General features: G+C 36.1%; 2 long non-coding RNA genes and 1 pseudogene across 4 annotated transcripts; 2 read left to right on the top strand and 1 right to left on the bottom strand.

The window, feature by feature from the left end:
* The first annotated feature begins 74392 nt into the window (after positions 1-74392).
* Positions 74393-195863, top strand: LOC309628650. Its single transcript, XR_014244613.1, has 3 exons — positions 74393-94466; positions 129752-129797; positions 190728-195863. It is a non-coding gene; the product is annotated as an uncharacterized lncRNA (long non-coding RNA).
* Positions 149156-190734, bottom strand: LOC309628649. Of its 2 annotated transcripts, XR_014244612.1 has the most exons (3): positions 151991-190734; positions 151596-151646; positions 149156-149883 (listed from the first exon to the last, which is right to left on the bottom strand). It is a non-coding gene; the product is annotated as an uncharacterized lncRNA (long non-coding RNA). The 2 variants fall into 2 exon arrangements; XR_014244611.1 differs by having other exon boundaries at positions 151596-190734.
* Positions 195864-213757: 17894 nt separating the features above from the next.
* On the top strand, positions 213758-226429 carry LOC309628491 (ethanolaminephosphotransferase 1 pseudogene; annotated as a pseudogene). Its single transcript has 3 exons — positions 213758-213841; positions 218211-218256; positions 223796-226429. The product of its transcript is annotated as an ethanolaminephosphotransferase 1 pseudogene (transcript).
* Positions 226430-288358: the final 61929 nt, after the last annotated feature.

Raw genomic sequence — 288358 nt, 5'->3', positions numbered from 1 at the left:
AAGTTGTTAATTATTTTCTATGTTCCCATGGTACTCTCTGATCCACATCACAGTGTTCAGCACTGCAATTTCTATCTGCCTAATGACAGGGGCATGTACTTATTTTATCTCCTATCAAGCCTGTAACAGAGAAAAAATAATTTTTGTAGAGTTAAGCATTATACTTGGCATTTTACTTATATGATTTTATTTAATTTTCACAATGCTCTGAGGTTAAGTACAAGTACATGCCCATTTTACAGATCAAGAGAATGAGGATAAGAGACTGTAATAGCATCCCCATGGCAACTGAAGCTTTTATGTTTTATTAATTTTCAAAACTTTATTTAGGAAAAATTAACAAATATAACTGTATATATTTAAAGTATACAACACAATGATTTGATATACATATATATTATAGAATAATTATCAAGAGCAAGATAATTAACAAAGCCATTACCTCACATAATTAACATAGTTAACTTTTTCTTTTTTGTATGTGCTGTGAGAATGTTTAAGACCTACTGTTAGCAACTTTCAAGTATACAACACTGTATTATTACCTATGGTCACCATGTTGTACATCAGATGCTTAGAACTTATTCTTTTTAAAACTGCAAATTTGTACCCTTTGACTTATATCACCCCATGTTACCCTTCCCCCAGCCCCTGGTAACCACCATTCTACTGTTTCTATGAAACCACACCATATTTGTCTTTCCTTGGCTTATTTCACTTAGCATAAAGCCTTCCAGATTTGTCCATGTTGTCACAAATGTCAGGATTTCCTTAACAGTCTAATAATATTCCATTTTTGTACATATATATTATATATATATTTTGTATGTATTTTGTGTATGTGTGTGTATATATATATATATATCTCACAGAAAACACATTTTTCTAAAGAAGATATACAAATGGCCAATAGGTATATGTAAAAGTGCTCAACATCACTAATCTTCAGGGAAATGCAAATCAAAACCACCATGAGATATCACCTCACACCTGTTAGGATGACTATTTTCAAAAAGTTACATGATAATAACGGTTGCAAAGATGTAGAGAAATGGAACCCTTATATAATGTCAGTGGCAATGCAAAGTGATAGAGCAATCATGGAAAACAGTATGGCCATTTCTCAGAAAGTTAAAAATAGAGCTATCATATGATCCAGCAATCCCACTTCTGGGTATATCTGAAGGAAATGAAATCAGTCTCTTGAAGTGCTATCTGCACACCCATGTTCATTGCAGCATTATTCACAGTAGCAAGATATGGAAGCGACCTAAGTTTCCTTTGATAGATGTACAGATAAAGAAAATGTGGCAACTGCAGCTTTTAAACATTAGAGCATGGACCACCCACACCCACGTCTGCTTGACTCTGATGACCGCACTCTTAATAAACACCTATGTTGTACCCACAATAATTTTGAATGAAGGAAGGAAAAAGTAAAGCAAACAGAAGAATGAATAAAATAGCACATCCATTTTTCACCATTTGATCTAGGCTGGCCTTTTGAGAAACAGAATAATTATGTTCATTCTGTTAATAATGACCTGCCAGTTTTGAAGAGGGCAGCTATAATCCTACCAGATCTCTTCTAAGAAATTATCTCACTGTCTTGGCCACTGCTGGGCTCCATGACTTCCAATTGGTTAATCTTTCCAGACCTTAGGTGTCCAAAGGGGTGTCTGTGAACTTAGGTGAGTGTTTTGACTACAGTGAGTCTGAGGTTGAAGGGTGTAGTACAGTGGCCAAGAGCCTGGATAGCCTTGAGTGATTCTGGCTCCAGCACCCACTAGCTTCTTTTCACTCAGTGACTTAACCTCCATGTGAATCAGTTTCTTCATCTGTAAAATGGGTTAATAATGTCCCTCAGTTGTTAAGAGTAAAACTAGTTAAATTTAGTAAAGTGCTTAGAAAAATGCCTGGCACATAGTAAATGCTAATGAATTCTTTTCTAAATATAACTGATTTCGCCCTGCCTCTCTTGCAACTGATATTAGCAGTTCAGCAAAAGTGGCATGGAGCTATGTGGTGAGTGACTTTAACTTTTTCTTGGAAAGAGCACAGAGAAACAATTTAGGCTTTGCCTCCCGGAGGCTAGCATTTTCTTCTGATTGATTTGACCTGTCAATTCATAGAAGAAAAAGAAAAAAACAAAAAAGGAAAAACTTACCGAACACCTAGTCAGTCCAGTTAAACATAAATTTGGCTGATTATTTTACATGGAGCTGACTGGCAGTTTGCCTGAGGAGATCAAAATGGCTTGTTTTGGCATCACATGTCACAGGCTGAGAGCTGGCAAATGAGTTTTGAATTCAGGGAGATGGAGTCTGTGTGGATTGTCCAAGACCACGACTATCCCCAAGGTCATGACTGCAGCGTGTGAAGAGGAAATTATCGGACTAGTTAGACTCCTGTCGGTGACCAAACATTATTACTCGTGGATCTGGAGGCTTGAATTGGTTTTGCTTTCTGCACTTTGGCAAAATGTGCCAGATCTGGGTTTGCGGGGCTGCTACATAGCTGTGTGGACCCAAGGGTCATGATTGCTTTTCTCTATCAGTACCAATGAGAAAGCTTCCCATATGAACTTTGTCACCTCGGTTTTCTTTGACTCTTCTCCCCAGTGTGCATTATAAGAGCTCAGGTAATGTCTTCTCAGTGAATGCTGAGTGGGTTGTGCAATAAACAGGCAGGAAACTAGACCAAGGCTCAGAGGTAGACAAGATTCAATTGAGAGGCAAAGGTGATCCAAAAACTAACTCATTTTTTGGGGTGAAACAGTATATTTAAGAAGATCAGAGTTTCTTTTCTTCAGAATTCTTCTTAGAACAAATGACATTACCAACAACTAGGTCCCCCTTATGGAGACATTTGGCAATTTCCACCCGAGAAATGCTTGACAGGCCAGGTAAGAACCCCCTGAAAAGAAAGACTGAAGTGTATACATGTGTTTAATGGTTTCTGGACTCAAATCACTATAATTAACTGCCATTAGGTGTTAGTGCTGACCAGCCAATTCATCTGTTGATGAAATACTCCAAACCGAGAGGCCTTTATCTTCCCCCAGACTCTAACCACCTCTGAGGCAACACAGCCACTGTGTCCGGTGATGACGGGTAGGCCTTCAGCAGCAGAATGTACTGGAGCCTATGTGGGAGACTTCATCCATCTCCTCTCCTTCTCTCATTTCATGCCTTCCTCTGAGCAAGTCCTTTCCATGTCTTACTTTTCTATTGATGCAGAAATATCTACAAACTTGCACTCAAAGCATGGTCCCATGAGCAGCAGAATGGCCATCACCTAGATAATACCTGGTTTCCCAGGAATCAGACTTTATATAACAGTAAGTGACATAGTGATGAGGTTATTCCCTATCCAATTCTCTTTCAATCCTCCTGCTTAGAGAGAGTCTAAGTTCTAAGCTAGATGCTCTAATACTTCTTTAACACTTTTACCTCTCTCTTTCCACCAAGGAAGTGAAGGCTCAGCAAACTTTGGCAGCCAACAGAATCTAGATATAATTTAGCAATATTGCTTACTTTTCACTATATTTTTATGCATACTCTCTATTTGTTGCAAATTGAGCTGTTTTTTCTTCAGTAGAATTGGTATAAAGTTTAATCCATAAACCAATTTATTTCTGTTAAAATTGTGAATTGGATTCCTATGGAAATTTTAAGTAAATAACAGTAACTGTAATGCATGGATAGGGCAAAACTCATAAGGAAGATATTTAAATCACTGTAGTTGTGCAAGCATTGATTTTAAGGGCTGAAATTAGAGTATGAAATAGCAGTGCTTCTAAAACTTAATATACAATTTAACCAACAGGAGATCTAGTTAAAATAAAAATTCTGATTCAACAGACCTGGAATAGGCTACGGGACCTGAGATTCGGTGCTTCTAGCAATTTCCAGGATGGTGCTGGGTGCCAATCCCACTATTACTGTGGACAGTTTGCAAGGCAAGGATCTAAGGGAAAAGAACCCCAAAGGCCTTCAACTGTTGTGTGCAAAAACACTTCTTATAGCTCTTCCTGACCCAACCAAGCTCACCAAGGGCTCACACTGTGGCATGGGATCAACAGTGATCATAGTAATTGAGGTGTTACCTGCCCATATTCTCTATCAGTGGTTCTTAAAGTTTAGTGTTTTTCAAAACCACCTGGAGTATTTGTTAAACTCCAAATTACTGGGTCCACTAACGTATTTACTGGTTAAGCAGGTCTCAGAAATGGCTTGAGAAGTTGCATTTCTAACAAGTTTCAGAAGATGGTGATGTTGCTTGTCCAGGGACCAGACTATATATAAACTTTACAAGTGGATGTGTGAGTATCAGGCAGGTGGGAACACAGAAGTACTGGTAAGCACAGCACTTAGCCTGACTACTCTGCTGCTTGCTACTTCTCCGAACATTTCAGGCTTCTTAACAGTTTCAGTAGGAATGCCAAGGTATATGGTGGAGACTGGGTGGGGCCCCATCATCCCAGGTATTGCCTTCCAAGTCATGTGTGTGTGTGTGTATATATATATATAGAGAGAGAGAGAGAGAAAGAGAGAGAGAGAGAGAGAGTATAGGTAGGGAGCAGACAGAAGATGTAGGTTCCCAGCCAAATGTCACTTTACTTTGACTGAAACCTTGTGACTAACCAATTGTGACAGAATGTTGGGCAGTGTGGCAAATATCAACACATCTATTTGAGAAAGCCTGACTCAGACATAATGCCAGGACGCCTGTGCACCAACCTGGCAAAGTTCTTTTCCTTCTCATGCTTCTCTCACCCAGATCTGTCACATTATAGTATATATATCTTTTAATCTATACAATAACAACAATAATAGTAACCAATTTAAAAAGCTGTTGTGAGGATCAAATGAAAACAAATACCTGTAGAGTGTGTTATTACAACCCCACGGCTAATAAATATTAATAACCAAGTAAATAAACTCTATTTGAGGACAGAGAGGAGGCTAGTTTGGTTGGAGCTTCATGGATGAAGGAAAGGGAAGAAGAAGAAGTAGCAGATGAGCAAGTCAGGGGCCAGGTCTTACAGAAGCTTGTAGGACAGCACAGTTTAGGTTTTAAGTATAATGAAAAGTAACTGGAGGTGTTGAAGCCGAAGTGCAATGTGATCTGATTTATGCTCTAGAACGATCTGCCTGTCTTGCAGAGAGAATGGAGTATGAGGGGCAAGAGTCAAAGGTGGGAGACTAGTTACAGCATCCAGGTGCTAGGTGATGGGGTTTGCACTAGGATTTTAGTGATGATGGTGAGAAGTAGCCAGATGCAAGCCCTATCCTGGCGATAGTGTTGTAGGGATTTGCTGAGAGATTGCTGAGCAGAAAGGAATCAAAGGTGACTCTCAGGTCTAAGTGAGTGAGTGAGTGGGTAAGGGTGCCATTTATTGAAATGAGGGAACTCTAAAGAAGCAGGTTCGGGGAAGCTACCTGGTATTTTTGTTTAGACATAACAACATGTGGAATGTTTTTAGATATATGAGAAGAGATATTGAGAAGGTATAGAGTCTGAAGGTCAGAAAGTAGATCAGAGCTTGATTCACATTTAGGAATCATGTGCATTTGGGTGCTACTTAATGCCCTGTACCTGGAGGAGATCTCATAAAATGAAAATACAAATAGAGAATAGATAGCTTCTCAGTGAATTCCTTCACATGGAGGCATAGAGAAGTGAATGCTATTGGTTTAGCTGAAGATGGGGATTTGTACCCTGTAAGATAGCACCTGAAGATGTGGCAGCACCTGGGAAGAACTGGCCAAGACGGGCACCAGGGAGGATGTATCCTATGCCCAGGCCTTCCAGCTCAGTCAAAGATTTCTGCACCAGGAATGGCAGAAGAACCAAACTGATGGAACCATAAAAGAAGAGGCAGTGGGAATTTGAGCTGTAGGGAGTGAGGGCATCACCAAAGATGTCCAGCTGATACCTCAGCATTGAGTAAATCCCTGTTCTTGGCACAAACTCAAGGGGTAGAATGTGCCCTTGGCACCTCAGGTATGTGCCAGGAAGAGATGAAATTGCCATGAGCTAGACAAAAAATGGGTCGATTAACCCAAACTAGTTAATCTAAAGAAAATAATAGTATATTTGTTGCATGTAGCCTGAGATTTGCACTCACTACATCCTGATTCTAATTGCTGATGGTATAAATGCAGTTTCCTAACTATAGAGAGATGATATTTTGCTCATTTTCCCTTCCCCAGGGAATGCTTGCATTTGCCTAATATACCAGTTTGGGAAGAGGATCTTTAAAAAGGGTATTTTCTGCATAGGGATGAACTAAGGAAGCACCTCTCTCTGCCTGGAGTCATGAACCTGACACAGTTAACACAGTGAAATCTGCTGTACCTTTAATCAGAGTAGTTAATTTGATTTTCTAAAATTAAGCAGAGCATCAGTTTGTCATTAGGCCTGAGAATTACTGGGTTTCAGAAGTCACTCTGTGTACCCCAAAAGGGCTTTATGGGATATGAATAATAACAACCTACAAATATATTGATGATAATGAACATCTAAGTGTTCTGTAAGGGAAAAAAAAAAAAAAAAATCCCTGACAAACATGACTGGTGACTCATGATGGCCAGAATTTTTTAAATGTATGGTCTTTATAACATGAAAAAATAATTATGAATAATAAAAATCTGTTACAATAATTAGCTGTAATGAATGCTCATGGTGAGCTAAATGAACTGGAGCAATTTAAGGTAATATCACATAATTTGTATTCTGTGCTATGTCAGATCATTTTATCATTAGAGAGAAAGAGGGAGAAGTAGAAAGATAAGAGACAAAGGAGACAAAAAGGGAGCTGATGAAGAGAAAGTAAAATAAACCATTCAGCTTCCTATATTCTTGTCTTCTCAAAAAAAGTGAAAAATGCTGCAGGTTGCATTTTTTTATACTTTAGTTTTTGCATCCATCCCAAGTTCTTCTTTGAGGGTGTCAACAATGTGAGAAAGATAACCAGTGTAGCAGACATTTGAATCTGACAAAATTGAGTTTGAACCTCTACCTGTCTTTTTATATGTTATGTAACAGAGGCAACTTCCTTATCTGACTTAAGTCTCAGTTACATTCATAAAACAGGACACTAATAGATGTTGCCTGAAGTTGTTGTGAGGAGTGAATTTGTCACATGAACAGCTCACTCTTAGTAAATGCTCATTATGCACCTGGCATTCTCTGAGATACCTTCACATGAACTACATCATTTAGTCCTCCTGACAACCCTAATCAGGAAGAGCTATAGTTATCTCTTTTACAGATGAGAAAACAAGACCTAGAATGATGGAATACAAAAAGTAAGTGATGGAGTGGTATTTGGTACCCAGGCTCTTAGTTTCAAGAATTCACATGTTTTGCTGTTCCTCTAGGAAGCCTCTGCTAGCCAGCAGCAGGACAGCGCCTGGGATCACACTTCCATAAAGATCAGGTGTTGCTATTTCTCATATCATCTTTGTGTGAGCAAAATAGAGCATGCATTTACATTTGTGAGCAGGCCTTATTGTACTTAATTCAACTCTACAACATAAACGGCAACATTTAGGGTTGGCTTTGAAATTCTCCTAGTGTAACCAGTCCTATCCAGTAGAAACCCTGCATTGTGAGATGACAAGGTTACTGCAGGTGACTTTCTCAGTTGGAGGGAGATGAGCAGCTCCCAGAGATAGGCTTTTTTTCCTGACCTCGAGCAGGATGGAATGGCCATCACTCGCCAACTTGTCATCCAGGGCACTTGAGATAAGCCCACAGACCCTGACAAAGACCTCTCTGTGACTTAGCTGGTTGAGATGTCCCTGGTACCTGGATTCAGAGCCTTTCTGGGTGGGGCCCAGTATGGTAGTGAGGGGTGGAGGGAGGTTAGTTCTGTGCCCTGGAGCACGAAAACAGGATACCTAATTGCCCAAGTCTCCTTTTATCTGTTTGGGCATTATTTGCAAATGCAGTTAAACATACACTCCCAATCTATGTCTACTTAGATAATATTGGAAAAGGTGTTCATTACATCACTTTGATTATTAAATGTGAGCATGGAAAATACAGCCCCATTTTCTTCACTCGATTTTGTTATTTCTTCATTTCACTGTATATCAGGAACCTTATCAAATGGGAATGTCTTGGACTTTCCTTGTCCAGTGAGAAAGCTGGCATGCTTTCCACTGAGTTAAAAGTCTACAAACTGTCAAGATGCAGATGGGCTGCTGCAGATGGTCTGACCCTCTCCATTGTACTGAGACATAAAATAAATACAAAACCAAAACAGAGAATAAGCAAACATGAAGTGGGATTCCTCATGCTGTAGGTTGGCCCCCTTTCCTGAATGTCTGCTATTTTTCTTTCAAAAGAAATGCAGTGACGGGACCCCCAACCCAGGACCTTCCTCTCCTGTCCCCATAGCCCAACTCTTTCCTTTCTTCCCTCAGGTCCCCCTGCTTACCAGCTCCCAAGCTTCTGTTTGCTCTTAGGTAGTCTGCCTGTGGGAGGTTATCAAATGCCACAGCTGGAGCTTCCCCTCCTACCCTCCAGTGGGCAAGGGAGGGAGTGGTTTATTTTCCTCTTTCTCTCTTTGGAGGATGTGCCTTCGCTTGTCAGATAAATACCTCCTGGCTGAACAGGAGTCGGCAGGAATTTGCTTTAAAACAAAAGAAAGAAGAAAGAAAAGAGGGAGGAGAGCTCTCTTTAGGCAGCATTTCTCCTTTGCGCAAACAGCGCCAGCTTGAAATTCCTTGGGCAGAGCCACAGGGCTGAGTTTAAGGCATCATTTTCATCTACGGATATCAAGTCGTTTAAGAAACTTGCCTGGGATTTGGATGGTCTCATTGACTGAAAGGGCATATTTGTTACCCAGTGGTTGCTAAAATTTCACATATGAAATATTATTTTTGTTTGATTATAATCAGAAAGGATTGGGTTTCTTTAGTATGCACGGGGGTCCTTACTCACAGTCGGAGTTAGCTTCAGGCAAAACAGAAATATGGGAAAAGGAAACAGCACTAGGTTGCTACTGATTTCAGGTCTGTAACAAGAATTGTTTTCCTCTCATTTTCTCATCAATTGCTTCTTTAAAGAAAAGAGGGAGGGAAGCAAGGGGGGAGAGAGAGAGAATGATTTACTTAATTGCTTAATTTTTTTTAGTCAAGCGTTGAGGGTATTTATCTTTGCTGAAACAATGGATTTTAGTGGTCTTCCAGGGACCAAAAGAATACTCAAGATTCAACTTACAGTCTTGCCATTTTCTTAGAGGACTTAGTGAAACAATTTTATTCCCAGTTTACAAATTGGGGTTTCTTTAAAAAAGTAGTATATGGTCAGGTTTTTTGAACTGACTTTAATCAAACAGTTCAAAGTCCCCTATTCCAAGGCCTAGATTTGTTGTTTTTACATTAATTGTGTGTGTGTGTCATTTCTGGGTCAAAGTAAATTTTTGTCTAAACCAAATACTTTCATGTAAGACAAGGACAGTTGGACATCAAGATCATCCCCCAGGAATGGCTTCAAACTACTTCTTTTGATAACATTCTGCCTGACATGTTCAGTGCACCCATCACATCAAAGTTGATTCTGTTTTTTAAAAAAAAGACAAGGAAGAAACTCTTTCATTTTGCTTTTCTTAGAAAATGCATGTTTCAGTTTTCTTTCCGTATGTATTTTTAAAACCATTGATGCACTTTCAAAAGAGGATTTTCAATAACCTTGAGTAGAGATGTAGAATGCACAATGCTTATTTTGAACACATAGAACCTGACAGATATAGGAAAATTTGATAGAGGAGGTCACTTTGGGGCAGTTCTATAGAATGTTTAATGCTGACCTCAGTGACCATGAACAGAATGAAAGCCTTCGAATTACCTTCTCTTCTTGGTTGGTGATAAGTTGACACAGTGTTTAAAGTACACCACCTTTTCTATTGTCACTGCCAAACTCCTGGATTCGGGCTTTCTGATGCACCCAAGCCTTCACATGAAGTCTCCTATTGCATGAGAGATGCATGGCTGAGATCAGGAGCAAATGACTTTTTGGGAAGCATCCATAAAGTACTGATTAAAATGTTATCATTGATGGAAACGTGTTATGGAAGAAAAATACATAGGCTGAATGTCACTTTATGCCCCCTCATACTTTGTCTAAAATGCCTTTTTAGAAAGATAGCTTGGAAATGGGATTTTAAGGGCTACTGAAATATTTGTACTTCAATGGAACTAGTGATAATAGCTATGGTAAAATAAATAATACATTTCTAAGATTTCAGGTACTTATTTACTTAATGAAGTTTCTTTTCTTTTTGTTTTTTGAGGTAGGTAATGCATTTATTCTTAGTTTATAGGTACAAAAACAGACTTAGAATGTTCAGTAGCCAATCCAAAGCCACTACACAGTGGCTTAGCCTTCAGAGAGACCAAGAATGTATGTGTATACGTGTGATTTAGGGAAATGGAGATTTAGGTGTGTTTTGAGTACAATACATATATATGATATATATCTATATATGTCTTCTCTCTTTAAGGCTTTCTTTGGTCTACCTGGATATGCAGATAGGCAGAAGTGCTTAGGGGCTGCAGAGAACTGAGTGCTCCACACAAGGACAGGGAGAGAATTTGATGCATATGTTTCTTGAAGGGAAAGTATGTTCAATGCATTTGACATGGTCTGGCAGATTGTATGTGGTTCTAGACAGGAAAACAGGCTGGACAGCATAGTGACTATGAGCCTGAGTTTGAAGCCTGACACTGCCCTGGGCCAGCTGTGAGACTTCATGAAGGTTCTTATGTGCCCAGTAAATGCCAGATGAATAGTGGGGATACGTATATAAATGCTATAGTTACTTTTCCTATGGTACAAAAAACCTACTGGGACAGACAGACAGGAAATTCTCAACTGTTCTGTCAGAGATCCATGCCCAAAGGATGAGCACCTAAGTAAGAGAAGTGTGATCAGTAATGGCTTCAAGGAAGGGGACACTGTTGAGTTTATTTTTACCTATGAGATATCTTTGGGGAAAATAACGTACTGGAAACTCAAGAAAGTTGGTCAATGTCAGTAAGTTTGCTCAGCAAGCTCAGTTCTTTCTCCCTTTTAGCTAAAACTGCCCTGACCATGGCATGAAATCTTGGAAAGAGGCTTGATCTTTCTGTGGTGTGCACTATTTGGACCAGGATGTGCACAGGACTCATGACCTCTGTAATTGTTGAAAAGTTTCTCAGCTTGATCCTGAGCTCCCTTCTCTTCTCTCTCTCTGTTGTCTGCCCAGGATACCTCTTGTACAGCAGTGCCTTTATTTGTTGGCTGTATCCAATGACACAAATTGTATCACCAGCTCTCACTTTTCCTCTGAGTTCCAGACTTATATAATCTAGAATCTTGTCCACATTTCTTCTCTAGAAAGTTTTGGAGAAATCATTGAAATCAAGCAGAACTCATTTTGAAGGGTGTCACTATCCTTCAATTAGACTTAAACGGAAACTCCATGTTTTTACTTAACCCACTCATTCCTAAGCTCCCTCCACATCCAATCCATCACTAAATTCTGTTGATTTTACTTTTTAAACTTCTCTGGAATCTGGCAATTTTCCTCTGTATCTATCACCAAAAACTACTCCAAACTACAATAAACCCTTACTGGTTCAATTACAGAATTATTTTTTGTCCTCTATATCAGTCAGGTTGTTAGGATTCTCTAGAGGGAATATATATGTGTGTATGTGTGTGTGTGTGTGTGTGTATATATATATATATATATATATATATATACACACATATATATATATATATATATATATATATATATATATATATATATATATATATATATATATATATATATATAGAATTTATTTTAAGGAATTGACTTACACAACTGCTGAGGCTGGCAAGTCTTAAATCTATTGTGGAGGAAGGCCAGTTGGAAGAAGGCTGAAAACTCAAGCAGTCTCAAGTGTGAAATTTGTAAGGCTGGCAATAAGGCTAGAAACTCAAGCAGTATTTCTATGTTACAGTCTTGAGGCAGAATTTCTTTTTTTCTAGGAAACCTCACTTTTGCCTCTTAAGATCTTCAACTGATTAGATGGGATCCACCCACATTGTGGATGGTAATTTCCTTTGCTCAAAGTCAACTGATTGTAGATGTTAATCATGTCTACAAAATACCTTCACAGCAACATCTATACTAGTGTTTGACCAAATAACTAGATACCATATCCTAGCCAATTTGACACAGCAAATTTAACCATCACACCTCCAATCCCTTCTAATTTCTTCTTAGTACTATAGCCAGAGTTATGTTTTCAAAGCATAAATTGGATGGTATAATTGTTCACTCACATCTTAAAAACTTTAAGTGTCTTCCCATCATGCTACCTGGCTTACAAAGTACAGTGTAGCTAAATGTAGATGAACTACAACTTCATTTCTCACATGCTTACACTCTGTGGACCATCCGCAGTGGCTTCCTTTTATTTCTTTGGCTGAACCCCTTTCTCCTGCTACAGGGATTTTGCAGAATTTTTTCCTCTACATGGCATGTTCTTCCTTCCTCTCCTTGTTAGGTTCCTCCTGTGCATCCACATTTCAGCTCAATTCTCCCATGTTTAATGAAATTGACTTTTCAATGACTTTCTTGACAAGGTCGAGTGTGTTAGATGCTCTTAGTGTGCAATGAACTCCTCCATTATAGTATGTTCTAATCTATGTTAAAGTTTGTGTGATTACTTGATTAAAGTCTGACCCACCTTGAAACAGTAAACTTTAGAAGTTCCCTAAGAAGAAAAACTGTGTTTGTTTCTATTTCTGTTGGTACCTTCTGCATGCAGTACACTGCTAGGTTCATAGTGCATACCCAATAAACACTTGTTGAAAGAAAGAAGAAATTAATATGAATAATTTATTGGGCAACTCTCTTTATAAACATTGAGTTCATTGTGAGCAGAGACCCTCTCTTGTTATGCTGTTTTATCACCAGTACCCAGCATGTGACTAGGAATGTGGAAATTTCCCCCTAATGTGGAAAAATTTCGTTCAGAAATATGGAGACAATAATCATTAAATGACTGGCCCTAAGACTGAGAGTTCAGTGAGTAAGGATGTAATTGTTGGTCATGTATTGTCTCTAACAAGGTGATAAAATAAGCAGAGGCAGCTGTTGGAAAGAGAAATGAGCCGACTAGGCAACATGAAAGAGATCACGTGGCCCTAAAGAGGTGAAGAGAGTGTCCTCAGTTGTTAAATTTCTGTGCTTTATTTTTCTGCTTGAAGTCTGGACATACCTTTATTTCAATCTTTGGAGTCTAAGAAATTTCTGTTTCCCTATAAGAAATCTCAACCTCATTCTTGCCTTTTAATATTTAGGTTATTGATAAGATCTTTTACTCCTTGTAGCCAAAAGAACTCGGAATTAAACAACATGCTTCTAGGGATGCTCTGACAGCATAGTCATTATCCTATCATTTTTGACCCTTTCCTCCTGCCCCTTTTCTCCCTTCTCTGTTCCCTCACTATCTCAAGTGTTTATAAAAAATACCAGTGGAGGGCAAATTTTGCCAATGTGGTCTAAGAGTGAATCCAAATTCTAGGGGATTTGACTAGATTTAAGTGAAAGCGCAATGGGCTTAAAAATCCAGAAGACAAGTACAACAGCAATAACATTTACTACTATTTATCATTTACTGGTTCCTTAGATTGTGCCAGATACTCTGCTAGGTTTTTCTGAAAACTTTCCTGACTGTGGCCCTCCCTCTACCCCTGGTTGGGTTAGGTACCCCTACTTAGTCTTTGTTTGCATCTTTATTAGCATACTTACCACATTGTTTTATAATTTCTCTGATGGGTCTTTCTCACCATGTGGTGAACTGTTTTGAATTTGAAGATCCTAACACAATAATTTAAAATCAAAGATGTTGAGGGACTTCCCTGGCAGTCCAGTGGTTAGGACTCTGCACTTTTACTGCAGGGGGTGCGGGTTTGATCCCTGGTTGGGGAACTAAGATCCCACATGCCACGTGGCACGGCTAAACATAAAATAAAATTAAATTAAATAAAAAAATAAAATCAAAGATGTTGAATCTGTATCTTCTATATGAATTTACAAAAATAGGCAAAAACACATTATCTTAAATAATTTCGACATAGCTAACATGTATTTAGTGCTTATTAACTGCCAGTTGATTTTCTAAATGCTTTCAATCTTTTAAATTCATTTATAGTGTCTTTTTTTGGAACAATCTAGGGGTTTCTGGATTCCTAAAATGGTAGTCTTTACACCAAATTTTGTCTCCTTAGGGAAGCTGGGTTTAAATTCTGGCTCTGCGCTTTATTCATTTTGATATTATGTATATTAGGGTTCTTCAGAGAAACAGAACCAACAGGATGTATATAAATATATAGAAAAAGATTTATTATGAGGGATTGACTCATGTGATTATGGAAGCTGAGGAGTCCCACAGTCTGCCATTTGCAAGCTGAGGCTCAGGGCAGAGGGTGGTATAGTTTCAGTTCAAACCCAAAGACCCAAGAGTCAAGAGTGCCAGTGTCTGAGGGCAGGAGAAGGTGGACATCCCAGGTAAAGCAAGAGAGCAAATTCACCCTTTCTCTGCCTTTTGGTTCTATTCAGTCGCTCAATGGATTATATTAGTGAGGGTGATCTTCTTTACTCAGTCTACCAATCAAATGCTAATTTCTTCTGGAAACACCCTCACAAACCTACCCAGAAATAATGTTTTACCAGTTTTCTGGGCATTCCTTAGCCCGTCAAGTTGACACATAAAATTAACCATCACATTGAGCAAGACACTTAATCCCATGGGGATCAGTTTTCTGTTGTATAAAAGAAGGATTGAGTCACCCACTTCTCAGCATGCTAGGAAGATGGAATCACATTTTCTTAGCTCTCTGTGCCAGTGGGGTATATAATAAACTCTTATTATCTTTCACCTTCATTTCTCAGATTAATGTAACCATACGATGAAGGAAGAAAGACACGAGGGAATTCAGGGTATAGAAAAGATAATGACTATAATTGTTGAGCACTTCAAGGTGAAAAAGAGAAGGAGTAGGATCAATGTATTTTAGGTCATGGTGCTACAAAAAGATGGGTGGAGTTGGACTAAAAGAGTGAAATAACTGGAAAGAAAGGAAATGCTGGTCAATGAGAGGTGTACGTGAAATAAAGATATGGAACAACCACCATAGTTGGAAAAGACAACATTGAGGTGGAGTCATGGGAGTGAGTGACTGTGATAGGTGAGTTGGCATCAACACTGGAGGAGAGGTATACAAGGAACTGAGAGGCCATTATGGCGACAAATAACCTACACAAATATATTGGAATTTTCTAGAACATAAGACAGATATAGTGTGTTAGAGAGAGAATAAGTGGCCTAAGAGTTAAAGTGGTTAAAAAATGATCTACATGTTCCCACTAGAAAATTACCTTACTACACTGCAAGTTACTAGTGATATAATATTGTGAAATTTCTTTTTTTGAGTGTTAAATTTCTCATTTTCAAAAGATATAAGAAGAACTGTCCTGTATTACTGACATAATTTTTGAGATGATCATAAGTAATAATGCATATAAAAATTATCTATTGTAATGCATGGAGACTGTGAGATGGGTGGGGTATCATCTTGAAATTTACATTTCAACCTTTATTTTTCACGTCAATGGAACAGTTATTAATTTCATCCAATACTTGGGGCACACAGTCTGTGGTATAGAAAAGTAAGGGGACACCTATGTTTTTTTTTACTCTTTTAAAAACTGGAGACTGAGTGACAGTTGGGACTGCTTTTTCATTCACTTCCCTATATTTATCATCTATTTTCAAATACCTAACTCTGATCAGTATACATGGTAGATGATTTTATTCAATAAATATTTACAGAGTATCTGTTGGATGCCAAGCACATATTCACCATATGAGATACTTTACATTTTTCCCCCAATACATCTCAGTTCACTTTACAGTGAACTTCAATTTTTAGATATTTTTCTGCTAGGTTCAGGAAAATACACCAATTTTCTTATAACCTAGATAAATTTTCGTTTACAGAAAAATTCTATAGAGACCCAGGAACATACCATATCCTGTTCCCCAACCACAAAACTCTGGTGGAGTTGATTAACTAAAGTGGAAGAAAGCAGGCAAGCAAGCAAGCTGGTAAGTACACAAACAAAAAATAAACTAGAAGATTTGAACCTGTGTATGTACTTATAACTAACTATAAAAGACCTTAAGTTGTGTACAACATTATAATTGTATACTTTGAGTTAAAGATCAATGGAATTATTCTTGCTTTTGAAAAAATAATTATTAATAGTTTGAACACTTTTAGAGATGGAACCAAATATAAAATGACTCTGCTTTTATAACTACAGTCTCTAACTTGTCTGTATTTGGCGATAGACTTTAAATTCTTAGAAAGTAAGGGGCATATTATCTTTGTATTTTTGTTCCTAGGGCCTAGCACACAGTAGGTTCTCATTAAATGTTAATTGTTTTGAATTAAATTAAAGATAGATGGGGTTTATATAGAACAAAATAATCTTTAAAATGAATTATAAACCTCAAACCAAAACAAGCTAACATTTTCAAGTGTGAAAATAAGTATTATTTCTAAATGAATCTCATATGTCATGAATCAAAACTGTAGTATCTCAAATATTTTTACCTTTAGATTTGAAGCAAGTAACAGCTATGCAAAATGCTTCTAAATGTTAAGAACGTGTTTGTGTAGGATAATTTACCATGTGACTTTGAACGGTAGTTTAACTCACCCCTCCACCCTTCAAACATCTGGTATGTTTCCAATAAATAGGGCAGCAGAAAAGGTAATATAGAAGAAAAACTTGCTCAGGGGGTTAGGGATATAAGTTTGTTAGGCTGTGGGATTATGGATGTATATGCTTTTAATCATGGAAGATTATGTGCATACAATCAGAATTTTTATTAAAAAATATAAATAGCTTCTGAACAACTGTTGAAATTTAAAATGGAAGCAGTGAGCTCCAAGGGCAATGTAATTTTCTTAACAATTACAGCTTCCATTCCATGAGAATTTTTATTTTGCCAGCCATGGCAATGGACAAATTGAGTTCATTACCTTTTGTCCTTAAAACCATCTTAAAAGATAGGTATGGTCTTCAGTTTAATTATGAAGGAACTGAAGTGCAAAGAGTTGAACAAAGTAGCTGCACTACTTCACAAAATAGAAACCAGCAGAACAAGATTTGACTTTGGGTCTCACAGGTGCGAAGGCACATGCTCTTTTTGCTACCTATCTCTTATAGTTCTTGTGAAACTAAGGTAATGATAATGTAAAAACTTTACATAAATTAACATATTTAATCCTTACAGCAAAACTATGGGAGAATTGAGGAGACAAGTTATATGAATTGACCAAGGGCAAATAGCTGACATGTGAGACCAGGCTCTTAAGCACAAACTACACTGTTTTCTTGATATAAGAGGAATTATGGACAGCTCCTAGCTCAAAGCATGACGTGTATTGGGCACCAAGTAAATGTAAACTCCTTTCTCTACATATTCTCAATGATTTCCGTAAAGTGAACACTTAACACGTTTATTGACTAAATCGTGGAAATGATAATGCATGTATTATATAGGTATATTAAAAAAGCAGAACAAATACTAGATACCCCCTCAGACTATTGTTTTATATGGCATTTCAGTCCTCCCATTTATAGGAGAGTTATGATTTTCTATATTTAGGTTTATAGAAATATCTGGCACGGTCATCCCTTTTGGGTTATGTCTGTTTCACAAACTCTTGTAGTCGGGGCATTTTCATCTAAATGCCAGGCAATTTGTGATTACTCTTTGTTTTATGACCTTTCAGTTAGTATGCAATCTATTTGACAGCGCTCATCCAACACCTACAGCAATTTTGCCTAATATGAGAACTAGTTTTCCTGAGACACTAACTTGGGCCTGAATAAATCAAATATGTCCCAATACTTCTACAATCCTTCCTTAATCAACTTATCTTCAAATGGTATGACAAAAAGAATCATGTTTGCTGGCGTGATTTGTTTCTTTGGAAATCTATGCTAATTCCAGTTTATAGTCTATTGCTTTTTCTTAACTAGACTATTTTTATGAATAGGTAGTTCATCATTCCAGTGAAGCTAGAAATAAATATGCTTAAGGAGAGAAGAGGTTTTATACCACCATCATATGGCAGATCATTGAACTTTATCATTTGCCTTCCTTTAATTTAAATAGATAGATATAATTGGTAGGGAGACCTTTTGAGGGATATTTATTTGGTTTATGGTCATTTTATGCCTCTGTCCCCCCTTCCACCCCGCCACACACACACATACAGTTGAGCATTCATGTCTGTATTCTTTGCTCCCTCTAAATAGAATATCTGTTTTGGGGGGGCCAGAAGTAATGATTTTTATAGCTATTTTGTTACCTTCCATGCCTATCAAAATAAGAAACACATAGTAGGTGATCAACAATTCTAGTTGGTTCATATTCTCAGTCAACTGAGAAGGGGTATAAAGTTGTGGTCGACAAACTTTAGATTTAATCTTCTTTGATTCCTATTGGCTTTGTAATCTTGGGAAAGTTATTTAAACCTCAGCGTTTCATCTGTGCGTTGGGGCTGATAACAGTCCTTACCACATGGGGTCAAGTGAGATAAATAGTACTGTGGTGGGCGCATTGTAAAGACTGAAAATATTATTCTCTTTAGTTGTTTATTTAAAAATATTTATTGAACACCTACTATAAGCCAATTGTGGCCTGAGCTAAGGCGTAGGAAAGTCAAGTTGTTTTTGACTTGGAGGAGACTGAGAAATGGCGAGATACATATACAACAGAATGTAATAAGTATTACAATCCATTTTGTGAAAATATGGCTCAGCAAATGTCTAAATGCCTGAGAATCAAGGAAGAATTCAGAGAGAAAATAGTGTTTGAACTGATGTCTAAAGATGAACCAGATCAAAAGCAAGGAAATTGCAGGCATTTAAATATATGATTAAATTGCTTTTCTATGTGACAAGTTCTTTCATGAAATTTGCTGTGTACAAGTATACTAGGGTTCTCCAGACAAACAGAACTAGTAGGATCTATATAGCTATATGTATATCTATATCTATATCTAATCTATATCTATATCATATGGATATATAAAAGATTTGTTATGAGGAATCGGCTCACACAATTATGGAGGCTGAGAATTTTCACAATCTTCCCTCTGCAAGCTGTAGACCCAGGAAAGTTGGTGGTGTAATTCAGTTGAAATTCGAAGACTTGAGAACAAGAAGAGCCAATGGTATAAATCCCAGTCTGAGGGCCAAAGACCATGAGATGAGATGAGATGACCCAGCTCATCCAGTGAGGCAGGAAAGAAGAGGCAAATTTCTCTTTCCTCTACTATTTTTTTTTTTTAACATCTTTATTGGAGTATAATTGCTTTACAATGGTGTATTAGTTTCTGCTTTATAACAAAGTGAGTCAGTTATACATATACATATGTTCCCATATCTCTTCCCTCTTGCATCTCCCTCCCTCCCACCCTCCCTATCCCACCCCTCTAGGTGGTCACAAACCACCGAGCTGATCTCCCTGTGCTATGCAGCTGCTTCCCACTAGCTATCGGTTTTACATTTGGTAGTGTATATATGTCCATGCCACTCTCTCACTTTGTCACAGCTTACCTTTTCCCCTCCTCATGTCCTCAAGTCCATTCTCTAGTAGGTCTGCATTTTTATTCCCGTCCTGCCCCTAGGTTCTTCATGACCATCTTTTTTTTTTAGATTCCATATATATGTGTTAACATACGGTATTTGTTTTTCTCTTTCTGACTTACTTCACTTTGTATGACAATTTCTAAGTCCATCCACCTCACTACAAATACCTCCATTTCATTTCTTTTTATGGCTGAGTAATATTCCATTGTGTATATGTGCCACATCTTCTTTATCCATTCATCTGTCAATGGACATTTGGTTGCTTCCATGTCCTGGCTATTGTAAATAGACCTGCAATGAACATCGTACCACAATGTTCATTTCCTCCACTTTTTGTTCTATTCAGGCCTTCAAGAAATTGGATGATGCTTACCACATTGGGGAAAGCGATCTATGATTCAAATGCTAATCTCACCCAGAAACACTTCACAGGTGTACCCGGAAATAATGTTATATTTGGGTACCCCCATGGTCAGCCAAGTTGACACATAAAATTAACCATCACAACAGGCAATACACTCATTGAGTATTTTTATATAATTTGCTTCAAATGGAGGGAGGTCCTTCTTTTCAACACACACTAGGCAATATACCTCTCTAATTATCATCCCAACAATATACACTTAAAACATTTTCTGTTGGAGAAGTATGTTTATGTGTGTGTATGTGTGTGTGTTTAATTTAACAATTTAACAGTTTCTTCATGGTGATAGTGGAAAAGTAAGTTAACCTATTTTGAGTCCTAGGGTGCTCATCTATAACATGGGACAGCTACTCCTGACTCACAAACAATAAATGTGTAGAACCCTGGTGACTTTTCAGTTTAGGTTCTTGCCCTGGATCATAGTGTGACTTTAATGTGCAAGGAATTTTTGTGTTTGGGAAATAACATGACTTCCTACATTGCTGCATGCTTTATTCATTGGATAACTTAGGGTTTTGGAAAGGGTCTTTTCTTTCTCATGTATAATTTCACTAAAATAAGTAGGTCAGGGTTTCGACTCCATGAGATTTCTTAAGTACCCATATTCTTTTTCTTTTGTTTCTCTGTCACTCCCTGTGGTGTTTTCTTGTGTGCTTGACAAAGTTTTTTCACCATCTCAATGTACACATCCCAGCCTATGGGAAGGGAGAAAGAGGACAGAGAAAAAAAGAAACTTCCTTATAAGGACACCGTGCAGGACTCGAACACATCAGTCCCATCACATTTGCTGGACAGAATTTAGTCGAGGGGTTTTAACTGGTTGCGAGGGTGTCTGGGATATATAGTCTTTAACCAGGAGGCTATGTGCTTAGCTGAAACCCAGAGGTTTAATTATTAAAAGACAGAAAGGAAGAATGGACACTAAGGAATAATTAGCAATCTGTACCATGTGCATGCCATTGCAACAATTCTTTAAGGGTGATCTTTTTGTCCATATTCAATGGATAAGATAGTTGAAATTCAGAGAGAGGAAATTACTTGTCAAAGTCACTTAAATGTGCAGATCAAATAAGAAGGGCAATTACAATCAAGACAGCGCTACACTAGGTTCTCAGCTTTAAAAGAGAAGGAAAAAAATAGCTACTTAATGTTGTTTTGCCACCCAACAGAAAACAGGCAGCTACAGTGTTCATGTGCCATTGACAAGGCTATGTTTTGCAGGCAATCTTGTGGGACCTGACATAACAGGAAGAAAATTAAATCATTGAAAGTAGTAGCTAGAGTTAAGCCTTTGGGAGAAAAAAAAAAAAAAAAAAAGCATGACTTGTTTTCAATTACATGATTACACAGGTCTCAAAGATTCTCCTGTATGTCCCAAGTAGTTAAAATCTCCATTCTTTTTAACCTTCAGCTTTTAGTTGAATTTTTAGTTTGAGAGAACAACCCTGAGAACACAAGTAATATAAATTTACAGGTAAAACAAATTCAACCCTGAAAACATGAGGATGACAAGATAATAAAAAAATGTAGGAGCAAAAACATTGGACAAGGCCTATCAATTTGCCAAAATTTTGAGGTCAGATGTCCACGAGCCATGAAATTGTTTAAAAATTGCTCTGGATAAATAAATATATGTTTGCAAGAGTTGCTTACACAGTGATTTTTGAGCTTTCTATTTAGGAAAATGATAAGAAAAGTGAGAGAAAAAATTTCTTAGGGCCAGTGACAACATGAATACTAGGGACTATATCCATGCAGAAAGATGACATATTCAGCAGTATATAATCACTGCCCCTACTCCGCCTCATTCATGAGAAGAAGTTTCTAAGCAGCTTCAATTATTACATAGTCTTCAGTACTTCTTCCAGGCATTAAAAATTTTCAATCAGCTATCTAATTTTATTTTGGAATTCTTACCTTTTAAAATTCTTTTACTTTTTTTCATGATGTTAGAAAAACTCAATTAGATTCCACTGGTTTTGATACACTTCCTTTACCCTACCAATTTCCCTTAAAGACGGGTTGCCTATAGGCTTTGTTGGTAGGTAACTTTGGAGGAAAGTAGGGAAGTTTTGGTAGAAAGCAAAAAATATTCCACACTGAGAAGCTAGAATTTGAAAATAGAAGCCGTTCCTATATGTTGAGCATCATGGTTAAAAAGAGAATCTCAGTTGATTTCTTTGATAGAATTAATTGATTAATAGCAATGACAAAAAAAAAAAGTTATGATCCCAGCATCTCACATTACACTTGGCACCTCTAAGATTCCTTCTCATCCTCTAATGCCCCCACTCACCAAAAACTGATGAGTAAATTCAGAATCCTTGGCTAAGTAGCCTTTGGAAAATTTTCTCTCCTTGGTTATCAGTCAATATTTGAGTAATAAACACTCAGTAAGCCCTGTAATATAGTAACTTTCTAGTGTGCAGAATTAAGCAAAACATTTAACTGTGATGATGGAAAAATGGAATTAGATGCTGTGTAGATTGATTTTAGTAGTTTACAAAATCCACATATTTGTTTGGTCTATTTATCTTGTCTTTGAGGATGTCTGAAATTCTCACTATTTTATCCAGTCCTTTGAGTAAGGCTGTGTATTAGACTGCTCAGGCTGACATGACAGAATACCACAGACTGGCTTGCTTCAACAATAGAAATTTATTTGCCATAGTCCTGGAGGCTGGAAGTCCAGTATCAAGGTTCTGGCAAGGTCAGTGTCTGGTAAGATCTCTCTCCTTGGATTGCAGATGGCTGCCTTCTTACCATGTCATCATAAAGCCTTTCCTCTTATGAGCACATGAAGAGAAAGAGAGAGAGAAAAAGAGAAAGGGAGAGAGAGAGCAAGAGAAAAAGAAGAGACCCCTGATGTCTCTTCATCTTCTTATAAGGACACTATTTCTATCATATTAGGGTCCTACCCTTATGACCGCATTGAATCTTGACTAAAGTTTAAATGCCCTATCTTGAAAAACAGCCACCTTTGGGGGTAGGGCTTCAACACATGACTTTTGAGAAGACTTAATTTAGTATATAAGAGACTTTGTCACCCCAAAGCACTATGAGAAAACAAATCTATATCCTGAGTGAAGAAAGAGGTCAAAGACTTAAAATGCTCCTTAACATGGACAGCTTTGGCATATTTATTAGCTGTCATTTTAGAAATCACGAAGCAGGATTTTGGTAGTTTAGGACATGGGACAAAGGATTTTTCATGGAGGGGGTAAAATGGCCTAGGAAAAGACGATACACCATTTGCAGGTAGGAACGCTCTCTTAGGGACACAGGTAGTTGAAAGTTGAAGTGAGGGGCAGGGATGCAGAAATGAGCAAGAACCGTATTTGTCTCATTCTTGCTTCTTTGCCATAACCCACCTGCCTTTCTACTCCTCGGCTAACATGCATAAAGTAAATTCCTAGTGGACTCTATCATGATTTACTGTCACTGTCTTGATCCTCTTCTTGGGTCTCTTTGTCCAGTTGCCTGGTCTCAATTTCTTACATTTGATTATAATCAGCATTGTTCTCATTCCTTGGACAATTTGACTGAAAATCATTAGATATAGCATTAAAAACAATAATATGCTTATCTAAGTAAAAGATGGATACTGTTCTTACAAAACTTATCTATAAAAATTTTAGCCAACATTGTCTGAAACTTATAATGTAAGTGCTTTACATTCATCTTTTCATTGTACACCTGTAACACCCCTAAAAATTATGTTCTTTATTATTTCCATGCATTTCTGGTATTGAACCTGGACCTCTTACATTTTGCTAGTATCCCTTGTTAGTTTGCCATGTTCTTGTCTCAGAATAAGAGGTTGCACCTATCCTTTAGGATATACCCTAGGATATAAAATTGTAGAGACACAGAATGGAAGATTTCTTCAAATCTGAGTCCCCAAGACACAAGGGCACTGGGGCAGGTGGCCAATTCAATGCTAAACATCCATCAGAACCACTGGTTTGTGCTGAGTAATGAAGACGACCGCTTTATGGGGTGGGTTTTCCACTTGACAGTAGGTTATTGTGTTTGACACTATAAGGAAGAATGTACATGAGTGTTTCTGCAGACATGTCACCTCCCTTAAAGGCACCTCTAACCTACACAGTGCAGTCTGCTCAACTGTCTTATTGCGGCTGCATATCAAGGGCTCCCTTTTCCCTAAGTACCCAGGAATTTTACTGATAAACATACTGCTTGGAATTAAAGAGTACTTTAGACAGATAATTGTGCTTTCAGATTCTTATCTCTTTTGGACATATTTCATTACTCATTTAATGTAGCTTGAGTTAAATTATTTTAAAATAGATTCAATTAAATGTAATCTACAAATCATTTAAAGGCACTATCATATTGCATTATCAATGTGCAATAGTTATGTTGAGTGAGTGTCTAATATGTGCCTGGCATTATACTATAACACTAACAACAATCTGAATGTTAAATATTTGTCACCTCCATTTAAAGATGCAGAAACTGAGACAGATGTTTGACAGAGAGGTTAAATATCTTTTCCAGCGCTACAGAGCATAGAACAGCAGATGGAGCTGGGATTTGAAGCCATGGCTGGTAAACAGCAATTCTGTTGCGGTTTTACCGTTATTCTATGGTTTCTCAAATGATTTTGACTTTTCTACAGGTGAACACAGTCACTATGTTTAGACTCTATTCCGGTGTATATAAAAGATGTGTTTATTTGCTCTTATCACTATTTCCTCTATTGTCTAAGGCTGGGCCCAAATAGTTCTATATATTTATGATATAATTAAAAATTATGTCTTCTTTGTATATATTAGAAGTTTTCCTTGTCTTGAATAAAAGAACACCAGAGAAAAACTCAGATTAGAGCTTTCTGGAAACATGTTAAAGAAAAAGTAGAAGTTATTCATTTTCGTTTGGCATTTTAAAGACGTATTAAATGTCTGGAAGGTTAGGGATTTGGTTTAAACACTTGGCCCTGCTTTTTATCCACAGGCTTGTCTGTGACCTCAGAATCACTGTGCAGATTTCATGAATGGGCATATTTGGGTGTTTTTTGAGAGTATTTTTTCCTGTCTTTGGGCTTCATATTTGTGTTTCCAAATGAGTGTGCATTTCTGTATGAGTAAACGCGAGTCTACTTTTTTTTCCACAGAGATGATTTTATTTCCAATGAGGTCTGTAATGGAGTTAGGGTAGTTTCTGATATTTAAGAGAATTAAAATCCTGCTTCAAGAGAATTCAACATTAACCCTTCTGTTTGTTAATATTCTACCATCTTCAGGTCTCTCTGCCCACTTATTTTCTGACTAAATAATAAGCACTCTCAGAGCCAATTTTCAAAAATTTACTTTGAAATTTTTATTTGATCAGCAGCCTCAAGATCTGAAGGGGATTACATTTTCCCCCTTTTCTTGTTTCTTGAACTAGCATAAATAATCCTCTTTGTGATAATACCCTGTCTCCCAGCGTGCTTGTTTATCATAAGAGGACTCTTGTTTCCATGGACTAATGCACTCAGAAGCTTGGCTGACTTTCTGATGTAAATGTCAGACAGGAACCATGTCTTTGCTTTTCCAGCCAAATTGCCTCGTTTTTACAACACTATGCTTGATTTATAGGGGTCTTTGAGATATTGAAATTGCCCCCTGCACTAAAAGAAATGCATCGTGTAGGCATTTTAGTATAGAAACATTAATAAGAATAATTTATAGGGGAAATGGGCTGCAGCGTTCTGGAAAATACTCAACTCTTTGAGCAAAATATGGCAGTGTCAATGAACAACACTGACATTCTAAAGGGAGGTACATATATTGAAGGCTAACCAGAGCCAATCCCAAAAGAATGTCATAATTTCTTAGTTTGGATTTAAATAACCCTTATAGAAATAATAAAAAAAAAGGAACATAAGAAATTGATTCATTTTTGTTTTTCTTATAATATGCTTCATTTTTTATTGATAAATGGTCCATAGTGATCATCAACCACATGCTTACTCAAAAATAGGATTTCTACCTCAGTCAGGTATTTAACTGGGGAACATAGCTGTGTCTATATAGGAAATGGGGAGAATGGAGAAAGAAACTAATTTATTGTACACATTCAACATGCCAGAAACAGGGACAGACAGCTTATATGTCTTTTTAAATTTTAGTCCTTCCATATAACATGAGAAATTGGTGTTAGTGTTCACATGTCATTGCTAAATGTCAGAGAGGTAAAGCGACATGCCTTAAGTTTCATGGTTACTAAATCTTGGGTCAAATATGCAATTCAGAGGACACTTTGGTGAGGGGAAGAGAATAGAATAAAATAATTGGTTCAAAAACAAATTTATTTTGTATATAGTTCATTAAATACCAAAACACTACTATGTCCAGTGAGTCAAAATTATGTTTTTCCAAATATATGATATTACTTCAACACCAGTTGGTATGTTGTGTTGTGGGAATGGGGAGTGGGTTCTGACAACATAACGTTTATCTCTCTTTAGAGTAGTTTCATAATGGTTTTATGTATTAATTAAATGGTTTTATGACTATTCAAAGGTCAGAGAGAATCTTTCAGAATGCTTTAAACAAGAACTATATTTGACAATAGACATATGGCAATAAAAATTAAAATAGTAGGTAGAAGGCAGAGTAAGAAAAAAGTAGAAATGTGATGGAAAAGCAAAGAAAATGGAAAAATCGAGGGAGAGGAGGGGAAAATCTTGATTAAATCCAGTGCCTTTAGGATATGGATTGCTTCTAGATAATTTTATTTGTTCGTGTTTGATCATTTTGAGGGGTCATTATTTTTTGAACATTGGCTATGTACCAGTCTTTGTTCTGGACAACAAAGTTACAGAGTTCCATGACCTTACAAACTCCTGGGTATGACAACGAAAGAGATGTGTAATGGTATCAAGATGGGGATAATTGGGAGTCACGGTGAGAGAACAACAAAGGGCATTTAACCCAAATTTTAAATGTCAGGAAAGATTTTTCAAAGGAATTGATAGTTAAACTGGGTTGAGACTAGAGAGTTAAGGATGAGTTAGGCAAAGATAGGGAGTTTAGGCAGGGGACAGAAAAGTATTCCAGGCACATTCTTTTATGTGCAGTATCCCATAAGAAGGAGTGAAATGGCACAGTCTAGGAGATTTTAGTACTTTTGAATTCTTGGAGTGGAGAGTGAGAGGATGCAGGAAGTAGGACTAATGGACAGACTAAGAGGTTATCCATTCTTTATTTCATTAAAGCAAACATCATTATCACCATTGCCATCATTATATCATTCATCTATTTACTATTCACATTTATTATATAGCAAGTGCTCTGACATTTAATGTGAATGTTTTACAATGGAAAACATTATTATATAAGTTCCTAGCAGAGTTTGAGAAAACACTCCTGTGTTTCTCTTCTGCTCACGCACTCACGAGACTTCTGACACCAAATATATATACATTTTCACACAATTAATTCTGTGTGACACTAGCTGGGTGTCCCATAATTCAATTCAATTCTGACACTGTCTACTTGGAATTATCATCAGATACCACAAGTTACATGCTCAGTTCCACAACACTGCCCCCAATTCACATACCAGTTGCAGGTTCTAGATTGTCTGCAACCTGTACTTCTGACTGGCTGTAAATTGGGGTTTCCATGACACCCTTCATGGATTCAGTAATTTACTAGAATGACTCACAGAACTCAGAGAAACATTTACTTACATTTACCAGTTTACTATAAAGAATATAAGAAAGAGTACAGATGAACAGTCAGATGAAGAGATACACAGGGTGAGGTCCAAAAGAGAATAGTGCAAGAGCTCTGTCCCCATGCACCACTTGGCGGGGCACCACTTTCCTAGTATGGTATGTGGTTGTGTTCACCAACCCAGAAGCTTTTCAAACCCCATACTTTGGAAGTTTTATGGAGGATTTATCAAGCAGTTATGACCAATCATTAACTCAGTCTCCTGTCCCTCTTTCCTTTTCCTGGAGAGTGGGGACCAGCTGCCATCCTGAAGCTATGCAGGAGTCCAGTAAGATTCACCTCATTAGAACAAAACACACTCCTATCATCCAGGAAGTTCCAAGGGATTTAGGAGCCTTGTATTCAGGAACTAGGGCCAAAGGCCAAATATTAGAACAAAAGATGTTTCTGGTGTTCTTATCACTTAGGAAATTACAAAGGTTATAGGAGCTCTGTTCAAGGAATGGAGGCAGAGACCAATACATATATTTTCTATTATTTCACACCAGAGAACAAGGACAATGTTTTATTCATCCTTGTATTCTCCATGATAGCCTGAAAATTTCATTGTGAATAAAAGTTGCTAGTACATATATATTTTAGATATGTGTTAAACTGCCTTGATGTTATAATTGATTCTAGATAGCAGCTAGGGGTCAGAAAATGTTTAAAACTCGTGAGGAAATTAAGAAAAGAATTCCATTTATAATAGCATCAAAAATAAGTTAATTAGAATAAATTTAACAAGGGCAACACTTGTATATTGAAAAGTATGGAACATCATTGGAAGAAGTTTAAAATGACCTAAATAAGTGGAAAGACATTATATTCATGGATTGGAAGATTTAATATCATTAAGATGGTAATACTCCCAAATTAATCTACAGATTCAAAGTATTTTCTGTCAAAATCCTAGTGGCCTTTTTTTTTTCTTTTTTTGGAGAACTTGATCAGCTATTCTAAAATTCATGGAAATGTGAGGGACCCAGAATAGCCAAAACAATTGTGTAAAAGGAAACAAAGTCAGAGGATTAACACTTTCCAATTTAAAAATTTATTACAAAGCTCCAGCAATCAATACATTGTGGTACTGGCATGAGGATAGACATATAGATCGATGGAATAGAATTAAGAGTCCAGAAATAAACCATTACATTCATGGTCAATTGATTTTTGACATTGGTGCCAAGGAAATCCAATGGGAGAAAGAATAGTTTTCAACAAATGTTCTAAGACAACTGGATATCTAGGTGCAAAAGAATAAAATTGAACCCTCACCTCATACAATATACAAATATTAACTCGATGTGGATCAAAGGCCTAAATGTAAAAGATAAAACTATAAAACTCTTAGAAGAAAACAAGGTAGTATATCTTTGTGATTTTGAATTAGGCAACAATTTCTTAAATATTACACCAAAGTAAAAATAGATAAATTGGACTTAATTAAAATTTAATACACATGCTTCAAAGGACAAAACCAAGAAAATGAAAAAACAACCTACATATGGGTGAAAATATTTCAAATCATATATCTGATAAGGGACCCATACATAGAATATATGTATATAATCTTTTACAACCAATTATAAAAATACAAATAACCTAAGCAAAAATTGGCAAAAGACTTAAATAGATATTTCTCCAAAGAAGATATCCAAATGATAATAAGCACATGAAAAGAAGCTAAGCATTGTTAATCATCAGGGAAATGCAAATCAAAACCACAATGAGATACCACTATTACCCACTAGGATGGCTGTAATCAAAAAGTCCAATAATAACAAGGGTTGATAAGGATGTGGAAAAATCAGAACCCACATAAACTTTACTTGGGAATGTAAAATGGCACAGCTACTTTGGACAACAGTCTATAAAATGGTATAGCTACTTTGGACAATATTCTGGCAGTTCCTCAAACAGTGAAACATAGTAACCATACGTTCCAGTAATTCCATTCCAAGAGAAATGAAAACATGTCCAGAAAAAAACTTCTACATAAATGTTCATAGAAGAATGATTTATATTAGAGAAAGAGTGGAAATAATCTAGATGTTCATCAATGGATAAATGGATAAACAAAATGTAGTATAACCATACAATGGATATCATTTGACCATATAAAGGGATAAAGTACTGATATATGCAATAATACAGATGATTATTGAGAGTGCTATGCTAAATGAAAGAAGCCAGATACAAAAGGCCACATATTATAGGATTTCATTATATGAAATATCAGAATAGACAGATCCATAAAGACAGAAAATAGATTAGATAAAAAAAATACATGAGGATGATTTGAAAGTCTCTTCTTTCTGTCCCTTGCAATAGGATTGATTTATCCAAAAGCCACATTACACGCAATGCCTAGGGTCCATGATAATATTTACTACAGTTTCACTGCAGAATATAATTTTGATATTTATTTTTATACAAATGCAGTAATAAACTGTAACTTTTTAATGGAGAAAGGGTCAACTAGGGCAATGTAGGTAAGTCGCACCAAAGTCATCATCAAATCCTATCCACTTCAACTGAAGACCTCCCTGCCACCTCCCACCCCTAAGGTAGAAAGCCTTGGGATGAAACAGAAGTTATATGTATCATGGTAAAGTGCAAAAGTGGCCATGATACTCTGCAGTGCTTCCTATTAAGCAGTGGGTTCAAGTTCCCCATGCCTCATATGTCTCACCATTGATCAGGAGGATGTGGCAAATGTGACATGTGAGGCTTCCAAGCCTAGATCACAGCAGGTCTTGCAGTTTTCAATCTCATGCCTTTGGGACTGGACATGTGGACAATCCTTGTCTAGCCTGATGGAATATGATAGACCAGGTAGAGAGAGGATCCAGTCATCACACCAGTCCCAGGAAGCCAATCTAAAACCAGCATGCTTAACCTGCCTGACAGCTGATGGCAGACACAAGAGCAGAGATCACTGGAGCATGGTTTCTCATTTTATGTTGAACACAGCCTAATACAATCACTTACATTTTCATGTTTAACTCCAAATTCGATATACTAGCTCACAAAAACTTCTTTAAAAATCTCAGTTTTCAAGAATTTATTTTTGAGATTGATCTAGTTGGAATTTCATTATCTGTTTTCTCCAGTGGTTTTAGAAGATTATGCCCTATGATTGATTTCAGAAGGATGAACAGTTAACACTGTCTGTGTTGGGAAAAAAGCGGTCTCCAGAATAAAATATGTGATCTTGGCAGGAGGAGGGTGTTGAAATATAATTTCCGACTCTTGGATCAACCTCAAACATCACATGCGGGCATTTTCTTACAAAACAACATGATGATTTACTTTATTTAATTATTTAAAAGTACTAACAAGAATATGTAAACAGTAACAGCATACAAAACATTGGGTTTTGAATGCATAGCCTCAGGGTCCAAGTAATGGTGATTTTCATAACTTAAAATAAAAACAAAATTAAAAAAAAAGTGAAACATGCTGTTTACTTTCATTCTGAAGTTAGGTGGTCAAAAAAATAAAGGCTTTTCCTCTGAGTTTGACCCTAAAACAAACTGGTTATTGTTTTCTCTCCAACAGAAGTAATTATAAGCCTTAAGTCACAGCATACCACAAACCAAACCCCAGATAATTGCAGTATTACATAAAAGGATGAAAAAGATATAAATATATTTTATCTGTAAGATGGGATTGGAAAACTTTCTAACCATAAAAGCAATGGGAAAAATCACAAAAGGATATATCAGATTTGATGCTTTTAATCATTTTTTGTCTGCAAAAAGACCATAAAATTAAAATGCAAATAGAAAACTAGAATAATATTACATGCAAATTACATGACACATTAAAAGTTAATATCATCTATACATAAAGAGTTCATACAAATCAAAAAGGAAACATTTCCATAATTCATCAGGATGAAATTAGATGTTTTATCAACTTAAAAAAATCAGTTTTAATCAACGAAACTCAAACTAAATAAGAATCGCATTTTCACCCATGAATAATTCAACAAACAAACTTAAGGTCTGCTTTTACTGGATACCATTTTGAGGTGTTACTCTTACCAAACTAAATAATCATACTTTTCAGTTTCGTGAGAAAAAAAATAGATCAATAGGCCCACAATGTATGGTCGTGCAGGTTGTGCACTGCATAAAGTGCTCAGTTTAAGATGCAGGTGGGCTCCTGAAAACCATGCTTTCCTCCACCTATCAAGCCATAAACCCTGATAAGAGCTACATCTATTTGGTAAAATTAGGTATTACAAATATTTTATATAGGCTAGTGGAGTCTCAATGTGCATGTATATGACATATATACACACATAAAATAGAAAATGCAGGTGAAATATGGTAACTACTAAGGGGAATTTTTAGAGTTTTATGAGAGTTTATTCTGGTGTTTAAGGGTGGGATTCTGGGAGGAGATGTCATGAGCAGAGTTCTGAAAAATAAACTGGAATTGATGTCACGAATAAATATTCACAGAGAACAGAAGATGTAATGTTCTAGAAGTGAAAGAATGCATGGTCCATTTAGCATGGCCAGACTTTAGTGTGTGGAGTGTGTTGTCAATGACTGAGGAGGAAAAAGATAGAAAGGGCTTTATATGACATAGTAGGAGTTTGGTGTATCCTGAAGTTAATAGAATCATGGATGACTTTTCAAGCAGAAAAATGACAAAAAGATTTGAGTTTTAGGGAAATTGATCTGGCTACACTAAGCAGAATAGATTGATAATGGTCTTGGAAAGGGATTAAACATCTGACAAGTTTCTCTGTTCCTCTGGTATATGATTGCCAGGTCTTGCAGTGCCTTGCTATGATGTTAGACCTGAGTTCTTTGAGACACATGCAAACCTTAATTAGATATTCCTTCCCCTCCCCACTCCTGCTTCTTCCACGCTATGTAATGCAACAGTTCCAAAATTAAGGGATGTGTTTGTCATAGAATTTGAGACTGACCCAGGTGACAATTATTCTGAACTCCAAATTCCTGGAAGAGGGAATCTGGTCGGTTTAGAGAGTGCTGGGTGATTTGTCAGGTCCAACAACCATGGCTAGTTACAAAGCTGCCTTACTGCCCCTCCTTGCTTCAGTGAATGAAGATAGGACAACTCCTAAGGAAAAGGAAGTGTTTTGATTCATTTTGACACAACTAAAATGTATTGTGTTCAATCAGGCTGGGAAAGTCAGCCATAAAAGAGAGAGATAGAAGGGAATGCGAGGAACATCAGAAGAATGGCTGATAGAGTTAGGAAATATAGTTACGAAAATGATCTTAAATATATCAAGACTTTTAATGTCATTTGTACATTTGACCCTGCTATTTCCTTTCTAGGTACTCTGGATACATCACGGGTCTCAAGGTACTGGAGTCTCTCTATCTCCTCTCCTCATTTATTCTAGATAAATCTTACTTCTTGCTCTATTCTCTATGTTCCAACACCGTTAATATGTTTGAAAATTATCTGGTCCTAATTTGCAATTTTTGAGTTTTGAGCTTATTCTTCTGAGTTTTCTTTGTTGCCTAAAATATCTCTCCCTGACTTTTCTATACCTTAAATGGCCTAGGCTCATCATTTTAAGGAATCAACCCAGGCATCGACTAGTGCAGGAATATTTACATTTCAGGGTAATGGAGTATTCTTCCCCTGAGACATTGTCCATACTGCTCTCATTTCACTTCCTTCTGGATACAGAAAAGATTCTTTTGTATATCTCACAAGACTTCATTCTTAGGATAAGGACTATGTCTTATTCATCTTCATAACCTGAAAGGATATTAAGGTGCTTTGTTCATAGTTAGCACTCAATAAATGTCTGTTGAGTGAATGAAAGGGTGATTACAATCAAAGATATTGAGGAGGAGCAGGGTAAAGATATTGATTAATTGTATATTTGTTAAGAAAAATTGACGTGCTAAGTCTGGAGGTAAAATGAGGAAATAAAAGGTATAATTTCTGATCTTATAAAAGGGGAAGAAAATAATGAGAAGAAAAAGAAAAAGAAACATATATTCAAATGCTTGCTCAAAGAGAGGAAAAATAAAGAATCATAGAACATGTGGCATAAACAGAAAGCAAAACAAGATAATAGAATTAAATCCAAATGTATCAGTAGTCAAAATGAATGTAATCTCCAGTTAAAAGACAATGATATTGAGCAAGATCTTCAAAAACATCAAGCTCTAGGGTGATTACAAGAGTCATAGAAAGTGGAAACTTGAAAGTAAAAGAATTGAAAGCAACACTAAACAAATATGTTTTAATACTTAAAAAAATTTTAATAACTTTTAATATTTGTAGCTTAACATTATTTGTAAGAACAGTTGCAATAATATAAACCTGGGGAAAAACAAATTTCTATGAGAGCAAATTGAATAAATAACTTACAATAAAATAATACAACACATACCAAACAAGAGGGAAAACAAATGAACTTTAGGCACATATAGCAAGAGGAATTATTCTCAAAAGCATGAGACCAAGTCTAAAAGCAAATCCAAGGAAAAGAAATTTTTTTAATATAAAATTTAAAGCATGCAAATCTAAGCAATCCATTGCTTAGGAAATATAAGCATATGGAAAAGACAATAAGAAAGGACGAATGATAGTAAACAAAGAATTCATGCCAGAGGTTCTCTTTCATATGGAGGAAGAAGACTGGGATCAGGCATACAGTGGGCTTCAAATACACTGGTAATTTTCTATTTGGTGGGTGTACTAGCAGTCCATTCAATACCATTCTTTAAACCAGCCGACAGACTTTAAACATATATGCATGTATGTTTATAAAAAATTTGTATATTTATTTATATTTATACATATATACATATATATATACACAATATATATTATATTGTGTTGACATATTTTAAAATTAAAATTAAATGCAAGGCTTGTATTCCTATACACACATCATACACTGATGAAAAATCTGAAACAGAAATTAAGGAAACACTCCCATTTACCATTGCAACAAAACGAATAAAATATCTAGGAATAAACCTACTTAAGAAGACAAAAGACTTGTATGCAGAAAACTATAAGACACTGATGAAAGAAATTAAAGATGATACAAACAGATGGAGAGATACACCACGTTCTTCGACTGGAAGAATCAACATTGTAAAAATGACTATACTACCCAAAGCAATCTACAGATTCAATGCAATCCCTATCAAACTACCAATGGCTTTTTTTCACAGAACTAGAACAAAAAACTTCACAATTTGTATGGAAACACAAAAGACCTCGAATAGCCAAAGCAATTAGAGAAAGAAAAAGGGAGCTGGAGGAATCAGGCTCCCTGACTTCAGACTATACTACAAAGCTACTGTAATCAAGACAGTATGGTTCTGGCACAAAAACAGAAATATAGATCAATGGAACAGGATAGAAAGCCCAGAGATAAACCCATGCACATATGGTCACCTTATTTTTGATAAAGGAGTCAAGAATATACAATGGAGAAAAGACAGCCTCTTCAATAAGTGGTGCTGGGAAAACTGGACAGCAACATGTAAAAGAATGAAATTAGAATGCTCTCTAAAATAATACACAAAAATAAACTCAAAATGGATTAAGGACCTAAATGTAAGGCCAGACACTCTCAAACTCTTAGAGGAAAACATAGGCAGAACACTCTAGGACATAAATCACAACAAGATCCTTTTTGACCCACCTCCTAGAGAAATGGAAATTAAAACAAAAATAAACAAATGAGGCTTAATGAAACTTAAAAGCTTTTGCACAGCAAAGGAAACCATAAACAAGGTGAAAAGACAATCCTCAGAATGGGAGAAAATATTTGCAAATGAAGCAACTGGCAAAGGATTAATCTCCAAAATATACAGGCAGCTCATGCAGCTCAATATCAAAAAAACAAACAACCCAATCCAAAAATGGGCAGAAGATCCAAACAGACATTTCTCCAAATAAGATATAGATTGCCAACAAACACATGAAAGGATTCTCAACATCATTAATCATTAGAGAAATGCAAATCAAAAGTACAATAAGGTATCACGTCACACCAGTCAGAATGGCCATCATCAAAAAATCTACAAGCAATAAATGCTGGAGAGGGTGTGGAGAAAAGGGAACACTTTTGCACTGTTGGTAGGAATGTAAATTGATACAGCCACTATGGAGAACAGTATAGAGGTTCCTTAAAAAACTAAAAATAGAACTACCATACAACCCAGCAATCCCAGTCCTGGGCGTATACCCCGGGAAAACCATAATTCAAAAATAGTCATGTACCACAATGTTCATTGCAGCTCTATTTACAATAGCCAGGACATGGAAGCAACCTAAGTGTCCATCAGCAGATGAATGGATAAAGAAGATGTGGCACATATATACAATGGAATATTACTCAGCCATAAAAAGAAACGAAATTGAGTTATTTCTAGTGAGGTGGATGGACCTAGAGACTGTCATACAGAGTGAAGTAAGTCAGAAAGAGAAAAACAAATACCATATGCTAACACGTATGTATGGAATCTAAAAAAAATGGTTCTGAAGAACCTAGGGGCAGGACAGGAATAAAGATGCAGATATAGAGAATGGACTTGAGGACATGAGGAGGGGGAAGAGTAAGCTGGGACGAAGTGAGAGAGTGGCATTGACATATATACACTACCAAATGTAATGGGAAGCAGCCGCATAGCACGGGGAGATCAGCTCAGTGCTTTGTGTCCACTTAGAGGGGTGGGATAGGGAGGGTGGGAGGGAGACGCAAGAGGTAGGGGATATGGGGATATATGCTTATGTATAGCTGATTCACTTTGTTATATAGCAGAAACTAACACACATTGTAAAGCAATTTTACTCCAATAAATATGTTAAAAAAATGTGATATAGGAATTTGAGGTTAAATAGAGGTTAGAAATAAAGTATTAATAAAAAAACCTCTCAAGATAATTACATGGAATGATGCACTACCTTAAATAGTCTGGGCGCTTCTTCCAATACCATACATATAACACACGGGCGTTATAAAGAGTATTGAAACATTTTCTGTAAAGACTTTAAATCCCAAATGAAACTTTTATGTAAATACTGTTATTGTAAAAAAAAAAAAATTAAATGCAAAGCATGTAATTGAAAAAAGTTGAAAAACATCCACATGTCAGAAATTTAATGAGAATCAATAATTTCATATATCTGCGTGATGAAATAGTATGCACTCATTAAATGATTTATAATTAATTTTAATGTCAAGAAAATCATTTATGATGTCATATTTAACTGAAAAATGTTAACAAGCTAGAAAATGCTGAGAATAATACGGTTTTCATTATGTAAAGAATGAAATATTATTTACTTAAGAAGGCTGGAAAGAATACACAAATATCCTAACAGTGGTTGTTTCCCTGTGGTAGAATTGTAGACATATTATTATTTTTTCTTGATTCTTTATATATTTCTAAACTTTTCTGATGTTGTGCATAGAGTATATATTGGGTTTCCCTGAGTGCAGTTGAGCATGTGTTATTTTTATGATTTAAAAACACTATCAGTCATAATCAGTAGAAAAAGAATTTTAAGAACAAATACTAGAAAATGAACAAGCATTTTTTTTACTCTACAGGATTTTGATTAATGAAGCACTTTCTCCTCTTGCTTAGTTCATCTGGAAATCTAATAATGGTAAATTGTTACTATTTATATTTTTACTATTTCTGATTGGTACATGAGAACTGGACTGGGCGCATTAAAAATACATGATGGGAACCATGCCTTTGGTTCCCTTGAATTCATCCTTATAATTGAGCACATCTTTTGAGGGAACCCTTGGGTTGTAACAAGAGATTGTGAAGAATGAGGCTTCTATGACAAGGTGACTCCCATACCTGTCCAATGTGGATCTTTTTCCTTTATATATCCAATCTGGATACTTTTCTATCTAGAGATGGCAACAAGGATAGGTCCTGTACAGCTCTTGAGGTCTGTTACACGTACCTCTGTGAGTATTCTCGCTTAAGAGAAATGTCTAATTCTGCTTTGCTGGAAAGATGGATTTCCTATCCTAGATTCTTGAAAGTGAATGTGATGTTAAGTCTGGCCACTGGAGTGACACCAAGTAAACCATTAACAAGCCTTTAATAAATTAAAAGCCAAAATTTCTTTGCAATTAAAAATATAATAGTCTTAATCTCTAACAGTGTTTTAAAATAATTACTGACAAATTTGATCCCTATCTCACTTTATCAATAATCTCAAGAATCAGTAATGTTTCCCTTTTCTTGAACCTTTATTCTAGGCAAAATTGTTGAATAGGTAATAACAATATTCGATGACATCAATTACAACTTCTCATGAAAGTCTTTCTTGTACCAATACTATCCTTCTCATTTCATATACTTAAAAAATTACTTTAAGTAAAAAATAACAATCATTTATAATCAATTTTTAGTGTTAAACCTTATTTCTGATAGTGAAATATTTCCTTCTTTCCTCTTTTTTTTTTTTTTTTTTTTACTTCTCAGTCCGTCCCTCCCTCATCCCCTTTCTTCCTTTAAATCAAATGGATGAACATATTAGAGAGATATTTGAGTGGGAAAGAGAGCCTCTTGGAATCTGTGAAATCACAGCTAAAATCAGCATTAGATTTTATACATTCCACCAAATAATTGAGTACTGACAGTTATACCAGTCTTCTTTATATGTATATTTCTTTGGGAGAAATCAAAATACTGACTATTAAATGCCCCCCAAAATGGTTTAAGAAAGCCTATATTTTTTTGGTTGTTGTGGCCTAGGAATTATCTTGGAACTGAATATCATTTTATTTTTTATCCTTTGTCTTCAAGTGGTATAAGTGAGAATCAAAGTTGATAAACAGATTTAAGGTTGTTTGCCTCAGGACACCATTTAGAGGACATCTGTTAATTCTTTTGTTGTGTTTCTGAGTTGAAGCTCAAAAGAGTTAATAAACATTAATCCATGAAGAAAATAATTCCCTTTTCTTCCTTTAAGCTTTGTTGAAAAGCTTAGAGTTTAGAAGCTATGGAGAACCTATAAGAACCTACACAGTTTTTATAAGAACCTACAGAGTTTATTATTTCCAAAAGAGTTTATTAAACCTATAGAGTTTATTATTTGTAGGTGGTAGTCTTCCCTGATCTAAATTTAGATGGTTTGAAACAACAAGCATAATGAATGTACTCAATGATTATAATTCAATTATCTTAGGACCCTAATTATGATCTAGAATGGTGATTGAAATTAACACCCTCACATAGATAAATCTCAATTAAAGTGATTAAATACATATTTCATCTCAACCTATATTCTTCTGAGAATAAATTTATTACTATATCTGGCTTCAGAAGTATATTGAATGGGGGTTTGTACAAGATTACCTTCAGTCACTACAGGTTTCTGAAGTGAAATTATGTTATCTCTCAAAGGGGAGCAAGTCGTTGTTTTAGGACTGAACGGCAACATGTCTTTTGATACTAAGGTAGTTTCCTTTTCCTAGCCAAAACATTGTCAGAAAGTTCTTAAAATGAAAAGGAATTGGTTTAAATCTTTACTTATCTAATTGAAATTTCTATCTATCTATCTATCTTTTGCATATATGTTTATATGTGTGCAGACATACAAATATACATATAGAGTAATAAAGTTTCTTATAATAAACTGTATACTTGAAACTTTGAAATAAAGTTGAATGAATCCAACCTGGCCTCTTTAATATATTTTCAGTAGAGAAAGAAGCAAGTTTTCCCAGCTGCATCAATTTGTCACTTCTGTTGACAGATTAGGTACAGTAAATTTCCATGCAGAAGAAATCACTCAGAGACTCACCTCATCCAGAAAATGTTCACAATTCTGTCTATACATATGTTTGTCATGACTTGAAGAAGAGATTTTGAACATTTGTATCTCCACTGAACCCATTTTTCTGTTGGCTTTCTTTAGAACAGAGTTGCAGTGAAATAGTAGGAAGAGGGCTGGAGTAACTAAGAAAGTATTAATGTTCTGGTTTGTCTAAGTCTGAATGGGGTAGGGCAAGACATCCACCTTGAAAATAGCAAAAACTGGAGAAGCAGGAGACTCATGTATCTGGAAACCACATACCTAAGAATAATCTTTAAGATAATTATGTGTACAATTTGATGTGTAAAACAAATATTGGTAACCATCACCTGGTCTTGGCTTTTATTGACTACCAGTTTCCTGAGATAAAGGTAGTGAGCCTGTTTATATATAGAGTAATGATAATGAATACTGAAAAATCTGTGTGAACTAGTAAAATGAACTCAACTTTTTTAAGTGTGTGGAGTGTCAATCTTAGTTGAGGCACACAGGCTAGTATAGTAGACTATGTTTCTAACTGAGTGTCCATGTTACTCTATACCTTTGAGTGTGTGACTTCTGAACTAAGAATATAAGGATTAACTAATGTGCATCACTCCTTTCTACCCATTGCCAAGTTATAAAACTCTCCCAGAAATTATGGATTTGACATCAGGCAAGGTGTTAAGTGGAGTTTTGGTCCAAGTCAAGAACCCTGACCGTAATTTTAAAAAATTACATTATTTACACTTTAAAGTTACATACATTAAAACATTATAATAACCACACTACCTTAAAAAATCATCCATTAACTGTTTTCATGAATATCTTGATCATGATAGGATGTTCATAGGGTCATCATATTAAAAAAAAATGAGCACCTTTTCACCTGGGTCATTATTTTTTTTTAATTAATTTATTTTGGCTGTGCCGGGTCTTAGTTGTGGCATGCGGGATCTTTTAATTGCAGCATGCATACGGGATCTAGTTCCCCGACCAGGGATTGAACCCGGGCCTCCTGCATTGGGAGTGTGGAGTCTTACCCACTGGACCACCAGGAAAGTCCCTCACCTGGATTTGATCACTAAATTCTGCCTTCAGTAATCAGATTGACTCAAAACTGATACTTTCCTCTGGACCTACATTGTGCTTCTTTATTTACAGGGGAAGGTGTTGGATTAAATCATAAAATTGTATGTCACTTTATTGAGAGGCAGCTGGGTACAACGCATAGAACAGACTTCATAGACTATGTTTAAAATTTAAGTTCTTCCCTTTTCTTCTGTGTGACTCTGGGCAGAGTTACTTGACTTCTCTGATCCACAGTTTTTTGTTCTAAGTAAAATATCATATCTACCTTGTTGAGTTCTTTGCAATTTGGAGAATATTTGTCATGCTGCCAGTCTTCAATAGATGGTTTCTATTTTTGATTTTGTACAACATGCTACAGCCAGAAAGGACTTAAAAACTCTTTTTAGATTGATTCAGTGAAACCAAGGGATATGTGTATGATTATCTCATTCTTAGATAAAGAATTGGACTCTCAGAGAAGTGAGAGATTTTCTTGAGTTCACAGTTAATTCGAACAGAAATCAGAACTGAACCTGTATATTTTGGTGTTTAAATCTTTCAACAAATATGTTGTATTTTCTTAAGGTTCCTTCCAATCTTAAGGTCCATGATTTCTGGAAGCAGATTGCAAAGACTTCTGTCCCAAAATAGATTTATGGGAGATGAAAAGACTGTTTAATACTGGTTACTATGTTCTTCTTGCATTTACAGTGCAATTTTACATGCAGTATCTCTGAGTTGCATTTATCTATGGCATTATTTCTATATCCAAGTACAGTATTGTATGTACGGATTTAAAAAATAATTCCATGGATTTCTGTGTATGTATGTCTGTGTGTATATGTATAAAAATGCCAAATAATAATGTTATTATTATTGCATCATTGTCATTTTATGATGCAGTTAATTTAAACCTTTAGTCAGCATAGTATTTGGTGCACACCAAAAGAGAAACACCGTTTTGGTAACTTACTCAATATGTAGCATTTCCTTTGACTTTTCAATATTAAATTTATCTAGAAAATTTATACAAATATCCTTAAACATAGTACTCTCCTGGAAATCAGAATTTTTTCAGGTCAATCACAATATCCAATTTTGGCTTCAAGTTTATATATACTTATGTGTATATGTATATATATATATATATATTTTTTTTAAAATATGGGCGATTGGTAATAGTCAATTGTCCTTCTAAACATTTGTAAATAAGATTCCAGAGCCACCGAAGCCACTTTTCCTCAAAAGGAACAAAACCTTAATAAAACAACTCTCAAATAGTTATAAAATATTTAAATTTCCTATACAGAATCCATATAAGTTATTTTAGCAGCTAACATGATATATATCCATTATTATAAACAGCCTAGCCCTTAGGTGAAAACTCCTTTCTTAAACAGACAACAAAAAGGAATTTTAGGGGGTTAATTTTATTTATTTATTTATTATTTGAAGTATAGCTGATTTACAATATTTCAGGTATACAGCAAAGTGAAAAAAAGAAATTTTGAAGTGATAATAATATGAATCATATTGAAATGTTTACATTTCAGGTGTGAGTATTTATTTTTTATTTTGAATTTATTATTTCCATTCTCAAGTTCTTAAATGTTTTTGTACTCATCTTACTGAATAATTTTGACTGATAGTTTTCTTTATATACTGTAGATAGTGTCATAGTTCTCACATTTCTACATACACAGGTCTGAAAATCTGCCTAATATGTAATCTTTGAACCTTGTCTGAATGATTCATGGAATCTAAAGATTCAATTCTACTTGTGGTAGGCTGAATAATAGTACTCCAAAGATATCTACATCCTAGTTTCCTGAACCTGTGCTATCTTAGATGACAAAAGGGACTTTGCCATTTTAAGTTAAGTATTTTGAGATATGGTGATTTTCCTGGGTTATCCGAGTGTGTCCAATAGAGTCACAAGTGTCCTTAATAGAAGGAGGCAGAGGGAAATTTGAATAATGAAGAAGATGAGACGATGATGGAAACAGAGGATGCCTTTTATCATGAAGGAACAGGCCATGAGTCAAGAAATGCAGGAAACCCCTAGAAGCCGGGATAAAACAAAAACAAAAACAAGAAAACAAGTCCTCCTCTGAAACCTTCAGGAGCACAGCCTTGCCAACGCTTTGATCTCAGATTCAGACCTCCAGAACTATGAGAATATATTTGTACTGTTTTGAGTCAAAACATTTATGGTAACTTGTAACAGTGGCAAATATGAAACTAATACACCACTATGGTGAACAGCTGAAAGTATACATTTTTATTCCTTACCCCTTAAATAAAATATTAGTTGAACAAATGATAAGTCTGGAATTTGACAATATTCAAAGAAGGCAACTAGGGGATTTGAACATTTTAATAGTTGTGATGGCTCTGATTTGTTGGAATATGTTAAAGAGAAAGGTGGAGGAGATGGAGTGAGAACATCCTACTGAATTAGTGGTTCCTTAGAATGGAACTGTCTTAACAAATAAGGTGATCATTGCCTCCCTTTGCAAAAGTTATCAACCTCTTCAGCTGTTATTAATAAATGATATTGGGAATGAACTGGATCATTTTTTCATGTCCTTCCTAATCTTAACATTCTCTTCATCTTAGATCTTTTCACTCATTCATGAACACTGCCTAATGCACCAGAACATTGCCTTAAGTGGCTATCTGGCTCTCCATATAAGCATTAAAATAAAAGAGTCATCGGGAAGGGAAAAAAAGATTGTAGTAGAAAGAAAGGCCTTTTGTAAATTGCTTTCCAAGAGCTAGGCATCATTCCAGGAAAATGAAGGGCACATTTCAATGGACTTTAACCTCCTTTTGGTGGTATTTAAAGTCCTTCCTTGGGACATTATACAAGCCAATGGTGAATATTTTGCCAGAAATTTTCCATTAAAATTGTAATCACTTAATACTTTGAGGTTAGCCAAAGAGATTACATTATATAGAGAGTGATCTTAAAATTTGCATTTTAAGTTACTTACTATTAAGTGAACAAGGCTGTCAAATATTTTTCCTTCTGGGAATCATCCAACTATATATATTTTTCTATATATTTGTTCCAAAATATCAAGAATTACCATTGAGGAAAAAAATAAATAGTTCTTTTAAGAGGAAAACCTATGTTTTCAATATTATGATTCTGTGGAAAAATAAATATTGCCTACAGGTTAAAAGTGATAGAAATGTGGACATGAGACCCTAAACATTCCATATACCTTGCCCATCATGAGCATTTAAAATTCAACAACATGAAACATGAAAGAAATGTTCAGTGAAATATAAAGAGAGAGATATAAAATATATGATTATATCATACTCACTGACTCTTCCAAGCAGAACCAAATTATGTGTAGGTTACACTATATTCTGTGATCACTATATTCATCTCATTCTTTCTCTAATAACTTAATTTACATGAAATCAGGTTTAGAGAAAAAGAAAGCTTACATATTTACTATATGCCAGGCACATGTGTGTAGTATATATCTCTTTTACACCATTTGAGTTAACCCCATTTCATAAACTACAGGAGAACAGAAGTCCTGGATTATACCTTACTTAGGATTTTGCAGGTAGCACATGACAGAGGTAAGATAGGGACCTAAGTCTTTTGATGCAAAGACTATGCACTTTCCTCAAAAGGGGGTATTCTGAAAAATGCATGTCAAATGGGAAAAGGGAATGTTCAATTGAAATTTTTCTTGATGGAGTTGTTGTAGAAGGGATGGTATTTCAGGGTTTGTTGAAGTACTGAATGTCTTTGTTCTTTGTATATATAAGCATGCATATAACAACTGGTATCTATCTTCATCTGTCAGTGGAGAGATTCATACACCAAAACTTCCTTCTCACAATCTCCTGGAATGGTTTTGCCAAGAAGTAATTCAAATAGATCTGTTGATCCAATGAAGATGGATCTATAACCATACCGACAGTCTGATATTTATAGAAACAGAACTGATAAGTAAATTAAACATAGATTATTTTTTCTACTTGCTGTCTGATCTTATCTGGGAGAAAAATCATGTAATTGTCATTTCACAATGCCCAGAAATACTTTTGTTGACCAGTAGAGACAGTATAGTGTACTGAACATATAGAAATAATGTTATCAATAGAAAACATTTTAAAGGTACTATGTGCCAGATAAAGTTTTAATTTTTAATGCATGCCAACACAATTCTTACAATTACCTTATGAAATAGGTACTATTGTGGTCTCCATTGTACAGACTGAGGAAATGAAGCTCACAGAGGTAAAGTAACTTGTACAAAGTCACTCAGATAGTAAAAGGCACAATTAGGATTCAAATCCAGGTGTCCTGGCTCCAGAGCCCATACGCTTAAACATTAATTTCTAATAGGGGTTGAATAGATGTCTTAAGATATCAAAAAAAATGAAGGGGAAAGAAGTGAAGGAATAGAAAAACAAAACTTCCTAGACTAAATTATGATGTGAATCATCAGTACAAGAGTAAGCCAAGGACTGAGCAGGATGAATGGAAAATGCCCACTTAGGCATATCTCTCACAAGATTTTGGAACATCAAAGATATTTTAAAAGATTCCAGAAATTTAAAGAGACAAAAAAACTAGCTGGTAACTTACAAATAAATGAGAATTAAAATGACATCTGATTTGTCATCAGCAAAACTGAGTATGACAGTGGTGAAAAAAAGTTATTCTAAGTTCTAAAGGAAAAGCCTATTCTCTGCCCAAATATCAAGGGCAAGTGCAGGACAGACACGTATTTGGATATACAGGGACTCATAAAATTTGCCACTCACATCCTAAAGTCATTTTCTAGAATGCACTCCAGCAAATTTAAGACAACATACAGGAAAGAGGAAGACATGGTATTCAAAATACATCATTTTAAACTTGAGTAAAATTTAAAAACTCAGCTGTTAAATGTGCAGTTGGCTTAGAAAATGAATGAACTAAAGTAGAACACGAAGTCAAAAAGTTTTAAGAAGAAAGACATTAAAGAAAAAAAAAGATTCATGTAACAAAATGATGTAGAAGTTAGATGACCTTGGTGCAGTTTTTCTCAATCTTGGCACTATTGACATTTTGGATAAGATAATTCTTTGGTGGGAGAAGCCTGTTTCATGAATTGTAAGATGTTTAACAGCAACTGGAAAAACGATGAAATGTAATTATTCTGTGTTGTGTAACATGTGTTCAATAAATATTTGTTAATTAAAGTAAATTTCCAGAGATAAAAAAGAATAAGTGTCAAAAACATTTATGGAAAAAGTAATGAATAAAATATAGACATTGTCAAAAACCAGGAAATAATATCTTAAGTTGATAGGTTATAAAACAAAATTTAAGTAAATATGCAAATCTATACAGATAATGAATAGGGAAGCTGAAAACAAAATTTGGCATAATTTGAGAAGAATGGGGAATATGAAAAGCACAACAGAAGGTAATTGAATCATAAAAATTGTATTTTATATTAGGAAGACAATATTATAAGAAGTTGAATATCAAAAACAGATATATGAACACTTCATGCACGGTTTTGGAGAAAATTTCCAGGATGATTAAAAAAACAAAAAACAAAATAATTAAAAAATACAAATTAACAAAACAAAATATAATAATGAGACAAGAGTCAACAGGTGGGAGAGTCAATTCATTTGCGTCTTTAACTCTCTGTTTAATTTATACACTTTAATTGACTGTTTTTAAAACAAAAATTACACGTTTAAGGGAAGAACTTTGGGAGAATGATCTCGCCATGTAATGGGCTAGTTGTTTCATATGAAACCTAATATCCTCTTTAGGATCACTGAATGGAGAAAAAGAAATTACTAGAAGGGTAGAGAGGAGATATTCTTATAGAAAATTCCAGATCAAGCAATGGAATAATAAAATTTACATTTTAGAAATAGCACTTTTATAGCTGAATGAATGATGAGTCAAAGAGGTAATAGCGATAAGAATTCAATTAGGAGATTATTTACAGTTAGGAGGTGAGAAGTACTGATGGCTTGAACCCAGGGGTAGCTTGAATTTGGAGAGAGGATTACCAGACTGAGTAGAAATTTGGGAAACAGGATGGGCAGGAGTTGGGGACAAATTATCACTATGAGATGAAGAAAGAGAGAACATCTAGGATGACTTTATGGTGTTCCACTGGAAGACTGGTAGAATGGTGGTGTCACTCACTACAACAGGTAACCTAGGAGAAGAAAGAGTTTTATTTGGGAGAAAGCGAAAATGAATTTAATTTTGGAAAGCGTTGACTATGAGAGTTTGTTTTTCATTCATGAAGATGGTGGAAATACAGACTGAAGACTCAGATGAGTCAATTGGAGACAGAGATTTGTTGAAAATCTTCAGTCTAGTGCTAGTGTCTTCAAGACAATATCATCAGTGTGGGAACTGGTATTCTAGTCAGGGCTCTAGCACTCAGCTGTGTTAGCTTGGATAAATTGTCCTTCCCACACCAGTAAGATGGAACAAAAGAAGGATAGGATGATGTTAAAGGTACCTTGAGACATGGGGAATTTGTCAAACCTACTTGTTTAAATTAGTCTAATATTGATGGTTAGGTTTGTAATATCAAGGTTGTTTTACTAGATACACAAAGACTGAGTTGTAGTTTATGTTTCAAAGCAATGTGAATTCTAATCAGCTCCCTGCTGTAGTTGATGTTTTCCAAGAACCTGGGAAAAAAGTGAATACTGTACTGAGGCAAGGATTTTCACCGCTGCAAGTCTCTGACATGATGTCACCCATTTTTTGTGTTATTATTGTGCTCATGGATTATATCTCATGTAGTGATGCCAAATATGTTCCTGATTTTAAGCACAACATTTCACTCATTTATTTTTAACCCCTTATAATAATTATAGCTTTGTTCATTAAAAACTATATCTTTAGGGAAGCTGATTGGTTGGGAAAGGGAGGTACTCTGGTATTCTGGGGGATCTTTCAAAGATAATGCACATGTTTTGGGATAGAGAAATGAAATTTTGACCTGAGTGAATTTTTGTGGTTCAGATTGATGAGATATTGTTCAGTTTATATTTCCTGATTTTTATCCTGATTGTCCAAAACCCAGTTTATTTTCCTCCTTATTCTTTCTCTGTGCCTCTCTATTCTAGAAGGGAAACATGTCTTCTCTAAGCATTTGGGAATTAGCTCGATGTGAAACTCCTTTATCAATCTTATGCACATTTCCCTGGGAAAAATGCCAAAATTGACCACTTATGCTAGATAGGAAAACCTCAGCAAGCTTTCCAAATTTAAGCACTATGATTTTTCCAACAAAGATATTTGAAACCCAAGATATATGGGGTTTGCATATTTTGGTTTACAGTACTCAAACTGAAATTTGATTCACCTTGTTTTTCATTAAGTACCAAGAAAAGAATAAACCAGGCTTTTCCTAGAATTCAGCATAATCTGCTTCCAACTGTATTCTGTGAATCTAAAAGCATTTCAAATGATTAAAAAATAACCTTGGATCTGTAATTCAGCCACAGTGTTCATGACCACAGCACAGCTGACTGAAATCACATGTGTTATCTTGTAGATAAATGACCCTCTATGTGAGTAGGAAGGAGAGTATTAGATTTAGAAAATTGAAGATTAAAAATGAGCAAATTCCAAGTTCTGTTTTAAAGCCTACATTTTTGAAAAATGCCTTCTACTTAATGCTTATTGACTTATACAGAGAATAGCATGAGTTAATCTATTTTAAGGATTTGTTCTTTGAACTGATAGTCTTGTTTTTTAGTAACATAGCTTAATACTGTAGTCCATGTTAGAATCCACATTATTAGTACTATTGATTAATTGGAAATTAAATATTGCTTTTATCACTCATTGTTAATATCAAGTTTGAAAACTTCACATAACTTAAAAACTGATCACCTGGGGAGAAAGATGGGATTAATTTGTGATCTCGCCCACAAATTACATGTGATTGAATCATCTTATGTGCCCTAAGGAAGCTATTTTAATGAAACCTTGGAAATCCAAAAGAGAAAAGAGCTAATAGACTATTCAACCTTGTGTTAGATAAACATCAGAATAAGCCCCAGAACCTTGAGTGTTTTTATGGGCAACATAAATATTCAATTATTAATCTGAATTCACTTATACTTCACAGTTACGAAGTATTTTTAAAAAACAGTTTAGCAAGAGTAACCATCTCTTGAACACAATAGAGTGCACTATTAAAAGATGTCCACATACAGTAAAACTTGGATTTTTTGCTTTAAATATATCTTAAAGATAAATAGCATTTGAAAATTATTTTTCTTAAGGGCATATTTCCTTTCACTTTTAATTAAAATTTTATGTGGGTATAGTTACAAATATAAATATCCTGTTTGCATTGCAGTTAATGGCGTACTTGTTTGAATAGTCCAGAACCTCCTTACAAAAACAGATATAGCCACTAAGATAATATACCAGAAATATCACAGGCAACATCTACAATAAAATTATATGAAAAACTATTCCCATTAGTGTGGGGAAAAAACAAAAACAGCAATAAGAATGGTATGGTTTCAACAACTCTGCAAGAGAAAGCAGAAATAGCAAATAAATCATCTTCAAATGACTCTGAGAGCTGAAGAATCCAGAAATTGCCACATTTGTTGTAGAAAGCTTGATGGGCAAATCTTGAACAGCCCAACTAGGAGGGTGCCAACAGAGGCTTAACTATGTAAGGAAGTTAATGGTTACTAAGGAGATTTCAGACAATGTTGAGGTAGTCCAATCACTATGAATTCTTGCAGTTAATGAAATAGAACTCATTTTAGAATAAAACACCAGACTTAGGTAAAATTGCTGTGAGTGAAATACACACTGAACAGAAAAATGGACTTTTAAGTGCAAAGGATGGAGATAGTTCATATAAAACTCAGCAAAAGAAAGAGAACCAGCACATCTCAGAAAATACAAGGCCATGTTTTCAAAATCTTACATGATAGCAACAGAGAATATTTCTGTAGAGTCATGTGATTTGATAGTTTAGCCTACCCCCTTGTTCTAAGAACTCGGGAAAACCTAGTTAACTTACAAACCATCAACTGAAATATATTGCAATAGGACCCTATGTTAAATTTCCATATGAAAAAAGTAAAATGAGTAAAATAAAATACCTATAGACATTTAATTCATTTTAGAAGAACATGCACAAAAGAGATAAAAATCTATAAGCTAGTACTTTAAATCAACCAGAAAGGAATTAAGGAAGCAATAGAAATCAGAATTATAAAAGCTTAGTAGTAATTCATTCAACAAATGAGAATATGAATAAAGAACTAACAGTATTCATAAAATAATTAGAAATTTTAAAAAAAGATAATTTTAGAAGTAAAGTTTAAACAAGAAAGAAAACTGTAGATAATGTCATAAGGGACACAGGTAATGAAAAGACAAAAATAAAAGAAAGAAGGAAAGAAAAAACAAAGAAAGAAAAACAGAGTTTGAGAGAATCGTATAAAAATAGGTAACAATGATGCAACATATGTATAATAGTAGTAACTACAGAAGATGAATAACAAAACAGTAGATGGAACAGATAATAGAAAATAGAATTCAAGTAAGTTTTTTTAGAATAAAAAAGACCTGAAACTACATATTGAAAGAACATACTATATCCTTTTGAAAACTGACCCAGAAAGATTAATTTTTAGCATAATTATGGACTTCAGAGAAATAAAATCTTTCAGGCATCATTCCAAGAAGGTGGAATCATTTATAAGAAAAGGAATATCAGATTGTCATCAAAATTGATGAAAGTTATATTTTATGTCAGAGGACAATGTAGTAATGTAGAAAAGACAATGTTAGCCAAAAATTGCATATCTAGCCAAACTGATATTAAAATGTAATGACATTTTACATAACACAGACATACTATTTATTAACATGCATAATGTCAGTTAATATTTCATGAGCCCTTCATAAGAAACACACTAAAGAAGAATTTTAAGATAACAAAAAGGCCTAAAAAGACACTGTTATAATTATGTGCAGTAAACATTAAATATAATGTTATCAATAAAACTAAAATCAGTTTAGGAGGAAGGGAAGAGAAAAGGGAAGGAAAGCAGAATGAGTTTACTGATTGCCTTATGGATATAAACTGGAATTTAAAGTGTGTCTCCTCAACTGAAGTGCAAGGAGAGAGAGGAGAGGAAAAAAAAAAGGTTCTACCTAACAAACTTGCTTATGGTAGAAAACAAATAGACATTATCCAAAAAGAAAAAGAAAAGATTAATTAAGAGTATTATGTAAAGAGATCAGTATAAATGCAACTATTACCAAAAAATATAGACTTGTCTAAATATTAAAGATAACACAGAGAGAAAAAGAGTGAGAGCAAGGATGAAAAAGGAAAGACAGAGAGAGAGAGAAGAGAGACAGAGAGAGACAGAGACAGAGTCAGAGACATAGAGAGAAACCCCATAGTAAAATGACATTTAAAGGTAAATATAATATGAAAAATATCACAGAACTAGAAAGACCAAATCAGCTAATCAAGGTTCAGTCAGAAGACTGAAGCCACTCTTCTGTGTTCAGGTATAACTGTCTTCATGTAGAAAAAGGGGCTTAAATATCTGTTGTAAGAGCCTGAGGGACAGAGATCAGAGAAGCTACTACTGAAATTCAGAGGGTCTCCTGCAAGTCAGAGGAGTCAACACTCACGTCTCAACTCAAAGTACCCAGGTGGATAATTCTCAACTGGAAGCTGCTGCAATTCTTGAGAATATGAGAATTCCCCACCAAATATTTCAACCTGTAGTGAAGAACTAGATAACTCTCAAGAGTTGTCAGGAATTTCTTATGTGTCCATATGTACGGCTGCAACTTTCCTCAAGAGAAGGATGTCTTTCTTTCATTCTGATCTTTTAAATTTATGCGTGTTCCTTATATTGGCAATCTTTTACCCAGAGCCATACACAGAAGGGGATTCTGGGAAATGCATTGCAAAGGAGGGGGATAAAGATGATGCTGATTTGACAGCATATAATCCATCACAGTAAGTGAAGAAAGTCATACAGTATGCTGTATACAAGAAATGTATCTAAAATAAGGAGGTTCTTAAATGTTTAAAATAAAATCATGGACAAAGGTACACAAGGCAATTTGCAAATTAAAAAGAAAAAAGAAACAGGTTTCATAATTTTGATATCTGACAAAGTTGAATTTGAGGCCAAGAAACATAAAAAGAGACAAATAACACTTTATAATGCTAAAGTCTGTATTTAATAATGAAGATACTAGTTATTAATATGCATGCATCTAGTAACAGCAACGACTCACATAAAAATAAACTGTAAGACATAAAAGAAAAACAGACAAAATACAGAAATAATATAAATAGCATTCTCTCACCATAGATATTAAAAACAACATTAAAAAAAGGCACCACATGGATATATCTTAATATATAAAATTTGCTAATAATTTAGGCAAATTTAATATTTTATTGTATTTGAATTGTATATATTTTATACATAAAGTTAAAAGTAAATATATTCTTTTAAATTTCTAACTCTGTGAACTGTTTGTTTATGACTTTTGTGCATTTTATCTGTTGGTTTCTTTGCCTTTTTGTAAAAGGTTTATAGGAGATTTTTGATATTGCATATTGATACCCTTTGCTATGGTCCAAATGTGCTACAAGACTGTATCATGGAATTAGATCAGTTGTATAGGTCCAAGTGCATCTACTAGAGCCACAGTTGAATATACTTAACCCCTTCTTATAATTGAGTTCTGACTGCTTTGTGAGAGGGCGACTCCATTTCTACAGCTTCTGGTTGGAATTAATTTTGCAATCTAATGCATTATACATCCTTTCTAGGAGCCTTTCATTTATCACCCATTACCTAATATTTACAACCAAGGTTGCAGCTAATTCCATTCACCCCTTAATTTGATTCAGCCTATGTTTTTACTGCTTCACTGGATTCTTTATTGTTTTCAGATTTTTCTATCTGGCTCTGGGCTTCAATTTTATAGGCATTTTATTGACATTGTTTACTGTATTTCAAAATAATTCCCACACTAGTAAAAACATATTTCTAAACGTATGTACTTCAGGTCTCAGAAATATCCCATTATGTGAATCTCATTCCTCATTGATAGTGGAAAAATGTGTTTATGGGATGGATGAGTTTGATTATGACAACATTTCTAATTCTCTCCCTTTGGTAAGGAAAATGAGTGAAAAAATAAACTGTGAGTCTCAGTAAAAATGTTCAATTATCATGTTATCAGGCAGATCCAGGCCTCTCTTTTTATTCCTGTTTTAAAGAAGTAGAAAATATCACTTCATTGTTAATCAACTATACTCCAATATAAAATAAAAATTTAAAAAAAATAAAGAAATAGAAAATACATTGGTTCATACTATCCTTCTTTTCTCTCTCTATTCTCCCTCCCCAGGAAGCCAAGTCTTGTCTGGGCTGCACTATACCAGGAATGGGTCTCTTGGTTGACAACTTACCTAACAGATTCTAGACTCACTCTGGAAACACTGATACATTTTGATTCTAGGTTACTTGGACACTATACCCTATTGACACAGTTATAATTTTTCAATCATCTTGTCCACCCTAGTTAAACATGATTCAGGTTGCATATTATTTCTGTCTTCTCCATTCAACCTCACTAGTTTATTCCTCAACTTTCTTTCCATAAGTATTCTATATTTGGCCTAGATATTATGCTTTAATTATCTTATGCTAAATTTTCTGTCTTAGGATATAAGAAGAAAAATCAGCTTTCAAATTTCAAAGGAAAGGGGGATCTTGAAGGATGAGGAAGGTTTAGACAAGTGAAGAGAGGGGAGAAAATATTCGGAGAGCATAAAATAGTTTTAAATGAGATATGGGTGAATGCATATATAATATTACATACATAATGTAATATCCTATTTACTGCCTTTTACCTTCTATTATTACTTGTGGTATAACAATTTAAACTGTTTTTTTTTTTTTTTTTAAACATCTTTATTGAAGTATAATTGCCTTACAATGGTGTGTTAGCTTCTGCTTTATAACAAAGTTAATCAGTTATACATATACCATATGTTCCCATATCTCTTCCCTCTTGCATCTCCCTCCCTCCCACCCTCCCCATCCCACCCCTCTAGGTGGTCACAAAGCACCGAGCTGATCTCCCTGTGCCATGCGGCTGCTTCCCACTAGCTATCTATTTTACATTTGGTAGTGTATATATGTCCATGACACTCTCTTACCCTGTCACATCTCACCCCACCCCCTCCCCATATCCTCAAGTCCATTCTCTAGTAGGTCTGTGTCTTTATTCCCGTCTTGCCACTAGGTACTTCATGGCCTTTTTTTTTTTTTTCCTTAGATTCCGTATATATGTGTTAGCATACTGTATTTGTTTTTCTCTTTCTGACTTACTTCACTCTGTATGACAGACTCTAACTCCATCCACCTCATTACAAATACCTCCATTTCATTTCTTTTTATGGCTGAGTAATATTCCATTGTATATATGTGCCACATCTTCTTTATCCATTCATCTGTCGATGGACATTTAGGTTGCTTCCATGTCCTGGCTATTGTAAATAGAGCTGCAATGAACATTTTGGTACATGACTCTTTTTGAATTATGGTTTTCTCAGGGTATATGCCCAGTAGTGGGATTGCTGGATCGTATGGTAGTTCTATTTGTAGTTTTTTAAGGAACCTCCATACTGTTCTCCATAGTGGCTGTATCAATTTACATTCCCACCAACAGTGCAAGAGAGTTCCCTTTCCTCCACACCCTCTCCAGCATTTATTGTTTCTAGATTTTTTGATGATGGCCATTCTGACCGGTGTGAGATGATATCTCATTGTTGTTTTGATTTGCATTTCTCTAATGATTAATGATGTTGAGCATTTTTTCATGTGTCTGTAGGCCATCTGTATATCTTCTTTGGAGAAATGTCTATTTAGGTCTTCTGCCCATTTTTGGATTGGGTTGTTCGTTTTTTTGTTATTGAGCTGCATGAGCTGCTTGTAAATCTTGGAGATTAATCCTTTGTCAGTTGCTTCATTTGCAAATATTTTCTCCCATTCTGAGGGTTGTCTTTTGGTCTTGTTTATGGTTTCCTTTGCTGTGCAAAAGCTTTTAAGTTTCATTAGGTCCCATTTGTTTATTTGTGTTCTTATTTCCATTTCTCTGGGAGCTGGGTCAAAAAGAATCTTGCTGTGATGTATGTCATAGAGTGTTCTGCCTATGTTTTCCTCTAAGAGTTTGATAGTGTCTGGTCTTACACTTAGGTCTTTAATCCATTTTGAGTTTATTTTTGTGCATGGTGTCAGGGAGTGTTCTAATTTCATACTTTTACATGTATCTGTCCAATTTTCCCAGCACCACTTATTGAAGAGGCTGTCTTTTCTCCACTGTATATGCTTGCCTCCTTTATCAAAGATAAGGTGACCATATGTGCGTGGGTTTATCTCTGGGCTTTCTATCCTGTTCCATTGATCTATATTTCTGTTTTTGTGCCAGTACCAAACTGTCTTGATTACTGTAGCTTTGTAATATAGTCTGAAGTCAGGGAGCCTGATTCCCCCAGCTCCATTTTTCGTTCTCAAGATTGCTTTGGCTATTTGGGGTCTTTTGTGTTTCCATACAAATTGTGAAATTTTTTGTTCTAGTTCTGTGAAAAATGCCAGTGGTAGTTTGATAGGGATTGCATTGAATCTGTCGATTGCTTTGGGTAGTAGAGTCATTTTCACAATGTTGATTCTTCCAATCCAGGAACATGGTATATCTTTCCATCTATTTGTATCATCTTTAATTTCTTTCATCAGTGTCTTATAATTTTCTGCATACAGATCTTTTGTCTCCTTAGGTAGGTTTATTCCTAGATATTTTATTCTTTTTGTTGCAGTGGTAAACGGGAGTGTTTTCTTAATTTCACTTTCAGATTTTTCGTCATTAGTGTATAGAAATGCAAGAGATTTCTGTGCATTAATTTTGTATCCTGCTACTTTACCAAATTCATTGATTAGCTCTAGTAGTTTTCTGGTAGCATCTTTAGGATTCTCTATGTATAGTATCATGTCATCTGCAAACAGTGACAGCTTTACTTCTTCTTTTCCGGTTTGGATTCCTTTTATTTCTTTGTCTTCTCTGATTGCTGTGGCTAACACTTCCAAAACCATGTTGAATAATAGTGGTGAGAGTGGGCAACCTTGTCTTGTTCCTGATCTTAGTGGAAATGGTTTTAGTTTTTCACCATTGAGGACAATGTTGGCTGTGGGTTTGTCATATATGGCCTTTATTATGTTGAGGAAAGTTCCCTCTATGCCTACTTTCTGCAGGGCTTTTATCATAAATGGGTGTTGAATTTTGTCGAAAGCTTTCTCTGCATCTATTGAGATGATCATATGGTTTTTCTCCTTCAATTTGTTAATATGGTGTATCACATTGATTGATTTGCGTATATTGAAGAATCCTTGCATTCCTGGGATAAACCCCACTTGATCATGGTGTATGATCCTTTTAATGTGCTGTTGGATTCTGTTGGCGAGTATTTTGTTGAGGATTTTTGCATCTATGTTCATCAGTGATATTGGCCTGTAGTTTTCTTTCTTTGTGACATCTTTGTCTGGTTTTGGTATCAGGGTGATGGTGGCCTCGTAGAATGAGTTTGGGAGTGTTCCTCCCTCTGCAATATTTTGGAAGAGTTTGAGAAGGATAGGTGTTAGCTCTTCTCTAAATGTTTGATAGAATTCCCCTGTGAAGCCATCTGGTCCTGGGCTTTTGTTTGTTGGAAGGTTTTTAATCACAGTTTCAATTTCAGCGCTTGTGATTGGTCTGTTCATATTTTCTATTTCTTCCTGGTTCAGTCTCGGCAGTTTGTGCATTTCTAAGAATCTGTCCATTTCTTCCAGGTTGTCCATTTTATTGGCGTAGAGTTGCTTGTAGTAATCTCTCATGATCTTTTGTATTTCTGCAGTGTCAGTGGTTACTTCTCCTTTTTCATTTCTAATTCTATTGATTTGAGTCTTCTCCCTTTTTCTCTTGATGAGTCTGGCTAATGGTTTATCAATTTTGTTTATCTTCTCAAAGAACCAGCTTTTAGTTTTATTGATTTTTGCTATTGTTTCCTTCATTTCTTTTTCATTTATTTCTGACCTGATCTTTATGATTTCTTTCCTTCTGCTAGCTTTGGGGTTTTTTTGTTCTTCTTTCTCTAATTGCTTTAGGTGCAAGGTTAGGTTGTTTATTCGAGATGTTTCCTGTTTCTTGAGGTAGGCTTGTATTGCTATAAACTTCCCTCTTAGCACTGCTTTTGCTGCGTCCCATAGGTTTTGGGTCGTCGTATCTCCATTGTCATTTGTTTCTAGGTATTTTTTGATTTCCCCTTTGATTTCTTCAGTGATCACTTCGTTATTAAGTAGTGTATTGTGTAGCCTCCATGTGTTTGTATTTTTTACAGATCTTTTCCTGTAATTGATATCTAGTCTCATAGCGTTGTGGTCGGAAAAGATACTTGATACGATTTCAATTTTCTTAAATTTACCAAGGCTTGATTTGTGACCCAAGATATGATCTATCCTGGAGAATGTTCCATGAGCACTTGAGAAAAATGTGTATTCTGTTGTTTTTGGGTGGAATGTCCTATAAATATCAATTAAGTCCATCTTGTTTAATGTATCATTTAAAGCTTGTGTTTCCTTATTTATTTTCATTTTGGATGATCTGTCCATTGGTGAAAGTGGGGTGTTAAAGTCCCCTACTATGATTGTGTTGCTGTCAATTTCCCCTTTTATGGCTGTTAGTATTTGCCTTATGTATTGAGGTGCTCCTATGTTGGGTGCATAAATATTTACAGTTGTTATACCTTCCTCTTGGATCGATCCCTTGATCATTATATAGTGTCCTTCTTTGTCTCTTGTAATAGTCTTTATTTTAAAGTCTATTTTGTCTGATATGAGAATTGCTACTCCAGCTTTCTTTTGATTTCCATTTGCATGGAATATCTTTTTCCATCCCCTCACTTTCAGTCTGTATGTGTCTCTAGGTCTGAAGTGGGTCTCTTGTAGACAGCATATATATGGGTCTTGTTTTTGTATCCATTCAGCCAGTCTGTGTCTTTTGGTGGGAGCATTTAATCCATTTACATTCAAGGTAATTATCGATATGTATGTTCCTATTCCCATTTTCTTAAATGTTTTGGGTTTGTTATTGTAGGTGTTTTCCTTCTCTTGTGTTTCTTGCCTAGAGAAGTTCCTTTAGCATTTGTTGTAAAGCTGGTTTGGTGGTGCTGAACTCTCTCAGCTTTTGCTTGTCTGTAAAGGTTTTAATTTCTCCATCACATCTGAATGAGATCCTTGCTGGGTAGAGTAACCTTGGTTGTAGGTTTTTCTCCTTCATCACTTTAAGTATATCCTGCCACTCCCTTCTGGCTTGCAGAGTTTCTGCTGAAAGATCAGATGTTAACCTTATGGGGATTCCCTTGTGTGTTATTTGTTGTTTTTCCCTTGCTGCTTTTAATATGTTTTCTTTATATTTAATTTTTGACAGTTTGATTAATATGTGTCTTGGCGTGTTTCTCCTTGGGTTTATCCTGTATGGAACTCTCTGTGCTTCCTGGACTTGATTAACTATTTCCTTTCCCATATTAGGGAAGTTTTCAACTATAATCTCTTCAAATATTTTCTCAGTCCCTTTCTTTTTCTCTTCTTCTTCTGGGACCCCTATAATTCGAATGTTGGTGCGTTTAATGTTGTCCCAGAGGTCTCTGAGAGTGTCCTCAGTTCTTTTCATTCTTTTTTCTTTATCCTGCTCTGCAGTAGTTATTTCCACCATTTTATCTTCCAGGTCACTTATCCTTTCTTCTGCCTCAGTTATTCTGCTATTGATCCCATCTAGAGTGTTTTTAATTTCATTTATTGTGTTTTTCATCGTTGCTTGGTTCCTCTTTAGCTCTTCTATGTCCTTGTTAAATGTTTCTTGCATTTTGTCTATTCTATTTCCAAGATTTTGGATCATCCTTACTATCATTATTCTGAATTCTTTTTCAGGTAGACTACCTATTTCCTCTTCATTTGTTAGGTCTGGTGTGTTTTGACCCTGCTCCTTCATCTGCTGTGTGTTTTTCTGTCGTCTCATTTTGCTTATCTTACTGTGTTTGGGGTCTCCTTTTCACAGGCTGCAGGTTCGTAGTTCCCATTGTTTTTGGTATCTGTCCCCAGTGGGTAAGGTTGGTTCAGTGGGTTGTGTAGGCTTCCTGGTGGAGGGGACTATTGCCTGTGTTCTGGTGGATGAGGTTGAATCTTGTCTTTCTGGTGGGCACGTCCACGTCTGGTGGTGTGTTTTGGGGTGTCTGTGTCCTTATGATTTTAGGCAGCCTCCCTGCTAATGGATGGGGCTGTGTTCCTGTCTTGCTAGTTGTTTGGCATAGGGTGTCCAGCCCTGTAGCTTGCTGGTCGTTGGGTGAAGCTGGTTCTTGATGTTGAGATGGAGATCTCTGAGAGATTTTTGCCGTTTGGTATTACGTGGAGCTGGTAGGTCTCTTATGGACCAGTGTCCTGAAGTTGGCTCTCCCACTTCAGAGGCACAGCCCTGATGCCTGGCTGGAGCACCAAGAGCCTTTCATCCACACAGCTCAGAATATAAGGGAGAAAAAAATAGAAAGAAAGAAAGAGGATAAAATAAAATAAAATAAAGCTATTATAATAAAAAATAAGAAAAAAAATTATTAAGAGTAAATGTATTCAGAAAAAAATTTTGTTTTTAATTTTTAAAAATAGATTTATTAATTTTTTATAGTAAAAAATAAGAAAAAAAATTTTTAAGAAAAAAATTTATTAAGAAAAAAAAATTTTAATTTTTTAAAATAAAAAATATGAAAAAACTTATTAAAAAATTTTTTAATTTCTAAAAATAGAAAATACGGAAAAAATTATTAAGAAAACATATATTAGGAAAAAAAATTTTTTTAAGTAAAAAAAAAAAAAAAAAAAATGGACGGACCTAACCCTAGGACTAATGGTGAAAGCAAAGCTATACAGACAAAATCTCACCCAGAAGCATACACATATACACTCACCAAAAAAGGAAAAGGGGAAATTAATATATCCTGCTCCTAAAGTCCACCTTTTGAATTTGGGATGATTCGTTGTCTATTCAGGTATTCAACAGATGCAGGCACATCAAATTGTTTGTGGAGCTTTAATCCGCTGCTTCTGAGGCTGCTGGGAGAGATTTCCCTTTCTCTTCTTTGTTCGTACAGCTCCCAGCGTTCAGCTTTGGATTTGGACCCGCCTCTGCATGTACGTCGCCTGAGGGCATCCGTTCCCCGCCCAGACAGAACGGGGTTAAAGGAGCAGCTGCTTCGGGGGCTCTGGCTCACTCAGGCCGGGGGAGGGAGCGGTACGGAGGAGGCGGGGCGAGCCTGCGGCGTCAGAGGCGTCGTGACGTTGCAGCAGCCTGATGCGCGCCATGTGTTCTCCCGAGGAAGTTTTCCCCGGATCACGGGAGCCTGGCAGTGGCGAGCTGCACTGGCTTCCGGGAGGGGCGGTGTGCAGAGTGACCTGTGCTCGCACACAGGCTTCTTGGTGGCGGCAGCAGCAGCCTTAGCGTCTCCTACCAGTCTCTGGGGTCCGCGCTGATGGCCGCGGCTCGCGCCCATCTCTGGGGTCCGCGCTGATGGCCGCGGCTCGCGCCCGCCTCTGGAGTTCGTCTAGGCGGCGCTCTGAATCCCCTCTCCTTGCGCGCCGTGAAACAAAGAGGCAAGAAAAAGTCTCTTGCCTCTTCGGCGGCTGCAGACCTCATCTCTGGCTCCCTCCCGGCTCGCCGCGGCACGCCAACCCCTTCAGGCTGTGTTCACGCCGCTAACCCCAGTCCTCTCTCTCCCTGCCATCCGACCGAAGCCCGCGCCTCAGCTCCCAGCCCTGCCCGCCCCGGCGGGTGAGCATATAAGCCTCTCGGGCTGGTGAGCGCTGCTCGGCGCTGAGCCTCTGTGCGGGAATCTCTCCGTTTTTCCCTCTGCGCCCCTGTTGCTGTGGGATCCACGCTGATAGCTGCGGCTCGCACCCGTCTCTGGATTTCGTTTAGGCAGCGCTCTGAATCCCCTCTCCTTGCGCGCCGCGAAACAAAGAGGCAAGAAAAAGTCTCTTGCCTCTTCGGCAGCTGCAGACTTCTTCCCGGACTCCCTCCCGGCTAGCACCAAAGCCCGAGCCTCAGCTCCCAGCCCCCGCCCGCCCCGGCGGGTGAGCAGACAAGCCTCTCGGGCTGGTGAGTGCTGGTTGGCGCCGAGCCTCTGTGAGGGAGTCTCTCCGCTTTGCCCTCCGCACCCCTGTGGCTGCACTCTCCTCCGCGGCTCCGAAGCTTCCCCCCTCTGCCACCCGCAGTCTCTGCCCGCAAAGGGGCTTCCTAGTGCCTGGAAACCTTTCCTCCTTCACGGCTCCCTCCCACTGGCGCAGGTCCCATCCCTATTCTTTTGTCTCTGTTATTTCTTTTTTCTTTTACCCTACCCAAGTACGTGGGGATTTTCTTGCCTTTTGGGAGGTCTGACATCTTCTGCCAGCGTTCAGTGGGTGTTCTGTAGGAGCAGTTCCACGTGTAGATGTATTTCTACTGTATCTGTGGGAAGGAAGGTGATCTCCGCGTCTTACTCTACCGCCATCTTGCCCCTACCCCCAATTTAAACTTTTAATGCATACACATTATAATTATATTGAACAATTGTTTTACCATAAGGAGTTTTGGGTGAGAATTTCACTGATTCATGATTCGTGATTCTCTTTTCTCTTTACCCTTATCTAAAGTTGTAAAGATTAGGTTAAGAACATAGACCCTAGAAACAGATTATCTGAGTTTGGATTATGTCTCTGCTTTCTTGCACTATAGTTTTGGTGAAGTTACTTAACCTTTTTTTGCTTCATTTGTCTCATCTATGAAAAGGCAATATTAATACCACATCTACCTCCTACTGGTGTTAAATGAGCTTGTATATGTTAATGGCTTACAATAGTGCCTGTTACCATAGGGAGGGGTATGGAACCAAAAACATAGGAGTCAGATGGCAGACATAGATTAGGGCCGTTTCAAACTATTTTTAATGATTAGTTTTTTGTTACTAATTATTACATTTCCATTTCTAGTCCTGCCTCCTACATATGAAGTTGCCTATGTCTTAAAGTAGCAAGAAATTCTAAACTATAAACTAGGAGATGATATTTGCAAATCAAAAGTCTTATCATCTTTTCTTTCTACAGTTCAAAGGAACTGCTGTAGGTTGTGCTTTGAGAGTCTATAAAGCCTCCTTGCAAAACAAACCGTAAAGCAGATAATCAATACACTAATAATTAAACTACCCCATGAAATTTAAGAAAATTTCAGAGGGTTTTAGGCTGGTTTAGCAAAGAAGAGGTTAAAGACAAGAAATCTTATATTTTGATTAATGAGTCAAGAAATGATGGGTCAAAATACTCTATTTTCAATCTGCTTGATTCATTATACAAAAGTCTTCAAATATTTAAGTACTGGGGGCTTCCCTGGTGGCGCAGTGGTTGAGAGTCTGCCTGCCAATGCAGGGGACACGGGTTCAAGCCCTGGTCTGGGAAGATCCCACATGCCACGGAGCAACTGGGCCCGTGGGCCACAACTACTGAGCCTGCGCGTCTGGAGCCTGTGCTCTGCAACAAGAGAGGCCGTGATAGTGAGAGGCCCGCGCACCGCGATGAAGAGTGGCCCCCGCTTGCCGCAACTAGAGAAAGCCCTCGCACAGAAACGAAGACCCAACACAGCCAAAAATAATAAATAAATAAATAAAATATTAAAAAAAAAAAAAATTTAAGTACTGTATTTAGAATGTCAGGCACTTATTCCAGCAATTTTAATATTATATTTATCTTTGTTGAAAGCTATATTTGTGTATAACAACATTTATAGAGATTAAAAAGACTTTTCACATCTTTGAAGACTTATGCTATGTAATCAAGTTAAGAACATTAGGCAGGAATTTAAGTGCCAAAGAGATCTACTATAAAGAAAACAGTTCTGTTATCTATAGTACTGTGCTCCCAGTCTTATTTTAAGTACTGAAGATAAAACTGATAAAAATGAATGAACAGACACATAGATCAATGGAATGGAATAGAAAGCCCCAAAATAGCTCCACATAAATATGGCCAATTGATTTTTGACAAAGGTGCAAAAAATTATTGAATAGAGAAAGAATAGCCTTTTTAAAAATTGGTGTTGAAACAATTGGTCACTCATTTGCAAAAGAAGAAAGGAAGGAAGGAAGGAAGGAAGGAAGGAAGGAAGAAAGAAAGAAAGAAAGAAAGAAAGAAAGAAAGAAAGAAAGAAAGAAAGAAAGAAAAAGAAAGAAAGAAAAAGAAAGAAAGACGGAAACTCAACCTATACCTCTCTCTTCATATCTATGGACTACAAACAATAAGTGCTGGAGAGGGTGTGAGGAAAAGGGAACCCTCCTACACTGTTGCTGGGAATGTGAATTGGTGCAGCCACCATGGAAAACAGTATGAAATTCCTTAAAGACTAAAAATAGAGCTTCCATATGATCCAGCAGTCCCACTCCTGGGCATATATCCTGAAAAGATGAAAACTGTAATTTGAAAAGATACATGCACCTCAGTGTTCTTAGCAGCACTACTTATAGCCAAGAAACTAACACGATATTGTAGTAAATCATGTATATATTTTTTAGATTATTTTCCATTATAGGTTATTACAAGATATTGAATATAGTTCCCTATGCTATACAATAAATCTTTGTTGCTTATTTATTTTATGTATAATAGTGTGTATCTGTTAATCCCATACTCCTAATTTATCCCTCCCCTGCTCCTTTTCCCCTTTGGTAACCATAAGTTTGTTTTTTATGTCTGTGAGTCTGTTTCTGTTGTACATATAGATTCATTTGTATTATTTTTTAGATTCCACATATAAGTAATATCATATAATATTTGTCTTTATCTGACTTACTTAGTATGATATTCTCTAGGTCTATCCATGTTGCTGCAGATGATGGCAATATTTCATTCTTTTTTATGGCTGAGTAATATACACATATATATATCACATCTTCTTAAACCATTTGTCTGTTGATGGGCACTTGGGTTTTTTCCATGTCTTGGCACAATATATATAGGCTTCTAGAGAGTTAAAAAAGATGAATCATGGATCTAAATGAAAAATGTGAAAATATAAGAATTTTAAAAGGAAACATATGAGAAAATCTTTTTGACCTTGGGTTAGGCAGAGTTCGTAGGTATTACACCAAAAGCATGATTCATCAAGAAAATTGATATTTACACATCATCAAAATTTATAACTTATGATCTACAAAAGATTTCATTAGGAAAATGAAAGGACAGCTACAAACTAGGAAAAAATACTTGCAAATTTCATACCCAACAAAGACTTGTATCCAGAACATATAAAGAACTCTCAAATTTCAGCAATAAGAAAACTAATGACCCAATAAAATTGGAGGAAATATTTGAATTGACTCTTCACCGAGTATTGATGGCAAGTTAGCATATGGAAAGATTTTCAACATCAAATTAAAGTGCAAATTAAAACATTAAGATACCTTTACACAACTACTAGAATGGCTAAATGAGAAAACAAACAAATACACAAACAATACTGATTGCTAGCTAGGATGTGGCACAACTCAAATTCTTAGCCATTCTAGAAAACAATTTGGACATTTCTAATAAAGTTAAACATACATTTACTCTATGGCCAGCTTACAGTATTTACCCCACAGAAAAGGAAACATGTTTAATTAAAAAACCTGTGTACAAGTGTTTATAGCAGCTTGATTCCTAATTCCCCCAACACTGGAAAGAGTCCATATGTCCTTTTTCCCCCAGCTTGATTGAGATATCATTGACATATAACATTGTGTAACTTTTAGGTGTACAATGTGTTCATTTGATATACTTGTATACTGCAATATGATTACAATAGTGTTATCTGTGTCACATCACATAATTGCCATATCTTTTTTGTAGTAAGAACATTTAAGATCTACACTCATAGCGACTTTCAAGTATATAATACAGTATTATTAACTGTAATCAGTATGCTATGTATTAGATACCCAGAGCTTATTCAACTTAAAGGTGGAGTTTATACTCTTTGAGTATTGTGTCTGTCAACCCGCAAATAGATACACAAATTGTGGTAATCTATACAACAGAATATTATTCCATGATAAAAAGGAGCAGATGCTTGATGCATACAACATGGCCTAATTTCAGAGGCATTTTGCCAAGGAAAAGAAGCCAGTATCAAAAGGTTATGTACTCTATAATTCCATTTATATGGCATTCTCTCAAAAGCAAACTTATGGGGATAGAAAACAGATCCATGGTTGTCAGGGATTAGAGGTGGGGTTTAGCTTCATGGGAAAGGGACAGCATAAGGGAATTTGGGGGAGGTAGAGACTGTTTTGTATTCCAATTATGGCAGAAGATATGCAAATCTATATAGGTGTTAGAATAACTGGAATGGTATGCTGAAAAATTAAGTTAATTTTATTATATGCTAGTTTAAGATTATATCTAAATATATGTATATATATACCAGTGCAACCTGTAGAACAAATTTGCTAAAATGGTTGGAGAAATCCTTGGGGAGATTTCTAAGACTGTAGAACACAGCTGTCTCCCAAGGTAAAAGGCCTCTTGTTAGAGCTGTTACCTGGGTCTCTCTGTCTGTGTGAGTGCATGTGTGTGTGTGTGTGTGTGTGTGTGTGTGTGTGTGGTGTGTGTGTTGGGAGTATGTTGCTGCAATCGGTAAAAATATATGACTTCAAACTTGAGGGACCTCAGAATTGTGTTACTTCTTGATAGCTTCTAGTGCAAGAGAGCCCCAAGAGTCTTCATTAAGACCCTTGATATTAACTGAAATCCATCCATCTTTGGAGCTACACATATGGATCTAAGAGTGAGAGGTCTTAGAATCTTAAATTCTCCTTCGTCCTGAGGAGAATCTCAGGAAAAATGAGGCTACACGTTCTGTTAGAACAATTTCTATCTCCCAGTCTTAATTCAATCTGTCCTCTCCATCTATTTCTGCTTCTCAGAATCCTTTCCACTCATCTCAAATTCCAGTCTCCAGGAATACATCCACGATCAACACATTCCTCACACTGTTATATATAATTTTTATCTCTTGCCTACTTTTAGTATTTGGATGTAGTCCTTCAGTGACCAGACCTGTTTGCTTTCTCTGCTAGATTGCAGTTTCCTTGAGATAATTATGAACTGTTTACATATGAATTTCACATTGCATGAAGTTGATAGAGCCTTCATTTACCTACTAATCTTTTTTGTTTCCTGCTAATGCACTAGGAACTGGAGTTACAACGAAGAATATTGCAAAGCATATGTGTAAAATTTCAACAAGGGCTTATTTATTAATCTGTGGACTTCTTTGCATTTGAGCACAGTCAATACCACCGCTCTACTCCTTAGACATGTCTATAACTGAATCAAACACTGCCAGGGAGGGGAGATCAAGATGGCAGAGAATAAGGATGTTGAGCTCACCTCTGCCCACAAAAATATCAAAAATACCTCTACACATGGAGAAACTCTGAAAACAAACTAGAGACTGGCAGAAAGACTCTTTTACAATCAAGCCTGTAAAGAAAGATCCACATGGAGTTTGGTAGGAAGGGAGGAGAAGTGATCAGGTCTGCACCTGTGCCCCTAGCAGGGGACACAGAAGAGGAGGGGATGTCACTGGCATAGAGATCCCCCATGGGGAGAGAGGAGATAGAGCTATATATTGGGCACCCCAGACCTGGGGTTCAACATTGGGAATAGGAGTCCCCTTAGCTAGATTGTAATCCAGTGAGACTTACCAGAGGGCTGTAAGAAACGTAGACTCCACTCATGAAGAGCATAAATATATGCTTGCTTACTCCTGGCAACAAGACGAATAAAGCATATTGAAAACTCCTTGGCACTCTGACCAGTTCCCTGCCAATGCCCCAGTGTGCTCCCCAGCTGGCACTGGGATCCTGCTCCTCCCCCTCCTGCTGCCATGCAGCTCCCCACTAGGGTGAAAGTTGCAGTTGCAGAGGAGAGTGCACACTTGGGGAGGAACAGAGACATCCTGGACCCAGCCCTGCATCTGAACAGGGCAAGGGTGGCTATTGCTGGTGCTCGTGGAAGCAGTGGTTTGGGAGCAACCCAGGGCTCTGACTGGTGTGCTGGGACCTTCCTGGTACATGCTCTGGACTGCATCAGGTGCCTGCTTCAGCCCCTCTTGCTCCAGCTCTGCTCACCTCTGGGGCAAAAGTGCCATTGATAGGGGAAGTGCACCTACTTAGAGGAAGCAGATCCAGCTGGGACTTGGCCAGGGGGTAGAGGGTAGCCAATACCGGTGAACACAAGGAGGCAATGAAGTAGAAATGGCCTGGGGCTCTGACTGGCTTGCTGGGACTGTCCCAGTGTGCACCCCAGTCCATTCCAGGCTCTCACTCCAGCTCCTCTTGCTCCCATGCTGTTCTCCACTAAGGTGTCGGTGCCATTGCTGGGGAGAGGAAGAGAGCTCAAACTTAGAAGTAACAGTACCAGCTGGGACCTAAACCTCAGGGTTTCTGCTCTAGCATGTTGGGTCCTGCCCCTGCCCCCAATAAGGTTGTGGCAGCCATTGAACATAAGAGAAGCCCCAGCTCACACTTAGCTTTGGCTCTAGCCCCTCCATCTCCAGCCCTACCTCCCAACAAGGTAATAGCTGCCAACACACCACCAGGGAAGATGTGACCCCTGCTCATTTCAGAACCGGCTCTCTCACTAAAGCCACCGGGAACATGAAGAAGACTACACAGGGACACTCCTACACAAGGACACCACTTCACTTCAAGACCAGGATAGGTAACTCTTTCACATAATTTCACAGAGACAAAAACAAACAAACAGACAAACAAAAAACCAGTTAAACAGAATGAGAAGACAGAGGAATTTGTTTTGAATGAAAGAACAAGAAAAAAATCTATGAAAAAAAAACCCTAATGAAACTGAGATAAATAATTTACCAGATAAAGAGTTTAAAGCTTTAGAAATAAGAATGCTAACTGAACTTGGGAAAAGAATAGATGAACACTGTGAGAATGCTAACAAGGAATTAGAAAATATGACAAAGATCCAGTCAGAGCTGAAGAATTCAATAATTGAAATAAAAAAAGCACTAGAAGGAGTTAATAGCAGACTAGGTGATGCAGAAGAACACAAGCAATCTGGAAGATAAAACAATAGCAATCACCCAATCAGAAAAGGAAAAAAAAAATTAAAATGAGCCTAATTTAAGGGACCTCTGGGACAACATCAAGCATACCAACATTTACATTATAGGGGTCCTAGAAAGAGAAGAGAGAGAGAGAAATATTAGAGAATGTATTTGATAATATGGCTGAAAAATTCCCTGGAGATCCACACCAAGACATATCATAATTAAAGTGGCAAAAGTTAAAAATAAAAATTTTAAAGGAAACAAGAGAAAAATATAGTCACATACAAGGGAATCCCCATAAGGCCATCAGCTGATTTCTCTGCAGAAACTTTGCAGGCCAGAAGGGAGTGGCATGATATATTTAAAGTGCTGAAAGTGAAAAACCTACAACCTAGGATATTCTACCCAGCAAGATTATCAGGTTATTCAGAATTGAAGGAAGCATAAGGAACTTCTCAGGCTAACAAAAACGAAAAGAATTAATCAGTACTAAACTGACCCTACAGCAAGTGTTAAAAGGTCTTCTCTAAGTGGAAAAGAAAAGGCTACAATAAGAAGTAAGAATTATAAGAAAGGAATATTCCCACTAGTAAAGGCAAATAGATAGTAAAGGCTGTGGATCAACCACTTAAATAAGTGAGTACAAAGATTAGAAGATGAAAATTGTACAGTAAAATCAATTATAAATACAAAAAACAATAGAGGGATAGACAAAGATGCAAACTATCATATCAAATGTATAAAACATGGGGGAGGGGAGTAAAAATGTAGATCCTTTAGAATGTGTTTGAATTTAAATGATTATCAGTTTAAAGCAAGTAGATATAGGTCAACAAATATGAAGCCCGTGGTAACCACAAATCAAAAACCTATACAATGGAAGACATGGAAGCAACCTAAATGTCCATTGACAGATGAATGGATAAAGAAGATGTGGTACATATACACAGTGGAATATTACTCAGCCATTAAAAAGAACAAAATAATGTAATTTGCAGAAACATGGATAGACCTTGAGATTATCATACTAAGTGAAGTAGGTCAGACAGAGAAAGACAAGTGTCATATAATATTGCTTATATGCAGAATATTAAAAAAATGATACAATTGAACCTATTTACAAAACAGAAACAGACCCACAGACTTAGAGAACAAACTTATGGTTAGCAGGGGGGGAAGGATGGGGAGAGAGGGATAGACTGGGAGTTTGGGATTGACATGTACACACTGCTGTATTTAAAATAAAATGCCTTTCCAAAAAAAAAAAAAAAAAAAAAAAAAACACCCTACACAGTGGAATACTACTCAGCCATAAAAAAGAACAAAAATAATGCCATTTGCAGCAACATGGATTGACCCAGAGATTATCACACTAAGTGAAATAAGTCAGAAAAAGAAAGACAAATGCGATATGATATCACTTATATGTGGAATCTAAAATATGACACAAATGAACCAGTCTATGAAACAGAAACAGAATCACAGACATAGAGAACAGACTGGTGGTTGCCAAGGGAGAGGGGTTGGGGGAAGCATGGAGTTAGCAGATGTAAGCTTTTATATACAGAATGGATAAAAAACAAGGTCCTACTGTATAGCACAGCGAACTATATTCAATATCCTATGATAAGCCATAATGGAAAAGAATATTAAAAAAATGTATATCTATATATCTATATATATAACTGAATCACTTTGTTGTATAGCAGTAATTAACACAACATTGTAAATCAACTATACTTCCATAAAAAAACTGCAAAATTATAAAAAAGAACTAGAGAGAAAAGAACATAAGCATACCACTAAAGAAAATCATCAAGCTACAAGTGAAGAAACTTGAAGAAGAAGAAAAGAACATAGAAGAATGGCAAAAACAAACAGAAAACAAGTAACAAGATGAAAATAAGTACACACCTATCAATAATCACTTTAAATGTCCATGGACTAAATTCTCCAATCAAATAACATCAGTTACCTGATGGATAAAAAAAAAGTCCCATCTATATGCTGCCTAAAAGAAACTAACTTCAGAACTAAAGACACATGGACTGAAAATGAGGGGATGGTAAAAGATGTTTCATGCAAATGGAAACAAAAAGAAATCTGGGGTAACAACAGTCATATCAGACAAAGTAGACTCTGAAACAAAGTCTATAACAAAAGGCAAAGAATGGCATTTTGTAATGATTAAGGGATCAAAACAAGAAGAGGATACGACATATATGCATGTGATATAAATGCACCTAAATATACAAAGCAAATATTAACAGACATAAAGGGAGAAATTGACAATAATACAACTGTAGTAGGGACTTTAATGCTGACTTACAACAACAGAAAGATCATCCAGACAGAAAATCAATAAAACAAACAGTGGCATTTAATGACACATTATACCAAATGGACTTAATATATACAGGACACTGGATCCCCAAATAGCAAAATGCACATTCTTTTCAAGTGCACATAGAATGTTCTCCAGGTTGGATAACATGCTGGGCCATAAAATTAGTCTCAACAAATTTAAGAGTACAGAAATTATATGAAGCATTTTTTCTGAACATAATTGTATGAAACTAGAAATTAAGTACAGGAAGAAAAATGGGAAAAACAAACAAGTGAAGACTAAACAACATGCTACTAAAAAAACAATGGGTCAATAAAGAAATCAAGGAGGAAATAACAAAATGCCTTGAGACAAATGAAAACAAAAACACAGCTTTACAAAATCTGTGGGGTAGAGCAAAAGCAGTTCTTAGAGGAAACTTTATGCTGATACAGGCTTACCTCAAGAAACAAGAAGCAACTCAAATAAAAACCTAGCCTACCATCTAAAGGAATTAGAAAAAGAAAAACAAAGCCCAAAGTCTGAAGAAGAAAGGAAATAAAAAAGGTCAGAGTGGAAATAAATAAAATAGAGACCAAAATATCAATAGAAAAACACTGGTTGTTTGAAAAGATAAATCAAATTCATAAGCTTTTTAAAATTTTTTTTAATTTTATATTGGAGTATAGGTGATTAACAATGTTGTGTTAGTTTCAGGTATACAGCAAAGTGATTCAGTTATACATATACCTGTATCTATCTTTTTCAAATTCTTTTCTCATTTAGGTTAGCCAGGATCATCAAGAAAAAGAGAGGAGGCCAATAAACAAAATAAGAAACAAAAGAGGAGAAATTAAACCAATATCACAGAGATACCAAAAATCATAAGCAAATACTAAGAACAGTTATATGCCAACAAATTGAACAACCTGGAAGAAATGGATGATCCTAGAAACATACAGTCTTCCAAGACTGAATCAGGAAGAAATAGACAATCTGAAAAGACCAATCATTTTTATTGAAATTGAATTTGTAATAAAAAAAAAAATTCCAGCAAAAAAAAGTCCAGGACCTGATGACTTCACAGAGGAATTCTACCAAACATATAATGAAGTACTAATACTTATACTTCTCAAACTATTCCAAAAAATTAAGAAGTAGGGAAACACTACCAAATTTATTCTATGAGGCTACAATTACCCTGATACCAAAACCAGACAAAACACTACAAAAAAAAGAAAATTATGTGCCAATATCTCTGATTAATATAGATGCAAACATCCTCAGCAAAATATTAGCAAACCAGATTCAACAATATATAGAAAGTATCATACACCACGATCAAGTAGGATCTATTCCAGGGATGCAAGGATGATTCAATACCTGCAAATCCATCAATGTGATATACTATGTTAACAAAACAAATGATAAAAATCACATGATCATCTCAAGAGATGCAGAAAAACATATGACAAAATTCAACAGCCATTTGTGATGAAAACTCTCATTACTGTTTGTATAGTGCAGTGGTCCCCAGCGTTTTTGGCACCAGGGACTGGTTTCATGGAAGACAATTTTTCCACGGGATAGGGGCGGGGGGATTGTTCAGGCAGTAATGTGAGTGTTGGGGAGCGATGAGGAGTGGCAGATGAAGCTTTGCTCCCTCGCCCCTCCCACCTCCTGTTGTGCGGCCTGGTTCCTAACAGGCCGCAGACTGGTACTGGTCCATGGCCCAGTGGTTGGGGACCCCTGGTATAGAGGGAACATATCTCAACTTACTAAGAGCCATTTTTGACAAATGAACAGCTAAACTTGCACTCAATGGTGAAAAGCTAAAAACTTGTACTCTAAAATCAGGAACAAGACAAAGATGACCTCTTAACATAGTATTGGAAGTCCTAGACATAGCAATCAGACAAGAAAAAAATAACAGGCACCCAAACTAGAAGGGAAGAAGTAAACCTGTCACTATTTGCAAAGTGACATTTATATATTTGTACTACATATAAAAAAACCCTAAAGTGTCCACCAAAAAACTATTGAACCAATCAATAAATTCAGTAAACTTGAAAGATAAAATATTAATGTACAGAAATATGTTGTTTTTCCACACACTAATAATGAACTATCAGAAAGTAATCCTGTTTAAAATTCCATCAAAAGGAATAAAATACCTAGGAATAAGCTTAATCAAGGAAGTGGACTGATAACTCCAAAAACTATAAAGCATTGATGAAGAACATTGAAGGTGATACCAAAAAAATAGAAAGATATTCGTGTTCATAGATCGGAGAATTAATTTTGTTAAAATGTTCATACTATCCAATGTAATCCACAGATCTAATGAAACACTTAACAAAATACCCACGACATTTTTCACAGAACTAGGGTAAATAATCCTAAAATTTACATGGAACCACAAAAGACCCTGAATAGTCAAAGCAATCTTGAGAATAAAGAACAAAGCTTGAGGCATTATACTTCCTGACTTTATGTAACTAAAAGCTAAACTAATCTAAATGGTATGGTACTGGCACAAAAACAGGCGCATGGGTCAATGGGACAGAATGGTGAGCTCAGAAATAAAACCATGCACATATGGTCAATTAATCTGTGACAAATGAGGCAAAAATTATATAATACAATGTGGGAAAGACAGTCTTTACAACAAGTAGTGCTGGGAAAACAGGACAGCTACATGTAAAAGAATGAAATTAGAACAATTTATCAGACCATATACAAAAATAAACTCAAAATGGGTTAATGATCTAAATGTTACTACCAGAAACCATAAAACTCCTAGAAGAAAACATAGGTAGGACATTCTTTGACGTAAGTTGTAGTCATATTTTTTTTGGATCAGTCTCCTCAGGCAAAGGATACAAAGTAAAAATAAACAAATGGAACCTAATTAAACTTGAAAGCTTTTACACAGCAAAGGAAACTATTGACAAAACCAAAACCAACCAACTGAATGGGAGAAATCATTTGCAAATCATATGTTTGATTAGGGATTAATATCCAAAGTATAGAAACAGCTCATATATCTTAATATCAAAAAAACCAAACAACCTGACTAAAAAATAGGCAAAAGAACTGACTTTATTTTAAGAAGACATATACATGGCCAATAGGCACATGTAAAGATGCTCAATATTGCTAATCATCTGGGAAATGCAAATCAAAACCATGATGAGATGTTGCCTCACACATGTCAGAATGGCTGTTATCAAAAAGACCACAAATAAAAAATGTTGGCTCTGATGTGGAGAAAAGGGAATGCTAGTACACTGTTGGAGGCAACATAAACTGGTGCAGCCATTATGGAAAACAGTATGGAGTTTTCTCAAAAAACTAAAAATAGGACTACCATATGATCCAGCAATTCCCTCCTGGGTATGTGTCTGAAACACTAATTTGAAAAGACATATGCACTCTAATATTCATAGCAGCATTATAATAGCCAATGTATGGATGCAACCCAAGTGTCCATCAACAGATGAATGAATGAAGAAGATTTTACACACACACACACACACAGACCAATATTACTCAGTCATAAAAATGAATGAAATTTTGCCATTTGCAACAATGTGGTTGGGCCTAGAGCGTATTATGTTTAATGAAATAAGTCAGACAGAGAAACACACATATTGTATGTTATCACTTACATGTGAAATCTGAAAAATAAAACAAATGAATAATTATAACAAAACAGAAACAGACTCACAGACATAGAGAAGAAACTAGTGGTTACCAGTGGGAAAAGGGATGGGGGATCTAGAAGTATAAACTACTATGTATAAAATAAATAAGATACAAGAATATATTGTACTTCACAGAGAATATAGCCAATATTTCATAACTTTAAATGGAGTATAATATATAAAAAAAATCTGGATCACTATGTTGTACTCCTGAGATTAATGTAATATTGTAAATTAACTATACTTTAATTAAAAAGAAAACATGCCAGTTGCCAAAAAAAGAACAAATATCTAACTTTGTTCCTAGGATTAAGATGTAAGAGAAATGGAAGGTAGAATTTGCCAAGCACTGGCCCACCTTTCTGCATTACAAGGAGAAGTAATAGGAAGTGCATAGCTGGGTTAGGACTGGTACCTGGCACACTCTAGAAGGAAAAGGCTAGTGTGACAGGAGCAGACTGAGCAGATGGGGGGAGTTTAAGACATGATGTCATACAGCGAATGGGGACCAGATCAGGTGGTGCCTTCTAGGCTAGTGTAAACATGCTGGCTTTTATTTTGAGTAATATGGACTGTCATTAGAGAATTTGAGAATTAGAGTGCTAGAATCACTCCACCTTTGGGTAAAAATAGACCATATTAGGGCAAGCATGTAGCAGAGAGACAACTTAGAAGATTATGGAAAGAATCCAGGTGAGATAGGACAGTGGTTTAAACAAGGTATAATGGCAATGGTGTTGAAGAGTGGTTCAGCTCAGTATGTTTTTAGAAGATATTCACCTTGGTGTGGGGTATAAGAGAGATAGAGGATTCAGGGATAATTTGGCCTGAACAACTGGAACGTTTGAATTGGCATTAAATGAGATGAAAAAGACAGCAGGGGAAGCAAGTCTGCTGTGTAAGGGAGGAGAAATCAGGTTTTGCACTTTTAGAAACATTAGTTTTGAGGTCCTTATTAGTCATCCAAGTAAAGGTATCTAGTAGGTAGTTGTTTTTATGAGCCTAGGGTCCTAGGGAGAGGCTTGGACTGAAGACATAAATTTGGGAGTTGTCAGACTGCAGTTGACATTTAAAACCTTGGGTTTGGAAGAGATTACTAGAGATTGAGTGTAGATAAAACAGAAATCTTAGGATTGACACTCAAGGCTTTCTATTGCCTAGAAATCAGGATATGTGGAGAAACTAACAAAACAAAATTTAAAACTACCACTGATGTAGAAAGAGAACCAAGTTAGAGAGATATCTCATAAACTGCGTGAATAAGTAAGTTTCAAAAAGAAGTTGATTAACTATGTCAGATATAGCTGGTAGGTGAAGTAGGATGTGAACTTATTATTGAAAAGAGCAGTGTCAGTGGAATGCTGAGTTGAAAGCTTGATCAGATTGGGTTCAAGAGAGACTGCAAGAAGATGGTTTGAGGACATAATGTACAGATACCTGTTTTGAGGAGATTTTCTATGAAGGATAATGGAAGCTGGATGGGGTTATAAGGTCAAAGGAGAATTTCCTTTCCATTGGTTTTTAACTTGAGAGTTATTACAGCATATTTATATGCTAATGAGTATGATCCAATAGAGTAAAAGGTGATGATTTTTGAATGCTCAAACCACCATGACCTTAAGTCAGTGAGAAAAGATGAATTCTAGTGCACCACAGTTGGGGTTGGCCTTAGGTGCTTGGACAGGACATTTGTTGTAAGTGGAGGGAAGAAGAACTCTGTAGATGCATAGGACAGCGAATGGGGTACTAGGTATTTTGTAGTATTTTGTAGTAGGTATTTTGTAGTAGGTATTTTGGTCAGAGCATGAGTATTTATCTTCTGATTTTTTCCGATTTTGTCAGTGAAATGAATGAAGCTGAGAATGAGGTGTTGAATGTTTGAGGAAACAGAAGTTGTGAAACAGTGATCTAGGGGATAGGAAAGGGAATAAATCTGTACTGGAGCTTCTGGGCATCCAAGTGGCCTGGGTGAAGTTAAAGCACAGGTATTTAAAGTGAGTCTATTTAGCATGGTTTTATTTAACCAAATTTAGTTGCACAAGTACAGGTGGGGCATACATAGAGAGTTGGAGTTTTGCCAAGTAAGTAAAACATAGTGAGAGATGGGCAAGGGAGTTGATGGTGTAAACAAGAGTGTCATTAAAATCATGGACCTTATTTGAAGGCAAATCAGTAAATGCTCCATTGTATGTCCCCTCAATCTGACCTTGATCCATGGGACAAAGCTTCCAATACAAATGGCACTGGCATTGTTATCATTATAAATGAATATGCATTAAAATATACCTATGTCTCTCATTGATAGTCCAACTAGAGAAATATTCATGTTGATTCCTGTTATATTTCACCAGAGGACATCTAGTGATACCTAATGGAGAGAAGACAGTTTACTGACAGATGAGGGAGTTGAAGTGAGAGAGAAATGCCTTGCCCAAGGCCCCAGACAGCGATCAGACCTATTGCATCCTTTCACATGAACCTTGCTCTGCCTGCTACACCACACTGCATCAGCCTGTGCCTCAGGTCATAACTTAATTCAGTGTGTTAGTTTTTGTTCTGGTTTGGAACAACTGTTATCTGACTTGCAATTTCCTTTGTCCCCATTAGTGAAAAGGTCAAAAGTCTTGACTATAACCAAAACACACCTCTAGTAAATGGCAGGCCTTCTTTTTCACTTTCCTCAGTCTCAAAGCTGTAGGACACAGAATTGTAAAAAGTCTCTTTTTATGCAACACAAATTAGATATGGCATTAGAGGACTGAGAAAGTTTTGGAAACTGAATCTCAAAGGGTAGTTAAATAACTTATTTTTAGGGTCAGTGTTTATTTTCTCATAAAATGTGGATCACTCCAGGAAATAACAATTAAGAAAATATCTCTTATCAAAACACTAAGTGGAAACTTAATTTTAAAAGGAAGAGGTTGCTCTGTTTTTCACCATGGAGGCTAAGCTCTGGAGAATTGCTATGTTGAATCTGTGATGTGTTCCTTATTCATGCAGTACCTCCTAATAAAGAACACAAGTGGAAGCATTTTTCTTCACTTTGCTCATTAAACCATTTAGAAATGTTACTTTGATTTGGAACTACTGTAGTTCAGTTATTAAAATGTTGAGAGTATGCTGTTTGGTAATGTGTTGACATTTTTTACTATGCTAGTGTCTGAACTTTCTCATTCATGCTCACATGGCATTCTGAGAGTGTTGTAAATGATGGCATTTTAAATGTATTGCCGTCCAACTTCATACCTGCCATGCAATTGCATGTTCTGTAAGCATCTGAAGTGAAACATTTTAATACTGATCTTATTTTTCTCCCAACTAACAGCACCCTCTCTGGACGTCATTTACTAGAGGGTCCAAGCAAGATATCTGGAATTTATTCTAAGCCCTATGGCCCAATGGGTAAGTATTCAGGCTCTGGAGCCAGATGGACATGTATTCAAATCTTGACTTTGCATCTTATGAAGGCTGCTCTAAAGTGTTATTTAGCTTCCCCAAATCCATGTTACTCATCTTTAAAAATAAGAAAATAATGGTGGCTAACCCATAGGGTTATTCTGAAGATTAAATAAGATAATATACTTAACAAATACTTACTGAGCCCCTACCACCCAGCATTGTGTGGATACATTAGTGAGTAAAATATGTAAGATTTATCCTTTAACAGACTAAACAGTCTAGGTGGGAAAATATATTAAATTAACAAAGCAATACGCAAGCATGATTATGTCAAGTAACAAATGCCATGATAGAAATAAAAGTGGATGATGTGAAGGAGATTGGGGAATCAGACTGACAGAAAAAAGGAAGATCTTTGCAGGAAAGTTAACCTAAAAACCTAGCGATGTAGAGATCTGGAGGCAGAGGATTTTAGTCCAAGGAAAGGGAGCAATTATTGCAAAAGCACTAAAGTGGGGGTGGTATCCTTGGGACATGATCAACAATAGAAAATAGGCCAGTATCATTAAAGAGGAATGAATAAGAAGCAGAAGGGTGCACATGACATCAGACAGGTTGGCAGAGAACAGATATTATAGCATTTGGATACTTTAACATCAATGACAATGAAAAATACATGTCAAAATTTGTGGGTTCAAGGTAAAGCAATGGTTAGGTAAAATTCATATTTTAAGTGCTTATATTATAAAAGAAGGAAGTTATAAAATTAAAGACATAATTTTTCACCTTAAAAAGCTGGAAAAAGAAGAGAAATTTTACCCAAACTAAGTAGAAGGAGAACAGTAATAAAAAGCAGAAATCAAAGAAACATAAAGCAGACAAACAATGGAGAAAATTTACAAAGCCAATACATAGTTATTTTAAAGGATCAAACAAATTGATCAACCAGATATGGAGATATATGTATATGTATAGCTGATTAACTTTGTTATAAAGCAGAAACTAACACACCATTGTAAAGCAATTATCCTCCAATAAAGATGTTAAAAAAAAAATTAAAAAAAAAAAAGAGATACACAGAGATTCCATCTGGTGATGGTAGGGATTTGCCAGGAGAAAAACATCACAAACATCAGGAATGAAAAATAAATTATCATCTCAGATCCTAGGCATTAAGATGATCATAAGAGAATTCTATTAACAAATTTAGGGGAACAAATTTGACAACTTGGGTGATACACAAAAATTTATTGAAAAATACATAATAGCTATACCTTCCCCCCTGAAAAATCTGAATAATATCTCTATAACTGTTAAATAAATCAGATTTGTTATTTAAAAAATTCTCAAAATTAAATCTTTGGGCCCAGATATTTAACTGGTGTAATTTATCAAACATCCAATGAAGAAATAACATCAATTTTTCACACACATTTTCAGAATGCAGATGAGAAAAGACTAGTACCCAAATCATTTTATGAGGCCAATGATAACCCTAATATCTGAAAAAAATATTGCAAAAAAATAAAATATCCATCATGAACAGATATGCTAATTTCTTACAAACATATTACCAAATCAAATCGGACAATAAGAAAGATAATACATCATGAGCAAGCAAGGTTTATCCCAGGTATGTAAGATTGGTTTATCCTTTTGCAAATCAATAAATGTAATTCACCACATTAACAAAAAAAATCAAGGCTTTTTAAAAAATATAATTGAAATGTGAAAACGAAGTATGATTAGATTATTTCAATTGTTGCAGAAAAACCATTTGACAAAATTGAATATCCATTCAAGATAAAAACTATCAGCAAATTAGGAATAGTATGAAATATTCTCAATGATAAAGTACCTCTATGAAAATTCCGCAGCCAATATTATTCTTACAAATGGAAAATTTAATTTTTTCCTTTTATGATAGGAAAAAGACAGGGATGTTTGTTATTGTCATGACTATTCAACATTATACTGGAGGTGCTAGGTACAGCAATAAGTCAAGAAAAAGGATAAAAAGTACAAAGATTGGAAAAGAAGATGCTAAGCTCTCCTTATTTGCAGGAATTTGTAGAAAAGAACTTACAAATTATTACTAAGATTAAAAAATAAATTTAGCAAGATTTCAGATACAAGGTTAATATAAAATATAAAGTGGATTTGTATGTACTAGAAACAAACAACTGGAAAATAAAAAAAATTAAAACCCTTTTACAATAACATCAAAATCATAAAATACTTAGGAAAATTTCTAAGACAACGTAGCCAAGTCCTTCATACTGAAAACTACAAAATATTAATAAAATCAAAGAAGACCTATATAAATGTAGAGATATATGCTAATCATGAGTTGGAATGATCATTAGTGTTAAAATGTCAAATTTTTAAATTCTAAGATTCAATGTAATGACAAAGTTTCAGCACCTGATTTTTTTCTTTCATAAGTTGACAAGATTTTATAAATAGATTTAAAAATATATATGTAAATATAAAGAATTTAAAATAGCCAGGACAAATGAAGGCCTTATCATAACTGAGTTACAAATGGATCATCGACTTAATTGTAAACCTAAAAGAATAAAACATCTGAAAGAAAACAAGAAAAATTTTGATATCCCGATATAGGCAAAAATTTCTTACATACAACACAAAAAGCATGAAGTATAATATGAAAAAGATAATTAGTTGGATCTAACTAAAATTTTTTAAATTTCCATTGAAATAATTAAAGAGATGAAAATAAAAGCTACATACTGGTAGAAAATATTTACGACACATATGAGACAAAGGATTGTTCTTAGAATTTATAAAGAATGTTTACAGCTCAATAATAAATTGGGTAAAAGATCTAGATACTTTACAAAAGAAAAGACTGAAATGGCAAATAAGCACGTAAAAAGATACTTAATACCTTTAATTATCACATAAATGCAAATTAAATAACAATGAGATACCACTACACACCCATTTCATTTTAGATTTGTTAAAATGAGAGAGAATGAGCCTACCACGTAATGGCAAGGATTTGGAGCAACTGGAACTTCATATACTGCTGATAGGAACACAAAAGGGTACAACTACTTAGAAAAATAGTTTGGCTATTTCTTTTTTTAAATACACAGAGAAAAAATATTTATTATTATCTGTAAATTGTGCACTACATATCTTTTATATCCATAAAATATACATTAAATGTGTGTGTGTATCCATGTGTGTGTGTCTATATACACACACATTTTTCTTTTCGGAGTGCCAACTGTTAAACACTTACAGGCGCACCACTGGACCTACAGCTCTTGCTCAGGAATAAGTAAGGAATAAGGAAGTCTGACTAGAGAAATTTAGCCAAAATGATCCCTCAGGAGCCTGTATTCTTAGAGCGACTTCTACCCTTCCCTCTGTTCTTTTTTTTTGTTCTAATAATAATAATAACCTTTATAATAAAGACAATACAATTTTGAGCACTTAGTATGTGCAAAGCCCTTAGCATTATGACTACTTAATTCAATTCTTACAACTACCTGGAAGTTTGGTATTATTATTATATTTTTTAATTAATTAATTAATTTTTCTTAAAACGTTAAATGTACACCTATCTTGTGACTCAGGCATTCTCTTTCTGGTTATTTACAATGAGAAAGAAAAACACAAAAATATGTATGAGTAAAGACTTTTATATGAGTATTACTAGTAGTTTTATTTGTAATGGCCTCAAACAGGAAACAACTCAAATATCCATGAATAGGTGAATGGATACTTAAACTTTAAAAGGAATAACTATTTATTTATACACAGAAGATGAATCTGAAAATCATTACTCTGAGTGAAAGAAGCAAGGAACAAAGAGTTTACACTTTATGCTCCCATGGATATAACATTCTAGACAGAATAAACTAATTTATATTATCAGAAAGCAAGTCAGTTATTTCTTGGAGACAGAGTTGGAATAAAGAATGTATTGCATATGGATGCAAGGAAACTTTTGGTGATGATGGAATTATTCATTATCTTGATTCTACGGTTGATTTCATATGCGTATACAAATGTCAAAACCATTCAAATTGTACTATTCAAATATGTGCATTTACTTCAATAATATCTCAATAATGTCACGAAATTTTAAAAAATCTGACAGTAACAAACATTTGGAGAAATAGGATCATCATCTTCAGCTGCCGGGAATTTAAATAGACACACTTTGAAAGTAACTTGACATATCCTGATAAAATTAGAAATAAATATATCCAAACTCATATATTCCAATTCTGCAAAGGGAGTCTTTCTCACATTTGTGTAGAAATATCGAGGAGGGTTCTCACTGCAGTATTGTTTATAATATACAAGGTGTTTAGCAAAATATTTTTCAGAAGGTGGATGATTGAATAAAATGTGATATAGTTATATGGGACATGATATGATACTCAATACAAATAAAGTAGATCTCTAAATGGAAATATGGGTAGATGCACAAAATATCATAACTGAGAGAGAAAAGAAACATGACAAAGAATTATATATACAATATGATATTATTCATGGAAATTAAACATACATCAAAACTATATTTTATGTACATAAAATTAAATATTTCATGTACATCTGCATGTACATTTATACAAAAATGTATATATAGCTAATATATAAACGTGAACCAAACTCATTATGTGTTTTTTCTTGAAGTTCCAGATAGTATACAGGGAAATGAAATTGGAGGGCTCTCAGAGCAGAGGAAGTTTTACCTTTATCTTTAATTCATCATTCCCTGAAAAAATCTTGAACAAATATTGTATTAATAGATATTAATTCTGGGTGTTTGGGACATGGACATTTGTTACATTATTCTTGAACATCTTAAAAGCTTCTGAAACACACACACAACACCTCATACATATATATATTTAGTATGTAAATGTGTGTGTGTGTGTGTGTAAATGCTTAAAACATAGATCTAAAGGAATATAAACAAAAATTATAATAGATGTTACTTTAGGAGAACGGGATTTAGGATGGACAATTTTCAGTGGTGGGTCAGATAGTCAACAGGGTTTTTGCCTTTATCTAAGTTGTTTGGATTTTGACAATGAGAACATATTTGTGTTTTACTTAAGTATTCAAATAAATACTTTATGAAATGAAATTAATGATAAAATGGCAATACACTGAACCAAGTTCTTTGGTAGAGGCAAATATATGCTACCTTCAGAGTACTAAGAAAGGGTGCTTATGGATGTGGAGAAGGGTTCTCCAAAAGCTTTTTATTTTGAGAAGGTGACTCCTGAATAAAATGTAGAATTTAACCTGGGTGTTTGATCAGGAGTCCATTAGTTTGGGTTGAAAAAAATATAAATCCTTGATTTCATTAGCATCAAACTAAAATTTAGCATTTCTATTAACTATGAATGAGAGCAACAGAACTCATTGGTTTCCACAGATCTGTAACTTTGCGGCCAATAAAAGTTGTCACATTTTCTTATAGATATTAGTTATTATTGATGTATCAAAATGTCATTTAACTCATCACAAATTGAAAATTATGGTAGCAATTAGATTTCCTGAAAGATCTTGCTATTTAATATGTTAATAAAAGGGATATATACCTTTATTTTAAATTTGCTATTTTTAAAAATTTCAATAACTGGCTTCCTTTATGATCCTATATATGTTTATTATGGGTTTAAACACATTACTCTTAAAAGGGGTAAATAAGCTTCATTAGACTGCCAAGGGAGTCCACAACATACATAAAGATGTTAAGAACCTCTGTGTAGAAGGATGAATCAAGCAAGGATTGGTGTTGGGCAGGATGGGTTAAGATAGTGGGTGGAGGAGAGGAGCAGAGCAGGCAAAGGAAACTAGGTGTGGGGCATAAAAGCAGGAGGGAATATGGCACCATTGAGCTCAGCTCATCAATGACCTTTTATGTTGCAAATATAATTTTTCTTCCCTAGTTACCCTTGGGGAGAAAATTCTATCCTTATCAATCTAATCAGCAGGTGGTTTGGTTCAGGAAGTGAATAACTTTGAAGCATGAAAGCATATCATGAAAAAGAAATACTTCTTAGATTCTATACTTCATGCCACTTTACACAAGAAAGTTGATATCCTCAGAGTTTTAAACATGAATTCATAGTTTGTACCTAATTATTTGCCACGAGATGCATTGTTGAAAAAGAATCCTCTGAGATGCCCATGATCAATCTTGGTTTGATTAGCAAATTTGGGTGTCTCCATGATTACTAACATCCAAGTGGAAAATAAAAAATCCAGGCAAACATTGTACATTTTGTCTAGATCAGTAGAATTATTGTCTTCAAATAAAATTTTACTTGGAACTATAATATGTAAAAATAAAAACAAAACTGCTCTTCTTGATAAGCTAATGGGAGAGCAGGGACTCTACCACTTTTTGTTCACCTTGTCCATTATGGCGGCCCAGGAGGCTACTTGACCACAAATTAAGGCTTCATATACATCAATATGGAGATATTTGGAGCCATCTATAATTTCCCCTGGAGTATAACCTCAGCTCTGTGCTTTTAAAATAGTATCATCATCATTATGTATTTTATATTTGTCCGTATAATCTAAAATGTTTGGTTTTCAATGTTGGCATTGTGATTTCCATCTCATCCAGATAGATAGTGTAGGGGCACTATTCAGAAGAGCAGTAAAAGTCCTCTCTGTTCCTTCTCCTACTATTCATTTTACCTTCTGGGTCATTGCCTCTGAAAACGTTCTTAGTGCTCTTTGGTAAGCATATCCTCCATTTTATTTCAATGATATTTTGCTTAGTATTTTCTTACCATTAATACTTTCAAGTCTTGAACAATCATTCCTTTATACATTAGAGATTGACAGCTGCAAACTGGGCTTGCTATACTGAATTCCAACCTGGCTATCGCGAATCACAAGAGAAAAATTAAAAATATTCCATGGTGGTATTACTTATCAGTCAACAGTTCTACTTTGGCGATTTCACAAATGTATATTTAATTATGTAACTTTAATACTAAATTTGATTGTATTTTGCTTTGTTACTTTATAAAAAAATGATTGGGGAAAAAAAGCAAGGATTCCTAATGTGTTTAAATTAAATATGGTTAAAAATAATTTGCAGCTCTGTCAAAAGTACAGCTCTCATTGTTCTGGATTGGCTGGGTATGCATTGAAGATAAGCCTCTCCATAAAGTTTCAATTATGATAAAAGAGTACTTTTTATAAAATAATAGAAATAAATTTTATTATTAAAGATATTGGATTATGAACACAAGACTTTTCCTTATCTCCCACCCCGTAGCATGTCTATCAATCAACTTTGACAAATTCTGTTTCTTCACAAGTTTTAGAGATAGCAAAGTGAGGAGGCTTCCTTTGCAGTTTCTTGCTTTGGCGGTCTGCGTACAAGAGTGGTCCTGTTCCCTGATGGTGCTTTAAGCTCTGTAACTCTGAGGAAATCACTTAAACCTTTTTCCTTATTCATGAAATGGCAAGGGTTTGACTAGCTTGTCTCTAAAGTCCCTTCCAGAGCCATTGTTATAAGACAATATTTGCTGGATTGAGGAAAGATACAGTCCTGGCTCTCTCTCTCAGCCATTACATAAACCTGGAATTAATCCACACTTCCAGCCAGCTGTCTGTGATGTCTCATACACCATATTTTAGTGTATTGATTGGATAATAACCTTTTCAAAACAAGGCTTCAAGTGGGCTGCTCTTTTACATCACAAGTTGTCTTTGATGTTTTCAGAGCCATGTATTCTCTTTAGATAAAGTATAAACTTATTTTATTATATCTGAGAAATTCTGACATTAAAGTAAAAGGGTTCCAGAATAAAATCAATAGACATCAACTTTTCTTCAACACATTGCCTTAAAATTAAATGTCAACTGGTAATTTAGTCCCAAATCTGTTCACGTCTTTACCATAACTGAAAGTAGCTTCAGAAGATTTTTTTTTCCAGCTAGGAAATTGATCTCATACATTACATCTAAATAGTTTAAATCTGTGCACTATTACTAAACTGGCTAAGGAAGTCTCCAGTCTGTATAATGTTAATTCAGAAAAGCTTGAGATTTGTTAGCACAATAATGAAGTAATAGTTTGTCTAATTTAATCTCGACACAGTGATATGTGACACTTCAATAATAGCTAATGTGACCTTAAAGGTTAATGATGGCATAGCTCATCTGAAGTGACAGACTACTTCAAGTTCTCCTACAGTCGATCTTAATTTTTTTTTTTTTAATTAGGTTACTGGTGTAGTAATAAAGCTTCAGTGAACTGTTATCTGGAATTGTAAACTCAGCCAAATTAGTTCCAGGGGTCACGTGGCAAGGCATTCCATTGTAAAAGCAAATGGCAGCACTGTCAAGGCAGTGCACATGAAGAGGTAGACACGTTACTGTGTGGATCATAAAATGTGGGATCTCTTCAGATATGCTTCTGTGTATGGAGCTTTCTCATCAATCAAGATGGAGTTTTCTCAGGACATTGCAGTATCATGCATCCTCCTTTCTCACTTGGTACAGCAGCCATACCTGTTGTTGTTGCCCTATACAAAACACAGTGCTTGGCTATGTGAAGAAAACTGAGATGAACTAGAATATGATCCAGGCTGCAAAGAGTTTAAAATCTACTCAAGGAAAGGTAACATATAGACAGACAGATCACTGTAATAGAAAGTAATGAGCACAGTTGCCTTACAAGAGAAAAAATGCAGTGCTTTTAGATTCATAGGAGAATGGAAGAAATTTCTCCTACCTAGAGGCCTAAAAAAGGCCATTTCCTGGGTCACCCTCAGAAGCAGGATAATTCAAAAATACTGTGATTAAAATACATCTTACTCTTTCTGCAGCTTCCCGCACCTTCCGTATCTTCTGTTATTCTACTGTGGTTGATGACAGAGAGAGAGAGAGAAGGGGGGTAATGAATATGATTAATACAGATACATAGATGAATGGAATGGGGTTCAGAAAAGTGGCGTTTGATCATCAGGTTGTAGAAGGACTAGCTTCAAAAATACGACCTTCTAAGGGAACTTGAAAAAGGAAATCTAAGTGAATGATCTTGAATGTTGAGGCAAGTGTATAGATTTCTCTGATCCATACACAGGAAATATATATATGAGAGAGAACTTCTTCAGTGTGAGAAGCTTAGAAACCCATGGAAAGTCAGATTAATTTTATGCTTCAGATACTCTCTGAGATGATCTCTTTTTGACCTCTCTTATTTTAGGTTTTGAAAATTCAGCCTGTCTCTTCAATGTTAATAAAGCCAAAGAAGGATTGGTCTTGGGTCAGGGAAAAATGCATCTTAAGTCTCCCACTCTATTTGTCAGATTTGGGAAGGCCCTGCCCTGGAGGACAAAGGCCCTCATTTACTAATCTTTGGATTCCTCTCACACACACCCCTCCCTCCTCTACAGTCCTGCATAATTGAAAGTATTCATTAAAGTGTTGGTTCAAGAGAAATGAATTGATTGAACTGAATTATTTCATATGGCTGCCATGTGACCTTCAAGCCACCTTTGAATGCATTTTTGTAGGAAACTCAATTCATTTATATAATGTATCAGCTCCCCCTTGTGACTATCCAGCAGTCAATTTGACAAAGAGGAAATAAAGGTGCATTTTCCTTATTTACTTCCATTTCCTGAGTAGAGTGATATGGAGAGAGCCATTGCTCAGGGATAGTCACACTTCTATGGAAAGAAAAACCCAAGACATCGAAATCAGTGAGACCGGGACCCTTTACACTGTGACTTAAATGACATGTTCTTACCCACATGATTCATTATGTAAAGGCCCCTTATAATTGTTAGTGGAGTGAATAGTGAATGCCCTATCAACCTGCAGACACTACGTGTATAATGCAGCTCAGATTAAGGCAGGTGAGTTTCAATAAATATTATCTGAAGAACACTATGACATATTACACATTTTCCAATGCTAATGTCTTTTATAGCCCATTAAGAACATCTCAAGACATTTTCTCTAAAGATCAAATATAAAATAAAATAAAAATAATAAAGAAGCTGTTCGAATGATCAGCTCTTATTCTGTTTCCCTATCATCTGAATACATCTTTTAAATCATCCATCTCATCTTAATGGACTCTAATCCATTCTATTTTGTTAAATAACTGTAGCTAATTTTGCAGTTTGCGAATCATTTTCTCATGCCTCTTCTCTTTTGCCTCTCACTTTTAGCCTGGAACGGAGGTGCTGCCATCACTCACCTTTGGCACAGGCAGGGGCTGTGCAAGTGGGAATTGCACCGAGGTTCATTTTCAACCAGCAAATGGTGAAACTGAACTTGAGTCCTAGCCTTGAGACCTGATTTTCTGATTCTGGGACCAGACTTTTTTGTTTACACAAGTGTTTTCAAAGAGTTTAAGTAGCTGTCTGCTACCATCCACATCAAGGTCAGCAGAACACTTGTAAACTGCAGGATCAGATGCCCATACCAGCCTTATTAAATCAGAACCTCTGGCTTCTGATGTTGTCTCTAACCCATTTGGTTTCTGCACATATTTCTTTTTTATCCACATTTTCATCTCTTTCACTTTCTTTTAAACTCCTTAAGCTAAGTTTAGTGCCATTATTAAATATTCATCCATATAACTATGGTATAAATATTTACTGAACTCCTACTATGCGCCACACACAGAGCCCCAAAATGAGGTGACAGATGAATAAGTTATAATAGCTGACATCCTAGATTGCATTGTCACTGGGGAAATCAGCCATCAGACTGATTAGTCTTAACCATTGGCTTTGGACATGCAGGAGGCATTCAAATTGAGATTAATGATTCAGTCCTTTTCAAAATAGACAGTCTTTTAAGAGAGTCAAAGGAACAAAAGGAAACAACTGGTATTTATCACCCAGTGAGGAGTGCAAGGAAGACCTCAGGTAGTCTTGATACAATACATAGGGAGACTTAAGTGGAAAGATGACAGGTCAAAAATCCACTTAAAACCACCTCACTGTGTATCCAACTACCCAGCCCACCCCCTTTAGCCCCCACTGGTTCCCTTTGAAAGGAACTCACTACATAAGCAGGTGAGGGAATTTGTAACAGAGCATGATCAAAAGCAAATTGGGTAAGTGAGGGAAAGCAATTACACAGGGAGATCATTAATTGGAGGGCTTATCTCTTCAGTGAGCTTGGAATGTGTAAGCTGCAGTGTTGTGAATTGAATTTCATGCACTCCTATTGTTTGTGAAGAGCTGGCTGTGTGTGGGAGGTACCGGGTGATTTGCCAAAAGTGTTGTTGTTAAGAACACCAGCAATCAAAAAGCCACCAGGCTCTTAAAAAGCCCAGAACTGAGGGAAGGTACAAAGGCATGAAGGCTGAAGTGAATTGGGACTTTTTACTGAAACAGAGCTTGAAACTGTGGAAGTACAATCAGTAATGCACGGTAGTGAAGAGGAAGGCAGGGCAGAGGGGATTGGAAAAGGTCTTGCTAAGATCCCGTTTCATCAATCAAATTTAGGCTCCTGCTGGGACAAAATCTACCTGGGCCTGTTGTTAAGGCTCTTTGATTTCATAAAGCTTATAAAGAAGGGTCTGTTAGGAATCATTCACATATCTTGAGGGGAAATAGAAGTCATTTTAAACCATTCATGCATCTGGACAGGACTCAAAGAAACATGAGGGAGCAGACGCCTGGTTAGTCTAGATCCTCCTATCCCATTCCTGTCACCCACACACTTACCTGCTCAGACATCTGAACCCCTGTCATTCTTCCAGCAAGCCGTGCCACCTCTAACCTCCATTTCCTTCGCCTGGATTTTTTTTTTTCCCTCCCTAATTCACTGAGACCCAAGTTTCAAATCCTAGCTCTGATATTACTTTCTCTTTGAAATGAGTCCTGGTTAAGAATACTTCATGATGGCAGAATAGCATCTATCACAATACTGCACCGGTCCCCTGACTAAACTCAGCAGCCTAACTTTCTGCTTTTCTACCTTTCCTTCAGTTTCTTCAATTCATGCACCTTCATACTTACTATGGTGTCTTTCTCTGAGATTGTGAATCCCTTTTCGTACTTTAGAACTTTTTCAAATGTCAATTCCTTCGGGCAACCTTTTCTAATCCTTTAAGTTAAATAGTCTTATAGCAGCCTGCACCTCTCCTTTGAAACACTGATTATTTGATGTCCGTCTTTCTTATGAAACTGTCATCTCAGTGAGGTTAGGACTATATCTTTATTGGCCTCTGCTGTGTTACAACTTTCTGGCACAGTTCCTGGCATTTGTGAGGCCCCCAAAACTGTGTATTGCCTTTATTATTTCTTCTCAGTGGATTGTGAAATCCTTGGGGTCAAGGATCTTGTCTTTGATTTGTTTTCGTATGTCATAACAAAATACCAGGTGCAAAACAGGTATTAAATAAATGTGTGTTAAATGAATAAAACATAGAAGAAAATATCTAGAGCAGAATTTCTCAGTCTAGGCACTACTGGCATTTTGGGTCATATGATTCTTTGCTGTGGAGGGCCATCAGTAAGGTATTTAGTAACATCCCTGACCTCTACCCACCAAAAGCCAGTAGCACCCCTCCTAGTTGTGAAAACCAAAATTATCTCCAGACATTGCTAAATATTTTTGTGCTGGGTGGGGCAGTGGGCAGGGGTGTGCAAAATCACCACAAGCTGAGAATCACTGATCTATAGTGCACATTTTTAAACTGCTCAATCCGTAAACATGAACTGCTAGCTTTTGCAAAAGAAAAGTGACCAGTGAGCAATGGATAACAATTATAAACTTTATTTAGGATTATTTGAAGATTTATTTCATTGATGCAGGCTATCATGCAAGCTACTTGGCAAATCAACTTTTATGTAGGCAGATACAGGAGTTAATAAATATTCTGAGAATATCCTTATAAGAATTAAATCAGATAATGTACCTAGAAGTATCTTAGATCAGAGCTCATAGTAGCTCATAGTAGCACTTCTGTTATTATATTCTTTCCTTGATCTAATTAAATCATTTGGTATAAAATAGTCATAGCTAACAAGGATAAATTAGGAAGAGTTTAGTCAAATGAGAACACGAACACACAGAGGCACACACAATCTATTTAGTTAAATTTTTTTAAGGCAAAAGTTTTTGATCAGTTGATCGACTGAGTTCTTTGTTGGGGGACTAGAGTGTTGACACAAAGAGTTTGTTAGTTTCTTTCCTGCTGGGGCACACTAAATTACATCCCACCAACTTAAGCTCCCCTGGAGTGACTCACACAGTGGTTGACTTTTAGAGTTCACCAGAGGTGAGTGTTCAGGCTATATGAGGTCAGATTTTCTCCATGAAGCAGGACAAACAAAAATTTATAATGCCAGGCTGCTTGATATAATTTCTAAAAGTAGAAGGCCACTGGTTTTTCCCTCCCTCGACTCTTTCCTGGAAAGAAAGTATAAGAATTATCCCCAGAGTTGCTGGAAGATGGAGAATTTCTGGGTAAGTAGATTTATTTTTTCATACCCAGTGGGATTGATGGCTGACTGAGTAGTAAATTTAGTCTCAGTGTTTTAGCTCACAAATAAAGAAGTAATAAGAGACGCTCTACATGTGTATTGGCTGAAATAGAAAATGAACAATAAGCAACCGGAGTTTTTAAGGAAACACATCCTGCTGGAAAAATGTTTATTGCTATTTTAGAAAGAATTGCAAAATTGGGAGGTAGAGGGAAGTGTCGACATCATGCACTTTAAACTGAGGTAAATGTTAGATACAACAATTTATGAAATGCGATTTGCAAGAACAAACAGTCAACTTAGATTGCAATGTGGCTACAAGCATGGGAGGAAGTGTGAGGATATTGGGGGTCAGGGAGGGAGGTCTGTAGCTAAGTCTGCAGAAAACCTAGGATTATTATTGCTGTAATTCAGTGAGCTTTATTCCTATATTTGGGTTTTGACTAAAATTGTTTGTTTGGCTATGGCTTCCCTAAGTGAAATACTTTGTGTGGTACATAGAAATTCCTCAGTGCATTTTTTGTTTCCTGTGATTTATGCACTGAATTTTCTTCATGATTCTAAATTAAAAACTGAACAAAAGTTTCGTACTTTCCTTTTTCCAACTTAAGAATTCCTTTCTTGTAAGACACATGCCCATACATATGACTTTAGGTAGCTATATGATCCTAGGAGAGTCATAACCACTTTGGCCTCAGTTTCCATATTTGGAGAAGGATGAATTTGGCAGCTTCAACGAAGTACGAATTCTTCTACTTGACTCCTTTCTGCTTGAATACAAATCCATTTTCTCTTGCTTTCTTCAGGTTAAGATGAACTCAGACTAAAAAATGTGTCTTTGGGCTTCCCTGGGATCACCCCAATCTGATTATGACTTGGAATCTAATGAAAGGGCATGGAGTCCTATACTATGAGTAGAAATCTTAGCAATCAATGTCAGCCCACAGTCAGAAGCCTGTGAACCAACATCAGGGTTATGGAAACAGGGCCAAACAGGCTAGGAAACTGAAGAAAACAAATAAGGAGATGTCTACTTATTAAGTCTCCTTAAGTCTAGTACTTATTGGCTCTGTGACCTTGAACAGCTTACTCCTGGTCCTCAGTTTCTTTATCTGTGAAGTGGAGTTTGCCATTTGTTCCATGAAAGTGTTCTAGAAAGACTTAAGAATCTGTTCACAGTGGCCTCAGACCAAGATAAAGGGGAGGAGACCATGAGAAGACTCATAGTGGAAAATGAGGCTGATCAGGGTAATCCTTCTTTTGCATCTTGAAATCTCTCAAAGATTTATTTCATCACAATTAGGCTGGTCCACTGGCCAGGTGGCTAACATGTGGGTAAACCAATTTCATCATGATGTGTTGCAGCACTCCCTCTGTAACTTGACTGTTGAATGATACACAAAGTAATCACCACTTGTCTCCTTACGTGACTGTATTAGTCTGCTCAGGCTGCCATAACAAAATGCCAGATTGGGTGGTTTAAACAACAGAAATTCATTTTAGCACAGTCCTGGAGCCTAGAAGTCCAAGATCAAGGTGACAGCAAAGTTTTCCTGGTGAAGCTGCTCTCCTTTGGTTGTAGATGATAACTTCTTGCGGGGTCCTCATGTGGCCTTTCTTCTGTGCAGGCACAGAGAGAGAGAGAGAGAGAGAGCTCTCTGGGGTCTTCCTCTTCTTATAAGGATACCATTTCTATCAGATTAGGGTCCCATGCTTCGAACTCATTTAACCTTAATTACCTCCCTAAAGGCCATACTCCAAATACAGTCACATTGGCTGAAGTTTCAATATATGAATTTTGGTTAGGGGGAGATGGTAGTGCACAATTCAGTCCCTAATACCAACCAACTATTAAGTCTCTTTGGTACTTATGGGATCTAAGGGAGAGATGATTGAGGAAACGCAGGGTAGCAGGACTGTTTCTTGTAGATCCCAGGATTGTTTGGGTCGCTAGTTTGGAACTGTTTTTTATTTGTTTTTGTTTTTGTTTTTTACTAATTCCCACATATGAATCCATCTACCAAGAATAATAGATACATCAGACATTCCCAACCAGTCATGTGGAAATAGCACTGGACTTTGTGTTATATATCTTAATTTTGTTACGTATTCACTCTGTGGCCTTGGAACTTATCTGAGGATCAGTTTTCCCCTCTCTAAATAGGAATCATAAGGTACTATCCCTGCTTGAATATAGACAAACTACTGCTAAATTAACTACTTACCATTTTCACATAGGCCCTATACCTTTCTGTTACTCTTTACTTTTTCTAATATTAATTTCCTTATTTCAGGATCAATTTCTGTTCCACTTCTTCTATGAAGGCTTCCATGATATCCTAAAATATTCTCTCCTATTAGTAATCCAACAAGGTTTCCAGGGTATCTCAAATTAAAGACTTGTCCTAGAATTCTTTATGAAAACCCCTACCATATTTTGAGAGCAGTGGCTCTGTAATTTAAAATTTTATTCCTACTATTTTCTTTCTCTGCACATTTTTTCAGTGCAATTATTGTGTCAAATTAAAAGGACTGAAACTAGTTTAAAAAGCAAATATTGTAGAAAGAAGCAGAAACCAGCTCCAGAAAGCCTTCAAAGATACCCTTGGCTGATTTTTGTGTCTTGTCACTGTGGCATCTATCATAAAATCTAACACACGCTTCTCGCTTCTCTAATCATTCATTTACTTATCTTTCTCCCCATTCTATTCTGAGATCACAGAGGGCAGGGACTCTTGTTCTTTTCTGTGCCACTAAGGGTGTTATACTCCCTATTAGACCACAGGTTTTCAATATATTGAAAGGAAAATGTGCAATTGAAAGACAGGGATTTAACTCAACTTTTATATTTTCCCAGCAGTGAAATATTTATTCTCCCACTACCTTACACCACAGGCCAGTGTCCCTTCACTGGTTAAATATTTATGGAGTATCCACAGTGTATTAGGGTCTGTAATAGGCAACATGAATTTACAGAGAAGATGGACCCAGCCACTAGCTTCAATATGTCAATCCTGTAGAAGAGGTGCACCCGTAGATAGAAAATTATACCACAGTGTGAGATGCACAGTGATAGAAGGAAGCACAGAGGCTTCAGGGCCCAGAGGAAGCCCAGCTGTTCCACGCACTTGCTTTTTTTCTCCCTTATACACACCAGGTTCTTTTCCACCTCGAGGTCTGCGCACAAGTTCTTCCACCTGCCTAGAACATGCTTTTCCTACTGTCTATATGATTGGCTCCTACTAACCATTTATTTTTCAGTTTCAATGCCCCTTCAAAGGAAAGACATTCTTGATATTCTAACTTTCAGTCAGCCTCTATTATTCGTTTTTACATTACCTTTGTTTCTTTTATAATATTTTTGAAATTCCACTTTGGAATATGTAATTAGTTTATTTGCATGTGTAATGTCTTCTTTCCTCATTAGACTATGCACTCTATGAAGGAGAAACTGTATCTTTTGTTCAACACTATTTGAAGCACAGAGAACAGTCCCCAGAATAATGTAAGAGCTCAATAAACATCAGATGATTGAATAAAGGTAAGAATGAAATAATGACATTTGCAGCAACATGGATGGACCTAGAGATTATCCTACTTAGTGAAGTAAGCCAGACAGAGAAAGACAAATATCATATGATATCACTTATGTATGGAATTTAAAAATTGATACAAATTAACTTATTTGTAAAACAGAAATAGACTCACAGGCATAGAAAACAAACTTATCGTTACCAAAGAGGAAAGTGGGGGGAGGGATAAATTAGGAGTTTGGGATTAACATATACACACTACTATATATAAAATAGGTAACCAACAATGACCTACTGTATAGCACAGGGAATTATACTCAATATCTTATAATAATCTATAAGGGAAAAGAATATGAAAAAGAAAAAAATATATGTATACTCTGAATCACTTTGCTGTACACCTGAAACTAACACAACATGGTAAATCAACTAAATGTCAATTAAAAATAAATACATGAATAAATAAATACAATTAATTTTGAAAATTAAAAAAAGAATGAATGGGCAGAGAATGTTCAACCCCATGGAAACCAGTGAGAAGAGGGCACAAGAAAAGCTAGCCAGTAATGTTTGTTTAGGATTATTCCATGATTCAAGAGCTTTGATCTTACTGTCTGCACATTTGTTATAAGCAAATGTAAGCATTTTGCAGATATGAAATTCCAAAACACAGAGCTAAGTCCCTCTTCCTGAGATAAACGAGTAATACAAGGTGGAGTGGAATGAATGCTCATAGGTTTATTTTGAACCTAAATCCTCTACTTTTTCATGAACTATGACAGTACCTCAAGCAGGTGCAAGAATGGCTGCTCTCACACTTCATTTCCTTCTGGGGAAGCAAAGACTTCACTGCTCCAAAGTATTTTACAAACACAACATATCCAGGATTCAGAGAGATGGATAAAGGAATTTCTATTGTTTCCTTATAAATCCTATACACTCTTTAATTTCTGCCTCTGGAATCTCTCCTCTTATTTTAATGTTCATTGTATTCTGTTTTACATTACTTTGGTCCTGTTGTCATCTAGATAAGGAATATTAAATTTATCATTACATCTTGCATCTCCATGCACTTTGCGTATTTTGCAGCAATTGCTTTGTTCACTACTAATTCTTTGCTTCACCAGAGTTGATTCTTTTACTAACAACCACAGGTTTTCAATGCTCTGTCTAGTCAACATTTCCTAATTTCTTCTTCTCATTCCCTTTATGTTTTATTGAATTTTCTAAGTGAATTATTTAACTCTGCATAGCATTTTGAGATGTGACTTGCATGAAATATGTTGTACAAACTAAAAGCATATTGTATTAAAATGTCTATAATAACTTGAAGGAAAAGCCCCCAGGGAATACGCTTGCTGTATATAATGGCTGTGGGGAAATTTTGAGCTCTAACATGACACTGACATGAAGCAAACAAAAAAAGGGACATTGTTACATGTGGAGATTTGACTTGCATTTAAGTAGATAAAATGTGTTTATGTGCCAACTAGGTTCTTTTTTGGTTTTATTTAAAACTTTCTTTACCCCTTTGACTTTAAAGGTAATCAAAAGATAGGACATCTTCCCCTTAATTAATCTCTACAACAATTTTGTAGAGTGAGGAGTATTATCTCCATTTTGTAGATAAGTCAAAGATTTACCTGTAATAGAAAGTCAAAGATGTTAATTGACTTAAAGGTTTTTCTGATTCCAAAGTTTCTGGCTTTCCTCTAGATTCCTGCTTAAAGAATATATGGCAGTGGACATAGTGTAATTGAGTGGATTGAATTCTGCCCTTAATGGTTTTAGTCACAGAGCTGAGTAAAGACTGTGTTTGGGGGTTTTAATGGAACAGACATGTTGTTCAGTCAGTGTTTTCTTCTAGAACATGTCTCCATAACTTGAGCCCAGAAATCAGGGCCTTATAATTACACCATCTCTCAAGTGGTGGCAGCTTTGCCTGTTGCCCAAATGCTTATATTCAAACATCCTTGCTTGACTATAAAAGCCCTTGGTAATTTAGACCCACCTATGACAGCAACCAAATACCCTTTCTTTCAATTACACTTGTGTTTCTAGATAATGGAATGGGTTGGAAAATATTTCTTACCCCCTATTCTCAGAAGAAGATGGGCAGGGGGAGAAAAAGACCTTATCCAGCAAAGTTGATGCTAGTCTTCAGAGGACAAAGAGATAACCTGGATGGCAAATGTATATTATCTTTGTCTTAGCTCAGGCTACTATAACAAAATACCACAAACTGGGTGACTTAACAACATAAAGTTATTTCTCACAGTTCTGGAGGCTGGAAAGGCACCAGCAGTTTCCATGCCTGCTAAGGGTCTACTTCTTATTTCTTTTTTTTAAAAATTTTTATTGGAGTGTAGTTGATTTACAATGTTGTGTTAGTTTCATGTGTACAGCAAAGTGAATTCAGTTATACATATACGTATACCCACTCTTTTTTAGATTCTTTTTCCGTACAGGCCATTACAGAGTATTGAGTAGAGTTCCCTGTGCTATACAGGAGGTCCTTGTTAGTTATCTATTTTATATGTAGTAGTGTGTGTATGGCAATCCCAATCTCCCAACTTATCCATCCCCTGATATCACCTATATGTGGAATCTATAAAAGGATACAAATGAACTTATTTACAAAACAGAAATAGAGTCACTTCTTAGTTCCTAAATAGCCGTCTTCTTGCTGTGTCCTCAACATAATGGAGAGAGAAGCAAACTCTCCTGTGACTCTTGTAAGGGCACTAATCTCATTCATGAGGTCTCTACTCTCATGATCTCATCTAATTCTGATTCTTTTCCAAAAGACCCACCTCCTAATACCATCCTATTAGGGGTAGGGTTTCAAAATATGAATTTTAGGGGAACATAAGCATTCAGTCTGTTACAGTGTTTAATTGCCTGTAGACCACAGGATAAACCTCAGCTAATAGAAGAAGTGCTCTTTCATCAATGTGGGATTGAACTGTGTTTGCTCAGAGGAAAATTCATGCTTTTACTAGCAGAGTTTGCTCAGGGAGATATAGTCAGTAGATTTTGGGAGGCTCATATTCAGACCAGTTCACGCTATTAGAACGTGTTTCTTCTCCAGAAACTGGGATGTGAATTGCACAAGCCCAGGTTGTGGTGATGTTTGAATTTGCAAACCAAGAGGCATCAAGGAATGGAAGCTCTTCCTGTGGGGAGAGAAGACATTGAACGTGAGAGAGAGGGGCTTCATCGATCTGAGAAATTTGAACTCCGTTTTGAAGAGACATGTATGAAGTTGAGTGGTGGCAGGGGTGGTGGTGGTAGTGATCTCGAGTGGGGGATGGGTGGAAGGGGAGTTCTTTCACGACAAACCTTTTGCAAAGGCATATGTGAAATAGGCCCTAACCCTGACACACACACACACACACACACACACACAGAAGCAGACACAAACACACATTCACACACACACACACAGGTAGATTTGTTTAGTCCTTTGTGGATCTGTATCACAAAGAATCTGCATATAAGCATCCTAGCTGAGTGTGTTCACTCTGATGGAAGCGTATGACTGAATGGCATGAGGAGGGCCAAGTATGAACGCAAATAAGGAAACATATCTTTATCTTTTAAACTAGGCGGCACACAGAAGATGCCAGGCACTAGAGAAAGCAAAGTTGATTTTTAAACCACTCTGCATAATTTCATAATATAAATAGAGGTCATCCTTTGGAGACTAAAGTACAGAGAGTTATAGTTCTTTTTAAAAATTGCCACATAAATTACATTAATTTTCAAAGCCTATGTCAAATCTCAACGTTTCTTAAGTTGGTAGTGATAATTCTCTCTAGCCATGAATGAGTATTTTGGTATTTTTTAAGTTGGTTATTATTTACATGTGATTTATTGAAGATGTGCTTTGTGGCAAGAAATGTGTGAGGCTTTAAATATGCTGAAATGTGCAGGCTGACATGAGCACGTGTATCAGGAGCCACATAGAAAGGTGACAATTCTAAGCCTGAAAATAAAAGCCCCTCTGCCCCATCTCCTTGAATAGGTATCTGTCAATTTCCATGCTAGCTTTTTGGTACTTGGTGCGCCAAATGACTTGAGTTTGTTAAATGTAATGCAAAATGTTCCCTTTTTCAAAAATTATGCTCTACTCTTTAAGGCAGAATTTTATAAAATTGAATTTGCCCAATCCATGGAGAAACTGGGTATCATCAGTAAGTGATTCTGTTTTGTGCATCTTGGCCCCAAATCTTTATTATGATAGTCATGAATGTTGACATTCAAATACTAATATAAAAATAACATAGGTATTAATTTGTTCTTTTCTTAAGAAACTTTATACTGTAAAAATTGTATTATAAAAGTAATTGTTTTTTTTCCCCGTGGGAGTATGGCTTGAGAGGTTTAGATTCCCATTTTAAAATCCAATCTTACTGCAGAGATTTCAATTTAAAGATTTTTTAATATAATGTAAATGCTTAGCTAAAAAAATCTGAAGATGACTAAAAAATTCAGAATTTGATTACATCTTGCTCTTGACAAATACTAACAATCTCACAATGTTTATAATCACTAGCACCATCATTTGTGTATTAGTTTTATACGTTCACATAATTTAATCATTTTTATCTCCCATTGTTACAATATACAATGCAAAAAGCCACTGGAACCATTGGACATGAGGAATCACTTCTTTGTGATCATGTCACTAGTTTGTGACTATTATCAGCATGATGCAATGCATGTTCTCCAAAACAATGACAGTTCACAGTTATTAAACGCTTACTCTTTTGCAGGTACCTCATAAGCACCTTTACATAAAATATTTAATTTATTGTCACAACAGTCCTATAAGATTGGTACTGATTTTAATTCCACATTAGTAAAGATAAAGTGGCTTCCAAGTTGGTAAATAGCTACACTGGGATTTGAACCCTGGTAATGGTATCTCCACAGCTCATGGTCTTAACTAATCCACCTTAATTGTGCCCCTCATTAATCAAATGCCATTTTGAAAATGGAAGCTGTAGTTATACCTTACTTTATCAAGACAGTGTATGTGGTAGGGAGAAATGAGTATATTTTGCTATATAATACATTTGGGCACAGTATATATAAAATAAATACATATGTTAATGGAGTTCTGTTATAAACTTCCAATTACTTCTTACTCACGTATCAATGACCATTTTGACCCCAGTGTCTTTCATGACTTAAATTGCCTTTCTCTCCTCCACTGATTTTGATCAACTTTTTCAGTTTATTTCACAATTTCCGTGCTGTGTCATCTACTTCTTGCTTTGGTACTCTTTTTACCATCAGCAGAAAAAATACATTTTGTTCATGCACTAGCCTAAACTGTATTCTTTAAATAGCATTTCTTTAGTAGTTGATAGTTGTTTTTTAAGAGTGACTTTGCTTCCTAATAATGGGTAGTTTGCATAGTACTGTATAGTACTGGTAGTTTGCTTGTCTTATTGGGTAAGGAATGCAAGCATATGTTGCAATTTTCTCTCTTACCTGAGTACTCCAGGCTAGAATTCTCTATATTGACATCAGATATTTGTTTATTTATTGCCAAAGACTACAGGAGGTGATTTTTTGAAACATTTTTTTTAAAAAGATACAAACATTTTCAATTTGTAGTCTCAGCTAAAAATGGATTTTCCCATGAGTTAGTACCATGACACTACCTATGCAATAAAATTTAATATTATATCACTCTCTCAGAGTTGTATCTCAAGCCATGACAACTTAATGTGCATCCAATATCATGTAGACTGTTGTTCAACTTATCATGCAATGGATGAGTATAAGACCTCTGTAATCATACTATGGTTCAATCTGACTGTATTATTGTAAATAAGTTACAAAACCTCTTTAAATCTCACTTTGTATTAACCTGTAAGTTGTGACTTGGATTTAACTAATAGCCCAGTACCTGCAACAGAGTATGAGCTAGCTCTATACAGGTTTGATTCCCTTTATTAAGTGAATCCCTTAGTAACTCTCAGGATGATCCCTGAGAGTTTTCATCATGAATAGATGATAAATTTTGTCAATTTTTTTCTGTATCCATTGACATGATCATATGGTTTCTTTTCTTTAGGCTTTTAGTATGGCGTACTAGCTGAGGTCCTATACAATCTATACTTTCCAGCTAACCCTCCAATATTGTCCCCTACTATTCTCTCTCTCTCTCTCTGCTCCAGGCACATTGCTTCCTTTCCATTTCTTGGCTACTTCGTGCCTTTGGACCTTTGTACTTGCTCCATCTAGCTTTCTGCCAAGACTTCCACATGATTAATATTTTAATTTCCCTAAAGTCTCTGCTCAGATTTTATCTCCTTAATGAGTCATACTCTGACCATCTTATTGAATTATGTAAATTGAACCTGGCATTTCTGATCCCCTGCAATCTGGCTTGATTTTTTACATAGCATTTATTACCTTCTAATGCATTATATAACTTACTTTTCATCGTGCTTATTGAATATTTTTTCTATCTCTCCATCCCAACTGTCCCTCTCTTCCTCTAGTTCTCTCCCCTACAAAAATATAAGCTCCATGAGGGCAGTGATTTTTATTTCTTTCGTTTTTTGATGTACCTCAAGTACCAAGAACTGGCTCGTGGTAGATATTTTATCCACTTTAGTTGAATGAATGCCTGATTAACAGAGTGAATACTTGAATGGGTTCTGGTTTCCTCTCCATCTGCCTCATTCTCACCCTATTACAGGTAGGTTTCCACATGTAACTGAGGGACAAGTGGAGTATGGTCATCGGGAGCTCCATTCTTACATCACATCACCTTAGGGAATCCAGAGGAAAGAGATGTACAATAGATAGATAGATAGATAGATAGATAGATAGATAGATAGACAGGTAGATAGATAGGTAGAGAAAATAATTGTGAGAATTGTGATTGGTGAAGCTTGGCTAGTGTTTTTACACCCATTTATGGGGTAGTATGAGCAAAAGGGTCTCTCTCCAGAATCAGAACCATGTGGACCTTGGGTTAGGGTGGGATCAGGTCATTGATCCAGAGAAAGTAATGTGTTTTACTAGAAGAAACGCTGTGGAGATGTTGGGCAAACAAAATCCACAGATGTTCACCACTGTCTTTATTTCAATGTGACACCTCCACAGCACATCTTTATTTGACTAAAGGGCCCAAAATTACCAGCTATGTCAGTTCATCTTAAATCATCTCAAAGGAGGAGTTACTCAAAAGTTGGCACAAGCTAACTCTTCCAAGTTACTTTGTTAACCATTTAAAATTCAGAAAATTTTGTTTACTTTGCTCTTTGCTTCCAGACCTTTCCAACTAACCACATTGTTAGTTCTTTCTAAATACACATAAAGAGGGTTCTTGGGTAGCCACAAAGTTTATGTTTATTTGAGAGAAAATTGCTTTAGTCAACAAAGATAACTTCTCCATATTGGCAAATCTCTCCACAACTTATAGCAATTATGGAAAGATACAGAGTTGAGGAAGGATACCACAAATAAATACAAACTTGAGACTTTATAATGGATGGAAAAAGTAATATCAAGAAAACATTGTAAGAGGGAAAGTTGTTAAAAATATTAAGTTTCCTATAGCATCTTAGCCTCTGCCTGAAAAGTAAAATTTTGTAGAGTGAAACAAAATATCAATTATATTATTTTTATTTAATTCATGTCATTTAATTTTAAAATAATGTGATTTATTAATATTAACATTTAATATATTATTTAATTTTCATCACAACACTAACATATGGGATTTGTTATCACATTTTACAGATGAGGAACCAAATTCTCAATAGTTTAAGTAATTTATTTAATCTCATCCATGGCAAAGTGGAGAATCAGACTAACCTAGGATTATCTGATTCTAAACTTCAATTTTCTACTTTAGACAACAACAACATTCTCCTAAGAGAAGTAAGACTATTTTCTTCTAAATTATAATATCGTACAATTTACCTAGCTGTTATAAGTGAAGGTGACGGCTGCAATATTGAACCAGGTTCATTAGGTTCAAAATCTCTGTGCATTATTTTTTATAACTCCAATATCCAAACAATTGAAATGAAGGGAAGTTCATACACTGATTCTTCTGCTTATTATTAATAGAGGCTCAGAGTTAAGAATAAAAATCAGTTCATGAAATGCATAAATGAAAATGCATATTTAAGCCAATCTTTATTATTAGAAGGTTGATTTCTATAGTAAGAATGATTAATTACTACCCCAAAAGTATTCCAGATGAAAAGCATTTTATTGACTATACCATAAAAATAACATCTTGTAGTGATCCTGGGAACTTCTATTATACTGTCTTTTGTAGCAAAGATTTCAAGTCACTAAAAACTCAGTTTATTTCTATAACAATAAAATGTTTAAGAAGAATGTTATTATTTCCTATTACTTGAACTAAAAATAACACCAGAAACCATGGGGCCCAATAAAGTAAAGGGCAACAGCAGCCTATTATTTTTGAAGAATGGACACATATTTAATGAAGAAGAAATATTCCTATGGCATCTATCTATATTGTGATGTCTAGGAGTACTTTCACCTCTGATGGTAAACAGTACTGGAATTCCAGTTAGATTAATTGTGAGACATCTTGTTGGCTGATGCTTTTCTACTACCTTGTTGGGTGAACTTGGGCAAGTCATTTAAGTTCTATGAGTCATTGTATCTTCATTTAAAAAATATGTCAGCTTTACCAATATTTTATTAGAATACAGTAGTAATACATATACATACACACACACACACACACACACACACACACACACAGAGTAAATTGTAAAATCCTAAACATAAAAGGGATTGTTCTTAATGCATTATTAATTACTCTAAAAATTTCTTTCAGTATTTTTGTCACTGCAGTCATTGGTCAAAAGTTCTTATAACCAAAAACTTGTCTTTATAAACAGAAAGCCAAGGTGGACTGCAAAGGCGGGGGGAAGGGATGCTTTATTTGTACAATATCTTTGAAATGTTTTAGCTAGCTAAAACCTTGAATACTTATCTTTCTAGATGTAACAATTAATAAGAACATTATATGTCTCTGTGTGTGTGTGTGTGAGTGTGAGTGTATTTTAAGAAAAGACTTGTTAACAGTAAGAAATGTGTGGCTGTATCATTGGGAATTTTACTATAAAATTACTAACCAGAAAATATGCAACAGTAATTTCTTTTCTGAGTAAACTTTGAAGAGTGTATTCAATGTTTATTTAAAGAAATAGTTACCATGGCATCCTTGCAGAAAAATACACCAGCACATGAAAACAAAAATAGCAATTTTAGTATTGTTCTTCAGGATGAAAAACAGCATTTGCAGCTAATATTATAAAAGCATGGCTATATATGCTTAAGAGCATATATTCCAATCGGGAGACTTTTCAGGAAAAAAAATGAGTTAAATAATTTTTTTAATAAACGATATCACTTTAATTTAAATAGCTATGTCATTACATTTATGTAAATTAAGATGAGATAATTTTTTTCAGAACAAATAAAATTGCATTTCTCTGGATAAACTGCTAACATTTATCTTTATTTCTATGACTCCCCTATAGGCTCTGTGGCCTTTAACTTGCCACATTACTTAACATTTCTCAGAATGTGAACTCCCCCCTTCCCCAAAGGCAAAGTTCTTTCATGTATTTTTGTTCTATACAAAGACTCGATTTGATTGATATTCCATTTCTATATCCCACAACACATCTTCTCAGTGTGTTCTGCTCTATTCTTTAAGATTTAGCTGAAAAGTTTTCATATTTTGAGCTTTCCTCTACTACGTGGTAAAATCAGGAGCTTTTGTGTTTTTATAATTATTTTCATTTACTTCTGTAATAATGCAGTCTAATTCTAGTTTACATGTTTGACTCATCAACCTAACATGAGCTCCTTAAGAGAAAGGTTCACAAAGAAAAAGATTCATAGATTTAGGTTTATTCATTTATTCATTCATTCTTCATTTTAACAGATATTTTTGGAGTATTTGTCTTATGTCAAGTAAGCAATCATCATTGAAAATTCACATAGGCCTTGCCTTCATCAAACTTACATGGACCTATCTCCCAGTGGGAATGGAGACTATCAAATAATCTTACAAGGAAGTTCATTATTACGATCGTTTTAAATTCTGTGAAGGTAAGGGTGCTGTGCTAGGATACCTGTGATAGAGAAATTTGGTCGAATTCAGCAGATCAGAAAACGCATCCCTAAGGAAAGACCTTGTGATGGGTTATAGAACCAGTATAAGGCTTTTTTGGCTGAAATAGAGAAAGCGAAGGGATACTGTGTAGGATGTGAGCTGAGACAGAGGTAAGGACCAGACCTATCTGGAGCTCTGTCTCTATCCCAAAACAAATAGAAACTTGCTAGAAGTTTTAAAGGGAGGCAGCAACATCAGAAAAGAACAAAGTCATATTGTCTTCAGATTGTGTGAGGCAAATGTCAAATGTCACATGATGCCCAAGTGACAGGTGATGATAATTGGGACTAGGTGGGGAGAACAAGCCAGATTTGAGCTCTATTTAGCAGGTGACACTAATGAGACTTTTTAAAAAAATTATGATTATGAAACAGATCTTTTAAAAATTTTATTGGCGTGTGGTTGCTTTACAATGTTGTGTTAAGTTTCCACTGTACAGCAAAGTGAATCAGCTATACCTATACATATATCCCCTCTTTTTTGATTTCCTTCCCATTTAAGGAGCTGGGAGAATGAGGGAGCTTCAGACCAGGGACTCTGTCCAGGTTTCTGGCTTGAGTCCCTCCAGCTGACAGTCTTGGTCTGAGAGCTCCTAGAGTGGCTCTGATTCAGCCTTGTGGTTTTTTCATAAGCCTTGTTCTTGCTCAGTGCCTTGGCCATTATATTTAGTGTTTGCTTATTTTTAGTGTTTAAAACAATTACTGTGGTCATGCACTGTATCTGGTAGTTTTTTTTTACAGTAAGGCAGATTCTTTCTCTTAAGAAACGTATTAGGGTTCCGTTAGGTACAGAATTATTACATATATTCTCTCAGTCTCTCATGGTGAAGTATTCTAGGTATGATCATTAAAGATGCTATATCAGGGAGTGCAGGGGCATAAAAGAGTTACTACAAACAGAAAAATGTGAGGAGAAAAATATAATGGAAGTAATTAAGTTTAATATCTTAAGAGATAAATATGATTTTGAAAGGCAGCTATGAGTATTCTGGCAAAGTGAACATTTTGAACAATGGCATGGAGGTGAGAATAAGGAGGGCCAACACAAAAGTAATGAAAAGTCTAATTTGGTGGGAACACAGTGTTTGGAATAAAAAAGAGAGGACTAGAAAGTTTGATTTGGGTTTTGACTGATGACATTAGGATTGTTTGCTTAATTTAGTTAGTGGAAAGTGTTTTGAGTCAGATACAACAATTGGTAAGAATTGGAATAGAGGAGACACAAGATACTAGAAAATATTAGATACAAATAAAAGTATTTACTTGGTGTATGGTCAGCATAATTTATGTTTGATGAAATTTGAGGATCAGAGAGGAAGAAAGGTGGACATACTAGTAAAAATGTTGTTAGATTCTGAAACAAATAACCTCCAAATTCCCATCGTTTGATAAAACGGAGCTTTATTTCTCACACAACTTTCCAAAGCAGATGTTCCTGGCTGGTGAGTATCTTTTCTCCATGTGGTGACTTAGGGACCCCGAATGTGCCATCTTGTGGCTCTGCAATGCCCTAATACCTTGGAATCCCTTCATCCAGTTGGCAGAAGGGGAAATAAAGCATTAAGATGTGCTTTCTAAAAGCTCCAGCCTGAAAATTATACATATAACTTCCACCTGCATTGCATTATCTGTTAGTCTCATAGCCAAATCTGAATACACGAAGGTGGAGAAATATAATTGAGTCATGTATTAAGGCAAAGAAGAAGGAAACAGGTTCTAAGAGACAGCTAGCTCTCTCTTTCAAAGATAGTTTCAAAAATTTCCGTGACTGTGCATTGGTGTTGGTGTTACTAGTTAATGTAAACAATACGCAACAAGAAGAGTGATGCGAGGACGCTGAATATGCTTAATATGAAGTTGTAGGGCATTTTTTTTGGAGATTTTCAGCAGAAGTTTGGTTTATAAGTCTGAAACTTGGGGAGCACATTTGGGTTGCTTTTTGAATATGGCGGAGGATTTATAGGCTAAGCTGACCCTTGTAGAATTTATTCAATCAATAACGATATGTTGGTGCTAGAAATAAAGTGATAGATGAAATTGATATGATCCCTTCTCTTTAGTGAAAAAGAAGGGGACTTAGAAAATTGACAAGAGAGCAGGTTAAATCAACACTGTCCAGTAGAAGGTTCTGTGATCATGGATATGTTCTATTTCTGTTCTGTTCAATATGGTAACCACTAGCCACATCTAGCTATTGAACACCTGAAATGTGACCAATGGGGCTAAGAATACCAATGTGAAATTTTATTTAATTTTTATTAATTTAAATTTAAAATCTAAATAGATTGAAATCCCTAATGGACAGAGACTATATTTTAACTCACGTGAATGGTAACAGTCAACAGCAACGATGACAAATACCTCTGGAGCGCTTACCACACGCCAAGCGCGATTCAAAACACACTGTATGTATTAACATACAACCCTGTGAGGTTAGTAATATTATTATAATTATCATTTTTTCTGGCAAGGGAACTAAGGCACAGGGCTATGAGACCTATTTCCTCCTCTTAGAAACTACACAGTCCAATGCATGAACTCTACAAACAGAGCATTCTTTTGCAACATTGCTAAGAGCAATACAAAGGAACCAGCAAGCACCTGTAAGAAACTGGGAAGCAAAAGCTGGAATTCACCTAATGAAAGAGCTGTAGAGGCTAGGATAAAAAATGGAATATGCTAGTTATGAACTAAGGCAGGACAGCAAAGCTGGCCACACAAAAATCTCTTTTATAAACATGTAGTCAGTGTTCTTCATTCCTTTTTTTTTTTTTTTCCCTAAAATTATACAATATTCAGGATACTCATTAACCCATCTGGCAAACACCCAGTTGTTTTTTTTTACTTGAATCCTACGTTGGATTACAGCATATGGAGCCCCTGACAATATGGAAATGTTGAAGCATCAAAACTGAAAGTTCTTTACCCTCCTCTGCCCTCTGCCTTCAGTTGATCTACTCGCAGTCTGCTTAAAGCTGGAAGTAGCTACCACGGACCTGGCTGCCCTTTCCTCACAATAGGTCAACCTGCCTGGAACTGAGCTCAGTCCATTTCCATGCATCATTAAGGCTGGATAATGATTAGCTAAATTATTCCTTCTCTAAGCTTAATGAGCTGTGATGTGATACATTTGTAATTCATTCTAAAACATAAAAATAGATGAAGTTTTGTTCAGAAAATCTTCCTCTAGAAATCATTCACTTGGCTCCTCCTTTGTCATCCTAGAGAAATACGGCCCACGTGGTAACCCAAGTCATTTATGAACTGTTATCAACTTTGAGACAATAACAGGGGATTTTCTTAGTTACACTATATATATGTGTGTACATATGTGTGCATTCCTTTTATGAAAATGTGACAATATAGAGTCCTGGAGGTCTCTCAAATGGGATAATATTTAATACCTTTCTCTTCTGTTGTTCTTTTCACTTTCCCTTTGAATTATTCTATTGTTTATGCCTTGCTGATATGTTTAATATAGATTTTTTCTATCTCAATTTATGCAATATAATATTGTTTTGGAAGAGTTACATTCCCATCTTATCTTTGCAAATGAATGAAGAAACTTACTATTTAAAGGAGTTGTGTGTGCATGATCATGTGTGACTCTAAATCTGCATAGATAGAGTTTAACATTATTTAAAGAAACTCACAACTGGATTTACCAATGTCACATTTTGTGCCAGAAACTCTACTTTATGTGTTTGTTAGGGCAGGCTCAGCTATGGAAACAAAAATGTCAGTGGCTTGATGAAATAAAAATGTATTTCTTCCTCATGTAACTATCCTGGGAGGTTGTTCAAATAGAGCAATTCTCCTCCCCTCAGTCATGCTGGTACCCTGTCTCCATCTAGCTTGGGGCTCTGTCATCCCTCAGGGAGAAAGAGGAAAGGAAGTATGAAAGTGGAACACCAACTCTCTTAAGAATTCTAGCCAAGAATTTTCCCACATCATTTCTGCTCACATTCCAATGGAGAGAGCCTAGTTTCATGATCTAACTGCAAGGAAGATTGGGAAATTAGTCTAGATTTGTATCCAGCTATGATCCCCATTTTGATGTAAGGAGAAATCTGATTTTGATGAGCAGCTGAGTTTCTGCCACATTCTGGATATGTAAAATACTGTACAGATCCACTTGGCATATCTTCTACTTTTTTAAAATAAAAATATGACTTTCATTTTTCAGATATTCCAGGCTTACACTGTCTCATTGTCTCCCCTATTCCCATGGTTTCTTTTGTCTTCTTTATTAATATATATATATGTGTGTGTATATATATATATATATATATATATATATATATACATATATTTCATTTATCTACCCTTGAAATGCTTGACTCCTCCAATTTACCCCAGGCTTCAAACCCTACACACAGAAGTAGATCTCTCTTTGTAATGTTTATCCCATCTTTCTCTTTATTATTATTCTTTCTACCACTACCTTTTAGACTTTGAGTCCATCTTAACTGAATTTTGCTATCACTCTCCCAGGGAGACTTCCCAACTCCTATCTTTTTCTCTTCTAATCCATTCAGTATATTGCTTCTAAATTAATTCCACACAATTCCTCAACCCCTAAATCCCTGGTTCAAAATTTATGATGATTTCTCACCATAGTTCTGAATTTGGACTTGCCTTACCCTAAAAGTCAAGGTGCTTCTTACCATGGTATCAGTCTGCCTTGCATGTACTGCCTTAAATTCTATAGAATACACTGCAATTCAGTCATTTCCCACAATCCATGTTTACTGCTTTTCTATCACTGCTCTAGCAAATCACCCCAAATTTAGTAGCTTAAGACTAGACAAATTTATTGTCTTACAGTTCTGGAGGTCAAACATCAAATGAGTCTCACTAGGATAAAATCAAGGTGTCATCCTCCATGTTTCTTTCTTAAGGCTGGAGGAGAGAGTCTATTTTCCTGCCTTTTCAGCTTTTAGAGGCTACCCCTATTCCTTAGCTTGTGGTCTCCTTCTTCCATCTTCAAAACCTGCAATTTGCTTCTTTTGTAATCTGTTTCTCTGCCTCTCTCTTGTGATTACATTGAGACCAACCTGATTATCTAGGAGAATCTTTCTATCTTAAAGACAGGTGATCAGTAATATTAATTCCATCTACAACCTTAATTCCCTTTTGCCATGTAACCGGACATATTCACGTATTCTAGGGATTAGAACATGGACATCTTTTGGAAGGGGCAGTATTCTGCCTGCCATGCCATGTTTTCCCTCTCTCTTGACTCCTGCTTAATCTTCCTCAATCTTTCTTCCCTTCCTCCACCTCAGAATGTTCTCTCTAAGACACTTTACCTTTTGAAACCTTATACATCCATTCTCAAATTTCACCTCATATTCCACTTCCTCTCCAGATTCTACTCACTGGTATAAAATGCATCTCTTTATTTTGTCACTTTTTACACACATAGCCTGCATTACTTAGAACTTTAACTTTTAAAAAATTGAGTGCATTTTGAGTTATCACTGTGGGTTGATTGCAGTCTTCCAGGAGGAAAGGCATTATACTTTGTTCACTTTTCATAGCCTTCATAGACTTAAAATTTTTCTTACACGTAATAACCACACATGTAATTTTTGTCACATTGAATGGAATTTACTTTTTTACCACCAGCAACAAAGGGGTACAGTGATATAAGTAATCCTTTAAGAGCAGGCAACCCACAACTAACTTGCATGTGTTTTAGGAAATGCTTCTTATGGGACTTTTGCAAGGGATGTCTAATTAAATTTTTTCTCCTCATACTGATTTTATTTCACATAGCTTCTTTCCTATATGGACTCATGGGTAAACATGAAGATATCATCTTTGACAGCATGCTTACCCACACTGATCACATTTATTGGCCTTCTCCTTAAAATGGAGTCTCTGGAGAAATAGGATTTAGACATTTGTCTGAAGATTTTCTCACAACAAAAATGCTTATAGAGTTTCCCCCTGTGTGAGTTCCCTGATGAATGACAAAGTTGATTTCCAAACTCATTTTTTCTATAAGTATCCAAAGTATAGATTTCTTCCCATGGGGGCCCCTTGGTTGGCCTTTTGGCAAACTAGCTTCTCAGTCTTTCACCCTGATGTGGATTCTCTCTTATACTTTGATCAGATGTTGACCTAGCTTACCTAAATCCTATTTTCAAACACGCTCTAACTACTTTACTTTAGGGATTTCCTATAAATATTAGGTTATCTATATCTCTCAGTTTTTGAGGCTCTATAACTTCTTTAACTGAAGTTTTACTGAAACTCTTCTTAAACTCTCTTTAATTCAAGACTAAATTTCACACTTATATATAATCTCATTAGAGCATGTGTTTTTGTGAACCCTGTTGCTTCCTCTTGTTTTACTGGGATAGGGACTGTGGAATTCATGGTCTAAACAATGTTAACTGGGCTGGATAATTGGCTCTCCAATTTAATCTTGCATCACATGCATCAGAATCACTGGGACAACTTGTTAAATCAGAGAAATCAGGGGCCTTTCACCCAGAGTTTCTGGGATTGGCTGAGAATTGGCATTTCTATCAAGTTCTCAGGTAATGCTGTTGCTGCTCGTTGGGGACCACACTTTGAGAGACACCAATATAGGTAATATGCCACAGAAAGAGCAATCTAAAGAAGAGTAAGAATATATATTCACTTATGTATTAACTTTTTAATTCATTCATTCATTCATTTAAGAAGTATTTATTATGTACCTGCTACATCTGATTCCAGACTTTATATTCTTTTCTTTATATTCATTTCATCTGTTCAAAAGGAAATATGGAAGTGTCTATATTTTACATAAATTAATATTTAAGATAATTCATGGAAGTAAATCCATACATTAACATCTAATTTATTATATGCTTTTTACAAAATGTAACTCAATTCAATGATTATTTATTGAGTGCCTGAGTGCCTACATTATACAAGGCCTTGTACTAGCAACACAGAACAAAATAAGAACTTAAAAATATTAGATATATTAAAATGCTTCTCTACTTCTCCACATTCTCCCATGTATCATGTATGGATTTGTAAATTTGGCTATTACCTTATTATAATAAAATATAATAATTAGTTTAAACTTGTCATACTGTTGTCATCCATTGTGCTAGTCAAGTTTCATTTGCCGTACCTTTTTTTTTTTTTTTTTTTAATTTTTTTAATTTTTAATTTTTGGCTGTGTTGGGTCTTCGTTTCTGTGCGAGGGCTTTCTCCAGTTGCGGCGAGTGGGGGCCACTCTTCATCGCGGTGCGCCGGCCTCTCACTGTCGCGGCCTCTCTCCCGTTGTGGAGCACAGGCTCCAGATGCGCAGGCTCAGTAGTTGTGGCTCACGGGCTTAGTTGCTCCGCGGCATGTGGGATCTTCCCAGACCAGGGCTCGAACCCGTGTCCCCTGCATTGGCAGGCAGATTCTTAACCACTGCGCCACCAGGGAAGCCCCTGCCTTTCCTTTTAATTTTAGCTTTTGCTGATAGAGTTAAATAGAGAAAAAATACTGCTGGGTGCAGAAATATGAGATGTATAAAAATGCTATGTTAAATATATATTAATTTTAATAAATTTTGCTGTGTTTACATCTATAGGCTTTTATTTATCATTCAAACGTTATAGTAAAATGAAAAAAGAATCTTTGAAAAGAAAATAGATGACTCAAGACCCAAAGTTTAAGTTCATCAATAGCCCTCTTTGTGTGTGTGTGTGCGTGTGTGTTTGTGTGTGTATACACACTCGAATGTTGCCTGCTGGCTCTTGTCTGTATGCATATTTCTTTCTTATAATCTCGAGGTATTCATACTTTTTATTTTGCTTTTTTCACTTATTATATTATAAGCTATTTCCCATTTTCTGTGGTCTTCATAATTATTTAAATGGCTCCATAAATTTTCATTTAGCTAAAATTGCACAGCATTTCCCTTCCTTTTAAGCATATAAATCCTTCTATTTCTCCAATTTAGAAAAAAAATTTGAATAATATTCTTATGAAATATTCCTAGTAGAAAGATTCTTGGTCAAAGCTATGAATATTTTTATGACTTTTTAAATGAGAATCTTATTAATATATAATGTAAACAGTAGTATATGAAGATACTTTTTAAAGGTTTATCTTTCATTGGTAATTTATGTTTTTAGTCATTTGCTAGATATTAAACGTGCTTTTTATTTTTAATTCACGTGCATTTTATTACCAATGAATTTAATCATTATGCTATGTTGATTTATAACTTTTCTTTTTATTTTTGAATAAATAGGTCATTTGAATCAATAGAACAGGTTTTGCTTATTTATCTATTTATTTTCAGTGGATAAGACTGCTTTTCATAATTGTGGATCCTCTTCATAAGCCATAACCTCATTTCAAGTTTCTATAAGTACTTAATAGAAAGTGTGCATTCAACTATAAATTGAAACTACATTTTCAAACGAAAATAAACATTTTTCTCATCCAGTCTTTAGATTTTAAAAAGCACAAATATCTATAATGAACCACTCCAAAAAGAGTTCACTTTAGTAGTAATATAAGAAATTAATAAAAAGCTTTTATAAGATATAAAGGCATAAAAAATAGCATCACCATGAGGTATTCTACTGTCTGTTAGAAGACTGGATAAAACTACAGCGGGAATGTTTGAAAAAGAAACATTTTTCATTGTATTAATGCTATGGACTGAATTGTATCCCCTAAAATTCATATGTTGAAGCCCTAATCCCAAGTGTGACTGTATTTGGAGACAGGGTTTTTAGGAACAAATTAAGGTTAAGTGCGATCAAAAGGGTGGGGTCTTTATCCAATAGGATTGATGGTCTTATAGGAAAAGGAAGAGCAAGGTCTCTCTCTTTGTCTCTGTCTCTCTCTCTTGCTCCACATGTATGCACGGAGGAAAAGCCACATGAGGACACAGTGGAAGGTGGCTACCTGCAAACCAGGAAAAGAGCTCTCACCAGAGTTTGACTGCGCTGGCACACTAATCTTGGACTTACAGCCTCCATAGCTGTGAGATCCTATATTTCTGTTGTTAAAGTCACCCAGTCTATGGTATTGTATTACGGCAACCTGAGCAGACTAAGACATATAATTAACAATAATTATAATTACATATAATAATAACAATACATATACTTACAAGAATACACCTTTTCCTACTCCTCAACTGGAGCCTAATGCAGAACTTTGTTTTGGAACAGCCCAGAAAGTGTGATTTCAAGTTCTGTCAGGATTTCCCCAATTGTGTAATAGAAATGATAATTACCTGTCCTATTTTCTTTCCTTTTCCCACAAAGAGTCATTATGTTATTGTACATGAAAGTGGTTTGCGGGACTTCCCTGATGGCGCAGTGGTTAAGAATCCGCCTGCCAATGCAGGGGATACCGGTTCGATCCCTGGTCTGGGAAGATCTCACGTGTTGCAGAGCAACTAAGCCCCTGCGCCACCACTACTGAGCCTGCGCTCTAGAGCCCACAAGCCACAACCACTGAGCTCATGTGACACAAGTACGAGCCTGTGCTCTTGCAACGAGAGAAGCCACCGCAATGAAGAGTAGCCTCCGCTCGCCACAACTAGAGAAAGCCCACGCGCAGCGACAAAGACCAAACACGGCCAAAAAATAAATAAATAAATAAGGAAAAAAAATAAATAAGTCTCTTCTGAAAAAAAAAAAAAGTGGGGGCTTCCCTGGTGGCGCAGTGGTTGAGAGTCTGCCTGCCAATGCAGGGGACACGGGTTCGAGCCCTGGTCTGGGAAGATCCCACATGCCGCGGAGCAACTGGGCCCGTGAGCCACAACTACTGAGCCTGCGCGTCTGGAGCTTGTGCTCCGCAGCAAAAGAGGCAGCAGTAGTGAGAGGCCGGCGCACCGCGATGAAGAGTGGCCCCCGCTTGCCGCAACTAGAGAAAGCCCTCGCACAGAAACGAAGACCCGACACAGCCATAAATAGATAAATAAATAAATAAATAAATAAATGGATCATCACATTAAAAAAAAAAAAGTGGTTTGCAAGCAGAAAACACTAAGAGATAAAAAGTGATTACTGAATGATACAATCCTTTGGTATCTAATGAGCAACTATTATATTGCCTGGGCCATAATTTTTTGGTCATTATCTACATCATCAGAATCACCTTCTTTAATGCAAGTTACAAAACAATAAAGAAAAAAAAACTGAATGGTTATTGGATACATCCATGGGCAGGTACTTCATGGTCAGAAGTGTCTGAAGTCCTACTCTTGTTCTTAAATTGAGGAATCTGGCATTTTTAACAAGACAGCTTCTGAATATACTTACAGACATGTCGTTACACTTATATCACGGTGTGGGGGAATACTTTCAAAGGGCGTCATTTTGGAAAATGATGACTTGTTTGTAATTTGTTCTATTTAGAGGACGAATTAAGGGTTGGTTAATCTGAATCATCACTTCGCTCTATGCCTGAGGTGGAACCACAGGAACCATGCAATGCACATGAGTTTTTCACCTTCCCCTCCCTTCATAGCCTCTAAGCATGTGCTGTCAATTCTGCTACAGAAATAAATTTAGCAAAGTATGTAATTGCTGGGGAAGATTATTATCTGAGATAAAGAAAAAATTGTCAGCTAAACTAGTGACAAAAATCTTAGTTTCTAGTCCCAGATTTTTGCTCCAGAATCACTACCAAAAACCATTTCATCTGTATTAGGAAGGTTTCATATCCTTGGAGATAAAAGGGTACAATGAATATTTATTATGGCCCAGGGTCTTGTTCTTCTTCTTTTATGCCTGCTTGTTTTTGTTCATCTTACGTAACTCGGAAAGTTTGTTGGGACAGCCAGGCCAGGACACCGTGCGTATGGTGGGGCTCTTAAGACCTATTTGTTGAACTGAATGCATTTTCTTGTTATTAAAACTTCAGATAAAATCCTGGATTTACTTATTTACTAAACTTGTGGCCTTGTACCTGTTACTTTTATTCTCTGAATCTCATCTGACAAATGGGCATAATAATAGGTACCCAGGTTTGATGTAAAGATTAAGTAATTAAGTAAGTATAAAGTAATACTCATAAAGTAGATGACCTGTGTCTGGAATGTATTAGTTACTCCCTTCATGTTAGTTATCCTACCCTACCCCCTCCTATTTTAAAAAGAGAACTAAAAATCTTCTATTGCCATTTATGTTAAATCATCTCATTTAAGAAACTCTCAAGAATCAAAGGTAAATTCCACAAAATTAAAAGATGGGGGCAGTTTTTGATCTCTCATATATATAGGTAATTCAGAAGAAGAATGAATTACATCTTCTTTCTATTACCTGGATAATTGCCTCAGTTAAGAGTTGGTATTTTCAAAAGGCTTGCCACTTTTCAAAGGCATTTTTCCATAAAATATCTTATTTGCTTATCATGGTAAAACTTGGAGGATCGAACAATTATCAGTCCAGTTTAAAAAATTTGAAGATACTAAATACAAGAAAACACTTACCTGAATTTAAACAAACTCTGTCTTATTCCCCCAACCCTGTTCCTTCTCAGCCTTTACTATTTCAATTAATCATAATTGTGTAATTAATCAAGACTACAACCCAGGAGGTAGTTTCCCTATTTTTCTTCTTCTCTCTCATATCCAATTTCTAGTTCCATTGCCCCTTCTTCTAAGATATATTCTGAATTCATCAAATTTTCACCATTACACTTTCATTCCTTTAGTCATTGCTACCATTATATGTTATCTTGCACTGTTGTGATAAGATGAATATGGAAAAGATTAACTGAAAAGTTAAAAATAAATGTAGGTTATTTTTATTATTGAGGTTTTAAGCATTCAATAAATAATACCCCTTTTCTCCACCTAACGTATATATGTATACAACATATACATATTGTTTTCATATTCTTTTCCATTATGGTTTATCACAGGATATTGAATATAGTTCCCTAGACTATACAGTAGGACCTTGTTTCTAAGTTCTTAACTAGTAGGAAGAGAGAAATAAGAATTTGGCAGAGATTGAAGTATCATCTTTATCACTTCCCTGAATACAGTCCAATACTTTCGTTTGTTCCTTAATGAAATGTATGACCCTTCTCTGGGTGAATTTGTGGCTCGAGTTTGTAAAATCTCTCTTATTCCACCCATAAGCCTGGGTGTTCTAAATTGGCCTCACCATTTGATTCTCCCTTAAGCCATGAACAACCATGTTAGAGCTATTCTACTTTATATTAATTGGAGAGCTGACAGCCAATTTAACTTCCAAACCAAGATGATATCTACCAGGCTTCCTTTGTGTCTTTTTGCCTACTCTCAGACAGGGTCTTGCAGCATAACTTCTCTGCCCCACACAAAGAAACTGCTTTTCTTTCCTGTCTGCTATGTGGATGACTTAAAAGTCAGACTTGCCAGAGATCTTTTCAGTTTTACACTTTTTCACCTAAGCATCATCTTACATATAATATCTAATCTATGCCTCACTGGCTTCTGCAGAGGTCAAGCCATGCTCTTGGAGTTCAAGATCATGCTGTATCTTTACACAGTCAAGGCCAACATGAACTGCTCAGTAAGGTAGAGCTGTCCAAGTTTGCTAAGGTCCTTGCAAAGCTTGTTTGCTAAAGAGCTATATTTTCTATGAGCTATGCCTGCTAAAAATAGCCCTACCTCTATCAGTGAAGCCACTTGACTGTGAACAAAGCTGCCATAAACCATAATGATCCACCAAGGACAAAATTCCACTTAGGCCTTACTTACTAAATCCTTAAGAATAAAGCTATGGGCCAATCTCTCTCTCTGTGGTATTTTGTTCTCCAAAGCTACTTCTTGACTTTTCTCAAGGTTCCTAGCCAATACATGCATACATTGGAGTTTGAGAGAACGTAATAAACAACTTTTTTCCTAATCTTAATTCAGAACAAAACGAAATCCAGGAGACAGAGAGATGGTAACCAGAGTATCTGCTTTATTGACATTAAGGTAAATGTAGACCCTGGCTATACATCTCTAGGCAAGTGAGACTGCTAATACTTTACTCTGAAATTGAGCAGACAAATCCACCTTGGCACAGGCTGTACTGTATGATTGAAGACTTTGTCCAACATGGCAGAGTCCACCCACAAAATTATTTGCTCTGTGGAAGAACAGAATGCAGTTCTCTGAGAGCAGGAAGACCCCAAAGGGAACAGAGGAGGAGACTGAGAAAGCAATGCTCATCTGTTCTAACCACACCAATTGGCTGGCTAACTTCTCCCATCTCTGGGAGGAATAAGAGGGGTTGGGACAGAGCCAAGAGACTTTATTTAGCTGAAGATTTTCCACCTGGAAGCATGAGGAGTGGAGAATTACTGTTCTGCTACCAAAAACATATCATCATGATTCTGAACTTCATTTCTTAAATGAAGAAATAAGCACTGAGAACTTAAATGATCTGAGAAACTAATGTTCATTAATTGCATGCTAATATCAATGAGAGAAAGAGATGCTCTTATAAATATGCAGCTGGTATAATTTTTTTCTCATTCCACTTATTTTGATGGCAATAATGATGATTAGGATATGCTGGTTGCTTAGGATAATAAACAGAACCTTCCCTATAAAGCATTATCTTTTTAAAATTCTTGGTGCTTTTTTTGGACTAATGCTTCTAAGTGTGTATTAGTAAGGAATATGGTCACATATTGGAATGGGGGGAAGAGGAGGGCTCTTTTCAGACTAAATTACTCAGAGATTCTGATACTCAATGTTACCATCTCCAGCTGAAAATCTCCTCTCAAGTGAGCTACAGAGCTGTGGTTTTGGAGGTCAGCGTGTTTTATTCTTTAGGTTACTGGTCCTGAAAGGATTTGAAGACAACTGCTTCAGAGCCCTGTTAATTTTGCATCACCATGCCCATTTGTGACCCCTCTAGGCCCTCCATTGGCCTGACACTGGAACCCTTAGCTCCTCACCTTATTGTTACCTTCCAACTACCTAAGGTTTGCTGCCTCTTATGAATCTTTCCTCCCGTACTGCTCCTTCAGTTCCCTAACCCTGCATGAGGATACTCTTCTCAACCTATTCGAAAAGGTACCTGACTTGTAAACCTTATCACAGAACAAGGCTTTCAAGTGATTCATTCTTTTATACACCCATTTAATCCTAAAATAGTTATGGGCATCTTCATGTGCCAGGCCCTGCCCAAGAGCTCAGGTTACTAAAGTGGGAAAGACACAATGACGATGAAGGACCTTAGGTTACAGCCAGAACTGTTTCCCAAAGAATCTTTCTTAAAACCTTGCTATTCAAAGTGTGGTCACCATGGTATTATATTAGAAATGCTGAATTTCAGGTCCCACTCCTGATCTATTGAATCAAAATCTTTAAAAAGAATCACAGTTTATGGGTATATGCACTAAACTTTAAGAAGTATTGCCTTAAAACACATTCTGTGATATGCTCTGTCTTAGTCTGCCCAGCTACTCTAACAAAATACTGTAGACTGGATGGTTTAAACAACAGACATTTATATCTCACCATTCTGGAGGCTGAGAAGTGGGGTTCGTTTCTGTGAGAACCCTCTTCCTTTCTTGCAGATGGCTGCCTTCTTGCTGTATCCTCACATGATGGGGAGAAAGAAAGCATGCTCTCTGGTCTCTACTTATAAAGGCAACTAATCCCATCATGAGGACCCCACCCTCATGACTTCATCTAAACCCAATTACTTCCCAAAGTTCTCACATTTTAACACTCTCGCATCGGGAGTTAGGGCTTTAACATATAAATTTTGGGGGACACAAACATTCCGTCCATATAACTCTACTATTAAAAATATTTAATACTCTATTCAAATTCAAAAATTCTGGGTGAAATGAAGTTAAAAAGCTTTTGTATTAAATAATTTTCCAGAGGCTTTCTATGGTAGTTTACCATTTTAATTTCCAAGAAGAACATATAGTACCTTGTGTTTCCAAAATTTTTGACCAGGGAACCACATTTAATCCAAAATGTTTAATGGAACTAAAACATTAGAGAGTGCTTTTTGGAAAAAATGGGGGTCACATGATTTTCTTTCTGTTTTTCTCTTTTAACTTTCATATTTACCATGTCAATGTCTTATGTCAGAATGTCAAAATGTATTACATGCATTATCTCACTCAATTCTCCTCTAGACTTCCCCAATAAAATACACAATGCTCAGTTAAATTTGAATTTCAGACAAATAATGAATGTGTTTTTAGTATGAATATGTCCCAAATATTGCATGGGACATATACTAAAATATATTAGTTTTTTTATATGAAATTCAAATTTAACTGGGTTTCCTGTATTTTTATTTTCTAAATCTGGTAACCCTACAACCTCATAACAACATATGAGGGAGGCAGAACAAGCATTTGTCTTACTGGATTTTGTAAATGAGAAAACTGATATTCTGCAATGTTAGGAACTGATATTCTGCAAGCCTATGACTTTCTTCATGTCATGCAATTAGTGAGCTGTAGAGCAAAAATCACATGTAGGCTTTCTCATTTCTAGTCCAGGACTCTAGCTTTCACTGTTTTAGCGTGAGGGATGATTGAAAAATGATGATACTGTGCTGCTAACTACTATAGTTTATTTCAGTATACATTATTTCAGCATATATTTGGGGCAGAGGGGTTACCTGCTTTTAAATTGATGTTCAAATTATTATAAGTATTTTGGGAGAGAAAACTATGTATTCCTGTAAACTAGTGGATCACATATAATTGGAAGAAAGTATATTTATTTAAATATTGGTTAAATAGGAGTCTCTGTGGGTCTGGAGAAAGTCCAATGAATGTAGCATAAACCATAACATGAATAAGAACTCAATATATATCTTTATTCAATTAAGGAATAGAAAACTATCTTCCTTAATTGAATTGGGTAACTAGGAATTAATATCATGGTCCACGGGTTAAAACTTCTGACTCTGAAGTCAAATTACTTGGTTTAACCTCGATCTGGCTCTCTTACTCTGTGCCCTTAAGCAAGTTACTAAAACTAATCTGTGACTAGGTTTTTCCCCTGTAAAATGGATTTAGTCCTTGTAAACAGCTCATATTGTTGTGGTGAGGATTAATTAATTTAATACAAGTAAAGTACTTTACAACAGTGACTGGCAAGTAGTAAACACTCAATAAACTTAAGCTGTTGTGATTATTATTATTTTCCTTCTGCAGCTGCTGAGACCATCACGTGCCATAATTATTTCAAGTTTCCTCTTACCCCAAATTGCTTTTCTTACTGGTTCCATTAACAGCCACAATAAATCACACAACTTCAAACAAAGGTTTTCAGGTTTGCATCAAATGCTCCATCTATTAATAGCTTGCAGTGGCTATAAATGGCAAAAGCCTAGAATGGTGCCTAAGCTGTCAAATTCTACCCCTAATTCTAAAAATTCAACTAAATACTCTGCTTATACTCACCTACAATGTGATTTTATATAACCATCTCCTAGCTTTTCAAGGTAGAGAGAATTCAGGCAAAGGATCACCCTGAAAACATAAATTTGTCATAAATTCAACCTTTATTTCTAATCTTCATTTAACCAGTGAAAGAAGGTTGGAAAGTAGAAGCAATAAGATATACAGATAATTTGGAGTTTGTGAGCCTGAGCACGTCAGACTAGGGTTTAAATCCTTTGGACACGTACTCTTAAAAAGAGTCTGGTTATCATAGCCAACTTCTGCAGTCCAGCATATTTTCCTCCATCTGCCAAGAGTCTGAGCGTTTGCTAGGTCTGTGCCCTTTCTTCAGCTGATTGCTCTGCCCCTTACTGCTGACTTTAAAATATTCAAACCACTAATGTAATATGCAGCACCTGCAAATACTGTGAAATATTAGTGGAGTGGTAATGAGAATTGACTGCAAGTATAATGACAACAGGTGAAATTATTCATAGCCTGCTCATGTAGATAACTTAAGATATAAACTCAATGAGCATAAATGGAATAAGTTCATGACAAATATGAAAATATCCCAAACTGCTGAAGTAATAAAAGTAAATATAATAAATCTTTTCTGCAAACATAATAAGGTCCCTAACTGCAAATGTAATAAAACCTATCAACAGCTGCAATATATTTGGAACATACTATTTAGCTTTACAAAGAATTATACCCCCTGCTGGTATGGCCTCAACAATGCCATGCTTTGTCTTTTGCCAATGAGTCCAGGTCTATCAGACTACAGGTTGCCCAGTGTATATTAAGTATGACAGAACGTTAATACAAGCAGGTTTGGATTGAAAATGAAATGCTCAATCCATATGTGCTCTTTGGCCATTCTGCAAGCAGAGCCAAAGGCTGTGGATCTCCCACCAGGGGCTGAAATGCAGCCAGGAAAGCTAAGCATCGGAGGTGAGGAATTGATGAATCGCTGGATAACCTTTTTGTTGCTTGGATATGGTATCTGAATCAGGAAAGTGAGCAGTACGTGGGCCAAGGGAATGAGGGGCAGAGGGACTGATGTGAGAAAGAGATATGGGGGTGATGACATTCTGTAAAGATCATTCATGTGCCGGGCAATTTGCTAGATATTTTGTCTCTTTTCTCCCTTCCTCCTTTTACTTTCTTCTTTCTTCTCACAATGTAGTACATGTCTGTTGAGTATCTACTAGTTTATATTCAGGGAGAAAAGAGTAAATAAACTCACTGTCCTTGGCCACTTGAGGCCCTTAAGTCCTGTGGGAGAATCAGAAAGTGGCAATACTAATATAATTACAGTGATACAATTCTAAAACAAGGCAAATACATCTGTCCCTGGGCAAGAGAAAAGCATCTGGGACAGAAGCCTAAGGAATATCGACATTTAAGGGATGAGCAGGGGTTATATACACATATGTAGGGGTCTTGCAGTTTTTTATATACATATAAGTTACTTTTCATCTTGCTTCACCCACTTAATAATATGGCATGGATATCTCTTTAGGTGGATAAAAACAAAATTAACTCATTATTTTTAGATACTACATAATATTTCATGCACTGAACTCCCTCAATTAACCAACCTTTGGGATATTTTCAGTTTTTCTAACTTCTAATCTTTTGCTGTTTTGCTAGCACCACCTCCTGCCAATACTACAGAAAGTATCTTCATATATATTGCTTTGCATACCTGAGCTTTCATTCTGTAATACTGGTAATCGAAAGTGAAAATGTAAAGGCTATGGGATTTTTGTTTTTAATAGATATTGCCAGATTATGCTCCAAAGTATAGTATTAACTCATATTCTTTCCAGCAATCATGTGGTTATCCATTTCCCACATCTAGTCACTAGACCAGACTTATTTTACTTTACATTTTTTTCTTTTTTTTTACAATTAGAGGTAAAATATGGTTTTTCATTATGTCTTCAACTTCCAACTGCCAGTGAGGCCTATGATCTTTGTATTTATTGGTCACTTGCATTTCTTATTCTGTGAATTGCCTATTCATATAATTTCCTTACTTTTTTTTGTATTTTTTTCTTATCAGAGAGTGTTATGTATATTTGAGATAGTAATCAATTTTCTACAATATGAGTTGCAAATAATTTATCTTATTATTTGTTTCTGTTATGGAATTCTTTTTATGTCCATTTTCCTTCATGACATCTGGATTTCCTCTCACTTTGGTGGGTCTATTCTTTCCTAAAAAAGCTATATGAGAGCTCCTAAATTTTTCTAATATATTGTTTTATTTAAAAAATAACTTTAAATATAGATACAAAGCTATAAAATATATTATGTATAGGTATCTTTATTTATTATTGACTATGTATATTTATATAATATTATTTTACATTAGATAATCATACATTGGATTATTCTGTAAGGAATTTACTTTTTATGTGGCATGTGCTTTGTTTTCTTATAGATGGCTAACCACTTGTGCTGGCTATGAAATAAACTTCATTTTGCTACTTTATTGAACTATAACTTGTCATACATTCAATCACACTTTCAGGTGGCTCTATTTTGAACTAGTTATTCTGAACAGTTGTCTATACCTACTCAATTGCCATCCTATTTTTATTATAATGGGTTTATTGTAAGTGTTGGTATCTACTTAGGCAAAGTTCCCTTCATATTCCTTTTTTGTTGTTGTTGTTTTGTTTTGTTTGTCATATCAGATATTTATTCTTTCATATTAACTTCAACAACATCATATTCAGTTTTAAAATAATAAGAGAGTATTCTAATTTTCTTCAATTTCTAATTTTTTTTAGCTCTTTAATAGACTTTATTTTTTAGAACAGTCTTATGGTCACAGCACAGTTGAGCAGAAGTTACACAAATTTCCCAAATTCTAATTTTTAACTTAGAAATTGTGCATTATTATTCAAAACATGATTGTAAAATTTTTGAAGTATTTTTTCATCTTGACATATTTAGATATAAAGTTCATTAATTTCTAAAAGTGGTAGGGGCATCTCAATGTTTTTTGATCTGTAAAATTTTTTAATAGCACTGGATTACTTGTTATTTAAAGATTATATAGAACTCATCTATAAAAAATCTGGGCTAATAACTTTATAAATGGTAATTTTTTAATTAATGCCACTACATTTTTATAGTTATTTGCCTATTTAAAATTTTCTACATCCTTTGAGATCAACTTTGATAATTTATATTTGCTTGGTAATCATCTATTTTTCTTCAAATATTCCAATTAGTTGTCCTAGTTTTGCACACAATATTTGTGTTTAAATATTTTTAAACTCTTTTGAATATGTGATTATGCCTTCTTTCTCATTCCTTATTAATATGTACTTTTTTCTCCTTTTTTCTTAATTAGAATTTTTTCAGTTTTACAATCCTTTAAAAAACCACACTGCAGAGTTTAAAAAATAATTTCTACATTTTATTTTTGCTTTCTATGTTTCAATAATCACGTTTTTATTGATATAAATAACTTCTTTGATTTTTGAAAACAGTAGACAATAGCCGAATTCTTAAATATTGTCAAAAATTATTGACAAATATTGTAACCTCTCCTACTCTAAATATTTATTCAGATAAACTTTTATCTAGTTGCTATGATCACTTATTCATTATTCTATCTTCTTTTTCCCCTTATTGTTGCCTTATTTATTTTTCCAATTATATGTGTATAAACTTCTTAATTTTCATGTCTAATGTAAACAAAGTACAATTCAATTAATTTGCCAGAGTCTAGTCATTTTTTCCCTTGCCTATTTGTGAATTGAAACTACTCCCAGTTATCAGAAATAACACACAGTACACCAACAAACAAGACCATCTAAATCTTTCTCTCTTTTTTATTTTTTGTTGTTGAATTACTTCCTTAGAATACATTCTCTAACATCGCTGTGGCGGACAGAATCTTAGGTTTGTGCCCATGGTCTTCACATTCTGTTATTCACAGCCTTGTGTAATTCCCTTCCTTTAAGTGTGGTGGTGGCCTGTCACTTGCTTTTAAACAGTGGAATATGGCAAAGGTGAGAGAATGTATGTGATTATGTGTTTATGATTATGTTACATAAGACTGTAGTGACCATCTCACTAGAGTCTCTCCCTTGGTGGGTCTGAGGAAGCAATCAGCTATGTTGGGGAGCCCCATGTGGCAAGGAACAGTGGGTGGCCTCTAGGAGGTGAGAGCAGCCTCCAGCCAACAGCCAGCAAGAAACTGATGGCTTCCATATCACAACTACAAGGAACTGATCTCCCAACAACTCAAGTGAGCTTGGAAGTGAATCATTTCTCAACCTAGTCTCAGATGAAACCCCAGTCCTGGTTGACACTTTGCAGCTTTGCGAGACCCTAGGAAAGAATCCAGCTGAAGCATGGCCAGATTCCTGACCCACAGAAATTGTGATACAATAGGATGTGTTGTTTTAAGTTGCTAAGTGTGTAGAAATATTGCCGTGCAGCAATAGAAATGCAGTAGTATTATCAGGTCATATGGTAACCTTACTCCAATATAGTAAGACATTTTAAAATTTCTCCCCAGAAAGATTGTATGCTCTAAGTACAATCAAAATGCATCAGCACTATAAAAATATATCCATTTCACCACACAATTTCAGATGTTGAGTATTTCCATTTGCTAATTTTTGCTGTTATTTGTTCATTTAATTTGTATGTATATATACACACACATGTTCGAGTATACCTATATTGTGAGTGTGTAAACAAATCAAATGGTGTGTATATATGTATACATACACTCACACTTTTGTTTATTAATGAGGCTGAAAAATTGTCAAGGTTTTTTCTGATATTTGTCTTATCCTTGGTGTGAACTGTCAGCTCCTATCCTTTGCCTATTGCCTACTGAAGTTTGGGAATTAATTTAGTATAAAATTTTAATCAGTTCTGCTGTATTTTGTATTGCAAACCTTTGTCACAGCAATCAAAAATTTTCTTCCACTCTGTCCAGGCAATTTCTAAGTCATGCAAATTGTTTTCACTTTCAATAGTCTCTCTGTATGTACCCGCCAAATATGGAATTCAATTTAAAAAATAATATAAACTTAACATTTCTTGAGCACTCACTATGTGCCAGACAGTTTCTGCATGACACAGCGTCCTTATATGTCATGTCCATGATTGTATCTTTAGCACTGTACATAGTGACTGGCATATACTAGTTGCTCAATAAATCATTATTGGCTAAAAATAATAGTATTTATTTGAGGGATTAATAAGTGTAGTCAAAGAAGAACCCAACTTGAAAGCAAATGTAAAAGAGAACTCAAGTAGAAACTTCTGAGCACTTGGTCCACTAAAATGTTCCTTGCATGGAAATTACCTTGCATCATACTCTGTGTATCCTTTTGTAATTGTAGAATCACTTTTTAACTTTTACCCTTTCCAAAGTCTAGTGAAGTTGGCATAACAGGTGTATTTAGCTGAACTCAAAATTTAGAGAATTCAAGTAACTTGCTGTATGTCATATGTGGTACCATATGTCAGGATTGGGACAAGAACCCAGATTTCTGACTTTAGTCTTTTTCCATTATTCATAAGCTATTTAAAACTGCTTATTTTAATATATTTTCCTGTTTAATTGAAGTCTCTCATATTGCTTTTATGTTATTATTTATATTCCACATATTATGTTCTATCTCCTCTGCAAGATCCTGAGTTTAGTTATGGTGGGCACTTGGTCTTATGTCTCTATTTTAGGTATATGGAAGTTTGTAGATCCACAATACATAGCTAGGGGAAGGTAGCATAAGTGAATTATACCTGTGATTCAGCTGTCCATACCGTCATACCTTTGAACATCTCAACTCCACCTTCAGGCATAGACATTATGCAGCTGAATCTGGTGTTAGGCTATGCTAATGATGTGGAACATGGAAAGTACACCATTTGCAATCTCCATCTGATAGAACAGAAATGAATGGGTCATGCTTTGATTTGCACAGTGCCTTTGGCTAGACCATACGTGCTATTTTCTAAGGACCTAGATTATACAGCACAGGCATAGAAAATTCAGAGACAGCCATACATCAGTGGGAATGACTATACTTCTCTACTGGACCAGTTAAAGGAAAATATATCTGTCTATTATATACCCTCATACAGTTATCTTAATGGCTTTATGGAAGGTTATACTTCTTATATGATCTTTGGTTAAATATCACATATTTCAATGTCTTCATAGTCATTTTTTTGAAAGTGAATCCCCATTTTTTGAGGATATATCTTTGTGAAGGAAATTAACATGGGATTTTGCTTCCTTCTGGGTGCTGGGGAGTAAATATGTATTTTCTAGAGATTAAGGAAAGAATAAAGTAGAGGAAGGCATTTGAACAAGGTGAAACAGCACAGGCAATGATATAGAAACAAGTTCAGGGAAATTCAAGAAATTAGGTATACCTAGAATTTAGGATGGGTGTAGAGAGATTGAGATGAAGGAAAGGGAAAACATAAACAACCATGAAAGCCACATTAAGAAGTTTGAACCTTCTACAAAAGGCAAAGGTGAACCATCGAAAGCCAGGAGAATAATATACTCCTTTGGTGAATCAGTGTAATTTAAATTAAAAGCAAAAGTATTTGTTAATAAATTAAAAAGGCTCTAGGAAGAGGCAGAAATGAGAAAGAGTGATAATGCAGTTGTAGATCATATTTGAACTTGAGTGCATCAGAATCCATTGAAACTTACCTTTCATCAGAGGCTTAGTTTTTAAGTCTGTACAATTGAAATGATATATCTTTCAAAATACAGTTATTATGATGAAATACATAAGTGTATAATCATATATGGGAGTACAATAGGGATTTAGTAACATATTATTAATGTTATTGTTGTTTTTCTTAACATGGCACACAAGATTCTGCATGACTTGGCCTCTGCTTTCCTTTGTACCTTTACCGCTCATCATTTCCTACTCCCAAAATGTTAAGTTTCGGCAACATTGAATACAGCTCGTTGTATCTTATATCCATGCCTTTGCTAATTCTATTTTCTCTGGAATAGTTTCTCTGTGGTGTTTCCTTCTCATCCTGAAGTCTCACTGCAGGATTTGAATCCACCTGGAAGGCTTTCCAGCCTTCCCCTCTGATCCTCATATGCTTTTTGTGTGTATCTTTAACATACATTGTATTAAAATTCTCTCTTTATGTCTATATCTCTTCCACTAGGTATGGTCCCACTGGAGTCTGTGGCAGGGTCATACTCATCATTATAGCCCCAACACTTTGCACATATCTTATCATAACTGCCAACAATTGCTGAATTTAAAAGGTAGACAATTATCCAATAAAAACTGGCTGTTGTCCAGATTAAAGAGAAAATGGCATTTAAATAAGTAAATATTACTGGAGACGAAGAAGAAGTATAAGCTTAAATAAACACCTAGCAGATGGAATAGAGAACGTTTGGTGCTTCCTTTAAGATTGTAGTTAAAGGAAAGGGAAGAGTTGAGTTTAGCTCATCCTTTCTGTAATGTAGGAATAGGTACTCATGATGCTTTTGCCTGAGATGGGGAATCCAGATGGAAGTGCACGTGTGTGGGGCTGTGGATGAGAGATGGTCATGAGACATCTGAGAAAGCACAGGATTTAGATGGAAATGCATCATAATCAGACTTCACTAATGTGATTTGCATTCACCTCTCATTCTGCCTGCGAAGTCCTTCTTCCCATTCTTCATCCTGGTAATTGCTGCCTGTTTTGAAAATTTGACCCTGGTCCCTATTCTCTGGGGAGCTTTGCTTAACTTGCGGGTTGGATGAAAGTGCTCTCCTGCTTGCACATCTCACTTCTCTCTGGCATAGGACTTATCACATTGTCTCAGAGGAGATGCTCAACACTTATTCATTCATTCTTTAATGAAGACTTATGGAATCAATAAGACTGATCTCTTTAAAAATAAAATAGATTGTTTAGTTCCATAGCACTAAAAATTAGCCCTCACTGTAAAAATGTGAAAGAAACAATATACCCACACAACTCGGAAAGTGCACATCTTTATTACTAATGCCAGATGGATTTTTTTTTCTCAAATCAAGGCCTGCCACAGCACGACATTAAAAAAGGTATCATTTTACTTTTAATTTGTATTCCCCATTTCAGAATTATGAGACTTCCGTCTTCTTCAGATTATGTTAAACTGAATTTGTTTTGCATTAATTGTTTTAAGTAAAGGTTCTTGCTTGAGGGTTTCACTGAGTTGGTTGAAAGGAAATTCAGGACTCCAAACCAGCATAGACCTTCCAACACTGAGAAAATGGTTGTACTTCTTATAAAATTTTAGAAAGAATTGTGTCATGTGGCTGTCACTTTAGGAAGCAACCCTTCTGGAAAGAAATTGTCAGAAGTAAGACTCTTCAAGTGTCTCTCAGTAAAAGATGTTGCCCACTCTGGGCATGAGAATTTCACGTTCATGGTTTGAGTGCATCTATCTGGTTTCAAGGTCTTTCCATAACAGGAAGGCAGAGTTGTTCAAAGGGGCTTTAGAAAGATAAAAGTGTTACTTAAGGAAACTGAACATGTTCAAAACATACACAGTTTAACATACATCTACATAGCGGTCTATATGTACATATATAGCTGTAAGGAATATATTATAGGGATTTGAGGCAAACATCATTTTTTAAAAACATTCACTAAATATAGCTGGGTAATTGTTCTACAATGGTTCAGATTTCTTTTCTTTTCCTTTTAGTTTCATGTATCATAATGAGGATGATTCAGACATTATCTACCCACAGGTATGTGGTAACAGTAAGAATCATATAATTCAAATCATATAAATCAAATATATCACATATTGCAGTGCCTGGACAAAAGTATGTGTTCAACAAATATTCTTTCCTCTGCTTTTCTGCTTAACACTCCAATGATATAATAGTGACTATGTTGTGAATGTGATAAAGTACTAATTTAGCTTTTGGTAAGTATGTTTCACACAGTGGTTTTTCTTTCATGGTAGTATCACTAGAAAATGTGAGAGGATTTAAGTTCTAGCCATCATGGAGATCTATATATCTGCTAGTTATTGATCCAGCTTACAGAAAGACACAGAGAGCCTAAATTGTGCTGAGCAAATGATTTTTTAAAACACAATTACATTTCTTTGACTAGGGGCTCTGGTACAGTAATTACTTTTCTTCAAAAGAAACTTCTTAGCCCATCACAATAGCAACAGACCTAATAAAGCCAAATCGATCCCCAAAGTTATTGGATCTGATCTTCTAGCTGATAGAAGCTATTTCCTTCAGTTGAAAAGGAACACATCTCGGCCTTTATTTTCTTGTTATAAAATTCAAATAAAGTATTTGGTAGCATTTCACTACAAAACCCTGCATGCCATGTCTCTTTCAAGCATTTCTAAGTGTACTTACAAGTTCTTTGATTTTGGAGTAAATTTCTCATTGAACTTTAATTTGTTATCATCATTGTTCAGGTGACTGAAAATGTCTAAGGCTACCTTATAAGTTGAATGGGATTGAGTATAAGATATATGGGAATCTTGCTACCACATTGTTGACAGAGGCAGTGTTGGAACTAGTGTTCTGAAAATGCCCATACACCTGAGTAGGACCCTAAGCTCAGGAATTCCACTTGCTCTAATGGCTAATAATGGAAAAGAAACTTGGTAAGTGAGAAACAAAGTTTAAAAGGTTTATCAGGTTTATTGGGGCTAGGATGAGAGCAGAGAGAAGACAAGTGAGGCAACTGAGGTGCAATATTTAAGAAGCTCCCTCTCAGGGTCCTTCAAGTCCCTCACTTGCTTCACCCCAGTTCTGACCAATTTTTCAAGATATTTTGTGATTCAGGCAAACAATGGTGGAGGACTTTCCAAACTAGAGATTATAATAATGAAAATTAATATTCTTTTATGTGTTCACTGTAAAGAAACATCTACCCTGTGTTTTATTTTTCATACCACATTTTTTCCCCTCTGCAATACTATGAGATAGATACAGATATCTTTATTTTAAAGATGAGAAACCTGAGGCACAGAGAAATAAATGTATTTGTCCAAGGTCTCACAGTAAGTTTAAGATAGAGCTAGGATTAAAACACAGATGCATCAGAGAGCTGGGATTCAAAGCCAGGTTGGAGGACTCACTACATTTTAAATGAAACTCTAAAGCACATTTCCATGCAAGCAGGAGGCCAGAGTGACAGTCTAGGACAAGATCAGGATAAGGCTTATCTGTGGTAGCTGAGTCTGTAATTTAAAAAATTGAAAAAAACATTGTGAAGATGGTGGAACTGGAACTGTATTTGTTAGGGCTGTCATAACAAAATACCACAGGCTTAATGGCTTCACAAACAGATACTGATTTTCTCACAATTCTAGTGGTTGCAAATCCAAGATCAAGGTGTTGCCAGAGGTGGTTTCTCCTCCTGAGACCTCTTTCCTTGGCTTTTCCTATTTTTCCTTCTTTTTTTTCTTTTTACATGGCCTTTCCTCTTTGTTTTCATGCCCCAGGTGTCTTTTCTATTTACAAGGACACTAGTCCTATTGGATTAGGGCCCCACCATTATGACCTCATTTCACTTTACCTTTTTAAAGGCCCATCTCCAGATACAGTCACACTGGGGTTAGGGCTTCAATCTATGAATTCTGGGTGGATACAGTACGGTCTATAAGAGGTACATAGAGACAATCTCACTCCTATCGTCCAATATTGTCTAGTATCAGTCAGGATAGGCTAGGCTCTGATGTAGTAACAAGCAACCTGAAAATCTTAGTGAATTAATGCCATACATGTTTTATCGTGTTCATGCTATAGGCACAGTATGGCTTGGCAAGGGATCTATTCATGTGCTTTCTCAGGGACCCAGGATGTGAGAGCCTTATCTTGACACAAGCTTTATCAGCTTGGAGACTGGAAAAAGAAAACTTGGAGAACTGTGCACTGATTTTTAACACTTCTACCTACAGGTGACACATCTCACTTCCTTTCACATTACAATGGCCAAAACAAACCATATAGCTATGCTTAAAAGGAAAGGAGACAGAACGTTACAGTCCTAGTACTATGTGTCTGGAAGAAGTGCAGGGTGCTAGCCTGAGAAGCGAGAATTATATCTTGAACAAATGTCTGCTGTTTCCTTGGTGGTGAGGCAGCTTTAAGGATGTAGGCTGTCTCATATATTTTTTACATGTTTATTTGGTTTGGTTTTGGTTTAGAGAGGCAATTTATAATTTGTATTGCAAGATATTTGGCATTTCTGGCCATGCCCAATAAAAGCCAGTAACTCCTCCTCATTGTGAGAACAAAAATCACGCCTTACATTTTCAAACCCCCGGAAAGAGGGGGCTGTGGGCTAGAAGAACCAACTACTGGGATACAAAGGACTGTAATTTAGGAATGTTCACTAACACCCAAGGCTTGCTCCTCAATCCCAGAGCTTAGGTTTATTTGTCAGTGAAAGCACCAAAATTCACTTGCTCACAAATATCACTCATTTTTGAACAAAAGAAATGGGAATGGAGTGAAGACATCAAAATATGTCTACCAAGAGTCAGGTACTAAGGTGTAAATAATTCTGTAAGAGATATGATGTCAGGGAAACCAACAGGAAGAAGGGAGAGAATATAGACCAAAGGGAACAAAGCAGGGTTTGGTGTAGTCCTGACAGCTACAGAATTTGCAGGGAGAAATCTGCCTAAATGCCTGCAATGTTTGGACTTAAGAAGCAGACCTAAATACTAATTGCAACAAATCATAAATGCAACAATTTGAAGAAACCATGTGGAAACATTAAGTTGTGTGTGTTATGGTCTGCATATATAAGTAGGGAAACATATTGCTGACTATGGCCAACATCAAAACTAGTGAAATTTACAGATTTTAATACCCCGTTTCACTGTTGTTTTGCAGCAGTAAAATACTTTTGCAATTACGTAGCTTCGAGTATTTTTCATGGAAAATTACGTTTTCTTAACATAATGACCTTTCAAGTTGTGGTAATACTCATTTTAATTTCAAAACTATTTATACCACTTACAGTTAGTGCCATATGATTTATAACTTCTATTTTATGGGCTCTTGTTCTTTATTTTGTGGTATAAATATTTCCCCCTTAATATAATTTTTTTAAACGATACTGGTATAAATATGTCAAAGGAAGAGGTAAAATTAATATATTTTGTATTTCTATACACTGTAAAAACATGACAAATGAACAGAAATACAGAAAATATTATAAAATGAAGGAAATTTATTTAGATAGTTCAATAATTAATATATAAAACATTAATATATTTTCTCTATAAAAATAATAACCAGATAAGAATCACAATAGAAGGACAGTTTCCACATACAATTATAATAAAAAAGATAAACTGCCTAGGAATAGACTTAAGAGATATGTATGATTTATATAAAGATAAATTTTTCTAAATTCTATTGAGGAACATAAATGAAGTTTTAAGTAATTGAATACTTTTGTACTGGAAGATTCAATGTAGTAAACATTTAAATTCACACAAAATTCATCTCAAATCTCAGTGCAATCTCAAAACACAATTAGATTTTATTGAAAATAAACATAGGACAATAGCTATGAAAATAATGACAAAAATAATAAGGAGAATATATTACACCAAATATTGAAATCTCTATGGTTATATGTTTATTGGAGATACAGTTCTGAGGGATACATGCCCTCACAGATCACAATCTATCCATGAAAAAAGTGGATGTTACTGATAATGTACATGATTTTACATGAGTATTTTCATCACGTGTTCATTAGCCTTCTGAGTATATTGTTTGGATACTTGTTTTAATTGTCTACTTCCTTTTAGGCTAATATCCAATTCTCATTAAACTTTCTTTGTAACAAAGAAATTTATGCCCTATTTTTAAATTTGATTTTTTTATCTTTAGGCCATAGACTACAAATTGAATGTTTCTATTTATACATTTTAATTTCAAAAAAAATTTCTTTACTTTACATAAATTTGTAATTATGTGCATTAATTACATATACATTTAATAAAACACTAAACTATTAGAAAGAAGAAAATAATTTCTTATAAGCTGCCCTCTGTTGATGTACACTTTTATTTTGATGTGACTTTATTCCTTTTTTTTTACATGGTAACTACCATATAGGAACTGGCTGTTCTTTAATGTTTGAAAAAACTGAGAAAAAAACTTGTTGACCTCTCTTGAGTTTTTAATCTTAATATCAAATAATTCTTTAATAACTTGTTCAAATTACTGTCATGTAGTTTTCCATTAAGTTCTTCTATTTTTTCTTCCTGGATAAATTTTGTTACATATACCTTAGAAATAATGGATTTTATAAATATATAAAATTATAATATTTTCTGTATCAGTCATATTCTTTTTTAAACTCATAAATAGACTCTATTTTTAAAGTAGTTTTAGATTCATAGCAAAATTGAGGAGAAACTATAGAGTTCCCACATACTCCCTGACCCCGCACATGCACAACCTCCTCACTATCAACATCCTTCACTGGAGTGGTACATTTGTTACAACTGAAGAACGTACACTGACACGTTATTATCATCCAAAGCCTGTAGTTTATATTAGGGCTCATTCTTGGTGTTATGCATTTTACGGGTTCTGACAAATGAATAATGACATGTATTCACCATTATAGTATCCCACAGAATAATTTGATACCCTAAAAATTCTTCTATTCATTTATTTTTTATCTCTCCTCTAGCCCCTGCAACCACTGATTTTTTTACTGATTGTACAGTTTTGCTCTTCCTAGAATGTCATACAGTTGGAATCATGCAGTATGCAGGCTTTTCAGATTGGTTTCTTTCACTTAGTAATATGCACTTAAGTTTCCTTTATGTCTTTTCATGCCTTGATAGCTCATTTCTTTTTAGTACTAAATAATATTCCATTGTCTGGACATATCACAGTTTATCCACTCACTTACTGAAGGACATCTTAATTGTTTCTGAATTCTGGCAATTATGAATAAAGCTGCTATAAACATTCCTGTGGAGATTTTTGTATGGACATAAGTTTTCAACTCCTTTGGGTAAAAATGTCAAGGAGTATGATTGCTGGATCATATGGTAAGAGTATGTTTAATCTTGTAAGAGACTGCCAGACTGTCTTCTAAAGTTGCTGTACCACTTTGCATTCCCACCAGCAATGTATGAGAGTTCCACATCCTCCTCAGTGTTTGGATTGTTAATGTTCTGAATTTTGGCCACCTCTAGTAGGTTTGTAGTGATATCTCATTGTTGTTTTAATTTTTAATTAATTACTATCAATTCCCTAAAGACATATGATGTTGAACATATTTTCATAGGCTTATTTGCCATCTCTATATCTTCTCTGGTGAGGTATCTGTTCAGGTCTTTTGCCCATTTTTTAGTTAGGTTTTTCATTTTCTTGTTGATTTTAAGAGTTCTTTGTATATCTTGGATAACAGTCTTTTATCAGATATACGACATATTTGCAAATATTTCCTCCCAGTCTGTGACTTGTCGTCTCAATCTTTTGAGAGTCCTTCATAGAGGAGAAATTTTTCATCTTAATAAAGTCCAACTTATCAATTATTTCTTTCATTGACTGTGTCTTTGATCTTGTAAAGATCATTGCAATACCCCCAAATATCTAGATTTGCTCCTATGTTATCTTCTAGGAGTTTTATATTTTTGCACTTTACATTTAGGTCTATGATCCATTTTGAGTTAATTTTTGTGTGGGGGGAAGGTTTGTGTCTAGATTAGTTTGTTTACTGGTGGATGTCCAGTTGTTCCAGCACCATTTGTTGAAAGGGCTATCTTTTCTCCATTCTATTGCCTTTGCTTCTTTGTCAAAGAGCAGTTGACTATATTTATGCAAGTCTATCTATCTCTAGGCTCTCTACTCTGTTATATTTATCTATTTGTTTATTCTTTCACTAGTACACAGTGTCTTGGTTAGTGTAGTTTTATAGTAAGTGTTGAAGTCAGGTTGTGTCAGTCCTCCAACATTGTTCCCCTATAATATCGTGTTGTCTTTTGTAGATCTTTTGTCTCTCCATGTAAACTTTAGAATCAGTTTATTGATATTCACAGAATAACTGGTTGGTATTGTGATTGAAATTGCATTGAATCTCTACAACACTTTGAGAAGAACTGACATTTTCACAATATTGAGTATTTCTATTCATTCATACGGAACCTCTCTCCATTTATTTAGTTCTTTGATTCTATTTGTCATATTTTTATAGTTTTCCTTATATAGATCTTACACATATTCTGTTTGATTTGCACTTTCATGTTTTGAGGTGCTAAAATAGATGGTATTGTGGTTTAAATTTAAAATTCTACTTGTTTATGGCTGATATGTAAAAATGTGATTGTGTTTTGAATATTAACCTTGTATCCTGCCACTTTGCTAGAATCGCTTATTAGTTCCAGGAGTCATATCCATTTTTACTAAATTTGTGTTTTTTCTTCTTGGTTTCCCAAGAATTACTAGAACTGTAACTATTTTTTTTTTCTTTAATCGAAAAATTTAGCACTAGGCATTTAAAAACTTATATTCAATTTTCTAATTCATTAATTGCTGTTTTCTCTCTTTAAAACATTTTATTCTTCCATTGATTTTATGCTAATTTAACTTAAATTTTGGTCTGAATGATCACATCCAATATTCTCTTCCTGCCTTTTTTAGTTACAAAAATATTTATGCGATTTGATTTGACACTGAGTACAACCTTATATGTGTCTTATTCCTAGGCTGCAATCGATTAGTTGTGGATTCATATGACTGAAAAACTTACTAGCTCTGTCACTCTGGACATGAAAAATAAGACAATAGCATCTTCCACAGAAGGTAGTTGTAACGATTAAATAAAATAATCAATGGAAAAGACTGAGTAGAATATTGGGTATATAATATACACACAATGGGATATTAGCTACTAAAAAGAATGAAGTCTTGTCATTTGCAACAGCATGAATGAACATAAAGGGTATTATGCCAAGTGAAATCAGTTAGACAAAGATAAATACTGTATGATTTCACTTAAATGTGAAATCTAAAACACAAAATAAATGAACAAACTTAACAAAACAGAAACAGACTCACAGATACAGAGAACAAACAGGTGATTGCCAGAGGGGAAGGGGGTAGGGGAATGAGTGTATATATTTGATAGATGTTTTTGGATATATATTTATTTAGGTTCAAAATTTTAGAAGCCTCTACTAAAACATACTTACAAATTATTTTATTCAAATTAATTGTCTTTAGTTTTATTCTCTATTCTGTCAGTAAATGACAAATATAGGGAGTTCATAGAGATAAAACTATCTGATAAGGTCTAAATTTCTTCCAGTGTCATCATTCTATTTTCAAGACAAGTTGTTTTTCTATATATAGATGCTATGAAATTCATGAGACATATTTGAAATAATTTCATTATGGAGTATGTGGAATACAGCTACATCTATTTTTTTGTGTATTATCTATGGCTGCTTTCACATTGCAATGCCAAAGCTGAGTAGGTGAAACAGATAAATGGCCTGTAAAACCTAAAATATTTACTATTTGTTCTTTTATGGGGAAAAAAAATCCCTACATTATATATCACTTAGGAAACAGCAGTAATTGGCACCTTCTATATGATATATTACATTCTTTATCTTGCTAAACAAGGGTAATATTTTTTTAGGAGGTAAAATTTGTAGGCTCACATGGAACCAGGAATGGTGAAAGACAGACTAGAGGTCCACAAGAAGAGCAATTACTGTAAGAAGGTATCTATCTATCTATCTAGATCTGGCTGTAGATTAGATATATATCAGGAAGAGACTTGTCTGGATTTTTTCTTTCAGATCATCTTCCTGAGGATGTAATCCCTCTCAACATATTTTTAAAACAGGGACTGAGCCCATTAGAGGGTGATTTGATGGTTTTGTTTGCATAGAGGAGATGGAAGAAGGAAAGGAGTTGTAGATAGAATTTATGAAAAAGTTTTAAATAAATTTTAGGATTAATTGAATTTTCACAATAATTTTTAATTATAAACTGCAATCCTATAAAAAAATATGATAACAGGCCATATAAACTATTTTCCTTGAGTTTCCCTAAAAGGGAAGATTTTCCCAAATAGATAGCCACTTGAGATGGTGACCACAGTGACCCCTGACCACAGTGCAGATTTTGAAATACTAGTGTTGTATCTCCATTTATTTCAAGAGGTTTTAGAACATTTTTTAAAATGGTCAAAAGAGAGTTGATTTGAAATAACTTTAATTTACAAAATAAATACATGAAATACAGCAACTTTAGGAAAGCCTGGGTGTGACATTCAGTTAAACAAACAGAAAAATCAAATAATCACAGAGTCAAGCAACATGAGCTCAAAGAACAATAAATAGTATTTACCGTAAAAAGGAAGAAAAAACCACAACTCTTCTTGCAACATGTTTGTTTAAACTATCTATGCGAAATCAGAGCACTTACTGTCTTTGATTATTTTGGCACACAATCATATTCAGTCTTATTACATAACAATATTATTGTTGTCTTGCAGAATAACTCCTAGATTATTACTATTGATGAGATAATATCTTATTTTAAGACCTAGATTCAGACTTTTTGAGACAAGGGGCAGAGTTTTTTATATGCGCAAATTCTCCAGCCATGAATTGTAATAAAACACAAAAGCTGATAGTCATCCTAGATACTACTTATAATATTCTTTACTTGCTTAAGTAATATAGCCTCGCTGTGTCTGGTTTCCTTGTGTAACAGGGCTATGTCAATGAGAAAGCATGATCTCTTCTTTCATGAGCTTACATTCTGGTGGAAAAGTTAGATTCTACATGAATACACAAATAGACAACATTTCCATAAGTAATGATAAAGAGCTGGGGAAAACAAAAACAAAAACAGTGACACTATAGTGTGATAGCTATACTAGAGAGAGAGTACAGTTTCTGAATGAGTGCTCAGGAAGGGTTAGATCCAATTAATGAAAAGGAAACAGGCTCAAGAAGATGAGAGGAGGGACTTCCCTGGTGGTGCAGTGGTTTAGAATCTGCCTGCTAATGCTGGGGACACGGGTTCGAGCCCTGGTCCGGGAAGATCCCACATGCAGTGGAGGAGCTAAGCCCGTGCGCCACAACTATTGAGCCTGCGCTCTAGAGCCCGTGAGCCACAACTACTGATCTCACGAGCCACAACTACTGAAGCCCGTGAGCCTAGAGCCTGCGCTCTGCAACAAGAGAAGCCACCTCAGTGAGAAGCCAGCGCACCACAACAAAGAGTAGCCCCCGCTCTCCGCAACTAGAGAAAGCCCTCGTGCAGCAACGAAGACCAATGCAGCCAAAAATAAATAAATAAATTTATTTAAAAAAAAAAAAAGAAGAGACGAAAACATGTTTCAGACACAATGAAGAGTAAGCGTGAAGTTCCTGAGGCAAGAACCAGATCCGCCCACTCCAGCAATGGCCAAAGTTTGCTGTGGCTTGAGCATGGTTGACTAGGGCAGGGAGCAGCTCTTGGATACAGTGTTGGAAAGATGTATGGGGAAGGCATTGGAACCAGGAAGCAAACTGATCTGATTTTCACTTTAAAGAATAATTTAACTACTAGTAGAAAATGGCTATTAGGATGCAAAGAGCGAAAACAGGGACCAGTTAGGGGTTTGTTATTAAGAGTCTTGGTTAGGAATAAAGATGGCTTGAATGTTGGTGATTTTATTAGGTTTGGAGCAAAATGGGCGGGCCCAGGACATGTTTTAGAAAAAGACCCTTGTCAACCTTACTGCACTGTGGAAATGTAAGGTACTATTATTACAGTTAATGAACATTAATAAATTCATCTAAAAAATTAATTACTTAAGCCCCTTCCCATTTTTTTAATCAGCTCATCACTATCTACATTGCTATTGAATAGCAATCTTTTTATTTTTTCCCGGCCCTTTCTCAATATAAGAAACTATCATCTGATAAAATAAGATCCAGGTACATAGTTGCTACTTGATAAATATTTGCCATATTAATGACTGCGTAAATAAAATATGACAGACTTGCTACAAGGCTATTGGGTCAAGGAGATATTTGAATGAATGAAACATAGATTGAAGAAGTTTATTGTTACAAGATAAAATTGGTTGACAGTCTCTTCATTTCAGGATGGGAATTTTTATAATGTCACTGACCCTGGGATATATTTTTACATGAAATTTCTTGGCAGCATTGGGCTTAATCCGTTAGCATGAAATAATGTATATAAATGAGCTTCAAAAAGAACAAAGCTTTGTGTCAATAATAGTAAGAATCGCTATCATTTATTTTCTGACCCCTATGTGTCAGATCTCATGCTAGGCATTTGCACATACATTACCTTGTTTAATTCTCACAGAAATCATAGAGGAAAGACATTATCCCCTTGTTTTCAAATTGAGGGATCTGCTACTCAGAAATTTTATTTAACAGCTGGATGAAGGATAAAGCTTTCAAATTCTGATCTGACTAGTTTCATTGCCTCAATAAAGGGGGACATTACTATCTTGATTTTGAAATAAATATTAACACACAAATATCAAGTACATTGTTGATTTCTTTGGAGAATGCCTTAGAAATTATGTTACATATGCTTCTAAAATAATCATAGAATTACAGATTTTAGAGATTTAGAGGTAGATCTCTATATGACCAGATAGTTCTTTATATGTAATTCCTTGCTTGACTTTCACATGCTCAAGGTCATTGGAAAGCAAAGCTAGGATTCAAATCCAATTTGGTGCTCTTCCGACCATAGCATACTGATTCAAAATTTGACATTTGGTTCATCTCTGTGTTTATAAGAAGACTAAGATAAAACACCCAGAGAAATCTATGAAAGGGCTCATTTTGCCATTAGTGAAAAGAATTTGTGGTTTACTTGGAAGAAAAAGATGGCATGATAACAGGAACAAATAGCTTTGGCTTTAAAAAAAAGTGTAAGCCCCACGAAGTGCCTAAAAATAATGAAACAATATACTTAGCATTATCATGAGAGTGCAGTGCTCTGATGTACAGAAATATAGAAATTAATGGGAAGCTGTTGGATGTCAATGGCAAACTTTGCCAATGTCAGCAGTGTCAGTAGCAGAAACCACTAGAATGCATGACAGGGAAAGTGGGAGGATTTGATAAACAATAGAAAGATTATTGCATTGAACATTTTAGAAATTTCTCAACTGGAGAAGAGATTTTCATACCCCTGATCTGTTCACTTCAAAATGGCCCCCACACACCCCGGCTGCTTTTTTCACTCTCCCTCCTACACTGTGACCTCTGAGTCAAAAGGAACACCCACGGAGAAACATAAACCTGGGGAGGGCGGCTTCATCCAGCCAGGATGCATAAATAATCTAAATGTTTACTCTGAACCCATCCAGAACAACAAATTCAGAACGTCTCCTGCCCTCACCAAATTCCTCAGAAGTGACCAGTCTGTGAATGTCAATATTATGACGTAGTATGAGTGTGTTTCATGTTTGGTAATTGCAATCATTGTTGCTTTTGTTGTGGTCATCCATGTACAATGCTTGGTGTCAGTCTATTTATCTCTTGTAAAAATAAAATACAGTGAAAAAAAAAAAAAAAAAGAAGTGACCAGTCTGTACTATGTAATTAAGACAACTGATTTCTCAGAAGAATGGCACTGAGTACATCAATTACAATTTTCTTTAAATGAGGGTTAGTTCTTATCTCTCTCAGATAGGCAAAGCCACAGTTTTGTCATGGGTTTCAAATGAATCCAGAGTATCCACTGACATCACCAGAAGCTCTGGATACTAATCACACCCATGGTGATAAAAAAGAATGGGGCAGGAAAATATGAAAAATAAGGTCATGTAGATAGGCTATAATTTATTATGTGCACAACATTAGGAGTAAGCTAGAACCCTAAGTTGTCATATGCTTTTTCAGTTTTCCATGCTGTTTGCCATATGGATGGTTAAAAATGTGTTGCAGTTCCTCAGCTGGAGGTGTGATAGGGTATAATCGACAGTTGTACAGATTAACATTTGAGAGGGGTGGGTTTAAATGACCATGGAAGTTTACTTGTTTATACTTACTTAACTGCTTCCCCACTGTATTGGGGATGAACCACAGAGCCATGTTTACTTTTTTTCCCCCGTCTCATAGGACTTGGAGATCCTTCAAATCACTGGGGGTAGAAATGTCAAGGTGAATGAATTTTTAGGTAGGGAAAACAAGATCATATAAACAAGAGCCAGAAGAAATTAAGAAAGACCCAAAGCAATAGTTTTCAATGGTAGATATGTCTAAATCACCTCAAGGTACTGCCCCCAAACTATTTCATCCCCCCTCATGCCTAGTCTATGGCAGAATATACCTTACTATTTTTCTATGTAACAACTATCACCTTGTGATTGAGTAATTTTTATGTAATTTTTTTGTTTGATTTCAGAGCCAATTCTAGGCCATAAAAAACTGTAGAGAAAAACTTGTGTCTGTATTGTTTTCCATCTGAATCTATCACCTGGTAAGACCCTTCACACATAGGAGATATGTAGTAGATATTTGTTGAATGAATGCATAAATGAATGAATGAATGCATATTCTTGTACTTTGACCTATCAACGGTATATTCTAACGTTGAGTCTAGATGGATAGAATCATATATGTTTTCATAAGTTTTTTAAAAGTTATTTTTATTGAAGTTGATTTACAATGCTGTGTTAGTTTCTGCTGTACAGCAAAGTGATTCATTTATATATATATATTTTCATAAGTTTTTAGGTACTTCTGCTAAGAATTGCTCATATCCTTGCCCTGATTTCTTTAAGCTTCTGCCTGTAAGATCATGTCTGTACCATCGTTTGCCTAAACTCTACAGGGCCAAAGTATATATAATAAATCCCATCATTCTCTTCTTCATATAGTTTTTTAAAAAGTATTTACTGGCACCTACTATGTTCTAGTGCCCTGCCTGGAACTGAAGGCACAAGATGAATGATCTGGGTCTTTTATACAAGGACCTCTAGTCTGTCTGGTGGATGAGACAGATCAACAGAGGGTCTGTAGGTAACACTAGAGCCACTAGAGAGGGACAGGGAAACTTCCAGGAGCACAGAGGAAAGCACCTAGTCCAGCCTTGCAGGTTGGTCTCTATTAAGACCTCTTCTACTATTCCTCCCATCCCTCATAATACTTTTATAGTAGTGTTTGGGATGCGTTACATTCAAATGCACTATTTCCTGGCCCAGCCATGAGTTTTAGGTATCTGAGACCTTCCTCCACTTTCCTCCCCACTCCTTCCTCCCCACTCCAAGTCTCAAGTACAAACCGTACTAGGTATCTCTTTTGCAAGTTTTCTGTTTATTCTGTCCCACATCTGAGAGTGATTGCCTCTAGACCTCTTTCATGCCTCAATCTAATCCCGCCTCCTTGGCTAGTACTCTAATTCACAGTGTTTCACCCAGTAAATGTTTATTTAAAACGTATTGTTCTGAACACTGCCTTTCCAGTGTTCAGGTGCTTAGATTCCTTGTTGTTGGGACACACACTTGAAGGCCAAACTCTCCCATCTTTCTAACCTTTGGAACTCCAAACTCACTATATCAAAAGTGATAGAGGCTAACAATTTTGGGTCATACAGATTTTCATACAATTTAAAATTTTAACCTTATATATGATTAAGAAATCCTTTGACTAAATACATTTCTTTGGGAAGATACTATTTGGAAAAATAAAATCTTGTACAAAATTTCCCCCAATAACCTCACTAATGATTCCCTCCAAAAAGCAAAACAAGAGTTATGTCAGTATTTCCAGTTGACATGCAAATTGAGCATCTTTCATTGTGAACAGCAAAAGTAACTTAAAAATCTCTTCAAATCCTTACTTGTCCTCTATAATTTGTTATGATTATTCTCATTTTACAGAAGAGGAAACTAAGTTTAACAGAATTCTGATGAGTTTTCCTAGATCATACAGCTAGTAAGCCACAGAATGAGGGATTTGACCTCAGTTCTGACTCTCCCCCAAAGCTCCTATTCTTAGAAAATAGAATTAAGTTGTTGAGAAAAGCAGTATTTGGATCCAGCTGGCTGTAGTTTTCAGTCCCACCTCTTCCATGTGACCCTGTGTCGATTATGGGATTTCCCTAAACACTCATTTCATTATCAATAATATAGGAATTAAAATGACGAAATGATTAAATTAACTGTTGAATATGCTAAATAAGTCGGAGTAAGAGCTAATGCTTATCCAGTGGTTATCATATGCTGGGCACTGTTTGAAACATATGACATGTATTAACTAATTTAACAACAACCATATGGCTTAGGGGCAAATATTATACCTATTCTACAGTTCCAGAAACTGAGGCATACAGAGTTTAAGGGATTTTTTTGTCCAAATGTCTTTCAGCAAGATGTGGAAGAAAGGGATTTGAACTCAGTCAAGCTGGCTCTATGATTTTATTTGCCTTTTTGCTATATAGTCTGTGCTAGTTTACAGTTTGGTATACTAGGCCATAATAAGCCCTGAAAAACTACATCTCTCTTACTCTATTTATTGCCATAGATTTCAAGCAATAAATATGCCACCTGACATCGACTTACTCTGAACTAGTACAATTCTGTCTTTAAGACTATAGCAAATAGCAAGTAAAATTATGATATTCAAATCAGTACTGATGAATTAGAAATCAGTAAAATGTTTTAACTCCTGAAGATGTGGATATTCACACTTTATTTCTGTTTATTTGGTGGTTGTTTTTTTTTTTTCAGAGTAGCACTTTGCACATAATGTGCAAAAGTTATAATTATCACTACTTGTCTTGGCAAATACCTCCACTTTCCTATCTGTCTTGAGGAAATCCATACTTTTATTATCTAGGTTTCTCCCACTCTTTGGTTCATGTACTGCAAGTAAGTCTCTGATGTGAGTTAAGTTCTTTGGAGGGTCCTATGGAGCCATTCATTACAAATGGAGTCACCATGGCTAACAGGGACGACCTGACAACCGTTCCATGGTGAGTCTCCAAGGAGTGACAGCTTGAACTATAGCATATGTGCTTGGAGAGCTTTCGAGGGACAGCAGACTGCATTTGTGGTCTTATTGTTTCAGAATGCCAAGGCATTATGGGGACATGACTGTTAACAATAGAGCCTGCCATTGTTTTGGTGTTGTTTTTTCTCAAGGCTTTCTGAGTGACAGTCCCTGGGGAGAATGAATTATCATCCTTAACTTGTAACTTAACTGCTCCTTTTGTCATTCTGCATAATTGCTGTCACCCAGGTAAAACTAAATAGTTTTTCTCCCTGGTAAATTCTCCCACACTCAGCTTGGAGACCTTCAGGCAAGACAGGCAGTGGGGAACCTGGGCAGATAATGTGGTGATCTAAAATCACTCCTAGAAAAGGAGAGTCTTTGAAAAGCTTTGTCTCTGAAAACAAATGTCAAGCACAGTGAAGACATTTGTTTAAATAACTAAAGTTGCCATTTATTTAGCAATTACAAAAATAGGTATTAAAATAGCATGTGCCATATAGAGTTGTGAATGTTAAATGGTTAATACATTGAAAGTGCCTAGCCCAGTGTGTGGCATAAAATAAGAGATCAGTAAGTGTTAGCCTTTATTGCTTTGTGACATTATGTGTTTAATCATTATTACTGTCTTTCAAGGTAGTTACTATTAGTGCCATTTTATAGATGAGAAAACTGAATTTTATTGGAGCTGGAATTTAGAAGTAAGTAGGCTAAACTCTGAAGTCAGATGTGCTTAACTTCCAAAATGCTCTCTGATTCACTCAGTGACTTGTGCCAAGGGAGAGACCGAGATAGTTGGCCACCCAAGGGAAATGAACAATATTTGGGGTTGATCATAGACTCTCAAGTTTACCAGTTAGTCCCATTATTTGAATGAATTTTTCCATTTTTCCATAAAGCTGTATTTTCATAAAACGAATATAATTGGTTAAATACAATAATCTATTTTGAAAAATAACTGCTTGGATAATTTTTTTTATTTTCATGAAGGCCTTGAGGCTGATAAATATTGATAATAATATTATCAATAAACTATTGCTAATAATATTATCAATATAGTATTGATAATAATAATATTTAGTAATAGCAGTCGCAATAATAACAATGATGATAACAAGAATAATGTGAATAGTAAAGGTTACCGTTTATTGACCGCTTACTATGTGCCAAGCATTTTTCTAAGAACTTACCATTCATTATCTCATTTAATCATCATTAGGCAGGAGCTATTATTATCCCTGATTTATATGTTATAAAACTGAGGCTCAGAGAGGTCAAGTAACATACGGAACGTCCGAGTTATTAAAGAGGTGAGACAGGATTTGAATCCAGGCAGTCAGACTCCTGAGTCACGCTCTTTACCCGGGTAGCACATGATGAATTGAGACTCAAGCCCAACACTCCCTTTCTCACATGCTCCCACTCTTTCCTTCTCATTCAAATCCATGATAAGCATGGATCCCTCTTGAATCCGCCTTCTGCTGTATCTACGTTTGGTTAGATTTGCAGGACGTACTCGTTCGATTTTAGAAAGTGAGATGTTCTTAGACTTTATTATGATCCATATTGGCAGTGCCCAAACAAATAACCCAGAGTAAGTACAATATAAGGACTGAATTCACAGGCTATAGAGATGATTCTCAGTCAGGTCTGAAAGAGTAGGGGATGCGGGATATGGGTAGGGATGGGGGCTGGAGCCTGGGGAGTGAAGGAAGTCTCTTTGGGGCCATGTTAGCATTTCTAGAAAAGAGATACATTGAAAAGCACATTCATATGACTACCGTTTTCATTATACACAAACTACAGAAAGGAAAGTTCAGCAAAATCTTTGCTGGCAGGTGAAGGAAGTATGTTAAAAAGAGAGGTAGAACAACATTGACCTACCTAAAAGTATGTCTAGTTTTCACTCAGACAGACCTGTGCTTAAAGACTGCATACATTTTTGAGCAAGTTATTTCAACTGAGCCTCAACTTAATCATCTTTAAAAAAGGGATTCTGATACTTTTCTTACAGGTACAATTCCTAGCACATGGTAGGAACTCTATAACTGGAACCTATTGTTATTATTATCATGATCATTTATCTTAATTACAAGGTTAAATTAATATTCATTCAATGGCAAAATGATCAGTAATTTTGAAAATTCATATCCACATTAATTTTATTCTTGATGCCCCGTAGTTGACAATATCTTTCTATAAGCACTGACAACTGTAAATATACTCCACTTTATGGTCTATTTCTCTCTCTCTCTTTTTTTTCATGATCTCTCTGATTCCCACTCCAAAACAGTATATCTCTTCAGTTTATGCTTCATGACTTTTCTCTCTAAGGTACTCAAAACAAGAGATTCCAGTTTTCACATCATACATAATGTATTTTGTATTAAAACAAAAAACAAAGAACAATTTCAACTCCTGACCATGCTTACTGAAAGCAAGTATTGTAGTCTGTCCATTTCTTGATGAAATTCCTCATTAGGGGTCTTAAAATGTACAAAGCCTTGTTTCCATGCTGATATAAAAATATTTAAAAATACTGTGAAGACTAGGCTGTTCCCTAGAAATACACTGAGTTGCAAATTCCAGCGACATTTTTGAGGGGTTAAAGTCATCCTGAGGAGTGTCCCGGAGAACAAATCACCACAGTGATCAGTTGGTTGTGATACTGCCACTTTCTCGTGAGCTGGACCTTAGTTGCCAGGGTCAGATACTTTGCAGCTGTCCTGGCAGTCACAGGGAGGAGTTGATATTTAGCCTAGGACACCAGCCAAGAATTATTTATCTGTCAAAACTTGTCAAATATAAGTCAGTGTTACTTTGCCTGCTGAGCCCTAGACTGTTTGCCTGCCTGATTTCCATGAGGGAGATCTTCAGATAATTTCTATAAAGGCAGGAAAGGGCAGCCTTATTGCAAAAGGTAAAAAGAGAAGTAAGACACTCTTTCGTAACTTTCTCCTCTTCCACTAAAACCAAACGAGCATCCTTTGAATTTTGAATGCATTGTCTCCACAGGCAGCAACACTGAATTTTGAGTCAGGAAAAGCAACACCTTCCTTTCCCTGGCTCGCCCCTCAGGACCTTTGGATTTCAAAAGTCAGCTTTGAAACACCTGGTTTTCCAGGAGTTTGAAATGTGTCAAATTGACTCAGGCTTGCCTGGACACGCCTTTCAAGTGTGGGAATGGTGACCTCTTCCAGGTCACCTTCCATGCTCTTTTTCATGCTTGGGTCCCCTGCACTGCAGCCCAGATGGGACCAGTTGCTCCTCTCTCAACCTCTCAGCTAAAAGGGCACATTTGGTTTGCAGAAAATAACAAGAAGAATCCAAGAATACTTGTCTTGGATTCAGTTCTGTTAAAATTTTCTTTGATAACAAGTTTGTTTAGGGGAAGGAAGAGGAAAAAAGGAAATCTGGGGTGTGTTTGTGTGTGTGTGTGTGTGTGTGTGTGTGTGTGTGTGTGATGGGAGGTGAGGGTCCACTTACAGCCCTACTGATAAAAAACAGCAGATATTTGGAAGCACGTCATGGTTTTATTTTTCAACCAAACTGCAGGGCTGAGGGGTTTGACTGCTGGGAGAAAAGAGGGCACATTTGTCAGAATTTTCACTTTGATGCGTGCTTATGCAGTTATTAAATACAATATCTGAGGGGATATGAATTGCTCTGGTGTCCATTGACTTTAGGGTTAAGGTTTACCTTATGGTTTTGCAAGTCTGCCCTGTGGCTTAGAACAGCTTCATATTGAGTGAAGGTATTTGAGGCCCATTACCCTATAGAAAAGCAGCTGAAAATTTAATTTGCCTACTGGAGAGTAAGCTCACAGGTGTGGGGAGAAAACAATCAATCAATGTCAATAAATGTGTTTTGGAGAAATTCTGTGTTTCTGCCTCCTGTGTGATTTCAGTGCAAATTTTAGGACATAGTAGGTGCTTGATAAATGTCTTGAATGAAGCTATGTACTGTGCTATGTTTACATAGCAAGTGTTACATAACTCTTTAGAATTCTTCCCTTGATCTAAGTAATAGGCTGGTAATGAGTCCATGTGATATTTATTTATTTATTTATTTATTTTTTAACTTTAAAAAAAAAAATTTTTTTTAATTTTTATTTATTTATTTTTTATTTATTTATGGCTGTGTTGGGTCTTCGTTTCTGTGCGAGGGCTCTCTCCAGTTGTGGCAAGTGGGGACCACTCTTCATCGCGGTGCGCAGGCCTCTCACCATCGCGGCCCCTCCCGCTGCGGAGCACAGGCTCCAGACGCGCAGGCTCAGTAGTTGTGACTCACGGGCCCAGTTGCTCCGCGGCATGTGGGATCTTCCCAGACCAGGGCCCGAACCCGTGTCCCCTGCATTGGCAGGCAGACTCTCAACCACTGCGCCACCAGGGAAGCCCCATGTGATATTTAAAAGACAAAACTGGTTAGTAGAAAGGATACCAATTCAACTTAGGTGCTGAATACACGTTGGTTGGATAAACTGAAAATTCACGACTGAAAACTATTGCCAGTAAAGTAATTTTATGCTGCCTGGCCCCAGACATAAGCAGAACATATATTAAACATATATTTATGGTAAACACTTGCAGTTCATTTTAGAGAAAATAATTCCCGGGGCAATCTATCTCTGGACTTGTCTAGAACAGTTGTTGAAGTCATAATTAAAATGTTTTCCTTGATTTGGAAGGGGAGAGGAATTGGGACCTTGGTTGTCCAGCTGAGAGGAACGGTCCTTTATGGAGGAGGAGGTGACATTCTTTCCATCCATAATTCGGTGGCTTAATCCTTAGCAACAGACCTAATCATTGCTTCGGGCTTTCCAGCTGTGTTAAACCAACAGAGTGATATGAAAACTGTTAAGGAAATGTCTGGTTGTTCACATATTGATTAAATCCTATACATCATCATCGCATTTTTAAGGTCAAAATGAATAGAAGTTAGGAAACTCTCCCAGCATCCTCAAATGACTAAATGTTTAATTACTGAGAGAGTGAATAGCTTAAGTCTGCTGCAAAACATGCAGCCTGAGTGCCTGTTTAACAGTCCTTCAACTCACCTTGAAAGACAGCCCTCCTTAGGTTGCACTCCTTTTAGAAAAGAGTTCTAGGGAATATTTGCCAGCTCTTCAATAACATCAGTTGATTTCCTTTTATCAGACCACAATATCTATGTACTTAATGATGTTTTCCTCCTTACTTTAGCTTAGAAGGAGCACAGGGTCAAATCTCTTGCTCTGCTACAGACTTCATAAAGACCAAGGATTTTTTCATACTATTTGTTCCCTTCTGCTTGCTGAAGGCTTTATATGTATAACACTTAAACACTATTTCCCTGTTTCTAATTTAGCAGTCTTATTTGTGTGTGTATGTGTATTGTAAACCATAGGACACTTCTTTTTGTATTATGTGACCTATAAAGCACATATTTTGAATTATAAATTTAAGTTTATAATTATAAATTTAATTATAAATTTATAATTATAAATTTAACCACAAGCTATACTAAAATCAATGCTAGCTGTGCCATCTTTGGCAAGTTTCAAAACTCTTCTATGCTTTTGTTTCCTTACTTGTAAAATGGGGATTATAATGTTTATCTTATAGGGTTGTGATGAGGACCAAATGAATTAATAATGCAAAGTATGAACTGTAAAGTATAACATTTACCATTGACTCTAAGCTCCTTGATACCATACAAAGTAATTTAACCATTTTAAATTCCCAGGGTTTCAAGCCACACATGGCATTCATTGTCAAGGCTTTTGGCCATGGGATCTTACAGGTCTGGGATGGCTTTGTATTTTCTTCAAAAACCTATTTACCTTCACCTTTACAATGTCTTCCTGCTTCCAGCCAACCCGAATAGAACTGAATCCTTGTTCTTGTTGCTACTCTGCTATTCTGGATATACCAGCATTTCTCAACCTGGGTATTATTGACATATGGGACTGGATAACTCTTTGTTATAGGTCTCTGTCCTGTTTATTGTAGGACATTTATCAGCATCTCTAATCTCTACCCACTAGATGCCAGTAACATTCTCCAGTTGTGGCAACTAAAAATATTTCCAGGTATTGTCAAATACCCCATGGTTGGCAAAACTGTTCCACTGGAGAAACACTGGTTTATAGCATTTTAAGGTACTTATTTAATAAAATAAGTTTCCTGGAGCCAGAAAAGAATCTTAAATTATTTAGGAATTTAAATATATATAATTTACTAATAAGGCAGGGCCACAGTCGAACGATATCATCAAAATAAATCTTACATGCAAGTAGGTATTTTTCACCTTTATTTTACGTGATTTGTGGAACACCCAGAAGGTCCTTTTGCTTCCTTTAAATATCTACTTACTCAAAGGCTATACGGTCTTAAATTCCAGCATTAATAAATGAGCCCTTTTACATGCTATGTTCTTTTAAAAACCAAAAGCCCTGGGAAAGAAGTACTAATTAAAATTAGTTCACACCGAGGTATTAATAGCAGGGCACAGTGAAGAAAATTTGTAGACACAGTTGAAAGACATACTGACTTACCTTGTTACTTTGAGCAAGTCACTTAACCTCTCTCAGCTTGAGTTTCTTCATCTGGAAAATAGGAATGATGAAACTGACCCACAGGTTCCTATTTTGAGCATTAAATAATCTAATGCAAGTAAAAATACTTTTTAAAAGCTAATACTGCTGGGTTTCTTTTTTCAGCTTTTGTGACATTCTTCTAACTAAAAGCCTAGGATATAAGACCACTGAACATCTAAGATGGAGACATTTAAAATAAATTCCGTGGACTTCAAAGTTTTAGCCACAGTAATCTCTGCATTTCTAAAAAAAATTTTAAATAATGAGCTTTCAGGATTTCTGGAGTATCTGAGAGAAAGTTGAAGGCCAACTAATAAGAGAAGTGCAAAAAGATTTCTCAAATGACCATCTACCTTTTAGATATTACACTCCCTACCAATTACTCATGACCCTTCCAGCCTTCCGGCTGTCCCCTTCCAGAAGGGGAATAGGAATCATTATTCAGCTTCTGATTGGACTTTTAAAATTCAAAATGGAAGTTATATTACTATATTAACTCAGGGAAATGCTATGGAAAACCATCTATTACATGTATAAAACCAATGTTTGATATCAACTGGCCTAAGATGAGAGACTGTAGCCTATATTCCTGTATTCTGGGCTGGTCACCTGAACACTGTGCTTATCACGTATCTGGGTAGTTCCTACCTGCTTTCCCTCTCTAAAATCACACTGTTAGAGACAGCATAGTCCCAGCAGGCATTGGGAAAATGCCAATATTACCTTGTGGAGTGGTTAGACCAAATTAATGATTGCCCACCTAGACTAGGAACAGTGAAATTTTAATCATTTACCTCTGTCTAGATTCAGTCACCTGCTGTTACTAGCCACACTGCTCTGCCAGATATTTTTACAAACTTTGTGTAATTTAATTTTTCCAGCAAAGCAGTGAGAGACATAAGTATTCTTGTCTTCCGTATGTTATTCATGAAGTTACTGAAGCTGTAGGAGTTAAGTGTGTGAGGGTCAGGTGTGGAACTGAGATTCAAACTTTGATGTTCTTGCTTTAAATAAGCACTTTGTACCTCACAAACCAGGCAATAAATAAACCTTAACATATCACATGGTCAAGTCCTGACAAGCTCAGTACAAATAGCAGGACTGTATCTAACCTTGAATTAAAACCTCAGTCCTCTGAACTCTTATGCTTCTTTAATATTTAAACCTCTTAGTACTTGTATTATCTGTTTTATATCAAAACCATTTATGAGAATCACCCTTATTAGAATGAACGTTGTGGTATTTCCTACAATTCCAGTCTTTCCATCATATCATTCATCCATTCATTCATTCATTCATCCATCCATCCATTCATTCATTCATTCATACCTCCCATGTTTGGGGCCCCAGGAACATAGAAATACATACAATGGGCATAGTCCAGTGGTTCTTATTCCAATTTTTGTTAAATGAATGAAATATAGCTTTGCTTGACTATTTTAGTTACTGCTCCAAATCCCTAGAGATTATAAATTATCCTTTCATAGCTCTTCACACACACATGTTTTTTATTTCAGGATTTTTCCCCCACCAAGTATGTATAACTAGCAAGTGATACTCAAGGTCTGGAAAATAAGTTCTCACGTGGTAGAACTTTTTGTCACCTATTTCAAAAACAAAATCCACATTTCTCCTTCATCTCACTTTTGCTTTTATTGCCATAAACTTGTCTGTATTCATTATAATCATGGTTGCTGACATAGATAATCAGCGCAGTATGTGAAGGGGATTTTCAGAATTTTCACAAGGCTGGAGAAAAGTTCCCTATGTGAAATGTAACCAAGTCCACAGAAAATTCTTGTGCCTTCAAGTAACACATTTTCAGGCTTTTACTTTCTAACTCATCCACTTCTGTGAACTGCACCTCCACACCCTGCCATTCTGCTTATTTTTAAATATATTCTGCTATTGTTTATTTAAATACAGTGTTTGCTTTTATAATGCTTTCAGATTTACAGAAAAGTTGCAAAGCTAATATAGAATTCCCATATATACTTTGCTCTGTTTTCACCGTTGTCAACACATTATATTTCTATGGTACATTTGGCAAAATTAAGAAATTGACATTGGTACATTACTGTTACCTAAAGTCCAGAGTCAGTTTTGATTTCCATTAACATCCTCTTTTCCCAGTAGCCAATTTGTATCACCTTGCATTGCTTTCCTATCTCCACTGTCCTTCTGGTCAACGAGAATCTTTCTGTTTTTTTCATGGCTTTGACAGTCTTGAGGATTGTTAAAATTCTTAGAATTTCCTTCAGTCTGGGTTTGTCTGATGTTTTTCTCATTATTAAACTGGGGATATAGGTTTGAGGAAGAATACCACAGAAGTGAAGTGCCTCTCTCATCTCATCTCATATCAGGGGTACATGATTATGATGTTAACCTTCACCAACTAGACAATGTAGTGTTTTTGAAGCTTTCTTCATGGTACAGTTATTATTTTTCCCCTTTCCTGTGCTATTCTTTGTAAAGAACTACTAAGTCTAGTATATTTTCAAGGGAGATGGAGAGAATCTAAACTCTGCCTTCCTGAGAGTTGGAATTAGAATTATTCTGTAACAAAGTTGTGCTGCTTCATAACTATTTATAAATTCATTGTTTAAGATCACAATATCCCCTAAAATTACTTGGTAACAACAACTTCCTTTTTCAACTCTATTATCTCTAGCTGTTTTTGTTTGTTTGTTTGTTTGTTTCTTAGAATGGTCAAACAGGGAATTTTTTGTTCGTTTGTTTTTTAACTTCTTGTTTTATATTGCAGTATAGCTGATTAACAGTGTTGTGTTAGGGAATTCCCTGATGGTCCATTGTTTAGGACTCAGTGCTTTCACTGCTGAGGGCCCAGGTTCCATTCCTGGTCAGGGAATTAAGATCCCACAAGCCCTGTGGCATGGCCAAACCGCATCCCCCCCCCAAAAAAAACCCCAAAACAATGTTGTGTTAGTTTCAGGTGTACAGCAAAGCTGTATTTTCTTAGCTAAATTCTGCCACACAAATGTACATGCTTGTGTATATACACATACATATAGATATACATAACCTTCGCAAAGCAGAAAGTCAGTTTTCACTTGCTGCCTCCCCCTTCCTTCTTCTCTTCCTGATTTAGTCTCCTCAGCTTCAGAATCTTCATTCTAGTCTTTTCCAATCTTTTCCACCCCATCTTTCTTACTTTAATACTGTAACAACCACTCTTCCATGAGTCCCCACTCATGGAAGGGACTATTGACAAAGTGAGGACAGTATGTTCTAGAAATATATAAATTTGATTGCAGGAAAAGGGTGATACATATCCCAATAGGTAAAAAAAAAAAAAATGGATTTTATTTGTTCTCTAAGAATTGAAAATAGAACATGCCTTTGAATATATAGCCACTCTCATAAAATAGCTTCTATTATTTATTCTGTTTCATTCATTTATACGACAAACGTAAATAAAGTGCCTAACGTGTAATGAACAGTTACTATGCAAGAGCGGACTCTGTTTCCCGCCAGCACCCCAAGAAATTTTTTAGGAGTTAACTGGAAATTGTTGTTTCCAGATTAAGATTTTCATGATAAATAATTATAAAAAGTTAAATTCCTTTAAAGGTTGCAGAGTGACTTCCAATAACATAGCTGGAAATTTCTTTCCCAGTGATGGCATGCAATAGTGTTCTGTTTGCATCCCTGCCCTTCCAACAGCCTCCAGGGAACAACTTTCCTTTTATACCTTGTTTTATATTATCAAAAAAATTAGGAGCCTAGCCGCAACTATTTCAAAAGTCTCTTCCAGCTAAAAAATTATATTTTTAGTAAGAAGAATAATCACTTTGAATCAATAGACAAAGATTTGAATTCTGATCACATTATTTTAGGTAAATTACCTAACATCTCTGAGATTCAGTTTCTTGATCAGTAGAAACTGTTTGAATATAATGATGCCTCAGATATTTTTGAAATCCATAAAATTTCTAATTTAAATATGCATTAATTAAGTGTCATTTGCCTCCTTGTCTTGAGATTTCTCAAGTTCTAAAGAAAACTAAAAAATTAATAGATATGGTCTTACATTCTGATCCCATCCTTAGGCAAATTACTTAAATTTTCTATGATTCAGTTTCTTCATCCACAAAAGTAGAGCTGATATAATTATTCTCTTAGTATTTGTTGATGTTCAAATGAGGTTATATACAGGAAATATCTGATTCAAATATGTCATCATATATGCTGGTTCTTTTCTTTCTGTACACCACATCCTGATTTTGGTTGTATTTGACCAAAAGGAGAGACAGCATTAAGATAGAAATCTGTTCCAATGGAGAGAGAGCATAGGCTTTGGAGTCAAGGAGACCCAGGAGTGAGTCCTGGCTCACCAGTTCTTTAATGTTTGCAATGTACCTTCAGGCTTCTCCAATTTTCTCATTTGTGAAATAGTGCAAATAGTGTTGGGAGGATTAAACCAGGTAATGCATTCAAAAATGGTGTTGTTTATTGTTTTGAGGTAAGACTGCTAAAAATCATAGTGCTTTTAATACAGAAGTAAAGTGAATCAGATTTTTGCTTCATTATAGAAATGATATTTTCAATATATATTTCTGAAACTATAACTAGATTAACCTCACCTTGCATTACAACTCTGAACAATCGTCAGGGAAATGTTCTGGGTGACAATGGCATGAAACCCCTTTATGGATTAGCTACTTATTCATTTATTCAATTATTATTGACTGAGCACCTACATGTGCTGGTGTCTGTTCTGATTGCTAATTTATTCTAGGCTGTTTGAAAACGTTCTTTCCCATACAGTTTAAGATGATGTCAATAAAAAAATCATCAAGCTAAGTAATGATGTGATTATAAACATTTGGTTATTAGACCCTTACATCATAAGCTATATTCGATGTAAAAAATGAAATATCAAAAAAGACATTTCAGGACAATAAATGTTATATTTGCAAGGATTCTAATCAAAGGTGGAGTGCTGCTTTCTATATCTGGGGGTTTCTTCATAGATGACAATACGATATGCCTCAGGTAAGTCAGATAAGGACTGAAACCTTCTCTGAAGAGCATCTAAGAGGTACCTGGGTTTTCTATAAACTTTATGTCTATTTTCCACTGAGTCTGAAAAAAAAACTCCAATTCTGGAGCAGAGCAATTCTAGCAAAAGGTTGATGCAGGTCCTACCTCTGCTGTCAGTCAAAATATTTTTTCTCATGGACTCCTGGAGCTCTGAGACCATGACCTTGCTCCAAAAGAGATCTAGTTGTGCACTTCTTATTAACATGTACATATGTCAATAATAATTCTCTTTGGAAAATTAGCCTAAAGTGGGCTTGATATTTGAGTGCCAGCAGCGCTTTTGAATTCTCAATGTAGGATTGTTTATCTGCTAGATAACGTGACAATGAGAGAAAGATAAACATATATGTGTGTGTGGCAAAGAGACATGAACTATATAATAAGGTATTTTGACTAGTGGCCTGTGACATATTCCCATGATTATTAGACGTGCCTTCTCCAGAGTAAAAACAAGAAAATCATCTACCCGTGATCTACTATTTCCTTGTTGTGTGGCCCTGGGAGAATTTCTCTAACTCTTTTAAAACTTGGTTTCTACTTTTATGCAATAGAACTGAGTCAGTTCTCTAACTTATGGGGTTAACTTAATGATTAACTTTAACGATGCCTCTAAACTGCTTTGTGCAGAATTTTGTGCATCTTAAGTGCTCAGTGAAAAATGTTCAATATTTTTGTTATTTTTAGTATCATTATTATTGTAATTGGTGATAGTGGTAATGACAGGCTGAGAGCAATGGGAAGTAAGATCTCCCAAATATTCTCCACTATTTCAATTTTGCATCTTGTTGATTCCCCAGCCATTTCTTTGGTCATGTCCATTCTCTACTTCTTATTGCAATGTGACTCACATGAGGTTGTTCTTTGCAGGGAATCTAGGGGGAGCTTGTGGTACAGAGATTAAGAAAGCACGAGCAAAAATAAAGAAGGGTTGTTTATTGGAAGCCACTTGAGATTTGAAGTAGATCAGAGCTGGGTTTGGATTGCCCTCCGTCATTTGCTGTCTCTGCAATCCTGCACACATCTCTTAGTCTCTTACTCCTCAAATTCTCATCTGTAAAGGAAATAAATCACACCCATGTCCCAGAGTTAATACGAAAGTTCAGAAGATAAAGAACCCATAAGAATTAAGAAAATGAAAGACAAAAAATTCAAATAGAAAAATGAAAAAAGAGGTAAGCAGACATTTCACAAAAGAAGAAACATAACTGTTAAATATACTGCAAGATTTTGTTTCACTAGTAATCTGGAAAGTGCACGTAAAACCATAAGGAGATACCATTTTATCTATCAGATTGACAAATTTTTTTAAAAGTCTGACAATATTAAATACTGGCGAAATATGTCAGAATAGAAACTCTGATGCATGGTGGTGACAGAATAGTACAACTATTTTGGAAAACAACTTATCATTAACTAGTAGAGGTGAAGGTTTGCATATTCTAGGACCTAACAATTTTGCTACCGAGTCTTTACATAGAGGAACTATTTTAGGAAAAAGAGAATATGAAGATGATTGACATTTTTATCACCATCTATATGCCAAGGACTTTACAATGTCTTTTATTCTCACAGACATTCTGTAAATGTGGCTCTTAATGCCAGATAAAATATTCATGTGGTGCAATCCTTGCAGATCTTACTTTAGAGTACCATTTATAATTTCATGATTTAATTAAGTGCTGGCCCCTGTACAGACATATGTACAATGTGTCAGTTATTCATCCAGGGGACTGATTAGACACAAATGTCAGAAGGAGAGGGCAGGGGAATCAGTGGAGATACCTGCTTTGCATCCCATCTCAGGTCTAAATGAAATCTGAGTTTTAGCCTCTCCTGTAACTTAGCCAGTGGTTGGCCTTTCCAACAAGGTTCATATATTACTCTTCAAAAGAACTATATTCATAAATCGCTAGTTTCTACTTACATATTGTAGGACTTTTACACTAGATCCCAGACATTTTTCTCCTGTCTTTGCAAGATACCATTCTACTTGGTGATAGGAGGTGAATATACATAAAATTATGAGTAATATGCCACTATACATTTCCATAATAGAATACTTTGAAACAAGCCCCCTTAATCAAGCTTCACATAATAGATTCACCAGGCAAATGGAGCTCCCACTTCACGGTATAAAACATAGACATTTATAATGCATTCAATCTCAGGGTTTGAATTCTAGTTTGCTGGCATACTAGTGCTCTAACTTGTTGAGTAATACACTTACCCAGAGCCACTTTGCTTTGCTTCCCAGTGTGATTGTGTCAATATTCCTTGTTATTATACTTAAGTAATTTTACTAAATATTATGTAAATTAAATAAAAATGTGAAAGGAGTTTTTATAATAAAGACTGTGTTAAAAGACTCAATTAAGGGAGTTTCTTAAAATACTGTGACATTAGATGTAGCTGAGAAAATTGAGAAGATAAAGAGTCATAAAACTGTAAGATAAATGCAAAAGACTGATATGTTTCATGAACAACCTTGAAATTCTTGCTTCCATTTAATGAAAGTGGAATTGGTAATTGTATAAGATGCATTATGGGGGCTTCCCTGGTGGCGCAGTGGTTGAGAATCTGCCTGCCAATGCAGGGGACACGGGTTCGAGCCCTGGTCTGGGAAGATCCCACATGCCGCGGAGCAACTAGGCCCGTGAGCCACAATTACTGAGCCTGCGCGTCTGGAGCCTGTGCTCCGCAACAAGAGAGGCCACGATAATGGGAGGCCCGCGCACCGCGATGAAGAGTGGCCCCCGCTTGCCGCAACTGGAGAAGGCCCTTGCACAGAAACGAAGACCCAACACAGTCAAGAATAAAAAAAAAAGAAGATGCATTATGGGTGATATTTATGTAAGAAAGATAAAGGAAATGCAAAGATGGACATAAGCATGCCACCTTTATATGTTTTACATTTAAAATGTTATTTTTCCCTGCTGTTTCAAGGTTTTCAATTAATTGATCAATTACCCTTTCAGATCAGGTTTGATAAAAGGGATTCTACAGTAGAGACAAAGTTTCAGCATCTAATACAGAAAATTAGAAAAAAAAGCGCCAGATTTTGGTAGCATTGTATGTGCAGAAATTATACAAGGATATTTTCTCAGCTGATTCTAAAATAATGGGCACCTATAGTAGTGCAGAGTCCCACTTCTGGATGTGTTTTTAATCTAGGTACCCTTCCTTTCAGGTTGCTAGAGAAGTTTTTCTTTGTTTGGGGATCAGACTTGATGTATTCCAAGGTCCATTATGTATTCAATAAAAATATGTTCATCTGAAATCCTAAATTCAAGAATTTTATTTTTCTAAGAGTAAAACACCATGATGTTGCAGGACCAATGTTAAAGATTACACTTTTACTTGGATAGACTTTTCTGGGTTAACATAGTAGTGGGGGTATGTGATTCCCAGAGCCCTCTTGTGTGTTCCTCAGGGTATCCAGAAGTAAGCTGGAGGAAGGATCTTTCTTCTTGTCTAGTCACTGGAAGTGAATCACACACAGACTACCTAATTCAGGCTACAATTGAGATAATACTGATAGTGACCACCAATCATCCTTGTCAAGTTAAGCATGGTACCCACATAAATTCTCACGGATTCTTGGCATTCAGTTTCCTGGTGTCACGATGGATTGATTAGCAGCTCTGCTCTTTCAAAAAGACCATCATTCAGGGATACCTGTCTCTTTGACCACTCCAAGTTTTCAGGTGATTCATATTGCCATGTAAGGGTGGACTTATACATTGTAAAACAGTCATGTTTTCCATTATGTAAATGTAATGGCGATCCTAGGGAGGTACAGATCGTTATGGCTTGTAATAGAATGGATTATCACCAAAAGGAATAAAAAATCTTAAAATGCAATGGAGATCTTGAATAGCGAAAATGGTAGAATATCAGAGCTGTGATCCCTTTCCTATTAGCTTGCAACTTTCTGGTGTCTTTACTAGTAGTTCACTTGGAGCCATCTGAGCTCCTGAATCATTGATCAAAAAGTCAAAACTTAACTCTACTCTTCTACTCCAATGAAAGTAACAGTTCACATATATTGAGAGCATATTGTCTTCCACAGGCTGTAATAAGGGCTTCCTATTTTATTTAATGTTTTATATCAGTGATTATTGAACATTAATGTGCATAACAATCTCCTGGTGAGTGGTTAAAATGCAGACTCATAGCTAATACATCCCATTCCCTAGTTCAGATTCAGAGTTCTGGGGCAGGACCCAAGAATTTGCATTTCTAGCAAGCTCACAGATTACATAATGCTACAGGTCTAATAAACACGTGTTGAGTAGCTCTGCAGATGATTCTCTGAGTGAGATACTACTATAATTATCCCTATTTCATCCATGAGAAAACCTAGTCTCAGAAAAAGGGAGTAAGTCATTTTCCCAAGATCAAAACATAGAAAAAGTGGAACCAGGATTTGAATTTGACAACAAAATCCGCTATCTTAGCTTCTGTATATATTACACCTTGACACTGGGTTCTACTTCCTTTTCAATAGGATTGGTGAATTAGGTCCTTGGTTTCTATTTCACCAAAAGAAGCAGAGTAGCTGTAAAGACTAGAGAAATGATATCCTGGTAATGTTTTCTGGTAGTCTAAAAGTATAGAGCTCCAGACTCAGGTTGCCAGGGTTTGTGAATAGCAGTTGAGCCATTGGCAACATCCCAGGATCTCAGCAGGCCTGGAGATTTTGAATGGACAATATTTCTTTGTTGAGTTACTCAAAGTAAAATTAATCATGGCAGGACATTGTTTAGAAATTGTCTGAGTATACACTTTTCAGTAATTGATTTGTTTCCACATGGACACCTTGTTTTCCATGCAAGTGGCTCTCCTTGATGGGTGATTTTATTCCTCTTAGTGTATGCCAGGGGGCAGTGTGGTTTAATTATAGTGATCATGTGTTTCTTGAGACCATGTTGCTTTATTCTTTCTCTCTGAAATCTGTGCTTATAATCCAAAGGAGGATGGGCTATAGGACTTCCTATGACTCTCAGTTAAGTCTAGCTTCTAAAACCAGCTCACTTTTGCCTGTTCTTGCTTCTCAAATATTATACCATTTCGCCAGTCCAGGAACCCTAAACAATTCTGACTTTTTGAGATTAGTTTTATCAGCAAGAAGGTAGCTGAATAGCATAGAGTAGGATTGTACAAAGTTAGTTTTGAATACCTATTTAAACATTAGAATGAAATGAAAGCAAAGCAAAGTGGAATCTAACATTAATATAAATGTGATTCATTAAAGGGTGCTGAGCCAAGAGATGTTACAGAGTGGAATTAAGAAGGATTTAGTGACCTCTCAGGACTTTAGGATAACCACTTAGGAAAATAGGTCGTGACTATTTTTGACACTTCAAGGACTCAATCCTTGAAATGCAGGGGCATCATGGCATGAAAGACATTTGTGTTATGGATTGAGAGCTCCATAAGCAACAGATGTTTTATCAGGATTATAGCTGTCTTTCTACGAGCTCTCAAGAGTACATACACAAGGAAAATTTGTTATTATTACTATTTGGCCTTGGGGAACTCCCTATGTCATAAGTGTAAATTCATATGAGCAAAAAGGGCTTTTTTATGTACAGTAACATAGTGCGACGGTTGAGTGTACAGCCTCCTGAAGTCAGAATGCCTGGGTTTGAACACCAACTTCCCATTTACTTGCTGTATGATCTTGGGTAAGCAAGTTATCCTCTCACCTATAAAATGAAATCTGTAGGATCGATGAAAGGATTAAATGGGTTAAAGTATGTAGGACATTTAGAAAGTGCCTGGTACCTAGTAAATGCTACATTAAATATGTGTTACTTATTGTAATTAGTGGCCACAAAGTCAAGAATAAGAGCTTGTGGATAAGCCACTGTGACCTCTTTTCCTAGGTCTTTATCCTGATTTCTCTTGCAGTCTTCTCATGCTGAGGTGAGAAGAACCATAAATTAAAGTATTCTACAGAAACATAGCAGCTCTTCTAAGCACTCTATTCTAGGTCACCTTTGCTCTGGCCCTCACATTAATTTATTCTTGGAAAGGGGTCCCTCTAAAGGGAAATCAACTCCAGGCCTGTCTTGCTGTAGCAACTCTGAAGGAGAAGCATTGCAAAAAGGAAAGAACCTATTCAGTGGAAAAGAGTTTTTTAAAACTTCTTTATTCCTCTTTCTAAAGGTTTTGCTCCCTAGTGTCTTGGTCCATTTTTTTCTTCTAGGAATAAATTTGTCTGTAATAGATACCTCTTCTCCATCTCCTCTTGGATGAAGGCAGAGACTCAGAAGAGGCACTGTTTGAAGTCACCTTCATGTTAACATACAGTCTCTAAAGGGCATTGCCAAGAGCATGCTGTGCACTGAACTAAATGACTATGTTGCTGTGGCAGCTTCAGTCAGATCTTTGTCACCTTACTTGGTATTTTTGTTTTATTTATTTATTTAAATTTTTAATGTTTTTAATTGGAGTACAGTTGCTTTACAATGTTGTGTTAGTTTCTGCTGTACAACAAAGTGAATCAGCTATACATACACATATATCTGCTCTTTTCTGGATTTCCTTCCCATTTAGGTTACCACAGAGCACTGAGTAGAGTTCCCTGTGCTATACAGTATGCTCTCATTAGTTATCTATTATATACATAGTATCAATAGTATATTTATGTCAATCCCAATCTCCCAATCCATCCCACCCACTCACCTGTTCCCCCTTGGTATCCATATGTTTGTTCTATACGTCTGTGTTTCTTTTTCTGCTTTGCAAATAAGTTCATCTGTACCATTTTTCTAGATTCCACATATATGCATTAATATATGATATTTGTCTTTCTCTTTCTGACTTACTTCACTCTGTATGGCAGTCTCTAGGTCCATCCACGTCTCTGCAAATGGCACAATTTCATTCCTTCTTATGGCTGAGTAATATTCCATTGTATATAAGTACGACATCTTCTTTATCCATTCCTCTGTTGACGGACATTTAGGTTGCTTCCATGTCCTGGCTATTGTAAATAGTGCTGCAATTAACACTGGGGAGCATGTATATTTTTGAATTGTGGTTTTCTCCAGGTATATGCCCAGCAGTGGGGTTGCTGGGTCCTATGGTAATTCTATTTTTAGTTCTTTAAGGAACCTCCATACTGTTCTCCATAGTGGCGGTATCAATTTACATTCCTGCCAACAGTGTAAGAGGGTTCCCTTTTCTCCACACCCTCTCCAGCATTTACTGTTTGTAGATTTTTTGATGATGTTTTATTTTGTTTTGATGATAAAATTTTCAATTATTATAATTGAATAGCATATATTTAAGAAATTTTTTCTTTTGTTTTATTATATTTAATCCACTCAAAAGAAATTCAGATGTTAAATCTTTAGTATCACAGAGTTATATTGTCATTATCCTTCTTTTTTTCCAGCTTTATTGAGATATAATTGACATATACTATTGTGTAGGTTTAATTGTATACCATGTTGGTTTGATACACTTATATATTGCAAAATGATTACCATGATAGTGCTAGCTAACACCTCCATTATGTCATATAATTGCCATTTCCTTTTTTATAATGAGAATATTTAAGATCTAGTCTCAGCAACTTTCAATATGTAAGACGGTATTGCTAACTAAAATCACCTGTACATTAGTTCCCCAGAACTTACCTTACAACTGGAAGTTTGTACCCTTTGACCAATACCCCATTTCTCTTACTCTCCAGCCCCTGGAAACCACCATTCCACTCTGTTTTTCTATGAATTTGACTTTTTTTTAAAATTTAGATTCCACATATAAGTGATATCATACAGTATTTGCCTTTCTCTGTCTGACGTATTTAACTTAGCCATAATGCCCTCAAGTTTCATCAGTGTTATTGCAAACAGCAGGATCTCCTTCTTTCTCACAGCTGAATAATATTCCATTGTGTATATATACCACATCTTCTTTATCCAGTCATGTGTTGCTGGACACTTAAGTTGTTTTCATAACTTGGCTATTGTGAATAACATTGCAATGAACATGGGAATGAATGCAGATATATTTTTGAGATCCTGTTTTTATTTCCTTTAAATATATACACAGAAGTAGAATTGCTGGATCATATGGTAGTTCTATTTTTAATTTGTTGAGGAACTTCCATACTGTTTTCCATAGTGGCTCCACCAATTTGCATTTCCAGCAACAGGGCAAAAGAGTGCCCTTTCTTTCACATCCTTCTCCAACATTTGTTATCTCTTGTCTTTCTGATGATAGACATTCCGACAGGTGTGAGGTGATATCTCATGGTGGTTTTGATTTACATTTCTCTGATGATTAGTGCTGCCAAGCACCTCCTCATGTACCTGTTAGCCATTTTTATGCCTTTTTGGGGAAAATATCTATTTAGTTCCTCTGCCTATTTTATAACTGAATCTTTGTTTAATTGCTAATGAGTTGCATGAGTTCTTTATATACTTTGGATATTAATCCCTTAATAGATATATAATTTACAAATATTTTCTCCCTTTCCATAGATTGCCTTTTCATTTCATTGATTGTTTCTTTTGCTCTGCAGAAGCATTTTAATTTGCTATAGTTCCACTTATTAGTTTTTGCTTTTGTTGCTTATCTTTTGATGTCATATCCAAAAAATCCTTACCAAGACCAATGTCAAAAAGTTTTTTCCCTATGTATTTTTTTTCTAGAAGTTTTATGGTTTCAGTTGTTATGTTTATGTGTTTAATCCATTTTGAGTCAATTTTTGTGAATGATGTAAGTAGGAGTCCAATTTCATTCTTTTGTATATGGTTATCCAGTTTTCCCAACACCATTTATTAAAGAGACTATCTTTTCCTTATTGAGTATTCTTGACTCCCTTGTCAAATATTAGTCGACTGTATATTCGAGGGTTTATTTCTGAGCTTTCCATTCTGTTCCATTGGTATATGAATTTATTTTTTGCAAATACCATATTGTTTTGATTACTATAGCTTTGTGAGATAGTTTGAAATCAGGAAGTGTGATGTCTCTAGCTTTGTTCTTCTTTCACAAGATAGCTTTGGCTATTCTGGGTCTTTTGTGGATCCACACAAATTCTAGAATTCTTCTTTCTAATTCCATGATAATGCCATTGGAATTTTGATAAGGATTGCATTGAATCTACAGATGACTTACAGTAGAATGGACATTTTAATGATATTAATTCTTTTGATTCATGAACATAAGCTGTCTTTCCATTTATTTGTGTCTTCTTCAATAATTATTTTCATTAAAATCTCATAGTGTTCAGTGTACAAATCTTTCATCTCCTTGGTTAAATTTATCCCTAGGTATTTTATTATTTTTGATGTTATTTGAATGGGATTGTTTATTTCTTTTTCAGATGTTTCATTGTTAATGTATAGAAATGCAACTGGTTTCTGTATGTTGATTTTGTAATCTACAACTTTATTAAATTTGTTGATTAGTTCTAACAGTTTTTTGGTGGAGTCTTCAAGATTTTCTGTATATAAAATCGTATCATCTGCAAACAAAGACAATTTTACTTCTTTCTTTTCCATTTTGATGCTTTTTATTTCTTTATCTTGACTGAATGCTCTGGTTAGGACTTCTAGTACTGTGTTGGATAGGAGTGGTGAGAGTGGGCACTTTTGTCTTGCTCCTAATCTTAAAGGAAACCCCTTCAATCTTTCACTGTTGAATATGATGTTAGCTGTGGGCTTATCATATATGTCCTTTATTAGGTTGATATATGTTCTTCTACATCCAATTTGTTGAGCATTTTTATCATGAAAGGATATTGTATTTTGTCAAATGGCTTCTCCGCATGTGTTGAGATAATCACATGAATTTTATCTTTCTTTCTATTAAAGTGATGTGTAACATTTGTTGACTTGTGTATATTGAACCATCTTTGCATCCCAGGGATAATTCCCACTTGATCTTGGTGTGTGATACTTTTAATGTATTGTTGAATCAGTTTACTAATAGTTTGTTAATAATTTTTGCAGCTATATTCATCAGGGATATTGGTCTGTAGCTTTCTTTTCTTGTAATGTATATTGGCTTTAGTATCCAGGTAATGCTGACCTCATAAAATAATTTTGGGAGTCTACCCTCCTCTTCTATTTTTGGGGAAGTTTGAGAAGGATTGTCATTAATTCTTTAGATATTTGGTAGAATTCACCAGTGAAACCGTCTAGACCTGGGCTTTTCTTTGTTGGTTGGCTACCCTACTTTGAGTTAGTCAGGGTCAAATCCTTTGCTAGTAATATCTAGGTTCCAGGAATCTGTTTTTCCTTCATCTTGAGAGATGCTTGACTAAATCAGAGGTCTAAGAGATTGAAAGAGGTATGAAACCCTGCTTATCCTATACTCTCATGAATATACAAAGAAGAAACTGTGGAATGCAAAGATAGTATAAGGGAAGCAGTTTGTAGACAGTTTGGGTACTCTATAGAGTACTTTTTAAATACCACCAAGTTAAGAACAGGATGCCATGGCTTTAGGACCATAGTAAAGGATATAATACCTATAGCTAACTCACCAGTTCTGCTATAGATGATCATACTACTCCCATTATATTCATGCCATTCAATCTAACTCAAATTACCAGATCCCATTCCAGTGATAAAATTTCTGTTGCAACCATCAATGGCATCCTCTTTTCATCAGAGCACCTCTTTTCATGGGATCAAATGATCTGAATATAAGTAAGATTGAAAACATTTGAAAAGGTCAGAAATGTTTCTCAAATGCACTTTATTATGTTAAATATGTTCTGATCAATTAGAGGTTCTGTACAATGCCCTATTCTCCCCTAAAATGACTTGTTGAATATTGAGGGATAGAATAATTTTGTAACTAAAACAATCATTGCACTGAGTATAGAACCTATTAAAGCTGTTGTTCTTTCTTAAATTGTTCATCAAAGTGTGTGTGCATGTGTGTGTGTATGTATGTACATAGAATCAAACCCAGGAAGCAGGGTGACCTGGTGCTTTATTTAGCAAACATTCTGAACAATATCAAAGCAACATTTCTATCCCACATGGGATGGGGTTTTTCTTGTGACTGGGCTATGTTTTACTTGCAACAGACTTTACGTAAAACTACATCAACAAGTTCAAAAAATATAAATGTTGGAGTAAAGAAGATTCAAGGATGAAAGCAATCTTTCAAAAGCACTATTATAAGTATTTAGTGTTTTCTCTTCTTCTTTATGTATCATAAATCTGTGAATCAGAAGTTTGTACAAATATTCAAAAATGACTTTTCCAAATACCAGAGTCTTTGTTAAAAGTGTCTGAGTTTGTGTCCAAGTAAACACACTGTCTCCCCTGACACAGACACAGGAAATAGTGTATTAACAACTTATGTTCTGCCAAACAGGTTTCCTAACTGGAGCCACCGTCTTTTCCTATGAAATGAAACCCTAAAATGTCAATATGAATAAATTGCTAATAAAGAACTCTTCACTTATCTTTAATGCTTTGCCAAATACCAACTTGATTGAAATGCTGATATTTAGTAGAAAGAAGAAAGGGGTATCTTGAGGAAGAATCAAACTAACAAGGGTAGTAGGCTAGAGTATTTCTGTGTCAAATTCCATCTGAACAATCCTGTTTTTTTAAAGGTCGGAAGCCCATACATACTTGGAATTTTTGCTCTCTGCCTTTGATTTAAAGCACAAATCAAAAGCCTGTTCTGTGAAAAGAAGTGCACTTGAGCAACCCAGGAATGTGCTGAAGCCTTTCTACAGATTAATCTTTTCTTTAGTGAAGTGAAACATCGGGACCATTCAGGGACACTGGGAGGTGTTCAGGGGCTTGAATTTGAGCCAAGCTTAATGAGAGGGAGTTGGAGGCAAAATGGAATTGAACTGAACCTTATTAACTGGTGAAAGCTGTGAACGAGGTGGACTTACTGGCCAAGAATTCTTTCCCTTTGTTGCAATTAACTACAGGGGATATTTTGAGGTAGTTTTCATGCTCTTTAAAGATCATGGTATATTTTAAAAATTTTGTATGTTTTTAAAATGTGGAGATAATTTCCTAATTCTGGTTTCCAAATTTCTATTGCCTTGAAGACACACGTTTATGTTTCAGTTGAGTAAACGTTTATTTATTTGGCCATTTTATTAGAAATCTATATTTCTAGCCACTGTGTCAGGTGATGGGGGGAAAACCGATGATAATTGGAGTCCTGGCCCAGAGTGACTGGCATTCCAGTGAGGAATGCTGGAATCTCTCAGGCCCAGCAGGAAAAACAGAAACCAAGAGGCCAAATATGCATCAGACATTTAGCTTAAGTTCTCTGAGCAAATCATCTCTCACAGGGACCATGACATACATTTCCCAGAGAGACCCTTCTGTGGTGAAATGCTGGTTTATTCCATAAATTTCTTCTGTAGAAAATTTGCTAGGTAGGAAACCTGGTATTATGAGAGTGAATGTTCAGCTAGAATTCAGGAAATCTGGATTTTCTGATAAAGATCATCTTGAACCAGTTCCTAAAACCTTCTATGTATGCCTCTATTTCTTATTTTGTAACATGGAGATGAGACCTGTTCTGCAGGGTTACTGTGAAGCAAGTGCTGACCACACTTAGCAACAGCTTAGTGTGGCAAGTTATTTGTTTAGCATCTTCTGATTATTCAGGAAATTCAAATTTTGGTAACCATTCAAATTTTGGCTCTCTTAAGAGCCTATTAAAATGTGTAAGGGGTGGAATAATACTGTGTCTATAGAATGGCCATTGGATGGAGTGTGGAGTCATAGCTGTCTCTTAAGAGACTCTCCAGAGTGAAGGAGTCTCCAAAGCTTGAATATACTGGGAAAGTAAGATGTGCACTGGGGTGGGGGAGAAGATATTAAACTCTGTATTTGTTTTATCTCCTCTGTTATTACTTTCCGCTTGTACCTTTTACATCATGTTTAATGATGCATATAATATATTAGAATAGTCCATTTATATATGGACTTTTTAATAAGTTCACATGTATTAAGACTGCATGCTCAATTTTTTTTATTGACAGAGTTTATAGTAAAAAGAGTTAGGAAATTACTCTTTTAGAGAAGGAACAACTAAACTATTGGGAATACATTTCTCTTCACTGAAAAGTGTTAGAGTATCCCAAACTAGTTTAATTCAAATTCTCTTTAATATGAGCCTAGAAAATCCTTCAGATATAAAGACAGAAGCAGTCTCTCTATCGTTTGTCTATTTTATTGTGTTTACAATCTGAAACTCTGATTTGGAGAGGTTCTCTGAAAGCCTGTTTTTGACACTGGCTTTCAGAATTCTTTTACGGCATGGGAAAGACTACAAAATTGGAACACATCAATGCATTCTCCAGAGTGTTTCTTGACTTTGTAGGATATTTGCAGCTCCAGATCTGCTTTCCTTTCTTTCTCCCTTATTGTGACCTCTGAGGAAGCTGACCACGGTGACCGCATCATCTGAAGTTCTTTGGTTTCTGCCTTCTGTTTGCATTTGGCCAATGAGAAGTCCTGGCAAGGTATGGAGAGTGGCAGAAGAGAACGTATGGGGCACTTATTACCTCAGTTCCCTCCTGACAGCGTGATGAATTAACAGTGGCTGAATGGCCATAGCCTCCATCCAGCAGACATCTCCAACAGGCAGAGCTTGCCTGGTTCCTGGTGCTGGTCCCTCCCTTTGCTTTTTCAGGTTAAGAGAGGGTAAGAGCAATCTAGCCACTGCTGTATCATCTCTTGTTGGTTTCCTGAATCTTGCCCTTGGGTGGTCAATAAACTTATCTTAATTGCTCCTTTTGCTTTACATCAGTTTCCTGTCAGGACCTTAACTGAGTCTCCAATTCAATTCAACTTACATCTCTTACTAGGCTGCAGAAGATATAGAGATAGATGGATAACACACAGACCCGAATCTGCCAAATCTGGCTATGCCCCAAGTTTATTTGTTCTTATATTCAAAGAGGATTTTTTGATGTTGTTCTTGTTGAAGCAGTTTTTTTTTTTTTAAGAAAATATATTGAAAGTAATCTTTTAGCAGAAAGTATTATATCCCTGGTTTTTCTTACCTGATGCAAACATATCCGTAAAAAAGGAAGCAGGTATCTGCTCAGACAACTGCCTTTCGGGAGGTCACATAATAAGCAAGGATATTATCCTGTAAAGAAAAAATACAAACATATAGTGAAGTAATAACACGCTTATAATAATAAAAGGGTGTGTTTATTTGGAAACCATGTGTGCCAGACCCATCCTGGTGGAGTGAACTGACCTCCCAGGGAAAGTGTATAGTTTATTACAGTATAATTTTGATACATAGAGATACAAATTTAGAAGAAAAGTATGCCCTGTGTTAAAATCAGATTTTTGAAACAATCTAATAGTGCTACTAACAATGATACCTCACATTTATTGAGTGTTTATTACATGCTTTATGTGTATTAACATATTTAATTCTCATAACGACCCATAAAGTATTATTTTTAATCCTCACATTTTTGGTCAAAGAAACTGAAGAATAAAAGATGAAATTCACTCAAGATAGGAAGCTATACAATCTAGCTCCACATATAAGCTGATCATTTTACAAGATCAACAGGAAAAAATAATGTTGAATTAACAAAAGTATTTTATGAATAAAAATATTTTTTTCTCCTGCCCAGCATGTAATATATTTGCTTCATTATTAGAATCACTCAAAAAGGGTTTTATGGCTAGATTTCCTCTCTTCATTCTAGGAAGTCCTTTTCAGCAGTTACAGTCGGATTATTTTAGAAAGGCAGAGAACTTACTTTTAGAAATATTAAATGAATACATTTTTAAAAAGAGAGGTTTGGCTTTTCAATAATTAGGAGTTTAGTGTAAAAGTCATTTTTGAAGCAAATAATAGTACTCTTTTAAAGATCCAATTGTTCAAAGCTTCTCCCAGTCTGTTCACATATGAATGTCCTTGATGTCAACCACTGGTCTGGGATGCCTAAGGAGCAAAGACAAATATTTCAACCTAAGTTTACAACTGGAAGTCAACATGAAAATCTATTCCCTTTGAGAAGCTGTGAAGTCTCCTGGATGTTTAAAATATGTCACATTGACTGTTTTATTTTGTTTTTTTAAAATCACATTCAACCCTGAGTTTCGCCTAGGAGAAAACATGTCTAGTTGGCAAATGGTGGCCCCAACCGTGTTGAGATATGTGATTTATTCTGCATGCAGCAAATGGGAGGGGCCAGAGTGCTCTGGGTTCTGGTCTGTTCTGATGCTGAGCAGGCCCGCGCCTTGCTCCTGAAATCTGGCTTTGGATGTCTTTTGGCCAGGCTATTTTGTAGATCAAATACATTCCATCAGAAGATGTCTTACTAACCTCCTAGAATTACCCTGCATTTCTGAGACAGAAGTGCAGAATCTGTGGAGACAGCATTTCCCATAGAATGCAGAGTGTAAGATGTATCAAAAGACAACAAACAAACAAAAGAACCAAAAACAAAAACAGGAATGCATGTCACACGAGATCATTATTAAGAAGGAAAACCATTTCTGGTGGAAAATTCCAAGTTCCCTTTGAACAACTGCCTTGGGGAATGTCCTCAGGAAACAGAGGCCTTACTTCTAATATGTCATTAACTGTGCTTATGATTTCCTTTGAGTGTTTATAGATAGGAGTCAGGGTATGGAATGCACAAATATTATACAAAAATTACAGTACAGTGATTGCTTCCTTTGCCAATCCACTCTCCAAAAAGTCATGAAACACTGCAGTGGCATCTCTGGTATGCATGGAAACTTAAGCTTTTACCTTTATTTAACCTCACAAGCTAGGTCTGACTCAAAGTCTGCATCGTATGTATATTAGGACAAGCATTTTGAGTGCATTTGGAAACTCGAGACATTTGTGCTGTGGATAAGTTTGAAATCTCTCTGTTCTGGAGAGATCATCGTCGACCCTACTCATGCTTGACTCATAAGGAAGAGATATTGTCTATAGAAAAGGAACCAAAAATAATGTCCAGTTGCCCCTTGGGCTGTGCCCCACATTACCCATTGCTGATTTGTTGACTGGAGCTGTGGAGCAATTGCATGCTGAATTGGTGAAAGTCCAGCGCTAATGGGGCCAGAGGTCACTGGTCTGGTTTATCTCTTGGGGCTGTTGTTACTCCGCCTCATCTGGCACAGTTATGCCCTTTCCCATCAGGGTTATGGGGTTCTCAGAACTGACATGTGGCCTAGAGGAGTGAACCTGATGCTCCAATCAGGTGACCGAACTCTGGTATCAACTCAGCTGCTTTTTGCTCTGACACCTTGAACAAAATGTTTAGGTTCTATCTCAGCCTCAATTTCCTTTTCCAAAGGGCTTTTGGAAACATTTATGGTAATTTCACCAGCTAAATTCTTAGTCCGCCGATGGTAACGAATACAGTTTACATCTGTTCTCTTTCCCTGTGGTGACTTACATGTTGCCAGAGATAAAGACAGAATTAGAAAAATCCTTATTGATTTATACTGGATCACCAGAAGACTGAATGGTGGCAGGTGTCCTCTAAGTTATCAAATAATAATGATAATAGTAGTAGTAACAGCAGCAGTACTAGTAGTAGTAGAAGTAATAGTGGTAGTTAGTAGTAGAGCAGCTAACATTTGCCAACTGCGTGACATTTCTTTAAAGGTTAGTATCTATTTTGATTCTCATCACAACCCTATTAATTATTTCTGTATCCAAATTTTGGCTAAGGAAACTGAGGATAAGAACACTCAAGTTACTTGACCAAGGTCAACAGCAGAGAAGTGACAGAACTAGGAATTGCTTAAAGTTGGTTCCAAAGTTAATGTTGTGTTTAACCACTGTAAAGCTGTCTGAATTTGGACACTTAGGGCATTTCTAATAAATACAACCATCTATTATTCCATCTGTTTGACTACTGTAGCATATTTCACACAATGCAGATGTGTCTAGTTTAGAAAATCAGGCTTTAAATAACTAAAGAATAGAGAAAGTAGAAATAGAACATGATTCTACGTAACTATTTTCCATATCACTAGCCTCCTACCATGAACGAGTTTCAGAAACTGAGAAAATATAAAGCTTTCCAGCACCTATTTTCTTGGTCTCCTTTACAAACAAAGTAAATCAGATTGCCCTTGGTTAATTTATACTCTTTGGGAAAAGATCTAATTTGCTCTTATTCAGATTTTCTGGCTAAAGCTGGTTTCCATCCAAAGGTAGATTGGTAAATTAACAAACTAAAGCTGCAAACAACCCTCCAACTAACCATATTCTTGAGTAAAAATACAGATACTTCTAGCTCCCTTCATTTGGTAAGGATCAGTTTTACCTGTGGTTCTTCATAAGTTTAGGGCATTATTGATCCAGCTTCCTACTCCACTAGATTTTTACTCAAAGCTGCCTCAAAAAAATTTTCCATCTCTCTCTATAACTGGAACACTGGGATGAAGGCAATTTATTGGGAAAGTTTTGTGAACTTTCAGATATCATTCAGTACTACTGGTGCTATGGACCAAATTTTGTCCCCCCAAAATACATATGTTGAAGCCCTAAACTCCAATGTAATTGTATTTGGAGATAGGGTTTTTAGGAGGTAGTAAAGGTTAAATGAGGTCATAAGGGTGGAACCCTACTCCTATAGGATTGGTGGCTTAGTAAGAAGAGTAAGAGAGATTACTTTCTCTCCTGCCCCTCCCTCTTCCCTCTCCTTACTCTTACCCTCTCTCTCTCCCCAGTAGGAACCTAGAAAAGGCTACCTGAGCACATGGAGTGATAGCAGCCAGATGCAAACCAAGAAGAAAGCCCAGTACTTGACTATACTCGCACCCTGATCTTGGACTTCTAGCCTCCAGAACTATGGGAACATAAATCAATGTTGTTTAAGCCACTTAGTCTGTGATACTTTGTTATGGCAGTCCTAGAAAATTAATACACATTCTTTTAGGCATTTGGAACAGTGGAGTGAGATACTGGTGTACTTTCTGAGTAAAAAAAGCCTTCTTAGTAACTTTTGATAGCACATTAGTAAACAACAATCCACTCAAAATTTTGATGGGCAAGTAGGATTCTATTCTAGTTTTGCTTAGAATAATAAAATCATATGAACCATAGATATTATCTATTCCAACCTCTTCATTTTATATATGAGGAAACTGAGGTATGGATAGGGGAACTGATTTGCCCAAGACCTCATCTTAGTTAGTTACAAAACCTGTGCTAGATTTCAAATACTTCAATTTCCTCTGTTCCTTGTACCATATAAAACATTTTATCTTTTTTTTATATTTTGACAATCGATTCAGTTGTATACTTTTTTTCCTAACCTTCAATGTCAATATGTTTACCTTTTCAAAATATTTTATTTGTTCCTTTAAGTAATTATTTTGGAATACATTTTCTTTACCTGCTTTTACTACCTTATAAAGTACATGGTTTTCAGGGAATGCACTAACAAGGTTTTCCATTTCTTGGATGCTTTACTCAGTTAATAAGTTACAGTGGTTTTCACCTATGCTTTTCAGCTCCATTAAAAGGTTGATTCTACTGAAATGAACATGCAAATGTTTCTTTATTAAGTGTACTGAATTTGTAATTACAGACCTTAATTAGATTATGGCCACTGTCCTTGAATTTTCTTTACTCCTGTCTTACTAGACACTTTTTTTTCCTCTTCCATGTGAAAGAAGGTCTCTGGCTGTTTCCATTTTTAATTCTGCTTTCCTGAGCTACAAAAGGGCTTTTGTTATGCCCTCGCGGGGATTGTTGATGCCTTGTGAAGCCTAAGGATGGCTTTGTCAGATAGAGTCTTGGCACAGCCTCAGAAAAGCACTCAATCTTCATATGCTGATGCTATGTATAGGCATGTGTGGTACTTTGTAGGCGGTTTGAAGACCATTTCTGTTCTTTTTCAAATAAGGTAGTTTAATCTCAACATCAGAATGAAGTGGTGTAGGATCCCCTTTTCTATGGTTAAAAGTGGATGTTAATCAAAGGGCTCTCATGATCATGAAAGCAGATGTTTCTAGGGGACCTAAACGTTTACAAAGCAGTTTCATATACATGATTCTACAAACTCTTCATATTAAGCATTTGAGAATTTTACAAGATGAATAAAGCTGCATTCATTTTTGCAGATGATGGAATGGATAATGAGAAAGTTTAAATGACTGACTCAGGACAAACCACAATTGAGGACTAAAATCCATAATTTTTTGTCTTCAGTTTTTTCTTTCTTACCCTCTATACTCTTCCTTGCATGTTGCATCTCTATATCATTAGGACATTATTTTATTTACAACATGTTTGATGAGTTTCCTCTAAGCTATGAGGATAGGAGCATACATTTGGATGAAATAAAATTTAGCTATTAGTTCCAGTTACTAATCAGACATTTTTAAGGGCTTGACTCAGTTCCATTTTCAAACTAAAGTTTATATTATTACATATAGATTTAGTTAATCATGATCTTGTCTTATTGAAGCCCAATTCTGACCTACAGCTCTCTACTGGGTAAGAAATATGGCACCTGCAATATATCTGAGTCTCTGTTACTGTTTATGAGAGCACATTTGACAATATTATCCAGTTTAGAAACCTGGAAAGAGACTGATATTGTAGAGGTTAATAACTTTCCAGACCTGGCTTTGGAACTTATCTTTCACAAATTAGGTAAGATACTTAACCTCTGTAAGGCTCATCTTCAATGTTAAAAAATGGAAATAATTATAGTATCTCTATAATGAGTTTGTTAGAAACCTTTAATAAAATTGTACTTGAAAATTGCTTTGCACAATGTGACACCTTGTTCTCAGAGTTTACTTTCTTAACATCAAAACTAACCAAATCAAATTTCAAAGTTTCTTGCCTCCATTATGAAGTTCAAATTTTTTAGCTTACCACTCAAAATCCTTCACGATCTACAGCTCTCTTACCAGTCCAATTTAGTCCCCCTCTATTTCTACCCAATTTTCATTCCAGCTCCACTGAAAGGACCACAATCCTTTGCCACCTACTCTGCCCTATCCTTCCTATTTCACTAAATGTTTGTATTTTTCTTTCTCTTACTGCCATTTATTGGAAAGCCCTCTCCTCCTCCTTTTTCAAGATAAAGCACATCAATTATTTATCATTCTGCCCTCTGTTTCCAGGGTATTTTCCCCCTTGTATCTATAGTAATAGTACTTTCTGTACTTCGTTGTACTTTATTACCTATACCCTTGACTCTTTCCCTAGACTTCAAGGTGGTGGGAAGAAGTATTTGACTCATCTTTGCATTTTTAGTGTCAGGCACAGAGCAGATAGTCAATAACTGTTAGATTGAATTGAATTGATCAATTAATCTATAAATTATTCCAGAATGCTTACTATACAATGTGTCTGGGAGAATGCCTTTGACAACAAAACTTTGTGTAATATTTAAAGTTTATTGAGTAAAAACTTAAGTACTTCTTGTGCTTTGGCTTAATTAAATGAGATGATTACTATGCAGTATCAATACAGTGCCAGATATGTCACAGGTGCTCACAAACTTTAATCCTTCCACCGACAGGAGGAAATGTGTTCAAATTTGAAATGGTCAGAGCAGTGCTTTCTCTCTGTGACAATTTTCGAGAAAGTGTTTGAGGGGATATAGGTATGCATATAGCTGATTCACTTCATTGTACAGCAGAAACTAACACAACATTGTGGAACAATTATACTCCAATTAAAAAAAATTAATATTTAGATAAAAAGCTTGTGTAAGGAATTTTACTCTACTGATTTTAACGTCCCCTTACAATGTTTGAAAACAAATCTTGAGTAGAAAATTTTCAGAGAATCCAGGCAATCCATATCCCACTAGCTTTCAGTTAATGGATAACTAATAGCATCAATTTTTATTTTGTTTTCAACTTGAGCTGTGCCAACAAATTGATAAATACAGTAGAGCAATTATCATAGAATAAACTCAAAACTCTCTATTTGGAGAATACAGTTTGAATCTGACTAAATAAAATATATAAAATTAAATAGTTCTTTTGGAGGCTATTTGTCCATCACTCTTAAATAACTAAAGGTGCAATAAACTGATTATGACTCCTTTGTTGATTTTGACCAGATATTTTAAATTTATCCAAATTGGTTTTATATTTATGTTCTTTGTCCTGGAATTCAGAATAATCCATTCAACTCTCTGCTTTGGTGTTGGTGTGCAGGATGATATCATCTTAGGCAATCTATCACATCCATTAATAAATTGCTCAGGAGATGAGCCATACTTTTTGGATATCAGGTTATAAAGGCCAAAGTTAGGAACAAATACATTTTATCTCAATAACCATAAAACAAAACTGAACCCATGTCCTTTAGAAGAAAGAATACAAATATTTTTCCTATGTTCTTTATATTTATAAAATTAAATGTTATGAGAACAAGAAAGAGATATGTATCTGGCATTAACATTTCTGAATCCACGGACATTGCTCCATTGTGGACATCAGCACCAGACCTACTTGCTGACACACACATCCTCATCTCTGACCGACGTCACTAAAAGAAATAGGATCACAATAGACTAGGCAAAGAAATATTTTCATATTTAACCTCTCCAAGCTTTAGTTTTCATATGTGAAAGGGGGATAGCATTAATCCTTACCTCATAAGTCATTGTGAAAATTAAATTAGATCATTAATGTGACCAAGTACATGCTGGGTAAGGGTTAGCTATTAATATTAAAGCTAGACCTTTAACTGCAAACTTTGAATCAACCTCCTGTTAATATTTAATCTTAATATATGTTAATTCTAATAATAATCATGCATTGTTTTCATAGAATACGTATGAGTTGAATCAGTGATAAGGCATTTACAAAGAAGACTGGCAAAGAAATAGCCTTTGGCAAGAAGGCAGAGACCTATGCATTTATTCATGATCCACCTGTCCGTCCATCAGTCCCCCCCAGATGCCCAACCATTCACTCAATACATACTAGATTTGTAACTCTATCATGCCAAACAAATTATGTTTGCTTTGGAAATGTGTCAACCTGCCTAAACTGAACTTCATTTCCTCGAGTTTCTGTTGCTCTATGCTTCCCATCAGTGTAGGCCACAAGAGAGATTCTTGTGTGAAATGTGAAGGATACAAGTGAAGCAGCAGTCCTTTTGTAGCTCACCCACATTGTCTTACCTGCTGGCTCACCCACTGATATAAGGCAGTGACCAGGTCTGCCACTACTCCCCCTTCCCCTAGATCCATCTTCATCTCCTCTGCCTCCTGGACCAGGTGTATGTGTTTAGCTCTGTGATGAAGGACTCTGGGTTTTGCAAGACACCTATACCATAAAGGGCAGAGTCAGAAAGAACTGATACAGGTTTCAGTCTGTCCTCCTGGGCTCCAGCTGTGGCTTGTGTTTCCAGCTCATTCTTGTTCTCCCCCCACTTTATATTATCTTCCCTTCCCAATTACATGTCCTGCAGACTTCAAGCTTTAGCATCAGACATGAATTCAATATGCTTAACCTGTTCCTACAAATGTATATGGTCAAATTTCTGTAACAAATCTCATGTAAATATATATCTTAGAGGTTCTGCTTCTCTGATTGAACCTGGACTGATACACAAACCTAGTCTTAGATCTGCCATCATTGAATCACATTATTTTATAAGTGGAAAGAACACTAGAATCCAGCCTAGATGAACCTACTTGAACACCCTGTTTTCTTGACCAGAGGGAATGTATTTGTTGCTTGATCCAAAAATAATTTACGTGACCTCAGTATTTTTAAAATGCATTTTTATCCCATGGATGCTGTAAATCTTAAAACTGATGATTCCACTATTGAACTGGCTTTTAAAATGTATATTTCCACATATTTCTTTGCCTTTCTGTGAACCTTGTGACTATTTAGTAGACTGAGGCTTTATTTTGTTTACTCACTCTTAAATTATATCTTCCCTGATTTCCTCATCTGCTTCAAAGTATACTTTATTCTCTTATTCTATTTGCCTCTGTTTGCTACCTTATACTACTTTTTTTGGAGGTTGAGGGGAAGCAGGGTACTAATAATACATAAAAATGAATGTTAAATATTTTCTTCAGTTCACTAGCTTTCATAAGAGAACTTATGTAGTTAAATTTTTAAATTTAACTATTGAAAAGAAGTTACAATTTTTTCAATTTCTCACAAACATGATATAAACTTTTAAGGGAAGAACCCAAACTAATAAAGCAAAACTAATATTATGCTCAAGAATGTATAGATATTTAGCTATTTGTCTCTTTCACTCATCTATTATTTGTTCATTCATTTATTGATTGATTTATTCAAACAACAGCATCAGATATATGATACTAGTGTGGCACAGTGTAAAATGCCGAAAATATAGTTTTCCTGCACATTGACTAAATAGGAAACAGATGAATAATGGAAAAAATATAATAGACAATGTACTAAGCATTATGTTAGACATAAGTACAGAGAATATGACTGAAAATGAGGTATTCTCCACCCAGGATGGCATGAAATCAACTCAGCACAGCATTATCAAGAGAGGTCTGTGAAGGATAAAACCAGAACTAAGTCTGGAAGAAAGAGAGTGAATGGGTAAGAAAGAACAGGAAGATGTTATAGGGAGGCATACGGGGGCATAAAGAGAGTGGCATTTTGAATACTGTAAACAGATATCAATGTGACTGAATCTTAGAATATGTAGATGGATGAAACAGAAGGTTTGGTGAGCACAGAATGTGTCCTACCAAGTTTGGATCTTACCCTGAGGGCAAGTAGAGGCCTAGAAGGATTTTTTAAGCAGGGGAATAATAATGTCACATGTACGTTTGACATTTCCACAGGTATGCTTAATAATCATCTCAAATTTAACATGAGTCAACAGAAAAGCATTATTTCCTCCTGAAATTTACTCTTCCCCCCAAGCTTCCTCATCTTAAAAAATGGCAATGCCATCTGCTGAGTGCTTAATCCAAACATTTAACATCTTACCTACTCTTTTTCTCCTCACTCTTCACATCCAATTCACAGCCTTTCCACTGACTCTCATTCTTTTTTTTTCTTTTTTTGATTTTCTTATTTATTTATTTAGCAATTATACTCCAATAAAGATGTTAAAAAAAAAACACCTAATATTGACTCTCATTCTTTTTTTTTTTAATATATATTTTTAAAATTTTTATTTATTTATTTATTTTTTATTTATGGCTGTGTTGGGTCTTCGTTTATGTGCGAGGGCTTTCTCTAGTTGTTGCAAGCGGGGGCCACTCTTCATCGTGGTGCGCGGGCCTCTCACTATCGCGGCCTCTCTTCTTGAGGAGCACAGGCTCCAGACGCGCAGGCTCAGTAATTGTGGCTCACGGGCCTAGCTGCTCTGCGGCATGTGGGATCTTCCCAGACCAGGGCTCGAACCCGTGTCCCCTGCATTGGCAGGCAGATTCTCAACCACTGCGCCACCAGGGAAGCCCGACTCTCATTCTTAAACATATTGTGAATCCAACCACTCCTCTCCATACCATTCCTAGTGACCTCAACTAAGTCATTTTTTTCTTTTTTCCTCTGAAATAGCCTTCTAAATAATGTAGAGTACCTAAGACATCTTTTTTCATTTATGCATTTTAATTCTCTGCATAAGATATACCATGCTCTGATACTATGTTTTTCCTGCTTCCTTACTTATTTGTACCTGTCTCCTTTCAGAATTAAAAGGACATTAAAAACTGTCCTTGTTCGCCAGATCATAGGAATGTGCCTGGCAAATGGAATGCACTTAAGAAATTTGTGTTTTATTAATGGATGAAAACGTAAGAAAGATTATTCTGTAGACAGTGTAAAGAATGATTTGGGGAGGGCAGGCCTAGAGGGGAGAGTGGTTGAAAGGTCTCCTTTGGCCAATGCATTGGTTTCAGCTGCAGCTCTGTTGGGCAGTTCTGTGCACACTGGCAGTGTGCTAACTCAAGGACCTCGCTTATCTCTGCTTTTCTGTCTCAGGACATATTTGCAGGTTGACCCAGAAGTTCAGGAGAGTTAATGCTCCTGGGGCCACCATTTCAACTGATAGGGGAAGGGAGACAGGGGATACAGACCCACTTCCCATTCTTCAGAGGGAAAACTCTGAGGCATATTCTACATTGTTCTGCAGAGCTGCCCCAGCACCACTGAGCCCCATTACTCATAGTGGGAACCAGCACACTAACACACCTTTGATCACCTTTTCTTCTTTTCCTATCTCACTTTCCCAGCTCTCTTATTCCTGCTCCCTGGGGTCACCTCACCAGTCAACCACAGGCACCCAAGTTCCCTGTATCAGATTTTGCTGTCACAGGAAATGCAAACAAATACAAACTTTTTGTATTAATCTGTGCAAGGACAGATGAAAAATCTTAAGCTCTTTGGGTGAGGCAAGTGACAGGACTTTGAGACTGTGTTAATGGGATAATGGGGAGAAGATATAGGAGGGAAAATTCAAGGATATTCCCAGGTATATATTGGTGTAATCCATGCTGGTGGGAAAGAGGGGGAGGGCAAAAAAATGAATAGTTCAGTTTTCTAGTACAACAGCCAAGGGCAGAAATCCAGAAAATATTTGAATGTGAAAGTATGGAGCTCAGAAAAAATTCTTGAAGGCAACTAATGTTTCCTGGAGTCGGCTTCAGCTTGGTGTGGGAAATAGTTGAAGCAAAAGCAAAGAGAAGATCCCACAGGGGAGATGGGTAGAATGAGAAAACAAGAGAAAAAAAAGAACAGATTCTTGTGCTAATGACCCCTCCAAGTCCTGAAGTATAGAGAACAAATGGCCATACCTGGATGGTTTCAACTATTCAGTGGTACAATAGTTCCACTTGTTTTTAATTGATATTTTACCCATAAAATGGTCTATGGTCAACTATAATTGAACACAGGCTTAGACATACATAAAATAATTTTCATTGCAGAACAATTTTGACAGATGCTAACATGCTTTGAGAAATTTCAAAAAGAGAGATATATGTGGCTTTTCTTAGCATTATTTGTAGTTTTCTTCTTGAAGAACCCAGCAAATATTATTTGGCAAACATTAGCTTAGTTGCACTTGAAGCTTCTTTCTAGTTATAGTATCTGATAATTACATCATCTATAGTTTCAGTGATCTTTTAAGAATAATCTTTTCCTGACCCCCTAAACAGTGAACCTCCAGAATTCAGGGATCCTATAAATTGTAATAAATATAAACAAAGCAGAATTTAATTTTGTCAGAACAAGCCATTGCATTAAAACATTTTTAGCAAAGTGTAAAGCCTATGGGGAACATGAGAAAATATTCAGGAGTTCAAAGATGTGGTAGATAAATTTAATAACACATTGTCACATCCTGGATATCCCTGCAGATTGTGTGGTAAAAAACATGGCAGTGGTCTTATCTGGACTCTTACAAGGCGGTGAATGCCAATCCCTGATTATCCCAGCTCCAGGGAGATTCAGCTCCGGCAGGTGCCCAGGCATGCAGACTTGATCCCATTCAGTGCTAAAACCTAGTGGTCAGATGAAATCTTAGAGCCGTGATCTTAGTCCAGAAGGCAGTGTTCAAACCCCTCATGAGGATATGCTTGACGAGATGTAGCCTGACTCCCTGGTCCTGGCTCTGATTGCTCTCTCTGGCCGGTTGTGCCATTCTCTGATTGACATTTCCATTCTTATCTAGGTGAGGAGCTTTGCCCTGCATTCTATCCTGTTTTCTTGTGGCTCTAACAACCTGAAAAACTCCTGTTAGTCTCTGTCGAGGGTAAGAATAGAGTATGTGAAAGCTGTTCCTATACTTTAGCTTCTGAAGTGGTTAAAGCCAGATGGAGTCTCCTGTACCCAAGACATTCTATTCCATTGAGTGTAACTATACTACTGCTCTGCTCATCAGCTTGAATAGTTACTCCAAAAGAAGTATGAGACCAGACTGATTACCAGTTCTTTCAAGGGCATTGTGATGTGGATGCTATTACATAGGAGGCATAAAAGCTATATAAATATATAAACATATATACTGCTATAGTGTATTCTCGTCATAGCTGAATCTCCTATCCAGATTTTACTAATTGAAATGGAGAGAAAGAGGCAGAGGGAGAGGGGAAAAAACTTGAGAGCATATTGCTCAAAACTTAAGACTGAAACCAAAGACATGTGTTCACTCATTGATTCATTCAACAGATATTCTCTGAGAACAACTATGTGTCAGACACTACTCTATATTATATTTCATAGGAAATATAGTTATAAAAGTAGACATAAAATTATCTCCCTTCATGGATGTTAAGTCAATACATTCACAGCACATCTGCTCTTAAAGTAAATTCAACTTATTTGGAAAGACCCAATTAAGGACAGTCCATTTGTTCAAGTACCAGATTTGAAACTTGTCTTTCTATAGTAGATAAGAAGGATAAATAAGCCAAGGGTAGGTTTTTAGGCATAAGAACTGTGATCACATGATCAGTTTTATTTACCTCTATTCATATTTAATAAACAAAAATTGAATAGAGTTTTTAATGTGGGAATTTTAGAGACAAAGAAAAACAATGAAAAAATTGTAAAGTATTACATTTTCTAAAGAATTAGTTTGTTCACAAGCATGATTAATTATCATATAAATAATCACAAATAGCTTTTATTTAATCACAAATTTCGGTCTACCAGAAATTGAAATAAAGAGAGAATAGTCAACTCAGGTGGGTGCAGGAAATGTTTTAAGCACAAATTTGGGGCTTGTCTATATTTTCTTATTCTTTTCTCTTTTCTTATCTCTTTTCTCTTTTCACTTTTTTCCTTTTCAGATACTCCTCAGTATCTGGAAGGCTTTCTCATTCTATTAAAATTTACTCTCTGAAAAACTCTCAGATTCCTGTGGCACAAACCTCACTCTAACTGCTTAGAGAGAAAATTCACCCATGACCTGATTCTGTTAATGGTCATCTAACTTAATTGATATGTCTCTGGTATTTGATAATGTTTACCACTTTCTCTTTCATAAAATTATTACCTTATTTTGCTTTAACAACACCATTATTTCCTGTTCTCCCTTTACTCATATTTCTTCTCAACTTATTCTTTATTTAACCACATCTTAAGTATTTATATTACCGTGCTCTTTAATTTAGTCCCTTTGTTACTCATCAATGAAACATGATTTCAAGATGCATAGCTGCATAAGGGAATATATAGTCTATAGCTATGGAATCCACTCTGTCATTAATTAATTAATTAATTAATTGACTAAATCTTTAATGAAATTGCCCTTTTCTATACATGATAATTTCTGGTCCAACATGTGACCTCATTATTCTACCATTACATCTGGAAAGATAATTATGATTAAAGCATCTCAGCAGAATTTTAAGCTTAATAAATTTCAATGGGCAACAAATAACAGAAACTACTCTACTTTGCTTAAGAAAAAAAAGAAAAGAAAAAAGGACTAATTGGAGTAATATTGTGGCATCTTAGAGAATTCAACGGTAAGGAGATAGTTGGGCATTGGAAACACACTGGAAGTAGATATTTAAACATTGCTGTTTCTGGCTATTTGTATTAGGGGACTATTGCCATAATAATGCCGAGTAAAAAAAAAACTTTTTCAAGAGGTCATACAACGGCAAGAATTTATTTTTCTTGCTTTAGGTCTATTACATGTTAAGTTGGAAAGCTTGCTTCAGACTAAGGCTCGGCTGGGTTTGGCTAGGATTTTCTCCAGGTTGTGGATTGGGTATAGGTATTTTCCATGAGCTTTGTCATTCTCCTTGGAGCCAAAGCTACCTGGAACATCTACTTCTCCTAGTGCATCCCTGGAAAACACAAGTCTGAGCAGAAATGTTATTCTTATTAAAGCCTCAGCCTGCAAATGGCATACTGACACTTTGATTCAAATTTCGTTGGCCAGAGCAGTTCATTTGGCCAAGCCCAACGTCAATGAGACAAGGAAAAATACTCCGTCTTCAGTTGGAGGTACTACAAAGTCACCTGGCAAAGGTTTTGGATAGATGTAGAATGACGATAAAGAATTAGAGATTAATGATCCAATACACCATGCTCCTTCATTCTGTCTATTCATTGTGAATTATGTATAATGATTAAGGGGATCACAGGTCACTCAGTCTCCCAGGGTAAAAGCCTCAGACATGCCTTTGACATATCCAGATTCATAATTCCCTACATCCAGTCAATCATAAAGTTTCCTCTAATTTTCTCTCTTACTTCTAACCCTTCTTTCATTTTTATTATCACTGCTTGACTTCAGGTTTTATTGCTTTTATATTATTATATAAATATAGGTTTTGTTGTATTTATATTATCACATAAATTTAAATTATCATATGGCCATATAAACATAATTTAAGCATATAGGAATATAATCTAAACATAAATATTATATATAAATAATTGTTATATCCTCTGAACTGGTTTTTCTGTCTCCAGTCTCTCCTTACTGTTATCCACTAGCTACATACCACCTAGAGTTCCACGTTTCACTTTTTAAAGTACAATTCTGAGATTTTATTTCTCTTCTGATAAATTTGTAATTATTTCTTATTTTCAGAGACTAAAATTCCTTAGCGTGGAATAGAAGTCCATTCACAGTCTTCTCCTAACTCATTTTTTCACGTCTCATTTTCTTCTTTCACTCAGCATGAACCCACACTCCAATCACAAATAATTACTTGTCATTCTTGTATAGTTCTGTGTACTTAATGGATTTCACTTTAGGACTTCCTGTTACCTACCCCTTAAACCTCTGTCTGTGATTATCTTTTTAGACCTTACCTCAAATTTCACAACTTCTGGGGAGCCTTAGCTGAGTTAGTGCTTCCTTCCTATGTCTCACCACAATACTTCATTTATCTAACATATTTTTTGCACATTACTGGAATGTTTACTATTATGCATTTTATATACCATATTTATTCTCATCACTGCTTTGACTCCTTTGATGTGAGCATTTTCTCCACCTTAGTGATGAAGAAGTAATCGTTCAGAAAACTTAAGTAACTTAACCAAGGGCAGTGTACTCAGGAAGTGAAAAGGATAGTGTCCAAAGCCACGTGCACCTAATCTCATGGATCCTGTATTCTTCTCTCTCATTTCCATTCCTTCTTTCATTATTATTATCAATATTTGACTTTAGATTTTATTGCTTTTATATTTATATAAATATAAGTTTTATTGCTTTTATATTTATAATGTTTCCAAATGCTACATTATAATGCTACACAGTATATAATTACAGATTGTATGTCAAGGGGCCTAGTTGCCTTGTTTTTTGTGTAGCTACCAGCCCCCAGGCTTTGTCCCCAGGTATCTGTTGGACAAATTTATAGCATGAACAAATAAACACCAAAGTGTAGTAAAACAACTGATTGCCCATCAGCCGGTACCTAGGAATGTTGTAGAAAAGCAAGGGAGAAATATACAGAAAAGACCTGGAATTGATTAGAGTTGAGAGAGAACTTGGAGGGGGAACAATTGTAAGCTTTTTACTGTCCAATACCAAAGGAAATTGCCTTATGGATCTGTACATATGCCTTTCAGAATTTCCCACAGGCTAAAGAAGGCAATCTCCATGTATTATAGTGCATGTTTTATTTCATTTTCTTCCTGTTGTAAAAATGAGTCAGTTCTGCTTGGAGAAGGAAAGTGTTTACTTTTGCTTTTTGAATAATTTCCTGGGGAGAACTGTTCTGTTTATGGGGGGAGGGGGATGGGAAACTTCAAAATTGGTTTTATTATGCAGAGCATTTTGAAAGCGCTGTAAAGACATCATAAAATAACTTTCTTTATAGAGGTCTCATTCCTACCCCTCAGACTGTAATTATTAACATAACCCTCTAGGCACTCTTGTCATCTCCACCTGAATGTCCTATCTTGTTTTATCTGTGATCTTTCTCCTGCTTTATTAGTTTAAAGAGCCCTTGGCTACTCTCTAATGAGAAGAAACTGAATTTCTGTAGCCTAGGTCACCCTCTATTGCTTGAAGGGAGAAAGAAGAAAGTTCACTGGAAGGTAAAGAGGGAAAAAAAAAACCTACAGGCAGACCTAATCTCCGTAACATCCTTTTGTAACTACTAAGAACAACCGGGCCTGATAACTGAATTTTTGTTTTTGCTTGACCAAAGTTAAAAAAAAAAGAAAAGAAAAGAAATTACATCACAAGCCTACAATATTTCCCCTTGGGGGAATTAGGCTTATCTTGCTGTTCTCTATCTCTCCTGTGATCTCTAAACGCTGACAAATCTGCTGAACAAAAAACACTGGTGTTTCCTTCTGGACCCCCAAGTCCTCTCTTACAGCAGTTGGCCCTGGGTGAGGTTTTTCAATCAGTGTCAGCTTCAAGCCAGCAGCTTGCATCCTACTGCAAAATTTATGGGGCATGCTGATGGGAACACGTGGCTCCCTGGGAAGATGACTGGGAATTGGCAGAGGAGTTTTTGTAAGTCTGAGCACTGCAGCTGGGCCATCGATTGTTCCTTCATCTGCTTGGACTTCAAAAGGTTACATGCCTTGTTATGTTTTGCACCCCTAACCAGAAGCTACTTTGGGAGCATGAGTTGCTTCTTAGAATGCATTAAAGCACTTTCCACAACCTCATCTCCCATTTAGCTGAGACCACTCATCCAATCTTCAAGTTTCTAGGGTGGTAGGGGAGAGAAAAAGGGAGTGATGTGTTTGGTTAGTCAGTTACCTAATCTATCTCAAACACAAGTGTTCAGGAGGGAAAACAAAACAAAAAAAGAATGGGTTTTATTAAATGGTGGTGAAATCATCTGGCATAGAGCCTGCTATATAGTATGCACCAAGTGGAGAGGAAATCAGGGGTAGACTCTGAAGCCAGACTGCCTGGATTTAAATCCTGGTTCTGTTCCTTATCAGCTACATGAACACAGGAAGTTACTTACCCTTTTAATGCCTCAGTTTTCTCATCTACAGCATGGGGACAATATTAGTGTCTCCTAAGGTTGGTCTAAGGAAAGTGTGGCAAAATACACACATATCCTTGTAAGTATATTTGGCTTATAGCACGTGCTTAATTAATGTTAGTTATTTTTTAAATAAGAGCAATAAATAACAATAAATAGAGAAAATGGATCTCAACCACTTTCAAGGTCTACTGTCTCTCATTCTTCAAATAATATCTGAGCTATGACTGAAAACATCCATACTTTTCCATAGCTATTGCATTTCTGAAAGTGACCTATGGAGGAGAAAGCGCTGTCTGATATAAAATGTATACAGTATACAATATAGTATATGGTGTATATACTATATATTTATGTGTTTATACATAAATTATATATTTATGTGTTTATACATACATCTTTCTATTTTTATGTACAGTACATGCAAATCTGATTTATATATGTATAGGTGTATCACATTATATCATATTATATTATATATAATCTTATTTTTGAGCTCATTTCTGATATTACTGCTAAATTTCAAATCAGTATGTTTGTAAAGAGGAGAATGACTATTTTGAAATCTGAGTGTCTAGATTGTGACTATATTTGTATTTGCTGCCTGAGAACTGATGTGATGATATTATTTGATTTAGAGAGTATTTGTTTTATCAGCTTTTTGGGGTACTATTTCACTTGGGCCAAAATAGTCTCTTTGAGAAGCACATTTTTTTTTTTTTTTTTTTTTTTTGGCCCTGCTGTGTGGCTTGTGGGATCTTAGTTCCTCGACCAGGGATTGAACCTGGGCCCCGGCAGTGAGAGCACAGAGTCCTAACCACTGGACCACCAGGGAATTCCCCAGGAGAAGCACATTTTGACCTGCTAATATAACATGAGGAGGCAAATACCATTGGATTCTAAATGTAAAATAGATGGGATGATGTTGGAGGAGATTTACTTTGTATTTGTCCTGGCTTATACTGTCATTCAGTGTGAGCTTCATTTCATTTTCTGGTTGGTTTTCTTAAATGCAGTTCTTCCCCAAAAGAAGCTGATGAAAAGCCATGAGAACTATTGATCATCCTCAGTAATATATACAAGAAAGCAGACCAAAAGACTCTTAGATATGTCTAGATGCACTCAGTTCCTATTAGGGACAGGCTTTGGCCAAATTATACATCAAAAGAGGCACCCAGGTGTGGTGGAAAGGACATAGGGTGGGGAATCTGATAGAGATGGGTTCGATTCTTAACTCCACCACTTGCTAGCGCATAACTCTGAAGGTTTAGATTTCAGAGTTTCCTCATTTATGCTTAGAGACTTCCATATTATCCCTCTGAACCTCACTTTCTATACAGGGGTAATTATACCTCCTTATTGTTGAGTATTATATGAAGCACTGCTGGAGAATTCAGTCAACCAACTTGGCTGAGATTTTTTATAAAAATTTCATATTTTTGAGTGGTATGGATTCTTTCCCTAATATAGTATCAATTAGAATTGGCAAATCCTAACCCAAGTTTTGATGAAGTCAAAATAGTATATATTTTAGAGATAAGATTAAGTGGACCTGAGTTTTAGACTTTTTTAAAATTTGAGTTTATTATTTTTTAGAGCAATTTTAGGTTCACAACAAAATTGAGGGGAAGGTACAGAGAATTCCCATGTAGCTCCTGCTCCCACGCAGGCAAAGCCTTCTGCATTATTAACAGCTCCTATGGAGTGGTATATTTGTTACAGTTGATGAACCCACATTGACACATCATAATCACCCGAAGTCCATATGTTACATTTCACTCTTGATACTGTACATTCTATGGGTTTGAACAAATGTATAATAACATGCAACCATCATAATGGTATCATACAGAGTATTTTCACTGCCCTAAAAATCCTCTGTGCTCTGCCTATTCATACCCCACCCCTACCAACCTCTGGAAACCACTGATCTTTTTACTGTCTCCATAGTTTCGCCTTTTTAAGAAAGTAATAGTTGGAATCATATAGTATATAGCCTTTTTCAGATTGGCTTCTTTCACCTAGTAATATGCATTTAAGGCTCCTCCATATCTTTTCATGGCTTGACAGATCATTTCTTTTTAGCACTGAATACTATTCCATTATCTGGATATACAACAGCTCACTTATTTATTCACCTACTGCAGGACGTCTTGCTTGCTTCCAAGTTTTGGCAACTATGAACAAAGCAGCTATAAACCCGTGTGTGGACTCTTTGGAGTGGACGTAAGTTTCTAACTCATCTGGATAAATACTAAGGGGTATAAGTGTTGGATTATAAACCTGTGTTTAGTTTAGTATGAAACCACCAAACTGTATTCCAAAGTGATTGTACCATTTTGCATTCCCACGATCAAAGAATGAGAGTTTCAACAGAAACTCTACATGCTCACTGGCATTTGGTGTCATCAATATTCTGTAGGCTTTATTTTCCAGTCTCATAATCCAGAGCAAATTAAGTCATATAATAGCATCTCAGCTTCTTCATTGGTAAAATAGGATGTACTGAACCTGAGGATTTACTAAGTTATCTAGATGATGTTCAATGTACATTAGTTGTTTTCATTTTCTTCTTAAAATATAAATAAATAGAAATTTGCTGGGTTTTTTTCTTGAGGCAAAGGAAATGGGACTCTAAGTCAATGATCTTGTGGTGTCACAGCTTTGTGCTTTTGCATCTTTTTCTTCTGCCCTAGAGTATTCTTATTCCCTTTCTTTTTACCTAGTAAACATTTATTTTTTTTTTAAGGCCTATCAAAAATATCACAGGTCTGGAATATTACCCATATCCTCTAATATTAATATAGTAAAGAACTAACATCTTGGGGAATATGCTCTATCAGATGTCATTTCAGACACATACATGGATTGTTCTTTTTAATTCTCACAACACCCTGTATTTTGATTATCTCCATGAGATTGGAGGAGTAAAGTGATTAATTCAAGATCACATCATTCATAGGTAGAGAAGTGGAGGGTCTGGGATTCTAACTGATTTACTTGTATAACCCTAAACTTCCAAGTAAATTGCTTTTTTTTCTCCTATCTTCCTCTGCTCCCAGAGGACTCTGTACTCATCTTTCTTCTAATTACGCAAATTCAGTAGAATCTTTTTCACATACTCATTTTCCTATTAAGTTATGAATATCTCAAAGTCAAGGGCTTTAGTCTGTTGATCATTGCATCCCAGCTCGCAGCACTGTGTGGCGGATATTAGAAATATAGTCAGTGCTTGGGTTAACATATGTTTGAATATTGACATCCAGTTTCCAGATAATCAATTAGTCTTACAATGGAATTATTAGCAAAATGATGTTTAGAACAATGCAATCCTTCTTATGTCATTCAGAAGATTCTACAGACCAAAGAAAAACGTTAGGAGAAATACATCATTATGAATACCACTATCAACATCCAGTAAGAATAAACAGGTTTGTTTAAGGTAATACCTTTTCTGTAACTATCTGTAAATTTCCAAGTAATCTAGTGTTAGTCACATTTCTTGACAGCTGTCAGTATTTAAAATCTCAGTCTGAACTACGCAGACTTATACACCTTATTCATGAGTCTCCCCAGTGCAGTAGTTGTAGAGAGATCAATGAAAAGATGGTTTGTGGGATTTACATAAATAGATTTTAAAAGATTCTACATGTTTTAGTATCCTATTACTACACAGAAAATTAATTCAATCTAAATTAATAAGGAGCCATACTTTTTCCATTAATGTTAGCAACTTAAAGCTTTCAAAATAACACCTCTTCAACCAAATACAGAAGAAGCAAAAATTACTGATCTTGTTTGATTGGTTATCTATTTTTGTAAGTCTCTGAAGTAGCAAACAATTACTCTTGTCAGTTTTTGTTATAGTCTTGGGAAGATCTAGGGCAACCACCCTTTTTCATTCTTTCTTTCTTCATCATGATTAAATGCAAACAACAAGGACACTTCACAAGCATATGCCAAAGACATCAATAGGTTTTTAATGAGGCCATAACCCTGAGTAGGTCATGGAATATTAAAAATAAATGAACATATTGCTGTCACTGGAGATTGAACTCTGTCGGCTGAAGGGTATCGATGAGGAAGCACAATACCAGGACACAATACATTGCACTGCCTACATTTCAAAAGGCAGTTAATTATAGAAGCTATATGAATGACCCTTGCCCATGTCCTTGGTGCACTCAAGTTATGTGTGTGTCAATGAGAGAACTGTGCACTGCCCTTCTCAATAGAGAGCCAATTGGCTGAGACACATGACCAGGCTTTATCTACACAGTCAATTGTGAGAATTAAAAGGTCATTCAATAGGAAAGATTTCCCTTTTAGTGACCCTGTCTAGCAAGGAGATTATCCTCTTGAATGAGCAAGGAAGAGAAAAATAATTTGTAAAGACCTAGACCCGATCAATGAAAATTCTGAGGGGAAGAGGAGGTGAATGAGAAGATAGGGTGTTGCTATAATGACATTTAGGCTCTTCATCTTCAGTTCTTCATCTATCCCTCTAAACTCATCCTCCACTACTCACTACCACACAATTAGTGCAGAAGCAAAATGGGACTCCCTTCTTGTCCTGTATACATCTGCTCTATCTAACCTACAAACATTGCACATGTTTTCACTTCACCTGGGGCATCCTTTTTGCCTATCCTCCTGGATAATGCCTATTCTAGTCTCAGATCATGTGGCATCACTTCTCCATAGGCCTCTAGACTCTTTTATGATTTTCTGGAAAAAATAGATATTAATACTTATAATACAGTTGTAGAGTAAAGGAGATAAATGACATATATTACTTTGCAGAGAAGGTGTTCATTAAAGAGTATTTTTGAGATTATTATTCATTCATCTTATTTTATGGCATTCCTGTTATTGTGTGGCCAGTTTACTCAGCCGCAAAGCTAGCAAGGTGACAAGACATTTTTCCAATGTCCACTTGTAAAGGAGATGTGCAAACAAACAGTGATTACATCCTATGATAATTAGAGTTTTAAAATGTAAGTTCTACAGTACAGGGTCAACATATTAAACTATTCCTGGATAAGTCATTATTAAGGGAAATCTTGGTAAAATTAATGAATCCCAAATTTCAGTGCAGCTGTTCTATATGGCCCATTGTGGGCACCTGTGGCACAAATGGTTATAACAGTCCACGAAATTTCCCTAACAAGGATCTGTCTCTGAGAAGCACCTTCTCAGGCAGGGGTTTCATTTTCCAGATTCCCTATCAATCATCTAGGTAAAATCCTTTATCTAGCTTTTGCTGTGGTCTATGGACAGAAATGGTATGGATCACTTTCAAGTTAAGATGTTTAAGAAGTGGTTGTGTCCTCTTCTGGCTCTCTTCCCACATCCTGAAGATGAATACAGAGATTTAAAGACCCTAGAGGATGGCTGAGGAAGAAGATGGCTGAATAACACATGGAATAAAACCACTTTCTGCCATATAGAACAGCTGCATTGAAATTTGGAATTCATTAATTTTACCAACTAAGATTTCCCTTAATAATGACTTATCCAGAAAGTTTAATATGTTGACACTGTCCTGTAGAACTTACATTTTAAAACTCTAATTATCATAGGATGTAATCACTGTTTGCACATCTCCTTTACAAGTGGACTTTGGAAAAATGTCTTGTCACCTTGCTAGCTTTGTGGCTGAGTAAACTGGCCACACAATAACAGGAACACCATAAAATAAGATGAATGAATAATAATCTCAAAAGTACTCTTTAATGAGCACCTTCTCTGCAAAGTAATATATGTCATTTATCTCCTTTACTCTACAACTGTATTATAAGTATTAATATCTATTTTTTCCAGAAAATCATAAGCTTTTATTCATTCAATGAGTATATGTTGATTCCTGATTCTGTACCATAAATTTTGCAAGGAACTAGAGACAATACTGCGAAAATAGAGACTTTTTTGTTCTTTAAAGACTATAGCTAGTGTAGTGTATTTATTTCCAAATGTTTTATCTTCAATATCACTGAGGATGCTTTTAAGAAACACAGATCCCTATTGGTCTGAAGGTGTAAAGTCACACTGTTAGACACACAACAGAGTAGAGCTGGATTGTTAACCAGGTTTTTCTACCCCCAAACCAGCACTCTTTCTGAATTAAAAGAATTATCAGATTGGTTTTTGTCCCATCAAGAGTATGGATAGTGAGATCAGTGGACTTGGCTTGCTGGCTGTCATAATTTGGTTAATTGTTAAGAGAAGATAGTATTACCTTTCAGTCCACTGAGATTTGACAAGAAATTGAATCACAATGGTGTTAGCTGTTTGGCTACTTTAGAAGAAGAACCAGGTGCTCTTTACCAATGATCTGGCCCTCTCTCCACAGTCACTGTTGGAGATAATTTACAGTCCTAGATAAAGAGGTTAAACAATTTCTCCAAGTACAGAGCAGGGATTTGAACCCTGCACTCTTCAGTTCTAGTTCACTATACAATAAAATAAACCACATTTACTCCTTTTAAATGAAGGAAAAGCTATCTTTTCCCATTGCTTTGCACTGAGGATTTTTTATTCTTCAGAATATATTAAGCTTTTATGATAAAGAACAGTCTAAAAAACACAATCTCTTTACACTTAATTAAAAAAATCAACTTTCCCAGTTCAATATTAAGAACGCCAAACTGCCAGATGTCTTATGAATAGGGAGAAATTTCTGGCCAATGTGACAGGGTAAGTTAAAGGATAGTTGCTGTATTAGTTTGTTAGGGCTGCCATAACAGAATGCTACAGACTGGATGGCTTAAACAATAACATTTTATTTTCTCACATTTTTGGAAGCTAGCCGTGCATGATCAAAGTGTTGGCAGGTTTAGTTTCTTCTGAGGCCTGAGTTCTTCTTGGTTTGCAGATCACTGACTCTCTTTTCACTATGTCCTCAAATAGTCTTTTTTCTGTATGTGTGCATCTCTGGTGCCTTTTTGTGAGTCCAAATTTCCTCTTTTTATAATGGCACTGGTCATGTTGGGTTAAGACACACCCTAATGTTCTCATTTTAACTTAATCACCCTTTTAAATGTCCTACCTCCAAATACAGTCACATTCTGAGGTACTGGGAGTTAGGGTTCAACATATGAATTTGGGAGAGGATCGCAATCATCGCATAACAGTTTCTAACTGAGTAGTATTGAATAACATCAATAAAGATGTCATAAGAAAGGCCATATGCAACAAACCTACAGCTAACACCATACTCAATGGTGAAAAGCTAAAAGCATTTCCTCTAAGATCAGGAATAAGACAAGGATGTACACTCTCACCACTTTTATTCAATGTAGATTTGGAAGACCTATCTATGGCAATCAGAGAAGAGAAAGAAATAAAAGGAATCCAAATGGGAAAAGAAGTTAAACTGTCACTGTTTGCCGATGACATGATACTATACATAGAAGATCCTAAAGACACTACCAGAAAACTACTAGAGCTCATCAGTGAATTTAGTAAAGTTGCAGGTTACAAAATTAATACACAAAAATGTGTTGGTGCTTCTAAACACTAACAATGAAAGATCAGAAAGAGAAATTCAAGAAACAATTCTACTTACCATGGCATCAAAAAGAATAAAATACCTGGGAATAAACCTACCTAAGGAGACAAAAGACCTGTACTCCAAAAACTATAAGATGCTGATGAAAGAAATCGACAATGACACAAACAGATGGAAAGATATACCATGTACTTGGATTAGAAGAATCAATATTGTCAAAATGACTATACTACTCAATGCAATCTATAGATCCCATGCAATCCCTATCAAATCACCAATGGCATTTTTCACAGAACTAGAACAAAAAAATCTTAAAATTTGTATGGAGACACAAAAGACCACAAATAGCCAAAGCAGTCTTGAGAAAGAAAAACGGAGTTGGAGAAATCAGGCTCCCTGACTTCAGACTACACTATAAAGCTATACTCATTGAAAGAGTATGGTACTGGCATAAAAATAGAAATATAGATCAATGGAACAGGATAGAAAGCCCAGAAATAAACTCACGCACCTATGGTCAATAAATCTACGACAAAGGAGGCAAGAATATACACTGGAGGAGAGACGGTCTCTTCAATAAATGGTGCTGGGAAAACTGGACAGCTACATATAAAAAAAGGAAATTAGAACATTCTTTAACTCTAAACAGAAAAATAAACTCAAAATGGATTAAAGACCTAAAAGTAAGACCAGTCACTATAAAAATTTTAGAGAAAAACATAGGCAGAACAATCTATGACATAAATTGCAGTAATATCTTTTTCAATCCATCTCCTAGAGTAATGGAAATAAAACCAAAAATAAACAAATGGAAGCTAATTAAACTCAAAAGCTTTTGCATAGCAAAGGAAACCATAAACAAAATGAAAAGACAACCCACAGAATGGGAGAAAATATTTGAAAATGATGTGACTGACAAGAAATTAGTCTCCAAAATTTACAAACAGCTCATGTGGCTTAATATCATCAAGACAACGACCTAATAAAAAATTGGGCAGAAGACCTAAATAGACATTTTTCCAAATAAGACATACAGATGGCCAAGAGGCACATGAAAAGATGTTCAACATTGCCAATTATTAGAGAAATGCAAATCAAAACTACAATGAGATATCACCTCACACCAGTGAGAATGGCTATCATAAAAAAAATCTACAAACAATAAATGCTGGAGAGGGTGTGGAGAAAAGGGAACACTTCTACACTGTTGGTGAGAACATAAATTGGTGCAGCCACTATGGAGAAGAATATTGAGGTTCCTTAAGAAACTAAAAATAGGGCTACCATATGATTCTACAATCCCACTCCTGGACATATACCTGGAGAAAAACATCTTCTGAAATGATACCTGCACCCCAATGTTCATTGCAGTGCTGTTTCCAATAGCAAAGACATGGAAGAATGGATAAAAAGAAATGTGGTACATATATACAATGGAATATTACTCAGCCATTAAAAGGAGTGAAATAATGCCATCTGCGGCAACATGGATGGACCTAGAGATTGTCATAATGAGTGAAGTAAGTCAGACAGAGAAAGTGAAATATTGTATGATATTGCTTATATGTGGAAACTAAAAAAAAAAAAAAGATACAAATGTACTTATTTACAAAACAGAAAAAGACTCATAGACTTAGAGAACGAACTTAAGTTTACCAGGGGGAAGGGTGGGGGAGAGGGATAGTTTAGGAGTTTGAGATTGACATGTACACACTGTTACATTTAAAATTGATAACCGGGGAGAGCCTTCACGATGGCGGAAGAGTAAGATGTGGAGATCACCTTCCTCCCCACAAATACATCAGAAATACATCTACATGTGGAATAACTCCTACAGAACACCTACTGAACGTTGGCAGAAGACCTCAGACCTCCCAAAAGACAAGAAACTCCCCCACATACCTGGGTAGGGCAAAAGAAAAAAGAAACAACAGAGACAAAAGAATAGGGATGGGACCTGCACCAGTGGGAGGGAGCTGTGGAGGAAGAAAGTTTTCCACACACTAGGAAACCCCTTCACGGGAGGAGACTGCAGGTGGCAGAGGGAGGAAGCTTTGGAGCCATGGAGGAGAGCACAGCAACAGGGGTGTGGAGGGCAAAGTGGAGAGATTCCTGCACAGAGGATCGGTGCCGACCAGCACTCACCAGCCCGAGAGGCTTGTCTGCTCACCCGCCGGGGCGGGCGGGGGCTGGGAGCTGAGACTCGGGCTTTGGAGGTCGGATCGCAGGGAGAGGACTGGGGTTGGCTGAGTGAACACAGCCTGAAGGGGGCTAGTGCGCCACGGCTAGCCAGGAGGGAGTCCGGGAAAAAGTCTGGAACTGTCGAAGAGGCAAGAGACTTTTTCTTGCCTCTTTGTTTCCTGGTGCTCAAGGAGAGGGGATTAAGAGCGCTGCTTAAAGGAGCTCCAGAGATGGGCGCAAGCCGCAGCTATCAGCGCGGACCCCAGAGATGGGCATGAGACGCTAAGGCTGCTGCTGCAGCCACCAAGAAGCTTGTGTACAAGCACAGATCACTCTCCACACCTCCCCTCCCGGGAGCCTGTGCAGCCCGCCACTGCCAGGGTCCCGTGATCCACGGACAACTTCCCCAGGAGGACACATGGCGCACCTCACGCTGGTGCAACCTCATGCTGGACTCTGCCGCCACAGGCTCGCCCTGCATCCGTACAACTCCCTCCCACTGGCCTGAGTGAGCCAGAGCCCCCGAAGCAGCTGCTCCTTTAACCCTGTCCTGTCCGAGCGAAGAACAGACGCCCTCAGGCGACCTACACAAAGAGGCAGGGCCAAATCCAAAGCTGAATCCCAGGAGCTCTGTGAACAAAGAAGAGAAAGGGAAATCGCTCCCAGCAGCCTCAGGAGCAGCGGATTAAATCTCCACAATCAACTTGATGTACCCTGCATCTGTGGAATACCTGAATAGACAAAGAACCATCCCAAATTGAGGAGGTGGACTTTGGGAGCAATGATATATATATATTTTTCCCTTTTTCTCTTTTTGTGAGTGTGTATGTGTATGCTTCTGTGTGTGATTTTGTCTGTATAGCTTTGCTTTTACCATTTGTCCTAAGGTTCCTTCTGTCCGTTAGTATCACCGCTTGTTATCATTTGTGGATTTGTTTTTTTGGTTTGTTTGTTCTCTTCTTTCTTTCTTTTTTTTTTTAAATTGCTTAAAAACTTTTTTTAATAATTATTTTTTATTTTTTATTTTAATGACTTTTTAATCTTATTTTATTTTATCTTTTTCTTTCTTTCTTTTGTTCTCCCTTTTATTCTGAGCCGTGTGGATGACAGGCTCTTGGTGCTCCAGCCAGGCATCAGGGCTGTGTTTCTGAGGTGGGAGAGCCAAGTTCAGGACATTGGTCCACCAGAGACCTCCTAGCTCCAAGTAATATCAAATGGGGAAAATCTCCCAGAGATCTCCATCTCAACGCTAAGACCCAGTTCCAGCTACAGTGCTGGGCACCCTATGCCAAACAAATGGCAAGAGAGGAAAACAACCCCACCCATTAGCAGAGGGGCTGCCTAAAATCATAATAAGGTCACAGACACCCCAAAACACACCACCAGACGTGGACCTGCCCACCAGAAAGACAAGATCCAGCCTCATCCACCAGAACACAGATACTAGTCCCCTCCACCAGGCAACCTACACAACCCACTGAACCAACGTTAGCCACTGGGGGCAGACACCAAAAACAATGGGAACTACGAACCTGCAGCCTGCAAAAAGGAGACCCCAGCCACAGTAAGTTAAGCAAAATGAGAAGTCAAAGAAACACAGCTGATGAAGGAGCAAGGTAAAAAACCAACAGAACTAACAAATGAAGAGGAAATAGCCAGTCTACCTGAAAAGGAATTCGGAATAATAATAGTAAAGATGATCCAAAATCTTGGAAATAGAATGGAGAAAATACAAGTAATGTTTAACAAGGACCTAGAAGAACTAAAGAGCAAACAAACATTGATGAACAACAAAATAAATGAAATTTAAAATTCTCTAGAAGGAAACAATAGAAGAATAACTGGCAGAAGAACCGATAAGTGACCTGGAATATAAAATAGTGGAAATAACTACCACAGAGCACAATAAGGAAAAGGAATGAAAAGAACTGAAGACAGTCTCAGAGACCTCTGGGACAACATTAAATGCACCAACATTCGAATTATAGGGGTCCCGGAAGAAGAAGAGAAAAAGAAAGGGACTGAGAAAATACTTGAAGAGATTATAGTTGGAAACTTCCCTAATATGGGAAAGGAAATAGTTAATAAAGTCCAGGAAGCACAAAAAGTCCCACACAGGATAAATCCAAGGAGAAGCACGCCAACACACACATTAATCAAACTATCAAAAATTAAATACAAAGAACAAATATTAAAATCAGAAAGGAAAAAACAACAAGTAACACATAAGGGAATCCCCATAAGGTTAACAGTTGATCTTTCAGCAGAAACTCTGCAAGCCAGATGGGAGTGGCAGGACATATTTAAACTAATGAAAGAGAAAAACCTACAAACAAGATTACTCAGCAAGGATCTCATTCAGCTTTGACTGCAAAATTAAAACCTTTACAGACAAGAAAAAGCTAAGAGAATTCAATACCACCAAAGCAGCTTTACAACAAACGCTAAAGGAACTTCTCTTGGCAGGAAACACAAGAGAAGGAAAAGACCTACAATAATAAACCCAAAACAATTAAGAAAATGGTAATAGGAACATACATATCGATAATTACCTTAAATGTAAATGGATTAAATGCTCCTACCAAAAGACATAGATTGGCTGAATGGATACAAAAACAAGACCCGCGTATATGCTGTCTACAAGAGACTCACTTCAGACCTAGGGACACATACAGATTGAAAGTGAGGGGATGGAAAAAGATATTCCATGCAAATGGAAATCAAAAGAAAGCTGGAATAGCAATTCTCATATCAGACAAAATAGACTTTAAAACAAAGGCTATTACAAGAGACAAAGAAGGACACTACATAATGATCAAGGGATCAATCCAAGAAGAAGATATAAAAATTGTAAATATTTATGCACCCAACTTAGGAGCAACCCAATACATAAAGCAAATACTAACAGCCATAAAAGGGGAAATCGACAGTAACACAATCATAGTAGGGGACTTTAACACCCCACTTTCACCAATGGACAGATCACCCAAAATGAAAATAAATAAGAAAACACAAGCTTTAAATGATACATTAAACAAGGTGGACTTAATTGATATTTATAGGGCATTCCATCCAAAAACAACAGAATACACATTCTTCTCAAGTGCTCATGGAACATTCTCCAGGAAGGATCATATCTTGGTTCACAAGTCAAGCCTTGGTAAATTTAAGAAAATTGAAATCATATCAAGTATCTTTTCTGACCACAACACTATGAAACGAGATATCAATTACAGGAAAAGATCTGTAAAAAATACAAAGACATGGAGGCTAAACAGTACACTACTTAATAACCAAGAGATCACTGAAGAAATCAAAGAGGAAACCAAAAAATACCTAGAAACAAATGACAATGAACACACGACGACCTAAAACCTATGGGATGCAGCGAAAGCAGTTCTAAGAGGGAAGATTATAGCAAAACAATCCTACCTTAAGAAACAAGAAGCATCTCAAATAAACAACCTAACCTTACACCTAAAGCAATTAGAGAAAGAAGAACAAAAAAACCTCAAAGTTAGCAGAAGGAAAGAAATCATAAAGATCAGATCAGAAATAAATAAAAAAGAAATGAAGGAAATGATAACAAAGATCAATAAAACTAAAAGCTAGTTCTTTGAGAAGCTGAACAAAATTGATAATCCATTAGCCAGACTCATCAGGAAAAAAAGGGAGAAGACTCAAATCAATAGAACTAGAAATGAAAAAGGGGAAGTAACAACTGACACTGCAGCAATACAAAGGATCATGAGAGATTACTACAAGCAACTCTATGCCAATAAAATGGACAACCTGGAAGAAATGGACAAATTCTTAGAAATGCACAACCTTCCGAGACTGAACCAGAAAGAAATAGAAAATATAAACAGTCCAATCACAAGCCCTGAAATTGAAACTGTGATTAAAAATCTTCCAACAAACAAAAGCCCAGGACCAGATGGCTTCACAGGTGAATTCTATCAAACATTTAGAGAAGAGCTGACACCTATCCTTCTCAAACTCTTCCAATATATAACAGAGAGAAGAACACTCCCAAATTCATTCTAAAAGGCCACCATCATCCTGATACCAAAACCAGACAAAGATGTCACAAAGAAAGAAAACTACAGGCTAATATCACTGATGAACATAGATGCAAAAATCCTCAACAAAATACTAGCAAACAGAATCGAACAGCACATTAAAAGGATCATACACCATGATATAGTGGGATTTATCCCAGGAATGCAAGAATTCTTCAATATATGCAAATCAATCAATGTGATACACCATATTAATAAATTGAAGGAGAAAAAGCATATGATCATCCCAATAGATCCAGAGAAAGGTTTTGACAAAATTCAACATCCATTTATAATAAAAACCCTCCAGGAAGTAGGCATAGAGGAAACTTTACTCAACATAATAAAGGCGATATATGACAAACCCACAGCCAACATCGTCCTCAATGGTGAAAAACTGAAATCATTTCCACTAAGATCAGGAACAAGACAAGGTTGCCCACTCTCACCACTATTATTCAACATAGTTTTGGAAGTCTTAGCCACAGCCATCAGTGAAGAAAAAGAAATAAAAGGAATCCAAATCAGAGAAGAAGAAGTAAAGCTGTCACTGTTTGCAGATGACATGATACTATACATAGAGAACCCTAAGGAGCTACCAGAAAACTACTAGAGCTAATCAATGAATTTGGTAAAGTAGCAGGATAAAAAATTAATGCACAGAAATCTCTTACATTCCTATACACTAATGATGAAAAATCTGAAACTGAAATTAAGAAAACACTCCCATTTACCACTGCAACAAAAAGAATAAAATACCTAGGAATAAACCTACCTAAGGAGACAAAGACCTCTATGCAGAAATTATAAGACACTGATGAAAGAAATTAAAGATGATACAAATAGATGGAGAGATATACCATGTTCTTGGGTTGGAAGAATGAACATTGTGAAAATGACTGTACTACCCAAAGCAATCTACAGATTCAATGCAATCCCTATCAAACTACCACTGGCATTTTTCACAGAACTAGAACAAAAAATTTTACAATTTGTATGGAAACACAAAAAACCCCGAATAGCCAGAGCAATCTTGAGAAAGAAAAACAGAGCTGGAAAAATCAGGCTCCCAGACACCAGACTATACTACAAAGCTACAGTAATCAAGACAGTATGGCATTGGCACAAAAATAGAAATATAGATCAATGGAACAGGATACAAAGAACAGAGATAAACCCACGCACATATGGTCACCTTATCTTTGATAAAGGAGGCAAGAATATACAATGGAGAAAAGACAGCCTCTTCAATAAGTGGTGCTGGGAAAACTGGACAGCTACATGTAAAAGAATGAAATTAGAACACTTCCTAACACCATACACAAAAATAGCTCAAAATGGATTAAAGACCTAAATGTAAGGCCAGACACTATCTTAGCTCTCACACACAAAAATATATAATATCCTTGATGATGCCATAGCATTATTATCTTTGAAAAGAGTGATATTTTTATGCTAGAGGTTCCAAAATGTATGAAGTCATTGCTGTATATTGACATATTGAAATGAGTCCTTGGTGCTTTTGTCTTGGTGTCTGTTGAAACAGTTTATTATCTGAGTTCTAATTTCATTCTTTCTGGGAAATGAACTTTTGCAGATGACCTACATGCCTAGAAAAGTAATGATGGTATGAAGTCAGATTTCTTTCTTGCCCAGGTATATGCAGCCTCATAACACTATGCTTATACCCATGTAACAATCTTACTCTTGCTTGGAATCTGAAATTCAGTTGCTCAACAGTTAAAATTCACAGTACAAGGTCAATCATTATGGATGATACTAGCTTGGAGCTAAGCCTCCTCCTTGTCTTTGTTTGCATGTCAGTGAGATTTCTCTGTGAGCGTAAACCCCATCAATATCCATCCAAGGAAACTCGCTTGAAGAATAATTGAGAGTGCATGCGGGCAATGATCAAAGGTTTTTGTAGTTTCAGAATAAATTTCAGGGAATGCAGAGTAAATATCCCATTTCAGCAACTAAATGCAAATGTTTATATAGTAGGGTAGACTACAAATATGGACTCTTTCATCAAATGTCAGTAATGGTGGTTATAATAGCTGCTGTTCCCCAGGAGAAGCAATATAGTATAGTTGTTATAAGCATAGGTAGCTCAGTGGTTTCTCTCACAATCCTGCCTCTGCTATTTTTTTGGGGGGGGGGCAAGTTTTCTTAACTTCTTTCTGACTCAGTTTACTTTCCTAATGAATGCAGATGATGAAAATCATGCATGATTGTAATGAGACTTAAATATGAAAATGGATTTAAATGTCTTAGCCACAGTAACAGCGTATATTGAGTTCTCAGTAAATATTAAGTTTAAATCTTATCTTGTAATGCATTGGAAAATGCAATTTTCTAGCAGATCTGAAATATATCATAGAGGTCAAGTAATATTCCGGATTCTTTGTATTGAACACCAAGTTTCACGTTATCCTTAGTCTTATTACAAGAGTCCTGAGTTTTACTTCATTCATATGTTATTGCCATGAATGGAAATTTCCCCCAGGTGCATTACGGTTGGGCAATACTTGAACATCCACAGCACAGAAAAGCAGGGGAGATACGCTTTTCCACAGATTCCATTCCATTTAACATTTTCATTAATTTACAAGAAACAATGGTACCATTTATCATTTTCATTAATTTACAAGAAAAATTATTCGCCATATTTTCTACTTGCTCTTTTTTTCTTTACCAATCTTACATATAGATAGTTGCTTGAAAAGGAAACAAAAAAATTAGTTCTTGTTAATTATTGTCAAATTATTCACAGATGTGCTCAATATTATTGATGACATCTTAATAGTATCTAAATGAGATGTGCTTTTGACTTAAAAAATGGTGCCCAACAATTTATTATAATAATAATAATAATAATAATGAGAGAGAGAGAAGCAGATAGAGAGTGGAAGAAGAGGAGGAAGGGGAGGAAAAGAAGAAGAAGAAAATGAGGGAGAAGAGGTGGAGGAGGAGGGGAAGAAGAAGAACAATAAGAAAGAGGAAGAGAAAAGGAGGGGAAGAGAGATAAGAGAAGATAAATGCCCCAAGTCTGATATTTGGAAGTTAAAAGTAAGAATATGTTTAAACATCTTTTCCTCTCACCTGGAATTTGATTTGGTGAAAATCAAATCATCATCTTCTTCAGGAAGCTATTATGTTTAAAATGCTTATATAAGTAGAAAAGATTCAATTAAATTCCATTCTACAGATAATTAATGAAACTTATATGTATTCAATTTCCTGTGAGATATAAAGAAAAATTGTCTTTTTGTTTATTGTAAAATTAAAGTAAAGTAGGTTTTGAGTCACATTTAGGTTCAAATCCCAGCTCCAACATATGTGACTTTCCCTTGGGAAAGTAACTGTCTGTTTCTTCTTGTACATAATGGAGGTAAAGTATTCTATTTTAAAGACTTGCTTTAAAGAAAAGTCAAACAATGTATTTGAAGTACTGAGAAGGCCAAATACACACCAGATTTGTAATACATTTTAGTTTTCTGTCTGCCTGCCTTCAAGAAACTTGGATTTTCCTTGATGCGATACAGCATGAGCATCTGATACTTTTAATCCACTACCAGGTTGTATGTGGTTATGGAGCAAGATGAACTACTCAGTAAGGCATGCAGAGAACTTAGGAAAAGGACCATGCTGGAGCCTCAAGGAGCAGAAGGGACTGGGGTTGGTGGCTGAAAGGAAAAGAGGGGGAGTCTTTGCAGAAAGGGAGATTGGTGTTTAAGCAGGGCAATGAAATCAGAGGCAGCTAGGAAAGATGAAGAAGAGGCTAACATTTCTTAATCTCCTGTGGTTGAAGAGCATCATACACAGCTTCTTTGGCAGAATTGTTGGTTCAGATGATGACAAGAAGACAATGCTCCTCTGATGCAGTAAAATCACCAAATACGAACCTAAGGAAACGATGTCGTTGTTGATAGCTCCTGCAGGAGGCTTTCTTCCTGGAACCAGATCATGACATCTATAATTGGGGAATCTGGAAAAAGGGCAAAGGAAGCTATGTTAATTTTCCTTTTAAGACAATGAACAGTATTCATAACCATTTATTGAGTGTTTCTATTTTTCAGCCATGGTACTGAGCACCTCACAGAATTTACCCTTAATTCTTACATTTTTAATTAATTGTTAATTAAAGAGAGAAAACTGAAGCCATAAGAGTTTAAGCAACTTGATCAAGGATCCACAGTCGTAAGTGGAGTGACCAAGTCTTGAATCATGACTCTTTTTCCCCCACGAGTACTAAAATTTTATTTTTTAAGTATGATAATACAGTAAAATTGACTTTTTTCACTTTTATAAAATTAATTGACTATACATTTTTAAAGATGTACAGATTTGTGTGACTACCACTATAATCAAGATTCAGAACAATTCCATCACCCTCAAAAATTCACTTGACCTACATCCTTATAGTAATCCACTAGTCCTACTCCTAACCTCTGGTACAAAATCATACAGTAAATAACTGTTTGATACTGGTTTCTTTTACTACATACAGTGTCTTCGCAGCTCATACAAATTGTTGTGTGTATCAATAGTTTGTCCTTTTTTGTTACTGAATGGTATTCCAAAGTATGGATATGCCACTGTTTTTTGTTTTTTTGTTTTTTTTTAATCCAGTCACTCACTGAGCAGCATGAATTCAGATTTATTTGATATTTTCTATTACAAATCTAAGGGAATTTTTCTATAAGCCCTTAGGAAAATTTTATGTCTCATTAATAATTCAGAATGTTGATTTTTCTTAATCTTACTTCCTTTGATAGCACTCTATCTCTTCTTTCTCGTCTTATGTACATAAGTCAGTAATAGCGTAGTGGTTGGAAGTATATATTCTCTAGCCAGAATTCTCAGGTTTAAATATTTGCTCTGCAATTTGCTTGCTATGCAACATTGGTAAGTTACTTAATCTTTATGGGCCTCAGTTTCTCTATCTGTAAATTAGGAATAATAATGCCTACATCATCAGTGTCTTGTTAAGATTACAAGAAATGATACACACAAAATTCTTTGAAAACTGCCTGCCACAAAGTTATTACTGTAAAATGTCAGCTGTCTCCAGACACCTATACTTGGGTGTAGTGAAAATATTACACTGACAAATTTTAAAAGTTTTTTATATGTGTATGCATATAGGGAATTAATAGGTTTAAGTTGAATTTCCAATGTTAAGTACTGACCATGAGGCTAAAATAATTAGACATGATACCATATATCAAGCTTTTAGGGTAGATAGAGTATATGAAAATTCATCAACACCACCTATGTCTTTTGGAGAAAAGCTCTGAAAACTGACAGTGAGAAATGGATCAGATTTTATGATGGAATTATGTTTCTAAATTCAATTGCATTTCAAGCAGCAAAATAAATGTGCTGTTCTTTGCTGCAGGTTGACAAAATGGCATTAACTCTACTTCCATTTCTTATGTTATCCCCATTCCTTAATTTCTTAAAAGAGAATAGCAAAGAGAGAAGATTGTAAAAACAAAGACCTCCTTTTTCTTTGTTCTTTGTTGTAAAAAAATTTTTTTTGACATCGATCTTTTAAAAGTGTTTATATTCCCTTTCTTCCTAATTCAGAAGGCGAAAGGTGGGCTTGTGTTTTGTATACAAAGAATATTCACTTTTTGTATTTAACTAAAGCTTATATAAATCTATTTGGATCACTAATATATTGTAATTACATTGAAAATCTGTTAAAATATGGATTTTCCTTGAAAGTTCAAGTGCCTCTGGTTTACAAATAAAGCCAAAACATTTAACCTGAACACTTTTGGACTAGGACAGAACATGACAAATTTACTTTCCTCCTGAAAACAAACAAAACCAAAACTATCTTTCATCATATCCATAAAGAAAGAAAATAAATACAGACAAAAAATAGAGAGACACATGCTTACAACACAAAAATCATAATCCATGCTGGCTCTTCCCCATAAAGGGAAATGTATATATGTTCTTTTCTCCTTTACCCATTAATTACTAAAAACAATTTACACAGCACTTTTCATATACTTTCACAAATTCCTCATTTCTGAAAAAATCTCCATTTATCTGTCCCTGACTATAGAACACTTGACATTGTCTTTATGCCTAACTTCATAAACTATAACCATGTTTTCCAAATAATATGACTCTTTGACATTTGACTTTGTCGTTTGTCTTCTTTGAAGTTTTCTTTGATGTGCACATTTTCTTTTTCTGCCATTCATTCTGAAACTACTCTTAAGAAGGCCAGATTTATCTTATAAATGGATTCTAATCACAGTCTTTCAGTAATCTTCCTGTTTTTAATGTCTCCTGTTTGCCTATCCTACTTACAGTCCCAAATACATTCCTAAATCTCTCCTTTCTCACCTCTCTGTTCAAAAGCTTATTCCTTCCCCATGCTTCCTCAAACTATAGTCATCCAACAATTCATTTGATAACAATTCTCACCCACCTCTCTATTGATTGGGTCAAACATTGTGTAGTCATACTTAATTCTTGTTTTTTCTCAAGTTCACTTGCACATCAATCACTGAGATGATCCATTATGCTCTACGTCAATTGTGTTGAGACTCCAAACTATTCTCTCTCCTCTACTGCTACTTCCCTATGGATTAAGCAATAGCTTATACTTTATTTATCTATAGCTGCATAGATTGCTCCAAATTACTTCAAAACTTTTTTTGTGATTTAAAGCAATATTTTACTTTTCTCCATTGTTCTCTGGGTTGAGTGGGCTCAGCAGAGTGATTCTCACTTGAGGTCTTTCACGCATTCACAGCCTGATAACACATGAAGACTGGATGTCCAAGACGGTTTACTCACTTGCCAGGCCGTTGATCCTGGCTATTGACTAGCACTCATCTTGGTCTGTCAACTGGATGATCTACATATGGATTTCCCATGTAGTTTGTGTTTCTCACAGCATGGAGACTAAGTTCTAAGCTGGAGCTTCTCGGCAGTGAGATTTAAGAAAATTATTTCAAAGCTGTGGGACTTATGAAGACCTTCTATTACTCCCATATCATTTAATTACTCAGACAAGTCATTAAGTCCGCCCCAGATTCAAGAGAAGGGAGATGAATGACCCCCCAGCTCTTAAAGTTGAGAAGCAACAAGTGCATAAATCAGGGAGGGAAGGAATTAATCTAGATCACCTTGGGGGCTCCTGATCGTAGCTTCTTACTTGTCTTTGTTTCCATCTTTGTCCCCCTTCACTGAATGCTTGCTGAATCAAGAATAGTTCTAAATGTTTGTCAGAACATATTAATCCTCTGCTCAGAACCCTGTAATGGTTCCCAATATAAGTCAGAGTAAAAGCCAAAGTCCTTACAATGACCAACAAAACCCTACACATTGGCTCTCTGTTACCTCTTTAAACTTAGATTCTACAACCATTCTATTGCTACTTTTCTTTAGTCACACTGGCTTCCTTATAGTTTTTCTTAAACACTCGAGGCATTTTCCTGACTTAGGGCATTTGCACTGGCTATTCCCACTGCCTAAAATATTCTTCACTCACATACCTACATGGTTACATCCCTCATGTGTTTCCAATCTTTGTTTAAACCTCAGTTTCTCAGTGAGGTCTAAATGAATATCTAATTTAGAATTACAACTCCACCCCAGTTTAGGGCTCCTCAGTAAGGTAAGTGTCCTCATTAATTTCTGTTTTGATAGGGATCTTGATTTGTTAAACAGTTTGGTGCACTCTTACTTCTATACAATCTATAGGAAATGAGTTTTAGAGAACATTTTTCTTATTTGGAAGTATATATACCTGTATGTATCCTCAAGTATCTATACATGTCTAAGACGTGCTGCATCAGCATTACCACACTTGAAGAGGCTTGGGTCTTCTAGAACAAGTACTTTACTCAAGTACTTTCTTTTCTACCTTAGTCAAGTACTTTCTTTTCTCCATTCATTTTCTCTTTCTTTTCCTGGTATAAGAAATGTCTTTGACCATTTTCAGCAATTTACCCATTTTCAAATATCAGCATCTAACCCTGCTTTACCTCTTCCATATATATCCATGCTCCAAACTCTTATTGTAAACATAGTTAGTTTTAGGAGAATATCTTTTAATTCAATGGTTTTCAAAGCATGATCCCTGGTGGTTTCTGAAGGTCTTTTGGATCAAAACACTTCAAAATAAAACTAAAATCTTATTTGTCTGTTTCACCCTCTTGCTCTGCAATAAGGCAGCATTAAACCCATACTTATTGATGAATTAGGTTCTGCAATACAGCTCAGAATATCATATCCTGTGGCTTTAAATGGGGTAGAAAAAAGAGAAAAAAAAATCCATGTTTTCCAAATAGAATGAGCAGAAGAAGAAAAAGTGTAATTGTAAAACTGAGTTAAAAAAGTGTAATTTCAAAGTCAGATAAAAATGTAAATTGATACAGCCACTATGGAGAACAGTATGGAGGTTCCTTAAAAAACTAAAAATAGAACTACCATACGACCCAGCAATCCCACTACTGGGCATATAGCCTGAGAAAACCATAATTCAAAAAGAATCATGTTCCACAATGTTCATTGCAGCTCTATTTACAATAACCAGGACATGGAAGCAACCTAAGTGTCCATCAACAGATGAATGGATAAAGAAGATGTGGCACATATATACAATGGAATATTACTCAGCCATAAAAATAAATGAAATTGAGTTATTTGTAGTGAGGTGGATGGACCTAGAGTCTGTCATACAGAGTAAAGGAAGTCAGAAAGAGAAAAACAAATACCGTATGCTAACACATATATATGGAATCTAAAAAAAAAAAAAAGGTCATGAAGAACCCAGGGGCAAGACAGGAATAAAGACGCAGACCTACTAGAGAATGGACTTGAGGATACAGAGAGGGGGAAGGGTAAGCTGGGACAAAGGGAGAGAGTGGCATGGACATATATACATTACCAAATGTAAAATAGATAGCTAGTGGGAAGCAGCCGTATAGCACAGGGAGATCAGTTCGGTGCTTTGTGACCAGCTAGAAGGGTGGGAGGGAGGGAGACGCAAGAGGGAAGAGATATGGGGACATATGTATATGTATAACTGATTCACTTTGTAATAAAGCAGAAACTAACACACCATTGTAAAGCAATTATACTCCAATAAAGATGTTTTAAAAAAAAAAAGTCAGATAAAAAATGATCTAGTGTAAAACTTTGAGAAATAGATTACCAAAATGTTTGTTTCAGTCAGAGAAGTTCCTGTCCTAATTATTAACACCTAATTGTGATACTTCAGTCTTTGACTATGTTTCCTGATTGCCCCATTGTCAATGATACATGGGGTGTTAGACTGAGAACAAAGTTAAGACAAGGTGTCAACTACCACATCTGGAATGGATTGAACCCGCCTTCTAGCCCTATTGTTAACACCCTCTTTACACCTTTCTTTTGATACTGCCTAGGCCAGGAAGGGGTAAATTGGTGGACAGGTAAGACTGTACAGCTGGAAGTACTTGTCTACTGTATTTATAACCTTCTTGATGGGAAGGATTATTCCATACTATGGATAGAATTGATTTCTGCTTCTGTGGACAGTTTCATCTACTTAATTGTCAGCCCACTCTCCTTTGTCACATGTATCCCCAAATAATTCAATGGGACAACTGAATCAAATAAAATACATTGATTGAGTCCCTGTTTTATAGATAAAATGAGAGATCTTATATCAAAAAACATATTGAGAGATTAAACAAACACAGGGCCTAGATTTTGAACAGCTTTGCAGAAAGATAATGGGATTATACTGAGTCACATTTTCTTTTAAAGTTCTCCTTATACATCACCTGTTCATACCTGCAAGGCAGCTTGAGTTGTGTAAGAGGGAGACTGTAATCTAAAAAGAAAAAAAACTCTACTCACACCAAGGATGTACCTAAGATTCCAGCTGTCCTGGTCCAGAGCTGTAAAAAATGTAACATTAAGGGACTATGGAGAGAGCCTGGTTTCTAAGGGCACTGAGAGCCAGCAGATATAAGTTGTCCAAGTCATGACATTTACCAGGCAAAGGTGCCCCTTCATTTCTGTAGGTGCCATTATCTTCGAGTGTAAAGTAAGAAGGATTCTAAGCTCCTGTGCAGATCTGAAAATCCTATAACTTTAAGTAAATATGTACCTTTAAGCCCATGGATATGGTGGAAATGCCAGCTGCAGGCACTTGTCCTGTGCAGCACATCAGTCTGTGATGATGGGTCTGTTTTGAGCTAAGCTGTCACTCTGATTTCTGTCTCCCAGTCCCGTCCCTGCAGTCACTCAAAGGACAGACCCACTCAGCTGTGCAACATAAACCAAAGAGAAGTGACAGGCACGCAGAGGTCTCAGCCACCAACACGTGTCTTGCAGGGCGTTGCCATAAGCATTCAACTCTTGGAGCCACAAGGGCAATAAACTAAGTCAAAAGAGGCAAATGCATCTACTTAAAAATATGGCTGGCTGACACTTTACAGTGTATCTTGAAAGAAAAAGAGAAATTCAGTGATCTAAAATGATGGCAAAATGGATACCTAAAAGATCATATAGTCTTTGGATACTTTTGGTTTCACTGTAGGGCACTAATATTTCCAAATAAGAGGAATATAATTGGTATTTACTTCCTTTGTCATTCAGCGGATTCATATTAATCAAATAAATTCTTCAGAACGCATTTTGATATAACCTGACTCCACAGAAACTTTATTGCAACTTAACCTTCCTTTAAATGTTTGCATGCAATATGTAACTGATATTTTTAGTCAAAACCACATTCATTTGTGTATCCTAAATCCCCTACAGCCCTCATTAAAAATGAAAAGTCTTCTGTCTAATAACTCCTGAGGTCATTGAATTTCGCAAACTCACCCTTACCCCTTCCTGAATTTTATTTTACTACTTGGTCAACAGGAACCGTTTGCTACGTTTGGAGATTTTAGGTCTTATTTGTCCAGTGTGAAAGTTGGCACTGAATCCTAAGCTAGATTTGCCACATGGGCTTTATGGGGAGATTCTAGGTGAAATGAAATATTTTGCAAAGATAATAATACTCTCATAGTCTCCATGTAGTAAATTGTCAAGTGTAGTGACAGTCGTTAATAGCATTTGCTCCTTTTATTTTTTTAGCAGTGAGCAATAAATACTTTCTCCTACTCCCAACACACACATGTAAGTTGACCATTATTTTCTGATGAGAGGGATTTGTTTTGCTTAGACACATAAAGCCTTTTAAAAATAAATACATATATATACACACACACACAAGGCATATGAAAAGGCATATCTCTATGTGATGGTATAAATTGGCTGACTGCTTTAATCGTCTGTATTTTCCAATTTTCTCTTATTATACATTATTTACAAAGTTCCTCTAGAGAAGATTCTTCAGATGTTGTATACATTTATACATATCTATTGCTGAAAATTTCTCCAAATAGCAATGGACGATGCTAGGATATTTTTGATTGTTGGCATAGATCTTCATAAGAAGCTGAGAGTGGATGGAAGCATTTGGGATTCAGAGGTAAAAGAATTGGCATCTAAAAGCAGCACAGAAGATGTTTTCTTAGATGCCCATGATTAGGAACATTTTCTCCCTTCCTTTACCTTCCAAATCATAGCAGGTTAACGACATTGCCTCCATAGGGAAGCATGTGCCTGCTATCTCAACAGTTGGAAGAATTAACTTGACTTCCAAGGGGAGCTGCACAGTAGTACCAAGCAATAAAGAGCCTGGAGCCCAGGACTGAGAAACAATTAGACATCACTTTATTAATGCTTAATGATGCAGAGCAGGCATACAGCAGAGCTGATTTGTGTTCTGTCTTGGCCAATGATTCTCACATAATGCCAGTGTGCTATTATAAATGTCTCTGCTCTGTTGGCTATGGATCAAAGAAGCCAGGAGATGAAATTATCTGGGGAACCTTAGTATGACATATTGGAGAAAAACCAGAAAATGAGCATTGTGGATCCCACTGTCGATCTCCGTGCAGGTTGGGGAAATGTTATATACTTTTTATATTTGGTTCCTAAGCCTACTTCTTAATAGGCATGGTTAAATCCCACTGAGAATTTCTGTTCCTAATAACGCATTAAGCATCTCAGTTGGAAGTTTCCATAAAACATTTTCCCCTCCTTTTTTCCCTATCATACTGCAGTGAAAAAGGATTAAGAATATACTGCACAGGTGCAAGTTGCAGCTGTTGAGGGTAAACTCTGTTCTACTATATTAATTCATATCCCACCAGGGGAATTGGAGAATAGTTTAGTTCCCATAAAAAGAAAAAAAAAGTTGTCTTCATCAAGGAAGAAAGAAATTTCTTATCCAGAGTATAACACTGTTTCTGGCCAGAGGGGTCTTTATAAATAAATACAATTTCCTAACCCAGTCAAACAATCATAGAAATAAAAACTCCTTGGTTTTGGTTAACAATTATTTATTTAAAGTTATATATATGTGTATGTGTGTGTGTATGGGTGTATGTGTACACATATACAGTATGCTGTACATATATGGTATACTGACACATACACACAAAACCTCAAGAAGCTACATTTTAATAAAATGTTCAGTGATCAAGGCCAAATAAGCAGAATCACATAATCAGAGCCTTTTATTGTGCTTAATTCCTGGGACAAAAAAAATCAATGACAAAATATACGTTTATATTACATCTTCATTTCAAAAGTAGATCATATATCAAGGCTTCCTTGCCATAAAAATATGGTTCCATCTTCTTTATTTCCTGTAGTCCCATGTATAACTGTGTATGTTTATTGCTTGTGTTCACAGCCATGACCTCCAACGTATAAGCTTTCAACAATTTATTTATTTATTTATTTATTTATTTATTTATTTATTTATTTATGGCTGTGTTGGGTCTTCGTTTCTGTGTGAGGGCTTTCTCCAGTTGTGGCAAGCGGGGGCCACTCTTCATCACGGTGCGCGGGCCTCTCACTATCACGGCCTCTCTTGTTGCGGAGCACAGGCTCCAGACGCGCAGGCTCAGTAGTTGTGGCTCACAGGCCCAGTTGCTCCGCGGCACGTGGGATCTTCCCAGACCAGGGCTCGAACCCGTGTCCCCTGCATTGGCAGGCAGATTCTCCACCACTGCGCCACCAGGGAAGCCCCTAAGCTTTCAATTATTAAATGAAGGTTCACATATGCTCAGTCTGGTAGGAAAGAAAGAAAAAGAGCGAGGGAGGGAGGAGAGAGAGGAAGGAAGAAAGGAAGGAAGGAAAGGAAAGGAAATAAAGGGAAAAAGAGAAGAGGAAGAGGAGGAGGGAGGGGGAGGGGAAACGGAAACGGAGAGGTATTGCAGCACATTCTCCCTCCCAGACTCGCTGGCTCCAGGGTGATTTTTAACTTCTAGGAGCCTCAGTTACTTCAGAATGGATAATAGTTCCTGACCTGCTTGTCTTCCAGAATAGTCATAAGAATCCAACAAAATCATGATCAAAGATCTACTGTAATCTATAAAGATGTATATAATCATATTATGCTCGTTGTAACCCATATCACCCTGTGCTGTGATATTTTCATAAAGTCTTCTTGGCTTTCCTATCATCTTTCAGAAGAATCTATTGCCTCTCCAAGATTTGTGTAACTTTTACATTTTTATGGTCACTTTCAGCTCTGTTTTCCTCACAACTATACTAAGCTCTCTAACCTACGGGAGTCATTTTATCTTGTGGCCATTCTCTTCTCTCACCTGACTCAGATTTTAGTTGAAATCCCTTGAGTTCATGAAACAGCAGTCACACAGGGCAGGTTTGCCGCAGAAGTTGACATTCAGTGTCTGTACATCCTTTGACCTTCTCTGTCAGGGACAGTTCTCATGCTTCATATTTCTTTGTCCGTCTCCACTAAGTCATCTTCCATTCCCCCTCTCTTTCCCTTTTCTCTTTTCTCATCTTTCAACCACTCCCAAGTTCATGTTTATTTTTATAGAGCCATATATCTGCCACTGATTTCTTATCTCATCTAAATAAGGACATGTGAGAAGATGAAGGGCATCTCAATTTTAGCACCCAACATAGCAAATAGAAAAAAGACCATGCGTTCTAGAAAGAAAGGGTGACAGTCCATTTTGGATAGGAAAACTGATTTAAAGAACTGTTTTATATAATGTTTTATTTTATTTTCATATTTTATATTCCCAAGTCTAAAAATCACAAGTATGTGGTGCATACGTCCTCATTTCCTCTCTACTAAACACACGGCAGATGTTCCTAAACAAATATGACCTTCTGTCTAGAATTCAGAAATGACATTAGAATCCTTGTGAATAGAGAGCTTCTGACCAACTCTGGTACTCTATAGATTGTACCTCTTTTCCATCCATACCTTAGAACATCTGTACCAAGGCAGGAATGAGAAGCACTGCATTAATTCTTTCAATAAGTATACACTTACATGTTGGGTACTTTGCTAATTGCTCAGAATACACAGGTAATGTTTTCACAAAGATGATAGTCTAGTGGAGGAAACACCAATGCCAATAAATAAGTGGCAGGAAATTTAACAGATGATATGATTGAAGTATGGTTGAGGCCTTGTAAATACACACAAGAAGGGGTGATCAGTGTACAACTGAGATTAGAAAAAAACTCACAATGTGAGAAGTACTTTATATCTGCCTTGAGAGTAAATGGAAGTTTAAAAGATGAATAAGTTAAGAGACCAGGAAAGGCATTCTAGGAAAGAGAAATAACATGAAAAGTGTACACACACACACACACATACACAAACACACACACATATATGTATATTACCTCTCCATATATAAACAAATGCAATGGTAGTGATTTTAAAAATAGGTATTTTACAAATAAAACTTGAACAGTATTTTTGCTATTCAATATTTTAATTAAATTATGTGGTAGGTATGCTTACACCATATTCTTCTCAATGATAGTGATTTTTCTATATTGTTTACCAATGCATCTTTAACGTCAAAAAGAGTAATTGGCACAGAGAAGGTGCTTAATAAATATCTGATTAATTTAATTGAGAGATATATGACGAAATGTCCTCTTCCTTTGTAGGCTTTATTTACCTAGTTCTTATACCACTCCAATGGGAAACTATTTTGGGTTCTATGTATATTCTCACAGAACTTTTAGGCAGCCAAATGCAAAGTATCTGTATCTTTTTTATCTGTTTGATTTTTTGCCAGCTTTATTAAGGTATAATTGGCATATAGTAAATGACAAGTGTTTACCATGCATAATTTCATAACTTATAAACACACCCATGAAACCATCTTCAAATCAAGGGAGAGAAAATATTTATCACCTTCAAAAGCTTCCTTGCAGCCCTTTGTTGTTTCTCTTTCCCCCAATCCCTGCCACCCCTACCTCTATCCCCAGGCAACCACTGATCTGCTTTCACTATAGGTTAGTTTGTATTTTCCAGAGTTTTATATAAATGAACATACAACATATATTCTTTTTTTGTCTGGCTTCTCCCATTCAGCATAATTATTTGAGCTTCATCCATGGTGGTACATGTTCCTTTCTTTTAACTGCTGAGCAGTATTCTGTAGTACTGGAGACCCATTTGTGGGTTTTAAGCAATTGTATGAAATTGTCATTTTACATGCATTAAATTCAAAATGAGCTAAATCTAATCCTAATGCTAGGCTAGTTTTCTACAACTCTCTGCTCTTCTTTGTAGGAATACTATATTATTTTTTTCCCATGAACTGACTATTTCGGTTAAAGGCCTTTAATCTTTCCATATGCTAATCACTAGCTTAGAAAAACATCCCCTTGACTGTTCATGTAGTGAATGCCTATTTATCATTAGGAGCTCTGCATTTGAAGATCTCTAAAATACACTCTATCTGATGGGAGTGTTCAATTTCTGTTCTTCTTTGTTATTTCAGAAACTTGTGAAGATGCTGGAATTACCCAAGTTATCCAGTTCTGTGGGTATGCCACTTAGTAATCTCTGTGCATTTCTTCCTTACAGAGCTGCAGCAATGCTAAGGTCTTATAGGGTTCCAGAGATTTTGGCAAGAAAGAGAACTACTGAATTTTCTTAATTTTAAGATATATTTTAAATATATATTTTAAAATATTTCTTTCAGTATTTCATATTTACCCTTATGGAGTAGTATTTCTTTCCCTTGCCAAAATATTTTAAAAAGCTATCACTAAATTTATATTTGTCATAAAATGGGTTGCATTTGAGAATTAGAGAACTTCACTACATCAGGATTGAGTACTGCTTATAAGAACATTCCTCTTAACCTTAGGACTTCGGATGTAGTGCCTTGAATGGTCATCTATAGCAGATATGATTCAAAACTGTGCACTTAGTATTTGCAAAGACTTTGCTGTTTTAAATATTTTTGAGTGTAAACCCCACGTGATAATTTTATGAGCATGGATTTTGTAGACAGACAGACTTAGGTTCTAATTTCCAGCTCCAAGATTTACCAGTCATGTGTCACCACATATCTGACATGTATGTATATATGAAAGTATGTACATGTGTATGTATGTACAATATGTATGTGTGTGTCCAAGGGTTAGCTCAGTACCTGCTATATATTAAGTACTCCATACTTGATAACTATTATTAAGTGTGTCCAGGTTTTGGCCTCGCATCCTCCTTCTGTCAAGCATACTTACGTATGTAAGCAGAGGGTTTAGACCAGTTGACACTCTGGAGAGCTTCCCCAGTGCTGTGTCTTTCTGCTCCTCTCCTAGCTCTGACTCTACCTATTCTCTTGGACCATTCAGCACCACGGGGAACTCAAATATATCTAATGTATGCAATGACAGCAGTCTCCACAGAAACCACCAGGAGACAAAGCTGCAAATGTCTTTCTTCCCCCTGGCATCTTTTCCCTTCCTTCTCCCCAAGCCAAAACACCAGCTGTACAAAGTATAGACAGAATTACATACTGAAAGTTTGGGCTATGGTATTCAAAAAACCCGAAACCAAAACAAAAAACAGTGAGGGATTTTGTGTACAGTGGAGATGGAATTCAGGAAAACTTCCAGCTTAGGCATAGATTCTTCCACTATGATTTTTTGTTCACTGGTCCTCGAATGGACTGGTTCCATTATTACAGATGTCATAACAAGAGATTTGTAGTGCAAATCCAGTCTGAAAAATAAAGAGCTTGAACAAAAATTGAATTACTGATAACTATTCTTTTTAAGATTAGAAGAGCTGACATAAAAATCTGAAATTCTAGTCTATGTTTAGATATCAGGAGACCTGGCACTCATGAGCTTTATTGTTGCTTGACAACAATCACCTATAGCTTAGTAGGGACTGCTGTGTTTTAATTAGCTACATTCCTCATCAGTGCCTATGGTTCTATATCAGGTATGTTTCATTTGTTTACATCATCATTTATCTGCTTGCTCCTCTCAATAGAAGGCGACAGTGAATAGTCCAGACTAAAACCTGTTTTTGGAAAGGAAATGTTTCTTAATTAGTAAGGTAACTCAGCTTTCTTCAGATTCAGTGCTCCCATTATCCATTCTTTTTTTACATTTTTATTTAATATTGGAGTATGGTTGATTAACAGTGTGTTACATTGTTACAGTGTACAGTAAAGTGATTCAGTTATACATATACATGTACCTATTCTTTTTCAAATTCTTTTCCCATTTAGATTATAACAATGTTGAGCAGAGTTCCTGCTATATTATCCATTCTTAAGAGCAGTATTTCCCAAGGGGCAGCACATAACTGCATCAAAAGTACCTGGAGTGCTTATTAAAATGCTATTTCCTTGGCCCCCAACTGGGCCTACTAAATCAAAATAACTGAGATTAAGGCCCAGGAATATGAATGTTTAATAAATTCCTAAGATAATCGTACATAAATTTAAAGACTGCTGTCATCCCCAAAACTTTAGAAAATTGATTCTTCTGGGCTGACATTAGGCATGAGTAGTCTGTTATGTTGGAAAGACTCAGGAATTAACATATTTCTGGGCTCTCTGGTTTAAGAGCATTTAAAGGTCTTTTAGATAAATTATTATAAATCATTTAATTTGCATCATGATTACCATTATCAATTTCACCATCATCTTTATCATAACATGTACTCTGAGTTGGCACACTCAGTACTTTAGAAGAATTCCCTATACAACCTGAGCACCAAGGACATAGGTGAGAACAACCCCAGGATCAAATGACAACCAGAGTATATATTTTAGTTTAGAAATATTTTAGTACAGCGGTTCTCAACCGGGGGCAATGTTGCCCCTCAGAAAACATTTGGCAATGTCTGGAGATATTTTTGATTGTCTTATATTATGTAAGTGATGTTAGTGGCATTTGGCGGGTAGAGAGGCCAGGGATACTGTTGAATATCCTACAGGGATGCTGTTAAAACATCCTAACACACAGAGGAAAGCTTCCCAAAGCAAAGAATTATCAAGCCTTGAAATGTCAAAATTGTTGCGCTTGAGACATCCTGCTTTAGAATTTTCTCTCAGATTGAAATGCACTAAATAAATGCCAAGAGTATCTACTTTGGATCATAGTTCCACTTCTAAGTGACGGCAGCAGAAATTTATCCTGGTTCCTGGGGCACAGGAGCACGGGAACTTAAGGGGGGTTTAGGATTGGAAAATACCTACAGTGGTACTTAATTGCATATGGTGTATAATCCAAACTGTTTGGCCTTGTGGTTCAAAATCATTAGCACACATCAGAACTGCCTGGAGGATCATTAAAAGCCAGATTTCTGAGCCTCATCCCCAGAGGTTCCAATTGAGTAGGTCTGCAGTGTTGCCAATAATTTGCATGTCTTACATGCTCCCTGGAAGTGCTGATGCTTCTGGGCCAGGGACCGCCCTTTGAGTACCACTGTGTGTCACTCTCTGTCCGTCTGGTCCCAGTCTGTCTTTGGAACCTTATTAACTGTCACCAGTCAAGCCTTTGCAGCAAAATGAGGTGGAAATCCTCTTTGATGCCTCTTACATACGCCGTTTATTTCTTTATTTGCTCATTTTTACATAGGTACTTTAATTCTGTTTTTATTTTTCTCAGAATGGCCTTTATTGTCATGTTTCACAGCATCTCCTTTTAAGAAAATAGTGCCAGGAAAAAAACAAAACACAAATCAATAAGCAGCTAACAAAACAATCCTTTTCCTTGCCCTTTAACAGACTTAGTAATTATTGATATAATAACTGACAGTATTTTTCTCTTCATTTGGTTAGAGGCAAATTTACATCCAACCTCCTACACAAAAATTAACTGAATACTGTGAATTCCAATTTGCTAATTTATGCCTTTCTTACTTCCTTTTTCTTTTTCACTCATTATTTTTCCCCTAACTCCTGTTTTCTGCTCCTTGCTATTTTTAAATGTTGTTTTATAACATGTTTATAAGAATTTTATATCTTTTGAAAAACAAGGCAAGGTATAAATTATGAATAATACAGCCTTCAGGGTGTCTTAAATGCTACCACATGCAAAAAAAATTTCCCTGCTTTCACGATCTTAAAATAATATTGTAATGATGCTCTCTTCTGAATGCTCATAGAATGTTATTTATGCCCCTTGTATGTCATTTTTTTAAATGTTTTAATGTGTTATATTATTTAGTATTTGATAACTTAGTAGAAAATATGTAACATAAACATAAGTCAAGATATAGCAATAGGACAGAAGCCCCTGAACTCACCTTCTAACTTAGGTAGTCTAGTGGTACAAACACTTCTGGGATCAACCTTGACATGTGACCTTGTCCTGTAAGCAGGTGCTTCTCTAGGACTGATTTTAACTTTATAGCTGAATAGAATTGCCATATTATAGTGTATGTGTATGATCAATTTTGTGATATACTCTGGATTGTTTTCCAAAATGGTTGTGCTACTTTCCACATCTCACAGCACCAGATGAGAGTTATTCTTTCTTTAAGGCTTTAGCAATGCATTGGTAGGGTCATATTTCTTAAATTTTGCCAATTCATTCAGGAGTAAAATATCAGTAGTATTTCATTATGGTTTTGAGTTGTCTTTCTGTGATTGAAATTGGAAATTAATTTATCTTTGTTTTATTTTTATTTTTTGCCTATCATATTTCTTTTTTTAAAAGAGATTATAAAACAGTTTATTATTGTTTTGTAATAACTTAAGTACAACAAATACAACATTTGTTTCACAAGACATTAGATGATGTCACCAACACACTCTCTTTTGCTCTGGTCCAGGCTGCTGGTTTCAGAGAAAATAAGCAACACTTATTGCACAATCATTTTATTGCAGGGGAATGATTTTAAAAATGGCAGAATTAGAAGGGCAAGGCATTCCTTTAAGCCCTGGTTTCTGGTGGTCCAACGTCCTGGACTCAGCTCTCCCACCTCAGAGGCTCAGGCCCGACACTGGGTCAGAGCACCTAAACCCTACCAGCCACATGGCTAAGAAGAAAAGGAAGAAAAAAAAAAATGAACAGACAGAACCCCAAGACAAATGGTAAAAGCAACACTAAGCAGACAAAATCACACAAAGAAAAATATACACACACACTCACAAAAAGAGGAAAAAAAGAAAGGAAGAGAGCAACCAAACCAATAAACAAACCACAAATGAAAACAATCACTAAAAACTAAACTAATATAAACATGAATCCAAAACCAAATCAAACACAGAAGGCAAACCCCAAGTCTACAGTTACTCCCAAAGTCCAATGCCTCAATTTTGGGAACACTCATTGTATTCAGGTATTCCACACATGCAGGGTTTATCAAGCAAATTGTGGGATTTAGTCCACTGCTCCTGAGGCTGCACAGAGAAATTTCCCCTTTTCTTCTTTGTTCACACAGCTCCTGGAGTTCAGCTTTTGTTTTGCCCCCACCTCTGCCTGTAGGTAACCCTCAGGCATCTGTTATCCACCCAGACAGGAGCGGGTTAAAGCAGCGGCTGATTAGGGCCCTCTTGCTTACTCAGCCCAGGGAGAAGGAGGGGTAGGGTAGTCATAATTGTGATGCGGGGAGAGCCTGTGGTGGCAGATGTCAGCGTGTAGTTGCAACCGCCTGAGGTATGCCATGTGTTCTCCCAGGGAATTTGGCCTTAGATCATGAGACCCTGGCAGTGGCATGCTGCATGGGCTCTTGGTAGGGTGTGGGTAGTGACCTGCATTTGCACACAAGACTCTTGGTGGCAGTGGCGGCAGAAGTAGCTCTCCTTTGCCCACCTCTGGGGTCCGAGATGATAGCTGCAGCTCACGCCCATCTCTGGAGCTCACTTAGGCAGTGCTCTGCCATTTGTGAGGACATGGAGCAGGAAGCCCCTCTCCTCGCGCACCCCAAAACAATGGTCTCTTGCCTCTCAGCTGGTTCAGACTTTTTCCCGGACTCTCTCCTGTCTAGCTGTGGCACACTAGTTCCCTTCAGGCTCTCTTCATACAGCCAACCATAGTCCTCTCCCTGGGGTCTGACCTCTGAAACCCGAGCCTCAGCTCCCAGCCCCCACCCGCCCTGGTGGGTGAGCAGACAAGTGTCTCAGGCTGGTGAGTGCTGGTCAGCGCCGATCCTCTGTGCGGGACTCTCTTCACTTTGCCCTCTGCACCCCTATTGCTGCACTCTCCTCTGTGGCTCTGAAGCTCCCTACTTGGCTGACCCCAAATCTGATAAACTTTTCTGGCTTTCTGCTGGCTGTGTTCAATTTTCTGCTTATGGCATACTCTGATCCTGACTTTTATGCTTCAGTACCAGGTCACAAGCATGTACCTGATTGGGTTTGGATTGTAGTGGGCATCCTCAACTTCGTAGCCTGCACTCTAGATGGTGTGGATGGAAAGCAAGTCTGTAGAACCAATTCCAGCACCCCGTTAGGGGAGCTTTGTGACCATGGCCTGGATAGTTGGTCATGTCTGTACTTTGTTGTAACCGTGTATTCCATTTTTGGATGAGGATCATCTGGTGTCAGTGTTTTTGTTCTTTATCTCCTGCTACGGGTAGTTTTATTTTCTTTCATCCTGTCCCACTGGGAAAAGTATAACACAGGGATTCTTTTCCTGCCATGGGGATATGACGTTAGCCAGGTGACTATTTCTTTTGTCTACATAGTGACTGCGATTGTGGGAGTTGAGGCCTGGTATGAACCTTTCCTGTTTAATTTCTTTTATAGAGACCTATTCACTGCAATGATCATTGGTTGTGCATTATGCGTGACTCTTCCAATGAGTTTATTAAACTTTTTCAGAAGCTATAAAAATAACACCTTGAAACACAATTCAGTCTATGAAGCTGATGCTAGTGACCCAAGCTTAGCTGATAAAAAAGGACCATGTTGGTTTTGTTTTTGTTTTTAAAAGGAATATGTATGTAATCTAAGTTGGCCAAATGAAGTTCAATTTTATGATTTTCTTAGCACTATTAAGATATAAAACTCTTCTTATAAATTTGAAGGTAATTTGAAAGGAGTTGCTAGAGTTCAGCATAAGAAATCTGAAAACTCTAACCAACCTACTAGAAAGCATAACTGAGAAAAGTAGAGAGAAAAAAGAAGGAAGGAAGGAAGGAAGGGAGGGAGGGAGGGAGAGAGGGAGGGAAGGAGGGAGGGAGGGAGGGAAAGAAAGGGCTAGGTGGGACGATATTGAGTAATACATGATGATATACTTTTGGAACCTAGATACACCCATTCCCAAAGGAAACTATATCTCCTAGGCTTTTCATTTATAAGTGTCATTGAGTTTCCTGTTTTATTAAGGCTGTTTGATAGTCTTTAATTTGCATTTTAAGGAATCTCAATTTCTTGGAAAAGACTGGAAAACTGAGATAAAACTGGAATGCATTTGTTTGAGACAGGGAAATATTCCAAAGTGAAACAGATAATAACTGATATGAAGAGATTTTACCAACAATGTTCTCATGCTGAAACCCATTACACTTTGGAATTTGGGGTCAAACAAAATTGTGTGCAAATCTTAAATCCATTACTTACAGGCTATGCAGTCCAGCTCAGAGACTAACAGCACATAGAAGGTACTTAATTAATTATGTTGAATAAACTAATATATAAGTGGGTGAATAAACTTGGCAAGGTTACCTAACTCTCTTGTAGAAAAAAGGCTATGGGACTATAATGTTGCATTGTAATCTAAATGTTAAGTTCCGTGCAATTCCTGAACACAGTACAAAATCTACAGTAACTTCTCTTCGCTACTTCTTAGTGATAAAATTGAGTGAAAATGAACATAACCAGGACAAACTTAAAGAAAAAAAGAGAGAGAACGAAAGAGAAAGAGAGAAAGGGAGAAATAGAAAAAGAAAGAAAGAAGAGAGGGAGGAAGGGAGAGGAGAGAAAGAGAGAAGGAGAGAGAGAGGTAAGTCCATTGCAATTTAACTAAATTTCTGAAAGAGGTTTGCATATAACCCTTACATTGGGTTTAACAACCTTCTAGAAATGCCTTTTACCCACTTCATCTTCAGTCACTGACTACCTCTGGGCATTGGTTTCTATAGGTAGTATTCAGAAAAGAAACCACTTTATGATATGAGAAGGATTCAGATCCTTTGCCATAAGGGAAGTTGATATGATATTTTGTCTAGAGAATTCATCTGTATGCACCATCACTATTCTCCAACGGAGTGATTGCTGTGCCGCATAGCAAATTATACAGGCTACAGACTGACAAGATCAGAAGGAAAGTGCCAACATGGAAATGGTTACCATAGGTATCAAATAAGGTGTCACCCTGATTAACATATACACAGGTTTGTGATACATTTATAGAAAATATTGCACTTGGGGAGTTGCTTTGTGTGAAAATTTCTGCAACAACCTGGTTTCCTCATTTTCTGCTGGCAACCCATATTTATAAATTATTTTTCACAGAACAGTTGTAATATTGCAAAGTATACATGTTTCAATTGTGCTTTTAAAATAACTAGTCTTGGAATTGGAAATACACAATTAAAAATAAAACTAGGATTTTAATAGAGTGAAGTTAATTTAGAAGATTTTAACCAGCAGCCTGGGATAGGCAAGAATTGGCCACATTTCACTTCTTATAATTGACATAAAGGAAGAATAAAGAACTTCCTTCCTGAATGGCAGGCCAAGTCTTGATGCATTCCTTTGCCTTCTGGAAGTTTATGTATGTGTGTGTGTGTGTGTGTGCATGTGTGTGTGTGTGTGTGTATGCTTTTTGGAGAGTTGGGAGGAGTCCAGGGGCTTTGTAAGACCCCAGGTTCAGCACTTATATCTATACATGTGATTCTCCCTGCAACAGCAATAAGTGTCACTAAAACTCATCACAGTAGCTTTGCATTCCCACAAGTGTCCGTTCTATGCTTTAGCTGAGTGTTTCTTCATGTACAGTCCCAGGACAGCCCTCTTCACTATCACTTGGAGTGTCTGTTTAAATTGTGTTTCCTGAGCCCCACCATAAACCAATGTCATTTCTGGTAGGGCACAGGAGGAATGTGTAGTGGGAAATTTGCAATCTGAAAACCCCTACCATAAACAACACAAAGTAGTATACTGCAGTGACTAAGGGAAGATATTAGAGCCCAATTGCCCGGTTTCAAATTTATTTTCCACCAGCTAGTTATAAGTTGTGAAACGCTGAGCAAGTTACTTATCTTCCTTGTACCTCAATTTCTTCATCTTTAAAATAGGCACAGATACATATTATATAACAATACCTAAATTACATATACATTGTTAAAATTAAATAAATCGATAGTGTAAACAGCTTAGAGAAATGCTAAGCTCCAATGTTAGTCAATATTATTTTAGAGGTTACCAGGTATAGAAACGATCTTAACTCATAACGGTTTCCCCAAATTCCCCCACTATTTCATAGTATCGCCATTGTTTTGATTTCTCAGCTCCATGAATGTGAAGATTATGTTAATTTGCTCACCTCTTTGCCCAGTGCCTAAGATAGTGTACTCTGAATAATTTTTTAAATTTGAGTTAATTTAACACTGCCCTCTGTTTCCTTATTAGAACCAATGGCAAAGGAATAATGGTTAACAGCTTACTGTCTCATAGGAAATTAAATTTAATATTTTAGGATTGAGAAAATTGTGTGGACTCTTCAAAGCCAGAAAGTTTCTGGACTTTAGCAAAACTTTCCTCATAAAAGACTGGCTTGCACCCCTTTATCTTGTTGCTTTTGTTTTTTCCTTCTCCTTTTCTCATAAAAGCCCCTCCATAGTCTTCTGCTTGACTCCCACCTTCATCTACTCTTATTTCCCCCATCTCTTGCTCAGCTCTGGGTCCGGACACATGGTTTACCTGTTTTACCAAGGACCAAAACTCTTTTAGCTAGGAGTTACCACACCTGCTGCACTTTCTGCCTGAAAAGTTTCTCGAAACCTTCGCCACCTCTATTCAAAATTGTTTGTCAATGGATCTCTGTCTCCCTCTGTTCAGTGAGTACCTAGTGGTGAGGAACGTTGTCTCATTCATCCTTACGTCACCAGGGACTGACACTGGGCATCAAACACACTCCCACTGAAAAAAGGAAGGAACCCAGAACACGACAGCGTAAGATTCTTCCATTTGCTTATGTTCTCCTCTCAATCATCTTCATGGACATCAATCTAGGTTATGATTATCTTAGGAGAAACTTGGCATTGAACCTGTTAGGGGCCAGACTGACCAGCTAGAAAGAGAATGATCAGGCTGGGGAACCCTCAGAGGAACCATTCCATAAAGCCCTTTTGACGCTGCAAGACTTCTCCTAAGCTGGTCTCAGAAGTCACTCAACCCAACTCTGTTGTGTTTTCTTAGTCACAGGCTAATGGTAGGGGTCTTCTCAGATTCGAGGAAAGAGGACTAACAAGAACATGCATTTCTATGGGGGACTCGATTCATCAATTGGAAGGCTGAAGTTCTTTCAAGGCAAGCCTGATCTTTTTCTGCCTCCTCAGATAAATTATGAATAAGTATGTTCTCATGAACACTGCAGAAACGTTTAGATCTGCTACACTTGGTTTCAAAGCCCAAATCCATCATTTACCAGGCACCTGATATTATCTATGAAAGGGAACTAAAAAATATCATACCTATATTATAGGGTTATTGTGAGAAGTAAGAAAATATGGGCACAACTTCTGCTGTAAAGTAGGCACTTAGTAAGTGGTAGCTGTTGTTAATATTATTTTGCTAATTTAATAAATATGTATTTATTAAACATTTGAAAGAGATAAAGTACAAGACTTATGTTTTTTCCTCTAAAAAATATCTCTAAATCAACCCCATTCTGAATGTCATTAAGCAATATAAGATTATATATTTTCAGCTCAGTTTCAGTGTATTTTATATACAGGTCGCCCTTAAATTTGAAATGAAATCAATAACACTTAAATGCTCTATTGATTTCCATCTACCAACGACAGTGTGTAGTCCAAAGCTTGTAAATATTCTTTTACCCAGAAGAATTGTTGATAACACAGTGTTCCAAAATACTTGGCCTATTATTAAATTAAATATCTTTTTCTAACTAATGAAAGTAACCTGCATATCAAGAACACGCAAACCTATCAGTTTTCACAACTTCCTTATGAGAAAATATTGCTATTCCAACTTCCTCCTTTATTTTTTTAGGAAAGTTAGGCAGAGGGGTTAAGTGACATGACCAAATCCATTCCATAAGTTCATGATGGAGAGAGGACTGGTGTTGTGTCTCTAACTCTGAGTCTGTGGCATTGTTACTAAGTACAAACTGCTATACTGGCTCCCTACCAGATGCTACCAAAAGTAAAAAAGACTGCCTTGCAAAGCATTATTCTACTTTGACTGTCAAGATGTTATATTTTGATTAGAGAAACAAAAGTAAAAACCTTGATAAAACAAATGGCAAGAGTGTGTTCTGATTAAAATCAGAAACACTGACCCCTGAAGATGATTCGTTTTTAGAATTATAGCAAAATGAATTTCCGATAATTCAGTGTTCCTTATGACTTCAAGGCTGCCCAAGATACTTAGAGGTCAATGAATGCAGCCACCTATTGCTAAGCAAGACCCAAATACACTTCAATGCAACAAGAATGGACCTTTCCCTCCTTAAAATTGCCAGCCCCAAATTTCTCTTAGCTCTGTTCACAACACAGATAATAAAGCATCTGATCTTTTATCCAGAAAACACTTTCTCATCCATCTTTTCCACTTTTCTTATTCTGAAAATGAAGGAGCAGAAGTTCAGAGTCCTTGCCCACTGCTCTTGTCCAGTGCCAACTTTGTCACTTCACCACACCTCCTGACTGTGCTATGGGCAACATCTGACACTTCCTACATCTGCAATTTAGGCAATTTAAATTAATAACAGAAATTTAGGACTTATATTATCAATATGAAATATCAATTTCAAAAAATAGCTGAGAGTTTCATAAGAACAAGGACCATCTTTTCATTTTTAATTCCCAGTTTTCCTCGCATTGTTTGAGGGATAGAAGGCTTTCAAAATATACATGGTAAATGAAAGAATGGAGGGATACATGAATTAATTACCTCAATCTTACTACTATTCAGATAGGCAGATAGTACTATCTGTACTTCTCTAATTTTTGCATATTAAGGCATCACCTGAGGAACTGAGTAGAACCTCAGACAGAATAAAGAAACCTTTTGGCAAAATAGGTCATCACTATCAAGAAATTTCTCCTTTTATGCCAGCATTGTTTTTTCTGGAGTATGTCAACCTAATGGGCTCTTCCATAACTCAGCTACCTTTTACTGCGTGTACAATGTGTGTCAAGGACTATGCAAAAGCCCTTATATATTACTTAATTTAATCTTTACAACAACCTCATTGAACAGACTTTCAGAATAAGGCTTTCAGAACTGAGTCTTATTGACTTGTCTAACTTGACGTGAAAAGTAATGATGGGATTAGCTAGCGATTCTACATTTTCTGGCTCCAAAGCCCATGTCTTTATACATGATACTCTTCTGTCTTAATGTAGTATTGAAAGATGCTTTTCCCTCTTTCTGAACTGGATCTGTATCTACTTTCTTACCAAGTCCTCTTAAGGGAGGCAGTATTGCCCAACTGGTTGATCTAAACCAGAGACATTTGTGGGAACATATTGAATAAGTGGGCTGAGTTCCTGTGTCTTAAAGGTAGTAGAGCAGTGAGATTTCTTCCACTCTTCACCTTTGTGGTCATAGATCAGTGAGAGGCCTAGACTCATTTCTGTAAGAAAGGAAGAACCACATCTTCCCTCTGCTTTCTCCCGAGGCATGCTCAGGGCTTAATGGTCTGTCAAGGGTAATGCTTCGCTTGTGTTTGCTCCACCTTACTCCTTTCCCTCTGGTACTGGAGAGTATGTTCTTATCACATTACCATAGGAAGAGTGTACCCTGAGGTCAGAGAGAAGAGAGAGAACAAGAAAGAAGGAACTTCCCTTTTGTCTTCTAATTTAAACCAGTGAGAAAGTGGAAAACAACCCTGTTAACAATCAGAGTGCACTGTTCCCAATAGAATATAAATAATGCTCAAACAAGGACAACACTTAGGCCACTCTGCCCATGTTTGGATAGATGTAGACAAGACTCCTCATGACCAAAGAAATGACTAACCATCCTCATCTCCTGATATACACCGCCTTTCTTTGAGTGATTGCTGCGTCTTTACTATGGCAATTCTAACTCTATTCTACTTGCCTCCAAATTTAAATTTATTATAATATCTAGTTGCCCTCACATTTAAAATTTTGTTTTTTAATTGCTTTTTACTATATTTTATTTATTTATTCATGTTTTTAATTTTTGGCCGCACTGCACAGCATGTGGGATCTTAGTTCCCCGACCAGGGATTGAACCCATGCCCCCTGCATTGGAAGGCGGACTCTTAACCACTGGACCACTGGGGAAGTCCCTTCCCTCACTTTTTGATAACATCGGAACCCAAACTGGTTCCTGCTTAGAATTCTCTAACACAAACACAAATCCTATAGTAAGCTACTCCTGATTCACTCTTCCCACCTAGGTTCCCCTTGGGTAAACCATTTCTCTCTGCAGCAAGCTAAATAACCTAACCATTCTTTTGACTTGAGAGATGTTCCTGGTCGGCTTTCACTATGTGTTCCTCAAGCCACATCACATTCTCCAAATGTTATAGCAGCTCTGTATTTGGGGATTCTGGGTCCTTGCCTAGCTATAAATCAAAGTTATAAATGGTTTTCTATGAGATTACTGTGCTCCATGGTAAAGCTCCCTCAGTCAAGAAGTTGATCAGGAAAAAAAAATGTGAATAATATTCAAGAACAGAACAGCATTCTGAATCATATGAGTTGGTAGTTTCTTTCCATCTGCCTTGCCCTTTTTGTCTGTCTTTGGTGGGCAGGACCAGATTAAGATCTTTAGAGCTGGAAAGCTTTTAAAAATATTACTGTTTCCTTTTGTTTATTTTTGCCGCTACTCAGTTCTTCCCATAAGCATTTACTTAGTCTGAGTGTTAGTTAATTAGCCCATTCTGCTTTATGCAGTTGTGGAGGACCTTTGCTAGGACTGCTGTCATAAAGTCACACCCTCCAAACTAAGGGAAAAATCAACAGGAAGGAGAAAATAGGCTCCACTTACCTTAAGCCTAAACTACTGTTTCTTTTTAACTGAAAAACACTGTTTGGGGTGAGATGTGCGTGTGTGTGTGTGGGGGGGGGGTGTGTGGACGTGTGCAGGGGGAAGAGAGAATGGAAAATAAGCCAGGAGTGCTCACTAAGATGGAATTTCCTTCCTGAGAAAGAAGCCAACACAGAGAAAAGCAGACCCAAAAAATGGAGACCAATAGATTCCTCACAATAGTTTTTGAGCACTGGATTCAGCTACATCTTGAGCAAACATCTTATTTACATTTTTTGTTAAATTAGTCAAATAATTGTATCTGATTCTACTGTCAGTTTGAACAAGGTGACTTCTGTCCAAAAGAGCCCTAACCTGCTGACTTCACCCAAACATTTACTGATTTGCAAGCTGCTCAAGGAGGGATGGAAGTGCTGAGTTCACAAGCTGACCAAGGGGAACACTGCTGAGCATAGTTATTACTAATGCATGTATTTCATATTCCCTCACAAATTTTAAATCTCTTTCTCTCCTCAAGTCAACTTGGATCTATGGACCCAACAACTCAAAACACTTGCAACTTACCAGAGGCTTCCGATCCTGTTTTCCTTCACATCCTGGGCCCTTTTGTTTTCCTCGGTTATGTCAGACTCTATAAGTTATTTTTTTTTTTTTTGGTCCCTCCTCTTCAAGTAAACAAATTTATACCATGTGTCCATTTGTACCCTTTCTAAATTATCTTTCTTTCTCATTCTTCCTTGCTGCCCTACCCCCATTCCAATCTTTCTCAGATCAGGGAAATGTTTTATCCAAACTTCAACTAGGACATCAAGGAGGTGAGTGTTGGCTAACACACAGGTTCAGAATAGAACCAAAGGGCAAAGGGGAGCTTAAAGAAATGCTAAAATAGCAACCTGAATCTGTGAGAAGAAACAACTGATATTAAGTGAAATGGGAATTGGGATGGAGAAGGAGGTCAGTGCCTTATTGAAAATTAAATGAGAAATCCGCCCTATAGTTTTCTAGTATAGCAGAAATAGAAGAGAATACAGCTAGCCTTTGCATCAAAGGGCAGGAGTACTTGAACATGGGCAGATGACTCCAGAAGCTATGAGCACTGAAATCAGAATCAGTCAAATTAGCTATTATATTTTGGTCAGCTCTGTTAACAGACTAGTGAGGAGAAAGGACATGCTTTGTTTATATAATTTCTAAAAATATGTACACAAATTATCTGTTTTTTCCTTCCTTAAGAGCTCCGGGTTTGATTCTCAGCTCTTCTACCTACAATTGCCTCACCTTGGAAAATGTTCTAAACCTCCCTGGCCGTCTATATCTATAACATAGAAATGATTATCATCATTTCCCCAACTCAGAGGACTATTGTCAGAACAACACAAGACACTGAATATAAAGACATTTTATAAACAACAAAGTACTATAAAAATAATAATTATACCTATTAATAGTATTATCATCATTGCTATTATTTTGTGGATCAAAAATTCAAGCAGAGACTCAAAAGAGTACAATGGACCTCTAACATGCAGATTGTTTCATAACTCTCTATCAGTGGGCACATTCTTTTCAAAATGACAAAAGTGATACATCAGGAATTAGAATAATTCTTCTCCCAAGAGGAAGGTACTGAGTTTATGATGATTGATTATGACATTGAAAATTAATTATTTCAATGATACTGAAAATGCAATTTATTCTTTTCTGTATTTAGGTCAGGTGGAAGAATTTCACATTGACCTGTAGAAATGGTGGTAATGCTCTTGCAATTCAAAATACAAAAGGGAGCATTGTAGACCCATAGAACCAATCTTCAAATGATGCTTTACAAATGGGTTCATTTATGCATTTTTAAAATCCCCATATTTTTAAACATATAGTTTATTTATTATTAAATATTGGCAATCAATAAAGTAAGGGGAAAAATCAAATCATAGGTATCAGCTATGCCTAAGTATTCCCAGCTAGGCTTGATGTGTTCTACAATAGATCTAGATTTCAGGCTCCAAGAGATTGAGAAAACATATGGAAATTTGCATTATTTATCCTGACTCTGTAATATAAATGCATGGTTTCAGACACTTTGGGATAGAAAGGTTAGATTCAATATTTACTACCTTTGTTTCCTCAAACTTACCAACTGCTTTGGGTCTCAGTTTTCTTATCTGTAACTTGGGGACTCTAATAGTCTTCTCTGAAGACTAATGTCTATAATGGATTCTATACAGAACAGATATTCAATACAGCAGCATGGTCTATCCTATCCTGACTAAATCATAAGGAGAGGCTAGAAACCAGCATTTCACTTCCTTCCTGAAGACACAATTGGAGGTTGCAACATGATAGGATCAGTTTTTTTTTTTTTAAAATATGCTATTATTAGAGCTATTATTATTAGCCCTCCCAAATTTGAAAAACAAAAGAGCAAATTATTTTATTTTGTATACCTCTCGCCTTTCCCTAGAGTAGAATAAGGTTCTCTTTTGTAACCTTGTGATGCGGAATGGTGATTTTCTTATTTTCTTAAAACCTTACATAATCTTCCTCTACTCAGTTAGATACAACTTCAAGAGTCTTTGTGTATTACTTTTATTCAGATCTCTAAACTCCCATCCATTCCATGCTCTGCATATTTCTGACTCAATGACCTTTTCCTTGCAGCTTCTCTAAATGTTTTCCCATTTTAGTAATCTTCTCCATTCTTTCTACCCATCAATATTTTACACATCCTTTGACACTCTGATTCATTTTTTTACTGTAGCAAAGCCTTATTTCTCCTTTAGAAAAAGAAGGTAGTAGAATGAAAAGAATAGATTATTTAGGATATAGAGTAGGGATTAGTATTATAGGCAGAATAATAACATTCTGAAAATGTTCATATTCTAACCCGTGGAAACTGTGACTATTTTACAATAGATTAAATGGCAAAGGGAAATTAAGGTTTCAGGAGAAATTAAGGTGATTAATCAGCTGACTTTAGGAGAGGGAGATTATACTGGTTTATCTAGGTGGGCCCAATATAATCACAAGAACCCTTAAGTGTAGAAGAAGGCAGAAGAGTCAGTGTCAGAATGATACATCATGAGAAAGACTCCACCAACCACTGCTGCTTTTGAAGACTGAAGGGAACCACAAATCAAGGAGTGCAGGAGACTTCTAGAAGCTAAAAAAGGCGAGGAAACTGATTCTGTCCTAGAATTTCCACTAAGGGATGTAGTCCTGCTAACACCTTGACTTTAGTCCAGTAAGAGCCATTTGTGACATCTGACCTTCAGCTATAAAAGTTCTATAATAGAATGCTTTTGTGTTGTTTTAAGCCACCAAGTTTGTGGCAAGTTTTTAGAAAATAGAAAACCAATATAGTCAGTAAATGTTTTCTGTAAAGGGTCAGATAGAACATATTTGAGATTTTTCAGGCCATACAAATTTTTTTTATCACAACTACTCAAATCTGTCATTGTAGTATGAAAGCAATCACAGATAATACATAAATAAAGGGCCATGCCTGTGTTCCAATAAAACTTTATCAGTAAAAACAGGTGACAGGCCAGATTTGACTTTTGCTGAATGCTAGTGAAGTTTCTCCTACGAAATAGCCCTTCCAGAACCTTGAATCTTGGGCAAGTTATTTAATGTATTTATGCCTTGGTTTTCTTATATGACCAGTGGAGTCACTTATACTCACTTGTGTCAGAAATGAAGAGCTGTCCTCAAAATTTCATGTTTCCCTTTCCATAATGGAAGTTGTACCTGGGAAATAGTTGCCCTGCCAGAACTACCCTTCCTGCATTCTTTATAGCTGGTATAGCTATGACTCGCTATTGGAAGGTGAGCTGACATGATGAACACCACTTCCATGCTTGTCCTTATCAACCTGACCCATGGCTCTCCTCCAGGGATTTTTTTTTCTTCTGGCTGGATGTAATGGAGATGACCCCAGCAGTAGTCTTGAACGTCACATAGTGAAGATAGAAACCCTTGGTTCTGGGGTTCCTGAATGACTGCATGGAAGACAGCTGATCTGTATAACTATTAACTGACTTCAAAATATTGTGTGAGCAAGAGGTAAACTTCCAATCCTTCTGTACCATGTAACTTCTGGAGTCTATTTGTATAACAGTTATTATGCTCTAAATAATATCTTCATGTTTAAAATTATAATAGAGATTAAATAAAATATTACATAAAAAACTATACATAGCACATGGGATTTAGTAATAACTTAACAATTAATAGTTAACCAGTGCCTTATTTCTTAATTCCTCCAACACTCTGTTTTGCATTGCACAATGTAAGTTTAAACTAGGATACTAGTTTTGTCTCCCTAATTTGACAGGGAACATTGTCTTCTATTTTTGAGGCAGCTTGACATAGTATTTAAAAAATGAGCTTTGAAGTTTGTTATACCAGGATCCACTCCTTCACATCCCTCCACTCCCACAACTGTTTATTCTTTGGCTTTAACGTCTCTTAACCTCTGTTTCATGTGTAAAACGATAATAAATGACACATAGCTATTATGTTTAGCTCTTCTATTTGCAATAATATATGTCAGGATTTTAGTACATGACAGTGCATACTCATTGAGTCATTCACTCATTTATCAATTATTCAACATTACGAAAGCTGATTCTGGAGAAGGTTGCTTAATTTCTTTAATTTGTTTCTGATATACTATGGCATTGCCACAAGAAATATGAGCATTAAAGACAGATAAACATAAGATCAGTTTATGTTTATCATAAACTACTTATCAGTTCTTTACTGATACCTCTTTTGTTTCAGAGAGTGGAGACAAATAATAACTTTGGAGGGGTAAATCTTGGGTTGGAGTTTTATGCCCCTATCATTGCAGCCCAATGATCACATTTTCATATAGTTACTCTCATATAGTCTCCTAACTTCAATTTTCATACTATAATTAGAGAAAACTGAATAAAGTTTAAAAAGAATTAAAGCAAATGTATAAAAATGTCTAACATAGAACCTGGTGCATAGTTGGTACTCAATAAATGATCTTTATTATCATTATTATCACTATTATTTTTGGAGTAAATTACAAAAGCTTACGAATAATCACTATTTTTAAGATTGGTTCTTCATTTTCATTATAAACAAAACTATACTGAGTTTCTGATATTTTCTAAATACTGAGTTCAAAACCCAAAGTCCTTGTTCCAGGAGTTGATGTAATCCGACTGCAATATACTGAACTTTGCAAGGGAGTAACAGGCATGCACATGTATTGGCTAAGTCTTGAAGATGATAAACGATTTTCATTAAAATTCACCCTACTCTATGTAAACCCAAATACTGTACACAGTTAAATCTTCTGATAAATCAAAAAAGTCTATGTGAAAGCTTATTACAAAACAGAAGTCATTTGAAAAGTGAGGATGGTTAATCAATTCATTTGCATATATATTCAGACTTTCTATTTAGTTATCCATCAAACAATCATGGAAATATAAATCACCATTTCAGGTTAGTTTCATATTATCAGACACTACATAACCCTGGGACTAGGAAAGCAATAGATCATCACCAACAATATTTATTGAACTGTCACAATCTGAATAGGAAAATAAAGAACCCACCATGCCAATAATGTCAAGAGCCTCAAGAAAGTTCTGTCCTCTTTTCTCAATTGATCAAGGACATTGTTTTAACCTCTATTCCAATAGGGAGAGACAGTTGACAACTCCTTGGCCCCAGTTTTTTATTCTTGCTACACAGCAGGTCTGAGTGTGCATTTGCTTTTTTAGTTCTGCATCTGGAAGCTCTAAGAAGTTAAATCATCTTCCTGATCTGCTTTCAATTTCCAGCGTTGTTATTCCTCTAGTCCCCAAACTCTAGTTTCATATATATATATTTGACTCTGATTTTCTTCTTCTCCTTCATAACAATTAACCATCACCCTTGGTAATTCCTTCTTCTAAACATTGATCATACTACTTCTTTATTACCTCCATTAAGTTCCTCAGTAAGGTCTTTAATACTGTAACACAATTATTTTGAGATAGTTATATAATCTCTAGCTATGACATCCTATTTTCAGAAAATATGTATACATGTAGCAAACTCAAATGCCTCTAGGGCCAGGCAAATAGTGAAAAGTGTGACATCAGTTATGGATACAAGCACATTTTGCATATTGTGCAAAAGGATATTATTCACTTGCACAAATACATATAGTCTCCTATTTTTCTTGAGAATCTATGCTTTTGCAAATTTTTATTTATTACTTGCTGATTATTTTTTGTTTTTATTAAATTACATAGTTTGAAAAGTCAAATGCCACTAAAAGTGTCATAAAGAAAAACAATAGGGGCAGGATCAAGATAACAGAGTATGAAGACTCTGATCACATAACCTCACACAAACACACCATAATTACAATTATATGTAAAACAACTCTCTCTGAGAATAACCTGAGAATTCTCAGAAAGGATCTTCTACCTCCAAGGATATAGAGAAAAGACCACACTGAGGTGTGTAGGAGGGGAAAAGAGGACCTTTAGTTTGGACCCACATTCCTGGTGGGTGATTCAGAAAAGGAAGTGCATATCACAAACTTGAGGATCATTCCTGGGGAGTGAGGCGTTTGAACCCCACATTGGCCACACCAGCCCTAGGATCTGGCACCAGAAAAATGAGCCCCCTTGGCTGGTTGTGAAAACCTGCGGGGCTTATTACTGACTGGGAGAACCAGAGAGCTGTAGGAAATCAAGACTCTGCTCTTAAAGTGCACACATGGACTTGCTTACTCCCAAACTTAGCAAAGAGACAGCAGATTTAAAAATTCCTGGCCCTCTAGCCAGCCTGCCAAGACCATGCCGGCACATTCCACAGTCCACACTGGGCTCTAACCCCCTGCCCCTCAGGCTCCACTCCAACCTTTTCGCTAAGTTGGTCATTGCCAGCACACTCCAGGAGAAGCTACTTCTTTCACCAGCCTCCCACTCTAACCCCTCAGGCTCCAACCCCATGCCCATCAAGGCAGTGGCCCCCAGTGCACCTGGGGAGAAGCCCCAGGCCAAGCATGGCTCTGGCTCTGGCTCCAGTCCCACTCCCCCTGCCTCTAGCTCACCCCTGCCAAGGCAACGGCCTCAGTGCTTCCCAGAAAAAGCAGCCCCAGACTGCACTTTTTTCAGATCTAGTTTTCCTACTAAAGCCACTGGGCACACAAGACCACATAGGGATATTCCCAAACAAGGACATGCCTTCAAGACAAAGGTCAGTAAAAATTAGCTTAATTTTATAGAGGCAAACAGGGAAAGTCAAAAAAATGAGAAGACAGAGGATTATGTTCCAAATGAACTAACAAGATAAAACTCAAGGGGAAAAAAAAAAAACAAAAAAACTAATGAAACAGAGATAAGTAATTTACCTGATAAAGAGTTCAAAACCATGGTCATAAAAATGCTTACCAAACTTGTGATAAGAATAGAGGAACACAGTGAGAACTTCAACAGAGTTAGAAAATATAAAAAAGAACAAATCAGAGCCATAGAATGCAATAACTAAAATGAAAAATACAGTAGAAGAGGTCAATAGCAGACTAGGTGATACAGAAGATTGCATCAGCCAACTGGGAGACAAAATAGTGGTAATAACCCAATTGGTACAGCAAAAAATTTTTAAAAATAAAAAAAAGAGAGAGTTTAAGGGACCTCTGGGACAATAACAAGAAGAATAGACAGACAAAGGGGCAAAACCCACCCCCACCCTTTATCATTTATTTGGCTAAAAGATTCCCTAACCCAGGGGAAAAAAAAGGCAAACAAACAAAAAAAACACATAGCCAGGTCCAGGGAGCACAGAGAATCTCAAATAAGATGAACCCAACCAAAGAGATCCACACCAAGACATATCATAATAAAAAAGTCAAAGTAAAAGATAAAAAAAGAACTTTAAAGGCAGCAAAAAAAACAAAAAACAAAAACAAAGAGTCACATGCAATGGAACCTCCAAAAGTCTATCAGTTGATTTTTCAGCAGAAACTTTGCAGGCCAGAAAGGAGGGGTAAGATATATTTAAAGTCTGAAAGGAATAAAACCTACAACCAAGGATATTCCACCTGGCAAGTTTATCATTCAGAACTAAAGGAGAGATAAAGTGTTTTCCAGAGAAGAAAAAATGAAAATATTTCATTACCACTAAACTTGCATTACAGGAAATGGTAAAAGGTCTTTTTTAATGCAAAAAAGAAAAAAATATCACTGGTAAAGGCAGATATATAGTAAAGGCAGTGATCAACTACTTTAAAAAGCTAGTACAAAGATTAAAAGATGAAAATCGTAAAGTCAATGATAACATCAATGAATAACTACACACAAACACATACACATATACATATCTCATGGCAATCACAAAGCAAAACTCTGCAACAGATACACACAAATAAAATTAAAAAAAGATAAAGGAACAAACCAGAACACTAAAAAAAAGAAAAAGAAAAAGAAAATCATCAAACCACAGGGGAAGAGACTAAAAGAAGAACACAAGAAAACATGTGATAAAATGGCAATAAGTACATACCTATCAATAATTACTTTAAATATAAATGAACTAGAGAGTTGGAACTCCTGGCTCGGGGTCTCTTCCCTCTGCCGTTACTGAACTGCCCCAGAGCCAGAGAGGAGGGTGGCCTCACTGAGGCTGCTGTCTCTGGAGGGTCCCCAACAGCTGAAGCTGTGACAGTCCTGGAGACTGCGGGCCGGTCGTGTGGATGACAGGCTCTTGGTGCTCCAGCCAGGTGTCAGGGCTGTGCCTCTGAGGTGGGAGAGCCAAGTTCAGAACACTGGTCAACAAGATACCTCCCAGTTCCATGTAATATCAAATGGTGAAAATCTCCCAGCGATCCCCATCTCAACGCCAAGACTCAGTTCCACTCAGTGACCACCAAGCTACAGTGCTGGACAACCTATGACAAACAACTAGCAAAACAGGGACACAACCCCATCCATTAGCAGAGAGGCTGCCTAAAATCATAAAAAGGCCAAAGACACCCCAAGACACACCACCAGATGTGGACTTGCCCACCAGAAAGACAAAATCCAGCCTCATTCACCAGAACACAGGCACTAGTCCCCTCCACCAGGACACCTACACAACCCACTGAAACAACCTTAGCCACTGGGGACAGACACCAAAAAAAAGGGAACTACGAACTTGCAGCCTGCGAAAAGGAGACCCCAGCCACAGTAAGTTAAGCAAAATGAGAAGACAGAGAAACACACAGCAGATGAAGGAGCAAGGTAAAAACCCACCAGACCTAACAAATGAAGAGGAAATAGGCAGTCTACCTGAAAAAGATTTCAGAATAATGATAGTAAAGAAGATCTAAAATCTTGGAAATAGAATGGAGAAAATACAAGAAACGTTTAACAAGGACCTAGAAGAACTAAAGAGCAAACAAACAGTGATGAACAACACCATAAATGAAATTAAAAATTCTCTAGAAGGGATCAATAGCAGAATAACTGAGGCAGAAGAACGGATAAGTGACCTGGAAGATAAAGTAGTGGAAATAACTACCACAGAGCAGGATAAAGAAAAAAGAATGAAAAGAATTGAGGACAGTCTCAGAGACCTCTGGGACAACATTAAATGCACCAACATTCGAATTATAGGGGTCCCAGAAGAAGAAGAGAAAAAGAAAGAGACTGAGAAAATATTTGAAGACATTATAGTTGAAAACTTCCCTAATATGGGAAAGGAAATAGTTAATCAAGTCCAGGAAGCACAGAGAGTCCCATACAGTCTCCAAGGAGAAACATGCCAAGACACATATTAATCCAACTATCAAAAATTAAATGCAAAGAAAAAATATTAAAAGCAGCAAGAGAAAAACAACAAATAACACACAAGGGAATCCCCATAAGGTTAACAGCTGATCTTTCAGCAGAAACTCTGCAAGCCAGAAGAGAGTGGCAGGACATATTTAAAGTGATGAAGGGGAAAAACCTACAACCAAGATTGCTCTATTCAGCAAGGATCTCATTCAGATTTGATGGAGAAATTAAAACCTTTACAGACAAGCAAAAGCTAAGAGAATTCAGCACCACCAAACCATCTTTACAACAAATGCTAAAGGAACTTCTCTAGGCAGGAAGCACAAGAGAAGGAAAAGCCCTATAATAATAAACCCAAAACAATTAAGAAAATGGTAATAGGAACATACATATTGATAATAACCTTAAATGCAAATGGATTAAATTCTCCAACCAAAAGACATAGACTGGCCGAATGGACACAAAAACAAGACCCGTATATATGCTGTCTACAAGAGACCCACTTCAGACCTAGGGACACATACAGACTGAAAGTGAAGGCATGGAAAAAGATATTCCATGCAAATGGAAATCAAAAGAAAGCTGGAGTAGCAATTCTCATATCAGACAAAGTAGACTTTAAAACAAAGCCTATGCAAAAGACAAAGGGGCAATCCTAGAAGATATAACATTTGTAAACATATATGCACCTAAATATTTAAAGCAAATATTAACAGACTTAAAGGAAGAAATTGACATAATACAATAATTATAGGGGATTTAAGACTCCCCTTGCATCAATAGATAGTTCATCCAGACAGAAAATCAATAAGAAAATAGTGGCCTTAAATGACAAATTGGACCAGATGAATTGAATAGATATCCATAGAACATTCCATCTCAAAACAACACAATACATATTCTTTTCAAGTGAACCTGAAATATTCTCCAGTATAGGTTATAATCTAGGCCACAAACAGGTATCAATGAATTTAAGAATATTGAAATCATATTAAGATTCTTTTCTGATCACATTGGTATGAAATTAAAAATTACAGGAATAAAACTGGGAAAAAACCCCACAGACACATGGAACTAAACAACTAGCAGAAACCAATGAGTCAGTGAAAAAAATCAAACAGGAAATTTTAAAAAAATACCTTGAGACAAATTAAAATAAAAACACAGCTGTCCAAAGTCAATGGGACCCAGCAAAAGCAGTCCAAGGAGGAAAGTTTATAGCCATTCATGCCTACTCAAGAAACAAGAAAAATCTGAAGACAGTTTAGCTTTCCACCTGATGGGATTAGAAAAAATGAACAGAGTCCAAGATTAGTAGAAGGAAGGAAATAACAAAGTTAAGAACAGAAATAGGGCTTCCCTGGTGGCTCAGTGGTTGAGAGTCTGCCTGCCAATGCGGCGGACATGGGTTCGAGCCCTGGTCTGGGAAGAACCCACATGCCACGGAGCAACTGGGCCTGTGAGCCACAACTGCTGAGCCTGTGCGTCTGGAGCCTGTGCCCCGCAACAAGAGAGGCTGCGATAGTGAGAGGCCCGTGCACCGCGATGAAGAGTGGCCCCTGCACCACGATGAAGAGTGGCTCCCACTTGCCGCAACTAGAGAAAGCCCTCGCACGAAAAGAAAACCCAACACAGCCAAAAATAAATAAATAAAGTAGCTATTAATTATTAAAAAAAAAAAAAAGAACAGAAATAAATAAAATGGAGACCAAAAAACAATAGAAAAGATCAATAAAGCTACGAGCTAGTTGTTTGAAAGGATAAACAGAACTGATAAATTTTTAGTGAGACACATCAAAAAAAGAGTCCCAAATAAATCAAATTAGAAATGAAAGAGAAGTTACAACCAATATTATAAAAATACCATCATAAGATAATACTATGAATAGTTATACAACAAAAAATTGCAAAACCTAGAACAAATAGATAAAATCCTAGAAGCATAGACTCTTGCAAGACTGAATCAGGAAGAAGCAGAAAATCTGAACAGACTAATTACTACTAATGAAATTGAATCAGTAAACAAAAAACTCCTAAGTAACAAAAGTCCAGAACCAGATGGCTTCACAGGGGATTTGACCAAACATTTAGAGAAGAGTTAACACTTATCATTTTCAAATTATTCCAAAAAATTGAAGAAGGAACACTTCCAAATTCATTCTATGAAGCCAGCATTACACTGCTACCATAACCATAGAAAGACACTACAAAAAAACAAAATTGCAGGCCAAAATCCCTGAGGAACATCCATGAAAAATCTTCAACAAAATATTAGCAAACCAAATTCAACAATACATTAAAAGGATCATGGATCATACATCATGGTCAAGTGGGATTTATTGCAGGGATACAAGGATGGTTCAATATCTGCAAATAAATAAATGTGATAAACCATGTTAACAAATCAGATTATAAAATCATATGATCATCTCAATAGATGCAGAAAAAGCATTTGATAAAATTCAACATCCATTCATAATAAAAAATAAACAAAGTGGGAGTAAAGTGAATATAACTCAACACTATAAAGGTCATTTGTCACAAACCCACAACTAACATCATACTCAATGGTGAAAAGCTTTCTGCTTTTCCTCTAAGAGCAGAAACAAGATGAGGATGTCCATTCTTGTCACTATTTAATACAGTATTGGAAGTCCTAGCCACAGCAGTCAGACAAGGAAGAGAAATAAAATTCATCAAAATTGGAAAGGAAGAAGTAAAACTACCAGTATTTGCAGATGACATGATATGGTATTTAGAAAACATTAAAGACACCACCAAAAATTATTAGAAATAATAAATAAATTCAATAAAGTTGCAGGATACAAAATTAACATACAGAAATCTGTTGTGGGACTTCTCTGGTGGTGCAGTGTTTAAGAACCTGCCTGCCAACGCAGGGGACATAGGTTTGAGCCCTGGTCCGGGAAGATGCCATGGAGCAACTAAGCCCGTGCACAAAACTACTGAGCCTGTACTCTAGACCCCACGAGCCACAAATACTGAGCCTGCATGCCACAACTACTGAAACCCATGCACCTAGAGCCCATGCTCCACAACAAGAGAAGTCACTGCAACGAGAAGCCTCTGCACCACAACGAAGAGTAGCCCCTGCTCACCGCAACTAGAGAAAGCCTGTGCAGCAACAAAGACCCAACGCAGCCATAAATAAATAAAATAAAATAAAAAGAAAACTGTTGTATTTCTACATAGTCATAATGAACTTTCAGAAAGAGAAATCAAGAAAAAAAATCTCATTTATAATTTCATCAAGAAGAATATAATACCTTGGAATAAATTTAACCAAGGAAGTGAAAGACCTTTACTCAAAAAACAATAAGACATTGGTGAAAGAAACTGAAGAGGATAGAAATCAACAGAAAGTTATTCCGTGTTCATGGTAGGAAGATTTAATATTGTTAAAATGTTCATACTACACCAAACAATCTACAGATTTTATGAAATCCCTATCAAAATACCCATGCATTTTTCACAGAACTAGAAAAAAATTATTTAAAAATGTGTATGTAAATATAAAAGACCCCAAACTGTCAAATCAACCTAGAGAAAGAAGAACAATGCTGGAAGTATCATGCTCCCTGATTTCAAATTATATTTCAAAAGTATAATAATTAAAATAGTATGCTACTGGCACAAAAGAGACACATATATCAATGGAGGAGAGTAGAGAGCCCTCAAATAAACCCTCACATATAAAGTCAATTAATCTTCAAGAAAGGAAGAAAGACTATAACATGGGGTAAATATAGTCTCTTCAATAAGTGGTGTTGGAAAAACTGAACGGTTACATGTAATAGAATGAAAGTAGAAAAATTTCTCACACCATATACAAAAATAAACTCATAATGGATTAAAGACTTAAATGTAATACCTGAAACTATAAAATTTCTAGAAGAAAACATAGGCAGTATATTCTTCAACATTGGTCTTATCAATATTTTTTAGATCTGTCTCCTCAGGCAAGGTCAACAAAAGCAAAAATAAACAGGACCAAATCAAACTAAAAATATTTTGCAAAGAGAAGGAAACCATAACCAAAACGAAAAGACAACCTACTGAATTGGAGAAGATATTTGCAAATGATATGTCCAATATGGGGTTAATATCCAAAATATATCAAAAGCTCAAACATCTTAATGTTAAAAAAAACAGACAATTCAATTAAAAATGGGCAGAAGACCTGAATAGGTATTCTTCTAGAAAAGACATACAGATAGACAATAGGCACATGAAAAGATGTTCAACATCACTAACCATTACAGAAATGCAAATCAAAACTATAATGAGATATCACCTCACACTTGTCAGGAGGGCTATCATCAAAAAGATAAGAAATAACAAGTATTGGTGAGGAGATAAAGAAAAGGTAACCCCAGCACACCGTTGGTAGGAATGTAAATTGGTACAGCCATTTTGTGCAGTTCCTAAAATAATTAAAAATAGAACTATGGTATGATCCAGCAATTCCACTCATGTATACTTATTGGAAGAAAACAGAACCACTATTTTTGGAAAGATATACACACTCCAAAATTTATACCAGCATTATTTATAATACCCAAGATATGGAAGCAACATAAGTGCCCTTTGGCAGATGAATGGATAAAGAAGAATTGATAAATATATACAATGGAATATTACTTAGCCATGAATAAGAATGAAATCTTTCCATTTGCAACAACATGGATGGTCCTGTCAGGGATTATGCTTAGTGAAGTAAGTAGGACAGAGAAAGATAAATATTGTATATCATTTATACGTGGAATCTAAAAAACAAAACAAGTGAGCAAATTATAACAAAACAGGAACAGACTCACAGATATAGAGAAGAAAGTAGTGGTTACCAAAGGGGAGATGGGTGGGGGAAGGAAAGAAATAATTGAAGGTGATTAAGAGTTAGAAACTACCCGTTATAAAATAAATAAATCTCGAGGATGCAAGGTACAGCACAGCCAATATGTTATGATAACTTTGTAGGGTGTGGAATCTACAAACTATTGAATAACTATGTTGTATACCTGAAACTAACATGGTATTGTAAATGAAATATACTTCATAAATTTAAAAAAAAGAAAAAAATTCCTTGTCCTAAGCTTTCCACTCCTAATTTTTCGTTGCCCAAGGAAAATGCTTTTAGTAAAATTACCTGTTCCATCTGGTACTTATATTCATATTTCATAAGAATATGCTTATGTTATTGTTCTGATTATTTTGTTTTCCACTGATATTCTACTCTGGAAGATGAGTATTTAGCTTACATAATCTCTTCCTCAAAATCCTACACTTATACTCTTCTAATATAATTAGAGTAGTAGTTTTCAAATGTTAGCATGCATCAGAATTAGCTGAACGGCTTGAAGAAACCATTGATTGTTGGGCCTCATTGTCAGAGTTTTTGACTCAGTACTTCTGATATGGCACCCCATAATTTGCATTTCTAACAATTTCTCAGGTGATCCTGAAACTCATGCTCTAGGACATATTTTGCAAACCGCTAAATTTTATAGTATTATTATTTGTACAATTAAAATTTGCTTTTTCATTTTCATGACCTAAATATTAGATCTGTGCCACATAGTGTACTATAATTATATTTCCATTATTGTGCAACTTTTTCTTATCCTAGGGTTATCAATAATACTTTTTTCATACTTTTTCCAAAGTTTCCAATAGAACAAATATTTTTTTCCTGTTCAAAGACATTCAATAACATATCAATTTATTTAATTTTAGAAACATTTTTTTCTGCTATCCTCTTTTTTGAAAAAATCTGCATCATTCCAACTGCTTGTACTTTATAGACCTCTATCATGGCTCTTTGTTCACAACATCCAGAATTTTTCCTCGCATCTCTCCTGGATTGTATTTTCTGTTTCCCAGACCCTGTTTCTTGCTCTTTCATATCTTTCACGTTCATTTTGCAGAAGTACATCCTCTAGTAGCTTCTCTAAAATGAATTCTTGTATGAATGTATCATTATTTTATATACATGTTTGATTGTTAGTTTGGCTAGTTATAGATTTATAGGTTAGAAATTATTATCTGTCAGAATTTTAAAAACATTGCTTAATTTTTCATTTTTAGAGCTGCTGTCGAGAAAACTGACATCATTTTTATTCTGGAAACTTTTTATATGGCGTGTGTGTGTGTGCAGGTAAATTGAAGGTGTAATATCACTGAAAAACTGTGACATTGTAAATCCAAGTAGACTAAGGCAGAAACTTACAGAGCTGTTAGATGTAAATAGCACAAGATAGCAAAGCTTCTAAGTGTCGTGAAAAGAAAATATATTTCCTTCAAGTTACCCCTTTTCTCCAGTAGCAGAATATAGTTGGCATTTTGTGAGTGTGTGCTCTGCAGGGAGTCCTGTCTCCCACGTTTATGTTTCTTCAAGAAATTTGAAGACATTGTCCCTGACCCCATGTGGTCCCAAGTGGGCTCTTCATGGCAAAATCCTGTCATGACCTTTGGGATAGGATAGGGGAATGATTCTAGCTGGCTGATAAAGCAGTGCTCCTATACATCAGTTTTAGGAATGGGTACATAACCCAACAAGACCAATCTTGCTGGTGTGCTAAAATTAGGAGAAAGGTCCCCTTCTAACGGGTTTTCAGAAATGTGAGAATAAAAAGCTCTTGGTAGTCAATATGCTTACCAACTGGCAAGAGCCTTTCAGAGAAGAAAGCCATATAAAGAAACTCAGTTCGATGATACAATTGAGCCCAGAATCCACTTCTGCTCTTCCCTGACATAAGAAGCAATGTTTCCTTTTTACTTAAATATTCAGTTCATTTTCTGACATTTAGAATGGATAAAACCAGAAGAATACACTTTCTATCCATCCCCATGGATGGGCCATTTATTCCATTAAACAGAATATTTAACATGATACTTAGATTCCATACTTGCAAACAGAAAAATTTTAAAGGGATCAAATTGGCTCTTAGTAGCATGTTCTCAAATGTTAGTTTATAATTTTAAAAACTTTTTAAACACAAATATAAATCAAAGCCAAGGTGATAAAGTGATGTAGTATAAGCATTTGGTAAACTGTAAAGAATATTAATAATTATTATAACTCATTGTAGTTATTATAATTTTTATTAATATCACTTCTATTGTAATGCCACAAGTTTATTATTTTTCATGCATCTTCCGATTAGAGCTTATGACATATTGCTCAGTGTGACTAATGTCACAATATTTTTATTGTAACATCATTTATTAATGTGAATATTATCATCATATAGGACAAATTATATGAGAAACCATTGTATTTCTGGAAAGTTTTATCATAACCAATCATGATGCCACAGGCCCCTCTTGATGCTATTATTCCATTGAACATTTTAGTGCCTCTGCTTTGTATGCTTTGCCTCTTATCCCCTTCAATCATAATCTCACTTTAATTGCCTCTTCTCAGGCAAATACAAACATTATCTTCCTTACTCCTAGAATTAATAACTTCTGTGATGACTTATCATCTTTTTTGTTCTTCAGTGCACCTTTCCAATTAAAATGGAAATTAAATGGGACTGAATACGACAACCAAAATCATGTATGTAGATTTGGTGGATCTGGATTCCATTGAGTGCAACAGGACTCTTTATATTTGAGTCTTTTTCCTATTTTTTGTTTCCCACAAGACACTAGGCAAAAAGTAGATATATGTTGATTGTCTGTGTTGATTCTTTGTAATGTATATGTATACAAACACATACACACCACAGGATAGATAGATAGACCGATGATAGATAGATAGAGAGGTGATAGATAGAAGAGATGGATTGATCCTGGAAGGCTTATTATTCATTGGCATTTTCATTTCTCAACCCTGAATTTCCTAATCAAGTTTAACTGACAATTTCATTTTTTTCTTTTGTTTACTCACATTTGTTTTCACTTTTTTCAATCCTTTTCTTGTTCAAGTATGATTGTTACATTTATCATTTTTATGTTTATTTTGCTTCGGTCATGTGAACTCAAAGGCTGCCGGGCAAGGCGTGCTTCATTGGCTCTTACAATGTCCCTCAGTGCTCCAACCATTTCCATCCTATGCAGAAGGGTCTCATGACCTGACCCTCTGATATTCCCATCTGCATGCTCATTCCTGAGCCAATCTTGACCAAGGCAAGAATGACAGAAACTGCTTCACTACGGGCTTGACCTTCTCCAGATTCAAGGGGATCCTAATAGGGGATCATCCTACTATACCTAGGAGATAATGACATCCCCTAAATTTCCTCCTCATTTCCTTTATTTTCATTTCTGTTGAAGGTATATGACCCCACGATTGACTTCAGGATATGTATTGCTTCCACCCCAGTGCCCCATCTTACAGGACTAGAACTTTGATATTTCCTTGTTTACATTTCAAAACAACTTCTGCCCACTCATCTCCAGCTATCTGTTATTATTTTAAAGTTATTTTTAATAAATAAAAGTAATTTGTGGTCATGGTTAATAAAATAAACTATGAAGGAGGGAAAAATAAAATAATTAAAATCACTAATAATTTCAACATAGGAGGGAAGCACTGCTTAACATTTTGTATATACTCTCTTTTTAAAAATTTTATGCTACAGAAGAATAACTATTTTTTAAATTCAGTTTATATTGCACCTATTTTTTTAGTTAACAGCTTTTGTGCTTTTGACAATATATCATGAATATCTTCTTGAATTAAAGAATGACCTCTCTATTATCTTGTACTGCCATAACAAAATACCACAGACCGATTCATTTAAAAACAATAGAAATTTATTTTTTTCACAATTCTGGAGAGTAGAAGTCCAAAATGAAGATGACATCAGGGTTGGTTTCTAGTGAGTCTTCTCTTCTTGGCATGTGCTTGGTCACTGTCTAGCTATGTTTTCATATGGTCTTTCTTCTGTGCAGAGAGAGAGAGAGAGAGACCTCATGTTTCTTCCGCTTCCTGTAGGAGCACTACAAATCTATGAGATTAGGACCCCACCATAGGGCCTTCTCTAAAGGCCTTACCTTCAATTTAGTCACATTGGGTGTTAGGGTTTCAGCATATGAATTTTGTGGGAGACATAATGCCGTCCATACAGATTCTTTAATGTAAGTTTTAATAGTTAATTATAGGTATACCATAATTTGCCTGAGAAATCACATTTTATATACTTGGGCTATGTCCAATTCTCTTTCTCTTAATTTTTTAAAATTATAGCTAATACTGCAATAAACCATCTTTTTCATATATAGCATTTTACATTGTTTCTTAGTAATTTCCTTTGGATAGAATATCCCTAGAAATAAAATTACTTGGACAGACTACTTTTAAGTTTTAAAATTCACACTACCATACTAATTTATTCTCATAATAGTTGTGATAAGCATACCATTTCCCTTCCATTTACCAGTACTGGTTATCAATATAATTATTTAAAATATATGTTGTTTCGTTACATCAATTTTTGTTGCATCAAATTATTATTTTCATTTACTTGATTAGTGATGGAGCTCATCATGCTTCAACATTCTTCCTTTGCAAGTGACTGAAGCTATTTGCCTAAATCCTATTCTTTTTTTCTTTTTATTGAGGATAGTTGATTTATAATATTGTGTTAGCTTCATGTGTACAGCAAAGTGATTCTGTTTTATATATATATATAATTTTCAGATTATCTTTCATTAAGGTTATTATAAGATATTGAATATAGTTCCCTGTGCTATACAGTAAATTCTTGTTTCTTGTCTAATTTATGTATAGTAGTTTGTATCTCAAATCCCATACTCCTAGCTTATCCCTTCATTTCTTCCTTCCCCCTTTGGTAACCATATTTGTTTTCTATGTCTGTGAGTCCGTTTCTGTTTTGTATATTGATTAATCTGTATTATTTTTTAGATTCCACATATGAGTGATATCATATGACATTTGTCTTTCTCTGATTTACTTCACTAAGTATAATATTCTCTAGGTCCATCTATGTTGCTGAAAATGGCGATATTTCATTTTTTTATGGCTGAGTAATATCCCATTTTGTGTGTGTGTGTGTGTGTGTGTGTGTATACCACATTTCTTAAGCCAACCGTCTGTTGATGGGTACTTGAGTTGTTTCTATGTCTTAGCTATTGCAAATAATGCTGTTATGAACATTGGGGTGCGTGTATCTTTTCAAATTAGAGGTTTCGTCTTTTCTGGATATGTGTCCAGGGGTGAGATCTTATGGTAGCTCTATTTTTAATTCTTTAAGGAAACTTCTTACTGTTTTCCATAGTGTCTGCACAGATTTACATTCCCAAAAAAGTGTAGGAGGGTTCCGTTTTGTCCGCATCCTCTCCAGCATTTGTTTTTGTCGACTTTTTAATGATGGATATTCTGACTGGCGTGAGGTGATACCTCATTATGGTTTTGATTTGCTCTTCTCTAATAGCGATGTTGCACTGGCTGAGGCAGTGTTTGTAGAGTTTCTCCACTGTAAGTCACTTTTATCTACTTCCCATATTTCATTAATTGGAGCAAAGTCATTAAATACAGCCTGCACTAAAAGGGTTGGGAGTCTTAAGTCCACTTCCTTGAGGAAGAATAACTACTTAAACTATTTGGAATTCTTCTGTATGTAGGATTTGTCTGTTCTCCCTTATTTATTTTTTCAGTGATTTATTTATTTCAGTATGGACTTATGGATATTTATTTTATATTTTGAAGTATAATCTAAGAGTACATTATTTATTATTATTTTTTTTTTTTTGAGGGTAAAAACATTTTAATGGTGGAAAACATATAAAGCATAAAATGAGCCTTGAAAGTTGCTAAACACAGGTCATAGCTCTTTTTTGTTCTACAACAGGATAAAATCCATTTTCCCCTTCAAGACAAAAGCTAAAAACAAATCTATGATCACTTTCTTTAGGTGAGTATTACTGCTGCTTTGTGAGATTGTATTCTCACTGACAATTTGGGGCACCATTTTCCTCCAGCGTAAAGCACTTAGCAAGATGCCTGGTATGAAGTAGTTGCTCAAAAATTATTATTATTATTTTTTGCTCAAATTATTCCAGCTTTGGAATCTGAAGCCCTTTCAGGTTGGTTTCCGTGTCCCACTGACATGGCCTCATCCTTTTGTTTCTTTGATTATTTTCTCACTTTCTGACAATGCAAGATGCTCCAGATTAATACTGTGTAATTCCTGACCTAGCCCTGGGACCAGTCATTTCTCCAAAGAGCTCTGGCTCCTTTTCTGGAGAATGATCTAAGAAACCAAGATCAAGGTACTCTGAATTTGTCTCATGTTTTGTTTCCTGAGTTGGATAGCCAGCCATGTCGATACCACATCAAACTTCTTTCCACTTATTACATTTTTTCACTCCTGCCTAGGACTGTATTTGTGCTTTGTTCTTTGTATGTGATTTAATGGCACTACTGTAGCCAAAACCTGAACTGGATATAACGTTAGTGCCCTGTTTCTTGCCCTACACCACTGCCCATGCTGAGCCTTACCAACAAAACTAGGCTGGCTTCCCCATTCTTGACTATATCTTCCTGAGTTGCATCCATTTTTTTTTCTCAGTTCATTTGTCTTCTCTATAAATCCAAATTATGACTGAGTTCCAACAACTTCAAGTTAGAGCCCTTCTGTACAGTAACAAGCAGTAATGTCATCATTATGGGGCCTGGCTACAGGTAGAGGATTTTGGAAAAGATACACAGATAAAGTTATTCTGCAAACACAATCATTAAGAAAGTCCTTACTGATTGCTTTGACCCAAGTTATAGGAATTATAGATCTATGCACTAGTTGTTTCTCTAGGCATGGGGAGTTCTCTGAATAATAGTGTTTTCTAAATGTTGAAACAAAATTTGAAGCAGCAAATCAAAATAATAGGTTAGTTGGTAATGCTCTTAAAATTTTTGGTTTACTTTTCTTGTGTTATAACTTCGTATGAATTATAGTCAGTAGATTTAAAAAATTAAATACATCCAATAAGAGTGATGATACCCAATGGAAACTTAAAATTCATGCAAGGTTTAAATTATTCCCAACATGCCCTTTGAGAAGTTTCATGAAGTATTAAAGGACACAGCTAATGTTTTTGTGGATGGCTATCAGAACAGGGCAGCTCTCAGTTGTCTTTTTGGTTCGCATAATGAAAAACTTAATGCATCCTATCTTTTACCATAAGATTATTTACCTGGAATTCTCTCTAGTTTCAGAAGCTGCAGTAACAAAATTTTTCAAAGTCACTTAAGACTTTCCCCTTGAAGATATTTATTAGCCATCATTTTGTTCCAAATTTTTTTCTTTTCTTTTCTAAAAAGAGGTATATTGATTTTGCCTAAATCAGTCAACTTTAGTGAAAAGAAAGGTGACCATACACATATGACATGTACAGTGGTTGTCTCACAGAAGAGCATACTTCAGTTAAGTGTCATTGCTGAAATTAGGTCAAGATATTCAAAATTCAATGATATAACCTAGTTCCTTATTTAATAAATTAGACATTTCAAATGATAGTCATAACTCAATTTTAAGAGAGATCATTTATTTTTATTTGCTGGGTCTTTGGTATTTTCCTCCTCCTCTTGGGTAACCACAATGATGAATTCTGGTTACATTTCAATAGATATATTTTACATAGTGCCTGTAGTGGCCCATAGGAAGAATGTACAGAAGCAGAAAACATAAGGTGATGAAATGAAGATTTCATCTCTTCTAAAATTATAAAGAAGTTTCTCACTAAGTTGTTTGAATACAAATTAGTGAGAACTTTTTTAACATCAATAGAGGTTAGTACCATGAGTTCAGATTCCAATTCAGATTCCCAATCCAGGCCCCTTCACCTACCAGCTTTGTGACTTTGGGCAAGTTACTTAACCTCTCATCTAGGAAATGGAACCAAGGCAAATGCAAGTAGTTTTATAGGATTGTGCTATCCTTTATAGGAGCTTAAATGAAAAGCATTTACCACAGTGCCCAGTACATAGAAAGTGTTCAGTTCAGAGGCGGTATGATGATTAATTTTATATGTTAATTTTACTGGGCTGCCAGGTGCTCAGGTATTTAGTCAAACATTTTTCTAAGTATCTGTGATTTTGGATGAGACTAACATTTAAATAGGTAGTAAAATAGGTTGCCCTCCCCAATGTGACTGGGCCTCATCCAGTCAGCTGAGAGCCTGAATAAGACAAAATGCCTGACCCTCCCCCCAAGTAAAATAATATTCTTCCTACTTGGTACATCCTGCATTTGAACCCTAACTGAAACATCAGCCTTTCCTGGGTCTCTAGGCTGTCTGGTTTTGGACAAGAACTATACCATCCACTCTCCTGGTTGCAGCCCTTTGGACTCAGACTGAATCTGCACCATCAGCTCTCCTGGATCTCCAGCTTGTAGACTTACTCTGTCGATCTTGTACTTTTCAGCCTCCATCATCGTGTGAGCAAATTTCTCAAAATAAATCTCTTAAAGGGTAAAATAGAGGGGGAAAAAAAAGCTGAGGTTTTAAAAAAGTCCAAGTGTGCTAATTTCTATGATGTTCTCTTCAGTTGTCATTCTTCCCTCCTATGTTGACCTGTCAGTGTCACACAGTCATTAAAGTGCAGGCGGTGTTGGTGTAAATTTATAATTGGCATAATCCTTATTGCTGACATGTCAATGTTTAACTTGCATTAACCTTTCCTTTGAGGCTGACAAATTGTGCATCTGTGGCTTGTTCAGTCTTATTTTTCATGTCATTGCCTTGCAAAGCATACAGATTTATAATGTCACTGTGTGATGGATGCAGGTCTCTCCTCTGCCTTGGAGAAGGGTTTCAACCCACTTAGATTATCCATTGGTTTATTTATTTATTTTCACTTCCACCCACCACCTATTTTAACAGGCTTTCAGTGAATTTACCTCCCCAAGGCCCATATTTTGAGGACGAATGGAGGGGTACCCCTGTCAGGAGTCATTAACATGCTGCTGCTAAGCACAGACACATTGTTCTGGCCTGTCTCACACAGAGCAGCCTTCATCTGTGTGTGCATGTAGTCGCTAAGAATTTGTTGACAGAAAATGAAAACGGGTGAAAGAAAATTAGGTCAGAATAGTGTGTGGGAGACAAAGTGACATTCTTGTCAGTTTTACCTAATCTCCTAGAACAGAGCGACCAGAGTTATAATTTCTCTAGGATGTGGGCAGCTGAGACTTACACTCAATCATTTCTGTATTTTTTTTTTTTTTTAAATTTAATGTTATTCCCTTTCCCCATCCCCACAGGCTTTGACTGAAAAAAGTGGACAAGTATCCAAGAATTCTTATTTGAAACTCTTGGATCTGAATGCTAAGGATTTGGGGCTAAAGGGGATTTGGAGGGCTGAGTCATCCCATAGGTGTTCAAAGACGGGTTTATGTAAAGATCAAAAAGGATGGCTTGCTAGCAAACATTTCCTCCAAGTTTCCCAATACTATATAATGCTAAACCACTCTCTCCACTTTACTGGAGTATTTTAGAACAGTGGAGTTATCCAATCTCCCTCCAGCAAGTCTAGTACATTTATTTAAAGCTATCTAGGATAAAGATGAGATATACCCAGACCGTATATTTAGGAATGAATAGTTATTTTAATTTACATTTTATAGAATGTTTGAAGAAAACCCAAAGGAACTGACACTGAAATTTCATCTCAGTTCAGCAAAGTATTATTTACACAAGCGCTATTAAAATGTAGCAATCATTGGTCTATTTCTTGGATCCTCAATTAAATTCTCACATATATAGAATGTCTTGAATGATTTATGGAAATTAAAATGGTTAATACGTGTGTTTGAAATAACGCTCCTTCTAATTGATCACTTACATGTGGGTCCCTCTTGGTCTTAAGAACCCCAAAGCAAAACTGATATCATGTCTTTAATTACTGCTTAAAATGTTATTTTTGTACCTCAATTTCCAAGCAACCACACATCACATAAACAAAGCTAATAAATTCAAAGACACAAAGAGTGGTCCCAGATTAATCCTTGCCAATGCTAAGACTATGTCAACAATCATATTTACAGTTAGGTTTTATTTTATCATAATGAATCATGATATATTTGTTTACCAAACAGAGACAGCCATTCCAAGCAAGGAAGCACACACATAAACAAATTAAGACTATATTATGTTTTTATTCTTTTTCCCTTAGTCATGAAATCTGCTCTTCAAACATTAACACTAGTGTCTATGGAAACCCAATACATAAAATAGGTAAAAACAGAAAATCTTTAGCTGCAGTAAGGACTATGTTCTAAGCCCAACTCATAAACATGCTCTGTGTCCAGCCAAGTTCTTCCATGGTCTCTATGTCATGCAGAATTTAAAAACTCCAAATTCCATTCAACTCTTAGTTTATAAGTGAGAAATTTGTGACTAGAGAATGTTGAGTTGCCTGATATGTACTTTAGCAGAACTAGAACTAGAAATCAGATCTCCTAACTTCTAATCTATTAGTATTTTCAGTAGAACAGGTCAGGAAACTTTCATGCTGTCACAAATTCTTTTATTTATTCAACCCAAGATTTAATATGCATCTTTTATGTATTAGGAACTATTCTAGGGGCCAAGGATATGAAAATTTTCAATAGAAAATTCTTACCTTCATAAAGTTTACACTTTAGTAAAAGAAACAAGCAATAAATACGTCATCATGCAATATAATGTTATTGCTTTATAACACAAAGTAAGAAAAACGGAAAAGGTAACAAGGCATGTAACTTTTTGATAAGGTCGCAAGGGAAGGCGTTTCAGAAGCAGAAGCATTTGAGCAGAAACTTGAATGAGATAAGAGAATGAGTTGTGGGGAGAATATTTAAGGCATAATGAATAACTGATGCAAATGTCCTCAGTTAAGTGTGTTTTGGACACACTTAAGAGCAGCCAAAAGGGCAGAGGGTCTAGAATGCAATGAGTCAGGGGTGAGGAGTAGGGAGAAGACTAGATTGAGAGGGAGCTCTGGAGGTCATGGAGATAATTTCAGATTTATTTGAATCTGTTGGAAAACCATTTGATAGTTTGAATTGAGTGTGTGGCACGTTGTGGCTTTCATTCTTGAAAATAATTATTCTCTACTTTCATTCTTCTGCCATGTAGCTATTCAGTTTTCCCAACAGCACTAATTGAAGAGACTGTCTTTTCTCCATTGTGTATCTCTCTACGGGATAAAGGATGAAATATAGGGAAGTAAAATCAGAAACACTTATATGTTCTCACAAAGAATAATGCCACATTTTTAGTGTTTATATAATATCTTCCCCCTAAAGTCATTCTACACTGTTAATTGAATTCCTACAATTATTCTGAAATATAAGAAAACACACAGTATTAATTCCATTTAACAGATTGGAAGCTGAGCTTGTAAATTAAGACACCAAGTAGTCATATTTCAAGAACAGAGCTTTATCAGCCACACAATAATGACTATTTTACACTGCATTGGAGGGTGGGGGAGATAGGCAAGAGAGAGGGATAAGCTTCTACTTAGAAGAGAAAGGGAAGATCAGCTGCTTTTTAATTCATTCAATACTTATTTATCATATATCATGTGTCAGGCACTGCATTAGGCACTGGGGATACAGAGGTGGAAAAAGTCAATTCCTGACCTAACAAACTCTGCTCTAGGATATAACAATGACCTCTGGTCTTTTTGTCTTTTATTACATGCTCGCCAATTTAGAAGTAGCTCATGCTTCAATCTCCTAATAATCCATAGATAATGAAATTAAAGAGCAGAAAGACTGAACAATTTATACAAGGTCACTCAGTGTGCAATTTGTGAGCTTCAGTTGGATTCAAGCCCAAGTTTAACCCCAAAGTTTGTTCTCTTAACTCTATGCTTCTTCACCTCTTTTAAACACTCTACATGTTTAAATGTCTCTTGCATTCCTCCCTCAGTTTTTTTTTTTTTTTTTGGTTTATACTTATTTTATTATCTTGCTGCTTCTTTATTAATAACACAGATCTCAATTACTGTTTAGCATACTTAATTTACTATCACTCTAGCTGCAAAGTATTTGTGCATTATAATAATGCACAATAATTTTTCCTTTTTTAAATTTTAAAATAAGTATTTTTCCCCCCTTGATAAACCTTTATAAAATATCCAAGCAATTCAGGGAGCATGAAAGACTCTCTTTAATCCCATCATCCAGGGTAACCACTGCCCACTTCTTAAGGCACATCATCATAGAATATTAAAATATATTCCCTCAGTTTTTTAAAATTTCTTTTCTTATTTTTTGCTTATCTTGTCATGTGAACTGTTGATACCTATCAAATGAGTTGGTGGATACAGGACTTCAATGGCCCCGAGCTAATGTAGGTATATGGGATACAGAGCACTGCATATACTGAGTATACTGAGCAGTCATCAAAACCAAAATCATACACACATATGCACACACACACACACACGCACACACACACACACATACACACACACTGGTGTATTGTTAATAGCACTGACCCTATCCAAATCAATAGCTTTTCTTCAATTTCATAGGCAGTCCTTTTCTCACAATCTCCTGCTTCTGTGTCTCCAGAAGTTTTAGACAACCTGAGAGTAAAGTAATGTCAGTTCCCGAGTTCTCTAGTTTTCCGAAGTACACAGAGGATCCACTAGTATATACTGGCAGGACAAAGTTAAGTTTCAAATTTAGTCAAAGTCTGCATAACTCAGAGTATGTAACTTCCCTTCTTACCTAGATGTAAGGACTGGGCGGTTGAGAATTCTATATGGCTTTTGGGAGACACACATTTAAGAACATAAACTCTGAACCTGAGTTTAAATGCCAGGTACACTGCTTGTAGGTAAATAATTTAATATTACTGTGCTTCACTTTCATCATTGGTCAATAGAAATAATAATAGTGACTACCTTACAAAGCTGTTTTGAAAACTTAGTGAGTTAATAAATGAAATAATAAGTGCTCTTTAAGCGATTACTATTATTTAATCTCAAACCTCAAAGGTCTTGTCAAAAAATTGAGTTGTTTTGGTCATGGATTTTTTTTTTTTAACATCTTTATTGGAGTATAATTGTTTTACACTGGTGTGCTAGTTTCTGCTCTATAACAAAGTGAATCAGCTATACATATACATATACCCCCATATCTCTTCCCTCTTGTGTCTCCCTCCCACCCTCCCTATCCCACCCCTCTAGGTGGTCAAAAAGCACCGAGCTGATCTCCCTGTGCTATGCGGCTACTTCCCACTAGCTATCTATTTTACACTTGGTAGTGTATATATGTCCATGCTACCCTCTCACTTCGTCCCAGCTTACCCTTCCCCCTCCCCGTGTCCTCAAGCCCACTCTCTAAGTCTTCGTCTTTATACCTGTCCTGCCCCTAGGCTCTTCCGAACCATTTTTCTTTTTTTTCTTAGATTCCATATATATGTGTTAGGATATGGTATTTGTTTTTCTCTTTGTAACTCACTTCACTCTATATGACAGTCTCTAGGTCCATCCACCTCACTACAAATAACTCAATTTCATTTCTATATATGGCTGAGTAATATTCCATTGTATATATGTGCCACATCTTCTTTATCTATTCATCTGTCGATGGACACTTAGGCTGCTTCCATTTCCAGGCTATGGTAAACAGCGCTGCAATGAACATTGTGGTACAGGTTTCTTTTTGAATGATGATTTTCTCAGGGTATATGCCCAGTAGTGGGAATCTTGGGTTATATGGTAGTTCTATTTTTAGTTTTTTAAGGAACCTCCATACTTTCTCCTTAGTGGCTGTATCAACTTACATTCCCACCAACAGTGCAGGAGGGTTCCCTTTTCTCCATACCCTCTCCGGCATTTATTGTTTGTAGATTTTTTGATGATGGCCATTCTGACTGGTGTGAGGAGATACCTCATTGTAGTTTTGATTTGCACTTCTCTAATGATTAGTGATGTTGAGCATCCTTTCATGTGTTTGTTGGCAATCTGTAAATCTTCTTTGTAGAAATGTCTATTTAGGTCTTCTGCCCATTTTTGGATTGGGTTGTTTATTTGATATTGAGCTGCATGAGCTGCTTGTAAATTTGGAGATTAATCCTTTGTCAGTTGCTTCATTTGCAAATATTTTCTCCCATCCTGAGGTTTGTCTTTTCATCTTGTTTATGTTATCCTTTGCTGTGCAAAAGCTTTTAAGTTTCATTAGATCCCATTTGTTTATTTTTGTATTTATTTCCATTTCTCTAGGAGGTGGGTCAAAAGGATCTTGCTGTGATTTACGTCATAGAGTGTTCTGCCTAAGTTTCCTCTAAGAGTTTTACAGTGTCTGGCCTTACATTTAGGTCTTTAATCCATTTTGAGTTTACTTTTGTGTATGGTGTTAGGGAGTGTTCTAATTTCATTCTTTTACATGTAGCTGTCCAGTTTTCCCAGCACCACTTATTGAAGAGGCTGTCTTTTCTCCATTGTATACTCTTGTCACCTTTATAAAAGGTGACCATATGTGCGTGGGTTTGTCTCTGGGCTTTCTATCCTGTTCCATTGATCTATATTTCTGTTTTTGTGCCAATACCATACTGTCTTAATTACAGTAGCTTTGTAGTATAGTCTGAAGTCAGGGAGCCTGATTCCTCCAGCTCCATTTTTCTTTCTCAAGATTGCTTTGGCTATTCGGGGTCTTTTGTGTTTCCATACAAATTGGGAAATTTTTTGTTCTAGCTCTGTGAAAAATGCCAGTGGTAGTTTGATAGGGATTGCATTGAATCTGTAGATTGCTTTGGATAGTATAGTCATTTTCACAATGTTGATTCTTCCAATCCAAGAACATGGTAAATCTCTCTATCTGTTTGTATCATCTTTAATTTCTTTCATCTGTGTCTTATAGTTTTCTGCATACAGGTCTTTTGTCTCCTTAGGTAGGTTTATTCCTAGGTGTTTTATTCTGTTTGTTGCAATGGTGAATAAGAGTGTTTCCTTAATTTCTCTTTTAGATTTTTCATCATTAGTGTATAGGAATGCAGGAGATTTCTGTGTATTAATTTTGTATCTGGCAACTTTACCAAATTCACTGATTAGCTCTAGTAGTTTTCTGGTAGCATCTTTAGGATTCACTACGTATAGTATCATGCCATCTGCAAAGACTGAGAGCTTTACTTCTTTTCCAATTTGGATTCATTTTATTTCTTTTTCTTCTCTGGTTGCTGTGGCTAAAGCTTCCAAAACTATGTTGAATAATAGTGGTGAGAGTGGACAAACTTGTCTTGTTCCTGATCTTAGAGGAAATGGTTTAAGTTTTTCACCATTGAGACTGATGTTGGCTGTGGGTTTGTCATATATGGCCTTTATCATGATGAGGTAAGTTCCCTCTATGCCTACTTTCTGGAGGGTTTTTATCATAAATGGGTTTTGAATTTTGTCAAAAGTTTTTTCTGCATCTATTGAGATGATCATATAGTTTTTGTCTTTCAATTTATTAATTTGGTGTATCACATTGATTGACTTTCATATATTGAAGAATCCTTGCATTCTTGGGATAAACCCCACTTGATCATGGTGTATGATCCTTTTAATGTGCTTTTGGATTCTGTTTGCTGGTATTTTATTGAGGATTTTTGCATCTATGTTCCTCAGTGATATTGGCTTGTAGTTTTCTTTCTTTGTGACCTCTTTGTCTGGTTTTGGTATCAGGGTGATTGTGGCCTCATAGAATGAGATTGGGAGTGTTCCTCCCTCTGCTATATTTTGGAAGAATTTGAGAAGGATAGGTGTTAGCTCATCCCTAAATGTTTGATAGAATTCGCCTGTGAAGCCATCTGGTCCTGGGCTTTTGTTTGTTGGAAGATTTTTATCACAGTCTCAATTTCTGTGCTTGTGATTTGTCTGTTTATATTTTCTATTTCTTCCTGGTTCAGTCTCAGGAGGTTGCGCTTTTCTAAGAATTTGTCCATTTCTTCGTGGTTGTCCATTTTATTGGCATATAGTTGCTTGTAGTAATCTCTCATGATCCTTTGTATTTCTGCAGCGTCAGTTGTTACTTCTCCTTTTCCATTTCTAATTCTATTCATTTGAGTCTTCTCCCTTTTCTTCTTGATGAGTCTGGCTAATGGTTTATAAATTTTGTTTATCTTCTGAAAGAACCAGCTTTTAGTTTTATTGATCTTTGTTATTGTTCCCTTCATGTCTTTTTCATTTATTTCTGATCTGATCTTTATGATTTTTTTCCTTCTGCTAACTTTGGGTTTTTTTTGTTCTTCTTTCTCTAATTGCTTTAGGTGTAAGGTTAGGTTGTTTCTTTGAGATATTTCTTGTTTCTTGAGGTAGGATTGTATTGCTATAAACGTCCCTCTTAGAACTGCTTTTGCTGCATACCATAGGTTTGGGGTCAACGTGTTTTCATTGCCCCCTTCAGGCTGTGTTCACACCACCAACCCCAGTCCTCTCCCTGGGATCCGACCAAAGCCCGAGCCTCAGCTTCCAGCCCCCGCCCACCCCGGCGCGGGAGCAGACAAGCCTCTCGGGCTGGTGAGTGCTGGTCGGCACCGGTCCTCTGTGCGGGAATCTCTCCGCTCTGTCCTCCTCACCCCTGTTGCTGCGCTCTCCTCCATGGCTCCGAAGCTTCCCCCCTCTGCCACCCGCAGTCTCTGCCCGTGAAGGGGCTTCCTAGTGTGTGGAAACCTTTCCTCCTTCACAGCTCCCTCCCAGTGGTGCAGGTCCCATCCCTATTCTTTTGTCTCTGTTGTTTCTTTTTTCTTTTGCCCTACCCAGGTATGTGGGGGAGTTTCTTGCCTTTTGGGAGGTCTGAGACCTTCTGCCAGCGTTCAGTAGGTGTTCTGTAGGAGTTATTCCACATGTAGATGTATTTCTGATGTATTTGTGGGGAGGAAGGTGATCTCCACATCTTGATCCTCTGCTATCTTGAAGGTCTCCCTTCATGGAATGTTTTTTGACTAATGAAAATAGCCACAATTTTGTACTTCACAGGTCAGGAAAGTTTATACTGTAAAGGGCCAGAGAGTAAGTTATTTTAGGTTTTGCAGACAGTACTCAACTCTGCTATTGTAGGACAATGGAGCCACAGGCAATACGTTAAAAAATGGATGTGGTTGTGCTCTAATGAAACTTTGTTTACAACACATCATCAAAGTTTTGCCAGCTCCTTGAGTATAAAAATTTGCTAGGTGCTCTGCCAGGGGTATTATATATTTTACCTTCTTTAAGAAGGTGTTCTTATCATCTTCGTATTATTTACATATGAAAAAAAGATCCTTATCTTCTGAGAAATGAATTGATTTTAGCCAAAGTTTTAGTACATGCTCAAACCAGCTTCAAACTTTGGTCTGTGTGACTACCAAGCCCAAGCCCATTCAATTAATTATCTCCTCAAGTGGTAAAATATTATAACTTGGTATCTTATCTGGAGTTGATTGATCACTTTAGCACTAAGAAAACAAAGTTAGCTGAAAAAAGGAAGCATTGAATTAGTTTGTACTGATATGGAAAAGAATGGCCCATGGATTGGAACTCCATGTGATTAGTACTATTGTTGCCAATAATATTTAGACAGTTGTTTAGGTATTTCACTGACATGGTTACTGATTAACCCCGTAATCAGCTAAGCACAAAATTTTGACAAAAATGGAAAATTTCTACATTTTTCTCCATCCATAAAATAGGTTAATATAAAGTAGATGAATAGACTTCTTTTTATTAGACATAGCTATAAGTGGTGAGAATATAGCAGGGACTAGATTGCTGCATTTAAGAGTTTATAGAGGATCAAATTTATAGATAAAAGCAATAAAATATACACACAATAATATATACTCTGTCTTATGTGACACAGCCTATGAAGGAAAATAAAGCTGCATAAGCGTGATAGAGAATAAAGATAGATCACTGCTATTTTACATAGGCTGGTCAAGAAAGTCCTATCTAAAAGGTGACACTATGGAGAAATCTAGAATAATTGAAGCAGCAAGCCATGCAGATATGTTAGGCAAGAGTGTTGCAAGCAGAGAGAACAGCAAATATAGACATTCTACAGTGAACTTGTGTTTGGAGAGTTCTCAGAATAGCAAGGTGGCCAAAGAGAGAGAATGGTAAGAAAGTCAGAGACATAGCAGAGACCAGGGTAAGGAATTTGTAAGCAAGGTGTGACACATTCTGATTTAAGTTAAAAAGAAAGAAATAAAGAAAGAGATGAGAGAGGGGGAGGGAGGGAGGAGAGAGAGAGAGAGGGAGTGAAAGGGAGAATGAATGGATGAATGAAAGCAATTTTGCTGTTGTGGGGAAGAGAAAGGAGAATAGATGAAGCAGGTAGAAAGTAGAAGCAGGAGATGAGTATTAGATGAGTACTTAGAATGGAATTTCTATTTATGGAAAGATCAGTGCAAGAGCATGTACGAGGGTAGGGGGCATTCTAATTTTGAGATGCACATTAAGTGTTCAAGTGGCAGTATTATATGCTATTGGATGTGAGTTTGGAATTCAGGATTTGGGGAGATGTGGGCATATTTGCCATTTGAAGCTATTAGATATGATGAGATTACCGAGCGTATGTGACACAGCAATTTAAGTCCAAGGACCAAGACTAGAGGCAGAGGATGGTGTTTGGAGGTCATTCTCCAGTTCCTTGGGAAAGAAACCAGCTAAGAATACTAAGAAGGAGACATAAGGTATATAAGATTAGCATTGTGACAGAGTGATTCCCCAAAAGCAAAGTGTATAAAGTATTTCAAAGAGGATAGAATATTAAAATCCAATACATCTAATATCACTAAGTCAAGTGAAATAGGAACAGAGAAATGAATATTAAATTTATCAAATTGATGTCACTGATAACTGACAAAATAAATTATGATGGATGTAGTAGGGGTAAAATCTCCCTTGTCTTAAGAAAGAATGGGAGGAGAGGATATGAAGGCAGAAAATAGAAACCACATATTTTTTTGTTTGTTTGCTTGTCTTTTGGCAGTCACAGCAGGCTTATTGTTGTCAATAGAGCACTGATATGCTTCTCCAAGGGGGCATAGGCAGAGGCCATTAGAAAAGTGAGTTGGATGGTGGCAGGGAGAGACAGGTGCTGAGTTTGATTCCTGGTCTCCTGGAGTCCATGTTTCCATCCCTCTAATCTGGGTCCAAGGAGCATAGTCCACCTGGGCATGGGCCATCCTAAGGTGGTTTCTGGCTGGGTATGCCCTGGGCAGGAGAGGAGGGATATATATATATATATATATACATATATATATATATACATATATATATATATATATACACACACACGCATATATATATGTGTGTGTGTGTGTGTGTGTGTGTGTGTGTGTATATATATATATATATATGGAGAGAGAGAGAGAAGTTGATCTAAGGAGATTGGGAGTCAGGGAGAATTGTTTTTTGTTTGCTTGTGTCTTTGTTATATGAAGATATGAGTGATCCAGTAGACAGGGATATGTTATGATGCAGGAAAGGGAGGGGCACTTTCAAGAGTGATTCTTTGAGTAGGGGTGCTTCACACAGGTGGTTGAATTGCCTTTAGGAGTACAGTGAGTTTATCCATTAGAATAGGAGGGGAGTCAGAGCAATGGGCCAGGCTGGTAGCTTGATCATAGTATTCTGTGCAAGTCCTCTTCAGATTTTCTCTCTGTTTTACGAATAACGAAGTAGTCAAAAATTGAGAAGGAGAGAGCATGTGTTGGAGGATTGGAGATTTCACACCTTCTTGATACATAGGAGACTGAAGGACAGGAAAATTAACCAGTGCTAAACAGCTACCTCCTTTGAATAGTCACGGATGTAAAATGAGATGTATTAGTACACATATGCGTTTTTCTCCAATCATATTCAGCTGCTCCTATGCAGGTACTGACTGGGGAGAGGAGTTGGAATTTAATGAGGGTTAGGGGCTCATCAGATGAAGAAAAGAGGGGAAATGGAGTTGAAGTTCTATGTAAAGTATTGCTTTTATTGATGAATTATGAAGGGAGAAGTAAAGGAGATAAGGGACAATGAGAAAGTAGATTGGTGATTTCAAGTGGGTATAGAAATCGGTGGAGACAAACAAGCCAGAGGAAGAGAAATGGAAATATAGGAGGTGATAGTTGAAGAATGAAATCATTAGAAGTTAAGTGTGGAGAGGTCAGAATTATTGGTAATAACAACATCTGGGTTATGAGCATGAGAGTAGATGACTAGTCCCCTTACATTCCTTAAAGCATTTAAAATTTCACAATCTTGATAGAATTTCAAGCCCTATAAGAATTGGTTGGGCAGCTTTTTTCTTAAAAATTTTTTGCACAGTGCTTTTTAAGAATTTTTCAAATTTCAGTATAAAAATTGTCACTTTTCCAATCAGTCAAGAGATTCATTATTCAGTATGGTAGTCAATGGCAACACGTGGCTATCTAAATTTTAATTTTAATTGATTAAAATTAAATACAATTTAAAATTCACTTCCCCAGTCTCATTAACCACATTTGAAAATCTCCAGAGCCACATGTGGCTAATCAGTACTCTTTTGGACCATGCAAATAAGAAAGATTTTCATCATCATGGAAAGTTCTATTGAATGATGCTATTCTAAAGCTTTGCTTCATACTATTCCAATGTTAAACAATTCTGGGACAGAACAGAAATTAAATTTTGCCTTGTAACCACCTGATCAGTTTTGCTAGACACAGAAATTATCTGACAACTACTATGTTACCACAACTGCCTTGATACCATAGTTTTATGGCATCTATGAAATAGGCAGATCATTGCCATGGCTACTGCAGCACATAAAATGAGCTAATGAGAAGTAACTCACAGGTAAAAGGCAACACAAAAGATGTGTTTGATTAAAGCAACTGCTTTTCCATATGTTCTCTTTTGCCAACGATCCTAGTTATTTTGGAGTATGGGGAGTTTGTGATTCAAGCCACTAACCCTTATTATGATGGTGTGCCTTCTAACCTTCAAATCAAACCCATGACATGGCTCAAAATGGGGACTAATATATAGATGGGGAAAACCAATGATTCTTTTAAAACCTTGAAGCTAGCAATTTACTTCCAGGCTCACTTCTTTTGGAAGAAAATGGATGAACAAATAAGCAATCATTTTCTCATGAGTGAAGGTAAGGCCAGCTAAACATCTGCTTTATTCTAGCCACGTGGCACAATTTTCAGAGGAAATTACTATGGCTGTAACCAGAATGTCAGAAAGGCTCACTATTCAGCTTCAGTGGATGTTGTGTTCATTTGATGGAATTTTGCTTTCTGTGGCATCTAAGCATATGTTAAAAACACACACCAGAGAAGGAAACAGAAGGGAAGATCAAGAGCTAGGAAATAAATATGGATGAACTCTTACTCTGTATCAGAGCTGCATGGGATGGTTAAATTATATTAGGTCACTTAATGTTCACACCAATTATTTGGTGTATGTTTTGTTTTCACCTCAGTTTTACAGATGAAGGTACTCAGAAACATTAAGATCAAGCAACTAGCTTATGTTCTCAGAATTGATGATGGTTGGAGGATGGAGATCTTCCTGGCTCTAAAAAGCTGTCATTATGTATAACAAAGTTAAATATCACTTGCTGAATTTTCTGAGTATCTCTGGGAACACTCTGAGTAGACTGCTTCATTTGACCATTTAGACAAAGAACCAATCACATTAGAAATGTTGTGAAAATGCAATAAGAAGGGACATGTACAGAGAACTGCTAGTGAGGGAGGAATCAAAGGTTTATACTCCTAGTCATGTATCAGATTGTTTTCCTTAAAGAAAGAATTTTTTTGAAATTCTATTTAATTTGATGGGTTAGATATTTTAACCAACATTTTGATAAATTATAATATTCACCTGTCAGGGAGGTTAAGGCAAAATACGGTTACACTAAATGAGTACCTACTACTATAAAATGGTTTTAGAATAGATCAACTCTGTCAACTTTCATAACTGTTAAAAAAATTCCTTATATAACAATTGTTACTTGTTTTTTGCAAAAGTGTTTTTTTCCCTATCAGTCAAACTGAAGTTTTGTCAAATTTTTTCTTTTCAAATAACCAAATTTTGTTTGTAGATTTTTGTCTACTATTTTTCTATTCTATATTTCACTCCTTTCTGTCTCATCTTTTTAAAATTTTCTTCATTCTGATTGCTTTGACTTCAATTTGCTCTTAGTTTCTAGTTTCTTGAGTCTGAAGTTTAGGCTATTGATCTGAGATATTTCTTCCTTTTAGATGTGGACATTTACAGTTAAAAGTTTCACTCCAAGTTCTGTTTTAGCTGGACTCCATACATTTAGTATATTGTAATTTCTTCTTTGAATATTGATTATTTAGGAGTGTAATGTTTAATTTCCATATATGTGTGAATTTCTGAAATTTCTTTCTGTTATTTATTTCTAATCTTATTCCATTGTGGTCAGAGCACATAAAAACTATTCCAAAACACAGAAGAGGCAGAAATACTCCACAACTCATTTTATCAAGCCAGCATAAGTTTGATACCAAAAACAGGCAAAGATATCAAGAAAACTACAAACCATTTCTGCTATGAATATAATATAAATATCCTTAATACACCAAATATAGCAACATATAACAGTGATAATATATTATATAATAAGATACGGTTTATACCAAGAATTCAAGGTTGGTAAAACATTAAAAAAGTGGGGCAGTGTAATATGGTATATTAACAGAATCAAGGTCAAAAACAAGATGATCATCTAAATAGATGCAAGAAATAATTTCACAATATCCAAAACCTTTCATAATAAAAACACTCAACAGATTATGAATAGAAGAAAATTTCCAAAATCTGATAAAGACCATCTCTGAAAACACCACAGCTAACATTACACTTAATGGGGAAAGTCTAAATGCTGTCCCCTAATGTCAGGAACAAGACAAAGATGTCTGCTGTGATCACTTCAAAAATATATGGGAGGTTATAGGTAAGGCAATTAGACAAAAATGAAATAAAAGACATTCTGATTTGAAAAGAAGTAAAATTATCTCTATTCACAGATGACACATCTAGTATATAGGAAATCCTAAGAAATGATCATAGATCTAAATGTAACAGCTAAAACTATAAAACACTTAAAACACAGGAATAAGTCTTTTGGCATTGGATTTGGTAGTTCTTTCTCAGATATGACACCAAAAGCACAAGCAACAAAAGAAAAAAATAAATCAGACTTTATCAAAATTAATAATTTTCAAATTCACAGAACACTATCAAGAAAATTAAAAGACAACCACAGAACTGTAGAAAATATTTACAAATTACATATCTGATAAGTATCCAGTATCCTTATTATACAAAAATATTATTATAGATGCACAAATAACCCAATTAAAAAATGGACAAAAGATTTGAATACATATTTTTCCAAAGAAGATACAAAATAACAATAAACACATAAAAAGATGCTCAAAATTAAGCATTAAGAAAATGCAAAACAAAACCACAATGAGATATCACTTCCCACCCAGTAGGAAATCTATTGGAAGACTCATGCATTCCTGGTGAGGATGTATAATAGTGCAGCTGTTTGATAAACAGTTTGACATTTCCTCTAAAATGATAAAAATGTTTCCATATGACTCAGATATTCCATTTTTAGATATATACTCAATAAAATTGAAAGCATATGTCCACACAAAAACTTGTACATGAATGTTCATATCAGCATTGCTCATATTAGCTAAAAATGGAAGCAACTCAAAAGTCCATCAACTGATTAATAGATAAGTGAAATGTGGCATATTTATACAATGGAATATTATTTGACCATAAAAAAGAATGAAACACTGATAGATACTAAAACAGGTATAAACCTTGAAATATTACGCTAAATGAAAGAAGCCAGACAGAAAGGCCACTTACTGTATGACATCATTTATATGAACTGTCCAGAATAGGTAAACGTAAAGTAAGATTCATTAGATTAGTAATTATCAGGGACTGTGGGAAAGAAAAATGAGGATTAACTACTAAAGAATACAGTGTCTCTTTTGGAGTGATGCCTCTGAACTATATAGGATAAATTTATAAGGTTAAATAAATTTTATTCCAATAAAGCTGCTACTAAAAAAAAAAAAATGTTTGAGCTCATACTTTTTTTGTCAAGGGATAATTTCCTGACAAATCCCTACTGGATCTTTCTGTAGGAATCAGTTCAAAATACCGTCCTTCTTTGTGTATACTTCTTCTAACACTCAGCATTGGTTCTCTCATCTTTATGAGCTAATTTTTATTGCGCTTGTCAAAGTACAAAACTATTAGTTGTTCATAGGTTCATTGACCCTCCTGGAGGTCGGGAGTTATATTTCATGAGTATTACTATCACAGAATCCAGGTTTTGCATGTTGAATACATGAATGGAGATGGGGACTATAGGGAAGATGCAGATGAAACAAAAAGCATAGTTTCTTAACAGGACAGGTAACAAGAGACTGATATCATATATGCAGATATAAAATGAAGCATGATAAATCCCAGCAAGTTTGATTACTAAAAAGTGAGTAAGGCTATTGAATGTCCAGGTGAAAAATAACAGATAAGATCAGAATTTAAAGGACATCAAAGGAATAAATCTTGGGAAAAGATAAGAAAGAAAATCAAAGAAAGAGAAATGTGTTGGGCTTTTTCATCTGACAGGAGTGCAGGGCCATTTGGAAACACTAATGCCACATGAGGACAATTTATTTTGTTGCCAGAAAAGCTCGTTATCTTCTGCTCCGTGTGACCCATTGAAGTTTAAGGATTTCAGTAGCTACCCACTTAGGGCAATCCATCATTTTCAACCCAGCAGCTCCATCCTTACTAGCAAAGTGGGTGGCAAATTGTAAAAGAAACAAATAGCTCACTTGTGCAATGAGATACTTTTTCCCAAATGTTCCCTGAGATGACAATTTCTTTGGTGTATCAACCTGGCCATTCCATTGCTCCTTAGAAGTGGGATATAGATATGTCAACAAACATTTCCAGTGTTTCTGGAAGCAATCAACATGAACTCTGCAGGAGACATGACTCGCTTCTTTTGTTCCAAAACGATGCAGAAGAGCTGAGAGGCTCAATTCTGTTACAGCAGAGAGGAGGAGAAAAGATTGAAAGTCATTTTTGTGAGTTCACTGTGGTGGGTGTATATACATAATTCCACCATTAAATTATATTGTGGCAGATTCCGGATTGCATAGTCCTAGTGATGACTGGTGAGACCCTTACAAACTGCGTACACAATCAGAACTTTATTTCAAGTCCAAAAAACATGGTCCTAAGTATTTAAAACCCACAGGATAGTAGAGTTTCAGGAGAGGATTTTGTCAACTCTTCAATGTGCATCCCTAAATCCTTTCACTTGTGCTTCATCCTACTTTGGAGTAGCTTTGCTCAAGGTTTGGAGACACCTTCACCCTCATTCCCCATGGGTCCCCTCTCACACTCAATCTCATTTCTTCACCCTCCACAACCTATCCAATGTTCATAATTTTCTCTAGGAGATAAAGGTTGGAGTTTTGGACCCTTATAGTGGAAAAAATGTGTGTGCTCTCAAAGTCTCATAGTAGCCTGGCTTCCAGGAGGCAAAGTCTATTATGCTATCAGATGTTTTTCATGATGAATACTAATTCACTTCCAGCCTGTCTTCTGCCCTTTATCATGCTCAGAGATGACTATGTCCCCTCATGCTTTAAGGTCCTTCACCAAAATCCCTCTTCTACTATTTCAGGAGATACCAAAGAGCCATCTACTCTGGATGCAGGTAAAAAGGTGATGCACTGTCTGTAGACAATTTAACAATATAATAAAATTTACTGAAAGTTAGTCTCCTTTTCACTGTTGCCCTGAGCCAGCAATTCTAAACAATGCCAGTAATGAAATACTCTTCCCTTTGGAGCAGACCTTTCCTACTGCCTACACCCTCACCCCTCACATCACTATTGAGGAGTGCATAGAACTTCCTCAGAAAGAGGACACGATTCCATCAAGAAAGGTACATGCCTGATTGATCCAAAGCTGTGTAACTCACAGTATCTTGTATAATAACTGCCATATAGTAGGTGGTCAATAAATATTTATTAAATTAAATGTTTATTTTATATGCAAGGACACCATAAGTAAATGGAAGAAAATATGCAAGATAATTAAGGTTAAACTACGTTCAGAGAAATATACAAAATTGGAATCCAGATGCATAGGAGAGTGTAAGAAGGACAAGACAGCAAAAGATGGTTGGAGTCTTTCAAGGGGCTTCTGAAGGCCCCAAACTATTGATGAAGTCCTGACAAGAAAAAAAAAAGCCATTTGTTAAAAATAAATAAATAAATAGGGTAAAATCAAAACCTAACATTTTGAGTCCTCCTACAGAATAAGTGGATATTTTTGGCATTTTCTCTTTATATTTGATTTCCTTGAAATCCTGGCTTACTGACATACAATGGAAAAATAGAAGTTAGAATATTTGGCCTAGTTCCGCGAAGATTGCTTGAGACCTCAAGTTGTCTGGGCTTATTAATATTATAAAATGTATTCCCAGAGATTCAAGTAGATTCACCCCCTCAATCAAACAGAAACTACTTTTTAAAAAAGCAAAAATCATAACTTAATACAGTTATCCAAGTCCCCACTGCTGCATATATAAAAATGCACGCATGTATATGCATGTATATGCATGCATACTAGTATATACATATATACACAGACGTGTGCATATATCTCACCTGTTTAGTTTCTACAACTTCACAATGAAATATCAAATGAACAGAACAATAAGAAAAAGGGTTGTATTTTACCCTATGTCAAATAGTCAGAAATGCTATATATTTTAAATGGATTTCTTAGCGTTTATATGTGACTCAAAGTTATTATGAAAGACTTGAGAATCTTAAATATACACCCATCCTAACAGTCTTTTTATGAAGGTGTATATGCAACACATTAGTGAATTACTTTCACATATTCAAAATTCTGCTGTATTTGAATCACAGTGAGGAGGATTTGAGGATTTTTGAGTTCACTCCCAAGGTATTTCCTTTGTTTTCACTGGTATTTGATGTTTAGTTCTCTGGGGTGTTGCAGGAAGAAAGGGCAGTTTAGAAAGACCCAACAGAAGCAGGCCTGTTTTATGTTAAAAAGCCAAGTCAATTTTGCACTTATGTTTCTGTCTGTGTTTTATCCTGGGGCCTTGGGGATGAGAACTATTTCAGGGCACTCTTCTGTTCTCTGTGCTGGGGTCACAGAGACCTTCAAATCAGAAATTCAGGGCTCCAGCAGTCTCACGGTAAATTTGATTAACCTTTACAGATTACTAGATAAATTAGATCATACTTTTAATAGATTATTTTAGGGTTTTTATATCATTTAGTAGAATTGAGCCCAGTCATTTTGGAAACATACTCAAGCCCCCCACCTTCTGTCTTATATTGGAGCTCAGATACCACTAAGAAAAATTGGATGGCAAAAAAAGATAATTACTTCTTTTTTATTGAATTGATGTTTTCTTCTGCCTTATAAGCCGAACTTGAAATGGATTTTATTCTTCTCAATTCAAATATTGTCCATGAATATATTTTTCTTCGTGATAAAGAATATATCAACAAAATGTTAAAACATTAGATAACTCAGATTTATTGTTTTAGAGAATGTCTACCAAGCTTACAAACACATTTTCCCATTTTGAAGAGTGAGAAACTGAAACTTGAACAGCTGGAAACTTCTCTGGGTTGTCAAAGAGTACTCTATATTTCCTATGCATGAACAGTCTTTGAGATCTGCAATGCTTTACAATAAAAGCCACTTTTGAATTAATTGATTGTGTGTATGTGTGTGTGTGTGTTAGGCCAGTTTAGACTGAATTGTCATTTTGATCAAAATGACATGTTGCTGTCATTTTGATCAAAATGACAATTCAGTCTAAACTGGCCTAAACACACACACACACATACACACAATCAATTAATCAACAAGTGAAAGGTTTAAAAGAAGAAAAGGGAAGTTGAAATTATTAGCTCAATTAACCAAAGCTCAGGAAGGCAGGAGTCTCATTCATGAGTAGAAGTGGTACTTTCTCCTTCTGTCCACTCAGAATTTTTCCTCTAAGACTGGCTTTTCCCACAGGAATACTTATTCCTGTCCATGGATACCTCCTGGCCTCATGCACCCTCAGTTTTGTCATGTAAGAGAAAATGACTTGCCATCCACCATTTCCACCTTGAAAACTTGCAAATTGGGTATGTCCCTGATTGGCCCATCATGAGTCATGTAAATATACTTTCCTAGACCAATTACTTAGGCCAGGTTGGTAAGAACACATAACAGAATGGCAGCTCCTGTGGGATAATTTTCAAAATAGGGAGGGAAGAACGAGTTTTCCAGAAGAGGTGAGATAAGTGACAACATGACCAAACAGGATAGAAATTCTGTGTTGGGAGCTATTTCAGTTTGGGTCTTCTAGCACAGGAAATTAATTGCATGAAATTGTTATTCTTGGCCCATTTGTGTCCTCTAAGAATCACCTAAAATTTAATCTAATAGTCTTTTTATTATTAGCTCTTATTTTTTAAATGTAGTGGTAGGTAATTTCCACAAAAGGGAAATCGCACGGTTCTTACCCACAGCTGGAGTGGGCATCAAATTTAGAAACCCTAAGTATAGTGCAGAACCTAAATTGGTTTCTAACACAGACACCACAACCTGTGCAGCAGTGCTAATTGTTATTATGTGGTGATAACTCATTAAACAAAACAAACAAAAGTATTGATACCTTTGAAGCTAGCAGGTCAATGAATTCTGAAGACTATCCAAAGCAAACCAAACCAAACTTAAATAGATCTGGTTCAAAGATCTTAGTTGTAAAACCTGATGAAGCAAAATAAGTAGGAATCAGATCACAAAGTCATTCCAAAGACAGCCAGAGGTCAGCTGCCTCTGATTTACAATTTATACCCAATGTCAATAATGGTGGATGATTGAGGGTAAGGAGCAGGATTTTGTGCTAGGTAGCTAATGGTACAATTTACAGAGAATAGGATAATACCTACCGAGTTTATCAGAATACACATTTAATCAATATGTGCAAATATATATAGGTCAGTTGAGAGACAGATTTCACAAGAAAGTTCAAATTCCCTGTAACTCAATCCCCAAATATAGATGCCCAGCTCATTTTCTCTAATTCCTTAATTGTTGTCTCTTTTTGTCCTAAGATGAGTATTTGTCTCCTTTGGTCATTCTAAAATGTGCTGCTCCCTCCTTTAGCTTTCCAGTGTATGGAAAAAGAACACTCCTCTGAGTCACAACAGCTTTATTATTCTCTACCTGTTCCAGAGTTTCATCATATTCTCTATTTCAATAATTTGTTCATAGGTGGTCAAGAAGTTACCACTCAGCCCTTCTAGGGTGTTGTTTCTCATGAAGCCACCTCAGACCCTCTTTTCCAAGTCAGTCTCCAACCCCTGAGTCATTGCTCACAGTCTGAGATCTGCTTTGACCTGCTGAGGCTTAGTTCACTTTCGTTATTTTCTTGGAGAGAGAAACTGGTTGTATGTCAAACTCATTTCTCTTTGTGTCCTGGAAGCACAGTGAGTTTGCTTCTCGAAGTCTCTGTTGCAGGAAATTGCAGCCACTGACTAAGTTCTAGCCAGACTGTGAATAGGACTAATGCACCCCACTTCTTGAACTGTCCTATTCAAACCTCCCATAATCTCATGCCTGGTCCTCTCTTTCCCCAGCCACCAACTGAATGGAGAACCCACTGAGTGTCATTCAAGTGGGAGGCAAAGCCACAGATGGAAGAAGCTCTGGTCCTAGAATAATTATATAGGTGGCTACCTAGCTAGAAGTAATCACCTTACACTGTAACAAGAGAAAAAAATAGACTTTTTTTTTTTTTTTTTAAGTCACTGAGACTCGGCGGTTTATCTGTTATAGAAGTAAGTGTTTTTTTAACTAGTAAATTCTTCCTCTGTATTTAGTCAGCATCACCTAGAAATAGCTATTCTTCTCATCTTTAGTGCTTGGTGATTTACTCATTAAATTCCCTCTTCAGTTCTCCAACCTCTCATTAGTCCAATGTCAGGACTTCTAAGAGTCAGTATTTAGTAACTTCTTAAAGATAGGAACCTACTTTCTTTTATATGTGCCATGGTACTTATAAAGCAAGGCACATAGCGTGCAATATAAAGGTGCTTATTGATCTAGAAATCCACAAGAGAAGTTTTGGAGACTTTATTTCTTATCCAATCAAACGAGGTCCATGGAACAAATAAATAAGGACAAATTGTTACATCTACATATTCACCAAATATCACTGGAAAATCACATCAGTATTTGCAGGTGTATTTTAGACTAATAATCAAAGCAGGTAGGGGAGCCAGGTTTATTGATTAGGTTACCATCACTCTCAGCCTCCTTATTTTCTAATAGAATTTATTTTTTAGAGCACATTAAGTTCATAGCAAAACTGGGTGGAAGGTACGGAGATTTCACATACAGTCCTACCTTCATATATGCACAGCCTTCCCCACTATTGGCATCCTCACCACAGTGGTACATTTGTTACAATTGAAGAACCTACACTGACACATCATTATCACCCAAAGTCCATAGTTTACCTTAGGGTTCATTCTTGGTATTACGCATTCTGTGGGTTTGAACAAATACATAGTGGCATATATCCACCATCATGGTGACATATGGAATAGTTTTACTGTTCTAAAAAGCCTTTGTGATCTGCCAATTCATTTATCCTATGCTCTCCCCTAACTTCTGTCACCACTGATCTTTTTACTGTCTTCATAGTTTTGCCATTTTCACAATGCCATGTAATTGGAATCATAGAGTATGCAGTGTTTTCAGATTAGCTTCACTCATTTAGTAATAGTCATTTAAAGTTCCTTTATGTCTTTTCATGGTTTGATAGCTCATTTCTTTTTAGCACTGAATAATATTCCATTATCTGGATGTACTACAGTTCACTCATCCATTCACCTACTGAAGGACATCTTGGCTGCTTCCAAGTTTTAGCAATTTTGAATAAAGCTGCTATAAACACCTGTGTGCAGGTTTTTGTGTGGATATAAGTTTTCAGCTTGTGACTAAAAACTAAGGAGTGTGCCCTCCACATTTTAATTACTGAACTATCTTAAACATCACATTTTTTAGTGGCGATGGTACTTGGGTAGGCAGGTTTCCTTTTTCTTTTCTCCTAATGACAAACATATATGAAAACCCAAAGAACTTTCAGGCAGCTTTTCCCTTCCATCTCAAGAGTGTCATTTCCCAAAGAGAGGATTATGAGGAAGTTAAAGAAGTCTGATGTGCTACCTCAAGTCCAACACACTCATTCCTATACATACCCCACAAAAGCAGAATTTTTTGGTCATGGCTCTGTATAACCCCATGAAGATATTCCTTTAGCAAGCCCTGACTTCCAACCTCCTTTTAAATTATCCATTTCCCTTGATCTCTACTTCTTTTAGGTCCCTCAACTGGGATTCTTCACCTTGCCTTCTTTTTATGGTTCCGAAATCTTTGGCCTCCTGCACAGATACTGACCTCTGAGGATTTCTGCTATTGAGAAAGATGCAGTAGGAACTTCAGTTCACTAGGAGGGAGGATTAAAACTGGCTTAAAAATTGTTCAGACTATGGGTTACAACTTGTCCTTTCTTTCTTGTTAAACCAGATATCTTAAAATAACAACAGAAACAGGTCTTTTCAGATGAAGACTACTATCTTGATAACGATTTTTAATGCTTTACCTTAAAATTAAAACTGTATCTGTCTCCTCAGATGAATGGATAAAGAAGATGCGGTATATAAACAATGGAATGTTACTCAGCCATAAAAAAAGAATGAAAGCATGTCATTTGCAGCAACATGGATGGACCTAGAGATGATCATACCAAATGAAGTAAGTCAGACAAGTATCATATGATATCATGTATATGTGGAATCTAAAAACAATGAAACAAATGAACTTACATACAAAATGGAAATAGACCCACAGACATAGAAAACAAATGTACGGTTACCAAAGGGGAAAGGGAGAGGAGGGATAAATTAGGAGTTTGAGATTAACATATACACACGACTGTATATAAAATAGATAACCAACAAGGACCTACTGTATAGGGAACTATACTCAACATTTTGTAATAACCTACAAGAGAAAAGACTCTGAAAAAGAATATATATATGTGTGTTTGTGTATGTATATATCTGAATCACTTTGCTGTACACCTGGAACTAAAACAACATTGTAAATCAACTATACTTCAATTTTAAAAGAAGAGTGTATATTTCTCCTTTCCTTAAATGAATTGCATTATGTAGGTGGTTTCATAGCCCCATCTTTATTTATGGGATTGTTTTTCTGTTTCTTCCCTGTAACATGTAATGGAAAAGCCATCCCATCACAATAATATTGAGAATGTTGCTATTTATTGTTTGACATCAAAATTGGTATTGAAATTGTAATTGATCTAAAAGTGTTACTATCATAAGGTGATTCCTCTATCTCACATGTCATACCAATCAACTCCAATTTAATTGAAAGCAATATCTTCAAAATAAATAATACAGAAAGAGAGATGACAAGTGCCATGTTCCCATCACTTTCCTCTACTGGGACCCTAAGTCTTCAGTCCCTCAACCACCATGCTTCCTTCACAATGAGCAGCTTCAGTGTTGTACTATTGTATGTCTCCCTGCCTTTGCCTGAGTTGCTTCCTCTGCCTGAAAGTCTGCCTACAGCCCTCTCATCCTCTGCCTAACTGTAAGTGCCTTTTCAGCTTTTGTGGATTAGCCTTTGGACAATGCCAGTGCGTAGAGTTTCCTGACCATCTCCATGCTCCACCCTGACTCTCCTGGAATTCACTCCTCTTCTCCAGGGCCACCACTCCCAATATCAAATCACATAGAATCCTCTGACCAGATCCTCCTAGAGGCAAACTGTGCTCCCCAAGACCTGCTTTTCACCATGAAAGCCTGAAGGCCAGGGCCTGTACCCTGCAATGAAGTGTTCAACAATCTATGGAAAATAAGGAAAACTTTTAATTTTTTAAAATAAAGCCCCATATGTCAACTCAGGAATCTGACTTTATTCTGAGAACATACTCTTTTTACATATCTGATGTTAAATTGTTTCATACTTTATGAAAATGCAATAGTAATTGGATTTTCTCAATCCAATTGATTTTTTCTCAATCCAGTTGAATTTGGATTTCTCAAATCCAAATTGATTTTGTCTGTATTGGCAAAATCAAAAGTTAGTAATCAAATTGGAGTTTTCAAGTTGAAGTAAAAAATACATACTGCTTTATAAAATTCACATATCTGCCACAGCACCTGTTCATACTTATTACAAATGCTTCTTTGTATAAACGAGTGTCTCTGTAGACTCCAGGCCCTGTGGCAGTAGAGATCATCCTTATTCATCTGGACACCAGGATCTATTGTAGCACGTGTTTAAAGAATATTCTCTACAGAATGGATGGAAGGAAGAAAGGTAACAAAAAGGTAAGAAAAGTATTAGAAATATTTTCTTTTAATCTTCTTTTCTTCTGGACATAATTTAAGAAACGTAAAAGGCTCCTCCCCCAAAACAATATGGTACTTCAAGAAATCAATTTTTGTCTATAACAAGAATTTTAGTCTTATTTGTCTGCTTGTTACTATCTATCCATATCGTGTATATGAAATGTATATATATATATATATGTGTATATATATGAGGTAGTTTATTCAATAAAGTAAAACTCCACCTGTATAATTGAGAGAATACTTTGTACTTAAAAAACATAAACATAATTTTTAAAATGAAGTAATAATAATGCTAGCATTTATTCTTATGATATTTATAAAATTTACTAATTTTTTTAATGTGTTGCCTCATTTGGTCCTCTGGAGACTCAGTGAATTAAGTATGAAATCCACTTCCCAGATGGAAGGATCAGGGAGCCTCATTTCTGAAGTGGCAGAGTGGAAACTTAAAGCCATGTATTCTATCCTCAAGCCTAGTGTTGTGTTTTTGTTTTTTCCCCTGATAGCAGTCATGCACCAAACAGGGACACAATGCGAGTGGAACAGTGTCTTTGTCTCCTAGAATCCACTTCCTCGTGCATGCAGTCCTCTTCCACCACATGAGAAGGAACATTTCATTGTTGATATTGTTTAGATTTGTCAGTGTATGGTGATAATAAAAAGCAAACTGCTTTCTATTATTATTGTTTGTAAATTCTGAATTGATAATGCATCATCGCCCTTTTCCTGCACCCTGGGAGGCAATCACTGCCCCACCATTGGTACACCCATGTGTGTTAGGCAGGCAAAGTCAATTGTTATGGCCAATTCCTCTAAATATCAAGGGATTTTTTTTTGCACAATAATAGTTTATCTGTCACAACACAGTGTAACATAGGTCTTTAAGGGCTCAGTTTCATGCAGTCTTTTAGAAATCTAAGCTCTTTTATCCTGTGCCTCTATACCCTTTAAATCCTATTCTGTCTATTCAGCCTGTGGATGGTGAAAGAGAGCACGAAGAATCATGAAGATTTTAAGGGTCAGGCTTGTGAGTTGCATCCATTCTGCTCAGGAAGGTGACACAAAGGAAGTTGGGAGATATGTCTTACATCTGTACCGTGGGGGGAGGGGAGCGTTGGGTTTGGTGGATAATGTCTTTGCTACATCTTGTGCCCAGGCTTTCTTCACTCCCAAGGCAAGGCTGATAAACAGGCAGGTTCCTGGCCCTGCTGGATACCTGCTAATCATGCATTTGGCAAAAAATTTTAGAAGCCATTATTGAAATATAAGCACTATTTTTCTGGCTTTCCCAATGCTAATGCACATGAATGATCATCATCAGAAAAAAATCAATTTACTTTTTGATCATTTCATAGTTTACAAAAATTTTCATATCGATTTTCTTATTTTAGCTTAACTATTACCTTATAGAAAGTGAAGATCTATTTCTCTCCCCATTTTATGCATGAACTATCGACACTCAAGAAGGTTAATGGTATGTACCCCTCATCTAGTAGCTGACAAGTACTCTCAAAACATTTGATGTTCTGTAAAGGGTAAGTGTGTCAGGCACTTTCTAGTTTACTGACCAATATTTGTTCACCCAGGTTCTTTATTAAAAATAATTCTCATTTCATTCATATTTGCAGCAGATGGTAGTTATACAGCACAGCTCAAGGCAGTAATATAAAAGTAAGAGTCCCTTCTAAAAAGGGGATGGGTAGGACTGATTCTGCCTTCTCTTTTCTTCTTATATTGATCAAAGACTGCCAGACCTGCAGACCTGATTCTGTGAAGTAAGGGATGTTGGAATATGATACAGATGCCCCATGCTCCATGGGCCAGAGCTGATACTAAGGGGCATGGGGAGAAAGCTCCCACCCCATACACAGCACTCACAAAAGAGTGAGAGCTGAGGATTGTCAGGGCTCTGGGTACTGGCCTCTGGTATCTGTCCCCTCCTGCTCTCAGAGCAGTGGATTTTAATTTGCTGCTCTCTCCCTTATAGGGATCTTGAAGCACTCTATAAGCATTTGGCTTATTAATCTTCATAACCTCTCTGAACACCCCTGTAAAGTTATCAAGGGGCAAAGGAAAGAGTAGCAATAATTATCCTTATTTCACAGACACGGAAGATTGTGACAGAAAAGTGGTTCAATTAAGTTCTCTGATGAGTTGTGGAGAAAGATAGAAAAAGGACCCCAACCTTCAGAAAAAAGACATCCATTCCTCATCCCCTGGACAACTATTTTGCTTTTATGACTTCCTGACTAAGGGTTTCTTAAAAACATCTGGGCTTTCTGACAGGTGAGTCAGCAACTGCAGATGTGCAGGTTACATTCATTGACATCTATCTGCCTGTGTCCAGTGTCACAGTCTTTGAGGGGAAGCATGAGAGCTGTACATCCCAAGGTAGATGAGGCCAGAATGACCCAACCCCATGGGAAGTTGAAACTGAAATATAAACAGGACTCATAGAACTCAACTTTTCCAGGTGGAACTTATTGGTTAATAACATACTTTTTCAATGGGTGGAATTAGTCTCTTTGCAATCTCAAATTTGAATTGGGCAAAGGGTACAACAACAAAGTCTTTACCCAACTCTTGGGTACTTTCTAGGAAATATGCACATGCTCCTTAAGCTATGTCGGCTGAAGGCGAGCCAGTCTTTAACAACTCTATACTTAAGGAAATTTGTGGAGATCATTCTGTGATGGGGAAAGAAATAAGGCCTAGATCAAGGACGTTTCCCCATTCATATTCCTAAATCAGACACTGAACTACATTGATCAAAGCCTCTACACTCTTCCCCTTTCTTTCCAACCCATCCTTTGTGCTCTGAGATAATATCGTCTTTCAGATTTTGCATCAGGCAGAGAAGTTCACCAAACTAAGGGCAACAATCTGAGAAATTACATAATGTGAGACAACGGAGAGCAGGAACCAAGTAGGAATCTCTCATTGCTGAAACCCCTCTAAATCCCTCTCGCTTCCTGCAGGTGAGCTTTTTGAAATCTGATCTCTGTCATCCCTCTAGTCTCCTGCCTTTAGCTATATTAAAATCCATGTCATTTCCCAAGTATACCATGCGTTTTGTCATTTTATTTCCTCTGAGTGAGATGCTTTTTTCCCTTATACATTCTCTTTTTATACTTAATTCTACTCCTGACTCCTATTCATTCTTCAGTTTATATGTCATTTCTTTTTAGAAGTCTTTTTTTTTCCTCCCTAAATCTGGATTAAATATCCCTCCACCATGCTCTTTGACACCTAATATGTGTGCCAAAAGTATTTGCTAAATAAATACTAAGTTCAATGTTCCAATATTTTAAAAAATTAATATTTAAGATACATTTTAAGAGAATCATCAAATCATAGAAAAACTAAATAAAAAGCAAAGACAATCTTCATCCAACACATTTTTGTAAACCTTTATCCAGTAACACCATTCCTGGGAAACTTTCTTAAGAAAATAATCTGAAATTCATAAAACAAAGTTTGGCAAGAGGCTATTAATGACAGCACTGTTTATAACCATAAAACTTTTAAAGCAATGTAAATTTTCAAATATAGAAGTAAGGATATGTTGTGGGTGGGATTCTAATTATCTATTAAAATTCTTTTTATGAAGAGTTTACAATGACAATGAGAATGCTCATACTGTAATGTTAAATGAAGAAACTAGGCTATAAAATAATATATAGTACCCAATAAAAATTTAAATCTTAAAAAAAAAACCCAAATAATCACAAATTTGAAATAAGAGAGAGCAGAGGAAAACTGACATCAAAATATTTTGAGTGGTAGAGTTATGCATAATTATTTTTCATTTTACATTCTTTAAAATATTTTAAAATATGATAGGCTAGCATTAAAAATTAACTTCATTAAATATGATTACTTTACAAAGAAAACCCCTATATTCACAACTTCCACAAAATATGTAAACAAAATCCACATACATATACACAGCAAACTAGCAGTAATACCTAACTGAATTTTAAAAGGCATAAATTGACTAATAGTTTAAAAATTAATGATTTTATCTTCTTTCTTGGCAAGGCTTGTATATTTTTTGTGCAGCTCAACTGGCAATAGATATAAAAGTAACATACTTCAGGACAATTTCTTAACTGGTTTGTAGTGGACATCTGTTGTTTTTTCCTGCCCAACATTGCTTCCATGTTATTTGGAGATGGCATCTTGATCTTTCTTCAGGGACCACTTGTACTATCTTTGCAGTCTCTGGGGTTTGAGTGGGGATGGGCACAGAACTCAGATCAGTCAGTCATTTTATTCCATTCCCAGGAACAGAAATTCATCTAGAGATGGGAATAAAGTCAAGCAGGTAAAGGTTAACAATTCTTACCGTTTGACTGAAACTCCCAGGAAAGGGATGCATATTTTCCTAGGAATCAGCAATGGGAAGAGCTGTGAAGACTAGAGCTCTAGGGCTCTGCCTTTGCCAAGAGGTGGAGAAAACCTGCAGGAGAATGACACTGTCACAGAGAGCAGAGCTCAGAGATGGAGAAATGGATGTGTGGGGAGTGAGTGATACACAGAGAGAAGAAGTGAGAGATAAAGAGAATTCCAGTCATTTAAATTCTTGGATCCATTTGTGTCTGAAATAACTTGACATGCTACATTTTCTGTTTTCGTTTCAGCTACTTTGAGTCATATTTTTATCCATTATATTCTATTCTATATTTCCATGCCATCAGAAGAATTCTAATTCTTCACATTATTCAAGTGCTTCATATATTGGTTTCTCTTCTTCTACCCATAAACATAGCCATCTACAGAGAGAATCAAAGAAAAAGGAAACTGCAAATGTTCCAAGTGGGAAAACACGAAGAGGAGTCAGCCCATTCTGTTAAAGTTATCTGTCCTGTGTTGCCATATCATTGAGGTCTCTGATCATATTTGATGGCTTCACAGTCACCAACCTTCGGCGTACAGGTTCAAATATGTAAAACACCTTAGATTTTGACATTCCTTAGGTAATACATTCCACTACATTCTTAACTCTGCAGAATATTTTTCTTCTTTTAACATTTATATTTTATGTCGTCAGTAGTTTTCTAAATGTTCTTTTCAAAGAGTGTTGGTTTCTTATGATTAATTGCCCAATTATGACATTATTTTATTGAATTTGTATTAAAATATCTATTTTATCATCTTTTAAATAGATTCTTATTTACCGTGTCTTGGAGCCCCTCCCTCCATGATTCGTTGTTATATTTTGCTGTCTTGAAATGTTTACATCAAAACATTATTTTTATTGCCTTAAATGGAGATTAAGTGAACAAAATATCTTCTTTATGAAATAAATTTTTTCCACATTTACTACCAAAATTAAATGTGAACTATCAGAGCTGAAGATCTGAGAATATTTATGCATAAATGTAGGCATGTGATTTTAGGCTCCTAGATGATGAAAAGAAAATAAACACCCACAATCTCCGTGTAAGCTGCTAAGAATTTAATATGGCTCTTTCTTTGAACTATGTTTTTTCCATGAGGTTATTCAATTAGTTCCTTAAATAATAAATGACTACTCAGTGAAACGCCAAATGCCAGATAATTTTCCTGCAAAATTTCAACCGAAAAAATAAAAAGTTTTCCCCTGAGACACTAGTCAGAAGGTACTGTGAATGCAGCACCTGGGGTGAACAAGGGTAATAGAGTTTATAATAATTAATTCACAGCAGCCATTCTCTACTGATCAAAGATTGAATCATATGCAAATGTGGTTTTAATTTCCTCTTTTAAATGAAGAACAAGCAAAACTATAAATCACATATCCAATTCTGCCATAAATCTCATTTGTTCCATTGCTTGCTGGCAATATGAAAGAAATATTTTATTCCTTTCATTCCTTGTCCATACCAGGTTAATTATATTTTATTCTTTTCAGTAATAAGTAAGCACAGGACATGCAAACTCTGAAGTCCTTAGCTATGATTTCTCTGCTGCCCCCCAAGATTGACAGTGAAAGGAAATCAGACACGAAAATAATATTCGTTTGTCTCTATGTATTGTAGTTTACATTCTGAAGGGGATAAGATACATGTACCACTACACTTGAGGAGCATCTTACAGAAATTTGTGGGTTGCAGTGGAAAAAAGTCTCTAGGAATCTCTAGTTTTGGAAGATAGTTTTTTTTTTTTTTTTTCAATTTTGAAGCCCTGAAACTTTCCAGACACTAAATTCGTTTCAACAGTTCTTTGGAACTCCTTATACCCATCAATAGGATTCCCTGACAAAAAGCTAAAAAGATACGAAAATACCCTAAACTTTTTTTTTTTTAATCTTCTAGAAACCAAGCTTTTCTATAAGGGCTGAGATGCTTCAGATACCAAGAGAGAGTAAGGATTTTGAGCCAAATTTGTGAGATATTTTCTTTTCTCTCCCAATCCTACTCTTCCTTTGAAGTTTTGCAGACTTATGCATAATCTTCTCTTTGTTTATACTTTCAAATGTTTGATATATTTTTGTGGATACATAGTTTTTTCTATGGAAATGGCTCTGCTTGATGTAATAACATAATAGCAGGTACTGTAGATGATTTTCCCTTTCCCTCCAAAATAATGGTTTTGCCCCAGTTACATACTGATATGCAGAATTAGAAGTACAACTGTTTCAGGAATAATGAAAAACTTATGCAAAATGTCTTTGGTCTTTTATATTTAGACCAGTTTAACAGAGAAAAGTATTAGGATTTTGATCACAATGTGGTGCAAACTTGTGTTTGTTGATCATAAATTTGAAAGCAAGATATGACTCATCTTGAACTTATAAAGATATGAATTTTTGTATAATATCCCCAAGTCATAGCTCATCATTTTGTAATCAGGGAAACAACTTTCAGAAAAGGAGTCATGGATTGCAATTCTACTCTCAATCTTTTTGCTATGCCTTATTGTGTAAATCATCTGATTTATTAACTTCTTTGGCTTTCCCTCAGGGAAAGTCTTTTCTCCCCACTTACTCTCGAGGAAAATGTTGAACATTGTGGACATTTGCTAAGATAATATAGTTTATTTGAAAGAACACCAAACCAAGAGCAGAAGTGTCTAGGTCAAATTATTTTAATTTATCTTCTTACTGGAGATAAATTCCTCAATATATAGTCACATCTCTGGGTTTCTATTTCCTAAAGTATAAAATGAGGGATTTTAAGTAGTAAAAGTCTAAATTTCTTCCAAAATAAAATAAACTATGATAGAGCTTTGGCTTTCTTCTCTCCTTTTATGAGAAGCAGGCTGAGACAAATTTGAGATGAACAAATGTACATATCAGGTAAAACATAAAGTCGTATGACATAAAATATATATCAAGCAATGTTCTTGGCAACAAACACATACAAATAGCTCATGTAACCTTCATTATCATCTTCCTTGCTAGGTAACATTATTATCTGCATTGTACAGATGAGGAAACTGAATCACAAAGAATCAAACAGAATAGCTTGGCCAAAGTCTCACAGCCAATTAGTGTCAGCATCAAGCTTGACACACACAGGCAGTTTGGCTAACTAGTTTATGTTCTTAAACTCTTAGCTATAATGTTAGATTTTCTCACTGAAATGTGATAGTCCAAGATCTTTATAAAAGTGGTAAGTTCCTGCATTGCTCAGAAATATCTGAAAGACTACCTCTGGCCATGAGCACAGCCTCTATAGTGACATCTTGCCTTCAAAGCATAATCCCAGACGTCCTGTCTCATCATCACACCTTCTTTACAAGGAAATAACTTGCTCCTAATGACAGAGTCACATATTGATAGAGAGTTATCTGTGTGTTTTGGTTTGTTGCAGCTAATTCATTTTAGTCATGGAAAATGGTCTCTGATATTTGCTGTACTCTAATTTCCTGAACAATATGTCCTTTCTTTCCATGTGTCTCCTTTGGAAGGCCTTCCTGAGGTTTCCTGTATTGTAATTCCTGTGGATTTTGCAAAGTGGTTTTGTGATGTTCGAGACTTGAAGCAGAGTAAGAAAATGTTAACCACTTACTTCTCTCATAGGAGCAAGGATGACTTGGATGACGATAACAATAATGAGAATGATAAAGAATAGAAGGATTTTTAAAAATCTATATACACTACAAAGTTGAAACATTTGTTTCCATTTTGGAAAGTTTACTATAACAGCAGTGTAATGCATTGTAGGGGAAGAATACTTGAGTTTGGAAGACCGAGTTGGAAATACAGCAGTAATCCAGATGACAAGTAAT

Source organism: Balaenoptera borealis, assembly GCF_965194805.1.
Source record: "Balaenoptera borealis genome assembly, chromosome: 4".
Classification (NCBI taxonomy): domain Eukaryota; kingdom Metazoa; phylum Chordata; class Mammalia; order Artiodactyla; family Balaenopteridae; genus Balaenoptera; species Balaenoptera borealis.
Note: the sequence above shows the minus strand (reverse complement) of the source record. Positions and strands in the feature narration are given on the sequence as shown.